This window comes from Heterocephalus glaber, unplaced genomic scaffold (assembly GCF_053883595.1).
Source record: "Heterocephalus glaber isolate CG9 unplaced genomic scaffold, H.glaber_assembly_v1.0 deba00000738, whole genome shotgun sequence".
Taxonomy (NCBI): domain Eukaryota; kingdom Metazoa; phylum Chordata; class Mammalia; order Rodentia; family Bathyergidae; genus Heterocephalus; species Heterocephalus glaber.
In genome coordinates, this window is record NW_028258161.1 from 6,535,964 (window position 1) to 6,765,438 (window position 229,475).

Genomic DNA, 229,475 nt, shown 5'->3' on the forward strand with positions numbered 1-229,475 from the left:
CTATATCAATAGAGCCAGAGACAAAAACCATATGATCATCTCAATAGATACAGAAAAAGCATTTGACAAAATCAAACACTCATTTATGATAAAAATCCTACAAAAATTGGAATAAATGGTCTCTACGTCAATCTGATAAAAGCCTTCTATGAAAAACTAACAGCCAATATCATACTAAATGGTCAAAAACTGAAATCCTTCACACTAAAATCAGGAACAGGACAAGGATGTCCACTATCACCACTCCTGTTCAATATAGTTTTGGAAACATTAGCCACAGAAATTAGACAAGAGAAAGAAATAAAAGGAATAAAGATAGGAAATGAAGAAGTCAAATTGTCATTATTTGCAGATGACATGATACTCTATATAGAAGACCCCAAGAACTCCACCAAATGTTTTCTAGACTTAACAACCAAATTCAGTAGAGTAGCTGGATACAAGGTCAGTTGTTTTTATTTGCCCATGTCCTAAGACTTTGTATTTGGCTGCATTTAAAAGTGGTGGAGGAAATTTCAAGGCAACCCAATGTTCAGACTGTGGCATAGGTACTTTTGCTTACTTTCAGCCAGACTTACATTGAAAATCAGGATCAAAAAGCAAAGCTAAAGATGTGAAAAATTTGAAACTTGGCCAGAAAGGAAGTAATGTTGGGCCCAAGGATAGTGTGATTGCTGAAAGGTGAGTGCCATTTAAAAGAACACTTTTTGGTGAAGTCTTTAGATTTTTCTAGATATAAGATTATGTAATCTGAAATCAAAGATAATTTGACTGACTCTTTTCCAATTTGGATGGCCTTCATTTCTTTCTCTTGACTAATTCTTGTGGTTAAGGCTTCTAGTACTATGTTGAATAGGCAATGATGAAAATGAACATTGTCTTCTTTTTCCAGATCTTTAGCATGATGTTGGCTATGGGTTTGATATAGACAGGTTTATTGACATACATTCCTTCTGTACCTAATTTGCTGAGTTTGTTCATGGAGTCATGTTCAATTTTACCCAGTGCTTTTTCTGCACCTATTGAGATGATCACTTGATTTTGGTCCTTCAATCTATTGATGTGCTATATTATATATATTGACTTGTGTTTCAGTTTAAAAGTAAAATGTGTTGAAACATGGGGCTTTTGGGAGGTGATTGGATCATGGGGAGGCTACACTGATTAACCTGTCATAGTTAAGTGTGCTATTAGGAGATAGAGCCTGGTTAGAGGAAGAAAGGTCATTAGGGATATGACCTGGAAGGGTGTATTCTTGTTTCTGGATCATTTCTTCTCTCTCACTGTTTTTGACTGCCACAGGTTGAGCAGCTTTACCCTGTCATACTCTTCTACCCTGCCATTTCTGCCTCAGAGGCAGCTCACCACGGACTGAAATCTTTGAAGCCACAAACCAAAATAAACTGCTTTTCCTTTAAATTGTGGATGTCAGGTGTTTTGTTCCAATGATGACAAAGTTATTAATGCAGAAAATTGGTACTGGAGTAGTAGGTTTTCTGCTGTGATTGTACTTTCCATGTGGCTCAGAAGTCTTTGGAACTGGTTTGTGGAAGGAGATGGAGATGTGGGCTAGAGAAACCTTAGAATGCTTTAAGCAGAGCTAGATAGGTGATTCTGATTGGAGCCCAGAAGACCAGAATGCTGATAGGAATGTGGCCAGTAAAGGTCAGGCTCATGAGGTTTCAGACGGGAATGAGGACTCTGTTGGGAAACTGACTAGAGGCCATGTGTGTTATATTCTTTCAGAACAGGATTGCATTGAATATATATAGCAGTTTTGGAAGTATGGCCATTTTCACTACGTTGATTCTTCCTACCCAGGAGCAAGGGATGTCTTTCCATTTTCTGATATCCTTTTCAATCTCTCTTTTCAGAGCACTATAGTTTTCAGAGAAGAGGGTTTTGATTTCTTTCGTTAAGTTGATTTCTAGGTATTTCACTTTCTTGGATGCTATTGTGAAAGAAATTGTTTGCCCTATTTCTGTCTTAGTGAGTTTTTTGTTCATGTAGAGGAAAGCTATTGATTTTTGTGTGTTGACCTTGTCTTTCAGTTTTTGACCATTTAGGATGATATTGGTTGTTGGTTTTTCATAGATGGCTTTTATCAAATTGAGGTAGAGACCATCTATTCCAATTTTTTGTAGGGTTTCTATCATAAATGCATGTTGGATTTTGTCAAATGTTTTTCTGCATCTATGGAGATGATCATATGGTTTTGTCTTTGGCTCTATTGATATAGTATATTACATTGATTGATTTGTATATGTTGAACCATCCTTGCATCCCTGGGATGAATCCCACTTGGTCAGGGTGTATGATCTTCTTGATGATCTTCTGCATTCTATTTGCCAGTATCTTATTAAGGATTTTTGCATCTATGTTCATTAGTGAGATTGGCCTAAGTTCTCCTTTTTGGTTGTGTCTTTCTCTGCTTTGTTGATCAAGGTGATGCTTGCTTCCAGGAATGAATTTGGGAGTATTGCATCCCTTTCAATTTCGTTGAAGAGTTTGAACAGTAGTGGCAGTAGTTCCTCTCTAAATGTCTTGTAGAATTCAGCGATGAAGCCATCAGGACCTGGGCTTTTCTTAGATGCTAAGTTTTTAATTATATTTTCAATTTCATTGATTGATATTGGGTTGTTTAGAATTTTTAGGTCTTCTTCATTCAACTTTGGTAATTTATGCATATCTAGGAATCTGTCCAGTTCTTATGTTTTCCATCTTATTGGTGTATAGGTTCTGGAAGTAGGTATTGATGATCCTCTGGATTTCTGCTGAGTCCATTGTAATTTCATCCTTTTCATTCCTAATTGCATGGATTTGGGTCTTCTTTTTTTCCTTTTTCTGATAAGGTTAACTAAAGGTTTGTCGATTTTGTTTGTTCTTTCAAAGAACCAACTCTTGGCTTCATTGATTTTTTTTGTATAGTTTTCTTAGTCTCCATTGAATTGATTTCTGCCCTGATCTTTATAATTTCCTCTCTTGTATGAGCTTTGGGTTTTTACTGCTGTTCTTTTTCTATAAGCTTGAGGTTCAGCATCAGGTTGTTTAATTGGGCTCACTCTGTTTTCCTAATATGTGTATTCACTGCTATGAATTTCCCTTGAAAGACTGCTTTCATTGTGTCCCACAGATTCTGATATGGTGTATTTTCATAGTCATTTAATTGTAGGATCTGTCTGATTTCTTCTTTAATTTCCTCTGTGACCTATTCAGAAGTGTGTTGTTCAACTTCCATGTGTTTATGATAGAGTCTACATTTTAATTCTTGAAGAATTCCTACACATTTTTTTTGGTAAGAGCTACATCATTGTACATTCCCATTTACATGGAAGGGTTTCCTTTTCTTATAGGCTCACCAAAACTTGTTCTCTCTCCCTATTTTGTAAATAGCCATTCTAATCAATCTGAGGTGGTCTCGCACTTTAGTTTTGATTTGCATTCCCCTGTGTTTAGTGATGCTAAGCATCTTTTTTGTATATTTGTTGGGAATTTGTATTTTTTGGAGGAAATATCTATTTAAATCCTCTGTTCACTTTTAAATTATTGGACTATAAGACTTCCTTATATAGTTTGGATATTAACTCTTCAGATAATAGGGTTTGCAAATGGATTCTACAATTCCATAAACTGTCTTTCCAACCCATTGTTTTCTTTTGCTATGGAAAAGCTTTTTAGTTTGAAGTAATTCCACTTGTTTAATGTTTCTTTCTTTTTCCTATGCTTTTGTCCTATTCATGAAATCATTGCCAAGGCAAATATCATGAGGATTTCCCTCTGTTTTCTTATAGGAATTGTATAGCTTTAGGTCTTCTCTTTAAGTACTTAATATACTATGTATTTTTTTTCATATGAGTCAAATTTCATTTTTGTGTGTATCTATACAGTTTTCCTTACACCATATTTTAAAAAACTATTCTTTTCCCATTGCGTATTCTTGGCACACTGTGAAAATTCATTTGACCTTACATCAATGAATGGATTTTAAAACAAGATCCTACCATATGCTGTACATTAGAGATTGATTTTAGGCTTAAAGAACACACATAAAAGGAATGGAAAAAATGTATCCCATATAAACTGTAACTAAAAGCAAAGAGAGATATATTTATATCACACAAAATATACTTAATGTCAATAGAAACAGTGAAAGACATTATATAGTTATAAAGTATCAGTTCACCAGGAAAATATAACAATTATAAATACATGTACCCAACATCAAAATATGTACAGGAAACACTGACAAAATTGAAGAAAGAAATAGACAGCAATATGATAATAGTAAAGACTTCAACACATCTTTCAAAACTGAATGGAACATCCATATAGCAAGTCAGTTAGGAACCAGCTGGCTTAAACAACACTATAAACTAAACAGATCTAACTGAACCTACAACATTCCATCCAGTAGCAGCAGAATATATTCTTCTGAAGTGCACTTGGAACATACTCCAGGAAAAATCACATATTAGGATAAAAAAATTTGACAAACTTAAGAAAATCAAAACTATATGATGTATCTTTTCTGAATATGATGGAATGAAAATAAAAATGAACTGAAAAAGGAAAACTGAAAAATTCATAAATATGTGGAAATTTAACAACATATTCTTGAATTATTATTGGGTCAAAGAAGAAATCAAAAGGGAAATGAGAAAGTACTCTGAGGTAAATGAGAACAAAAAATAAACATACCAAAACTTACAGATGCATCAAGCAGTTAGGGGAATGTTTATAATGATACATGCCTATAGTAAAAAGATTGCAACACCAATTATTACACTTTGAGGAAGTAGAAAAAGGATAAAATAAGCTCAAAATTAGCAGAAGGAAAGAAATAGAAATAGTAGAGCAGATAAAAGTAAAGCAAAACCATAGAAAATAATAGGAAATTAAGGGAGTTTTTGAAAAGCTAAACACAATTGACAGATCTTTATACTAAGAAGAAAGGACTCAAAATTAAATGCAGGAGGAGACAATGCAAACATTTCCACTAAAATTAAAAGGATGATGAGACTACTATGAAGAATTATATGTCAAAAAATTAAATCATCATGAAAAAATTATTAAATTCCTAGAAACATACAATTTACCAAGGTATAATCATAAAAATCTGAACAAACACAACTAGCAAGGAGACTGAATCTTAACAGAATCAAAAACTCCCAATGAAGAAAAGTCATATAGTCTCACAAGTAATTTCTACCCAACATTTTAAAAAAATAATTAAAACCAATCCTTCTCCATCTCTTCCAAAAATAAAAAGAAATGGAAGAGGAGACTTATTCAATGAGGCCAGAATTACACTGATACTAAAGCCAGCAAAGACACTATCAAAAAAGAAAATTGTAGGCTAATATTCCTTATGAACATAGTTGAAAAAGTTCTCTATAAAATACTACCAAACTTAATTCAACAGCACACTGAAGATGATACATCACATCATGACAATGTAAAATTTGATCCTGGGGATGTGGGACAGGAGGATGGTCCAACATATGAGTGAAAGACAAAAACCCATATTGATCTCAATACTAATCTCAGTAAATGCAGAAAAAGCTTTTGACAAAATAGAACAGCTTTTCATGATAAAGCCTCAACAAACTAGATATAGTGGGAAATTAATTTAACAGAGGTCATATATAAGAAGCCACTACAAACATCACACTGAGAAAACTTTTTCTCTAAGAAGAGGAACATAGAATTATATCCATCCTATCACTTCTATTTGGGTAGTGGAAGCACAGCCAGAGTAATTAGGCAAGGAAAAGACAAACTAAGCATCCAAATCAAAAATATTATCTCTACTTGTAGATGACATGATCTTATATATAGAAAAATGTAGACCAAACACACACATACACGCACACCTGTTGGGACTAATAAATTTAGTACAGTTGAGGGATACAAATGCAACACACAAAGATCAGTTACATTTCAATATAGTATCAATGAACATTTCAAAAGGAGCTTACAAAAAAGTCTCATTTTCAATAGCATCAAAAAGAATATAATATTTATGAATAAACTTAACCAAGGAGGTGAAAGATTTGTATGCTGAAAATCACAAAATGTTGATGAAAGAATATAAAGAAAACGCAAATAAATGAAAAGAGCTCCCTATTTCTTGACTTGAAAGTCTTCATATTGCCAGAATCTTCATATTATCCAAATCAACTCACAGAATCTTCCCCCCAAAATTAAAAGAATCATAGCTAAAACTTGGAAACTGCCCGAGTGCCCATCAACTGGAGACTGGATAAAGAAGATGAAGTTTTTTAATAAAATGGAGTACTACTCAGCCATAAAGAACAAGAAACTAGAGACATTTACAGCTAAAATGGATGCATATTGAGGCCATACTCTTAAGTGAAATAGATAGGACACACATGTGTAAATATGGAATAGTTTCTCTGGTGTGAGAAACTGAAAGTGTAAATAAGGATTAAAACAATTAAAATAAATAATTGATAATTTGAAATAGGAAGAAAAAGTCCAAAGGGGTAGGGGTGGTGGGAGGGGAAGGGGAAAGGAAAGAACGGAAAGGAAAATTATAAGAAAAGAAAAGAATGGAAACGAAGTCTATGTAAATAAGGAAGGGTGGAGGTGGGGTAGGGAGCACAGGGAATGAGGAAAAAATAAGAACCATGATACATCATGCACAGATACAAGAACCCAATGATGAATGTAAACGTATTGTATACCTAAAATGTACCAATAAAAAAAATTTAAGCAAAAAAAAAATCAACTCACAGATTCAATGTTATTTTTCTCAAAATCCACTGACTTTTTTTTACAAAAATATAAAACAATCTTAAAGTTCATACAGAACCACAAAGGATCCAAAATAGCCAGAACAATCTTAAGAAAGGAGAAAGATTGAAGCTATCAAGTTTCCTGATTTCAAAATATATTACAAAGCTAGGTAATTAAAACAGTATTAATACTATCATAAAAATAGACACAGCTGGGCGTGTTGGCTCACGTTTGTAATTCCGGCAATCAGGAGGCTGAGGCAGGAGGATCACTGTGAATTCAAGGCCAGCCTGGACCACGTAGCCGGACCACGTAGCCAGACCCTGTCTCAAAAACAAGACAAACGCACATACACCAGTGGAATAGAGAGCCCAGAAATAAATCCACATAGATACTCTGAATTAGAATGAAGAAGTCACTTTCTATTTTTAGTTTGCTGAATTTCTAAAATAATGAGTTCTTTCATATTTTGTCTCTATTGAGATGATTATATGGTTTTTACTTTTATGATGTTAATATGGCAAATTAAGTTAGAAGATTTTCATATGTTTAACTTTGCATTCCTGGGATGAAACCCCTCTAGCCTTGATGTATTATTCTTTTTATGTATTTCTGGTTTAACTTGCAAATATTATTTTAAAGATTTTTACATATTTGTTAAGAATATTTGTCTTACCTTTTAGTTTCTAGTATCATGGAGGGGGGGGGGGGTGGTACCAGACATTTACCCAAGGCCTTTGCACTAAGCTATGGCCCCAGCCCCTCAAACACATCTTTATTTTTGAGAGTCTCACTAAGGCACTAAGTTGCTTGGGCTCAAACTTGTAGTTTTCCTACCTCTGCTTCTCACAGTGCTAGGATTACAGGCATGTGCCACTAAGCCAAATAGTTTATTATATCTTTATGTGATTATGATGTCAGGATAATGCTGACATGTAAAAATTAACAGATATTCTTTCATTCCCTATTTTCAGAAAGAGCATTTAAGTTGACATTATTACTTCCATAGTAGAATTCTTTAGTGAAGCTATCTATGTCTGGAGTCTTAGCCTGGAGTGTTCTTCACGGGAAAGAATATAATTAAGTACTCAAATTCTGTACCAGATACAAAGTTTTAAAATGTTCTATTTCTTTGTCTCTGTTTATTAATATATATCTTTCAAGGTATTTGTTCATTGTTAGATTCATTGGTATAAAGTTGTTCCAACATCTCCTTATCATTTTTATTCCTATAGAATCTGAGCAATGCACTCCCACATTTCAAATGTCAATGATTTGCTTCTATTTCTACCTACTTGTCTATCTGTTGCTATCTCTCTACTCAGTTTGATCAGTCTGACAAAAACATAAATGATGAACAAAAAATTTGAACAGATACTTCAGCAAAAAGTGGTATACAAATTGTCATTCAACACATTAAAAATGAGCATGTAAGAACCGGGAAGGAAGCTCCCCGCCTCCATCCCAGGCTTCTAGGGAAGAGAAGCTGAGCCAGTCCCAGCACCCGGAAGGAAGCTCCCCTGCTGCCATCCCAAGCTCCTAGGGAAGAGAAGGTGAGCTGTGGGCACCAGAAGCACCCCCTCCCGTGGAAATGAGAAAACACATAAACAAGTCTCAAAAACAGACTTCTGGATCACCTACAGCAACCCCAAAGGGAAAGGAGATGGAACAATCTGATACTCAACCACCTGGACTCTCTGAACTGGCAACAAAAGAGGATCTGGGAAAAATGAAATCAGAAATAATTACTCAGATAACAGCAAAGATTGTGCTCATGGTGCAAGACATGATTAATAAATCTAGAGAGGACACAGATAAAAAATAGAGGATCTGAGGAACATGATGGAATTCCAACATAGGAAACAAATGGAATCCATAAAACAGATACAAACAGATTTCTAAGAGATTAAAAACTCCATTGAAAGTCTGCGCAGCAGAATGAACCAATGTGAGGATAGACTTTCACATATAGAAGATAAAATTGCAATTAGTGACCAGGAAAAGAAAAATTGCTTTAAAATTGTAAGGGAACATGAGAAATCAATCCAGCAGCTGCTAGACAATGCAAAGAAGAATAACATAAGACTGATTGGAGTCAATGAAGAAAGAGGAGAGAGTGCACATGACATAAAAAAAACTTTCACAGAAGTGATGGCAGAAAACTTCTCAAGCAGGGGAAAAGAACTTGACATACAGATAAGTGAGGCATAGAGGACTCCAGCTAGCCTTAATCAAAAAAAATCTACACATAGGCATATAATAGTTAGGATTCCAGAAATCCAACAAAAGAATAAAATTCTACAAGCAGTGAGAGAAAAGAAACAAATCACATACAAAGGAAAGCCCATCAGAATCACAGCAGACTTCTCAGTGCAAACCTTCAAGGCAAGAAGAGCTTGGAGTGATGTATTTCAAGCCCTAAAGGAAAACAGCCTCCAACCCAGATTGATATACCCTGCAAAATTATCTTTCAAAATTGATGGAGAAATAAGATACTTTCATGATAAAGAGCACCTCAGGAACTTCATGAATACCAAACCGGCACTCCAAAAAAATTTAGACAATACTCTAGAAAAAGACAATGAGGATCACAACCCCAGGAAACCGAGCAGATTGAATCCACTGGGCGTGACAAATTAAATGCAAAGTGGGAGAATCCAACAAAAAGAAAAAGTCATGACAAGGCTTTTAAAACTTTTAACTTCATCTCCCTAATGAGTGTATAATTCAGTCTTATTATTGTACTGATTAGTATTTTTCTGATTCTAGAGTTGCACACCATTCCTTGTGCTATACTTCTTATGTCTACATTTTAATTGGGTTGTCTATTAATGAGCTCTGAGAGTTCTTTATATATTCTGGTCATAGGTTATATGTATAGCAAATATGGTCTGTTTAAGGACTACTTTTCATTTTAATGATGTCATTTAAAGTTCTAAATTTTGATGGAACCTCATTTATCAATTTTTTTCTTTTATACATCATGTGTCTTGTATCCTAGGTAGTTCTTGCCTACCCTGAATTCACAAATATTTTCCCTTATAATTTCTTCTTACAGTTTTATGCTTTTAGGCTTTCTTATTTAGGTTCATAGATCCCTTCAAGTTATTTTCATGTATGGAGAAAAAAGGCTTGAGGTTAAATTTTTATATACGGATACCAGGTGTTCTAGTGCCATTTGCTGAAAACAGTATCTCTTCCTCGGCTCTTGAATCAAGTTTATATACTATAAAATGCTAATGTTAAATAATCTTTCAAAACTCAGTGGACCATATATGTGTGGTTCTATTTCTAGATTCTCTGTTTTATTCCAATGATCTATATGTCTTTCCTTACACCAACACTGCCTTGATTATTGTAGCTTTAGAAGAAGTCTTAAAATTAGGTACTAAGTGTCTTCCAACACTGTTTTTGTTTTTGTTCTTGTTTTTAACTTTTCTAGGTCCTTTCTAGTTCTACATAACTTTTAAATTTCAATATCCAATTCTTCATTTATACCAATTATACACAGACCTGAATTTTTATATATTCCTTGTGTTTTCTAATCCTGCTAAATTCAAATACAAGTTCTAGGGGCTCCTAGAGATTTCTTAGTATTTTTTCTGTAGTTTAATGGACAGATAAAGAGTAAGCATATCTGCCCTTGTTCCCCACCTTAAGGAGAAACCATTGTATCTTCTCCATTTTTATAAGGCATTCTCACTGGAAGTATGGAGTAGATATCTTTAATCTGTTGAGAAGTTTTGGTTCTACTTCTAGTCTCCTGATAGCTTTTACCATGAACAGCTGTGGAATTTAGTCCAATACTATTTCTCCAACTAGTGACAGGATCATACGGCTTTTTCCTTTCCTCTGTTAAAATGATGACTTTTGGGGGTGGATCTTCCCATGCTGAACCAACACTGCCATCCCTATAACAAAACCACTTTCTACATCCTGCCAGATCTGACTTCTAATAGTTTGTTTTGTTAAACAAATTTCTATCTATGTTCATATTTTTTTCTTCTATTATCTTTATCCAATTTTACGATTAGCACAATGTTGAGTTCCTAAAATGAGGGGAGAAGTGTTCCTTCTTTTTTCTGCTTTAATTGTTTGCTATAATTTATCAGTTAAAATGTTTATGAGCCTGCTGTTGTCATATAGGTAGGTTTTCAAGCTAGGAATATACTTTGTTTAATAGGTGCTATTCAAATTTTATATTTCCTCCAGAGTTAGTTTCATTAATTTGTCTTCCAGCTTACTTCTTAGAAGTTGTCAAATTTATTTCAAAACAGATTTTTGTAATATGCTTTCTATATCCTTTTAAATTCTGTAAAATCTGTGGTAATGTCTCCTAGATCTTAATATTGTAATTTTTAAAATGTATAACTGATATTGTGTAACAGGAAGAAAAGGTCTAAAAGAGCAGGGCAATTGGGAGGGGTAGGGGTAGGGAAAGAAGGGAAAGGAAAAAATATGAGAAAAGGAAAAAAATGGAAACAAGGTCTTTGCAAATAGGGAAGGGTGGAGGGGGTGAAGGGAGGGCAAGGGAAGGGGAAAAAAATAAGAACCAAGATACTCATGTAAAGGTACAAGATCCCAATGATGAACATAACTGTATTTTACACTGAAAATGTATCAATAAACTTAATGGGGAAAAAAAATGAACATGTAGAGTACCAGCGCGGGCTGAGAGGTCCCGGGCTGACTGGAGTCCCGCTCCATTCGGCTCACCACGCCCACCTGCAACCAGGAGACCTTGAGGACCCCCGGGCACACCCACTAGCCGCCAGCGTAGCTGCGGGGGCGCCTTCAACAACACACCACCCCTCCTCACCGCCCTCCCCCCACTCCCACCTCTGACCTCTTGGCTGTGCAGCTACCTGGTTCCACACTAAAGAGTCACAGGGGGACATAAAGGCCATTGCTCTGAGCTGCAGAAGTGAACAACAGAGAGAGGGCCTCTCTCAGGATCCCTGATGAAAACTGAAGCCCACTGGAAAAGTGAAGAGAATCTCTGCGATAAAGGCACACCAGACCACCGAGCTTGGTAAGTTGGAAGGATCATCACCTCCCATCGGAACCTTGACTATTTTTAGGGGAAGGGCAGCTGGGACCTGCATTAGAACCTTGCAGAGTTCAACCCTGCAGGAGGACTGGAGCTCAACTTGGGACTTGCAGCCAAAAATCTGCCTGAATCTCACTGGTCTGTGACTGGCTTGCTGAGATTCATTGACTTATATCTGTACACTGCTACCCACGTGGTCTATTGTGAGAGCAGAGACATACTCTAAAGGAGGCCCTTCATTTTTTATTTTATTTGTTATTTCCAAAATTACCTCTATTTTTTTTTTGCTCTTATTTTTTTGTATATCCTTTTATTGGTATATTTTAGGTGTACAATATAATAACATTTATCATTGCAGATATGCACCTTTACATACTCTCTTAGCGCTTATTTTTCCCCATTCCCCTGCCCTCCCTTCCACCCCTCCATCCCTCCCAATTTACAAAGACTTTGTTTCCATTTTTTCATTTTCTCATATTAATTCCATTCCCTTTTTTTCTTTCCCCTACCCGTCCCACTTCCCCCTCCCCTTAGCCCCTTTTCTTCCTATTTCACATTATCTATTATACCTTTTAGTCCTTATTTGCACCTTCAGATTCTCACACTAGAGAAAATATTTGGTATTTACACATGTGTCCTATTTATTTCACTTAAGAGTATCGCTTCAATGTGCATCCATTTAGCAATAAATGTCTCTAATTTCTCATTTTTGAGGGCTGAGGAGTACTCCATTTTATTAAAAAAATCCACCTTTTCTTGATCCAGTCTCCAGTTGATAGGCATTTAGGCTGTTTCCAAGTTTTAGCTATTACAAATTGTGCTGCTATGAACATAGGTGCACATATATCACTGTGGTATGATTCTTTTAATTCTTTGGGGAAGATACCCAGCAGGGGAATAGCTGGGTCAAATGGGACTTTCACTCCTAGTTCTTTGAGGTATCTCCATACTGATTTCCACAGTGAGTCTACACTCCCACCAGCAGTGGAGCAGGCTTCCTCTTTCCCCACAGCCCCACCAGCAATTGTAGTTGGTTGATTTCATGATAGCAGCCATTCTTTCTGGGGTGAGATGAAATCTCAGGGTTGTTTTCATTTGAATCTCTTGAATGACCAGTGATGTTGAACATTTTTTCATATGTTTATTTGCCACGTCTACTTCTTTGTGTGAGAAATGTCTGTTCATTTCAGATTTGGATTGGCTCTTTATATTTGGGAGGTCTGATTTTTTTAAGTTCTTTACAGATTTGAGATAGTAGACCTTTGTCTGAGGGACCGCTGGTGAAAATTTTTTCCCACATTGTGGGTTGTCTCTTCACCCTGGCGGTGGTTTCTCTTGCTGTGCAGAAGCTTTTTAGTAAAAAGAGATCCCACTTGTTGATTGTTTGTGCTAGTTCACGGGCAACTGAGGTTTTGTTCATAAAGTCTTTTCCTATCCCAATGTCTTCAAGAGTTTTACCTAACCTCTATTCCAACCAGTTCAGTGTTTCTGTTTTTATATTTAGATCTTTAATCCATTTCCATCTTAGTTTAGTGCATGATGAGAGATATAGGTCTAGTTTTAGTCTTTGACAAGTTGAAACTCAATTTCTCCAGCACCATTTATTAAAGAAACTATCTTTCCTCCAGTGAGGGTCTTTGGCTCCTTTGTCAAAGATGAGGTAGCTGAGTGTGTCTAGAGTTGTTTCTGCATCGCCTAATGTGTTCTACTGGTCTTTAGGTCTTTCATTGCCAGTACCATACTGTTTTTATCACAGTAGCTTTGTAGTATAGTTTCCAGTTGGGGGTTATAATGCCCCTGCCATGTCTCCATTACCTAGAATGGCTTTTGCTGTTCTGGGTCTCTTCTTTTTCCAAATGAATGTTTGGATTGTTTTCTCAAGGTCCATGAAATATGCTGCTGGGAAATCAATTGGGATTGTATTGAATCTGTCTAGCAATTTTGGAACTATAGCCATTTTCACTATGTTGATTCTTCCTACCCGGGAGCAAGGGATGTTTTCCATTTTCGAATATCCCCTTCAATAACTTTTTTCAAAGTGCTATAGTTTTCGGAGAAGAGGTTTTTGATATCTTTTGCTAGGTTGATTCCTAGGTATTTCAGTTTTTTGGATGCTATTGTGAAAGGAATTGTTTGCCCTATTTCTCTTTCAGTGAGTCTGTTGTTTGTGCAGAAGAAAGCTATTGATTTTTGTGTGTTGACCTTGTATCCTGCTACTTTACTAAATTTGGTTATGAAGTCTAGAAGACTTTTGGTGAAGTTCTTGGGGCCTTCTATATAGAGTATCATGTCATCTGCAAATAATGACAATTTGACTTCTTAATTTCCTAGCTTTATTCCTTTTATTTCTTTCTCTTGTCTATTTGCTGTGCCTAATGTTTCCAAAACTATATTGAACAGGAGTGGTGGTAGTGGACATCTTTGTCTTGTTCCTGATTTTAGTGTGAAGGATTTCAGTTTTTGGCCATTTAGGATGATATTGGCTGGTAGTTTTTCATAGATGGCTTTTATCAGATTGAGGTCGAGACCGTCTATTCCAATTTTTTTGTAGGGTTTTTATCATAAGTTCATGTTGAGTTTTGTCAAATGTTTTTTCTGCATCTATGGAGATGATCATATGGTTTTTGTCTTTGGCTCTATTGACATAGTATATTACATTGGTTGATTTGCATATGTTGAACCATCCCTACATCCCTGGGATAAATCCCACTTGGTCAGGGTGTATGATCTTCTTGATGATCTTCTGCATTCTATTTGCCAGTATCTTATTAAGGATTTTTGCATCTATGTTCATTAGTGAGATTGGCCTATAGTTCTCTTTTTCAGTTGGGTCTTTCTCTGCTTTGTTGATCAAGATGATGCTTGCTTCCAGGAATGAATTTGGGAGTACTGCTTCCCTTTCAATTTCGTTGAAGAGTTTAAACAGTAGTGGCAGTAGTTCCTCTCTAAATGTCTTGTAGAATTCAGCAGTGAAGCTATCAGGACCTGGGCTTTTCTTGATTAGTAAATTTTTAATTACATTTTCAATTTCATTGATTGATATTGGGTTATTTACAATTTTTAGGTCTTCTTCATTCAACTTTGGTAATTCATACATGTCTAGGAATCTGTCCATTTCTTCTGTGTTTTCCACCTTATTGGCATATAGGTTCTCAAAGTAGGTATTGATAATCCTGTGGTATTGTGCTGGGTCTGTTGTAATTTCACCCTTTTCATTCCTAATTGCATGGATTTGGGCCTTTTCTTTCCTTTTTCTGATAAGATTGGTTAAGGGTTTGTCAATTTTGTTTATTCTTTCAAAGAATCAACTCTTGGCTTCATTAATTTTTTCTATTGTTTTCTTATTCTCCATTGCATTGATTTCTGCCCTGATCTTTATAATTTCCTCCCTTGTATGAGCTTTGGGTTTGTCCTGCTCTTCTTTTTCTAGGAAGTTGAGGCTCAGCATCAGCTTGTTTAATTGGGCTCTCTCTGTTTTCCTAAAATGAATATTCACTGCTATGTATTTCCCTCTTAAGACTGCTTTCATTATGTTCCATATATGTCTGATATGTTGTATTGTCATTGTCGTTTATTTGAAGGAACTGTCTGATTTCTTCTTTAATTTCCTCTGTGACCCCTTGGTTATTCGGAAGTGTGTTGTTCAATTTCCATGTGTTTATGAAATTTTTTGCAGTTTCTTTTGCTATGGATCTCCAATTTCATCACACTATGGTCTGATAATATACAGGGGATAACTTCAATTCCTTTGCACTTACCTAAATATATTCTATGAGCTAGTATGTGGTCTGTTTTGGAGAATGACCCATGTGCAGCTGAGAAGAATGTCCCATGTGCAGCTGAGAAGAATGTGTATTCTGATTTTGTGAGGTGAAACACTCTATAAACACCTGTTAAGTTCATATTTCAAGAGTTTGATTAAGTTCTAGTATTTCATTGCTTGTTTTTTGTCTAGTTGATCTATCTGTTTGTAACAATGGGGTATTGATGTCCCCCATTACTATTGTATTAGTGTTTATATAGTTTTTCATGTCCATTAGTATTTGTTTTATATAGTTGCGTGCATTAGTGTTTGGTGCATAGCTATTTATGATTGTCATCTCTTCCTCTTGGATTGTTCTCTTTACAAGGATATAGTGTCCTTTGCCTCTCTTAATCAGTGTGGGTTTGAAATCCCTTGGTCTGCAAAGAAGATAGCTACCCTTGCTTTTTTTCAGGTTCCTGTCGCATGGAGTACTGTTTTCTAACCTTTAACTTTCAGTCTATGAGTATCTTTTTGAATTAAGTGTGTTTATTGTATACAGCATATTGTTGGATCTTGCATCTTAACCCATTCTGCGAGTCTATTTCTTTTGATTGGTGAGTTGAGACCATTAACATTAATGATTATAACTGATACATGTTGAGTTATCATTGTCATGACATTTTTTTTGTTGGCTTCTCCTCCTTTACTTTTAATTTCTTGTCGTGCCTGGTGCATTCATTCCGCTGGGCTTCCGGGGGTTGTGATCCCTGTTGTCTTTTCTTGGGATTTTGTCTAAATTTTTTTGGAGTGCTAATTTGGTCTTCATGAAGTTCCTAAGGTTGTCTTTGTCGTGAAAGTATCTTATTTCTCCATCAATTTTGAAAGATACTTTGGCAGGGTACATCAATCTGGGTTGGAGGCCATTTTCCTTTAGGGCTTGAAATACTTCACTCCAAACTCTTCTTGCCTTGAGTGTTTACACTGAGAAGTCTGCTGTGATTCTGATGGGCTTTCCTTTGTATGTGATTTATTTCATTTCTCTAACTGCTTGTACCATTTTGTTCTTCTGTTGAGTTTCTGGAATCTTAACAATTATATGCCTATGTGTAGATGTTTTTTATCAAGGCTAGTTGGAGTCCTGTATGCCTCACTTATCTGTATGTCAAATTCTTTTCCCCTGCTTGAGAAGTTTTCTGCCATCACTTCTGTAAACAGTTTTTTTATGTCATCTGCACTCTCCTGTTTCTTCATTGACTCCAAACAGTCTTATGTTATTTTTCTTTGCATCATCTAGCAGCTGCTGGATTGATTTCTCATGGTCCCTTACAATTTTAAAGAATTTTTTGTTTTCCTGGTCACTAATTGCAATCTTATCTTCTATATCTGAAATTCTGTCTTCACATTGGCTCATTCTGCTGCATAGACTTTCAGTTGAGTTTTTAATCTCCTGGAAATCTGTTCATATCTGTTTTATGGATTCCATTTGTTTTCTATGTTGGCATTCCATCATGTTCCTCAGCTCCTCCATTTTTTTATCTGTATCCTCTCTAGATTTATTAATCGTGCCTTGCACTATGGGCAAAATCTTTGCTGTTCTGTGAGAAATTATTTCTAATCTCATTTTTCCCAGATCCTCTTTCATTGCTAGTTCAAGGAGTCCAGGAAGTTGAGTAACAGAGTGTTCCATCTCATTTCCCTTCGGGGTTGCTGTAGGTGATCTGGAAGTCTAGTTCTGAGGCTTGTTTACCTGTCTTCTCATTTTGAAAGGGGGGTAGGTATTCATGGTGCCCAGGCGGCTCACCTCCTCTGAGCCAGGAGCCACAGCATGTGCACCCAGAAACCTCCTCTATGCTGGGAGCCATGGCATGCCTACACGGAACCCTCCTCCTGGCTGGGAGCCATGGTGCACCGACCTGGAAGTCTCCTCTGGGCTAGGAGCCATGGCACATCAACCCAGAAGTGTCCTGTGGGCTGGTAGCTGTGGCATGCTGACCCAGTGGCCTCCTCTGGGCTGGGAGCCACCTTTTTGCTCTTATTTTTAATTCTTTTCTTCTTTTTCTACTCTTTTAAAATTTTTATTTTTCTCTTTTTTCTTTCTTTCCTCTTTTCTCTCTCTCTCTCTCTCTCTCTCTCTCTCTCTCTCTCTCTCTCTCCCCCCCCCCCCACTTGGTGTTCCACATTGTTTTTCATCTCCCTTCATGTTCCTGTTCTGGCCCTAAATCACATTTCTTCTTTATTTTTCTTTTCTTCTATTTCCTTCTCTTGACTCTGTCCTGTGGCCTTGCTGCTAACCTTCTCCTATCCTTCTACCTACCTATCCTTCCCTCCCCAAATCCTTCTAACTTCCCATCCTGAAGGGTAAAGTTGCTATAATGAAGAGTTTATTCACTATAAACATATTTTGGGTTGGTCCTTGATTTTGATTTAATTCACACAGTTAAAGTTGATAGATTAATGATTACCACAGATTGTCATTTTCTAAGAGGTACTTGATGCTATGGTGTTGCTGATTGTATCACTTGGACTAAGGTGTCGTGATTGATCTAAATAGTTTTCCTTCCTGGTATAATGAAAATGAGATAGCCTCAGAGTCATTATAGACTCAAAACCTAAAGAACAGCTATATCCTTTAGACACCTCTGAGAAGCAATCATTCCATAAGGGTTCTAAATAAATCAACAAGATACTTACAATAAGCAACTTCAAGGTATCAACCTAGGAACTAAACCAAGGACAGTACCAAAAACAAAAATGAGAAGACATTTAAGCAAGACACAAACTCGGACTTCCACCCAACAAAAGGCAATTTCTGGGGGAAATGAGGTGCAAAAGTCTGATAATCAACCACCTGGACACCCGAGCTGATAGCACAGGAAGTAACTAATGAATGACAGATAACAGATGAATGAGGCTCTAGAAAAATTTGAAACAGAAATAATCTCCCAGATATCCGCAGAGATGTTGAGCAGAGTGAAAGACATGATTAAAGGATCTAGAACAGAAACAGATTAAAAAAAAATAGATGATTTCAGAAATATGCTAGAAGCCATGAATGCCCACCATAAGAAACAAATGGAAACTGTGATTGCCCAACATAAAAAAGAAATGGAATCCATGAAACAGATTCAAACAGATACTCAGGAGATCAAAAACTCCATTAAAAGTATCCACAGTAGATTAAGGGAATCTGAAGATAGAATATCAGATATAGAAGACAGGATCGCAGTTAGAGACCAGGAAAATAGAGATTTCTTAAAAATAGTAAGGGGCCATGAGAAATCAATCCAACAACTGCTAGATGATGTGAAGAAGAATAACATAAGACTGATAGAAGTCCATGAAAAAACAGGAGAAAGGACAATTGACATAAAAAAACTGTTCACAAAAGTAATAGTAGAAAACTTCCCAGACAGAGGTAGAGAATTGGACATACAGATAAGTGAGGCATATAGAACTTCAACTAGCCATGATCAAAAAAAAATCTACATCTATACATATAATAGTCAAGATCCCAGAAAACCAACAGAAAAACAAAATCCTACAAGCAGAGAAAAGAAACAAATCACCTACAAAGGAAAGCCCATCAGAATCACAGCAGATTTCTCAACACAAACCCTCAAATCAAGGAGAGCCTGGAATGAAGTATTTCAAGCCCTAAAAGAAAATAACTCCCAACCTAGACTGTTGTATCCTGCAAAATTATCTTTCAAAATCGATGGGGAAATTAGATACTTCCATGACAAAGAACACCTGAGAAATTTCATGAACACCAAACCAGCACTACAAGCAATTCTAAACAATATCCTAGAAAAAAGCAATGAAGATCACAACTCCATGAGGCCCAATGGAGGGAAGCCACCAGGCAAGGTAAGACACTAAAGGGAAACGGGAAAAAAAAAAATAAAAGAGCCAACAAAAGTAAAACATCATGACAAGGATAAATCAATATCTATCAATTATAACCATCAATGTTAATGGCCTCAATTCACCAATCAAAAGAAATAGACTGACAGAATGGATTGAAAAGGAAAATGCAACAATATGCTGCATACAAGAAACACACCTAACTCAAAAAGAAACTCATAGACTGAAAGTAAAAGGATGGAAAAAAGTTCTCCACGCCACAGAAACCCAGAAGAAAGCAGGGGTAGCAATCTTATTTGCAGACAAAGTAGATTTGAAACCAAAACTAATTAAGAGAGACAAAGATGGTCACTACATCCTTGTGACGGGAACAATCCAAGAGGAAGAGATGACAATCCTAAATATATATGCACCAAATACAAATGCCCCCAACTATACAAAACAAATATTAATGGACATGAAAAACCAAATAAGGACTAATACAATTGTAGTGAGGGACCTCAATACCCCACTATCACAAATAGACAGATCATCTAGACAAAAAGTTAATGAGGAAATTCTAGAACTGAACCAAGCTATTGAACAAATGGACTCAATAGATGTTTACAGAGTGTTCTACCCCACAAAATCAGAATACACATTCTTTTCGGCTGCACACGGGTCATTCTCCAGAATAGACCACATGCTAGCTCATAGGACATGTCTAAGTAAATGTGAAAGAATTGAAATTACCCCTGTATATTATCAGACCATAGTGCAATAAAACTGGAGATTAATAACATAAGAAACTGCAAAACTCGCAGAAACACATGGAAACTGAACGACACCCTTTTGAACAACCAATGGGTCACAGAAGAAATTAAAGAAAAAATTAAACAGTTTCTACAAGTAAATGAAAATGCCAGTACAGCATACAGGAATCTATGGGACACAACGAGAGCAGTTCTACGTGGGAAACTCATAGCACTGAATGCCCATATTAGGCAAACAGAGAAAACTCAGATAAATAACCTAATGTAGAACTTCAAGCTTCTAGAAAAAAAACAGCATAAGAAATCCAAAGCTCGTACAAGAGAAGAAATTATAAAGATCAAAGCAAAAATCAATGCAATGGAGACTAAGAGAACAATACAAAAAATTAATGAATCAGAGTTGGTTTTTTGAAAACATAAAGAAAATAAATAAACTTTTAGAAAACCTTATCAAAAAAAGGAAAGAAAAGGCACAAATGCATGCAATTAAGAATGAAAAAGGTGAAGTCACAACAGACCCAACAGAAATCCAGAGGATCATCAATACCTACTTTGAGAACCTCTACTCGAATAAAATGGAAAACACAGAAGAAATAGGCAGATTCCTAGATACATACCAATTGCCAAAGTTAAATGAAGAAGATATAGAAATTCTAAACACCCCAATTACAATGAATGTAATTGAAAATGTAATAAAAGATTTACCAACAAAGAAAAACTCAGGTCCTAATGGCTTCACTGCTGAATTCTGTAAGGCATTTAAAGAGGAACTATTGCCATTAATCTTTAAACTCATCAAGGAAATTGAAAGAGAGGCAAGGCTTCCAAATTCATTCCTGGAAGCAAGCGTTACTTTGATTCCAAAACCAGGGAAAGAAAAATTGGAATAGAAGGTCTTTATCTCAACCTGATTAAGGCTATCTATGAAAAACCAACAGCCAACATCATACTAAATGGTCAAAAACTGAAAACTTTCACACTAAAATCAGGAACAAGACAAGGATGCCCACTATCACCACTCCTGTTCAATATAGTTCTGGAAACATTAGCCACAGTGATTAGAAAAGAGAAAGAAATAAAAGGAACAAAGATAGGAAAGGAAGAAGTGAAACTGTCATTATTTGCTGATGATATGATACTTTACATAGAAGACCCAAAATACTCTGCCAAAAGACTTCTAGACTTAATTGACAGATTCAGTAGAGTAGCTGGATACAAGGTCAACACTCAAAAACCAATAGCCTTCTTATACACAAGTAGCAGAATCACTGAGAGAGAAATTAGGGAAATAATTCCTTTTATAATAGAATCCAAAAAAATGAAATATCTAGGAATCAATCTAAAAAAAGAAGCAAAAACCTCTACACTGAAAACTACAGCACTCTGAAAAAGGAGATCGAGGAAGATATAAGAAAATGGAAAGAATATCTTGTTCCTGGGTAGGAAGAACCAATATAGTGAAAATGGCCATACTTCCAAAACTAGTATATAGATTCAATGTAATGTCAATTGAAATCCCAACAATATACTTCACAGAACTAGAGAAAACAATCCAAAAATTCATTTGGAACCAGAAGAGACCTAGAATATCAAAAGCAATTCTAGGTAACAGAGACATGGCTGAGGGTATCACAATTCCCAACTTGAAACTATACTACAAAGCTACTGTATTAAAAACAGCATGGTACTGGTAAAGAAACAGGCCCAAGGATCAGTGGAATAGAGTAGAAGATGCAGAAACAATTCCAGACATACTCAGCCACCTCATCTTTGATAAAGGAACCAACCACCCTCATTGGAGGAAAGATAGTCTATTTAATAAATGGTGTTGGAAAAACTGGATTTCAACCTGCCAAAGATTAAAACTAGACCCATACCTATCACCATCCACTAAACTAAGATTGAAGTGAATTAAAAATCTAAATATTAAGACAGAAACACTAATCTTACTGGAAGATAAGTTAGGTAGAACTCTTGAAGACACTGGTATAGGAAAAGACTTTGTGAACAAAACCTCAGTAGCATGGAACTAGCACAAAGAATCAACAACTGGGATCTCATCTTTTTAAACAGCTTCTGCATTGCAAGAGAAACCAACAGAGCTAAGAGACAACAAAAAATGTGGGAAAAAAATTTAGCAGCTGTACCTTAGACAAAGGACTACTATCTAGAATATATAAAGAACTGAAAAAAATCAGATGCCCCAAATTCAAAGACCCAATTCAAAAATGGGTCTCTGAAATGAACAGACATTTCTTAGACAAAGAAGTAAAAGCAACAAATAAATATATGAAAAAATGTTCAACATCACTGGTCATTTGAGAGATGTAGATGAAGACAACACAGATTCCACCTCACCCCAGAAAGAATGGCTGCTATCAAGAAATTAACCAATAACAAATGCTGGTGGGGATGTGGGGAGAAAGGAACCCTTCTCCATTGTTGGTGGGGGTGCAGACTGGTGCAACCACTGTGGAAATCAGTATGGAGATACTTCAAAGAACTAGGACTAGAGGTCTTATTTGACCCAGCTCTTCCCCTGCTGGGCATCTTCCCAAAAGCGATATGTATATGCACCCATGTTTATAGCAACACAGTTTGTAATAGCTAGAGCTTGGAAACAGCCCAAGTGCCCATCAACTGGAAACTGGATAAAGAAGATGTATTATTTTTATATAAAATGGAGTACTACTCAGCCATAAAGAATGAGAAACTAGAGACATTTATAGCTAAATGGATGCATATTGAGGCCATATTCTTAAGTGAAATAATTAGGACACAAGTGTAAATACCAAATAGTTTCTCTATTGTGTAAAACTGAAAGTGTAAATAAGAATTAAAATGATTAAAATGAATAATTAATAATTTGAAATAGGAAGAAAAGGTCCAAAGGGATAGGGGTGGGGGTTGGGTGGGGAAGCGGGAAAGGAAAGAAGGGAAAGGAAAAATTATTAGAAAAAAAAATGGAAATGAAGTCTATGTAAATAGGGAAGGGTGGAGGGGGTGAAGGCTGTACAGGTGATGGGGAAAATATAAGAACCAAGATACATCATGTACAAGTACAAGCACCCAATGATAAATGTAAATGTATTGTATACCTAAAATATACCAATAAAAGAATTTAAGGGAAAAAAATGAACATTTACCACTAATCATCTTGGGACAACAATAAAAATCAAGTGAGATACCACTGCACATGCCTTGAAATAACTAAGTTGACAGATTTTAAAGCAATGATACCAAGCGCTGATAATGATTGAGCTGTACACACACACACACACACACACACACACACACACACACGCACGCACACACACACACGTGGTGGAAATCCAAACGGGTACAACCACTTTGTCAGTTTTGTACAGAATCATTCATATATTCACCACATACCAGCTATGCTAATCTTAGTGTATTCCAGGGCTAAAGGAAACTGGTGAACACAAAAACCTGTCTGGAAATGCTTATAGTGGTTTTATTTACAGTTGCTAAAAGCTAAAAACAACCCAAATGCCTTTCAACTGGTGAATGAGTAAACTGTGGTACATCTATGCAATGGGCATTACCAAAGATTTGAAAAGAATAAATTCCTGAAAAACAACATAGATTGCCTTTACATGCCATGTGAAATGGGAAAGAAATCAGACTCAAAAGGCAGATCAAATGTTGTTATATTTAGATGGCACTGTGGAAAAGCCAAAATTATAGGAAGAGAAAACATCTTTATTTTCCAGAGCCTGGAACTGTGGGTGTAGGAACACAAAAGAACTTTAAAGGAAGTTCCGCTCTATATTTTGATTGTTCGAGTAGTGACATGATTTATGAGTTTTCAAATGTCAAAGAACTATATGCCAAGAATAGTCATTTTATTGTAAGTAAATTATACTGAATTTTTGTAAAAAAAAAAAAGTTTGCTTTTCTCACTTAGTATAAAATTATGTGTATTTCTAGCTCATTAACTTTCTCTGCATAATATGGTATTGTGTAAGTATTTCAAATGTATTTATCCATTAACCTGTAAAAATATTTAGGAATCATTTTTTAGTTTTTCTTCTTCTACAATGCACAGTACTGCTCTGGTAATTATTGAACAAATCTCACTGTACACTCTATTAGCTACAGTTCTCCAGAGAACAGAATCCCACATGTCCATATGATATATGTGATACATACACACCATTCTGCAAGGGGATTTATGAGTCAGGCTTACAGGATCAGAGGTGGGAGGGCCCACCATGGCTATCTGTGTGCTGCAGAGCCAGGAGATCCAGCAGCTACCTAGCCTAAGGAGCTGCAAGCCCCACACCAGGAGGTGTCAAGGATGTAGCACAAGTCTGAGACTGAGGCCTGGAAGCTCCCTGGAGAGTCTTTGGTGTGAGTCCAAATTGAAAGGATGAAGGATCTGGAATCTGATGTCCACAGACAATAGCAGAAGCAAAAGACAAACCTGCCTAAGCAGAATAGAGCATTTCAAACATGAGACAGCCGTAATTGTGCATTTCCGTCAGCCCAGTGCTACAGAAGGCTGAGGCAGGATGGGTGACTTAGTGACGTGGTGAGACAATGTCTCAAAATAAAAAATAGAAGAGTGCTGGGGATGTAGCTCAGTGTGAGGGCCCTGGGTTCATTTTCCCCAGTACACAAAAACAAGCAAATAAACAAACAACATGAGCCAACTTCTTTTCACTTTTATTCCATCTAGGCTACAGGCCCACAATCGGGGTGGGTGTTCCTACTTCAGTTTGCTGGCCTGCCTGCCAGTCATCTCTGGAAACACCCCACAGACACCCCCAGATCCATGCCTTCCCAATCTACTGGGCATTTCTGAATCCAGGCCAGTTGAAAAACCATGAGTAACCATCACATGCACCTATGCAAGAGTTTTCTGAGGTGTAGAACTGTTGAGATTTAGGAGCCTGTTTAAGTTTACAAAATAATCCAAGACCTTTTACCTTTTTAGTTGTCCCAATGTACACTTCACCAGAAATGTTTATTAAATAATTTTCAAAAGTTCACATTCTCACCAGCCCCTAGTATTGTCAAACTTTTTTGTTCCCACCCTGGTTACTGCTGAAGTTAAAAATCTTTTCATATTTTGTTTTTTCTTGCTATTCCCATTTTATCTCTTTCTTTTCTGCCTTTTTACCCATTATATTTTCTTTTTCTTCTTTTTTTTGGTACCAGGGATGGAACTCAGGACCTTGTGCTTGCAAGGCAGGCGCAGCACTGCTGAGCTAAATCCCTGGCCCTTTTCTCCCCACCTCCTTTGGTGTTTTGGAGACAAGGTCTTATTATGTAGTTCAGGCTGGCCTCAAACTGACTATCCTGACTCAGTCTTCTCCCAAGAGGTGGAATTGTAGGCATTGCCACTATGCCTTGTTCAGGCATTTTCTTTTTGAATCATACAAGATCAAGATCAGAAAGTAGTGTTAATATTAACCTTTTGTAGATTTTATGTGATGAAAATAGTTTATATAATTTTGGACTCATTTTTTCACTTTTTTGTGTTTTGGTAAACAAGCTATTAATTCTAAGGTGGGGCATGTTTCCATATTTTATTTTGGATGTTTTCTGCATCTCATTTTTAGAATGAGTAACTAAAAGTCATAAAGGTAATTTTATTTGCTCGTAAGTATTGTTAAATTCTGTTTTTGCACATTTAAATGTATTTAGTATAGAATTTTCTTAGACGGCATGAAGTCTATTAAATTTACCTAATTTAATTTTTATGCATACATAATCAAATGTCCCATAAGCATTTTTGAAAATGCAATTTTAAATAATGCTCTGAAAATTCACTTTTGTCATATTTCAGGTTAGAAAATATACATGGGTCTTTTTCTCTTTTTTGTTCCATTGGTATTCTATTCCTATACCAATATCATACTTTATGATTATTATCCTGTTATGATACATATTAAGATCCAGCTGAGTATGCTTTCCATTCTTTAGGATCATCTCCTTATTTGGTACTGGATGCTAGCTCTAACAGCATGGTTAAATCCAGGTTAATTTTTGGCAAGAAGATTTCATAGGTACTATTTCTCCTATACTTCTTGCTACATATGCTATTAGAATCACTGCTAATGATCCTAAGATTGCTTGTTCATTCAAAATGCTGATAGCCAGATCTCTATACTGCAAAATAACATTTATTTCCCTTTAAAGTTATCAAGTAATCTGCAAGGTAAAACTTTGCCATATTTTAAAGTATTTTAGAATAAATCAATCAGGTTTAGTTGAGTTCATTATTTGTTGGTGTTTGCAAAGTAGTAACTATGATTTTTTTCTATTACTAGTAGGCATTTTCTGTAAAGAAGACTTTTCCCTTGGCAAAAGGAGATGAATTATAGTTTCTTTTCAAAAGGACTGAATAAAATACCCAATTCTTTCCTTTAATTGCTAATTTTCAGAGTTTCATTAGGAATTAGGAATTTGATGTACTGGTTTGCTTTCAGCGAAAGTTGTCTTTCTCACTTATTTATCTTTTGTTAAGTATTATTATGGACTCCAATTTTTAAGTAATGTGTTAAATCAAGCAAGTGATTATTCCTTTTGATACTCAAATTGTCTCAAATTGAGTAGTATCATTTTTTTACACAATCTCATTACTCTTTGAGTATTTTCTTACTTTAAGGAATAAAATGTTCTGATTTCATCTTGTACATTTCCTGTCCCAGACTAACAGTTTAGCTTCTGCAGTTCAGCTCCCTTTCAATTTAGCTGATTATTCCACTGGTGTTCTGCTCCCTCTCTCTTCCTTTCTGCCCTCTGGGCATTTCCTACAGGTTTTTGTTATTGCAGGTTTTTTTTGAAGCTTAGGTTCAAAATTTTTCAACATCAAATATTTATTCAGTGCCAATTCTGGATACAGAAACTCACGGTACTGAAACAAATTATTTCAGCTCAAGAAGGTTACACTGCAAGAATTCTTTTTACATAGCTATGCATTCTAATGTATATTTTATCTTCCAAATTTAGGTATTATGGAGGTTTTAAAGTAATTGAGTCTGTTATATTACTCTTAAAGATATCAGGAATGATAGTATATAAAATTTTGTATCAGTTTGCAGAATCAATATTTGAGAATACATGGAAAATAGGAAGTCCAGGTCGAAAATAATTCCAGAATTCCAGATATAAAGTGTTTTGAATAGCAGGCAGAAGGAGGATAGAGAAAAAATGTTGACTTGTAGGAATATCTTGAAGGAGAATAAAATTGAGTTTTGTAACAGTATAATAAGAAGGCATGATACAGAGGTCGTCAAAGTTGGCCCCAGATTTCTTCCTGGGGAGACTGAAAGAACAACTATAATATTGATAGAAATAATATAGGAAGTGTGAATGGGTGGGCACATAAAAGTGAGGTATTTTGGAGGGTATAGATTCTATCTCTATATATAATATTCTATACAGAATATTAACATGGTAAAAAGGATAATCAATAATATATCAATACATTTGAAGAAGGTGGCAGAGCACCTACATACATGTCACCATGTAACTGAAACCACAGGATTACATCACAGTAAATAAGTGACAATTTAGAGGTGAACAGAGAGGTGTTTACTTTACATCCTTGAAGTATGGTTTGGCATTTGGTACAGTGCCAGCTCAACACATTTATCCATTAAAAGGACACTGCATGAATATGATAGCTGAGTCTATCTAAATCTTACAGTTGAAGATAAGCCCATCACCTTGACATATGCTTATAATCCTGGCGCTCTTGGAGGCTGAGGCAGAAGGATACAAGATACAACACAGCCTGGGCAATTTGGTGAGACCTCATCTCAAAATAAAAAATAGAAAAAAGGCTGGGGATGTAGCTCAGTGTGAAGACCCAGGGCTCAAGCCCCAGTACCACAAAAACAAAAAACATGAGCAGGCATTCTTCCCTCTGCCCTGCATGGCCAACAATTGCCCACCTCAGAAGAAAGAATTCTAAAAGTACCTGAGTAGAGGACAGTGAAGGAATTGGAATTTCCAGAGGTGCTTTTTTGGGGGGGAAGGGATACCAGGAATGTATCTGGACCTCAAGGTATTCCTACCATCCAGCTTTTCTGCCCCATTCTGCCTTCTGCCTGCTAGTCTAATCACTTTATATCTGTAATATGGCAGTTCTTTCCGAGCTGGACTTGCTATGTTTTCTCAAATATTTATTCTGCAAACTAACACCAAACTGAACTTCTGGAAATGACAGATCCATTTTCAAAGTTGATACCATATGGATTTTACCGCAGGACCAGATTATCTCCACAAGGTAGAGCTTCCCAGCCCAATACCTTTTCCATAATGCTGCACTATAGAAACCTCACCTCACAGGTCATTAGCCCTAGGCTACACTGTTCGACTGCATTTGTTAATTAAAAATTTACTGACTCCTTTCCGTATTTTCAGCTAAGGACTTGAAATTCCAATTCTGCAGACTGTTATTGCCCTTTCTATTCCCATCCTCAAGGGGGCAGTATCCAGAGAGCCGCTCTTTGATCTGAGCACAGACTTTCAGATCAAAACCAAAACCTTCCTGCGCTTCTCCGGGGAGCGCCAGATTAGTCGCAGGCCGAAGACCTCTGACTGCGCCTGCGCATTCGGGCTCTGGGGCGCGTGCGCATGCGCCTCTGGAGGGGCTAACCGGAGCCTCTGGGGCGTTTCGTGCGGCTGTTAGGAACCGCAGCTGTGGGAGGAGCCTCTTCCTCACCGTGGAAACCACAGCGCCGCCGCTGCCCCGCCTCGCTGGCCTCGGGAGTGTGGTCGCCCTGGGTGAGGGTGCTTGACCGCCGGAAGTAGCTGCCGCCATGCAAGGGGAGGACGCCAGATACCTCAAAAGGTGACAGCCCGAGCTCTGCCCTGCCTCCCGGCCGTCCCTGGGCCCAGGTGTGCTCAGGTGGCTGCGAGACGTCACCGAGCAGCGCTAGCGTAGGGGCCTGGGAGCCGGGAGAGAAGCCGGGAGGGGCGGGAGACGGTGGGGTGCGGGGTCCTGAGCCCCTCTGCCTCGGTGGCCCGGCAGCGCTCAGACAGGCTTTGCTCCTGCATCCGCGGCAGGGCGAGGGCCCCGCGCTTTTCCCCCGTGGATAAATCCCGGAGGGTCGCGGGGCTCTCTGACCTCAGGTCGGGGTTCACAGCCGCGGGGCTCTGAAATGAGGAGAGGCGGTGGCTTTTCCTTCGCAGAAGGCTGCGTTGATTGAGGTGTTGCTGTCCAGCTGTTGCTGCTTTTTGGTCCCTTTCACCCATTTGACTGTCATTTGTAAGGTAATATTTGTAGGAGGTTCATAATTTTATCAAGGGCTTGTCATGAAACAGGCTGGCTTAAATATTTGCGGTATTAGTTACTCTTTTATTTTTGTTGGTCCGACTTTGCAGTATATGACTCAGTTCATCGTGGGGCGTAGGTGCAAGTACGGAACCCACCTCAGTTCTCTTCACCTCCCCTTCCCCGCCCCGCCCTTTATCTCTTGGTTCCCTTCCCGTCCCTGTTCCAATTTATCTTTAAATTGAAATCTACTGTCTTTAACTTCTGTCAAAGCTAAGATCATCTCGATTTAAAAAAAAAAAAAAAGATATCTGTCACCAGACCAAGTTAGCTGTGATCCACGAGAAAAAAAAAAGTCTTAATTTGGATTCTCCATTTTTAGTTAAGTTTCTTTAACTAAGTTTAGTTTAGTTAAGATATTCAATAAATATCCAGTTTATTTTTACTGAAATAAAGATGCAAAAGTCATACATATTCTTTGGGGACAATTTCTTCATCTGAAAATAGAACATACAGTATGTTCTGAAAGACAGGGCAAAATATGAAAATACAGTTTAGAGAATACAACGTGCATTTAAGAGGTGGCAGGATTTCAAGTCATAATGTATTTTTATTGAATGTATTTTTCCTGGCTTGGCAGGGTCCACATCATCTCAGAAAAATCTTCCAAGCGTTAATGGACTCAGACCATTAGGGATTCAGACTGTTGTAAAATAAATTGAACTGATTTTGAAAGACAGAGAAATATATTGCTTGCCTTTTTCATCGTCTATAAATATCTGAAACTGGCAAATAGCCAAGCTTTATCAGTAAAGATTTTAAAATAGGAATATATTATCTTGACAGATATATAGTCAGTATTTATTTTCTCACTGATCTTTAAAATGCCTCAGTTAAAATTTTTTTGACAAAAGAAAATAAATTCTCTTCCAGCTGTAAATTCAAGATTGTTTTACAGCAAAGTGCTGCTATTATTCCATTTACTGATTTTCGTGTAATACAGTTGTGTCAGAGGTAGTTTTTTCTTAGGGTTGTTTTACTAATGTGGCCCCTGAAGCATTCTGGGATTAGTAATTCTCAACTTTTGATTGCCTTTAGAGCAATCTAATATTTAGAGTGTATAGCATACAAAAAGTAAAAATGAACCTGTCATTGTAATATTTGAATTAAATAATGTCAGAATCTAGAAAGGTTAAAAAATACATTTCTTAATTTTATCCAATTTTGACAAAATATATTTGCATTACCAGCTTTCAGATCAAAAATACACACCTGGCATATAGTCATACAGGCATGAAAGAGAAGGTTTATTACATGTGGCACAGTCTTCCATTTTAATTACTGGTTCTTCAATAATGATTACATATATTTCTTTAGCAATATTTTTACTTTAATGTTTTGTTTTTAACAAGACAGTTGTATGTCAATCTAACAGAATCACTCTAGTTTTAATTAATTTCAGTGGTTTTATTGTAGCTGCTATCACTGAGTAATCTCTAGTCTGTATACATATGTAGTATTTGTCTATATTTACATGAGAAACAGATTATAGAATCAGAAATACTGAGTTTAATTTTTTTGTTATTCTGCTACTAGATGATGTTTTCATTTGGTAGCACTGAATGAAGACCAAACAGGTAGTATGTGCTGCATTGTTCTGGTCACTGGGGAAACAAACATCAGTTCAGATCTTCAGTGAGGTACACAGACAAGTAAATAGTTAGTTCTATAGAGATATAGTGATTTTTCTTCTTTCTTTCTTTTTTTTTGTTTTTTGGTTTTTGTTTTTTGCTTCTCTTAAATCCCTCTAATGGCTTCCATTCATTTGAGTTAGAGTGCCTGCCTTTTCGACTTCATCTCAGCTCCTTTCCCACCCTACTATTTTAGGCTTACAGAAGTAGCTACTACTTTTTTTTTTTTCCAGGTCTGGGGATGGAACCCAAGTCCTTCACTCTGGGCTACATCCCCAGTCCTTTCATTTTTTTTATTTTGAGACAGGGTCTTGATAAGTAAGTTGCCCAGGCTGGGCTTCAATTTGCAATCCTCCTGCCTCAGCCTCCCAGAGTCCTGGGATTATTGGAATGCTCCAACACGTCTAGCTCAAGTAACTTGTTTTGTTTTCCTGGATGTTTAATGTTTGGTTCCTATATATCCTTTCCTCTTTGTCTGAAACTTGCTCTGTTCTTCACCCAGTGTCCTAACTTTCTGTTTTAATTTAAATGTCTCTTCCCAGAAGGCCTTCCTTTCCTACCCCACAGTCTAGATAAGATAAACCTACTAGATTCTCATATTTCATACCTTGTTTTCCCCTAGTCTTAATACTTTATCATTTGTATTTCTTTCTGGTTCCTGAACTTCATAAGATTGAAGTAGTCTATGTCTTACTTTGTGTTATTCCAAGCTCTGTACCTGAAACATAAGTTATTAAATGAAGTTAAAATGAGACCCGAAAGAAATATGAGACAAACATTATAGGACGTATGAGCTGTATTGTAGAGTTGAAACTTTATTAGAAACATCTTGTGGAACTATTGAGCAATTTTAAGAGTGAATGACACTCATTCAGTAATTCAATAGTTATTTGAGATCCTGCTGTGTGTAAAAGTCACTCAGCCAAGTGATAAAAGATTATGTGTACTCCATCAAAGTATACATTTAAACACTGTATTATCAGAGGTAATATACTGATATTTATTGTGTTTATGTAAGTATTATATGGCATAAGGATGTGACTTTTGTGTCAAGCCTTTTCACATTGTATAATCATAGTCCATCTGTGTTGTTGCATTCCTTTCTATAGCTGAATAATATTTCATTGTTTAGCTGTACCACAGTGTTTTTTTTATCCATAACTCATCTGTATATAGACTTGGGGTTGTTGCCCTATGTTGGCTTTTGGGAATGTTGCTATGAACATTACAAGTTTTTGTCTGAACTTCTGGTACTTTGTTGACTAGATGTGGTAAAAGTGGATATCTTTCTCTTATTCCTGATCTTGAGAACAAGGCTTTCATTCTTTCACCATCAAGTATGATATTAGCTATAGATTTTTCATACATGCATTTTATTGCGGTGGGGAAGTTTTCTTCTATTCCTAATTTATTGAGTGCTTTTATCACGAAAGGGTGTTGGGTTTTGTCAAGTCATTTTTCTGCATCAGTTGTGACAATCATATACTGTACTTTCTTCATTCTGTAAATGTGGTGTCTTACGTTGATATGTTTCCCCTCCTTGCATTCCTTGAATAAAACCCACTAATTATGGTGTGTAGTTCTTTAATATGCTGCTGGATTCTGTTTCCATTATGTTGAGGATATTTGTATCTATATGCATTGGCCTGTTTTTTTGTTGTTGTTTTTTGTCTTTTTGGTAGTATTTTTGTGTTATGATTTGGATCTAAAATGTCCTCCCAGAGGCCATGTGCTGAAAGTCTTGGTTGTCAGTTTATGGTCTTTTGTTAATTGATTGGACCATGAGGGCTCTAACTTCATTGGTGGATTCCTCCATTGATGGAGTCATAACTTGATGGCATATTAAAAGTGATGGAAACTCAGAAGATGGGGCCTCATTGAAGGGAGTGGGTCATAGGGTGTGCCTTTGAGAGCTATAGCTTATTCCTGACCTTGTCCTCTCTCTGGCTTGCTCTCTTGCCCCCCTAACCCAAGTGCTGTGAAATGTAGCAGTTTTACTTCACTACACACTCTTCACTGTGATGCTGTGCTTCAGGCCTGGTCTACAAATGATGGAGCCAAGTAACCAAGGACTTAAACTATGAACCAAAGTGAATCTTCCTCATTTAAGTTTGTTTTCTCATGTATTTTGTCACAGTGCCAGACAGCTAACATACTTTGCCTCACTTTGGTATCAAGGTAATGGTGGCCTCATGGAATAAATTAGGAAGTGTTTTCTCTCCTATCTTTTGAAGTAATAAGAGAAAGATTGATGTTAATTCTTCTTTAAATTCCTCTGAATTCACCAAGGAAGCATTTGGTCCTAGAGTTTTCTTATTTGGAAGACTTTTGATTACTACCTCAATCTCTTTACTTATTGTAATTATTATCAGATTTTTTTTTATTTTTTAGTTAGTCTTGGTAACTTGTATGTTTCTAGGCATGTGTACCTTTTAGCTAGGTTATATAATTTGTTGGTATGAAATTGTTCATATTATCCTTTTATAGTATTTTAATTTTTATACAGCAGTCTCCTTTCACTTCTGATTCTAGTAATTGAAATCTTTTTCGTATTCATTCCAACTAAATGTTTGTCAATTATGTTAATCATTTCAAAGAATTAACTATTATTTCCTTAGTTTTCTCTCTTCTTTTTCTCTATTTTCTATCTCTATTCTTTGTTATTTTTTCTATTAGCTTGGGGTTTGTCTTAGTCACTTTTCCATCTCTGAGACAAAATATCCAACACAATTTAAAGGAGAAGTTTATTTTGGTTCATAAATTTCAGTCCATGGTCAGCTGGATTCACAGCTGGAAATAGTATGGAGGAAGAGCATGGCAGAAGATGGCAGTTCAACCTGTGGCAGCAGGAAGCAGAGAGAGAAGGAAGGAGCCAGGGATAAAAATAACCCTTCCAGGTCATACTCCCCATGACCCACCTCCTAATAGCACATTCAACTACAGAACTCGTCAATGGATGAATACACTGATGATTAGTATAGTGCTTCCATGATCCAATTACCTTCCACATACGTCCATTTTATGCAAAATCCATTTAGTCCATCTCTTAAGAATCACCCGTCTTAACAGTTCCAACATTGCTGAAAAAGTTATGTCAAAGTCTCCTGAGACTCCAGGCAAAGTCTTACCTGTGATCTCCTTTAAAAATCAAAAAGAAAGTTAAACACTTCCAACATACAATTGCATGGGGTAAATACTCCCATTCCAAAAGGGGAGATATAAGGGCATGGAAAGGAATGGGACCAACGGAAGAGTGAAACCCAGCAAAGCAAACATTAAATCCTGTAGCTCTGTGTCCTGACACAGGACAAGTTGTGGTAACATGTGAGCCAAAGAGTGTAGGTAGCCCTATCCCTGTGACATTGCCAGTTGCAGCCCTCATAGCCTCTCTCTTGAAGTGGCTCCACTGACTGCCTGGCTTTTCTCACCAGATACTCCATGTTCTTAGCATCTGCAACTTCCTGGGGTGTCTACTACACTTTCAGTTTCATTCACAGCTTCCCATATCTTAGTTGTGTATGTAATTCTATCATGAAAATATGCTACTGACATCTCCAACTGTTATTATAGAACTGCTTATTTTTCCTTTCAATTATTTTAGTTTTCACTTCATATATTTTTGGGCTATATGTTTATAATTGCTAGATCTTCTAGAGGAATTGACTCTTCTGCCAATGTATGTATATTGTTTTTGCTTCTCATATTAATTTTAAAGTATTTTGTCTGATATTTGTGTGGCTGCTCCATCTTCTTTTTGAGGGGGAACTCATTGCATCACGTACCTTTTTTCAATCTTTTTATTTTGTACCTATTTATGTCTTTGTATCTAAAGTGAGTCTCTTGTAGATAGCATCTAGTTGGGTCGTTTCCTAATTACCATTCTGCCAGTCATTGCCTTTTAATTAAGAGTTTAATTAACATATTTAAAATAACTAAGAAGTAAGGGACCATGAGAAATCAATTCAGCAGCTTCTAGATGATGCAAAGAAGAATGACATAAGACTGACAGGAATCCACAAAAAAACCAGGAGAAAGAACAATTGACATAAAAAAACTGTTCACAGAAGTAATAGTAGAAAACTTCCCAGCCAGAGGTGGAGAATTGGACATACAGATAAGTGAGGCATATAGAAAAACAATTCTAAACAGTATCCTAGAAAAAGGCAACGAAGGTCACAACTCCATGAGGCTCTACAGAGGGAAGCCACTGGCAAGGTAAGAAACTTAAGGGAAAAGGGAAAAAAGAAATAAGAGCCAACAACAGTATAACATCATGACAAGGATGAGTCAGTATCTTTCAATTATAACTATCAATGTTAATGGCCTCAATTCACCAATCAAAAGAAATAGACTGACAGAATGGATTAAGAAGCAAAATCCAGCAATATGCCGTATACAAGAAACACACCTAACTCAAAAAGAAATTCATAGACTGAAAATAAAAGGATAGAAAATGGCTCTCCATGCAACAAGAACCCAGAAAAAAACAGGGGTAGCAATCTTATTTGCAGACAAAGTAGATTTCAAACCAAAAGTATTTAGGAGAGACAAAGATGGTCACTACATCCTTGCGAAGGGAACAATCCAAGAGGAAGAGATGACAATCCTAAATATATATGCACCAAATACAAATGCCCCCAACTATACAAAACAAATATTAATGGACATGAAAAACCAAATAAGGACTAATACAATTGTAGTGGGGACCTCAATACCCCACTACCACAAATAGACAGATCATCTAGACAAAAAATTAACAATGAAATTCAAGAACTAAACCAAGCTATTGAACAAATGGACTTAATAGATATTTACAGAGTGTTCCACCCCACAAAATCAGAATACACATTCTTTTCAGCTGCACACGGGTCATTCTCCAACATAGACCACATGCTAGCTCATAAGACATGTCTAAGTCAATGTAAAAGAATTGAAATTAACCCCTGTATATTATCAGACCATAATGAAATAAAATTGGAGATCAATAACATGAGAGACTGCAAAACTCTCACAAACACCTGGAAATTGAATAACACCTTCCTGAAAAACCAGTGGGTCACAGAGGAAATTAAAGAAGAAATTAGTTTCCACAAGTAAATGATAATGCCACTACAGCATACAGGAATCTACGGGACTCAATGAAAGCAGTTCTACCTGGGAAATTCATAGCAGTGAATGCCTATATTAGGAAAACAGAGAGAACTCAGATAAATAACCTAATGCAGAACCTCTAACTCCTAGAAAAAGAAGAGAATAACAAACCCAAAGCTCGCACAAGAGAGAAAATTATAAAGATCAGAGCAGAAATCAATGCAATGGAGACTAAGAGAACGATACAAAAAATTAATGAATCAAAGAGTTGGTTTTTTGAAAGAGTGAAATCACTAAACCTTTAGCCAAACTTATCAAAAAAAGGAAAGAAAAGGCTCAAATCCATGCAATTAAGAACAAAAAAGGTGAAGTCACAAGAGACCCAGCAGAAATCCAGAGGATCATCAATACCTACTTCGAGAACCTGTACTCTAATAAAATGATAAACACAAAAGAAATGGACAGATTCCTAGATACATATGAATTGCCCAAGTTAAATGAAGAAGATATAGGAATTCTAAACACCCCAATTACAATGAGTGAAATTGAAAATGTAATAAAAGATTTACCAACAAAGAAAAGCCCAGGTCCTGATGCCTTCACGGCTGAGTTGTACAAGACATTTAAAGAAGAACTAATGCCATTACTCTTTAAACTCATCAAGGAAATTGAAAGGGAAGCAAGGATTCCAAATTCATTCCTGGAAGCAAGTGTTACTTTGATTCCAAAACCAAGGAAAGACCCAACCAAAAAATAAAACTACAGGCCAATCTCCCTAATGAACATAGATACAAAAATCCTCAACAAGATACTGGCAAACAATACAGAGGATCATCAAGAAGATTATACACCCTGACCAAGATGGATTTATCCCAGGGATGCAAGGATGGTTCAGTATTCGTAAATCAATAAATGTAACATTATATTAACAGAGTCAAGGACAAAAACCATATGATCATTTCAATACATGCAGAAAAGGCATTTGACAAAATTCAACACCCATTCATGATAAAAACGCTACAGAAAATTGGAATAGAAGGTCTTTATCTCAACTTGATTAAGACTATCTATGAAAAACCAACAACCAACATCATACTAAATAGCCACGGCAATTAGAAAAGAGAAATAAAACACAGAAGGAAGCTCCCCCACCGCCATCCGAGGCTCCTAGGGCAGTGAAGCTCAGCCAATCCCAGCACCCAGAAGGAAGCTCCCCACCTCCACCAAAGGCTCCTAGGGCAGAGAAGGTGAGCTGGTCCCAGCACCAGGAAGGAAGCTCCCCACCTCCATCCCAGGCTCCTAGGGCAGAGAAGCTAAGCCAGTCCCAGCACCCGGAAGGAAGCTCCCTGCCTCCATCCCAGGCTCCTAGGGGAGAGAAGCTTAGCTGGTCCCAGCACCCTGAAGGAAGCTCCCCCGCGGCCATCCCAAGCTCCTAGGGCAGAGAAGCTGAGCTGCATGGGTGCCAGAAGCATCCTCCCACCCTGTGGAAATGAGAAGACACATAAACAAGCCTCAAAAACAGACTTCTGGATCACCTACAGCAACTCCAAAGGGAAAGGAGATGGAACACTCTGATACTCAACCACCTGTACTCTCTGAACTGGCAACAAAAGAGGATCTGGGAAAAATGAAATCAGAAATAATTACTCAGATAACAGCAAAGGTTTTGCTCATGGTGCAAGACATGATTAATAAATCTAGAGAGAAAACAGAAAAAAAATTAAAAGACCTGAGGAATATGATGGAATCCCAATATAGAAAACAAATGGAATCCATAAAACAGATACAAACAGATTTCCAAGAGATTAAAAACTCCATCGAAAGTCTATGCAGCAGAATGAACCAATGTGAGGATAGAATTTCACGTATAGAAGATAAGATTGCAATTAATGACCAGGAAAAGAAAAATTGCTTAAAAATTGTAAGAGAACACAAGAAATCAATCCAGCAGCTGCTAGACGATGCAAAGAAGAATAACATAAGACTGATTGGAGTCAATGAAGAAAGAGGAGAGAGTGCAGATGACATGAAAAAACTGTTCACAAAATTGATGGCAGAAAACTTCCCAAGCAGGGGAAATGAACTTGACATACAGATAAGTGAGGCATATAGGACTCCAGCTAGCCTTAATCAAAAAAAATCTACACATAGGCATATAATAGTTAGGATTCCAGAAATCCAACAGAAGAATAAAATTCTACAAGCAGTGAGAGAAAAGAAACAAATCACATACAAAGGAAAGCCCATCAGAATCACAGCAGACTTCTCAGTGCAAACACTCAAGGCAAGAAGAGCTTGGAGTGATGTATTTCAAGCCCTAAAGGAAAACAGCCTCTAACCCAGATTGATGTACCCTGCAAAACTATCTTTCAAAATTGATGGAGAAATAAGATACTTTCATGATAAAGAACACCTCAGGAACTTCATGAATACCAAACCAGCACTCCAAAACATTTTAGACAATACCCTAGGAAAAGACAATGAGGATCACAACCCCAGGAAACCGAGCAGATTGAATCCATTGGGCGTGACAAACTAATGCAAAGGGGGAGAATCCAACAAAAAGAAAAGTCATGACAAGGCTTTTAAAACTTTTGACTTCATTTCCCTAATGAGTGTATAATTCAGTCTTATTATTGTACTGATTAGTATTTTTCTGATTCTAGAGTTGCACACCATTCCTTGTGCTATACTGGCTGTTTATCATCTTATGTCTACATTTTAATTGGGTTGTCTATTAATGAGCTATAAGAATTCTTTATATATTCTCCTCATAGGTTATATGCATTGTAAATATGGTCTGTTTAAGGACTACTTTTCATTTTAATGATGTCATTTAAAGTTTTAAATTTTGATGGAATCTCATTTATCAATTTTTTTCTTTTATACATCATGTGTTTTGTATCCTAGATCTTGCCTACCTTGAATTCATAAATATTTTCCCTTATAATTTCTTCTTAAAGTTTTATACTTTTAGGCTTTCTTATTTAGGTTCATAGATCCCTTCAAGTTATTTTCATGTATAGAAATAAAGGGTTGAGGTTAATTTTTTATATACAGATACCAGGTGTTGTAGTGCTGTTTGCTGAAAACACTATCTCTTCCTTGGCTCTTGAATTGAGTTTATAGTCTATAAAATGCTAATGTTAAATAATCTTTCAAACCTCAGTGGATCATATATGTGTGGTTCTATTTCTAGATTCTCTGTTTTATTCAAATGATCTATATGTCTTTCCTTACACCAACACTGTCTTGATTACTGTAGCTTTAGAAGAAGTCTTAAAATTGGGTGCTAAATGACTTCCAACACTGTTTTTGTTTTTGTTTTTGGCTTTTCTGGGTCCTTTGTACTCCTACATAATTTTTAAATTTCAATATCCAGTTCTTCACTTATAGCAAGTATACACAGACCTGAATTTTTATATATACCTTGTGTTTTCTAATCCTGCTAAATTCAAGTACAAGTTCTAGGGGCTCCTAGAGATTTCTTAGTATTTTCTCTGTAGATGATCATTTCATCTACATATAAAGATTTTGCTTCTGCCATGCCAATCCTATCCTAGTTGTGTCATTTTATTGCCAGACTATTTTGGTGGGGCCTAGGTTTCAAAGTTTAATGGACAGATAAAGAGTAAGCATATCTGCCCTTGTTCCCCACCTTAAGGAGAAACCATTGTATCTTCTCCATTCATACAAGGCATTCTCCCTGGAAGTATGGAGTACATGTCTTTAATCTGTTGAGAAGTTTCTGTTCTACTTCTAGTCTCCTGATAGCTTTTACCATGATCAGCTATAAAATTTGGTCCAATACTTTTTCTCCAACTAGTGACAGGATCATATGGCTTTTTCCTTTCCTCTGTTAAAATGATGACTTTTGGGGGTGGATCTTCCAATGCTAAACCAACACTGCCATCCCTATAACAAAACCACTTTCTACATCCTGCCAGATCTGACTTCTAACAGTTTGTTTTGTTAAACAAATTTCTATCTATGTTCATACTTTTTTCTTCTATTATCTTTATCCAATTTTAGGATTAGCACCATGTTGAGTTCCTAAAATGAGGGAAGAAGTGTTCCTTCTTTTTTCTGCTTTAATTGTTTGCTATAATTTATCAGTTAAAATGTTTATGAGCCTGCTGTTGTCATATTAGTTAGGTTTTCAAGCTAGGAATTTACTTTCTTTAATAGGTGCTATTCAAATTTTATACTTCCTCCAGAGTTAGTTTCATTAATTTGTCTTCCAAGGTACTTCTTAGAAGTTGTCAAATTTATTTCAAAAAATATTTTTGTAATAAGCTTTCTATATCCTTTTAAATTCTGTAAAATCTGTGGTAATGTCTCCTAGATCTTAATATTGTAATTTAAAAAATGTATAACTGATATTGTGCAACAAGAATAAAAGGTCTAAAAGACCAGGGTAATTGGGAGGGGTAGGGGAAGGGAAAAAAGGGAAAGGAAAAAATATGAGAAGAGGAAAAAATGGAAACAAGGTCTTTGCAAATAGGGAAGGGAGGGCTAGGGAAGGGGAAAAAAATAAGAACCAAGAGACTCATGTAATGGTACAAGATCCCAATGATGAATGTAACTGTATTGTATACCTAAAATGTACCAATAAACTTAATGGGGAAAAAAATAAAAATAAAAATAAAAAATAAAAAAATAAAAAGTGTATATGGGGCCAGGGATTTAGCTCAGTGGTTCCGCCACCTGCCTTGCAAGCGTGAAGTCCCAAGTTTGATCCCTGGTACCACGAAAAAAGTGAATATGGTACATGAATATAGAATAACTGAATTACCAAATGTTTTGAGCATTTCCAGAATTGCTTTGTAAATCAACCAAGTATCGTACAATAGTTTTGAATGTCTTGTAAAGAAATCCTGAAAATTTTATTCAACATCAGTTAGAAATAATCAATGTGTTCATCATGAAATGTGCTCGAGTGAAGTTGTAAAGGCAAAATATTCCCTTAACACCGCTATCTAATAAGCTTTAAAAGTATTGCAAAATAGTATGTGTGGTATGAATTTAGTTTATAATGTATGTATTTTATATATGTCATGGCAGTGCCAAGGAGAACTACAAGGGGAATTATCCCTCCTACAGTCTTTACCAGCTCCTTATGTTGATGTAAACAGTACTTTTATCAATTCTGTGTAAATATTCTATTTAAATATAGTTTCACTCCTACCAGGTTACACCCTTCGGGCTCTTAAATGAAATTTTGTAGTTGTCATTCTCTGCATATTACTTGGATATAAGAAGCAAAATACCTAGATGTACATGTGCTAAAATGGCAATATGTTTTTTCTTTTAAATTTTTCAGTTATTTTTTTCTCTTTGATAATTTATTTTTCCTATAGTAAACGTAAGTTGCTTTTGTGATAAATTGTAATTCACTCTAACACAATCAAAACTAAAAGGGAATGGTGAGTTTTTAAAATTACTTCATTGCTTTGGAGAAAGGCAAGGTATCAGACTCTAGAGGACAAGAATCACACCTTCTTTGCAAGATGTGATAGAAGAATCTCTTAGGCTCAACACTTATATTTTGTCCTTATGTTTCTCTTCCCTTAACCAGATGTAATTACCTCCTTCTACATAAGTTCAGTACTGGGATAACTTTCTGTACCATCAGGAAGCAAATAACTATTTTGCTTTAAAATGAAAATAGTTTGTAATCTCGCACTGTGGGAGGCTAAGGCAGGAGGATCACAAGTTACAGCCCAGTGTGGGCAATGTAGTAAGTTAGTGAAATGCTGTCGCAAATAAAAACTAAAGGAAAGGAGGGAGGGAGGGAAGGGACATGGCTCAGGAGAGTTCTCCAGTATGGCAAAAACTTAAAATTGTCTCTGTAGTGGTATTATTATTTCTATTTTTTTTAGCGCTCAATTTTTTATTATTTCTGCAGCATTTGACTGCTAATTTGAACTTTTACTCATTTCAGAATATGTACCATCCTGTTTAAAATATGTCTCTATCTGATTCCTTGAATTTTGCAAGTTTTTAACTTGTTGCATTCCTTACAGGCTTTTCCCTTCTGTATGTCTATCACTTTGGTTGCTAAATTTCCTTTTATGCTTCAGCATACAGTCATCCCTCCTTATCCATGGATTTGCTTCCTTCGGATTCATTTTCTCTTGATCACCCATGATCTAATCTGAAAACATTAAGATTCCAGAAATGAACAGTTCAGAAGTATAAAGTTAAATCCTATTCTAAAGTATAATGAAATCCTGGACATGAAACACAAGGCATCCTTTTGTCCAGCACATCCTCACTATATGCTACTTGTGTGTTAGTTGCTTGGCTTTCTAGGTTATCAGATTGACTAAGTATTACAGTGTTTATGTTTAGGTAACCTTTATTTTACTTAGTAATAGCTCAAAGTCTGAAAATAATGATGCTGGCAATTCAGGTACGCCATACAGACGCCGTAAAGGGCTTCCTATAGGTGAAAAGGTAAAAACTTCTCAACTTAATAAAGAAAGAGAAAAAATTGTACACAGAGGTTACTAAGATCTATGGTAAGAACAAATTTTCTGTCCATGAAATTGTAAAACGAAAACTGTATTAGTTTTGTTATCATACCTCAAGCTAAAGAAGTTTACTACAACATGCCAAGTACTCATTTACATGGAGAGGTATTAAATTATAAGAGGGTTTGGTACTCTGTGGTTTTCGGTATCCAGTGCAGATCTGGGAACCTGTCCCCTGCAGATAAGTAGGATTACTGTATTTAATATCCTACCCGGTCGCTATACTTGAGAGAGAGTAACTGTGTAGTTCTACTACTGACTCTAGATCCTTCCCTTTCTTTTCAAAAAGAATTCTAGTGAATGGATCATTTAAAAGCTTAACATTGGTAATATATATGCATTGTAAATCAAGTATTATTCCTAACTGAAAGAAAAGGCTCACATTTCTGATTATAATTCTTTCTGTTCTTTTTCACCAACCTAAAAGACCTCATTAGTTAGCTAACTGGCTGTGAGGAGGAGTAGAAAACTTGCTTGTTTTTATTGCTTATCCTCTTCTAGTACAACTCATTTTATCACTTTAGCCAGGTGACAAGTTATTAATTCATCATTGGTTTACTGCAATTAAGTGTTCATTTTCTGATTTTAGGGACTTGAGAAAAGAGTATATACAATCTATCTATAGAAAGTATTACTAACATAATTTGAGATGTATGAGTATAGAACATATATAACCTATAAATACTTTTTTTGCTACATAATTTGAGTGTCATTGAGGAATTATTTTATTCAGATGCTAATGCTACGTTTCACACAGTTGCATGAAAGAATACATACAGAATATATACAGTGGTACTTCTGCACTCATTAATTGGTTCTGGGAGGCACAATGAGTACCAAAATTGATGAGTACCAAACAAGTTGTTTTGTTGTTTTCTTTCTTTCTTTTGCTTAATTGCTGTGTCTAAAATATCAAGTACTACATTGAATAATAGTGGTGAAAATGGTCATTCTTGTCTCACTCCTGATTTTAGAGAAAATTGTTTTCAGTTTTGCCCCATTCAGTATGATGTTAGCTAAGTCTGTCACATATAGCCTGTATTTTGTTGTGGTTTGAGCCTTCTTTGCCTAGTTTCTTCAGGGTTTTTAGTATGAAGGATGTTGAATTTTGTCAAAGGCTTTTTCTGTATCATGTGATTTTAATCCTTGATTATAGTTACGTGGTATATTTATCAATATATCCCTAGAATTAAAGCAACTGAATTATGTTGTATTATATTTTTGGTATGTTGTTGAATTTACTTTGCAAGTGTTAGGAATTCTTGCATCTGTATTCATAAAGGATATTCATCTGTAGCCCCCTCCTTGTTGTTGTAACTTTATATGGTTTTGGTATCAGAGTGATGATACTGACCTCACAGAATGAGTTTGGAAATATTCCTTCCCTTTCTATTTCATAGAATAGTTTGAGGAGCTAATATATTTGCAATTGTTCTATCTTGCTGGTGGGTTGTTCCCTTTATCAACATGTTTCTAATTTTGACATAAAGTCAGCTTGTCAGCAACTACTTCTCCTTGATTTCAGGTTCCATGTTCATGGAATGTCATTTTCCATCATTTCATTTTCAGACTGAGTCTTTGCTGGTAACGTGTTTTCTTCCAGGCAGCAAAGAATTGGGTCTTTGTTTTTTAACCCAGTCTACCAATCTGTGTCTTCTAGTTGTATTAAGACCAGTTGTACACTCAGAGTTATTATTAAAAGATAATACTAATTTCTATAATTTTGTTGTTTATGTCATGTTTTTTTCCTAATTCCCACTTGCTTATCTGTGTGTGCGTGTGGCACTCTTAAATATTTTCTTCACTGCTGACTTAGTGGTCATGAATTCCTTTTGTTTAGATTATTTTAGATGGTTTTAATTTCTTTAATTCTGAAAAATAGCTTTGCTAGATATAGTTATCTAGGTTGGAAGTTACTTTCTTTCAGGGCTTGAAATACATCATTCCATCCCCTTTTGACCTTTAGATTTTATGCTGAGAAATCTGCAGTTGTTGAGGGATTTGCCTTTATAAATGACTTGTTGTTTCTCTCTTGCAATTTTCTATATTCTTTCCTTGTTCTATACTTTTGACATTTTAGCTATAATGTGACATAAGAAAGTTCTTTTCTGGTCTTCTCTGTTTGGGGTTCTAAATGTCTTCTGTATCTAAAGCTTTCCCAAGATCTTAGAAGTTTTCTTCTTTTATTTCACTGACTAGATTTTCTGTGCCTTTATTCTCTTTGTTGCCTTCTTCTATGCTGAAAATTCATTACTTTGATCTTTTAACCATGTTCCAAAGTTCTTGGATGTTTTGTTTGTAATTTTTTTTTTTTTTTTTGCTACCGGGGATTGAACTTGGGTCCTTGCACTTGCGCAGCAGGCAGTGAAACCACTGAGCTAAATCCCCGGCCCCATGTTTGTAACTTTTTTTAACTTTGATTACCATCTAAAAGTGATAGTTGGTCAAACCCTGAATTTCTGTCTTCTCCTTGATCTGGTCTATTCATGAGGCTTCCCACTTTTTTTTACTTACTGACATTCTCATTTCCAAGCTTTTTGTTTGATTCTTGTTCAGACTGTCTGTTGAACTGCTCTTTCATGTCCTGCATTATCTTCTTTAATTCATTTAGCTGTTTCTTTGTGTCCTTTTGGAAGTCATTGATCATTTAAAAATTTTTATCTTTTGAATTCTTTGGCATTTCATCTATTTTGATATGTTTGGAATCAGTTACTAAAGAGTTATGAACCTTTGTAGAAGTCATGTTGCCTTGCTTTTTTATGTTTCTTATGTTTCTAAGTTTAGATTTATGCATCTGTTAGAATGGATAGCTTTTTCACTTTTATGTGAGAGTCATAGTGAGGAGCCTTCTTTGGGCCTTGATCTGCAGTTCTGCTCAGAGAGGAGAAAATAATCCATAGTAGGAAAGAATAGAAAAATCAGATACTGAAATACAGTAAAAACCAACTAAAGCCAACAACTGTTCTACCAATAACAATAGAAAAGAAAGGGGAAAAATAACATAGAATAAAAGGTTAAAATTATAAATGTAAAATATAATAATAATAAAGTCATAACAAAAATGGAAGTTGTGGGGAAAGGATAAAATGGAAGAAGCAAGGTTTTTTTTTTTATAAAGAGCAGTTGAGAAACAGATTAAAGAAAACAGCCAAGCATGTGGCTCATTCCTGTAATCCTAGCACTGACTGAGGCAGCAGGAGCATCTTAAGGTCAAGTACTGTTGGGTAACTTAGTGACTTAGTGAGACCCTGATTTAAACATTTTTTAAAAAGGGCCAGGAATGTAACTCAGTGCAAAGGCCCTGGGTTCAATCCCCAGTACTGCAAACAATAATAATAATGATGATAATAATAATAATAATGATAATGATAAATTAGAGATAAAAATCTGATTAAAGAATTTTTAAAAGAAGTAAAGAAAATTAGATAAATGTAAGATGGGGAAAAAAACACCAAACAAAAAATAAAGAAAAATGAGAACAAAAAATTCCTCCATGCTATGGTGTTTGGATGGATAAAATTTCTTTCCAGGATCTGTCATATTGGAATCCACCAGAGAGAGGAGAGTTGGTGAGTCACTCCTGGACCTGTTTTAGTTCCCTCATCTACTACCTAAGGGGTTGGTGGTATATAAATACTGAGACTTGCCTCCTCTTTCTCACATCCATGGGGGTCAATGATATGATATCTGCTTCAGGGCACCGTTTACTCTAGAGGCTATTTATTGTTTGTTTCCTTCATGCACAACCAGAGCCACTGCTACCCCCAGCTAGCTTTGCAGCATGTAGGTTGATCAGGTGCCCTACCCCCTGCAGAAGCCCTCCTGTCCGGGCACCTGAAGGCATGCCAAATGTCCAAGCAGAAGTGTTTCCCAACATGGTGGAGAGTGAGAGAAGCAGATAGACCACTGAGTTCTGTTGTGGAGGGGGCATCTGTGATTACTGAGTAATTTGGGCTCAGTCTCCTCAGAAATTCACATGTGGTGGTCCCCATCACAGAGGAGGATCTCCACGCCCACCACAGCCCAAGCTCCTGCTGCTTAAACTTCTGAGAGGATCTGTGACTAAGCCTGTCCTTCTCCATGCCTTTCTTGTGGCTGTCTCCACCCAGTCAATGGGGAGGGATGTTCTTTAGGACCGTGAAGTGTGGTTTTATGCTTTCTTATCCTCCTAAATAAATCCCCTTTCAAGGTGGCTCCTGGTTATAGTTACTCTGAGACATGGTAGGCAATGCAGTGGATTTCTTCTCCAAAGCTAACCAGCCATGCTGGAGGAGACACTTTCAGACTAAATCTCCACACTGGATTTACAGCCTGTCACAACCATGGGTTTGTCCTGCAGCTAGTGCTGCTGGTCAATTTATCATTGGTCTACTGGCACTCTCCCTGGATTACCTTGCATTTGTGGACTTGGGTTCCCTGCTCCCAGGGTGCTGAATTTGGTGTTGTGTTCTACTTCATACTTTTCTCTGCATTGCTCTTCTGTTTACCTGTGCTTTTTTGCTTTCCTGTCACTTCTTTCTTGATTCTTGGAATCTCTCCAGAATATAGTTTCTCCTTTCTAGTGATTCTTACAGGGTCATGTGAAAGCTACTTCTATTCTACTATCTTCTAATTTAAAAAGAAAATACAAACTTGGGAGCAGCTACCTTTGCTGTTGATGGGCTGGCTTTTAGTTGAGGTTATTCTCTCCAAAGCCATCTTGATTGCTGTATTTCATTCATTTGCTTTCATGCATGATTGTTTGAGTTAAGATAGTGCTGTTCATGAAGGTACTTTCTTACAGGACCATGAATTATATGTGTACTGCAGAGGTGGAGAAAGTTTTTATTTCTTGTCCCAAATCCAGAATAAATCTGATTCAGAAGTATATGTTAATCCACCCCACATGATTTAGAACTAGAAGAAACTAGAATAAAACCATGGACATTTTGTAAATTTCTAATCTGGTTATCTCTTTTTTATTTTATATTTTAGGAAAGTTAAAGGAGGTAATATTGATGTACATCCATCAGAAAAAGCACTTATTGTTCAGTATGAAGTGGAAGCTACCATTCTTGGAGAAATGGGTGATCCCATGTTGGGAGAACGAAAGGAATGCCAAAAAATGTAAGGTTTTTTTTATTTGTGTACATTTTGAAACATTTTATTTGTGTACATTTTGTACATAGTGAACCTTAACATACCTTATACAAATCTGTTATTATTTTGATCTTTATGGTTGTTACAGTAATCTTCATGACATACTTCATCTAAGTGAGAGATTATATTGAATTATAACTATAGAGTATTCAGAGAAAATAAGGTTTGTAATTATTAACTTGTGAAAGCAATTATAAAAAGATGTTTATATGGGCTTTTTAGTTTAAGAAATTGAGATCTTAGGTAATCCTATGCTCTTTTTTCCCTGGAATTTCAGAAACTAGTATGACTTTCAGAAATTCCCAAGTGCGGCCCAGACCTTGAATTCATCTCTTGAAAATCTTGTCTTCTGAATGTTGTCAACCCAACAACTTAGACCCTGTCTAAACATAAAAAATACAAATATACAGTATAGTTAAAGGTGGGGGAATGTATAACTGGCTCAGTGGCTCAGTGCAAACGGGTTCTCAGCCCCAATATTGAAAAAAAAGTTTAATAAAAAATTTTAAATATACTTATAGAATTTCTATTGTGTTTCTGCTCAGATTTATTGAAAGTCAAGGTTTCCCTATTCTTTGTTGAAATGAAATATGGAGATGCCTTTTTTCAGTTTTTCTCTAAGTGAACTCTATTTCTGCCTTCTTATGTTGAGCTGAAACTATTCAACAATATAGTCAATAATTTAAAAGCCTTAAAGGGTAGAACAAAAATAACTCAAATATATTAAAGAAAAAATGATAAAGGACTGAATATTGCTAGGGCTGTTGTTGCAAACAGTAGATGCCACTCTAGCAAATTGATTCATTTGTGTTAGCATTGATTCTCAAATACAATAAGGACTAAAGGTTTTATATATTTTACATCTGAAATACTGCTTTAAAATAGGACCTCTGAATATGTTGTCCTGCCTAGAGATTCAGAAAACATTTTATGTTGGCTTTTGTCATCTTGTTTGTTCAACCTAAAGAAAAGCATTGCCTTGTGTTTTGCTACTTCTAATTATAAATAACATTTATTTTGCTAAGATTCTATGGTCAAGTGCATGTAGACTGTGTAATGTATAAATAACATTTTAAAGTAGTATCACTGAATTTATCATGTGCTTTGATATCTGAGTTGGAAATTGGATATATTGCAGTATTCGTCTGAAGGGTCTCAATGCCAACACAGATATAATTTCCCTGGCACGGAAAGTGGTTGAAGAATGTAAACTTATTCATCCCTCAAAGCTAAATGAAGTAGAGCAGCTGTTGTACTATCTGCAGAACCGCCGGGATTCATTGTCAGGAAAAGGTATTTAGAACTGCTTTTTTTTTTAAATGCAAAACCTAAATTATTGGACTGTAGTTTAGATATTTGAGTATTGAGGTGTTTTGTTTTTTTTTTTAACCAGTGTTAAGAGCAAGAAAGCAAACATACTAGTTTCCTAAATGCCAGGTTTGATGCTTCTACATAAAATGATCTGATTTTGTTTTATTGTGTATGTATGTGTGTCTGTATATGGTAAAATAAAAAATAAAAGACTTTCATATTGATTGTAAAATAATACAGAATTTAGGGCACAAAACCCACTTTCTGTGCCTTAACTACTAGACTTACATTTTCTAAATTTCTTACTGATATTTAGTTTATAATTTGAGTGAATTTTTTAAATGTGTCTGTTTTTGTAAAAATGTTCAGATCTGTATCTATCTACTTTACAGTACCTTAAAAATAGTTTTTGTGAATCTTCCTTAGGAAAATACTATTTAATTTCTCAATCTCTATTGTTGCCATTTACCTATCTTCAATTTCCTTATAAAATAACTATGCTATTTAAAGTATTAGAGCTAAGGGAATGATTATTTATAGAAGATATTTTCATATAATCAAAAAGCAAAACAAAAAAAACATTAAAATGGAAAGTATCACAAATTATTTAATTCCATTTCATAGTATTTACTATTGTTTAACACTGATAATTTCTAAAATACGGTGCTTTTTAAATAACAAATCATTGCTGAAGTTTTTTGACTAGACCAAATATAGAAAATGAATAAAATTTTTGTTTGGACTTTTTAAAAATTAGTCTTCTCTTCCAATCTACAGAAAATAAAATGATTTATACCTAATATATACTTTTGTTACACATATTATATGTTCAGTGTATATTTGTTGAATGAATTGAGTGAGTATAGATTCATTTAAAATAAAAAAGAGGCATCTGAATTTGATTGCTTCTAATCACATAGCAAACAGTATATACTGTGCTTATTAATGATTTATAAGTTCTGTCTAGATATGGAAAATATCAAGAAAAGTTTTATTAAATATCTAAGAATATTCTTGTTAAGATGTCTATAAATTATGAGATAGCATCTTCAAATAAATCTAAAGTAATAAATTTCCAAATCAGTGTTTCCCCCTCCTCCCGGGAATTAAAGGAATATGAAAATATTTTTCTACATAGTATTTGCTATTTCACAGGCAGAAACCTTGCCCTGAAAGTGATTGAAACAAACCATATTTGATTTTGATTCATTACCTTAAATGATTTTTCCTTTGCTAATTACAACCACTGTCATGATAAATTATCTGATTGAGGCAAAATTTAGCTGTTGAGATTATATGACCTCATCTGAATTGGCTGGTGTCCTCTGAAAATAGTAAAGGGTAATTCTATTATATGTATTTGCTAATTATAGAATCAAATTTTGATACTTTTCAGATTTAATGTACATACACTGCTTAGATTTTTGAGCTAGATTACTAAAATATTTATTTGCTTATTTATTTGCAATTCTAGGGATGGAAGTCAAGACTTTACATACATGCTGAGCAAGCACTCTACATCCCCAATGCATTTTACTTTATTTTGAGACAGAATGTCACTAAATTGCCTAAACTGGGCTTGAAATTCTGCCTCCTAGGTAGCTGGGATTACAGGTGTGTGCCACCAAGCTCAGCTAATTAAGCATTTTTGATAGGTTTTTGTTTTTAGGAAATGAAATTATGCTTTTAATTCAATAATATACTGTAACAAATGGCTCAAAGTTGTGTTCGATGCTTTGGATGCCTCCTACTTGGGAATTGAGGATTAAATTAATATGTATATTGAATACTTGTCTTTAAATTTATGATATTTTACCGATCAGAGCAAAACCAGTTAAACATATTTTATTTTAGCTCGTAAATACACCTATCATTTCCTTTTTTCTTGTCATATTATTCAGATTATTAAATTAATGCTTTTTCTTTGCCTTAATGACTTACCTATTCCCACCTTAAATTTGAATTAGGAAAGGAAATAAAGAATACTTAGAGTTTATTATTTTGTTTCTTATTGGTAAATCTGGTTAACCACAGAGGATGTTAAGATCACTGCCCAATATACCTTGGGAATTAATTACAGATTTTATTAGTTTATGCTCTCCAAGCCCGAGTCACTGGAATAGATGGATAGGTTATGGATGTGCTTTTCTTTTTTTTTTGGTACCAGGGATTGAACTCGGGTCCTTGCACTTGTACAGCAAGCAGCAAAACCACTGAGCTAAATTCCCAGCCCCAGAAGTGCTTTTTTTATACATTTGAAAAGGTAAATTTTATCAGCCAGTTAGTCTTAATATCTCCAACTTATCTACTCAAAGATGCTGAAAAATAAAACTTACTCCAAAACTCTAAAAACCTATTTCTCATTTTTAAAAAATATATTTTTACAGAAAAAAAAGAAAAATCAAGCAAACCTAAAGATCCACCTCCTTTTGAAGGAACAGAGGTAAGACTATATGAATTCAGATCTAATTGAGGGCTAATTTTAAGCTGTTGCCTTTTGCCATCAATAATGCATATAATCATGTTAATCAGATGTGGAATTTAAAAATGACAACTTAGATTTATCTGAAAAAGGTAGATAATCAGTATTTAATTGATAATGACAAAATTATTGCTTGTGGTTTTTGACATTTTTATTTTGTTAAAATAAGTGGTAAAATGTTTTAAAATTCTTATTGCAATGTATTTTGAAATATTGTTTAATCTATTATAGATACAAATTACTTTGTATTACATTTAAAATACTCTGTATTGATTTACAAATTTTGGAGTTTATATATATCTCCTTTTGTCATAGTGCCCAAAGACCTTAAATCTCCATCAAGAAAAAGATGGCTACTATAAGTTCTTTGGAAATTTGTTTATTGTTACAAAAGATGGGATATTGATCACAAAATATCATTCCTTTGACAGGGAATCTGTGGACTGTTATTGCTAAGTACTTCTGGCCTCTTCCTTTGTTTCAGCTTGATGAAGTTGCCAACATTAATGACATGGATGAATACCTTGAGTTATTGTATGAAGATATTCCTGACAAGGTCCGAGGTTCTGCTTTGATCCTACAGCTTGCTCGAAATCCTGATAACTTGGAAGAGCTACTATTGAATGGTGATTTATTATCTATAAGTATTAAAAATAGAAATATTATTGTAAAACTTCCCTACCCTGTGCAGTTTGGATTCATAACTTAAATATTATGGATATGCATACACACTATTTTCATGTCTTAAATATTTATATTCTGAATGCTAACCCTTTTTTATTTTGTTTCTCTCACTTTTTTATGATATATCTTTTCCCATACTTAACATTAATATAATACCCTACTTAACATTAATATAATTGCTTATAAGGTAGAATTTGTATCTAGTATTTTATACTCGTTTTTTTCTGCGGCTTTTGCATTTTTGTCCTCTGTTCCTCCATTATTGCCTTTGTTTGTGTTATTTTCTTGTTTACCATTTTAATCCCCTTATTCATACATTTTCTTGAGTTTCTGTATTTTCTTAATGACTGCCTCATAACTAACAATTTTAAAAAATCTTGCTCACATTCATACCAAATTTACTTTAATAGTACATAAAAATTTACTCCAGAATACCTGTTTCCTCATTACTCTTGTACTGCTGCAGTTACACAGATTTACTTCCTGGTACTTACACATTGTAAGCTCATCAACACAAGTATATAACTATCACCACATGTATTTTTTGTAAGTCAAATAGAGTACAATCAGAAATATGATTATGTTACCTTTTTCACTTTATCCTTATAATTGCTTTTACCAGTATTTAATATTTCTTTATGTGGATTTAAATTACTATATAGTGTCTTTGTATTACTTGATTTTTTTTTTAGTTTATATCTGCTATTGAGGCCTTTTAGTCATTTTTTCATGTCAGTTACTACATTTTTCAACCTCAAATTTTTTATTTGGCTTTTATAAATTACATGTCTTTGGTGAAGCATCATTCTCATACATTCACATACTTTCCTTTAATTCTTCAGACATGAATTATTCAGTTGTTTAAATATAATAACTGGCTTAAAATCTTTATTTCACCAGTATAAAGTCTGTGCTTTCTCATGGACAGTTTCTATTAACTCTTTTATTTTCTGAATATGGGTCATGCTGTTCTGTTTCTTTACATGCCTTGTTGAAATAGTATAATGTGGCCCCTCTGAAAATCAGATTCCCACTACCTCCAGGGATTATTGCTGATGATGTTTGTTTACTGAGTTTCATAGGTTAATTCTGTAAAGTCTATGGTCTTTGTCTTTATGGCTACTGAAATCTCTTACTCTTTGTTAGGTACTGTTCCCATAGATTCATGGATCTCTTTAGTAGTCTTTCTCTGTTCCATCGGTCTGATGACTCCCATACCAATAAAATGATCTTTATTATTTTATTTTGTATTTTGACTAGAATTGTAGAATATGTAAGAAATGCTGCAATCTATCTCCTTTTTTATTTTTTTTTTGGTACCAAGGATCGAACTTGGAACCTTGCGCTTCCGCGGCAGGCGCTGGAACCACTGAGCTACATCCCCATCCCTCTTTTGGCTATTTCTTGATAATCTTTGTGCAAGTCTTGTAGTTATATTTTTTTTTTTTTTTTTAATTTTTTTCCATTAATTTTATTGGTACATTTTCGGTATAAAATACAGTTACATTCATCATTGGGATCTTGTACCATTACATGATTACCTTGGTTCTTATTTTTTCCCCCTTCCCTTGCCCTCCCTTCCCTATTTGCAAAGACTTTGTTTCCATTTTTTGCCTTTTCTCATATTTTTTCTTTTCCCTTCTTTTCCTTTCCCCTACCCCTCCCACTTCCCCTGCTCCTTTAGACCTTTTCTTCCTATTACACAGTATCAATTATACATTTTTCAAATTACAATATCAAGATCTAGGAGACATTACCACAAATTTTACAGAATTTAAAAGGATATAGAAAGCATATTATAAAAATCTTTTTTGAAATAAACTTGACAACTTCTAAGAAGTACCTTGGAAGACAAATTAATGAAACTAACTCTGGAGGAAATACAAAATTTGAATAGCACCTATTAAAGAAAGTATATTCCTAGCTTGAAAACCTACCTAAATGACTACAGCAGGCTCATATACATTTTAACTGATAAATTATATCAAACATTTAAAGCAGAAAAAAAAAATGAACACTTCTCCCCTCATTTTAGGAAATCAACATTGTGCTAATCCTAAAACTGGATGAAGATAATAGAAGAAAAAAGTATGAACATAGATAGAAATTTGTTTAACAAAACAAACTGTTAGAAGTCAGATCTGGCAGTATATAGAAAGTGGTTTTGTTATAGGGATGGCAGTGTTGGTTCAGCATTGGAAGATCCACCCCGAAAAGTCATCATTTTAACAGAGAAAAGGAAAAAGCCATATGATCCTTTCACTAGTTGGAGAAAAAGTATTGGACTAAATTCTACAGCTGTTCATGGTAAAAGCTATCAGGAGACTAGAAGTAGAACAGAACCTTCTCAACAGATTAAAGACATGTACTCCATACTTCCAGTGAGAACGCCTTATATGAATGGAGAAGATAGAGTGCTTTCTCCTTAAAATGGGGAACAAGGGCAGAAATGCTTACTCTTTATCTGTCCATTAAACTTTGAAACCTAGGCCCAACCAAAATAGTCTGGCAATAAAATGACACAATTAGGATAGGATTGGCAAAGTAGAAGCAAAATCTTTATATGTAGATGAAAAGATCATCTACAGAGAAAATACTAAGAAATCTCTAGGAGCCCCTAGAACTTGTATTTGAATTTAGCAGGATTAGAAAACACAAAGAATATATAAAAATTCAGGTCTGTGTATAATTGGTATAAATGAAGAATTGGACATTGAAATTTAAAAGTTATGTAGGAGTACAAAGGACCTAGAAAAGTTAAAAAACAAAAACAGTGTTGGAAGTCGTTTAGCACCCAATTTTAAGACTTCTTCTAAAGCTACAGTAATCAAGGCAGTGTTGGTGTAAGGAAAGACATATAGATCATTGGAATAAAACAGAGAATCTAGAAATAGAACCACACATATATGGTCCACTGAGTTTTGAAAGATTATTTAACATTAGCATTTTATAGAATATAAACTTGATTCAAGAGCCGAGGAAGAGATATTGTTTTCAGCAAATGGCACTAGAACACCTGGTATCCATATATAAAAATTTAACCTCAAGCCTTTTTTCTCCATACATGAAAATAACTTGAAGGGATCTATGAACCTAAATAAGAAAGCCTAAAAGCATAAAACTTTAAGAAGAAATTATAAGGGAATATATTTGTGAATTCAGGGTAGGCAAGAACTACCTAGGATACAAGACACATGAGGTATAAAAGAAAAAAATTGATAAATGAGGTTCCATCAAAATTTAGAACTTTAAATGACATCATTAAAATGAAAAGTAGTCCTTAAACAGACCATATTTGCTATACATATAACCTATGACCAGAATATATAAAGAACTCTCAGAGCTCATTAATAGACAACCCAATTAAAATGTAGACATAAGATGATAGCCAGTATAGCACAAGGAATGGTGTGCAACTCTAGAATCAGAAAAATACTAATCAGTACAATAGTAAGACTGAATTATACACTCATTAGGGAGATGAAGTTAAAAGTTTTAAAAGCCTTGTCATGACTTTTTCTTTTTGTTGGATTCTCCCACTTTGCATTTAATTTGTCACGCCCAATGGATTCAATCTGCTCGGTTTCCTGGGTTTGTGATCCTCATTGTCTTTTCCTAGGGTATTGTCTAAAATTTTTTGGAGTGCCTGTTTGGTATTGATGAAGTTCCTGAGGTGTTCTTTATCATGAAAGTATCTTATTTCTCCATCAATTTTGAAAGTTTTGCAGGGTACATCAATCTGGGTTAGAGGCTGTTTTCCTTTAGGGCTTGAAATACATCACTCCAAGCTCTTCTTGCCTTGAGGGTTTGCGTTGAGAAGTCTGCTGTGATTCTGATGGGCTTTCCTTTGTATGTGATTTGTTTCTTTTCTCTCACTGCTTGTAGAATTTTATTCTTCTGTTGGATTTCTGGAATCCTAAGTATTATTTGCCTATTGTAGATTTTTTTTGATTAAGGCTAACTGGAGTCCTATATGCCTCACTTATCTGTATGTCAAGTTCTTTTCTCCTTCTTGGGAAGTTTTCTGCCATCACTTCTGTGAAGAGTTTTTTATGTCATGTGCACTCTCTCTTCTTTCTTCCTTGACTCCAGTCAGTCTTATGTTATTCTTCTTTGCGTCATCTAGCAGCTGCTGGATTGATTTCTCGTGTTCCCTTACAATTTTAAAGCAATTCTTTTTTTCCTGGTCACTAATTGCAATCTTATCTTCTATATGTGAAATTCTATCCTCACATTGGTTCATTCTGCTGCGCAGACTTTCGATGGAGTTTTTAATCTCCTGGAAATCTGTTTGCATCTGCTTTATGGATTCCATTTGTTTCCTATGTTGGGATTCCATCATGTTCCTCAGATCCTCTATTTTTTGATCTGTGTCCTCTCTAGATTTATTAATCATGTCTTGCACCATGAGCACAATCTTTGCTGTTATCTGAGTAATTATTTCTGATTTCATTTTTCCCAGATCCTCTTTTGTTGCCAGTTCAGAGAGTCCAGGTGGTTGAGTATCAGATTGTTACATCTCGTTTCCCTTTGGGGTTGCTGTAGGTGATCCGAAAGTCTGTTTTTGAGGCTTGTTTATGCGTCTTCTCATTTCCCTGGGTGGGGGGTGCTTCTGGCGCCTGCGCAGCTCAGCTTCTCTGCCGTAGGAGCTTGGGATGGCCGCGGGGGAGCTTCCTTCCGGGTGCTGGGACCGGCTCAGCTTCTCTGCCTAGGAGCATGAGTTGGTGGCAGGGGAGCTTCCTTCCGGGTGCTGGGATCAGCTCACCTTCTCTGGCCTAGGAGCATCTTGTAGCTATATTTTTATTAAGATACTTTTATAAAAGAAAATGAAATAAAATTGGTCACGAAACCTAGCCCTACATTCATGACAATATAAGAAAGTAGTATTTCTAAAATGTATTAAGAAGTATTATTTTGTCTACATTATAATGGTTAGAGGCCTTTTGGGAATTACTTGATTGAACAGTGCTAAACCAGATTCTTATTAAGTAGGACTTTATGGAGATTTTATGTGTTAACAAACATTGCCTTCTATTCAAAGTATATACTGTTCTAGGGCTCTACATTGTGAATGTGGATAATACTGTGAAATACTGTTACAGGGTGTTTTTTAGTTTGCTAAAATCTACTAAGTGTATTAATAACTAATAGTTAATTCTTGTTTAATAATCTAGCCAGAAATAAACTGAGTATTTTATAACCATAATAGGTACTAATAATACAGCTTATTAAATATAGTTGATTCTTGGTACTTAAAGACAATTGAAATAATTTCTACATTTAACATGCACATATATTATTTCAGTACTTTTAAGAATTGATAAACCATGGGACAAGTCCAATTTAAAATTAATATCATTATATTTAATGTATGACAATTTTGATTAATTTATTATTTTTACCTTCCTCTGTAGATAAATCTAACAGTGAAGCTTATTAATATGCCTGGGAGATAGTTTTTTGGAAGACCTTTTGTCTTACATCTATTGGTGTGTGTTACTGAAGTAATAGATTTATTTTTGTGTATAAGTTTTATTTGGTCAACTTATTTTAGTGGAACAGGTATAAGTCTTCTAAACAAATAAAATGAAAATTTTTTCTAGATTTATTCTATTTTTTTTCTTATACCTTAAATCAGGTGTTAAAAAAGAAAAACATCAGTACTATTGTAGTAAAATTCCAAGTAGAAATACACATCAAATGAAGAGTGGCCAGTATAAGTATTCTGTTATTTTACCTAAATTATGTTTGTTTACAGTTTAGACATGTTTTAAGCAAAAGTAATATTTTAGTTTTAAAAACAGCTTTCTGTATTGGAAAGAAGCATCCTACTTTTTTGTCCTAGTTCTATCTTAGCTTTGTTATTTATTAATAAGTAGACATTTAAAACCAGTCACCTTTTATACCAGAGTCAGAGCAAATGATCATTTCTTACGTTGGCTTTTTCTATAGAAACTGCCCTTGGTGCACTAGCAAGAGTCCTGAGAGAAGACTGGAAGCAAAGTGTTGAGTTAGCTACAAACATTATTTATATCTTTTTTTGCTTTTCCAGGTAAGTATAAAAATTATAAAATAAAAGTAGTCTGTCTGTTGCTGTCAGTTTGTAGATCATTGGTCCAGTCTTTCTTTCTTTGCTTGTGCTGTGCTTCTGAACTCTTATTTTTGTCTGATTCCCATTCTCTGTCTGCTCTCGGTGACCCCATCATTCAGTCTCCACTCACCCGTGCATATGCACGTGCACACATGCATGATGGGTTAGTGTAGTGGCTTAGCATTTTAAAATGTGGGCTGTAGAAGTAGACTGTCTTGATTTGAATCCAAGCCTTGTTGCTTATTAACTGTGTGGTCTTGGGTCACTTCTCTGTGCCTTGTTTTCTTCCTGTGTAAAATTTGGATCATAAGAGTAACACTGTCTTCAGAGTGAAAGATTGAATGCTTAGTAATTTTAGATTAAGTAATTAAGAATTAAAATACTTAGAATAAAGCCTGACCCAGAATAAAATACTAATTGTTATTGGTGTATATACACTTGTAGGTGCAAATACAAGTGTATATACATTGTACATTGTACTTATGGTTTATATGTGTTGTTTTACTTTCAGCTGTATTTTAATTTCATTTTTATTCTGTATATTTAGGGGTTATAGTGTAATAATTCCTCAATACTTGTATACAGTGTGTAATGATCAGTCATGGTAATTAACATTTCTGTTGCCTTAAACATTTATCATTTCTTTGAGTTGAGAACCTTTGAATTCCTCTCTTAGTTCTTTATAAAGTGTATTCTAAACTATAAACTGTAGCCATCCTATTGTGCTGTAGAACATTGGAAATTATTCTTCCTATGTACATGTATTTTGGTACCTGTTATTCAACCTTGTACCTTTCCCCTCAAGCCTTGCCAGCCTCTAGTGACCACTATACTAGTCTCTACTTCTATGTAATCAATTGTTTTAGCTTCTACCTATAAGCAAGGACATGTACCTGTCTTTCTATGCCTAATGTAATGTTCCACTCATGTTCCCTCAAATGATAGGATTTTATTCTTTTTGTATGGCTAAGTAATATCCTATTTATAATAACATATACTATTTTGTATAATATATATAATATCAGCTTTGACTAATATAGTTATTTTATTAAATAATAGTCTGAAAAGTCTCAGAATATTTTGAATGGTTAATATGGTTATTTATAAAATGTGTTTCATTTCCAACTTCTTAAAAATAATTATATTTAAACTGTGTAAGGTAGTCCATTCCTGTGATCCCAGCCTGTGGGAGGCTGAGGCAGGAAGAATGTGAGTTCAAAGTGAGTCTGGGCTACATAGTGAGATCCTGTCTCAAAAATATATTTAAAGTAAGAATATCATGTTAAAATCTATTTAAAGTAATGTTAAGATTTCAAATATTCTGAGTATACTGTGGATATATTCATTTATTGGAATGTATATGTCCAATTTATTTCCTATGTTGTTTGTACCAATATTTGCCAAAATCAAATTTCCTATACCAGTATTTAAATAATATTAAAATCTGTTTTTTCCAGCTTTTCTCAATTTCACGGAGTAATCACTCACTATAAAATTGGAGCTCTGTGTATGAATATCATTGATCATGAGTTAAAAAGACACGAGCTTTGGCAAGAAGAACTTTCTAAGAAGAAGAAGGCCGATATCCTTTTAGGGTGCCATCTTGACCCAGACTTTGCCTCCTACTATAAATTTTGGATAAGTTATTGGGGTTTTTTAAAATATTACTAATTTTATTACTTGAAAACCATGCAAGATTATATTGAAGGTTAAGATGACATTGAAACTGGGCCAGGGATTTAGCTCAGTGGTGCCACCGCCTACCTCACAAGTGCAAGGTCCCGATTTCGATCCCCGGTACCAAAAAAAGAAAAAAAAAAAAAAAAAAAGATGAACATTGAAAGTGTGAGAATAGAGTTTGGCATTTTAACTTTTGTTTCTCCCCAACTTTATTACTCATGAGATAGAAGGAAGAAGCCACAAATGGTGCTGGATAATGGTACAGGTGATTTTCCAACAAGCTGGCCACACCACTGTGTCCTGTAAGGTCTACTTAGTGGAAGTGTGGCTCACCGTTGTTGTTTATGCCCTTCTCTCTCAGTGATTTTGATGGGAATGGAGGTAAATTTTGTGAAGAAGCTAGTTTAAAGTTCTGTTTTTATGATTTATTTAGTTAAGTGTAAAAATACTCTTCTTGGGCTGGGGATCTAGCTCAGTGGTTCCAGCGCCTGCGTCGCCTGCACTGCAAGTGCAAGAACCTGAATTCGATCCTCAGTACCAAAACAAACAAAAACATACTCTTCTTAACAAATGCAGTGATAGCTTGGTACCAATCCTGAACTTGATTCTTTCCATGATTCTGGTCACAAACTGAGTTGGACGAAAACCAAATCAAATTCACTGGTTAAGTTCAATGTTGACCTTATGAGGAAATTTGATTTGGTTTTTATCCAGATTGGTTTACAACCAGAATTGTGGAGAGAATTGAGCTCATGAACTGAGTCACCACTGTACAATTTTGAGAGGCCTATAGAATGATGGAACCTGGGAAAGGAACCTTAGAAATAATGTTTAAACTATCTTGCAATATAAATCTTTGTATTTTCCCTGACAGAGTTACATAGTCCATTCTTTAACAGTATTACTTTCTATTGTTTTAACTCCTCCTGTTTTTGAAATTCTATTTATTATAATATTCCTTTGCTTAACCACTAACTTATATTCCTTGGTTGTAGTCGTATATACAGAAGTAATATAGAACAAAGATATTCTTTCCAACATTACAATTTTCCTAGTATTTGAAGATATCATATTGCCTATTATAATATGGTTCTTCTAGGCCAGAAGTCCTATTTTATTTGTATCTGTCCTAAGGTGATATGTTTTACAGATCAACAAGCCATGATAATTCCTTTGAACTCAGTGTTTTCTCATGTCTTTTGAAAAATGAAAACATCATTCCTGTTGGGCACAGCATTATACATTTCTTAACATTCCTTTGTAAAACAAACAAAAAAAGTAGACCTTATTCTTTGGAATATTTTTCTCTTGGTGTCTGTGATCTGAAGAGGGTGCTAAAAAGCTTTACATTTAATCTTCATCCTTTGAATATTCTGGGAATCTCTGAAGTGGAATCCAGTATTCTTAGTAATTAAATCACTCCCTATAAAGCAATACTTTTTGCATGGACCCACTTAATAATCTGTTGAAAGTTGTAGACTTGGCAATTTAAATGAAATATGTGCATGCAATTTCTTGGATTTTTTTTTTTTTTTTTTTGGCAGTACTGGAGATCAAACTCAGGACCTTGTGCTTGCCAGGCAGGCACAGTGGCACTGAGCTAAATCCCCAACCCTTAATTTCTTGGGTAGTAGGAATTCAAGTATTTGATGAAGTTCAAATATTTCCTCAGCCAAGGATTAGGAATCCAAGAAAATTTTGAACCCTTGGCTAAGATGTCCTTTTAGCACAATTACTGTTCAGAGAAGAGCATTTTATTGAACCTATTGTTAGAGAAAGTAACTAGATAAACTTGTATTTAACATTTAGTAGTGCTATTTTTCATAATATTTTCAATAGAGTTCTTTTTGGTTTCAGGAAGAATGTATGATCCTTAACTTAAGTTTTTACTTGATGAAGACCTTGAAAACCAAACCTTGAAGAAAGATTATGAAAAAACCTTTAAAAAGTACCAGGGGCTTGTGGTAAAACAAGAACAGCTATTGAGAGGTATGAATTCTTAAGCAGTGAGAAAAGCAACAAAGTATTTACTCTAAATACATTTATTTTGTTCCTTTTTTGTTGTACCAGTAAGCTAATATCAGAATAATGAAAGTTTTATAAATTTTAATATGTTGAACCCTTCTCTCCTTAATAATTTTTAAATTTCATTCTACTGTTTTTCCCCATTTAACCCTTACATATATTTTAATTTGGTTTGTGACCTTTTCAAAAAGAATCTTTATTTCTAAGACTGTTAGTGTACATATTTTATAAAGTGATTTATTTGTTTTCTGAGAAAGTGATATGAGTTTTCAAAATAATCTCTTTAATAGAAAAATTCTTTGTTCCTAAGCTTTATTGAAGAATATTAGACTTTACTAGCGTGTTTTTTGCAGTCACTGATAAGATGCAAAATTTTATGATGGCCAGAGAGAATGATGTATGTCTTTTCAGTTTTATATCATCTATTCCTGGTTTGTATTTGGATATGGATTTTTAGTTTAGCTCATTGGTCATTTGATTATTTTTGTGCATGAAAATATTTGCTAACTTTCAAAATACTTTTAGACGCTTTTTTAGCACTTTTAATTACATAGTTTTCAAAAATATTTCTTGAGTAATTAGCTCACCTATTGTTTATTTTTTATTCACATGTATTTGTGGTACATAGTGAGCACATTTATTGTGAGTAGTTGATACATGTACATGACACATACTCATTCTTTTGACTTCTCCTTTCCCTCCCCTCCAGTATCTGCTTCCCATTTCCAAAAAAATCTATCTTCTTATTTCCTGGTTTTTTAGAAATTTTGCTCTTTGACATTTTTTATATTGTTATTTAAGCTTGTGTGTCTGATTTAATTAACTTTGAGGATTTTGTGTTTTTTTTTGTACTGGGGATCGAACTTGGGGCCTTGTGCTTGCTTGCGAGGCAGGCGCCAGAACCACTGAGCTAAATCCCCGGGATAATTCACTTAGTATTGTGGTCGCAAGGTGCATCCATTTTCCTACAAATGGCTCAAATTTATCCTTTATAACACAGTAGTACTCCATTGTATATAAATACCACATTTTCTTTATCCATTTATCTGTTGATAGACATAGGCCATTTTGAAGACTTAGCCTTTATGAATTGTGCTACTGTAAGTAATCATAGGTAAGCATGTATCCCTGTAATGATGATGTCTTTAACTCTCCCAGGAGGGGGAACATAGAAGGGGAATAGCTAGGTTGAACTGAATTTCTAGTTTTAGTTTTTTCAGAAATCTCAGTGCTGATTTCTATAATGGTCTTACTAGTTTACATTCCCACCAACAATGCAGAAGGGTTTATTTTTCCCTGCAGCCCCTAGGGTTTGTCGTTGTTTGATTTCTTGATGATAGCTATTCTTTCTGGAATAGTTAGAATCTCAATGTTGTTTTGCCTTGCTTATTGCCCATTTGTACTTCTGAGAAGTGTCCAGTCATTTCACTTGTCTGTTTTTTGGCTTGGGTCTTTTATTTGGGGGGGATCTAATTTTTTTATTTCTTTATGTATTCTAGATGGTAATCCTCTATCCAATGTATAGCTCGAAAAAAAATTTTTTTCCCATCTGTAGATTGTCTTCATTCTGTTGGTTATTTCTTTGCTATGCAGAAGCTTTTTGGCTTGAGATAATCCATTTGTTGATACTCAGTTTTATTTCTTGTACAATTGGGATTCTGTTCGGAAAGTCATTGCCTACAAATGTCTTTAAGAGCTTTTACCTATTTTGTTTTCCAGCCAATTGTTTCTGTTTTAATATTTAGATCTTTGATCCATTTTACTTTTAGTTTTGTATATGGTGAGAAAGATGGGTATAAATTTAAACTTCTGCATGTAAATAACCAGTTTTCCCAGCACCGTGTATTATAGTATTTATTTAAGCAAGCTTATGGACCATGATGTGTTATATCATAGTGCTGCTAAGACAAATGCGTATGCTGTTGTAGTAGTAGAAGTATCTGTTAAGCCTATTTGTTCAAAGGTGTGTTTCAGCTCTGATAACTGTTAATTTTTTCTTTAGTTGATCTCTTTGTGAAAATGGGATGCTGAGGTCACCCACTATGATTATGTTGGTGTTCATTTGATCTTTTATGTCCAGCTGTTTATTTCATGAATTTAGGTCCCCCAGTATTTGGTGCATACATATTTACAGTTGTTATTCCTTCCTGTTGGTTTAATACTTCAACCCCCCAAGTTGTTTTAGCTATTCTCTTTTTTATTTTGATATAAGTTTTAGAATCAACTTATCAAATTCCACCAAAAATAATTTGTAAGGTTTTAAGGTTGCATGAGATCTATAGATCAGATCTATAGATCAATTTTAGAAGAATTGACATCTTAACAATATTTAGTCTTTTGACTCAAAAGTTTGAGTATACTTCTCTATTTACATAGATCTTTTAATTTCCCCTACCAATACTATGTTATCTTCAGTCTATAGTTCTCTCATATCTTTTGTCCAATTTATCTCTAAGTATTTCATATTTCCTATTGCTGTTGTAAGCACTTTTTTTAAAAAATGAACTTTTGATCGCAGTTTAGCAATCTGTACAATGCTGTTTATTCCATCCAATATAGTTTTATTGATTGATTTTGTCTACATAGATGCTTTCCTGTTTTATTGATTCTACTTTGATCTTTATTATTTTCTTTCTTTGGCTTTAATTTGTTGTTACTTTGTTGTTTTATAAGGTGGAAACTGAGGTCATTAATCCAAGACTTTTCTTCTATAATATAGATACCTAGTGCTACTGGAATAAGTTTTCCTTTAACCACTGACTTGATAGCATCCCAGAGATTTTGATATGTCATTTTTTCTTTTTCATTTAGTTGAAATAGTTCACAATTTCCCTGACCTATAAGTTACTAGAAGGAGGTTTTTTTGATTCCAAATTAATTGGAGATTTTCCAGAGATCTTTGTGTTGATATTCAATTTAATTATTATCATCAGTAAATGTGTATTAGACACTTTCTTGTTGCGGGAAGGACATGTTGGAGGAAAGCTGCACAACCCATGGCAGCCAAGAAGCAGAGAGAGAGACGGGGGTAGGGGGAGAGATGGAGAGACAGAGAGTCAGAGACAGAACAGAAACACACCCTTCCAGCTCATGCCCCACGTGACCTACCTCTTAGGCTGCACCTCCTAACAGCACATTCATCTATGAACTCGTTAATGAAGTAATCCACTCGCATGATCCAGTCACCTTCCTACAGCTTGCCTATGAATGCATGAGATTTTAGGGAAATGTTTCGGATCTAAACCAACACAAAATGCACTTCATGACTTCAGTCCTAAATTTATCGAGATCTGTTTCGTGGTTTGCAGTAACTTCTTTGTTAGTAAAGGCTGCATGTGTACTTGAATGTGCATTCTGTTAGGTGGGATCTTCCATAAAGGTCCGTGAGAAATAGTTGATGGTGATTTTCTATTGTGCTGATTTTTTTCTATTAATTATTGAGAGAATAACACCAAAATCTTTGTACTTGTGGGTTTATTGGTTTCTTCTACATTTCTATTTTTGTTCCGTGTATTTTAAAGCTGTCTTGGGAACATAATGACATAGGATTATAATATATTCTAAATTACTTTATCTTTATAAAATAATCTTCATTATGCTTGGTAATGAAATCTTTGTTCTGAAATCTTTAAGGTTTATATTTTATGTCTTTAAATGTACCTTGTCTACCCTCAAGTATACATCTTTAACTTATGTAAATTAAGTCTGCCATGAAGTGATTTTATCACATTTAACATTTGGTGTTAGACCCATTTTCCCTCCCTGCCTTTATGCTATTTATTAATATTTATTATATTTACAAACCCCAAAATGTGTTACTATTTTTATGTAAGCAGCTGGTTTTATTTTAAAGGTACTTAAATCATAAGAAAGTAATCTTTTGTATTCATGTGCATACTTACCATTTACACTGATCTTATTCCTTTGTGTTGATACATATTTCTATCTGGTATCATTTGCTTTCTTTAAAAATTTCATTTAGGATAAGTGTACTGGTGATATTATTTTGTCTTTTATACATTTAAAATAGATTTTATTCTTTTTTGAAATATTTTCGCCAGGTTTTGAATTCTAGGTTAAAAACTTCTTTCCAAGCTCTAAAGATGTTACCCTTACTATTGCCTTGCTCACATTGTTTTTGCTGAGAAGCCTTCTGTCATCTCTTTCTTTGTGTACAGTGGACCCTTGACTTACAAATTCATTTTGTTAGTGGGGGCTGGTTGTAACTCAAGTTGGTTGTAAGTCGAGACTATTTTTTCCATAAGAAATAATGGAAATTCCCACAATGTGTTCCAAACCTCCCAAAGCACCCCTTAACTAACCTTTTCATAATAAAAAAAAAGTTGTATAATGTGTGTAATTTATCAGAAGCACCAATAATTTTCCTAGTGTACTCACCAAAAAGTTATAAAATGTGCCTGGTTTACCAGAAACAACAATTCCATACTGTACTCACCATTCAAGTTGATATCTTTGGCTTGCAGGAAGGGAAGATGAAATGGAAGGTGCTTATGGTTTGGAAGGAGAGGTCCCGTCCATAAAAACATCAGGACTCTCGCTCTCTGGTGTCCTTTCTCTTCTTGGGAGAGTCTGTAGCCCACTAGGACCTGCCTCTGGCTCACTAACTCTCAACCTTTTTCAGAACTAAAAAGTGGTCTAAGGTTTTCTGCTTCTGTCTTTTCTTTACCACTGTTCTGTAGTATGACATGACCTTGTCATTAAGCAAGTGAATGCAACAATTGGCTTTTTCTCTCTCTGGGTGGGTCTTCTCTACAAATGTTTGTAGCTCTATCCATTTTTTCAGGACTTCCTTTATTTCAGAAGAAGAACTTTGCTGCACGATTGTTGATACTCCCCCTCCTCTTCAGAAAGCTCCTCATCTGCCATTTTCTGTTACTCAGCCTGAAGTTGCTGAAGTTCCTCTGTGGACAATTCCTCTGAGTGTTCCTCCAGCAGTTCCTCACCATCACCACTGTCTACCTGCAAGCCTGTGGACTTATAGTGACAGTTTTATCAACCACAAGGTCAATTGAAGGCTCAGGCTCCTCTATACAACCTTCAGTGTCTCTCTGCTGTATAATTTTAGGCCACACTTTCTTCCAGGCAGATCTCATTGTCCTTACAGAGATATTGGCCCAGGATTTCTCAATTAACCCCACACAGGGACGGGATGTTGTAATATTCCTTCCAGAACTCTTTAAGGGTTAAATCTGTATCTGAGACCATATAGAAGCACTTCAGGAACAGTTTCTTGGTGTATAGCTTCTTAAAGTTAGCTATAACCTGCTGATCCATAGGGTGCAGTAGTGGAGTCATATTAGGTGGGAGGAACTTGACTGAGAGCCATAGGGATTCTTTAGCCAGTTCTTCTTCCAAATCTTGTGGGTGAGCAGGAGCATTGTACATGATGAGAAGAGCCTTGAGTGGTCAACCTTTGTCCTCTAGATATTTCTTAACAGTAGGACAGAAAGCCTCCGTGATCCACTCAAGGAAAAATATTCTTGTTGCCCAGGCTTTTGTGTTAGATCTCCACAAGAACCCTAGCCTATTCTTCATGACTTTATGTTTTCTGAACACTAGGGGTCTCAGAGTGATAAACCAAGAGAGGCTTTATCTTGAAGTCACCACTCGCATTGACACATAGCAACAAGGTTAGCCTATCCTTTATAGCCTTGTGACCTGGCATTTTCTTCTCTTCCTGGGTATTGTATGTTCTCTTGGGCATTTTCTTCCAGAAAAGGTCAGTTTCATCACAGTTGAAAACTTGATGAGAGCAAAAGCCATTTCTCTGTGTCATTGTTTCAAAGCAGTGTATGCAATTTTCAGCAGCCCCTTTTCAGCACTGGCTGCTTCACCATGCCTAGTTATACTGTAAACCCCAGTTCTCGCTTTAAAATTGTGAAACCACCCCTTACTGGCATGAAATGTTTCACCATTATCACTCATTGATGGGTTATCCTTCACGAGATCTGCATTTATAGCCCCAGCTTTTTCACAAATTTTTCACAAATTATAGACTCAGGTTATAACCTGCCCTCTGTCTTTCATTTATCCACACTAATAATGGTCTTTCTACCTCATCTAACGCTGTTGATCATGACTTACTAATTTGAGTGACACCTTTAGCAACACTAACTTTCTTATATAATCTTTTCTTTGTAAGCTTGTTGAGATGGTGGATTTCAACATGCTGTATATATGTATTACCAAGATGGGTCACATAAATGCTACTGTCATGTTTCTCCATAATTTCCTTCTTCTTTTTTATTGTGATTGCTTTCATTATCTTCTCTTCCTTCCTTAGCTTCTTTTCTAGCTTTTTGGGGGCCATTTTGATAGTAATAATCGTAGTGATTATGTAAAGGACTGACCGAAATCACATCCACAAACATGCACATCTGGGCTCAGACTGATGTTTATGTACACTTACATATGCTTTTCTGGCATCATGAGTCTTTGTTTACAACCACACAAGCCACCGGCATTCAGGTCGTAACTCAAGACTTTGGTCATAAGTTAAAACTGAAATTCTAGTTGTAACCCAAGTTGTTCATATGTGAGGCTGGTCGTAACTCGAAGGTCCACTATATGTTTTTCTGTGGTAGCTTTTAAGATTGTCTCTCATTTGTTTTGAATAGTTCCATTATGATATCCCTTTGCATAATTTTCTTCATATTTCTCACTCTTGCAGTTCGGTGAGCCTATTAAAAATCTTGGTTTATAGTTTTCATTAAATTTGGAAATTTTTGTGTTATTTTTTCAATTAACTATAATTATACATATATATTGAGCCACTTGATGTTGTTCCACAGTTCTCTCATACCTCTTACATTTTTGTTATTATTTTTTCTCATGATTATTTTTGGATAGGTTATAATTTGGATAGGTTATGATTATTACTTCAATTTCAGAATTTTTTCTTCCATTTTTAAACTGCTAGTAGTGGCACCTGATATATTATCTCAGGCATTTTAGTTTCTGTTGTTAGGAAGTGTGAATATTTTTTGTCTCCTGTTTCTTAACCTACCTAACTTCTAGAAGCGCTGGAATAGTGATACAATCTTGAATCTTCCCATTTTATAATTCTAACCTCTCTATCTGTTCCCAGGGCAGTTTCACAGGTTGATATATTTTCCTACCTATAAGTTATATTTTCCTGCTTCTTTGTATTATTGATAATTGTCTTAGTTACTTTCTCATTGCTGGGACAAAATGTCCAACACCCACATGTTAAAGGAGGAAAGGTTTATTTTGGCTCGTAATTTGTAGAGGTTTTACTCAATAGTCAGCGGGTTCCAAGGTAGGACAGCATGACAGAAAGACACGGCAAGGGAGAAACAGCTCATTTCCTGGCCGCAGGAAATGGAGAGATCCAGGGGTGATGGAGGAAGATAACACTCTTTGAAGCCATGTCCTAGTGACCTACCTCCTCCAACCAGGCTTCTCCTCCTGAATCACATTTAGCTCTGAACCTATCAGTGGACTAATCCACTCATGAGTATCATGTCCCCATGATCCAACATGAGGCTTTAAGGGGACACTGAGATATAATCCATAACAATAATCTTTGATTGACTGTCAGAGAGCATGAAATTTACATTCTTGAGTGTTGTATATTTTTTACTCATATAAATATCCCTGAGCTTCGTTTTGGAACACAGTTGAACTGTGTAGAAAGAATTTGGTCCTTTTACATCTTCAACTAATAATTTGTTAGTCTGGACATAAGCAGAATTTAATCTAGATCTAATTTTTCTCCACTATTGCTAAAGACCTTTTGAGAACTCCACCTCATAAGTAATGAGGTTTGCAGTATGTGTGGTAGAAAGCCATAAGAGGTAAATAAGACTGTGCACCAAAGAACCTACGTAGTTCTACATAGATTAATAGAAACCTTTTTTTTTTCAAAGAAACTTTTTAATTGTAACTCTGAAGATCCCTGTCAATCAAAGGAAAAGGAAAATATTACTGCTTAATTTTAATTCTTAGAAGGAAACAATGGCAATACAGAGATTCAAAACAAACTCTATATGGTAGTAATAGACATTGACCTTTATCTAGTATAACAGTTGTCTTACTGAATTTCAAAGGGACCTTTGTTACAGTGACTTAACAAAATCAGTTTGATTATGAAAACTAGATTTTTTATTCTCAAATGTAGCTCAAGCTGTGCTGTGTATTTTGGATTGTAACTTTTAACACAGCGATCTTTAGTTGTTGAAGTTTTATGATATTTCTATATGCATAAAAGTTATTTTCCTTGCTTCTCTTATCACTTGCTGACTTAAATCTTTTAATTGCCAGTTGATTACTGTGAAGCATTAAGCTGCAAGAGTTGGAGTCATTGTCTTATTTTGGTTACTCTGTCATCATCAAAAGAATATTATTTTATATATATGTATTATATATGTTTTGTATAATATATAGTTATACGTCATTCAATGTTAATGTTTTCTCAAGAACTAATTACTAACCAATTAAGTTTCTCAAAATAATACATTATCTTTTTAGAACTACTTCAATTAACCTGATAAATGAGAAGTAATTTTTTAGATTGTTGACTCAATATGCCAGTCATTTAACTCTTATCTGTTTTACTTTTCCAGTTGCTCTTTATTTGCTTCTGAATCTAGCTGAGGATACTCGTACAGAACTGAAGATGAGGAATAAGAATATAGTTCACATGTTGGTGAAGGCTCTTGATCGGGACAATTTTGAGCTGCTTGTTCTAGTTGTAACATTCTTAAAGAAACTCAGCATTTTTATGGAGAATAAAAATGATATGGTAATTTACAAAGCTCCTTCTTGAAATAGTTCATGTTAGCCATTTTTTGACTAGCATATCTTGATTAAAAATAAACATTTTATACTACCCCTATTATAATAATTCTGAAGATTTTATAATAGCAGTTACTCACTGAAATGGCTTAATTGGGAAATACATCCCATATTAGTTAATATTCAAGATAATTGAAACTTTCTGAATGAAAATATTTTCTAACATACCATTTATAATAGATTTTGCCATTTTAAATATAGAAAGTAGTTTAATCTGAAAATTGTACTTCAGGGACATATGACTCTATTATTTTTTCCTAGTTTGCCTCCTTCATTTCTGATTTTAATGTATGAGATTAGCGTTTAGCCCAATCTTGTCACCTATCATTCCAGTTGATAGCTACAACCTTTTGATTCTGCTCCTTAAATATCTCTGGAAACTATCCCTTCTTTCCGTTCTTAGTGCCATTTCATTATTTCATCTACTTTGTATTTATATTTCATTTGTTGTTTGGATTGTTACATTGGCCTCCTATTTGCTATTATGTAGATATAATTGCCTTTGAGAAATACAAATTGGGCATACAGTGTTTCCCCTCTGTAGAATATGCATAATACACAAATATACGAAGATAGAAGGTGAGGGTTTTTACAGGAGGTGTTGTTGGTTTTGGTGGTACAGGGCAGTGAACTAATGGGGTCTCATGCATGCTGGCAAGATTTCTCCCACTGAGGTATATCCCTAGCCCTAAAGATAAAAGAAATATTCTTATCTGCTTTTTTTCCATATCATTAAAGCATCTCTGTTAGTGTAGTAGCATACTAAATAGATATATAAGTAACGACACTGTTTTCAGACATCTCAGTTTTTTATAATTTTAGCTATTATAAGCAGCACTTTAGTATACATATTTGTGCATACATTTTTGAGTATATATCTGATTATTTTCTCAGAGTAGTTCCTAGAAATGATCTATGGGCTGTAACTCCATTGAGGACTGTTTTTAAAACTATATGTATTAACTATATGTGACTGTGTATTATTAGTATAAGTGACTTCTCCTTCAGGTGGATTAATAATTAATATATAGTACTTATAGCTATTATTTTTTCTTTTAAAATCGAACTAAGAAGTAGCTTGTTATATTGAATGTCATAATATGCTTATTGAAAACCTGATAGTGATGTATCAAATTTATAAGTGCTTGAATTCTAATTCTTAAATATAGAAAATTTTATTTTACCTCTATATATTTAATATCTATCGTTTTCATCATTAGTATTTAGTTATATTCAGCCTGTCTTATATTGTTGTGAGATTGAATGTATCAAGAGAGATTAATCAGAACCATGTTTTTGTTTTCTTTGACCTTATATCTAACAAAATGATGCTGAGACTGGGATGATAGGTAGATAGATTTATAAGCAGTTAGGGTGTGGCTGAGTAATTGCTTCCCCTTGGTATAAGTTAAACTATGTCCAGGCTGGGGATTTAGCTCAGTGGTTCCAGTGCCTACCTTACAAGAGCAAGGTCCGGAGTTCGATCCCCGGTACCAAAAAAAAAAAAGAATGGGTTTTGTAATAGTACAAGATCCCAATGATGACTGTAACTGTATTTTATACCAAAAATGTACCAATAAACTTAATGGGAAAAAACCCCCAAAAAACGAAAACAGAAACCTCCATTAAACATTTGATCTGATGTGCTAATTAGTCTAACCATCTTCATAAGAGCCCCCTGATTCTACCATTTATTTTTTATGGCCAAAAATATAAATATTAATTTATTACTGCATCGACTAAAATATATGAATTATCACCTTTGTGTGAAAGGGGAGAGAAAAAGTAAAATGGGAGCAAATATTTCTCAATGCGTTAAACTATGTTCTTCTATTTATGTAATTAGATTAATTTCACTTTTAGTATTTTCTCAGAATTTAAATATATTTGCAATCAACATGTATTTACCATGTATAGATTAGTTTTGTATTTAAGTAATGCACTTATATGCTCCTTCTATCAAAAAGATCTCAAGATTATTATTAAAATGATTTTTAATGAGATCATAAGTTTGGACAATATAATCATCTTACAGAACATTTCTTATTGAGGAAAAACTGAGGTTCAGAAAGATTATTCATCCAAATTAATGACACATGTTTGATTATACAGATTTTTACCATAGATAGTATGGATTTTATTTTTATTATGGAAGAAATGCTTTTCGGGGCAGGGATTTAGCCCAGTGCCACTGTTCCTGCCCCTCAAGTGCAAGGTCCTGAGTTTGATCCCCAGCACCTAAAAAAAAAAAAAAAGAAAGAAATGCTTTTTATTTAAGGACATCTTACAGATTGTCTTTATTTTTATGTTGTTTCTTTAACACATTTTTAGCAAGATTAACAATAAATAACTTTTAAGTATTAGCTTCTACAAACAATGAACAATATAATTAAAGACTAAAACAACTTGCTGATGATCACTTTACATGAAACACTTAAAAATATTAATTAACTATAAATTCTATTTTATAGAATTGTAGAGATTATTGCATATTGAGACGATTACTAAATTCAGCCATTGATGATGAGCTTTTCTTTTTAATCAACCAAAAAGACATGACTAATGGGCTGTGTTAAATAAATACAGGTCTAGTGTTGATTGACTAATGACACATACTTCACATTCCATACTGTGCAGTAGGAATACAAATTAATAACAAACCCTCCAAGTTATTTTATTACTAAGTCTTGTTCTAACAGTGTATACATATGCTATGACTTTTTCAAAAGAAAAATATTACCTGATATAATTAGTAGCAGCTGAAGCATGTGGCTGTTTTATTTTTTTGAAAAATGTAGGGGGATGGCTGATCTATTTGTAAGTATTACTTATGAAAAGTATTCTTTTTACTCTTGATGTGTGCAAATACTGACCTTGTTTTTTAGACATATATTTAGAGTAAATGCAATTTACCTAAAAATATCTTTCAATTAGTGGCTTAAATTGAATCATATCTCATTTATATAATTATATTCACATAGTTAATCATTGAAATATAACAAAACAAGTCAAAACATTAAGAGGAACAACAGAGAGGATATGTGTTGCTTGGTTTGCTTATTTTCTTACTAAGAACTTTTAAAACTTTTTTCTATATTTTAGATACAAGCCTTTTATTAGTTATATGTTTTGCAAGTATTTTTTCCTTTTCTGAAGCTTGTCTTTTCATTCTCCTAGTCTTATAAAGAGCAAAGTTTTTAATTTTGAAGTTCAGGATATAAAAGTTTTTTAATGGACTATATTATATTTTAAAATATGGTGTCATATTTTTAAAATCTTTGCCTTAAGTTCACAACTATTTCTTCCTATGCTTTCTTCAAGAAGTTTTATAGGGGTTTTTGATGTTGTAGTCTGTGATCCATCCATTTTGAGTGAAGCTGGTGTGTGGTACAAGATATGGATCAAGATTCATGGCGTTATGTATGGATGTCTGTTTCAGTCCAGTTCTAGCACTGTTTGTTAAAAGACTTCTTTCATCATGGAATTGCCTTTGCATCTTATTGAAATTGCCTTTCTAATTTTGTTAAAAATCAGTTGGCCATATATATGTGGTTTTATTTCTAGGCTCTATCTTCTGTTAATCTATGAATTTTTCTTTCACCAGTATCCCTGGAATTGTATAGTCAGTCTTCATGTCAGCAGTATAAAGCCTCCAGTATTATTCTTTTTCAAAATTATTCTAGGTGTTTCTTTACCTCTCCATTTACATTTTAGAATCAGCTTTTAAGTTTTGTGTTTGATTTTTGGAAGTCTTTGGAGATTGCTTTGTACTCTAATGAAGAGCTCTAAGATGTGGCTACCATGTAGTTGTGAAGTGTTCATAGATGTCTGAAGGAAAAATCAGATGTTGATTTTTGTCAGTTTGGCATTTTAAAAAAACTTGTGTTCATTCGCTAGTATGCAATGAAAAGAAAAAGGAAAGCAAAGGCTTAATTGTTAATGTTACCTTTATGAGGTCAGTAAAAGGGTATACTAAGGATGTGAAGAGGACACTATGTTTTCGATCTCCAATAAAAGAAAAAATAAAGCAAGATTATTCAGAAATCTTTTGTTATGATCCAAATACTATGAACTTAGGAGGTGTGTTAAAAAGTGGTACATATTTTAATTTTTAAAACTTATTAAAGCAAAACACATTGCCATTAATCTGCTTCAAAATAGTACCCTTCGCTTTGAACACACTTAATCCCATCTGTCTTACCACTTTTTGAAGTAGTTCTGGAAGTCCTCTTTTGTGTCCTTAATGAGATAATAAGACAATATCAAAATTACAGTGAATGCTGCTGCTGAGTGCCACCAGTGGAAAAGAAGACTCATAAACACATCACAGTGTGTCCTCATCCACCTTGCTCACCATGCCTGGCCCCATAAGATTTCCGATTCTTTCTCCAAAGTCAGAATGACCATGAAAGGGAAACCTTTTGAATCAATTCAGCATGTTGAGGCAGCCCCGACATCACAACTCAAGAAAGACGCAGAAGACTTCCAGAACTTCCTGATAAAGTGGCAAGAAGGATGGGATAAGCATGTGTGAAATGAGTATTTTGAGGGGGATTAATGGCAATGTCTTTTACTGTGCAATGCATTTAAATTTGAAGATTTACCATAGTTTTATATCACACATAATATATAGAATTTCTCTCCCTTTATTTAGCACTTGTTTATAACTAAAAAACATGAGGGGATGTTCTGTTTTGTTTTGGAGGTACTGAGGCTTGAATCCCCAGGCCCTTTTAATTTTTTATTTTGAGATAACATCTTGCTAAGTTGCCCAGGGTAGGCTCAGACTTGTGATCCTCCTACCTCAGTACCCTACAGTGTTGGGATTACAGGTGTGGGTCACCACACTCAGCTACCATGAGATATTTTTATAACCATGTTTTTTCATTGCTATCTTAAAAATTTGAATGTAATGCTTCTACTACAAAATAAATAATTGGGAGTGCCTTCTGTAACTTCTGTTAATAACACGGGCCCTCTTGATGCAACTTTATATGTTCAAAAGCAGAGTGTAGAGGCCAGCAAACATTTTTCTTTAATGGCCAAATAGTACTTTAAGTTTTCCGAGTCATATGATCTCTATCACAACTACTCAGCTCTGCTGTAATAGTGTGAAAGCAGCTATAGACAGTCTATAAACTGACGGCTATGGCTCTGTTTCAATAAAACTCTGGAAAAATTTAATTTCATAGAATTTTCATGTGTCATGATAGATATATCATTCTTCCTTATTTTTTTCAACCATTTAACTATAACAGGCTAGGGGTGTAGATCAGTGGTAGTTACCTTCCAGCTTGCTTAGCTGCCATGCACAAGACCCTGGATTTCATCACCAATATTGAAAAAAAAAAGTGAAAGCCAAAAACCATTCTTAGCTCATGGGTTGTATGATCACAGATGGCAGGCCACATTAGGCCCAGTAGCCATAATCTGCTGCTCATCCCTGTTCTAAAGTGTTAGTGATTACTTGTAGCCCAGCTTCTCTCCTGAGTATTACACGATTTCCAGTTAGCCACTGAATATCATCTCACATGAAACATGACAAAAATTTAAATAATTTTTCCTTTATTGGCCTAGACTTTTTTTTTCCATTTATGAGGGTTAGTTGCACAAAAAGAAAACAAAGAGGTTTGATCCTTTCAGTCTTAACTAGGCCTTCTTAGAAGGTAGGCCCTTGGATGCTATCTAAGAACTTAGATTTCAGGAGTGTTCCATCCTTAGGAACACATCATCCTTTGGACTTAAATCATTGAGGACACTCTGCTACCTATAGGATGATATTCGACTCCTTAGCAGAGCATTAAAAACCTCTATGATCTATCTAAGGTCTACCTTTAAACTTCTTCGAATCTCCAACATGTACTTTACACTGTGATCATACCAAAGCACCTGTAATTCTCCAAACCAGGTCTTTTATCCTTAAATGCCCATCTACTACCTGCTTCTTCGAACCTGCATTGCCTCTGCCCTTCTTAACCAAAGAACAATTTCTTCTTCTCTTTGTAAGACTCTGTTCCTAATTTAAAATGGCCTTTGCTTCTAGATAGTTTAGTAGCTTCTTGCATGTTGCTTCCAGAGCACTTTGTGTATTGGATTATTATCATATTTCCATTATTTGTTCTATTTGTCCACTTCTTTTTAGACTTTGGAATCCTTGAAACCAATTTGAGATATTGTTTCATCTAGCACAGAGCCTGGTACATTGAGGGTAGTGATTAATAATGCAGTATTATCAAGGATCAAATGTAATTTGTCTTCCAGTTGATGTAATCAAATAAGAGAAAGAAGAGATGATGTAGAACTATGCACATACATTTTCTCCTCAAAAGTTTGATTGCAGGAAAGTTTATAGATTGAAATGAGATCAACTGGGAATATAAGATTGCCACACAATTATCTTTAAAATAGATATACATTAGTATAAAAACAAAAACAATTATTTCTAATCTTTTTTGGGTTATTTTGCAATAAATCCTCACTGCATTTTATTATTTCACATAGGTGGAAATGGATATTGTTGAAAAACTGGTGAAACTGATACCATGTGAGCATGAAGATTTACTGAATATCACTCTCCGGCTTTTACTAAACCTGTCCTTTGACACAGGACTGAGGAATAAGATGGTACAAGTTGGACTTCTTCCAAAACTCACTGCACTCCTAGGTATGCTTTTTAAAAGTTAATGACAGTGTTTCTTGGACTTTCCAACATCACTGGAGTGCTAAAATTAAATTGAGCACTAAGTAAAAACCTTTCCAAATGATAAATTCTGCATGTGTTCCTTGATTAGACACTGAATAAAAAGTAAGCAGAATAAATGAAAAATTACCTGTGCCAGAATTTCTGAGGTGTTATAGAATGAAATGGAACAGGACTGTTTAAACTTTTGTCCGCATTAGCCCATACTGAACCCCAGTGAAAGTACATGAGTACTCTAGGGAAGCCAAAAGAAAATATATTTTCTCTTCAGCATTTCTTGAAAAAGCAAATGTCATTAAAATTTTTATATTCTGTTATATTTTAGAAATACTGTTTACAAACACACAAATTTGTGGAAACATTTTGTCATTAAGTAAAAAGGGGCACTATATTTTTGTGTAGCGTGAGTTCAAAAATATTATATTGGAGAATTCACTCATTTTGAATATTTAAATAACTTTGTTTTGGATCTAAGAAGATATCTACAGCAAGGATGTAGTCAGGAGTTAATGCTTCTGGGCTCTCGGCTTAATAATTAGCTTTCTTAGCGGAGCATGAACCACCTCTAACTGTCTCTCCAAAATCTCTTCATTGGCTTCTGCCAGCCCCTAAAGTTATACTATGGCCATACAGAAGCACTTGGGATTCCCTGCACGAGCCCTCTTTTGCCTGAGCGCCTGGCCTCCTGCTTCACCTCTATCCACAAGGCCACTGGCCTTTTTTTAACAAGAAAGCAAATTCTTACTCATTTATTAATACTGTGTTCCTCTGTTTCAGTATTGTAGTCTCTTCTTTTTTGCAGCTTTATCCATATATTCAAATATTACACTAGAATGTTATACATTTTAGAGATAGTCTAATGAGGTGCACTTTCAAAAATTGCTTCTGGGGATTCAAGGAATACAGACATCTAGGAAAGAAAAAGGAAAACTTTAAGAGTAAAATGTCTTCCTTGAATTTAATCAGTATAACAATGTATCATAAATCTGACATAATTATGTAGCAAATATTAGATCATACTATTAGTCTATATTAATAATTAGGTTATTCCCATTGACCTGAAGCCATTGAACAAGGTTGTATTCATAAAAGAAGAAAAGATGTAGAAAATATTTCAGCTAAAGCGATTAACATTATGTAAGACATAGAGAAACCTAGGCCAGTATAACCAATAATAGATTGCCATTTCAGCCTTAGCATAGAATATGACTAAGAAAAAGTGAGAAATAGGCCTAGAAAATGGGGTTTATGCTCTTATATGGGATGAAAATTTTAAAGCTTTGTTAAATATAGCTGGAGGTGGGAATCATTGCAAGTGTTTGAGGTGGGTAGGTTATAATCAGAACTCTATAAAGAAATTAACATTATTTTGTGGGAGGTACTAAAACTAGACTCTAAAGATGAAACCAGCAGCCTGCCATCGTAGGCAAGACAAGCAAAGAAACCCTCAGTTAGGGCAGAGATACTATGGCAAGAATGAAGTAAAGGGAAAGGACAGAAAAGACCTATCACAGGAGAATGAATATGATATAGTGTTTGGATATGGGTAATGACAGAGAAAATAAGATGCCATAAAATTGCTGGATGTGATGGCACTCACCTCTAAATCCCAGCACTTTGGTAGGCTGAGACAGGAGAAGTACAAGTTCAAGCCCAGCCCATGCAACTCAGTGACTTCACAAGAACTTGCCTCTAAATAAAATATCAAAAGGGGTGAGGTGTAATTCAGTGCAAAGGCCCTGGGTTCAGTCCCCAGTACTGAAGGGAAAAAAAACGTGTGGACAGGGACCATGAAATCCATGTTTGTTGGAATCTACTGTCAGGAACAAAAAGAGAAAAATATGAAAAAGTGAAGAATTTAGCTGAGACATGTTAGAGACATCTATGGCAGAGATGTTCACTGAACAGATAGACATCTGAGTCTAAAGCTGAGGAGAGGTAAGGGTTAAAAACTTCAGAATTGTCTACTAGGTCAATAGAAGTTGAAAGACAAAAACCATAACAAGCAGGGAGTGGTGGTGGACACCTGTCCGAGCTGCTCTGGAGGCTGAGACCAGAGGATCTCCTATTCCAGGTCAGCTTTGGCAACTTAGCGAGATCCTGTCTCAAAATAAAAGTAAATAAAAATGGCTGGGAAAGTAGCTTGGGTGACGTCCCCAGTGCCAAAAAGAAAAAGCAAAGGTATAAGGGAGAAATACGCTTATCTTTAAATGGATACATAAAAGTTCAGCAAGGTTAGGCTGTTAATGAAAAGTGGCTTCTTCATGCAATGAAGAAATGAGGAAGATTTGAGTAAAGAGAGCACTGAAAAACCTTGTATTTATTTTTAATTATTCTTTGACAGTGTTGCTTCATCATTCTCTTAAATACTGTATTGTGGATTCCTAGGGCATCATTTCTTAACTACACTAGAGTTAAAAGTTAGAACTGTTGTAACCTTACATTGCATAGCTAGAGATAGCTGATCTTAAAAGTCTTCCTCTCTGTTGTTAGCTGATCTGTAAATACTGAGAGCAAAATTGTTCTTAGACTTTAATACTTAGCTCTGACTTATGAAATAAGTGGCCAAATAGCATTCCACATATAAATATCCACAAAAACTTTCTGAGAAAATACACTGGGGAAAACCACACAAGAAAGGATACTGTGAATTGAATAATGATTAAAAGCAAAGAAGAAGCTAGTTACAGTTCAGCTCTTTTGCTGAGAAAAGTTAATACATTCATGACAACTTCTGATGTATTGAGGACTAACAGGTAGTTTTGTGATCATTACTACATAGGTAAGGACTTAGGATGTCACCATGCTCTCTTTTCATCTGTTGTTGCTCACTAATCAGTGAATCTTAACTTGAGCTATGTCATTTATTTCTGCTCTGATTTTTATTATTTCTTTCCTTCTACTAATTTGGAGTTTGGGGTGTTCTTGTTTTTCTCCTTGCTTGTGAGATATTTCTGCTTTTTGGTGTAGGTGTCAGTTACAGTAAACTTCCCTCATAGTACTGCTTTGCTGTATTACATAGGTTTTGTTGTTTCCATTTTCATTTGTTTCAAGACTTTTTAAATTTTCCTCCTTAATCTGTTGGTTAATATCTGTGTACTTACATAGTTTTTTAAATTTACTTGTTACTGATTTCTAGTTTTATTACGTTGTGGTTGGAAAAGATACCAAATATACTTTCAATCTGTAAAGATTTATTTGGGGACCTACCATATAACCTATCCTGGATAATGTTTCATGTGCTATTCAGAAAAACATGTTTTCTCCAGCTGTTGGAGAGAGTGTTCTGTAGACGTCTTTTAGATCCATTTGGTCTGACATACAGGTTAACTCTGCTGATTCTGTGTGATTTTGTCTGAATGATGTGTTCATTGCTGAACATGGGGCAGTAAAGTGCTCTACTATTGTATTGGATCTCTCCCTCCCTGTAGGTCTGTTAATAGCTGCTTTATCCATTCAGATGTTTTGCTAGTGGGTGCACATTATTGACAGTTGTTATTTCCTCTTGTTCAGCTGATCCCTTTGTCATTATAGAATGTCCCCTCTGTCTCTTTTTATTTGTCTTTTAATTGGAGAATTTATTTATATTTAAGATAATTACTGAAAAATAAGATCTTAATATAGCTGTTATATGACTTGTTTTCTAGTTTGTGTTTTTTTTCCTTTGTGGTCATTTTTTTCTTTCCCCCTCTCCTATAGTCATTTTTAGAGTTTAAGTGATATTTTTCTAGCAATGTTTTGATTCCTTTATTATTTTCATTGTGTCTATTATATATTTTTGTTTTGTAGTTACCATGAGGCATTATAAAAATCTTTAGATTATAACAAGCTATTTTGAAATGCTAGCAACTTAAAATTGATCAAAGACAGGTAAAGATAGCCCAAAAAAACCCCACTAAAAATATTGTAGCCTTATACTCCATTACTCCCTACCGTTTGAATTTTTGATGTCCTATTTTAGTTTTTTATATTGCCTGTTGCTGAACATATTAACACAGTTACTGTTTTTTTACTCATCATACTAAAGATGTGAATGGTGTATTTACCATGTTCATATTAGAGTATACTGAATTTGCCTTGTTACTCTTAATTATGAATTCTGTACCTTCCTGTGTTTTCTTCTAAGTTACTACTATCTCATTCTTTCAGTTTGAAGAATTCTTTTTTATCATTTCTAATGGGATGGGACTGATGGAGATTCATTCTTATAGTTTTTGTGTACTGGAGAGTGGCTTAATGTCTCCTTATTCCTTTTGGGAGGTTAAGGGATTATGGCACTAGGCAAGCACTTTATTACTAACCTACATCCCCAGCCTCTTCTTTTGTTTCTTAAGGGCAGATTCTTTGTTGGCAGGAGTTTTTATTTTGTGTCTTTGTATTTTTGTGAGTTTTTTTTTTCTTTCCTTCAGTACTGTGAAAATCTTATGCCAATCTCTCCTGGCCTGATTCTTTTTCTTTTTGATGTATTTTTCTGTGGATGCCTTCTATCACATTTTTATCTCATTTACCATACTTTTCAACTCAAAGACTTTTGTTTGCTTTTTTATAACTTACTTCAGTTTCTCTAAATTTCTTTGTTAAAGAACTGAGTTGTTTCTCTGTATTTTTCTTAATTTCCTTGTGTTTTCCAAAACATTTTAAATTCTGCATTTGAGAATTCATATGCACTGATTGCTCGGTCTCTGGTATCTTATTTTGTCCCTTGGGGGAGTTCAAGGGTCTCTGAGAGTTGTGATGTCTGTTGGCATCCTTGACATCTGCACACTCAAGGATTAGGTATCCAGTTTGGGTAATCTGCCTTTTGGGTGTGTGTGCCTGTCATTCCAGGAAGGAATTCTAAGCAGACTGCTTTTCCCAGGGTCTGTGGTTACTGGTGCTGTTTCACCCCTAGATGGCATCCTAAGTCCAAGTTTGGCATATGTCCACTGTTGGAGTGTTGTCAGTTTCTGCTCTAGGGGAAGCCCATGCCCAAGTTTGTACCAAATCTGAAGTTAGTGTATTGTTGAGGCTGGGCTGGGGGAGTTCCTGAAAAGATTAGTTCATTCCTATAAGTCTCTGCCTATGGCTAAGGCCAGCCCAAATGCTTCATCCATGGTCACTGGCCTGTGTTCAGCTTTGCAGAATTCTGTGTGACACTTGGAATGACCAGCCCTGCCCTAAGTTCCTAAGCAACAACTTGCCTCTCCCTCTTCTTCCCCCTAGTGGACAGATTATTCTGTGTTGTGCTGCCTGAGTTTGGGGGAGAGATGAGGCGAGCAGTCTTGTGCACAAACACCACAAGGCTGGATTGCACCGAGGCCCACACAGCCTGCTGAGAGCAGTGCAGCACAGGGGCAGGATTGAGGCCATGCTGCTGTGGCCTGCCTGCTGCTCTGGTGAACTTACAGCCCGAGACCGCTGCAGACAACCGCAGTTGATGATGGCTGGAACACAGTTCTCTTCCACTGGAGCCTTGGGTCTCCACTTGGCAGCCGGGTGGGCCCAGAGGCTTTGTCCACAGGCTCTGGTCTGGAGATAGGGATCTTGTGATCCACTGGTGAATTTTGCTGGCTTAGCACTGAACTCCAAGGCAAAGTCCTGCGCTCACTTCTGTGTTCTGCTGCCTAGCAAATGGAGCCTGCTGCGCAGGCTGTGCTGCACAAGACTGGGGAAGGCATGGTAGGGAGCAGTCCCCTGGTCCCAGGCTAGCACTGTTCAGATGCTCCACCCAAGGGCACTGCCCTGGAGCCCAGGACCAGGGGGCTTTGCCCAGTACTGAGTTTCACTGTGGTCATCTTGGTACTGAGTGGCAGGTCTTAAAGATTTAATCCACTCTTTCTCCCCCAACCAGGGCAAGTGTGTCTCTAGTGCTGTGATGCTTGTAGTTGTGAGAGTTGTGATGTGGGTACCTCTTTCCTTCCTGCCTTCTTTAATGCTTCTTTTATTATTTTGCTACAACTGGGTATTGTGACCTCACCTGGGTTCCTTAGCTTTTCTGAAGGTAGTTTTATGCATGAGTAGCTGTTCAAATGGATATTTCTGGGGAGAGACTATCACTGGAGGGCCTTACTCTGTTTCCATCTTGCTTTACCTCCCCCATCTTTATAATGAAGCTAATGTTGTACACAGGACTCTGACTCCATGGTATACAGAATTCACTTCCCAAGGTAGCACTCCAAATACTATCCATTGAGCATTAGGTTTCACATCTGAAATTTGGGGAAATATAAACATTCTATAGTAGAATGTTTAAAATCAGTTGCATCTTTATTTTCTGAAATATTTTCTTGAGTTTAATCCCCTGAACATAATTTAAATTTTTTTAAGAAACAGCATAGTGTAGTGATTAAAAGAATGGAATTGGAGCCAGAGTGATTATTTGAGTGCTTTGTGTATGTAGCTGTTGTTTTTATTATCATTTATTCAAGTTTGAAGTTCTGCAGATAATTAGACAAAGCTTTAAATATTATAACTGTACCCAAGGATTTTCTCTTGCTGAAGTATCCCAGAGCACTATGTAGTTATAATTTCTATACATAATTCTTCTGTTTTTCTACCTTAGCCCCTGTCCTTGGCTGTCACTTCTCATTTCTTTTATACTAGCAGCACTGTATAACAGCAATTTTCTTCTCCTGTAATGATACATTTCTCATCTCCTGTGGTCTTAGAAACTGTCAACTGAACTTATTTGAATTGTATATATTTTTAAAAATGAATTCCAAATGAATACCCTAAGGGCTCTCTTCCTAGTAGTGTTCTTGAGCTTTCTGCATGAAACGTATAACAATTCTTTTGACTGTGAAGAAACCTATTTTGCTTGTCATTCTCTGCGGTGTTTGAACAAATTGTATCTAGTATATAATTGATTTTCCAATATTACTTTTTTTGGGGGGGGGGGACCAGGGATTGAACTCGGGACCTTGCGCTTGCGAGGCAGGCGACGGAACCACTGAGCTAAATCCCCAGCCCCCAGTATTACATTTTCAATGTACATGTTACATGCGTGGGAAATTAAATCATCAACTCTTAACACAATAAGCTAAAATTCTCAGTTGAGGTTTCAGTGATATATTTAACATGTCTAATGTTTGGTCACTATGCTTATACAAAAGAGAGGATAAAGAAGCACTAGAGAGCATATAGATTTTAAAGGTTAGGAAGTACTGAGCATGGTGCTGCATACCTTTTATCCCAGCATTCAGAAGGCTGCGGCTGAGGATTGCTGAGAGCTCAAGGCCAGCCTGAACTACATGGTGAGACCCTGTGTGAAAAAGTGAAAAGCGGTGGGGGCAGAGGTGGGAAGGGAAGGAGAGGGAAAGAGAAAGGAAGAAGAAAGAAAAGGAAAGAAAGGGCTAGGAAACTTTCATTTATAGCAATGACTTTCAAAGATTTTTGGGGGGCGGGGGATTTAGCTCAGTGGTTTCACTGCCTGCTGCGCAAGCGCAAGGACCTGAGTTCAATTCCTGGTACAAAAAAAAAAAATCAAAGTTTTTTTACCCTAATCCGTACTAAGATATATTTCACATTGCAGTCCAGCATTCGCATTCAAATGTGATATATATATGTGTGTGTGTATATCAACATATATATTATTTATAAAATATATTACATTTTTAATGTATATAAATAATTAAACAAAAAATGTTCAGGAAGCAATATTTACCTATTCTACATGCAGTGCCTACTTTGTTTTATCTCAGTCATACTAGTTATTATGTATTAGTTATTATATTCTTGGTAATTCTCATACTGGTTATTATGTACTTGGTAATTTTGTCTCCTCAGATTGAATTAATGTTCAGCTAAAAGTGTTGAACTAGAAGAAGTGAGTAGACTCCTGTTTTGTTTTGTTTTCTCCTAAATCTTTAGAAATATCACTGTTTTTGCTGGATCATTTTTAAAGCATTATTGTTAATTGATTTTTAATGAGTTGAACAGTACTTAATCTAAATTGGTTTAGGATTTGAGGGTTTGCCCATAGTGATTCCATTAAATTGACATTCCAAGAAAAATGGAAAAACACTTTGTGTAAGTCCAGTATCTAAAGAATTCTAGATCCATTTTCTTTACTGAAACTAGGGGGAAATGAATTAAGGAACATTATGTAGAACATGAGTGATCCTTTTTCCTTTCTTCTTCAGATAAATTAAATGTTTGTTATATGTTCAGTTTCATAGATGACTGAATTATTTAATTATTTCATTATTTCATTTTATATAGAGAGAGATTACTTATTTTTAAAAAAGACTCAAAAATGCCAAAGCACTTTCCTAGGCTACACTTACATATCTTTTCAGAAGTGACTTTTATGCTGTTTCCCCTAGAAATTCTGTCAGTTTTAAGTAGGTTTTCTTTATTATTACTTGGGGAACCTATAATTGCAAAAGTGTTTTTACAGTTAATAATAGATTATTTTAACTAGAGTTCAATGAATTGTGAATCTTTGGATTACAGTAAATCTATGTAATATGAATAATTAATCCCCTTTTGTGTTTCCTGAAACATATATTTAGTACATTGTGACCTCTGCCATTATGAGATGGATGTTAACTGCTGAATAACGTTTTCCAAAGTTTATTTCAAGAATAAACTGAAAAAAATATATATATACAATATTTGATAATTTAAACAATTATTAAAGACAGGGAAGCTGGGTTACAGCACAGATCTTTTGCCATGTGTGTCTCTGAGGGAACCAACAATGAATAGAGTCAAAAATTTAATATTGTTTTATCGTGTCAAGCATTTCATTTAGGAATTTTTTATTTGGCTTTTTCTTTTGATACCAGAAACATATAAATTGATAAGAAATATTAGAGATCATTAGTTAAATTTTTCTATCTTCATTCACCCTGAAAAGGGTTTATTTAAATAGTTTTGTCTTTTCCTAAGCATAACCAAAAAAAAGGGAGTGTTTCTCAAATAGTCTTAAGTATTTTAACTGGTTACATGGAAAACTTTATATCTAAATATTCTTTTATCTCTTTGACTTAAATATCATAAAATTTATTTCATTTTTTGGTGTGTTATTTTCCTGAAATTTCAGGATCCTAAGCTTATTTCTTGTTAGTTCAGTATCAGTTATAAGCCTTTCTAGTTTTATCATTTCTGTATTTTGACACAGAGTATGTATCTGTTGATTTTATGTTACTATCTGGGGAGACCTAGCAGAGCCAGTCCTTTCAGCAAACTATTACATGCAAATTGAGTTAGGCTTAGAAAGCTTGGCTTTCCGTAGCTAATTGTTAGATACAATCTATTCAAATTTCTCATGCTGTTAGCTTTTAAAGGTGTTTAAAGATTTTTTTTTGGCTCATCTAAAAAGTAAATTGTCAAAAAATTTCCCCTAGTCAAAAAAACCTCAATCCTTTTGACTTTGATGTGTCTCAAGAGCATTTCCTTATGTCAGAATATTTTAGGTTAGGAGATGGCAAGGAAATTGCTTGTCATAGTGTATTCTTCAATACCCTGGGGAATGTACTGGTCGTGTTTCAAAAATAACTCGAAACATGAAATTTTCTTAGTTTTTTTGTCTGATGCTCCAGGCAGATATTGCTTTGGCTTAGATGTTTCATGAGCTGAATTTTGATGTGCTTGAGGATGATGTTAGCACAGAAGCAAGCATAAATACCCAATTGAAGAACCTAGTTCATCAAGACATTGGTTTTTGTGTGTAGCTTAAGCCTCCTGTAATGCAGTGGCAGTGTTATAGAGTACATAATTGATTTAGAAAATTACTGACATATTTCACTGGTTTATTCTTTTGGACAATTATGAGGGATTTTTTTTTTCCTTAAATTCTTTTATTGGTACATTTTAGGTATACAATACATTTACATTTATCATTGGGTGCTTGTACCTGTAAATGATGCATCTTGGTTATTTTTTTTCCCCATTTCCTGTGCGCCCTTCACCCCCTCCAACCTTCCCTATTTACATAGACTTCATTTCCATTTCTTTTCTTCTCTCATAATTTTTCCTTTCCCTTCTTTCCTTTCCCCTTCCCCTCCCACCCCACCCCCACCCCTTTGTACCTTTTCTTCCTATTTTTCTTTTCTTGTTCTGAACGATACTGCCATACATTTTAGGTTAATGTTCAGATTTTTCACATCTACTTTTAAAATGTTAACTTGATCTTCAAAGAAAGTTTGAAACTCAAGGGAATAAATTGTATAAAATATATAAGTCCCATCCTACATATGTGAATTTTTGCATTTGTTAAACATAGAATAGGTACTGCAAACCTAGTGATTAGCTATTTGTGAATTAAAGGCAAACATTGCTTTCCACAATTTCTCTTTCCTATAAATCTTCCCTGTCCACTAGTTGATTATAAGAGTGCAGTGGTTAGAGCATCAGCTTAAAATGTTTTGGTCCCAGGATCCCTTTATACCCTCAGAAATTATTGAGGATCTTAAAGACCTTTCATTTATATAGAGTTATATTTATGATATTTAACATATTTTAAATTAAAACTGGAAATTTTTATTCAGTCATTTTCAGATAGCAAAATGAACCTGCCATATTGGCATAAATATTTTTATAAAAAATAACTTTTAAAAATAGAAGAGTTGCATTGTTTTACATTTGGCAAATCTCTATATTTAATCAAGCCTATTGGACCACATCTGGCTTTCGTATCTCTTTAATCTGTGGTGCTGTTAGATGTCATGTAGCTCTGGATAACTCAACTATATACTTACGAGAGAATGAGAATTTAAAAACAGGAAAATATTTTTAAATAAAATAAAAATAAAATATTACTTTGGTCTTGTAAAAATGCTGTGACTTTGTGGGCCTCTTCCTGGGCTCTAGCACCGCACTTGGAAAGCCAGTGCAGTAGAGCAGTCCTTTGGAGCTTTTAATTCCTAGTAAATGCAGATGCTCCTAGTGGTAACAGTGTAACAGGAGTAGCAAATCAGCACCCAAATCCACCTCGAAGACACCTTTAGTTTGGCCAGTACATACTTTTTTAATTTTGTATTTGGATAGCTAGGCAAGCTCTAACTCCCCCACCCCCCACCCCCAGGTAACTGTTTCTTAGTAAACATTTAATTGTATCACTTATTTTTCACTTTGCGCATGAGTGTTCAACCACTTTAGTGAGAATTATGATTCCCAGTTTATTTGGTGCTTTGTGAAGGAGTTGGGAGAGGTTTGGCATCCTGTGGGACATTGACAATGGAAGATCTGCATGCAGAAGGTTAGCATCACACAGTAAATTCCGGGTAATAATTTTGATGCTGCCTGATGATTATAAATTTTTTTTCTTAGTCTGATTATTGTCCTCTTCTCATAGGTGAGAATTTCATTCCTGTATTTTCTCATCAATAATCAGATACCTCTCTCTCTATTCTCATTCTTAGCTCAGAACTTTGCTTCCTGTTTTACTGAGACAGCTCGCGCAAGTTCCCGTTGCCCAATTAGCCGCCCACCTGCATCTGCGACTGCGCCTTGCCTTCTCTCCCGTTATGATGGACGAACTGGCCCCTGCTCTCACCACAGGCCAATGCTCCCTCCTGTCCATTCCCTCTCTCCTATTCCGGACGCTTGCTCAGACACTTCTCCTTGCTGTCCTGCACTAATTTTTCTCTTCAGTGGATCCTTCCATTACCACTCAAATATGCTGTGCTTTCTTCCATCTTATCAAACATTATTCTTGACTTGAATTTCTTTTACATTCCAGCTGTCATACTATGTCTTTCCTGTACATTTAAACTCTCCTCAGAAGAACTGTCTTCATTTCCTGTCACCAGTTTCTTTTCCATTTCATATACATTCATTCATTCATATACACTCAACCCTACTTCTTTCCCTCTTTTTTTTCTCACCTCTTTTTCTTTTTTCCCTTACTGTTCTACACGCTTTTAAACCTTTGCAAGTCAAGCTTTCACCTCTGTCCCAGGCCTCCCGCATAAACACCCCATCTCTTATGCTGGCCAAGTTCTAGTGACCTGCACATTGGTAAATCCAATGGTCAGTTCCCAGTACTTATATTACATAACCTTTCAGTGGCATTTGCTGCAGTTCCCTCCTTCACTGTTTTTGTTCATTTTCCAGGACGCAGAACTTTCATGGTGCTTATCCTGACTAAGCACCATTTCTCCTCAGTCTCATCTTTTGCTTCCACCTCATCTCCCTATTTGGTAAACATTTAGAATGCATCCCAGTGCATACTGCTTGGACTTTAACTCTATCTGTACTTAGTCCCTTGGTAGCTTCATCAATTCCACTTGAATACTCTGCCTATATTGATGATTCCCAAAGGATACATAATCTTAGCCTTGTCTGATTTCTTTACTCCAAATGTTAGCACTTGGGTACCTTACTAGCATCTGAGATTTAACATGTTCAAAATTAAACTCCTAATATGCACCCTACCTTCACCTAATTTTTTAGTTTGTCTTTCTCATCTCAGTAAATGGCAATTTCATCTTTCTAATTAACCAAACTAAAATTGGGGCAGTTATCCTTGACTTTGTTTTTCCCTCCTGCATTACATCATCTTTCAGGTAATCCAGTGAGCTCTCTCTTCAGAATATAACTGCTACCATTCCAATCCCAGCTACCATTATCTCTTTCCTAATTTAATGTAGTAGCATCCTATATTTTTTGTGCTTTCACTGTTACTGTATGTACATTCTCTTAACACACCACACAGAGTGGTCCTATTAAAATTGAAGTTTAATTCTCAGCTCAAAACCCTCCCGTGACTTCCCATCTCAGAGAAGGTGACAGAGTTCTTACAGTGGCCTACAAGGGTTTATATATGTTCTCCTGTGTCTCCTCCTCTCTGTAACTAATCTTCTAATCTTCTCACACTCTCTTGTTCTTTCTGCTGAGAACACATTGGCCACCTTGCTATTCCTTGACCTCAGTAGACAACTTTTGCACTTCCTGTTTCTTCTGCTTAGAATGTTCTTCCCTAAGGCTGGTTGGTTTTTTAGGTGGTGGTACTGGAAATTGAACTCAGGATCTTTAACTGACCTACATATGCAGCCCCCTTTTTTCTTTTGAGACAGGGTCTTGCTAAGTCTCTGGATTTCCCAGGTTGTCCTTGAACTTGTAATCTCCCTGCCTCAGCTTCCCATAATGCTGGGAGTAGAGGTGTGTGCCACAGTGCCCAGCTTCTTCCTTGGTTTTATGCAAGACCTATTTCCTTGCCTCTTCCAGGCTTTGATTTCTGGTTGATTACTCTGTTGAAAATTTTAAGCCATGGTCCCTGATACTCTGCCTTTTTCCTGTTTTATTGTTCTTCATAGTACTCATTTTATATAATTATCTTAAATATTATCTCTGCAACACCTACCTACCACTGCTACCACCCACCGACCTTTAACAAATTAAAAAGTTGTATCAGTTTTATTCACTTTTGGATTCCCAATACTTAGAACAAGGCCAGGCACATTGTAGATTCTTGATGCCTGGTAGGTGGTTAGATGGATGAGTGGATGAAAGGAATAAATATCAAAAGAATGAACTTGAGCCTTCTCTTCACTCTTTATTAGCTGAGTGGCATTATGCAAATCAGTAGATCTTCACTGAGTGTTTCATTTTCATTTAAAAAATAAGATTTTTTTAAATGTGCATATACCACAGGATTGTTCTGAGAGTCAGATGAGAGAACTAATATGTATTTCATAACTAGAAAGTCCCACAAATTGTTAGTCATGAAGAAAAAGACTTGAGAATAATGTTTGCTGAATGAGAGATTAGGAGCACAAAAAGCAGTTTTCATCACTTATGTACCTTCCTTTAATAAAGTGTGTAATTCAGAACACAAGTCTGCTAATACAGTGAATGATATTCAAAGGGTGGTACACAGACTACTATTTGGTGTGTTGTTGTTATTTGTAACTAGTCTAAAATGAGTAAGTCCAGAAATTGAAAGTAAGCATTTGGATATATAGAGCAGTTTCACAAAATAAGATTGTCTCCTGAATGAAATAATTTTGGACTTCTATTTTGAGCATCTTTTCTTTAATTTCATTGTTGTATACGTAACTAAAGTATTGTTCCTTAACATATTGGAAGGAAAATAAAAACCTAGCCCTCTACCACGGTAGTTTGAGAAGCACTGTTCATATAGATGAAATGAGAGTTTCAAACCTAGATAAGCAAACTATTCTTTACGCATATTCAGAAGTTCATTTAATATTGAACCACATATCACAAGTCATCTTTCCTTGGGATTCTACCTAAGGTTACTTATAAGGAGAGATACGATAAGGAACTAATGGTGTTACATGCTGATGCTTCTAAGCTTTTTTATATTTATAATATTTATAATAGCTAAAAAAACCATAATATTTTAGTGCTTTACTCTTTTTAAGCATTTTTCACATATAATTAATGAACCCATGTATAATTTTAAAATTAACTAGCTTTGACATATTTTCCTTTAATCATTAAAGCCATGCTGTTCAGTGATACAGTACTGAATACTAGTAGTATAAAGGCTTGAGCCATAATTTAAATCTTGATTCAAATTTGTTTATATACATAAACCTTGATTTTTCTAAATTAAAGGTTGTATGTAAGTATTAATTTGCATGGCTGGTTTGTGCAGAAACTAACTTTATTAGTTGTAGCAGAAAAATTGTGATTCCCAGATTTAATAGCACACATCAGGCTTATTTCAGAATTTCACATGAATCATCTCCGGTATACCAATATATAGTGGGAGTAATGTTAGACCATATTAGAGTTTCTAAGTAGTTCTAAATTGGTATAAATGTTTTTATATTTTGTGAATAGACCCTGAATTGGTTTTGAGAGTAATAGTGGCACCTGATTTATTTTTGCGTAGATTACATTTAAGTAATCTGAGTTTCAGGCCGTTTTACAGAGCTATAGAAAGATTTCATCAGCATGGAGAGTTGGTCCAGGTCAAATGTTAAGTGATAAATGTTTGGTTTTTTTCCGGTTTAAACAAGTCTGATTTCCCTTATTGTTGGAGATCACCAGAGCAGATACTATTGGACTCTTAACTTTGATCACATAGAAATTGAGGGTTATTTCCTTTGACCATTCTGTCATATGTCCTTAAATGAAAATTGACAATGTTAAGTTTTGAACACCTTTGAAATTTTCCCATCATGTTAAATTCACTTTTTTCATTATATATTAATGACTTACTATTTAACTAGTCAGCGGTCTCATAAAATGAAGAAATAAAACTTGTCTTTATTTTTTTAAAAAGCAGTTTTTGTAAGTGGCCTTTTCAGACTTGTTTACTAAAAATTGTTTGGAAGTGATCATTTTACATGTAGGAGGTGTTTTCCATTTTCTTGGGAATGAAGGTGCTGTTATCATGGTTTCTTTAGAAAATTAAGGTATATTTTTTAAAATAACTTGGTTTGGCCTGTTTACCAAACTTTAGGAATTTCACACATCTGTTTCAGAATGCAGCTCCTCATAGAGTACTGAGCTGTTTCTCAATTTTAATAGGCCTCATTTATCCTATAAATAAACCTACATTTTCTTACCTGATCAAGTGAGCAAACAATAGGGGTCAGATGTGGCAAACACTAACAGAAAGCACATGTCTCCCCGTCAGAGTAAGGTAGAGTCATATCAAGATTGCTTGAAGTTATTAATGGCAGTAAAATTTATGCTTCCTCCTGTTTTCCCAATTAAATCAAGGAGCCTTTTTCTTAAGATTCTTCTGTTGCCAGCTGGTTTCAATACTATGTGTGTGAATATTGCCTGTGGTGTCTCCATTTCTAGATGATAAAATTTGGCCAAAACATATTAAGTCGATGGTGTGGACCTATAAGGTAGAAAGCAGTTGTCATTAAGGGTTTTATTTTGTTTCTTATCATTTGTACCACAAGGCTGCATAGCTCATAGGATTTATTACCAATAAGTTGTAGTATTCTCTGGATATAATCAAAGAATTCTGTGGACAGGGTAATAAAATAATTGAAAACATGTTGAAAAATAAACAACATAGCTCAACGTGCAGTTGTACACAGAAAAAAAGAATGAAAATCTTAAAAAATGTTAGATATCAGAGTACTTATTTAGTGGCTGTTACTATAGACAGCTGGATGGCTTAGTGGTAGATTTATAATTTGTTTCTCATTGCATTAAATAATTGGACATAAAAATCATTCATCACAAAACTTTTTATTCTTGTTTTCTTACTAATCATTGCAACATAAATTCTGTCATTCTTCCCACATACCTCTTGGTTAAAAATGGTTGGCTTTTATTTTAAATCTTTTCTAAAAATCCAGTATAGTTGCAGTGTTAAAAATGGATCTGTCCAAGTCTAGTTTAAACTAAAGCTATCTAATTGAACTGAGTATGTATCTGCAGTATATGCTCTAATAAATTAAGTTCCACTATGTGAAAACCTAACAGAGATGTTCTAATATACCTTCAAAATATTTTTGTATATTTTTAAATAGATGATGTTGATGTTTAATAATTGTTGCAATTATCTTTTAAGTGATGGTTTTAGTCTGTGGCACTTTCATTATACTGTATTGATAGGGCTTTATGGGTTCTAATGTCATAATAAACTTAAAGATACATATGATTTTCAAAACATGTTGTATTCATATAGATTTTCCAGGGTAATATATCACCTTAATGCTGCATTATTCTAATACAGGTGTGTTTATATTCTCGCTTCTCTTATCTTTGCATGGAGCCTTTGTGACTTCAAAGGGACTATTATACTTCGAATGAAGACAAGGGGTAGAAGGGAATGAGAATCTGGCTAATAATGTGGCCCATAACTTATGTTCTCACTCTGTTTTCACAAAGGGTTGTTTTGTTCTGCTCCAGAAGCGGAAATCTGGCCTTGCGTTCTAGTGTACAAAACTCATATTTTTTACTTAACTGTGAATGGAAAATCCCAAGTGTCTTACAAAATTAGTAGCTGAATGGTGTTTTTACTAATCAGTTCAGAGATGAAAAAATTGAAGACATTTTAAAATTCAAAACCCATCAGCATGTGTTTTGCCCTTTAATTGGCAGAAAAATGGATCATGAGAGCAGTCCAGAGAGCTGTTTTGTTTTTTTTTTACCTTCTGCTCTTTGGGCTGAACTACAGCTGTAAATTTCTTTAAAAAGGAAAAAGAGAGGCAATGTTTCTTATAAACTATTCAATGTATTTTATAAGTGCAATAATTCCCACAAAATCAGTTACTGGAGTTAATGACCAGTTTGTTAAGGTATTAACTACCCTCAGCTGGGAGTGACCAATTTGGGGGGGAATGGCTACACAAATGCTAAGATATTCAGTAACACTTTCAAATAATGATCCAGCTAATTAACAGTGAATTCCTGTGGAAATCCTATGGAACTACTTATAACCTGTGCATTTAATGGCCAGTGAGTTCATCATGATTCATGTTTATTACCATAAATACCAAAGGAATCATAATGACTAGGCCATTTTTCCTATCCTGCCCTTATTACTTGAACTTATTTGACTAACCCACCCCCAGTCATTAAGAACCTAGTTCTCAAAATATCCAGTCTTTTCATTGTTCTGTTCAAAATTCACAGAGCCTTTGGTGCCATGCCAGCATACCAATTGTTGGCAGCCTGTTTTTACTTGGGATGCCATTAGGGAATAATTAATGTCTATAAGTCTTAAAGGAGACCTTTTGAAATGCCTGCCAGTTTTAGGATATGGAGGAATCATAGCTGGTTAGCTATAGTTTATGGCTTCTAGTCATGAATTCTTACGAGAAAATCATACCCTCCAACCCTGTTTCTTGTAGGAATTCATGTAGGGTATGTAATTTTTTCTTGGGGTCTATTCTTTTTAAGGACTCAGATATCCTTCTAGTGAATGAAGAAGACTACTTATTAGCTTATAGTAAAGGATAATCTCTTAATTTTACTTGGACCATTCAGTCTCTCTAATGGCTGTTTATTGTTATATGATCTGTAGATCAACCTTTAAGTAATAATAATAAATGTTAGCTGCCAACCAGATTTTATTTTCTGTGCTTAGCTGGGTTTGAATAGATGAAATCAAGTTGTATTTCTAGACATCTTCCCACTCCACATACTCACTATGGTCTCAAAATCCTTTGTCATGTTGTTGTCACTGTCAGCTATCTACTAGATGCCATGAAGTTATAGGCCACATTTTTATTAAGAAATTAATCATTTATATAATCATTTATGATACAGTGAATAAGACACCTGTGATTTATGTACTATAATCTTCATTCATATATTGTACTTTCTTAGAGGTGAAAGGAAATAGTGTGATTTGTAACAGCAAGATAAAAATTAGAATCAGGAAGGTAACATCTGGGCAACAAGGGCATTTATAAAATATTACATTTTTTGGAATGAAAGGGCTAGTTTGAATGAACACTAGTTTGTACTTTTTTCATTCCCTAAGTAAATAATAAATGAGGAAATTAATTGTGCAGGTATCTGTAAATCAATTGTTTGAATTCTAAGAGAACATTTACCCAGACAGAATCCAGAAGACATCAGCAACTTGGCTTAGATAAATCTCTGAATATAATATTATGGTCCCTTAGATCTGTCATCACCTCTTTTCACACACTTTCCTCAAGGGAAAAAAATATGTCTGGTGCAGCTCTGGTTATATTCCTATTTCTTTGGTCCAGCTGTGTGTAGACTGAACACGAAGGGATACCTCTGCTGGTGGAAGCAGTGCAGCTAATTAGGAGTTTGGTCTTTAGTGTTCTCAGACTTCTCAGTCCTTTCATCACTTGGTAGCCCATCACCACCATGACCACTGCCCACTCTAAAAGTGAACACAAGTTCCATTCCAGATAGGAAAGCATGAAACCAGAAAGAGAAATTTATAATGTGTGTGTGGAAGCTGGTGGGGGAGGGAGGAGCTCATTTTTTTTCTCAGTTTTTAATAAAGAATTTATGAGAATGAGAGAATGATGAAGGATTCTTATTTAGATAAGGGTCACTTGAGCGGAGCATCTGATGTAAGATGACTTTCTAAGCCCATACTTTTGGGACAGCAAAGCTTTATAAGAAACTAACTAGATAGAAAAGTGGTCAAGTGTCTAGCTGATCTCAGGGAAATCTTGGCTGCTTCTCAAACCTACTTGACTTCTAACCGTAGTTTGAGGATAGAAGAATACATCACAGCATATATATTAGGAACTTATGGTAATACCATTCTATTGGTAAAACAAAATATTATTTGTGACCTCCTAATAACAATAAACTTACTGAATTGATTTAGTATTGTCAGACTGTGAGAGGTGCTTTACCAGGATTCTGTCACCTAATCCTTACATAACAACTTTTTGAGAGAAATAAAGTCATTATCTCATTTTTATAGAAAAAGAAACTGAAGTACAGAATCTGAAGGCCAGATAGCTAATGAGTGGCAGAACCACAAATTTAACCCAAGCCGGCTGCCCCTAAGGCAGTTTGCCCCTGCCAAGAACATCAGTCATCATTGGAACCTACTGTACCTAGACACAGATTCTCTGATTTCATGTCTCCATTTCATGTCCTTGGTTCTCCAATCTTCGCACTTTCTTTCCCAAAAGCCCCAGATCCTACAGACAGCATCTCTTCTAGGAGCATCTCCCTCCTGTACTGTACCCTAAGGAGTAATGATGCTAAGATATTTATCTGACTTTAGTTTGTTTTTTGCTGTTGTTTTATTTTTTGCAGTCATAGGGTGGAACTCTAGGGCCTCGTGCATGCTAAACAAGCACTCTGCCACTGAGCTATATCCCTACCTACCTGACATTATTGATTTCACTCTTTCTGCAGTCTCCTGGAAGGCTCATAGAAAGTATGTGCATGGGCTGTATAGTCAGTACGAGGCATGAATCCCAGATTCACAGTTGTGTTTCATTTTGAAAGAGTTAGAACCCTAGCCAGTGTCATTGCGTAATCTTGAAGTCAGAATACTCTCTACCTCTTCAGTTGTTGTCAAGGCTAAATTTAGAAAATGAATGCTGAACGTGGAATAGGAATAAAGTCATTGTTTAGCCCTTCCTCTCTCCCCTCCTCTCAAAGAACTTTGGTTAGAAAGTTTGGTTGTCTTATAACCTGATGTCCTTAAGAGTTTCTGCTTCTTTTCGTCCTTTGGTTTTCAGCAAATTTCTGGCTAAGCTGATCATTGTAGGAAAAGAGGACAAGAAATTTGGGGCATGTTGAGAGGGTTTTTGTTTTTTGTTTTTAAATCTATGTTTTTAATAGAGGATCACAGGTATAGGGAAAAATTGCAAGGAGCTTTTACCTTTGGCCATGAGGATGAAGAGAAAAAAGGAAGAAAGAGCATACAAGCAAGTGCAGAATTAGGGCTGGCTGCATAGGAATCACCACATTTTTTGCAAGTAGATACTTAGTTTTGCTACATATGAGAACTTTTTTACCCATTATTCACCAATTTATTATAATTTAGGAGTCTTTTATGCATTCTATCCTGGTTTGATACATATATGTATATATGTGTGTGTATTTATATATATATGCACACACTGTATAGCTTATCTTTTGCTATAAGCTAATAAATAGAGGGGGGAGAGACTGAGAAAACTGGTCTTCTTATCTTTAAAGGGAGCACATACCTCTTAATGGCAAACCTTTATTTCCTCTCACTTTATATGTGGGATGCACCACCTAAGGACATTGGTTTTTAAAATCTTTTTATTGACACCAGCAACAGACAGACTGTCCTAGAGCACAGATTTAAAAACTTCTTCCTATTCTATTTCATTCTTAGTTCCACATTGGATTTTAATGTTTGATGATTTACTTTGATAGTGAAGAATATTTTATATTGGTTATTGATTTTTCTTTGTTCCTTTTACTGTCAAGTAAATTGCATGGTTTCAAATCCTACTTTTCAGTAAATTTCATTATATAGAGAAAATATTTTCAGATAATATTTTGTGAAAATTAAGTAGCACTAGAGCTTACCCATTGATGAACAACAACAACAACAAAAAACTAGAAGAGCAGGAAGAAACTGGTATTCAGAATGTAAGAGTTTGCTTTAGTATCATATTTGAAAAGATTATATAATTGCTCAATTCCTGAGGAGAAAAAAAGAATACAATACTATGAAGTACGGTTTGACCAAAACCTAAGGTACTTGCCTCCTTGGGGAGTAAAGTTGGATTGTTTTCATTTTTCACCTTCACATCTTGGAAACCTGTGTAAATATATTTCCCTATGACAAGCGTACTTTGAGGTTTTAAAATAAGTATAAATAAATGCCTTCAACAGTGTAAATGTGATTTTTGAAAATCTAACATTGATATCTGTAAATCTTACAATTTAATTGCTTCGATCTCAACAAAAAAAATGTTGGGGGTAAAAATTACCTAGTTTGTCTCTAATGTTATTTGAGGAATTTCACAATTTTTGCATTACTTCTCTCTCTAAAATTCTCAACCTCAAATAATTAGTATAAATATTATATCTTCTATAGCCCTTGACTTATTAATATTCATCTTTAAGATTTTAAGTATGACTTTTTCTCATATATCCCAGCTTTATATCTAGGCAAACACTCTACCACTGAGCTACATCCCTAGCTCAGAACAATCCAACCTCAGAAATGCTGAGATATTCCTCAGCTTGTGCTTAGTGTAGCATTTTATAGTCATATATATTTTTGTGTTATAAATAGTTTCTACTTTCATCTTTTGAATATTTCCAGTTTTTGATTCATAGAAATCAGATGTACTTTTTGTTGACTATTTCGTATATATTCTCATTGTCAAGAGATTGTTTTAAAGAAGGATGAGGAGGTCAATGATGCACCCTGTTTTATATTGGGCTGCTGAAAATGGTACAATTTTAGGGTTGTGGGTATTTTTTCTCCACATGTATCCCAGCAAACATTAGTGTGCTCCAAGCTTTGGATTTGAACTGAGGAGCTCTGAATATTTTCCACCTTAAGGTATAAGGATTTTACTCAATAGTTTAATTGATTTGATTATGTATAGAGTGTTGTGTGTGTGTACTTCACTATATTCATTATATTATTTTATTCATAGGCAATGAAAACTACAAACAAATAGCAATTTGTGTGCTTTACCACATAAGCATGGATGATCGCTTTAAATCAATGTTTGCATACACTGACTGTATACCACAGGTAAGTGTTTTGACACTTAAAATATGTATTTTGTTTTGCTCTCTTCTCCTGATTTGTAAGATCTAATTTTCCTTTAAAATGTTATTATCAAAAATATTCATTTGTTGTAGAAAATTTAGAAAGTACAGAACTGAGGCTACATCCGCAGCTCAGTGGTAGAGCACTTGCCTGTCATGCGCAAGTTTCTGGGTTCAGTCCTCAGCACTTCATTAAAATAAAGTACAAGATTGTGTGAAAATGAGAATAACTTTCTGTTATCCCAAACCTAGAGATTATTATTTAAGATTTTGGTACACTTTCTTCTCTAGACTTAAAAAATAATAATATATTGGTATTATATGGCATATATAATTTTCATGTATTGTTTTATTAATAGATCAGGAGTATAGTTTCATTCAGTACTTTTCAAACATTATTTCTAATATGTATATGTATTCTGTTTCATGACCATTATTTAAATATTGTGAAATTATGTTTAGATCTTTTTCCAGTTTATTACATAAAAATACAAGCCAAAGCTTATGGACATCTATAAATTTTCTTTAAGAATACTTGTGCCTTTGATACATTTTGACCACATTATGTTCTAAGAAGTAGTAAGTTTATATATCCAAGTAGCATTTCACGTTTAACAATAGTGGTTATTGTTGTTTCTCTGACAATGTGGTATTTTTGTTTTATATTCCCATGAATATTGGTGACAAATATTTCCTAGCTGTCACTCACCTTTTAATTTTGTTTGTAGCTGATAGTTTTAAGTGCTTTGCATTTTGTTTTAATACCTTGGTTTTCAAGAATGATTTCTTTCTCCCCTTCCTCTCTCCCTCTCCCTTCTTCTTTTATCTCCTCCTCCTCTTTTTTTTTTTTTTCCTGTACTAGGGTTTGAACCCAGGGCCTCACACCTACTAGGCAAGTGCTCTACCACTGAGCTACATCCCCAGCCATATTTTTTTTTTGGTACTGGGGACTGAACTCAGGACCTTGCACTTGTGAGGCAGGCATGATGCCACTGAGCTAAATCCCCAGCCCCCATCCATATTATTTGAAACAGCATCTTAACAAGTTTCCTAGGCAGGCCTTAAACTTGTAGTCCTCCTGCTTCAGCCTCCTGAGTAACTGACATTGTAGACATGTGCCACCATTTTGTCTCTTGCTTGATATATTTCACATGTTAGGTCTATTTGTTTTGAAGAAGCCTACTAACTTTTTTTTAATATAGGGTCTGTTTTAAGGTTAGAGATTCCATATGTATGCGATTGTACCCTTAGGAATATTTACATTTATGGAATTATTGTTGTGCCATTAGTCATTAGTAAACCATACTCCACTAATAGGAATATCTGATGATTGGAACACTGATTATTCTGCTTTTTAACATTATATTTTTTTTTATAATTTTCTAAAAGAGAAAAAACAAAATTGCAAAATATATACGATACAAAAAAGCAACACACTTTTAAAAAATACTTCAAAGGATATGACCAAGTCATACGTCCTAAAATAATTCCTCTTAGTATTCCTACTGGACAATTTCCTACAATCCTAATATGAAGAATATTAAATGTATGATAAAGTAATTGATCTATCTAATAATTTCTCTACATTAATTCAGATTGACACCCTGTATTCCAAATTAGTAGGACAGTATTAAAATTAAATTTCCTATTCCAGCATTTTAACACTTCACTTACATCGGGTTAAAAAACTGATGAACTCTCTTGGATAATTTCTTAGCCTCTCATATCAAGAGACAAATTAATTATGATTGTTTATAGGAAGTAGACATCCTTCAAAGAATATACAGCACACCTTATCCAACAAGGCAGGGCTTACACAGATAGCAAGTTTTGTACTATCGCCAATGCAAAGTGTAATCAAACTTTTTGTCAAACAAGTTTTCAATAAAAGAGTAGCCATGTCAAGAGGAGATTACAGGTGATTTACTCTAGTCTCACTCCATCTGTTCTAAAGGTTTCTGCCTTGCAGTTTCAAAGGGTGTTCCTTTTTCAATCTCATTTAGTGTCAAAACTTCATTGACTACAGGATATGAATTGGAAAGCAGCCAAAAAGGAAAAAAATTCTTGGACAGATTCACTGTTCTATCATATTTAGATTTTTTTAAAGAACAGTATTAAATAAAAGAGAAAAAATGCAAACCAAAAGGGGCAGAAAACTTTCTACATTGAGTTTTGAGTTTGTAGTACTCTTTTAGAATGTATAATGTCAAATATAAATTATAAAGCTTTATCATTAATGAATGAATAAAATAAGCCTGTTAGGCTACTTTTTAGACATTATTCTTATTGCCATTTAAAAGTTTGTGTGTACAGAATTTCCCCATACATTTTCAATAACAGTATTCCTCCATGTTTTCTTGCCAGCCCATTTTCAAACATCAGACATGTCAGCAGTGGGAGTTTTCAGAACATTTATGATCTGTGTTTCATGAACAAAATTTTCCAAAACTCATTCAGGCCTCAAGGTTTTTTTCTTTTATTTTTAACTTCAGCTCTTACTGGAATACAAAGTTATGTACCAAATTATATTGTAAATATCAGAAAGCTGTTTAGTATGAGGGAGTATTCTGGAAGAAAAAAGAATAATCTAGAATGTTTATACCTAAAGTTCCACCTAACCTATAACTTGTACTTCATAGTGTCCAGTTTTGACGTAATATTTAGGAAGATGTTGGCATGACTTTATTGCTACCTAGTGCCAGATTCATTGCAAAATAAGAGTGATGGAAAGTAAAACAGAAATTAGGTGAAATTTATTTTCCTTTCAGAGATGTTAGTAATTGCTAATGAGGCTTCACGCTTACTTGTAACAGCATCTGATTAACCTGCTTATTAAAGAAAGCCATATGGGTTGTTTGAGAGGTAATGTAATATTCTGTTCTCCTTGAATTAGATATATTAATAGTTGTTTAAGGGCCGGGGATTTAGCTCCATGGTGCTGCACCTACCTCGCAAGTGCAAGGTCCTGAGTTCAATCCCCAGTACCAGATAGATAGATAGATAGGTAGATAGATAGATAGATAGATAGATAGATAGATAGATAGACAGATAAAATACATACATTTTAAAAAATAGTTGTTTAGTAAAGATCTTCATTTATTGCACATAAATATTTCAAAGAGAAGTCTAAAATAACTTTGAAGGTAGGAAAGTAATGGCTCACTTGTAATGCATGTTCATTTAAATGATCAAAAAGAATGGAATATAGTTATTCTTTAATTACATCAGATAGTGTATGTGGGCTTTATAAACTAAATCACTATTCAAAATTAAGATATTCTTAGTAAAATGTCTTTCTTATCATTTTTAATCTATTCAAAGTCTAAATACTGTCTTTCTTATACAGAAGTAAGTTTTAAAAAAACATTTAACATCAAGAATAGGTGACAATACATGAAACAGATCTTGCAATATTTCCCTAAATTATACTGCTTTGCTTTCTTTGTACTTTATTGTCTCTAATTATCCAGTGTACTCTAATTTTCTTCTCCCATTTGTCACTATCCTGCAAAATTTGGGGGCCATGTCAAGTCTTGCTTTATACATGGTCTTAATGGTCTCAGTGGGTAGATTGGTTCAGGTAGTCATACTTGGGATAACCAGGAGTTAATGGTTGTATTCTAATAATAGTTAAAAGTACACATTAACAGTTCATTGTTATTTAGACCTCTGTATGTTTTGTTTAAATAGGTGCGAATGCCATCCAGATGCTTATAAAAGTATTTATTGGTAATAGAACGGCCAATCAAAGTACATGGTTAGGTAGTGATGTCATGGTGTTATTTAATATTTTACCGTAGAACACTGTGCAAGAGTCTTCATAGTGATCCACATGCTTTCCACCACAGTCGTCCTATTTGGGCCCTCTTTGATCTATATCTTTTTTTTTTCATTTTTTTTTTTTTTTTGCTGAATGCTGGTAAACGTCCTTTCTGACAGCCCCCTTTGCTCTTGCCTGCCATTATCTGCTGAAGTTCAGAAACCAGAGCATCACTTCAAACAAGAGAGTTAGGGAGTAGGCAGTTAGAAGAGATTCCGGAGGCATGCGAAGTTCTGGCATAATCATTCAAAGATGTTGGGCCAGTGCAGTGGGGGAGGAGGAGGTGTGCGTGAATGCAGAGAGCTGTAGGGGTTGGCCTCTGGTCACTGGTAAATAAGTGAAGGCAGGTGCCAGAGAGTCTAGACACAGTGATTTCAGTCCTGGGTCATTGGTATCTGATACCCAATATGGGACTTGGCTGATTGAACACTATTGCATCTTCATTGCCCAGGCTGAGGCCCTTTAAGTGTTTTCCTGTGAAATTAGTAAAAGATGACAACGGACGTAGTTAAAACAGAGCAAATCCAGTTTTAATATTTCCTAGTTGTCAGCAATTTCACTTACTTTTGAAGTACCATGGGTAGTAACCAAAAGCAATGTTTCACTGTTGCACTTGGAGTTTTTACAAACTTGTTTTTGAATTTGAATTCTTTAATTAAAATTGAAGTGTGTTTCTTTCTATGAAAAGCTAATTCCATATTATGATACATTCCATTCATATTTAGTCCTCACTTCTCAGAGTTTTGAAGATGAAGTTTGGGTAGGTTTTCAAACTGTGTAATAATATTTTAAAAAGTAGTTCCTGATTATTTCTACATGAGATTTAACATGGACAGTTTTTTTAAAAAATCAATTTTCAGGGTCAGTTGTCATGCTACAAAGGCTAACTTGATAAAATAATTTATGCTATCAATAAATATTTTGCCTTGTTAAACAATTGCTTTAATGTAACAGATTTTCATTATAAGGTTTTTCAGCATTAGTAAAAGTTCAGAAGAAATCTTTAATAGGTTTTGAATTATAGTATGCTTTTCTACTAATTACAGTAGAGGATTGTCATCTACATTTTTTTCTAATTTGTAACTCAGTTTTTATTGACAATTTGTTATTAGCTGATAAGTAAAATAAGATTTTCAAGATCTGTTAAATACATACAGTAAATTAGGGTTGTTTTATTTTTTCCATTCAATCTTTTACAGCATTATGAAGTATTAATATTTCTCTATCAAGAGATTCCTCACTGGCAACATTTGTGATTAAAGAATTGCCCTCTAGGAGAGGGCATGACTCATACCAAGCATTCAGCTGCTGCAGTATTTTATAATTTCCAGCATATATTTTATTACATTTTATTAGACTTACACTTAACAATTGTAATGATATTTATTTAATTTTGGTTTCCTGTTGTTCATTGCTATCACATAGACAGTGTGGTTGATTTTGTGTGTTGACCTTATATCTTTTTTCAAACTAAGTTATTTAGAGCTAGCATAGAAAGCAATCCAAACAAGACTTAAGAGAATAGGATCTAAAATAATATTTATTATTCACTTCATGTATGTAAGGCAATATGCCTGATTCATGAAGTCCTGTTGTTCTATAACGGTATTGCTCTGAGATAAAACATGGAAATTTTGAGGTTGTAAACCTTAGAAATAACTTCCATATGTTAGCAATTTGGATTTAGAGAAAAATATATTTACATACTATCTTTACATAATACGTACTCTGTTAATTTGTTGATTTTCCAATAATAGAAGACTGGCTTCTCTAAATTATTGCACTAAAACTGTTCATTTCTCTTTTATTATAGCAGTAGTCTTATCGTGATAAATCTAGATTAATGCTACCTGGCATAGGTTGCCTACCTTTTCCTTCTTAGCTTTTTGTCTGCTGTGCCTCAGACCCTCCTTTCCTTTCCTTTATCATTAGAGTTCTTTTTCATTTTATACCCATGCCCAGCTTACTGGTTACACCTACAGCTTCAGTTAACAATCAGATATGATAATTCCTAACATAGCTCCAGTCCAGGCATCTCTTCTAAACTCAGGCCTCCATTTATAACTTCCAACTGAGCATTCTCCATAGGCAACTTAAACTCAATGTACCTGAAACTAAAAGCACCATCTTCCTTTTAAGGCTTTGTCTTAATTTTTTATAGGGAGCAGTACTAGGAATTGAATCCAGGGTCTTGCCTTAGCACTGAGCTGCACCCCAGCCTTCTGCTACTTCAATTTCCCTTTCTTATGTGATAGTTTCACCATCCATATCAAAGGCCAGTGCAAGATCCTTGGCATCTTAAGTTTTCCTCTTCCTTATCCCCAACATCTAGTCAGTTATTAAATCCCAGTTAGATTCTATCTCCTAAACATATCTCTGATCAGTCCCTTTATGTCAATTGTCATTGCCCTACCTAGTATAGGCATCATTTCACCTGGACTTTTCCTGTAGCCTGCTAGATAGTTTCCCACATGTAATGGCTATGATTCAGTCTGGTTTTTACACTGGCCAAATCTTTTTGGGACAAAAATCTTACCCTAACACTTTCCTACTTAGAAGTATTAATAATTTCCAATTATCCTTAGGATGAAGCACCAAATCCTTAACATGTAGTATTTCAAGACCCTGTATTACCTGGCCTTCACCTTCTTATTTCTCAGCCGTTTCTCATTCTCTATCCATGCTCTTTTGGTTCTTCGGAACAGTTGTGTGTTTTCTGTACTGTGACCTTTGCATAAGCTGCTTTCCTTACTTGGAGTCCTTGGCTTGCAAGTAATTCCTTAGGTGCAGAGATATTATCTAATATTTTTCCTGTATTCTCCACTCTACTTGAAAGTTTATATTTAATGTAGAACATCTAGTAGTTCATTACCTACGCATTGAACAGCTTTTCACTTTTGTGTTGAAATAGAGATTACATTATTTTCAATATTCAATATAAGATAAAACATTTTGTGGTATATTTTTTCAGTAATATTTGTCCTGTGCTTTTTGCTAGCTAATGAAGATGCTCTTTGAATGTTCAGATGAACGAATTGACTTGGAACTCATTTCTCTCTGCATTAATCTTGCTGCTAACAAGAGGAATGTACAGCTGATCTGTGAAGGTTGGTACCTGTGAGCTTCCTAGGTAACCTCGTTAGGATATGGTAATTAGAATTTGATGGAAAATAGATAAGGAAGTCAGAATTATAGTAGATAACTAAATTCTATTTACCTAGGAATGATAAGTGAATATCTAAATCACTATAGTTATAAGTGGATATCTAAATCTCTATAGTTATAATTCTTTTGTTTTGTTTTGTTTTGTTTGGTACCAGGGATCAACTCAGGTCCTTGCACTTGCAAGGCAAGCGGCTGAACCACTGAGCTAAATCCCTGGCCCTATAGTTATAATTCTTATGTCATAAGTGGAGACACCCTTCAGTAACATTTTATAAACCAAAGTTATCATTGATTACATTTTGATTTTTAGAACAATTTCTAGATAAAATGAAGCTTTTATTTGTGAAGCAGCTACAAGGAAAAGTAATAAAATACAAGTGTAATAAGTTACTGTTTCTCTATCTTGGTAAAATGTAATACACATTATGATGTTTTAGAGAACATTCAATTGTTTTTTTTTAAAGTAGTAAGTGTTCATTTAAAAAAATTGCAAATGAGCAAATAAGAAAATACTAAATCTTTTAATCATCCGGAAATAAATGTCAAATTTTGGTGTAATGCTTCTGTATGTTTTTAATGAAATGTGATTTTTCTCTATACATATTATAAAAATCTTCTTTTAAAATTAATATCCGGAAGTGTTTCATCCAACAACAGAATGCACATTTTACTGAGCAGCACACAGAACTTTTTCCAAAATAGACCATATCTTAGGCCATAAAATGTGCTTAAATAAATGCAAAGGAACTGAAATAATCCCTGCATTCTATCAGATCTAGTGAAGGAAACTGCAAATTAGCAGCAAAAGAAACCACAAAAATTATGCAAGTAATGAAGATTAAATTATACATTATTGAATAATTAGTGGATCACAGTAGAAATCAAGGAAGAAAATAAAAAGTTCATAGAATCAAAAGGCAGTGGAAATACGTATAGCATACCACAACCTGTGGGACACGATGCTGACAGTTTCAAGAGGGAAGTTTATAACTCTGTGAATGCATATATTAAAAGAATAGAGATGTCCCAAATAAATAATCTCTGGATTTATCTCAAGTTCTTTGAAAAACAAGAATAATTTAAATCCAAAAGTAATAAAAGGAAAAAAATTACAAAGATTAGAATGGAAATTAATGAAACTGAGACTAAAAAACAATACAAAGGATCAATAAATCAGAGTTGGTTCTTTGAAAGGATAAACAAGATTGATAAATTCCTAGCAAAATGAAAAAGGCAGAATAACATCAGAGATTGCTGAAATCCAGGCAGCAGCTTATAAGAAACTACCAAAACATATTCCAGGTATAGAAGGACCTTTCCTCAAACTGATAAAAGCTGTTTGTGACAGATTCACTGCCATCATCTTACTAAATGGGGAAAACCTGAAAGGATTTCCTCTAAAATCAGGAACAAGACAAGCATGTCCACCATCACCACTCCCATTCAGTATAGTACCTAAAACTTTAACCAGAGCAGTCAGGCAGGAGAAAGAAAATGATTTGAGTAGGAAAGGAAGAACTCAAACTGTCCTTATTTGCAGATGACATGGTCCTTTACATACAAGACTCAAAAACCTCCATCAGAAGACTCTTAGAACTAAAGAATAAATGCAGCAAGGTATGAGGATTACAAAATCAATACATAAAAATCAGAAGTATTCCTGTACACCAACAATGAATCTACCAAGAAAGATATCCAGAAAATAATCCTATTAATGGTAACTTCAAAAAAAAAACCTAAGAAATAACCTGACCAAGAAAATGAAAGACCTCTATAATGAAAATTATTGTACTCTTTAAAAAGAAACTGAAGAGGACATTATGAAATGGAAAGACATCTGCTGTTCCTGGATAGGCAGAACCAGTAAACATCAAAATGACTGTATTTCCAAAAATGTATAGATTTATATGGAACCAGAAGAGACCCAAAATAGCAAAAGCAATATAAATAGACCCAAAATAGCAAAAGCGATCCTGAGCAACAAAAGCAAAGTAGGAAGTGTCACAATGCCAGATTTCAAGTTATCTTACAATTATCTTATCATGGTATTGGCACAAAAACAGACATGAAGAGTAATGGAACAGATTAGAGGATATAGAAATAACCCTAGACACATTCAACAATCTCTTCTTTGACAAAGGGACCAAAAACATTCATTAAAGAAAAGATAGTCTTTTTTTTTTTTTCATACCAACAAATGGTTCTAGGAAAGCTGGTCATCCACATGGAGAGGATGAATCTTTTTTTTTCATTTGTCAAATTCTTTTATTGGTACATTTTAGTTATACATCACAATTACATTTCTCATTGGGAATTGTACCTTTACATAATGCATCTTGGTTCTTATTTTTTCCCCATTCCTAGCCCTTCACCCCCTCCACCCTTCCCTATTTACACAAAGACTTTATTTCCATTTTTTCCATTTCTCAGCATTTTTCCTTTCCCTTCTTTCCTTTCCCCTGCCCTTCCCACTATCCCTACCCCTTTGGACCTTTTCTTCCTATTTTGCATTATCAGTTATTCATTCTAATCATTGGTACATTTTAGGTATACAATATAATGACATTCATCATTGGAAATTTGCACCTTTACATAATCTCTATTGGTTCTTATTTTTCACCCTTGCCCAGCCCTCCTTTCAAGCCCTCCAGTCCTCCCTATTTACAAAGATTTTGTTCCTATTTTTCCATTTTCTCATATTAATCCCATTCCCTTCTATCTTTTCCCCTATCCCTCCCACTTCCTTCCCCTTTGTCCCTTTTCTTCCGATTTCACATTACCTATTATACATTTTAGTCCTTATTTACACTTTCAGTTTCTCACACCAGAGAAACTATTTGGTATTTATACATGTGTGTCCTATTTATTTCACTTAAGAGTATCACCTCAATGTGCATCCGCTTAGCTATAAATGTCTCTAATTTCTCATTTATGGCTGAGTAGTACTCCATTTTATTAAAAAACCACATTTTCTTTATCCAGTCTCCAGTTGATGGGCATTTGGGCTGTTTCCAAGTTTTAGCTATCACAAACTGTGGTGCTATGAACATGGGCACACATATATCACTGTGATATGATTCTTTTAATTCTTTGGGGAAGATCCCCAGCAGTGGAATAGCAGGGTCAAATGGGACTTCCAGTCCAAGTTCTTTGAGGTATCTCCATACTGATTTCCACAGTGCTTGCACCAGTCTACACTCCCACCAGCAGTGGAACAGGATTCCTCTTTCCCCACAGCCCTGTCAGCATTTGTTATTGGTTGATTTCATGATAGCAGCCATTCTTTCTGGAGTGAAGTGGAATCTCAGCGTTGTTTTCATTTGCATCTCTCGAATGACTAGTGATGTTGAACATTTTTTCATGTATTTATTTGCTATTTCTACTTCTTTGTGTGAGAAATGTCTGTTCATTTCAGATGCCCATTTTTGGATTGGGTCTTTAAGTTTGGGAGGTCTGATCTTTTTAAGTTCTTTATAGATTCGAGATAGTAGACCTTTGTCTGAGGAAGAGCAGGTGAAGATTTTTTTCCCACATTGTGGGATGTCTCTTCACACTGCTGGTGGTTTCTCTTGCTGTGCAGAAGCCTTTTAATAAGAAGAGATCCCACTTGTTTATTATTTGTGCTAGTTCATGGCCAACTGAGGTTTTGTTCATAAAATCTTTTCCTACACCGATGTCTTCAAGGGTTCTACCTAACCTCTGTTCCAACTGGTTCAGAGTTTCTATTTCAATATTTAGATCTTTAATCCATTTTGATTTTAGTTTAGTGCATGGTGAGAGATATAGGTCTAGCTTTAATCTTTGGCAAGTTGAAACCCAATTTTTCCAGCACCATTTATTAAAGAGGCTATCTTTCCTCCAGTGAGGGTGTTTGGCTCTTTTATCGAAGATGAGATGGCTGAGTGTGTCTGGCGTTGTTTCTGCATGTTCTAATCTGTTCCACTGGTGGTCTGTTTCTTTGCCAGTACCATGCTGTTTTTATCACAGTAGCTTTGTAGTATAGTTGCAGGTTGGGGATTGCAATACCCCCTGCCATGTATCTGTTACCTAGAATTGCTTTTGCTATTCTGGGTCTCTTCTTGTTCCAAATGAATTTTTGGATTGTTTTCTCAAGGTCCATGGAGTATGCTGCTGGGATCTCAATTGGAATTGCATTAAATCTATATAGCAGTTTTGGAAGTATGGCCATTTTCACAATATTAATCCTTCCTACCCAGGAGCAGAGGATGTCTGTCCATTTTCTAATATCATCTTCAATCTCTCTTTGCAGAGTGCCATAGTTTTCAGAGAAGAGGTCTTTAATTTCTTTTGTTAGGTTGATTCCTAGGTATTTCAGTTTTTTGGATGCTATTGTGAAAGGAATTATTTGCCCTATTTCTCTCTCAGTGAGTCTGTCATTGGTGTAGAGGAAAGCTATTGATTTTTGTGTGTTGACCTTGTAACCAGCTACTTGACTGAATTTGGTTATTAAGTCTAGAAGACTTTTGGTGGAGTTCTTGGGGTCTTCTATATAGAGTATCATATCATCTGCAAATAATGACAATTTGACTTCTTCATTTCCTATCTTTATTCCTTTTATTTCTTTCTTTTGTCTAATTGCCGTGGCTAAAGTTTCCAGAACTATATTGAACAAGAGTGGTGATAGTGGACATCCTTGTCTTGTTCCTGATTTTAGTGTGAAGGATTTCAGTTTTTGACCATTTAGTATGATATTGGCTGTTGGTTTTTCATAGATGGCTTCTATCAGTTTGAGGTAGAGACCATCTATTCCAATTTTCTGTAGGATTTTTATCATAAATGCATGTTGGATTTTGTCAAATGCTTTTTCTGCATCTATGGAGATAATCATATGGTTTTTGTCCTTGGCTCTATTGATATAGTGTATTACACTGAGTGATTTGCGTATGTTGAACCATCTCTGCATCCCTGGGATGAATCCCACTTGATCTGGATGTATGATCTTCTTGATGATCTTCTGCATTCTATTTGCCAGTATCTTATTAAGGATTTTTGCATCTATGTTCATTAGTGAGATTGACCTATAGTTCTCCTTTTCATTTGGGTCTTTCTCTGCTTTGGGGATCAAGGTGATGCTTGCTTCCAGGAATGAATTTGGGAGTATTGCTTCCCTTTCAATTTCATTGAAGAGTTTAAACAGTAGTGGCAGCAGTTCTTCTGTAAATGTCTTGTAGAATTCAGCAGTGAAGCCATCAGGGCCTGGGCTTTTCTTAGTTGATAAATTTTTAATTACATTTTCAATTTCATTGGTTGATATTGGGTTGTTCAGAATGTTTAGGTCTTCTTTGTTCAACTTTGGTAATTCGTATGTATCTAGGAATCTGTCCATTTCTTCTGTGTTGTCCATCTTATTGGCGTATAGGTTCTGGAAGTAGATGTTGATGATCCTCTGGATTTCTGCTGGGTCTGTTGTAATTTCACCCTTTTCATTCCTAATTGCATGGATTTGGGCCTTTTCTTTCCTTTTTCTGACAAGGTTGGCTAAGGGTTTGTCAATTTTGTTGATTCTTTGGAAGAACCAACTCTTGGCTTCATTGATTTTTTGTATCATTCTCTTAGTCTACATTGCATTGATTTCTCCTCTGATCTTTATAATTTCCTCCCTTGTATGAGCTCTGGGGTTGTCCTGCTCTTCTTTTTCTAGAAGCTTGAGGTTCAGCATCAGGTTGTTTAATTGGGCTCATTCTGTTTTCCTAATATGCGTATTCACTGCTATGAATTTCCCTCATAAGACTGCTTTCATTGTGTATCATAGATTCCGATATGTTGTATTGTCATTGTCATTTAATTGAAGGAACTGTCTGATTTCTTTAATTTCCTCTGTGACCCATTGGTTATTCAGAAGTGTGTTGTTCAATTTCCACGTGTTTATGAAATTTTTTGAGTTTCTTTTGCTATGGATCTCCAATTTCATCGCATTATGGTCTGATAATATACAGGGGATAACTTCAGTTCCTTTGCACTTAGTTAAACATGTTCTGTGTGTGAGTATGTGGTCCATTTTTGAGAATGACCCATGTGCAGCTGAGAAGAATGTGTATTCTAATTTTGTGGGGTGGAAGACTCTGTAAACATCTGTTAAGTTCATTTGTTCAAGAGTTCGATTGAGTTCTAGTATTTCGTTACTTATTTTTTTGTCTAGTTGATCCATCTATTTGTGACAGTGGAGTGTTGAGGTCCCCCACTACAATTGTATTAGTGCATATATGACTTTTCATGTCCATTAGTATTTGTTTTATATAGTTGAGCACACTAGTGTTTGGTGCATAGATATTTATGATTGTCATCTCTTCCTCTTGGATATTCCCTTTACAAGGATGTAGTGTCCTTCTTCATCTCTCTTAATCAGTGTTGGTTTGAAATCTACTTGATCTGCAAAGAGGATAGCTACTCCTGCTTTTTTCGGATTCTCATTGCATGCAGTATTGTTTTCCGCCCTTTAACTTTCAGTCTATGAGTTTCCTTTTGAATTAAGTGTGTTTCTTGTATGCCACATATTGCTGGATTTTGCTTCTTGACCCATTCTGCCAGTCTATTTCTTTTGATTGATGAATTGAGATCATTAACGTTGATGGTTATAACTGAAACGTATTGACTTGTCATTGCCATGACTTTTTCTTTTTGTTGGGTTCTCCCCCTTTACATTTAATTTCTTGTCATGCCAGATGGGTTCATTCTGCTTTGCTTCCTGGGGTTGAGATCCTCAGTGTCTGTTCCTAGGATATTGTGTAAAGTTCTTTGGAGTGCTGGTTTGGTATTCACGGAGTTCCTAAGGTGCTCTTTGTCATGAAAGTATCTTATTTCTCCATCAATTTTGAAACACAGTTTTGCAGGGTACATCAGTCTGGGTTGTAGGAAGTTTTCCTTGAGGGCTTGAACTACATCACTCCAAGCTCTTCTTGCCTTGATGGTTTATGTTGAGAAGTCTGCTGTGATTCTGATGGGCTTTCCTTTGTATGTGATTTGTTTCTTTTCTGTAACTGCTTGTAGAACTTTGTTCTTCTGTTGAGTTTCTGGAATCTTAACAATTATATGCCTATGTGTAGATTTTTTTTTTATCAAGGCTCTTTGGAGTCCTATATGCCTCACTTATCTGTATGTCAAGTTCTTTTCCCCTGCTTGGGAAGTTTTCTGCCATTCCTTCTATGAAGAGATTTTTTTATGTCATGTGCACTCTCTCCTCTTTCTTCATTGACTCCAGTCAGTCTTATGTTATTCTTCTTTGCATCGTCTAGCAGCTGCTGGATTGATTTCTCATGTTCCCTTATAATTTTGAAGCAATTTTTCTTTTCCTGGTCACTAATTGCAATCTTATCTTCTGTATCTGAAATTCTGTCCTCACATTGGCTCATTCTGCTGTGTAGACTTTCAATGGAGGTTTTCATCTCCTGGCAATCTGTTTGCATCTGTTTTATGGATTCCATTTGTTTCCTGTGTTGGGATTCCATCATGTTTCTGAGCTCCTCTCTAGATTTATTAATCATGTCTTGCACTAGGGGCACAATTTCTCCTGTTATCTGAGAAATTATTTCTGATTTCATTTTTTCCAGATCCCTTTTTGTTGCCAGTTCAGTGGCTCCAGGTGGTTGAATATCAGAGTGTTCCATGTCATTTCCCTTTGGGGTTGCTGTAGGTGATCTGGAAGTCTGGTTTTGAGACTTATTTAAGTGTTTTCTCATTTCGACTGGGGGTCGGGGGGTTGCTGTTGGCGCCCATGAGGATCACCTCCTCTGAGCTGGGAAAGGTGGGACAGGGGCCAGGAGCGGCGGTAGGGATAGTGGCCCGGAAGCCCCTTCCTCTGGGCTGGGAGCGGCGGGACAGAAGGTGGCCCAAAAGCCCTTTCCTCTGGGCTGGGGGCAGCAGGAGGGATGGTGGCCAGGAAGCCCCTTCCTCTGGACCAGGAGCAGTAGGACGGCAGCTCAGAAGCCCCTACCTCTGGGCCAGGAGCGGCGGGAGGGATGGTGGCCCGGAAGCCCCTTCCAGAGGATGAATCTTGACCCGTATCACTTACCCTGTACTAAAATCAAATCAAAATGGATCAGTGACCTAGATATGAAAACAGAAGCACTGAATCTACTAGCTCATAAAATAGGTAAAACTCTTAAAGACAAGGGTGCGAGCAAGGATTTTCTGAACAGAACCCTAGTTGCACAAAAAATAACTGACAATCAACAAATGATATTATATCAAATGAAAAAGCTCTACACAGCAAAGGAAACAAATAACAGAGTGAAGAATAGGTGAAAAAAATCCCAGCTGCTCCTTGGACAAAGGACTGATATCTGCATTATATGAAGAACTCAAAAACTGAGATCCCCAAAATAAAAGAACAGTGAAATATGGGCAGTTAAAACAAACAGACGCTTCTCAAAAGCAGCAGCAAAAATGATCAATAAGCATATGAGAAAAAGTTCAGCATCTTTGGCGTTAGAGAAATGCAAGTCAGAGCAACACTGAGATTCTATCTTCCATAAAGAATGGCTATCATCAGTAACTCAAAAACCAGTAAATACTGGTGAAGCTGTAGGGGAAAAGGAACCCTTCTGCAGTGCTGGTGGGAATGGAAACTAGTACAGCCACTATAGCAATCAGTATGGAGATTCCTCAAAAAGCTAAGAATAGAAATTCCATTTGACCCAGCTATACCTCTTCTGGTATCTTCCTGAAAGAGTTAAAGTCATAATTACTATACACCTTGAGACTATAATGCTAATAAATAAATCAGACACAGAAAGTTAAATATCACATGACTTCTCTTATATGAGAAATCCAAAAGATAAATAAAGAGCAAAATAAAAATTAGATGATAGGAAACAGACGTAGACCTTTTGCAGATGGAAACGAGATCTAGGAAGAAGAGAGGAGGAGGAGAAGAGAATAGTAAAAAGTAGTAAAGATGTGGTATGTACATGTACCAACTTCCTAAGATGAATTTATTCATTATATATGGGAAACATGTACCAATAAAAACTTAAAAATAAATACCTAAAAAAGACATATTATAGGAACTATTACAGTAATGTTTATAGCATACTCATGTTTATAGCAGCACAACTCATACTAGCAAAATCTTGGAAGCAAAATACATGCCTAACAGAAGAATGAGTAAAGAAAATGTCATACACACATGCTGGAATACCACTCAGCCATAAAGAAGGATAAATTTGAGTTATTTGTAGAAAAATGCATGTACCATGAGACCATAATACTAAGTAAAATAAAATCACACAGGTTAGTTTGCCATTTCTTTGTTACAGTGTTGCACTAATTATTCCTTCGCTGCATCTTTAAGCATTTCCAGTTATATATTTCTAGAAGTCCAGTTTTTCAGAGTTAAAAGTATTTTTAAAAAATTTGTGGTGCATAATGTAGACACATCAAAGCACATAGTGTTTGAGTCTATTAATATGAAGCTCTAGATCACACAGAACTGACCTGTATTTGAAGAGAGGAAACAGTAGGAGAACAAGAAGAAGAAGAAAAAAAAATGATTGTGTCTGAGAAGTAGGATTGACTGGGGGCACTTTCTATAGTGAATGTAGATATTCTACATGTTGATATGTGCAGATATAGGCATCAAGTTAATCGAATTGTACACTTAAGGCTGTGCATTTTACTGGACATGAATGTTTTATAATGACTCATAAAACCATGAAACTTGAAGTAACCTTAGTTTTATTGGAGAAATTTTCCTTTTCTCTTCTAGGAAATGGGCTAAAGATGCTCATGAAACGAGCTCTGAAGTTCAAGGATCCATTACTAATGAAAATGATTAGAAACATTTCCCAGCATGATGGACCAACTAAAAATCTGTTTATTGTAAGCTTGTTTTTTGGCTATTAAAATGTACTATGAATTAGTGTTATAACTGGGTATATAACTCTTACCAAACTCTCATCAAATATTTATTCATGACCCAAATTGGCTCCCTGTTAGAAATTTCTATGTAAAGTTAGCTCTTAGAAATCTCAGTCTACCTTTTGATACTGTTTTTATTTTGTGATCTCTGTCCCTAACCCTCCATATCCACTGTGGTCTTCTTGCCTTAAACTAGCTTACCATAGGCTCCCTAAGCAACTTAGTGCAAGATTAATAAAACAAGAAAATCATCCTTGATATTTATTTTTCTTCGTATCACTCACATTATTAGGTTAGTTCGTCTCTTAATATTTTAACTTTGTACTAAAATTGTGTTTTATCAGGATTATGTTGGGGATCTTGCAGCCCAGATCTCTAATGATGAAGAGGAAGAGTTTGTGATCGAGTGTTTGGGAACTCTGGCAAATTTGACCATTCCAGACTTGGACTGGGAACTGGTTCTTAAAGAGTACAAGATGGTTCCATACCTCAAGGATAAACTGAAACCAGGTCCGTGCTAAGCACCTTACTTCTGCATAATCACTGCATTATTCCTTTCTCTTGTAGGTAAGGCTACTATAGCAGTTTTGTGACTACTGTTAAACCAGGCAAAGCAAATTCTTCCCGCAGCTCTCCTCTCCCAAAATGGTAGTCACTAGGTGCATTCTTAGATGTATGTTCTCTTTTTACTACTAATACCTTTCCTGATGTTTTAGTCTTTTTAACCCTGTTTTTTACAAATTACCAAAATACCCCCCTCCACCATATATATTCACACACACAAAGCTTTTAAATAAGTCTTTTATTTTCTGTCTACATTATCATTCAGTTGTTTTTTTTTTTTTTTTTGGTATCGGGGATCGAACTCAGGACCTTGCGCTTGCAAGGCAGGTGGCGGAACCACTGAACTAAATCCCCCGCCCTCAGTTGTATTTTCAAAGATGTGTTTCCACCTTTCTACTGCCACAACTGTCATCTGCAAATAATGGAAAATTTCAGAAAAGGACAAATTTACAAGCATGTCAAAGATTCATTGGAACTGATGTAATAGCTTTCAATATCTTTGCTGTGTATTGGAGTTTTGATAATATAAATGGATTTGGGTCAGAACATTTCAATGAAATTTTTCTGATTTCACTTTTCTAGGTGCTGCTGAAGATGACCTTGTTTTAGAAGTGGTTATAATGATTGGAACTGTATCTATGGATGACTCTTGTGCAGCATTGTTAGCTAAATCTGGAATAATCCCTGCCCTTATTGAATTGCTAAACGGTAATGATCGTAATTTTTTTTCATGTTAATGTCTAAATACATTATTAGTTAAAATTTTTAAGTATAAAAGAGTTTGCAGCATGAAATAGTATTTAACTGTTAAATTAATCACAGCAATTTAAATTATGCAGTTAAGAAAAATGAATTAAATATACTGCTAGCTAGGATTAGATGGAGTGATATCAAAGAGCTTTAGGTTGCATAGTTAAGAATGTTGCTTTAAAGCAAATTGGCACCAGTTTACAGATACTACTCTCATCTTGCCAGCCTTAAATGATATTCTATCATTTCTTCTTTCTGTCGGCTTAAGTTGGATTTCTTCTCTTGCACAACCCTTACTTTTTATACTTTGAATCTAATAGGAAAGTTCATTTGGAAGCTGATTCCACTGGACTTCCTGCAATGATCAAAATGTTCTGTATTTGTGCTGACCAACACATGTAATTTCTGAACACTTGAAATGTGACTGTCAGACTGAAAACCTGAGTTTTTAATTTAACTTAAATTAGCTGCAGTGGCTTATGGCTACAGTATTGGACAGTGCAGGCCTAGCATCTGCCCAATACATTTGTATCACACTTAGGGGCCAGGGCTCACCGTACTCCATACTGCATACAAAATTTATCAGAAGCAAATATTTTATGAGGGCCAAATTCCCTAGCATCTTACACATTAAAAGTATTTAACAATATAAAAATTTAAATGCTAATGATATACCTAAAGAATACACACAGTTCTTCCTAAGTCTCAGTCTTTCCTATAAAAGGCATAATATATATTTATTTTATATAATTTTAATAGACATTTTTAAGTATAACATATATAAAGAAAATTACAAAATGTATAAAGACTTCAATGAATTTTCAAAGTGAGCGCACCCATGTTACATTAGATACATAGGGAAATAAAATGTTAACAGTACCCTAGAAGTACATCTTCCCTCCTCCCAGTCATTACTATCTCCTCCAAAGTGGTTTCTCTCTTTTTATTACTGATATATTAGTTTTGCTTGGGTTTGAACTTTATGCAAGTAGAATAGAATCTAGACAAATAGAATTTGTCCCACATTATATTTATGAAATCCATCTACAGTATATTGTATATAGAAGTGTCTTCATTTTCATTGCTGTTTATAGTATAGTATTAGAAATAAAAGAGACAGTAGCTAGTTGAATAAAATGTTGACAGAAGAATGAAGATTTCATGGACAGTTGGAGAAAGTTGAAGCAAAATAACATGAATCTCAGAATTGCTGGCCCACCGTGATTTAATTGAGAGAGCTATGTGTAAAATGAACTAACAGCCAGAATATTTTACTATGTTTTGATGTTCTCTGATGTGAGATGACCACATACAGAGGCTATATAATACTGCTTTCTAGAAATACATGATTTTTAATACTGAAAAATAATTAGAATTACATGAGTGAGAGAGTATTGAATATAAGAGAGTAATAGTAAGATTTTTAGCCCAACTGGTTGTCAGAAGTTACTAGGAGAGATCATTTGGGACAGATTGACCTTTAAGGGGCCCAGGATCTATTCCACACAGCTATTTATATCTTAACATGTCATCAAACTTTTGCCTAGAATTTGCAGGCAAACTACAATATAGTAAATCAAATTTCAGGGCCAGGGATTTGGCTCAGTGGCACCGCGCCTGCCTCACAAGTGCAAAGTCTTGAGTTCAATCCCAGTACTGAAAAACAAAAAATTTCATAACGCAGACCTAAAATTAAATTTCTGTAGTTATGTTCAACCCTTACATGTTAGTAGATATCAGCTGTTCTGCTAAATTATTCTTTGTATATTAAGCATTTACTAATTAGTTTTTATAATTATATTGCACTTCTTTTTACATTATAGAGTGAAACTACTTATTTCATGACAATATGTAAAGTTTAATTTTGTGAACATTATTCAACAAAAGGAAATGCCTTTTTATAATAGTTAATTTCTATCAAAATCTTAGAAGATGTGAGCTTTTTTTAATAGCAAAGTTTTATTAAAGGTAGGAAAAGAAACAGACTCTGCAGTGCAAGTTTGGACCAAGCAAAAGTAGGAAAAGGAGCACACCCTACAGCATGAGGGTGGGCCACCATGCAGGAGAACAGAGTGGCTTTTTAACACGTGCTAGTAAGTGTTGCCATTCATTTCACAATAGGAGCATAGAATTTCATTCGGTCAGTTTTCACATGTATTGATTGACAAAAGATAGTGAAGGTCACAGTCTTAGGACTCACAGATCTCTTAAACTTCTCATCCTTCATTTCTTCTAGGTATTACCTGATCTTTTGAGATGGACTATCTCAAGTAGCCTGGTATAATCTCAGAGATGATTTAATTTCTCTTTTTCAAAATCTACATTTTTTTTGTTTTTCAAAGTAATTTAACTCAAGTCCAGTCAAATTTTCTGAAAATATATTATTATGAAATTTCCTCATGGGTCATTGCCATGTAATTTAGAAGAAACAGCTAGGCATAAATGATGTGTCACTCATGTATTATAATTTAAAATAGTTATCCTGTCTCCTTGTTACTTTTAGTGTTTTTTATTCTCTGTGTTTTTTGATGGGTATATACATATAGCATTCTTTCATGTAAAGTTTTTGTTTTCTTTCAGCTCAACAAGAAGATGATGAATTTGTGTGTCAGATAATTTATGTCTTCTACCAGATGGTTTTCCACCAAGCCACGAGAGATGTCATAATCAAGGAAACACGTATCCTTTCACTGTTTACAATAGATAATGACATTTCACATATTCAGAAGATAGGCATCTTTGGTGGTTTTTCTTAGAAATGTTCAAATCTATAGAAAACACTACACTTTGAAATAAATTTACAAGAGTACCTCTTTTCCAAAGAAGATATTTACCCTAAATTAGTACAGATTGAGCCTCCCTAACCCAAAAATCTGAAATCGAAAATTCTCCAAAAGCTAAAACATTTTAGATGCCAACATGATGCCACAAGTGGAGAATACCACCTCATCTAACAGGTCACAGTGAAAACAGAGGTGCACTAAAAATACTGTATAAAATTATCACTATATACATCAAGCATATATTACATATAAGCGAATTTAACTTGTCAGATTTTAAGTTCTAAGAAACTTAAACGTATCAAAATTTCCATCTCTGTTAACATAACTTAAATGTCAGAGATTTTGAGGGCTGTCTTTGATCCTCTTCTAATCTTACTGATTCTACATTGGAAAGCATTTCTGTTCATGACTTCGGCTATGAACTGTATTTAATATCCGCAAAATTTCTTGAGCCTCAGACATTTGTTGCTAACTGCTCCCTAGATGCCTTCCACATCAAGAGGTGTAGCATAATGTACAATAAGTGCATTATAATTAAACACTCCTAATTTTTTTGTTTTGGGGGTGTTGCATGTTAGGCAAGTAATCTACCACTGAGCTGTATCCTCAAACTCTAACGACTAATATTCTTTTTTTTTTTTTTGTACCAGGGATCAAACTTAGGACCTTGCACTTGCAAGGCAGGTACAGCGCCACTGAGCTAAATCCCTGGCCCCAAAATGACTCTAATTTTAAGTTACCTTTTGCCACTTACCTGCAAGGACCTCAAATAAGCTGCATAACCACCTGTATACCATTCTTAAATCTATAAAATGACTATAATACTAAATAAGACCTTCTACTTTGTAGGTTTATTAAAATACTAGTGGGTTTAAAGTGCTACAGTTCTAAACACCCAGAAAGACTCAGTAAGTGGTAGTTTATCATTACTACATGCAAAGGGCACTGTAGTCAGTATCATCCTCTAAAAAACAGAACAGTTCTGTCTTCTATATTCATTGTGAATAATAACAGTATCATGCACAGATTCCCTTAAGCTGAGATTTTAGTGTCTGCTATCTCTATATGTAAGTAATCATTCTGTCCGCATTTATGAGGTTTTGACCATTTAATGAACAGGTACTGATGTATATAATAGTCAAGTCTTTCTCCTCAGAACTCTGAAATCTAGTTGAAGAGATAGGCAAGTAAATAGGAAATGTAAGACTATAATCCAGTGTGATCAGTGTCATAAAGACATGGGTACATAGCAGTAGAAGTGGTGTTTGGTTTGATATTTCTTTTTAGTTGTGGTGGTTTATGGTATATATTTTTAAAAATCTACTTTGAACTCCATTGCATAAAATCCTTCATTACCCATATGAATAGTCTAAATTATTTTGCTTAATCTACATTGTTCTGAATAACTGACCTTAAGCTATTTTTCTGGAGTGATATATTCCGCCTTTAACATCTGCAATGTTTTTTGTCCTTTCCTGAATTATTTTATATCTGAGTTTCCTGATGTATGTTATTCATTCATATATATTCTATGACAGTGGTGGCAAACTTATGGCACACACGCTGCAGCAGGCTATTTGTTATCATTGAAAGCTCTACAGGTTTGCCATCACTGCTTTATGACTTTCTTCATTTCTTTTCTCTTTTAAAATGCTGTTTCATCTTACGTAAAAATGTATTATAGGGCTTTTTGTTTTGTTTTTCCTTATGCTAAACATGGGATTTTGACTGCTATTCTTTTCTATTGTTCTTTTTTGTGTGAAAGAAGCTTCCTTGGACTTTAGGAAGGCAGGATAGAACAAGTGTTTAAATATACAGTTCTAGAGCTCCCTCTTCAGTTTTCTTCAGCTATGTCTTTATACTACTTTGAGATTTGATGGCTTTGTTTTCTTTACCCATTTCCAATGTTTATCTAGACTTTTCTCTTATGTCCCCACTATCCTTATTTTAATAAATCAAACACTAAATTTCTCTGCTCAGCTTGTACTAATGATTTTATTTTAAATTTCCATTTAGCATTTTTAAAAATGTGGGATTTTCTAATATGATTGAAGAGTTACAATCTCAAATGCAGTTTGTATCTTTAACTATTTGTTTTCAGAAGCTCCAGCATATCTCATAGATCTGATGCATGATAAAAATAATGAAATCCGAAAGGTCTGTGATAATACACTGGATATTATTGCTGTAAGTAATTATTCTTTCTACACTTTCTGTTCTTTTGGGGTGGAAAAGACACTGAAAACCTAACTTGAACTCTGTATTCAGTGATAACAAAACTTTGCAACTTGATAAGGTTTAGACATTGCTATGACACTAAATTTCCTTTAAAACATTGTCTTTTGGCTTTCAACTATTAATATTAGGCTTCCTTAAAGAAGTTCTTTACATACCCAGTTTAAGTCTGATACACATGTCGTCCTGGAAATACTTCTTTTTGAGAAAAATTATTATATCAGAGCAGGATGTTTGATGGTAATTTCCATCAAAACTCATACAATCAGCTTTGCAGCTTGACCATTAAGTGTGTGTGTGTGTGCGTGCACTCATGTGTCTTTTGAGGCAGGGTTTCGCTATGTGTGCAGGCTGGCTCAAACTTGTCCTCCTGCCTCAGCTTCCTGGTGTTAGGATTATAATATAGGTGTGCACCATCACATTCAGCTAAATTTTTTAATCACATTTTACCAACTACCTTTTCAGTTATTTGATAATTTTTGTTACACACATAGACTTGTTTCTTTGGAATGATGGAAAATACAAAAATTACTTATTCATGACCTAGAGGTTTTTAAAGTACCCATAATTAGAGGGATATGACCAGAGAGTGGATCTAAGTCTTGGGCTAGGAACTTGCTGACCCTACAGACTTTTCTGTGCTGCCCCATCATCTCCTTCCGGGACTTGGGTCTTATACCAGGAATGTGCCAGATTCTGAATTATTTTGAGGATTATTTTTACCTATGGCATATACAACTTGCCTGCTACCTTCTTTGAACTGGATTTTGTCTTACCGTTTAGAAAGTTTCTTGATTAAAGCCTACTCAGAACTTAAATTTTTAACTTGAGCTTTTTGCACAAATCAGAATGACGTTTTTAAAAATCAGTTAACTTTACTGGAAATACACTAAGTTGGTCTTCTGCTAGTGATTTCATTATGAAACTGAATCATCACTATCAGACCCTTTCTTTTCAATTTCCCACATTTTACTTTTGCCTTTTTGATTTTACTACCTCATTCCTAGTTTATAAGTAAATGAGTACTTGATATTAACTTTGATCTCTAAGTCAAAGAAATTATATATTATTTGTTCTACCAAGATATTTTATGCTTGTAGGCCTCAGGTCACAGTGTTTATGAATATAGAACATTTAATACTCCTATTGAACAGTTTCATGGTTCATATACTGTTTTCTAATAGATCACTATGTCATTGTATATAAAGTATTTTTGATAAGAGACAAAGTTGCACATATGTGTTTTTCTTACTTTAAACATTGAGGGAAGAGAGTTGTCATTTTGTTATGCATTTCCTTTAGCATGCTGTTCATTCACCTCCTATTTAGAAACATGGATAGAAGATAATGTGTTTAGTTTTATGTAAGATAATGGTAGTTCCAGTTCAACCTTAATATTTAAAAATTAGTATAAAATATGAATATTATAGAATAAAAATATACTTATTCTAGAGACTTCTAAACTGTGGGCTTAAGTCTTATCTTAACTTGGAGTCGTTCCTATCCTGTGTCTCCTTTCTCTTCTGACTACTGTCTTCGCTCTCCTCTCTAGAACCAAAGTTTTTAAAAACTAATCTATTTTATTTCATTTCCCCACTTGCCCTGTCAGACTTTCAACCTATGCTAATTCTGCCTTCTGCTTCCACTGCTGCATTAAAGTGGTGCTTACTAAATTAACTTTGACTTTTATTTTCCTAAATCCAGTGAGTATTTTCAGGTTTTTCCTACTTTGTTATCCTACTCTCCTTGATGAAAATTATAAATCCTAGCCAGCATTAACATAAAATCACAAAATTACATGGGTTGATTAAAATATAATTAATATGTAAATTTTTAAAATTTTATGACAGCAAAAGACACGTTTCCGTTAATCCCCCTCAGAATTCCTTTTTGCTTCAAACACACTTATCCCATCATTCTTGCCACTTTCTGAAGCAGTTCTGGAAGTCCTCTTAAGTCTTTACAAGGAATGTTAAAAAATATATCGAATGTTCCTCCTGAGTGCCATTCTATAGAAAGGCAGGCTTGTGAAAACATTACTGTGTGTCCTCATTCACCTTATTCACCAGATCTGGCATGTTGCAACTTCTGACTCTTCCCCAAAATCAAAGTGACTGTGGAAAGTAAATGTCTGGAATCCATTCAGGACATTGAGGCAGCCAGGACAGTGCAACTAAAGACACTCACAGAACAGAACTTTCAGAATGGCTTCAAAAAGTGGCAAGAACAATGGGATAAGTTTTCAAAGCAAGGCTATTTCAAGGGCAATGTGTGTTTTACTGTAATAATTTTTTTCATCTAAGTATTCACTGTATTTTACCATCATACTGCATATGTTACATTATTTTCATAAAAAGCCTTGGTAATACAAGGACTTGAAAAGAATAAGCAAAATGAAATTGGTGATATAAATGAAGTAGTAACTTGTTTTAATAGAGTATTACATCTAAATACAACTAATTCTGATTCTCTTACCACATTAATAATCTCAGCTAGGTCATTTAACTTTGTGAAGGGACAGTTTATGAGACTAGAGACTTGGGCTGAGGATTTAGTTCAGTGGCGCTGCGCCTGCTTCTCAAGTGCAATGTCCTAAGATCCTTCGATCCCCAGTAGTGCAATAAATAAATAAATAAATAAATAAATAAATAAATAAGACTAGAGACTTAATGTAAAGATTAGAAAAAGTTTATTTGATCCATCTACCATGGACATAATGATAGCTCAGTTGTTTTTAAGTTAAATCAAAACTCAGACTCTAAACTGAGGACTTACATGTAGATTAAATATCTGGACCAAGGTTTCCCTCCCTTCAGACACTTAAACATGTATATGATTTTCTTTTCATTTTCATATTTAAGTGGCATGGGAAGATAATCGGTTCACTGTTTGGAATTCAACTGTGAGAAGTTTTTTGGAGTATGTATTTTGGCCAGATATATTACTATTTATAGTTCATTTTTGAAGTTTTCTTACAAAATGGCTGAATTTGGCATTTGTAAACTTCATGTCAGAGCAGTTAACTGAATGGGACAATTAACTAAAAGACCCTGATCAGAACCTTTAAATAGTAAATATTCTACTATGGAATTATCTTATTTGTTAAATGATCCATGTTTTGAATCTGTGTGACTTACTTGGATTTGGACTCAATTTGTAAATTAATCTCATACCAAAGCTACACTCTTAGCTTGCTGAGCATCCTTATTTGGGAAAATTTTAGCAATAAGCTATTTTGATGCATCCTACACAGACAGCTCTCAGCTACACTTGGGAATTAGCTGCCAGTATTTTATTCTTTGCATCCAGGCTGTATTACTGATCACAAATGAGGATCCTCGGCTTGCTCCAGGTCTTTTTCCCAGAATAAAATGATAAAATTTATGTATTTTGAAGCAAGAAAAAAATTGATTAGACACAGCAAAGATGGTGAAACGCTAGAAAAGTACTATCAAGGGAGGATGCAAAATCTCTATCTAGGTAGCACTTAGTAATGGCTAAGTAACAAACTTTGAAAATAGTTTTAGAAACTTGCCTAGAGATTGGGAGTACAGTTTAGTGGGAGGGTATTGGTAGCATATATGACAGCGCCACAAAAAAGAAACTTTCCTAGGATAGGAGTTAATGGTAGATGATCTCTTAAGACACTGCTAGGTCTATTTTCTGGTGTTCTCAGCATATCTATGTTGTATTAAAAATCCAAAATCTGTAGTAAGAATGGGAATGTTTGTGGCTCAAAGCCATTTATCTTTAAGGAAACAAATTTCTTTGGCACTCAAGACAGTGTGGAATAAAGCTTAGAAAAATTAGATGCCTGTAAACCTTAGGGAAATATGCCTCCTTCAGTAGAGGACTTGTCCTCAAAATTATGTAAATATTGCAGTAGTGATGATTTGTTTAATGTAGTTGTGCCCAAGCCCTGAACTGATGAATTGAAACAGATGTGTGATGGTAGTGTTCTGTGTACCAGGGAGAATTATATTACTTGTACTACATGCTGCAGTCTCTTGCCTCATCAATGAGTCATTGCCTCTGTGACTAGGTTTCTTAAAGCTTGGGGATGCAGAGCTGTGAGTATAGAGAGGAACGGAGAACCAAGGGAGAGAGAAAGAAACCTTAGTTCTTGGTCTTCTGAGAGCCTGCAAGGCAATCAACCATTGCATTTTCTCTTGAGCCTTGAGAATCATGAAAGGAAGGGTAGAATAATCTAAACATGTGATCTAGAGAGCTTCTAGTAACACAGTTCAACTTTGATTCTACTATATTTCCTCAGCTTTGGTTAAGTATTTGAAAACCTCAAAGTTCCTCCCAAAGTGACAAGAAAAAAAATCCCTCCTCTGACATTTCTGGGTTGTCAAGAATTGAAGACATGTTTATTAAGCACATACTATATGACAAAACAAGGATAGACACTAGGAATACAAAATTCAACAACACAAAACCTCTTGAATAGGAAAGATTCACTCTTGACTAGAAAATACCAGGACTCTCTAAGATACCATATGTGAACTTGTCTTCCACAAATAGTGCTAGTGACTATCAACCAATGGCCCATGCTGATGACATACTGTATAGAGTGTTCATAGAGGGATACACCTGCTTTCTCTGGTAACAGACAGATGTCTCTTTCTGGCCAGCACAGGCCAGTGTGCCATTTGGTACTAACACAGGTTTGTATTACTGAGATTTTGAATGGTAGCTCTTCCTCTTAACTCTTAATTATGATCATGGGCAGACTATTATAGCCTTAAATTAAAATCTCACTCTTTTAAACTTGGAAAAATAAGGTGGTATCATTTAAGAACAGAAAAAAATTACATTTAAATAAGGCTGATTAAAATGAAATAAAACAAGATGTTTAAATTTAGCTTCCACTTCAGTAATTGTTAAGAGTTGCCACAAGGATTTCCAGGAAAACTTGTGTGAGGCAGAAAAACTGGCTTTATTACTAATCTTGCCAACAGGGGAGGGCACTTTAAAAAACATCTCACAGCTGGGTGTGGTGGTACACGCCTGTGATCCCAGCACGCGGGAGGCTAAGACAAGAGGATTACCTCAAATTGGAGGTCAGCCTGTTCTACATTGTTGAGACCCTGTCTCAAAAAAACAAAACAAACAAAAAAACTCATACACCTGACAAGAAGTTGCAGAGATTTTATAGGATTAATATCAGGATTAGAACTCAGGCCTTCAAAAGTTAGGGAATGAGTAGGAATTGAGCCAAATTGGGTAAATGGCCATCACTTTAATAGTTGTGCAGGTGGGACGTGGACACAGAGCAGGAATTTTCAAATGAGTTGACAGAAATATCTCACATCTTCTTTCAAGAGCAGGTAGAACTGATTCTTGCCTGTTTTGTAGGGTTGGTAAATTTTAATTTCTCGGTGTACATTTAATTTTTAATTTTTCTTAATTTCATAGAATCAGATTGGATTAATGAGATTTGTTTTTTGGTTAGCCATATATTGTAGTTCAAAAAAGGCAGAATTCAGAATTTTTTAGCTTGTTAGAATTTACACAAAAATATGTATAGTACACAAATGGATACGTATATTTTTTGCCTGTTTCTTATCCATGTTACTTTTTTTATTGACAACACTTGGACTTAACCCAAGTATAGTAAGAAAATTTTTTTACTTAAATAAATTTTATTTAGTTCTCTCTTTACTTTGGGAACCGCTTTGGCATGTTTGAAATGATACTGCACAGGTTGGCTTCCTGGGTGCTTTAAGCAGAGATTGCCAAGGAGGAAAGTGCACTAGAGGTCTGGTTAGAATACGCCATGGTCAAGACTAATGGTCAGCACTTGGGACTGCTCTGTTGAGAAACATAGTATGTGCATAAAAACCAACAACATTATTATGTGTGTGCGATGATGTACATATCACTGGAAGAAATATTTTCCAAGTTATAAAACGCTTTTTTTAGCAGCTATCGCCTTAATCATAATGAGCAGCTGAATTATTCTAGACCTACTTTAATTTAGCATGAAAAATTATATTAAATAAACCATGTTACAGTCTCAATTAGGTGTCTGCCACATTAAAGAAGAAAGGAAAATCTGTTTTCCATCAGTGATGTTAGAACACAAAGCAGATCTACGTAGTTCTCTGTTACCCTATGGTGCATTAATCAGATACAAGGTGTGACGGAAGCCAGTGACAGAGTTTTCCTGATAGTGAACAGACTGATAATAGGCTGGTTAAGACTTCATAATGTCTCAGTGGTTAAGTAGTAAGCAAAATGATGTAGGACTTCAAAAAAGATGACATATCTCCATGTAAAATCAAACCAGAAGTCTTTCATGACACCTTAGAATTTATGGAAATTGAGTGCCCTTAGATCATAATGTCAGAGCTGAGAAGAGAAGAAAATAGACAAAAGTGTTTTTCTTCAAATACCAGGATAAATTCAAGAATCAAAGCCAGGACAAAGGTACAATCCTTGTGAAAAGTGTTTCAAATGTGAAGGAAAAAACAGCCCTATCCCAAGAATATTTCCACAAAGGTTTTGATGACATATCTTACCAGTGATTGAACTGTGATGTGCCTTAATTGTCACATCTATTTCCTGATATAAGGCAGAAGATGGGGGTTGTTCGAGAAGTAGAGATTGGGGGAGGGGTGTTAGCAGAAATTAATTTTAATTCAGGTATGTTGAATTTTTAAAGTTTTTGACACTGAATATTAATTTTGAGTTGCTATTTAACTTTTTTAAAGTACCTCTCATACTGCCAGTATTTTTCAGCTTGGAGAGTTATTTCAACAGCTTTATTAAGAAATAACTTTTTACTTATAGAATAACATGTTATACTAATTATATGTTTTTACTCACAGAGATTTTTCATAGGAGTCTGGAGTCAAAGAGATTAAAATACCTTTATAAAGTTGCTTACTTCACTTAGTAGCAGAGCTAGAACAGGAAACCAGATCTCCTAACTCCTAATTCAGTGTACTTTGTACTATCCATTCCATAATATTAATATATGTAAATTCAGATTCTGCAATACAAAGAAACTATGATCTTGCCATGGCTGTTAAACTGTATTCTTAGAGATTCCCAAAGTATATATGGAAGTTAGCCTAAGAATTCCATAATGGTTGAAATATGGTAATACTTTTTTATTTGGTTTTCCTGGAAAGAGAAAAAGTTATGGGAGATGGAGTATAAAATTGCCATGTTTATCTTAGGAAAGTGTATTTTTAAGATTCTCACATTTTTAGTCTTAATAATTTTTCTTTTATAAAACAGTAAGAGTGGGTATCAAGTGACTTAATATCTGTCCCTAAAATATACTTCTGAACTTTTTCTAAAGTTTAAAACTCTTACGTCCACTGGCTTAGCCTATTGTGTATGGCACTTGCTAAATAGAATCTCAGCAGCTATAAGCTAAAATTTTTATTTTCAATAAAGATTATAAACTTTTTCAGAAATAAAATCAGTGGTCAGCATCATAAAGCAAACATTGATACCTAATTTGATTCTAATATTACCAAGGAGTAAAACAAAAATATTTAAATGAATATTGTGTTAATGTGTTTTTCATTCTAATTGTTTTATATGGTGAACATGTGAAACTCTCAGGCTATATTCCACAAACTAGAACAAACTCTTATGGCACCAGTATGGTATCTTAATAATGTTTATTTTTAAGCCTCTAAATTATTGTGTGTATGTGTGTGTGCATGCACATGGGTGTGTGCCTATGTCTTATTAAATATTGTTCAGGCTGGGCGTCGTGGCTCACACCTGTAACCTCACACTTGGGAGGCTGATGCAGAAGGATCACTGTACATTCGAGGCCAGCCTGAATTACATAGACCTGTGTCAAAATAAAAAAGCAAAAAGTGTATGTGTGTTTTTTCTAAGCTAGCAATTAATATTAGAATTTAAAAGATCATTTAAAAACTGCAGGAATATATGGTGACTTGACCAGGTAAAGATATTATAAATATTTTCTATAATTTTCACATTTCAACAATAAAAATATAAATTTATAATTATAAAAATCCAAACAGTATTTTTGAAATGTCATGTTATAATTTTTTAAGATTTTTTTTAACTTTTTAAGATTTTTAAAAGAAGAACTTTTAAAGTCTTGATGCTATTCAATAAAAGTTTTTGCCATTTTAATCTGTGATCCATAACAAAGAACCATACATACCTATTAAAACCGCAGGGCCACCTCTTAGGAAAACCCTATTTGTTATTCATCGCAATGTATTCATTACAGTAGGGTTCTGTGAATATCGTTGGATCTTCTGCAAGACACAATTGTATACTAAGTGATGACTCAGTCTGGTATAGAACAACATTTTGTCTTATATTTCCTGAGGAAAAATCTTTTGCTTTTTCATTCAAAAAGTTGAGATAACAGCTAGTGTTTTCATTGTAATCCTGTAAACAATGCTTGGTAATCATTATGTCAGGCACAGAAATTAAATCTTTTGTTTTATACTGCACAATTACTTTAAATAATCATTAAAATTGTTTTTAAAGGACAAATGATAGTGCAATCTGTATCATTGCTACTATACTTTTAGGCCTTATAATGTCTTATACTCTGAGTAACTACTTTGAAGATGCTGACACACGGTATAATAACTATTGTTATTCTCTTATTACTTGATTATGAAATTTGGGGGGGTTCTTAAAAAAATAAATACACTGATTCTACACAATAATTCCATCATAATCTGATAAAATAAAGGGAACCTTTTAAAGGAATGCTTAAGGGCAGTCTTGTTACATATGGTGCTAGGTTCTGTGCCAACTCTCAGTGTCTTAGAAAAACCAGTTTTACCAAGGGCATGTCAACAGTTAGCTGTGGCTCCTCAGGGTTATATTTGCTTTGTGTGCTTGGACTTTTGTCAAATAGGCTGTCCTGAAAAAAAAAATCTTTGTATGTGTAAGTATAATAACTCATTATAACTTTGTATGTGTAAGTATAATAATATTATTGTGAGCTTCTAGGGTAATAGGAAGGCTGAAATAGGGCCGGCGATTTAGCTCAGTGGTTCTGCTGCCTGCCTTGCAAACGCAAGGTCCTGAGTTCGATCCCTGGTACCAAAAAAAAAGAAGGCAGCTGAAGTTACTAAACAAGCTATTTGTAAAATAAAAAAAAATCTTTATTACGCATTTCCACATTATATGTGTTTTGTTTTGATGAGTTATTAAATATGAACCTATTAAAAGATGGTATAAGATCGTAACTCAGCCAAATGTGGTGGCACACACCTGTAATCCTAGCATTCGGGAGGCTGAGGCAGGAGGATCCCTGCAAGCTACCTAGTGAGTTCAAGGCCATCCTGGACTTCATAGTTGAGACCCTGTCTCAAAAAAGAAAAAAAAAATGGTAGCTCAACAGAATTTTTTTCCTTTGTACAGAGCATTACTTACTAGGCTAAATACATGTTATACATATGTATTCTAAGAATTTATGTTTTACCTACCTCTGTAGCATTTCACAGGCATTACTAAGAGGCAAGTTTTAATTTTTTTTTTTAATGGTACTAAGGATTGAACTTGGGGCCTTTGCACTGCAAGGTCTTGCTGAGTTGCCCAGGCTGGGCTTGAACTTGCCATCCTCCTGCTTCAACCTCTTAGGAGCTGGAATTGCAGGTGTGTGCAATCATACCTGGCTACAAATTTTACTCATTGGAAGAATACACCTCATGTTTTATATGCTTTAGACATTTGGCTCCTGTTTTTATACTAGGAAATCATATGCTTAGAACTTAATTTATAATAGCTATTTGATCATACACTTTTCTGTCATTTTCCCTGAGTATCTTTTTATTCAGATAATTCAGATTTTTAATTTTTGTGCCAAGATGAAAAGTTAGTTATATGCCTCCCTCTTGCCAAATGAAACAAGCTACTATTCTTAAAACAAGAGAAACACAGTCAAATCATTACCAGTCATAGGATTTCTGACATTTTAAGACACATTCTTGGAGTTTGGGTAACCTGTGACTAACTCGTCATTTAAGTAAAAGGTAAGTGTTTTCAGTTTCTTCCTCAAAAATACCATTTTGCTTTTTGTTTGTGCATTAAATGTTTTACCTTAATGGTTATAATTTAAAAGTTCATCCTTTCTATTGTGAGGAGAAGTGATCACTCTTTTGTGAATTATCTGGCAAAAGCCAGGCACAGACGACTGCTGCGTAACCTCACTCATGTGTGGGATACAAAAATTATATCATAGAAATTCGAGTGGATGGTGATTATGGGGGTGAACTGTAGGAAAAGTTGTGTTCAGTGGGTGCTAAGTTAGAGGTAGGGGTAAATTCTGGTGTGCTGATCCACAATAAGTATTACAGAGAACAGTAAGATATGGAATATTTCAGAAAGCTAGGAGAAAGGAGTTTCACCATAAAGAAATGGTGTTGGAGGAGGTATGTGTAACTTTAAGATTTATACAATACATACGCATATCAAAATATCACATAATACCTCACAAATGGGCACAATTTAATGTTTCTGTCAATATAAAAGTTTTAAAAACTAAAAAAAGTTCCTATAATCCATGGGACAAGAGATAAAGAGCTGCTATAGTTTATAATAATTGGCCCATTTGTCCTTCAGAAAATTCACCAAGAACTTTCTCTCTGTGACGAGTGTTACAGACACACTTGTTGGTGAATAATCCACAGTTGCTTCTCAGGAGTTCATGGTCAAAACAAGGATAGACACTTAAAGAAATAGATTTATAACTCAGATACAATTTTGTGGTTGAAACAAAATCAGATTGTTTTCTGTAGTAAACCAGTTCAGTAGTTAAAGTAGTGCCTTACTAATGCTTCCCATCCCTCACATTATCTAAACTAAAGAATCTATCAAGAGGTCATGTTAACCACCTGTCATTAGTGCCACAAATAGTTATAACCACAAGAACTCACCGGAAGCTCAAATCTGATCATTTACCTAAATTGTGACAGTGTTTAGATAATATTTCAGTAAGAATTTGAAAAATTTAGCTTCTTCCATCATTTGTCATTGCCATTAATGATTGATAATCTAGAGACTGACTTAATATATATTTAATTCCTTTAATTGGCTATTGTATAATTTTAAACAGGTATTTTTAATATTCCTTCTGAACCAAATAAAGGCTATCAAAATTCTCTCCTCATGAAACTGTTGCTACCTAAGTCACAGGAAGTAAACTTATTCTGTATACTAACAGTTGGCTGTTTTCAATAGGAATATGATGATGAATGGGCAAAGAAAATTCAGAGGGAAAAATTTTGCTGGCATAACTCTCAGTGGCTGGAGATGGTAGAGAGTCGTCAAATGGATGAGAGTGAGCAGTACTTGTATGGTGATGATCGAATTGAGCCATATATCCATGAAGGAGATATTCTAGAAAGACCTGACCTTTTCTACAGCCCAGGTAAGGTAATAACCAAGGAAAAATTTGCCTTTGTGCTTAATAGGGATTTTGACCTGCCAACCTTGCACATTCTCAAACTTTCCAAGCACTTCTTTTAATGTATAAATAGGCTTCTGCTAGTAATTTCAAATGTAATATCTGTACACACTAAAAACATGTGTTAATTCACCAGGATTTTTTCCAAGTTAGTCTTTAATGTGATCTCCATTAAAAAGTATATAGCTAGCAAAATGAATTGCTCTTAGTTTATTACTTCCTGGAATGTATCATTTCAGTCGATATCGTCAAGATTTATAGTTTGTTTTTCTGTGTATTTAATCTTAACAGTTTAATTTTGCTATAGTTTTGCTTTAGTTTCAAACTACCAAACTACTTGGTGATTGTTGGGAAGATTTAGATACTTGACAGCAATAGTTTTTTCCTTCTAAACTCTCCAGATGTTTTCAAGGTAAAATTTAGTGTATACATATGTTATGCCTGTATTATGCCATACATCCATTTTTAAAGAATTAATTTTGCATATTCTGGCCTTTCATGTTTTGTTCTATTGCCTGTATTAATTATCAATTGAAGTCTCTTGGTTGAGAAGAAAAAGAAAGGGATTGCTAATGAAAATCTGTGGAAGGTTGGAAATAAAGGGCATTAAGGCTGGGAATATAGCTCAGTAGTAGAGTATTTACATAGCACATGTGAAGCCCTGAGTTCGATCCCCAGTACCACAAAAAAAGAGAAAGCATTAAATTTCATCTGAAATGGCTCAGCATTTTTTTCCTACCATGTATTTGTTAGATACTCTTAGTATGTTTTCTAAGTGTTTTCATGTATTATATCTCATTTTGTCAGAAAAATTTGTCTGATCAGTGGTTGATTATATAAATTATCATTACATCAAATCACTAATAATTATCCCATCTGATCAACAAAGCTATTTATGTTTTCTCATAATTCTTAACTGTATGAAAAGTATAGATACTACACTTTAATATTTGATATAGGTACTTGAATCCTGAAAGTTCATGCTTTACTTTGAAAATTGAATACATTTCTTCCTAACTGAAGTTTACAGTAGTTATGAAATTCTGATTTGTGTTTCAAAACAGCTGGGATAAATCATTAATTTCAGCCAACCAGAATTTCTTAGTTCAGTAATGGCAAGCAGCTGTTCTTCCACATTTAGTATTCATGAAGTAAAATATATGATATGGATTTTTTGTTTATAAGAATCAGAATACTCCTAGAATCAAGTTTCTTACTTTGAAGATTGATAGCTACCTGTCAGCGTGAATCAATAACCAGTTTCCAAAACTGAGTAAAACTATTAACCATATCAGTATTCAACTTTGTTCTTTGATACAATTAAAATTTCAAAGATTTGTAAAGTTATTAGCACACTTCTAAGTTAATTTAAAGCTCCTAAATGAAAATTATATTTTTCTGTGAGTTACTTTTAAATGTGTTGTTATACTTCTTGTGAGAAAACTGAATTGTGTATTTTTATATACCCAAATTTAGAAAATAGCACTGATAGAAAAATAAAATTAAGTATTTGAGTGGTGAAATATTAGATATTCTTGCATTTTCTAAAAAATATCTGTAGCCTGATGATATACATATCTGACAGTAGAAATTTCATCCTATAGAGTTCAGATTGTTTTCTCATAGCAGCTGGGGTTTTTTTTAGTTTATGTATTATTTTACATTGTCATTTTCTGTGAAATCCATGGAATAAATGAATTTGTGTCATAATGTGTCTCATGGAGATCTAAATAATATGATCCCTTTTTCTTTTATTGTGTGCCACTGTAGCCTAGAATCATAAGATAAATTTGTAATTAGTGCATATTAGTTTGAATGCTTGAGCCATTTCTTTAAGCTTTGGGGGTTCTTTGAAACTTCAGGCTACTTCCAATAAAAAGGGCCTGAGTCACTTGTCAGCCGCAGAGGTTAAACTAAATGACCTATGATTCTCTGGGTCTTATCATTTATTTTAAAATAAAATGGCATTTCCTACCTTCCTAGTCATTAGAATTACCCTCTGATGCTTCAAACAATTAAATATTAATTCAGAATATATGCATTTCTCCTTTGCTATTTTATTTTTTAAGAAGAATGTTCATGTTATGGAACTAGCACTTCCTTCATGGTACTATTTTCTTAAGAGTCTGAAAGCATTATGATTGTAGTCATTGATTAATTTCCTTTGTTAACATGAAAATAAAGCTATTTACTTTGGTACTTCTTATCCATATAGAAGTATAATTTATAAAGCTGTGTTGCTGCTACACATTTCTAAGTGACTTTTTTATTGTTCATCATCAATTATGAGGAATCCTATTCTTAATATGTGAAAATATTCCTAGAATATGAAGCTTAAAATGGTTTCTTTCTGCCTCAAGATCACTTAAAAACCATAGTTTATGAAAGTTTATTTCAGTAACAGTATATAACAGTAATAATATATAAGAGGAAACTGTTTCCTCATATATAACAACTGTTATTGTTTTACAATGTTTATAAATAGATGTTTTTACTGGCTTTCAGAATTCTGAAGGTTGATAGATTTGCTTTGATATCATCACTTCTAATATATGCTCCATTTGTTTATAACTATATCAGTTGGAGCCTTGCAGAAAGGTTTGTTACATAACCATTGTGTATATAGTATTATATAACTAAACAATTCTGTATAATTTAATAACCTAAATGTGTGTGAAACTGTACAGCTTAAGAGAGCTCTGTTATTTTTTATCTCTGTTTTCTGTTTGCTCTCTGGCCATTTAAATGTTTCATGAAATTCTTGGGTTCCTCATGGCTCTCTTTGAAACAGCAAGGAGCTTAAGAAGGACACTCCTAGCTTGATCTGGGGTTTATAATCAAGAAAATAGGATCTGTTTAGTACTTCCCTAAAATAAATAGTATTGGTTGTACAGTGCAGAGAATCAGATATTCCCAGAAAAATTGAGATGAGACTTTCATGGAATTTTTATACTTCATTCTAGTGAAGACATATTTCTCAATATGTCAGTGCTGCCCTTTGTCAAGCAGTAAAGGGCATTATGGAAGCTACAGTTTATTTAAAATCAGCTGCAGTGCCCTATGATTACTACAGATGAACTTCAGAAGTATAAATTTACTCTTTCTTATTTACCTAATATTTAAATTATTCTTATTTTACTATTAAATTAGTTCTGTCTCGTGTTTATAAAATTTCTGGCTGAATTTTTCAATTCAAGAATTTTTAATTTGAATGCAATTTGTAATCCTGTTCTCTGCTTATTATTTTGCTACTCATTGTTCCCTTTGAAAACAATAGGAGCTTTGAATCAAAAATCAAATTTTGATAATTTGATCAGTTTTTAATAAAATTTCTAATGTGCCTCACTTTACTAGATCATTTTTTGTAAATACAAACTCATATAAGTATCTGTTCATTTGGTTGTAATTAGTATATCTGAAACATCATATTCCTGAGTGCTCAGATGTTTTATTTCCTGGCATAATGAACATCTTTGCATTCATTTTCAAAGTGTGGCATACATTTTATTTTAGTGTTTTACTTAGCTTTTTTCCTTCAAAATGGGGGTGGGTTTCTTAAACCCTGATCTTCAGTTATTTCATTCTAGTTTAAACAGAGTAAATTGTTGATAGTTTTAAAGCTTAGCCATATTGATTTTGGCCACCCTTTCACATAATTTTTTATGCATATAGAATTGATTTAGAGAAATTTTTTAGCTTCTTTATGCTCAGTCTGCTATGATTTCTCTTTTTTTTTTGTAGCTTTTCTTTAGCTGGTCTTTTGATTTACAGAATCTTCAGTGGACATTAAAACAACTAAATATCACTGACATTTTTAGTGCAAACTCAAGTATTTTTTTCTTGGTACCAGGGATCGAACTTGCGTCCTTGTGCTTGCGCAGCAGACAGCAAAACCACTGAGCTAAATCCCCAGCCCCAAACTCAAGTATTTTAAATTTAATAAGCCAGTAAGACAAATATCAAAGGAATCCATTAACAGTACAAAAGCAGTAACCCAAGTAACTAATAAACAGTGTCACAAATGGATATGTGTACCAAATAAGGTGTATAGGATCTTATGGAAATACAAATGACCTCACTGAATTCCTTTGCCCACTCTATTACTTAGTTTTACCATTCACTGCATTTTACCATTCACAGATTTTGTCGTTTGAATTCTACCAGTCTTTCAGGACCCAAATCAATTACAGCTCTGTCTCTTTTTCCCAAATAGGCTTTTCTAATCCCTATTGAATACAATAATCTCTCCACAACTTTTATTGCCTTCACCACTCATTTAGTACATATATCCACTCTTGGTGTAAATAATTTTATTCTTAAGAAACAGAGATCATGTATTATAATAAGTCAGTCCCCAAAGCCATCCAAATAGTTATGATAAAAGCCATATACTAAAGTATTTGCTCCATACATGGGACCTCTCTTAGATCATCACATAGATCTTTTTTCCTCAGATCCTTTCTATTTTTAATTTATTCATAACTCTACTAAAAATAGGTTATCTAGCTTCTAATATTAGTTTGTGTGTACGTTAACATTTAGGACTTAATTTGTTAAGCACTGCTTATTTAGAAATTCATTTATTTGATATATCCAATTCCCTAATCATGATAAACGAATGAAGCTCCCTGGGAATAAAATGAGGAATATACTCTAAAACAGCAATAGTAATCCTTTTAGAGCTTTCAGGGCTGCAAATAGCCTGCACACATGCCTAAGGTTCACCACCACTGCCCTAAAGTATTGCTCTTTATCTACACCATGCTATTCATGTTTTTTTAACTTTTATTCATGCTGTTTTTCACCCCACCTCGACTCATCTCCTTACCTTTCTCTTTCTTCACAATACTGTAAGCTTTTCAAAGAGACTGTCTTTGCCATCTCTGTTGTGGTATTATCTGGCATATAGTATATGCTTAATAAATGTTGAATTATTGTGCAGAATTGTTGCGAACAAAACTAGTCCATATGATCTTCTAAGAATACTTCCATAGAAAACACCATGTCATGCCACCATTTTTCTTTCCAGATAAATTTATAGACTATTTTCTTACTGTTGAGATTTTTCTTATTTATACAAGAATTACTTCTGTATTTGCTTGATAAGGTAGTTTCCTTTTCTCTACAAAAACATTTAACTAGTTACCATTTTCCTTCTTTCTAGATGGATTAATTGCCACTGAAGGAGCCATGAGTCCAGATTTCTTCAATGACTATCACCTTCAGAACGGAGATGTAGTTGGACAGCATTCATTTCCTGGCAGGTAAACAGTCTTCCAAAAACTATGTATGATGCTTCATTTTTGAAAAGCTAGAATTTTCTTCACTCCTCATTTCTCTGTCTTTTTCATTAAAGGAAAAAGCTCAAGTCTTTTCAACATGCATATTTTTAAATTAATTTGTGAAGTCACATTTTTATATCTAAAAAATGGAGATCACAGATCTTAAAAAATCTTTATCACTTTGGAAAATATCAACTGTCATTGCTTCTTGGCCTTTTGGCTAAGATCAAGTGTAGAAAATATGATCTGTCCATTGAAAAAGACAATGCTTTTGCCAAGTTAGTGAATATAGGTTGTTTTCTGAGTACTTTCCAAAGCCAATACAATATGAGAATACAAGACACATATTTTACAACTATTTAAATACCACTATTTTACAAAGTTGATACTTTGATTTACTTGAATATTTTTGTATCATAAATGGCATTCAAATAAAATATTTAAGGAAAAAAAATATGACAGGCTGGGATTGTCCTGCAATTATCATAAAGTTCCCCACAGCGGATATACAACTTGATTACTAATGATGTTATATAAATTTTTTTTAATCTTGCCAAAAGTCATAAACAATATTTTCCTCTTTATTCCATTCACAGACATATAATATTTTTAATTTAGGCTATTAAAATTTTTAAATTTCACATTAAGCTAGTACTCTGAATAGGAATAATCTTATTTCCTCTTAAGCCTATTTAAATTATTGTTGTATTTCTGCTTCTAAAATTATATTTTTCATTATAATCTGTTTTCTATTTGAGAGATTCATTCATATATTTTTAAATGAATACGGTTGCAGTCAACATGTTACAACTTTTATCCCTTAAAATAAGCATTTTAATCCAATCTTAATTATAATTGCTATAATGATTATTAATTATATTATAGTCAGTTTTACAAATATATTTCTTTTCATTTAACCTGCACTGTTATAGACACTCAAGCCACAAAATATTTAAGTAACCAACTCATAAGAGTGAAAATTTGAATTCAGGTATATATCACCAAAACCTGTGTTCTTTCCAGTATAACGTGCTCCTAATTTGGAGGAAACAGAAACGTTCAATAGTGACCTTTAAGCATTTATGACCACAATTCATATTAAAAGAAATACCTTTCAAGGCTGAAGATGTAGCTTAGTACTAGAGCATTTGCTTAGCATACACAAGCCCCTGGGATTGATCCTCAGCACTAAAAAAAAAAAAAAAAAAAAAAAAACTTTCATATTGCAACCTAGTATACACACACATTTTTAGTCACATATATGTATCCACCTATATATGTAAAACAAAATATCTTAAAATGATAATTCTTACTACCTATAAGGCACAGTGATATTTTCTTTTGGTCTATTTCATTTGTTAGATACAGATCCAGCCCACTTAGTTTTGACAATCATGATTCAAAAGCTTAAAAATGTAGTGGAAAAACATAGGAGCATTATATGAAATGCATAGTTCAGTGTTCTGTAGTGAACTTTAAATAGTTAGAAATTGTTTTCTAGTTACTAGATTATCATAGTAAGTAATTCCTTGCCTCAAGAATAAAAGCTAGCCATGCTAGAGAGCATATGGCTTTTGATTACTTTTGATTCTTCTGGCTATATTAGGTATAATTATTTAAATAGAGGCTCTGTTTAATCATTACAACTACTATATCACGTGGCAGTTCCACTGTACAAATGTTTTCAGAAACATAATTGAAAAAGGAAGAAATGATTTGGAAATAGGATCCTAATATATCAAAGAATTTTGCTTCATTATTCTTTCAATTAATTATTCTTTCATTTTGTTTCACTATGAATGAAGCATTTTTTTATTTATTGCAGATATTGCCAATCTAAAGAAAGTAGACTGCTACTAATTTAATGCATTACTTATGTGAAGACTTGCTTTTACTTTTTATATAATTATGTGACTTTAAAGAAACTAAACATTTTCACTAAAATTGAATATACAAAATAATCTTACAAGCCCAATGCAGGAAAATCTTTCACTTGGGGCTTTTGAAAATGGTCATTTTATAAAACAATCAAAATGTTTTTAGGAGTACATTTAGTGACTAATTGTGACTAAGTAAAATATTAGGTCCAAAAACGTCAGGATTTTCTCAGTTCTGTTAATAATTATTTAAATTACTTTAAGAAAATCTTTTTGGAACCTTCAGTTCCTTTTCAAGGGTAAAAATATTTAAATAGCTTCTTTACTTCATAAAAGACACATCATGGTAATATTGTCTTAAATGATTAGTTAATAAAACAGTAGATTATTTTTCCAATCTAAAGCATAATATACTTAGTATAATCATTTTGTTTTGAAAATTATCCTTTAAAAAGTTGTTCCTCTGACAAAGTTAAGTCTTTCATCTCTTTTATAATTCTTGGGGATTTAACTCATGTAACTGTTACTTTTTTATTTCTAGGATAATTTACAATCAATTTATTCCAGTTTTTGTAGCTAAAAGATCAAACTAATAGGGGCTCTCAATTGTATTAGCAGAGATATGGAGAATATAATATAGCCAAGGATACATACTCTTTCTAGATTTTGTTTTATTGATCTACACTGGAATTAATTACTTTTTTTCATTTATTCAGTCATTTTTGGCTAGTTAGGACTCCCTTGATACTAAAAAACCATGAAGCTGGCATATTTTTTAATTCTGCAAAGACAAATATTTTGAATTGCTTCATAATTATTCACATATTTTGTACATATGTGATATTTTGTATATCTGTGATAATTTTACTCTCTAATGTCCCATATATAAAATTTTAAACTAGCAGTTACCTTTCAGCTTCTGATATCTAATAGGTAAATTTAAAATGAGTTAATAACATTGACTCAAATCACTGTTAAGATTTTTCATTTTAACAGATTTTAAATTACTCAGATATTTTAATATTTAATTTTTTCAAGAAATATTAAACAAGTTATTGGATTCCTGTTCATCTCCACTAAGAATATAATATTTTATGGACACCATAAAGAATTTAGGATAACTTAAAAAATAATGTCTTAATTGAATTTAAAATACTGAAAAAACTGATTCTCTAAATACCTTTAAAAAGAAAAAGTATTAATATATTGAGAGGGTTTTTTCCTTTGGGGTTTTGTTTTTTTCCTCCTTAAATCTGAGAAGAGGTCCAGATGACTTACAGATTCTTTCCTTGCTTCTTTATCATATGTCTTTGATAAATGAGCATGGCTAAGTTATCTAGGGAAAGAATATAAATGGTTAATGTATAAAAGGTGATTTCTGTCATTACCATTGTTGTAATGATTTGACTGACAGTGGTATGTGGGATGAAATATGGAGCAGGTTTTGACAGGGCCAAGTGGCGTGCTCTTCAGCTAGCTCTCACAGCTTTTTGGACTTCGCTGTTTTTTGAACATTTCAGTGTGAGTGGATTGATATAAAATAGGTAATCCCAAGTTCCTGCAAGGTAAAGAATAAATTGCTGATTTGAACGACAATGAACTTTATTTTTTTAATTGTTCAGAAAAAATTTTTCCTAAAATGACAAATGCATTCAAACCTGAGAAACTAAGCCAGATTAAGAGAAGTGTTTAAACAATTCAAATTGGTGTTTTTCATAAAATCCAAGCCAAAGGCCCTTCTCAATCTGAATGCCTGCATTTTTGTAATATAGCAAGGCAGTTTAATTGGAAACAGTGAAAACTGCTAAACTCATCAATCTCATTTTACAAGAGAGACTGAATGTTTGATAAAATAGATACTGGCAGTTGGACAGCGAATCCTGGGTCTTAGACATGCATCACTATTGGTTTGAACCCCTTGGCGCCAGGATTTCCCGACATTTAGAGCTAATGCAAAATGCATTTAGGGCTCCAAGGCATTAGCTATGGAGTTGCCAATCCCAGAGAGGCAAATGTAAATCTTCCCCTCCCCAAATCTGAACTGGTGTTAGAAAGTAAAATGGAACTTGCTATTGAAGCTAATTAAAAATAATAGGTGCAAGAGTAGCTTTTTTTCCTGTTATATACCATGAATCTGTACCATATTTTTGGACCATTTTTTTATTATAACTCTTACTTTTCAAGACTAACAAGAACCTCATGTTGAGTATTTTTAAACTGCTTCCAGCTTTTACAAATCAGTTTTTGTTGCAGTAAAAATGGTCCATTTTCCTTTTATAGGAATCCAATTTTCATAAACTGGAAAAAATTGCAGAGACTGCTTAGGTTTCCTTGGGTCTTTGAAAAATATTTTTTAGAGAACCTACATTCTTGGTGGTTGGCAGAGTGATGTCATTTACTGACCATTTCACTAAGGTCAAAGATGAGCTGGATGTGTCACTATCTGAAGCATCTGATTCTAACACTTTCATTTTTGCGTATGCTATAGCCTGGGTTTTTTTCCTTTCTTAACCTACTTCAGTATTAACTTTTTGTGAATTAAAGTTACCAAATATTATATATAATATGCTTTTCATTCTCATTTTTTCAAACATTGAGTTTCTTATGCTTTGAAATATCATACTGAATGGAACTAATAAATTATTTATTATAAAAATAATCTTTTGTTGGTGATAGTGTTGAATGCCTGTAATCTCAGCTACTCTGCAGTCTGAGGGAAGAGAATCACCAGCTTGGTAATGTAGTGAAACCTTGTCTCAGCAAAAAAAGTCTTTTACCAATTTTTAATTGATAACCCAAACTCTCAGTTTTTTCCAACCCATGGTGGTTAAGTGATAGTGACCTTTATTATTGTAACAGCAATGCAGAAATTACTTGCAAAGTTCTAAGAAAAGTTAAAAGAACCTCTCCAAAACATTTCCTTTGATATACATTGAGACTGTTTGGCATTATGAGAACTAAATTGGTAAATACTTATAAACTGTTGTAAAGATAATCACTATAACATTGCTTTAGTGTTATTAAATTTCTATCGGATGATCATAGCTTTTTGAATGTCTCTTTTATTTTTTTCTCAGTGGAGAATATTCAGTATGAAGGTTTTCTTTGTTTTGTTTTTGCAATATTGGGGATACTGGGCCTTATCATTGAGGTACATCCCCAGCCCTTTTTATTTTTGAAACAGGCTCTCAGTAAATTGCACAGGCTCATCTTAAACTTGGGATCCCCTCCCACAGCTTCCCAGGGTGCTAGCTAGGATTATGTGATATACCACTGTACCCAGCTACAGGAAGGCTTTAAAAAAAAACAAAAAACCTGACTTCAGTAATTTTTCCAGACATAGTAGTTACAAAGTAAAATAGCCAGGTACCCTCTTCACCAACTAAAGATTTTTTAATGCTAATACACATTATAAGCAAAGAGGTACTCATACAGCTGTTATGGAAATTTAAGTTGGTAAATCCTTTGTGGAAGGCATTTGATAATGTAGAATAAGTGCCTTAAACTGTCGATTTTTACTCAGTGACTTCATTTATAATATTTCATCCTTATGAATTACAAATAAAAATAAAGACTGAATAAATAAGTTGTTATCAAGAAGTCAGGTTGGGCCAGAGATTTAGCTCAGTAGTGCTGTGCTTGCCTTGCAAGCAGAAGGTCCTGAGTTCAATCCCTGGCACTGCAAAAAAAGAAGTTAGGTAACTTAGTTGTAATGGGGTATATGTATCTGTAGAATAATTTTTTCAACACTTGCTATTATATCACAAGATTATACCCACAGATTGTATTACACTGCTCAAGTAAATGCTATACATGAAGATCAAAATAGATACATTTAATAGTAAGATGTTCACTTTACACAACATTCTTCACTTTAAAGGTTGACCAAAGAGATCTTTTAATTCATTTCCTCCATATTAAAATTTCCCTTTTATGATAGTTTCATTCACATCTAATAAAGTTAGATATATACCACTGCCACATCTGTAATTCTGATAATTCAAAAGCATGGTTGAGTATTTGACGTTCCATTTATTTTCATTTGCATGTGTTAACACATTATGGTACCAGATTTGTTGACTTATTAGTATGCAAACATTTTTACTTTAAAACAAGCCCATTATTAAACAGTGGAAATTTAAAAACATTTAAGTGCCTTGTCTATTCAAGGCACCTTTATACATCCACTTTTTATCCTTGTCCTTGGTGTGCACATTTGCTTAAGTTCCCAGTACTTGTTCTTAACTGGATCTAGGTTGGGATATTTGCATGAGCTCTCCATTTAACTGAAATTTTGTTAAACTGATTAAAATACAGTAGAACCTCTTTATAACAGCAGGGTTTGGTAACGAGACAATATCATGTTTACTTTTAAAAATTGCTCCATGTTAGGCAGGGTATATGATTCAGTCTAAAAATATTCAGATCGGTGCACCTTTTTATTTTAAAATTACAAAACATTCATTTATGCAAATGACATTTTATTTTGTACAAATATCCTTTTTAAGCCTTGTAATGAGGGCTATCTATACCTAGTTTTAACCAGTAGAAATAATTTTAAGTTCTTTTTATCCTCATCAATACTAATGAAATAGACTTTTAAATTTGAGGGATGGTAAAAATAGAACACAAATGGCAATGCCTATGTAACAAAATAGTTGTGATGAGAAAATCAAATGAGTCCAAATAGAAGCATGAAGCTCTTGCTCTTATATAATCTTAACATGAAGTCTGTTTTTCTTTCCAAATACTCCCATTACAGTTTTTGTCTTTGTTTTTTCTGGTTCTGGGGATCGAACTCAGGACTCTGTGCTTGCGAGGTAGGCGTGGTACCGCTGAGCTAAATCCCCAGCCCTCTCCCATTGTAGTTTTGCCAGTTATTTTTTAAGAAGATGGACTATCTCAGTAGCCATCTAAAAATATCCAAGAATAAAATGTTTAATGGTTTTAAAAAGTCCAAATCTAAATATACAGAGACTAATAACTTGCATTTACCTAACCCTTATACCTTCATATATTGCATTCAATCATTAACATGTGTGTGTGGTAGTGGTGGAAAGGGAACCACTGTCTCTATATTAACAATGTGGAAATTTTTAAAGGACTAATGTAAAACCAGGTAGCTAATTAAAAAGTGAAGCCTTTAAGCTTAGTTTTACCAGCTCCAGATGACAAGCAGGTATGTTTCTCTATCAGTGTATTATGGTTTAGAAAGTTTGGATTAAATGTTATTAAAATGCAGAGTAAGATAAGTACCTTAAATAGCATACCAATTTTATGTAAATACATTTGACATAGTTTACTGCACATTGTTACTTTAGAGTTGCTTGGAGGCACACTGCTGTTTATTAACACATAAGTAATTTTAATTACTTCACTACCTTTAAGTTCTCTTAAGTAGTTAGTCCACTAAATTTTCTGTAGATTAAATCCAGTTGTATAAAAAATGAGAATGAAATGAGGATTATCTCAGTCTAAAAGGGTAAATACCTCATGCAAATCATTTATTCAGCTCATTAACCAATGTAAATATTTGCCTGCACGATCCCATTGTTTTATGCCTATGAATTAATCCATGGCTGACTATATGTCAGTCTTATTTGTCTTATTCTTTTAGACTTTTTATAGACAACGTTTTTCTGGAATTGAAAAGGCAAGGAAATTCAGTTGCACTGCTTGTACAGTAATAATTTGCATTTCCCAAGGAGAATTGAATTAGGTTTTATTAGTGAATTGGGTCTATAACCTTTAAGGCCAGATTTTATTAGATTATCACACATCAACATTTGAAAACTGTAAACTTTACTGAAATTCAGAAATATGAGCCAAAAGTGAAGGCTGAGCATTCTAGAAACTTGGGAAGATGTTTTATCCTAAAGAAGTTCTAGTCCTGTCTTGGAAAAATATTTTTCAGTTACTTACTTGCATTTAGAAATTTAGAAGCAAGAGAAGTTGATGACAGAACTGCCTTCATCAATTTAGTATTAAGTTTCTATCTGTTAATCTGAGCAATTTTTAGAGGTGTGTACATTATTAGCTGTCTATAATATCCAAAGATACTCCCAAAGAAAACCAAATTTATTGTTACTTTATTAGAACTTCCCTTTAGGGGAAGAAATTCAGGCAAAACTGGGCCTATAAATAAGGCAATCTGAATATGACTGGATCCTATAAAGATGTTGACACATTGATTATGGTGTAGCTTTGTGCTAGAAGAAATGACATGGGAGCTAACCCAATCATGAGTACAAATTATATCCTACCAGTAAAGAGTGATTATCTAAATTCATGTATTTTTAAAATATATTAATTCTATTTTTATTGACTATATGGATATTAAAAATTAGTTAATTTAAATGGAGAGAAAATCAAAAGTTTTTAGGCAAAGATGATTGCTCATATATTTTGCCTAGGAAATGCAAAAGAAAATCTAAAAAGATTCTTTAAGAGAAAAGAACACAAATTGTCATTCTCGTGGCTTATTCATATTCTAATAAAAATAACAAAAGTATGCTCATCAAATAGTTGATAAGCACTGTCATGCCTCCAAAAAATTAAAAATTAGAGGTCATTTTAACCTAGCGATATCTCCTAATTTTCTAGCCCATCGGTGTTTTGATATGATTTATGTATTTATGAACAATTGTTACATTTTTATTATTAAAATATTAAGCTAGTTTTTCTTAAATATGTTCTTAAAAAACAGCTAGAACTTAGAGCCCATGCGTTAACTGTAGTATTAATTCCCATTTTCTCCATATTGCCTTTAGTCATTCCAGATGTGTGATTACAAATAGCTCATTCCTCAGATATAAGCCATATGGGTTGTGTAAACTGATTTGCACTTATTTTGAATAGAAATCGTACAGATTGTAGATGAATTATTAAATTTATATTGTCAAATAAATCTACGAGTAAAATATTATGTTATGGTAAATGAGAAAGGAATGCGCAAATGAAGACCTACCTGCTTTAATAAGTTTAGTGGTTACCTTCTCAGTTTCAACTAAAAGAAAAGATTTTTGTTGTTGTGTTTTTAAAGGGGAGGAGGACACTATAAAACTTCCTACAGAAGTATCTAAGACAAAAACAAGGAAATATAATGTTCTAAACTCAGCTGGTCCAAACCACTTGAGCTGCTATGACAGCTCATAAAACTAAGAGTAGTTTTTAACTGAGCTCTGTTTTACATTGCCAAAGTGAATTTTCCTTGCAGGAAGTAGCCAGAGGGTTTATTTAGTTTCCAGTCCTCGGCTTTGATCTTTCTGTACTGTCACATCTCGGGTTACATAGCCCTTTTTCACTGCAGTAAATCTGCAACAGTTAATGAGAATAAAATTTCCTCCTCCTTACTGATTGCAGGCTGTTAAATGCCAAACCACAGCCAACTGCATATTTGCAGAATTTCAGCTAGATGTATGAAAACAGTGCAATCAGTTTAATCTTGTTGTCTTTGTAATTCGTTTTATTGGGCTTTCTTCCTTTTCAAGTGACCTACTTGATCAAGTCAAATGGTTGCAAGGCCAAGCTTGAAGGAAAGATTTAGACCGTGCTGGGAGGAGTAGGTGTTCAAGGGGAGGGGCCTGGATGGGGGTGGACTTAATGCATTCAACCATTAAGATTCAAATTAGTTCTACTTTAAGGCTTTTAAAAGACCAAGCCTTTCTCAAATAGTTTATGTCTTTGGCTATGTTCTATGTTTAATTTCAACATAAATTTGTACTTACAGAGTTTAATGAGACAGAACATTATTTCTCACATTTGGTTATTGAGAAAATACTAGAGTATTAAAGGGAATTTCAACAATTTCCCAAAACCTAGACTGGAGATGGGAGCTTGATCGGTAGAGCACTTGTTTAGCATGCACTAAGCCCAGGTTCTGCCTTGGGCTGGGGATGTAGCTCCATGGTAGTCTTTCCAAGCATTCACAAGGCCCTGGGCGTGATCCTCAATACTAAAAATGTGATATCCACATTATAATGGTACGTGTACAGTACCAGTGACATTATTAAACATCCACTGCACCATTTTATCAGTGGATCCCTACACAAATGTTTTCAGTATCAAATAGAATTTCAGAATCATTTTAGACTTTAACATATGCATCTTTATAGTGAAGGTACAAAAAATTCCATTTCACTCTTTGTTATAATGAAACCTCAAGTATTATTTGATTCAATGAATATATATAACTTTTATTTTTCTCTTTGCCCTTTTGTCTTTTCTTTTCTCTTGCCTTATTTTGTGGTTGACAATTGGAATTTAGGAACTTTTTATTTCTGTCAAGAAATTTACCCTCAGAAGGTCCTTTTGGGTGACAGCCAAGATAAATATTTTATTGTATGCTTTTATGGATCAAATTTACCTATACAAGTATGAATTAATAAGATATATAAAAAAATCAGTTTCTAGTTTCTCACTGTGAAACTCACAGTTACTGTTACAGCCATCTGATTTCACAGAATAAAGCATTTTCTTATAAAAATCAAAATGTTGAAATAAATCAACACAGTGTAATAGCCATTCACTGATTTAGATAACTGTCATAAAAGCAATAACAACGCATACTATGAATTTAGAATATTTATAAATTGAGGAACAGTAAAATCAAATTTTCTTATAAAACAGGGATTTGGGGAAAATGGTAACTATTGGTTACCCCAATAAGAAAGATGGGTAAGAAAAAGAAGTGGTTTGAAATTTTAAGGTATAGCACCCACAACTCCAAACCTTTTTAGAATATACTAGTTATAACGTAGAAATTTTGAACTTTAAAATTGTAGTTTGTACTCCTAGAATTATTGTTTTCAAATAAGCCTGTGTCTGCTTAAACATGTAACATGTTTTCACACATGAAAAGAAGACGAAGGTTAAAACAGAATTTTAGACTGCCTGGCAGGCTGTATTGTAGCTTTTTTTCCTCTTCAACTCATCCAAATTCTGAACTTCAAAGTGCACAGAAAATTTCTGTACCAAGTAAACAATTTTTTTGTTTTTGTGGTCCTTTAAAAAGAACATAAATTTTAAATAAGTGAAAGTGTTGAAGAGTTTATACTTTTGGGACATGAACAGTCCAGTAGAGTTTTAAATGAAATTACTCAAAAAGAGTCGAAGCAATGCAAATGTCAATGTCAAACAGACTTAATCTTTATTTAAATAGTATTATTTGAAATGTTATTCCCTAGATGGTTTCAAATCTGTCTATAATCTGAGATATGCATGTTCATGAATAATAGAATTTATTAGAATATATTTAGTGAGTGCCAGGCAGTATGCTAATTGCTGTTTGTTCTATACTCAATTTAATCTTTACAACAGCTGGGGAGAAACACTGTTAAGAAAACAGAAACTTTGAGAATCAGTCTCCCCAAGAGTACCTTCTGATCACCCAATCCATAAACTCATTTTTACCCACCTTTCTTTCTTCCCTTCTATTTCAAAGAAGCATCTTTTTCAAACTCTAATCAGGAAAACATTTTTATTCTGGACCCCATCCCTGTTGCCTGAGTTCTTAAGGAGCTCTCTCATGTCATCATTCTACTCTACTCGACTGCATCTTTCCTGTCAGCATATAAACACAATTTGGAATTTCTAAAGTTAAACTCTCTTTGGATCCACATCATATTCAAACAGCTGCCCATTTCCTACTTCCTCATTTGCAAAACTTCTCAAAAGACTTCCATTCATTCTTCAACAGCACCAGTCTTGTCAGAATCACCAGTGGCCTCTATATGGCCAAATCCAGTGGCCCAGTCTTTTCTTTAACGCTCAGTTGTGTTTGACACTGTTGTCAAAGCTCTGCTTTTTGAAACTCCCTTCTTTTGGCTCTCAAAGCAGTTTTCCTGACTTTTCTCCTAAGACCTTTTTCATTCCTTACTAATATTCTATGCTGGCTATTCCTTCTCTTCCCATCTTTAAATACTGGTTGCTTCAAGGCTTCGTCTCTGCTAGCCATACCTATTTGGGCAGCCTCAGCCTCCTGTTTCCTAACTACACCTCCTATAGAATTAATGTAGGACCCATGTCCTTAAATACTGCCTGTAAATTTATACTTTTTAGCTTTTTTGGTTGGCATTTTTCACTGTAGCATTGTGATCTCCACCACCCCTGCCCCAAGTACTGGGTCCAGTACTGAACTGTAGAGATAGATAGATACATACATACATACATACATACATACATAGACAGATGATAGATACTTTATTCTGGGACAGGACCTCTCTAAGTCAATAGGTTGCCTATGCCGGGCTCGAACTTGCAATCTTCCTGCCTCAGCCTCCCAGAACACTGGGATTACAGGAGTGTGCCATGCACTTAGCTGTTCTGTGCATGATGTTTTGATGTGTAAGTTAAGTCATGTCTCCCACTTGCCTTCAGTGGCTTCCCATGCTCCTGTAATAAAATGCTAATTTCTTACCATGTTCTACATAGCCCTGCATTATTTGATACCCCTCTACTTCTCCAGCCTTACCTACTACAAATGTCCCATTTGCCTACAAGAATATCCATTCTGGGCCTCTCGTGCTCGCCAAATCTTTCTCATTTCATTACCTTTGTACTTAGCTTGAACAGTCTTCAAACTTTTTTAAGTAAATGGCAGCTAAAATATTTCCTCAAGAGTTTTTTCCTCACAAAATTATGAAAGGCTTCTTTTCCTCCATCTACCCTGGTCCTTTATTGTTTGGTTCACTTGTTCTCTTTCCTTTATAGAATGTACTTTTGTAGAAGTTCAAGAACTTTGACTATTTTAGTTATATTCAGTGTTGTATGCACAGTACCTGACACACGTGACTCTTAATGTTTCTTTGACAAATGAGTTATACAAGTCAAAGCCAGTATTCAAACACAAATATGTGTTGCTCCATTTTCCATATTTTTTATTTTTGGTGTGAACTATTTTTAAGTGATTTCTTTTTTTTTTTTTTTTTTTGGTACCAGAGATCGAACTTGGGTCCTTGTGCTTGCGAGGCAGGCGCCAGAACCACTGAGCTAAATCCCTGGCAGTGATTTCTTGAATTTATATTTAATCTACTATTTTAGTATCCAATACAAAGCATTTGTTAAATGCATAGCCAAGATATATGTGTATTATGCATTCTGTATATTATATGCTTGAATATTTAAATTGTTAGTAGGAACCTGTTGTGCTATATAGGAAAATATTTAATTTAGATGGGTAAAAAAATCTGTTTGAATTGTTATATTTCAGGTAGATGAAGATACTAACCTTCATAATTAAGACCCATTTAAAAGAACTTAGTGTACTTGTACTACTAAATATCTAATTAAATATAGTGAGTACTCATCTATATGAATGTAAGCATAATCTATCATAGAAACTATTCTGTTTCCAAAAGAAATTCCTTCTAATGTCCCAATATTACAAGTTACAAGTATATACAGTCACATTAATAGTCCATCCAATTTCATTGACCCTAAATACTTAATCTCATTGCTGCTTTACTATAAATTTTTTTCAGTTTTGCTATATCTGAAGGATTGATGCCTCCATACCTAAATAATAGCATTCATTCTGTGAAGAACTTTTAAAGTCATATCTCTATAGAAATTCTAGAGAATGGTACTATAATCCAAATAATATAAAAACATATTAGTTTTCACTGTCAAGTAATGTAAGTTCTATAGCAATAAATTCTGCCTCACACTTAAAATGAAGTTTCCCTGATCTTGTTTCTTTCCTGTTACCAAGTCATAGATGGCAATAAATAAATCAGAAGTATAGTATATATGCCGATAATCTTATTATTGCTGTTACTATCTATGATTTCCAAAAGATTCTTTTAACTTTTAAAGTTTATGTAATAATGATGGAAATTAACTTTACCATGAGTATATATTTTATGTTCTATAAAGTTATGTATTTTGTATTTGCTTTTAATACTTCAATTTTTTGTCATTTGAGACTTTTTTAATTGATAAGAACCTGGATGGGATTTGGGAATACAGACATTAGTAAGAATTCTCCTTTGGAAAAGCTTATCATCAGGGTTAAAAAATAATTTTTGAGAAGCATTCAAACAGCCTATTTGTTATTCCTCAACTTTTTAAAAAACACATATTTATGGATATTGTCAGGCTTAGGAAAGGAATTAATACAAAATACAGTGGCAGTATTTGGACATCAATGGTCTTTTATCTGTTCCTGCTCATACTTTGAATTCCCACACTTTGAATTTAAAAAAAAATATGTGCATATGTGCCTGTGTGTTTATATCCAGAGTAAACATCTTAAACATTTTTTAATTTTAATTTTTAAAGGAAACAGTCATCTTTAGAAAAGAATGCTATGTTATCTTAAATAATGAACCCCCACTCTTTTTTGAAGATTAAGTTACTTAGAGTGTTGTCATTCATTAACTTCTGTTACAGAAACAGATCACTAGTATTTTCTTACAAAAAAACCCCTAGCAATCTAAGTAGATAACGTGGTGAATTTTCTCAAAAAGTAGATTCAGATTTTATGACATTTCAAACTGAACAGTATAATATTTGGCAAAGGATTACATTATTTTTTAAATACAACTTCCTAAATTATATAGGCTATGTAATGAAATGTTGTACCCAAACATACTGATAATTCACTATAGTTTAGTTGCCACTTATTACAATGAATTGTCTGGAAGGATTAATCCAGACAGCATCTTGTTGCCATTGTTACCGAAATATTGCCATTCAAAACGTATCAATAGGTAGAAGGAGCATGAATTCAAGCCCAGCCTGGGGTCCATAGCAAGCTCAATCTCATCGTGAGCTACATAGCAGAGCAAGACCCAGTCTTTAAAAAAAAAAAATCTCCTGCAAAATCTAATTTGGATAATTGTGAGACCTGGGAGAGCCATTATATCAAGGAGTACCCATTTGATGTACACATTGATTTCTGTGCCTCCCATCTCATAAGCAAATGTTTACTGAGTAAAAACTTTTTAATTTTAGAAAGATAATAGGTATAGAACAAGTAATGAAACATTGAGGACTTTGAACTTCTCTTTTATCACTGACATTATAGTCACTGAATAATTTTTTTAAGTTTTCATTTGAAAGAGTTTCAGATTGCAAAGGATTTGTTAAAATGAATTAGGTTTTCTTATTTTTCTTTAAAAAAGGTAATAAACCCACTAGTGGTTACTTCAAAATGGAGGAGAAGCCTAGAGTTAAAAGGATTAATTGCAGGCTATAATCTTAGAGAATTCACCTGCAGGAATTCTAGGCAGTGTACAGTCTTTTCAGTAGTAGCTCAGATCATTAAGTCTCACAACTCTCAAAGCTCAGACTACTACAGAGACAGTGTGGTACTGTGACAGATTGACTTTGTATTTGAGAAGAAAATGTAGTAATTTAAAAGTTTAATAATTTCCTAAACTTCATAGGTATATATGTAAAATCTCTTTATGTCTCTTGTTTTTTTTAGTGAAAGCTACATATTTCTGTGGCCTCAGTTCAGATTACAGAAGTACAGTCAGCAAATGCTTTTTATGCTCTTTAAAGATCTTAAATAATTAGTCTTGAATATACCTAAAGAGGAACGTAATCAGTGATTTCCTGTATATCTTCTCTTTTGTCCACATAAGTCAGCATTCTATCTCAAATTATGTAAAATATATGCATGTATATACACATTTACTTAAACCTATTTTCTTTAGCTTTAGAAGAGATTGTCTCTAGAATGTTGATACATTCCACTTTTTCAGAAATTATTTCCTTTCCAGGTTTTTTCTGCCAAAAACAAAGCACTTTCGTACTAGCCTATCAGAAGTTAAAAGACAAAGCAACCTTAAAAAGGAATACAGATTTGTGTGAACAGAACCAAATGCCTAATTTACAGCCCCTCTAATGTAAAAGGATGGAAGAAGTATTCTAGGAAGTGGGCAAATAAAGTTTTAAATTGCAACTGTAACTTAAACTGTACATCTTTTCAAGGCCTGGAGGATATAGTTAAGTGGCAGAACACATCCTTAGCACATGCAGGGCCCTAGAATCAATCCCTACCACCAAAGAGAAAAAATTTACGTCTTTCAAAATTTATATTCACATACATGTTCACATTTCATCCTGATATTTAAGGTGATAAATACGTGCATTCATACAAAGCTCAAAAAGTTTTCTTTTTAAATCTCGGTTTCAAGGTCTTTACAAATATTACAACATTGTAATTCACCTCATTCTCTATATGTTGTAGGGAGAAAAGATACTATTAGAATTCCTTACTGTTGCATCTTGCCTTTTTTTCCACCAAATTCTGGGGAATAGGGGTCCTGTCTGTCATAGGCAGGTAGGCATTAGAGTTATTTTAAATGGAATCGTTTTTCCTTGCCCTGCACACTTGAAACAACTAATATAGGTATATTTGTATGCTGTTTTATAATATGTACTGCCTAAAATTCAGATAATCTCAAAAATGGGTGGTGCATTCCCATCACCCTGAAAAATTTTCAGCATTGCCCATCTTGCTTATATAAGTCCCAGATTGTCAGACAGGCACAACCTGAAAGACAAAGAACATCACAGAATGAATATACTCCACTACAAATGTTTTCACTTTTCTAAGAGAAACAAACAGTAGCAGTATACCTGAGTACAGGAATGTGTGCAAAGTGGGAAGTGATGATTTGCATGAGATAACTAAAAACATTACCCTTGATTTATTATTTTTTAAAAACTCACTGAATAATATAAAATATGGTGAAAAGCCAAGGAGAAGCTCCCAGTTTTATCTCTAAAAGTATTGTATCATTTGCATTATTCATGGCATAGAATCTGAAGGTATTGACCGAATAACCTTATTTATATAAGCAGTCCAGTCTTGCTACAGTAGAAGAAAGATATGATTGGGCATGACATTATTTTACTGCAACAATAATTAGTATGCCTATATGAGGTCATAAATCTCTATGGCTTATGTAAAAGCCCTGGGAAAGCAAACAGAAAGCACGTGTGAAAAGCATGCCAAGTATGATATCTTGTAACTATGTAGCTTGTATGGCAGGAGCCAGAATTGCCTAAGCATTTTGAGTAAGGCTCCATTATTTTCATGTCATAATAATAGAAAAACCAAATACATACTGTAAGATTGTACTAATCTTGGAAGAGACTTGGAAATAAAATCTCAAGGCATAGAAATGTTAAAAGTCATAACCATTATTTTACAAATAAGGAAATCATGAAAGAGAAAGTTACAGATATAAACTGAAGCAGGTTTTATCCATAGAGATAGAAATTTCATTCAGACATGCTAAGTTTGAGGTCCTGCACTAACTTTAAGAAAATTCAGAGGTTACTAATAAATGCCTTCTTAAAAATCTATTTTTGCTGAATTTAATAAACTTAATTCCTGGTCCTTAAGGGAGAATACCCATGTACATCAGTAATTAAAAAAAAAAAAAAAACAGAGCCAAGCATGGTGATACACACCTGTAATCTCAGCAACTGGGAAGCTGAAGCAGGAGGATCATGAGCTCGAAGCCAGCCTGGACTACATAATTCAAGGCAGAAAAACAAAAAAAAGACAAAATAGTATGATGTATCCTTGTGCTCTTTGAAAATAATTTTAAGATATAGTGATAAAGTCTAAATCATAAAAAGAGTTGCTAGAATTATGTACTTCCATATTGTAATCCACACAGAATTTTCTTGATATCAACACAGTATATCCCCAAAGGATGCTAGTCCTATTCTTTGAAGAAGATATAGCGACATCTTAATTCATCATTAAACCTGTGATTGAACAATGAAATACCTATAATTAGCCTTAGATTTAAACAGAAAATGGATTCTCTTTGGGGTTTTTTTCTAACACATCCATAATGTAACAGTTAAATATATTAAACACAAAGAAAGTTTGTGAAATAAAGTAGTAAATTACTTCAGCACCTGTTTTTCCAGGGCTAAATGTGACACTGATATATTATTCTGAGATCCTAAATGTTCTGGAGGACAGTAACTGAAACATTTATCTATCCTGTGTTTATTAGTGGAATCACTGAATTAGTGACTGAAAGGTAATTAAATACCTCCCACCATTAATCTTAATCTTCATTTTATACCTAATTCAAGAAAGTGCTTTTTTATATATACTTGTGATTATAAATTTATTTAGAATCAAATTTTCAAGCTCTCATACTTAGCAATTTAAAATATGCATTTCAGTGTATTTAAATGTAGTTTCTGTTATTTCTGTTTTTGTTCTTAACTTTGGAAATGTATTACTTAGGTTGATTTAGCTGCCAGAGTCATTGCCTATCATGACTGCTTGGTTTTTCTGTTATATAACCAAGAAAGGTAACAAATGAATAGATTGTGAAATAAATTGGAAACTTTATATTAAACATCTTACATTTGATAAGGCTTTTGAGATTTTTTTTAAGACAAACAGTTGTCTGCCTCTTAAGTAGTAAAACTGAAAAGTTTCAAAACTGCACTAAAAATATTCCCAAACTACATTATTTAAGGACTTTGGAGGCATGAGTTTTAACAGAAACTTAACATTAATCTTCCATTTAAGAGAGACCAGTTAGTATTATGTCAGTAGGGACAGCATGCATGTTAGATGGCTATATTACCTCTTTGATTGTGTCCATGTCAGATTTCTGTCTATAGAGAAAGATGGGAAATTGATAGCCCATTTTATAAAAATTTTCTATAATTTTAAGTTTCATTCAATTTCTTGAACTTGTTCATTTCAGTAGTACATTATGGCTAAGATTCTGGTTGGTGCTTTAATTATAGGAACTAAGGCATTATTCATATTTTAACCAGTTAGTCCAGCTAAAGAGTTTTTAGTAATTGCATTAACTTTAGAATTATGTTTGAGGTTTTCAGCTTTGCAGCATGTTTAGTTTCTTTTCATTTCTTATTAGTATTTTTCAGTACTTAATAGTCTGCTGCCCCCACCCACAAGAAGCACTCTCCTCCCTGTTCAACATCAGAAACATTTTCCTTTTTGGCATGTGCTTTCTGGTTCCCCAAGCAGTATAAGCAAATTGGAGAGTTCAGCTGTCATTCTTGGAAGGTCATAGATCACACTAGCAGCCCAAGTAATCCAAGAGGTTTTAAGTATCATAGCATTTAGTTTAAAGTGAAATTTGGTCTGACAGGGCTGGCAGACCAATAGGAAAAAGAAATATTTGTGCTTGGAAAAGCGCATATGTAGAGACCAAGAGTATAACTGATGGCTGGAAGTGATTTCAGTCTAAAAAAACAAATCATTAAGAGAGTGCGTAGGGGTAAAATACACAGTTCATATTTTAAAGAGTCTCAAAATGAACCAGCAACTAAGGTTAGCGTTACATAGTAATTAGTTGTGGTGTTCAGGATTTAACTCACTCAGTACCAGACAGTATGATTAAACTATCACTGAAAAAACATTGCTACTTACAGATATTCTCTGCTGTAAACCTCCAGCAGTAATTTCTGTCCTTAAAAATCCAAGGTATTATGACAAAGATTATATAAATGTTGAACCAGTACCAGACAATCATGTAAAAGAGGTGCTAATGACTCAGTTCATTGACCTAGAGGTTATTTAAGCCACTTAGCAAATTGGTTTAACATTTGGCTGGGTGAAATGAGGAATTGCTTTATATTATAGAACTGCCAGTTTTCAGTGTCTCTACTTAATTGAAGAAATGTAAGTTAAAGGTGGCTAGATGATATACCTTCATTAAAAGACTGCTATAGAAAGCCTGAGACCATATAGGCTTAAGTAAATACTCACTTCAGCTTGATAACATGTTGGACAACTTCCATTAGATGCCCATTAAAGTGGTTTTTCTTCTCTTTAATAGATATAAATAAGAAAAAATAAAATACACTTTCATAACTCCAGGGTTTTTTGGTTGTTTGGGATTGTACCCAGGGCTTTCACACTGATCTACATCCCCAGCCCTTTTTATTTTGAGCCAGAGTCTCACTGGTCCCCAAGTTGCCCAGGCTAGGCTTGATATTCTCCTGCCTCAGCCTCCCAGAGTGCTGAGATTACAGGCCTGTACCACCACACTCAGTTTCCAGTTTTGTTTAGTTTTTTAAGTCATTGTTCTTTTCAAGAAAACCAATTTTGAGTCACAAGAATACAAGGTTTATAATTTTTTAATGTGAAAAGCAGATAAATAATAAAATGGGAGGAAATTAGGACTTTCCAGCAAGACAGTAGACAGTTAACTTGGAAGGGCCCATTCCTCCATGGATACATAGAAATGCTGGACAAAATGTAACAAGCACTTATAATGCATCACCAACTTTACGGGAAATATATAGAATACCCCAAGGGCCAGAAAATAAAACGCCCACCCACAGGGGTATTGAAGTAGGAACAGTTCTATGGTACTGGAAGATGGAACTGAGCCCCCTGTATATAGACTGGAACTTCAAAGAGCTGCCTTTGTCTCATCAGAGGAAAAGAGAACAAGATGATTTTAATTCACCAGCCCAGAGAAGTAGCCAAAATTGTCTTATGCCCCAAGGCCCTAGGTAGAGGATAGTTGCCCATGAGAAAGAAAAACCACAAGCTTGTTCCGTACTGGTTGGCTGGATTGTGAATTTATATTGTGCATCTACCTCAGGATGCCCCAAGTCAACAAATTACTAATCAGATTGTGTCAGGACAGTGAAACCCCAGGCCCCTGATACATTATAAACAAATACTGTCATCTCTGTAGAAATATGCACAGCTCCAGGGAGAAACACCCTGGAGCTGGACAAAAACTAAAACATTACATAGCACACAAAGGACTGTCATGGAGAATCATCAGATACAGCATCCAGTACTACATCAGATGCATTAGGACACCCAGGTGCTGGAGTTACTAGAAGAATCTCAATAGGACTGTAAAGTGTAATAAATGAAATAAACTATACTAAAGTCTAAGCATACCAGCTGTAGCATCACCACATAAAAATACAATCACTAAAGTAGTCTTGAGTTAAACAACAGATTAAGATGTATAAGAAGTATAAATTGAGATTAGAACAGAGTCTGTGAAATGGAATTTCTTTACCATTTGGAATAAATCAGTGACTGTTTTACACACGGTCCTTCCTTCATTAGTACAAATTAGTTTTTATCTGAAGTATCTCAGCATAGTAACTAAATTGAAAGCTGTCCCCAAGGTAGGGGTTTTTCCCTTAGAACTGACAGATGTCTCTTAAATTTTTTTAGAATAAACTCCAGATGAACACTTTAAATACAACCTCCTACTACTCACATAATTTGCTCTTGATTTTTGGAAAAAATATTACTTGGTATGATTTCACTAAAAATACAATTCTTTAAAATGCTTTAGACATTTACTTCTATCATAATGAAAGAAAAACAATATGCACATAAAAACGTCAGAATAAAAAACTAAATGGAAAACGACAGCTAGTTTTGATATATGTGAAACTCATTTTAAAAACTGCTTAACTATACTCTTGGATTTCACTTTCTCAGTAAAACAATGGTTCAGGTCCAAAGCAATAACTTCGAGCAACCCTATCTATACTGTATATTTGTTACAATTAAATTTATAGAAACAAGATGTCTTTGATTATAAGTTCAGTGAAAATTTGAGAAGCTGTGCTATAATAATTATCCTTCATTGTGCATGTACAGTATACTTTTCAATATCCAAGAAAATTAGCATCTTCCATTAGGTCCCCATATTCACAAATTTTTTGTATATGACTAATAGGTATTCCTATTTAGCTCTAATTAAATTATTTCACGTTTATAAAATGAAGACATGGATTATCTGAGAAAGCAACGGAAATCACATTCTATCACTGTTAAATATGCAGAGTTTTCGATAAACCTTGCTTTAAAACTGTAGTACGTGGCAGGTACTCAGTGGAAAGACAAGCTCTCCATCTAGTGGTCAGTCTGTAATTTACAAACATTTAAACCTCAGTTTAATACTTCACTTCACAAATGGTAAGTGGTGTTTTAAATATATTTTAAATTATGTTTATTTCAGCCAGTGCCCCTCTCATCACTTTACATTTAGACTTCAATAATAGTCACTTAAATTTTCTCCATGCTTTTGCCGCCCAACCCCCTTTTCTACCACAGATAACTTTTTTTTAGTACAGGTTTGCAATTCATGCACTTTACAGTCATTTAGAGGAGTGGTTACATGTACATAACACAGCTTATTTCTTTTTTTAATCCCCTTCCCTCTCATTCCCTTCTTCCAATTCCCATCCCATTTATCATTCATGTTGCTATTTACCTTAGCTCATTTTATGGCATATAATGTTTACATTTACTGAGGTCACAGATAACTTTCTAAAACACAGAAGTTGTTGTCCTTTCTTAAACCCCATTGGCAACTTGCAAAAGCATACAGTTCCTTAGCATGGTGTACAAAGAGTTCATTAGCTAGTTCTAACCTCCTGTTCGAGACTTAACTCCTGCCTCTTGCATATGTTCTAGACATGACTTTAACCATGATGTGCTACATATTTGCTGTTCTTTAGCCCTTCTCTCTTGCTCAGCGTTTCTGTACTTTCAGGAATTCTCTCTCTGCCTGTGAAATCCTACATGTCCTTTAAGTCTGATCCACTCATGTATCCAGATACTTCTTGAACATCCACTCCATGTCAGATCTTTTTTTAAGATGTTTAAAGAAGCTTTTTATTAAGCACAATCAAGTTTTAATACATTATCAATACAAATAGGAAAATGTCTTTTAATGAATGTAATATATCAAAGATTTGAAGGATTTTCTCCATATTGACACAATAAAAATAATCAATTCTGAAGAATTACAAATTAACATTTTGAGAACGCCACTGTCTACTAATAACAGCTAAGGATATATCTGTGTGTAAGACAGTCTTTGCCCTTCAGGGGCTTACATTCCGATAGAAGAGAAAGACAGTAAAATGTAAAGCCAGGAAATGAATGATGACATATATTAAAATTGAACAACTTTATATGAAACCTTTCTAACCTCCAAGATTTTGCTGTAGCAATCTGTATATATTTCTAATATACTCACAGTGATTATGTGGTCTTCATTCTGTGTATACATAGACTAGGGCAGCATGACATCCGCTGCTTGTCAGAGTATTTGTGTTTGGAGCTGCCTCCACAGGTCCTCATGTCACAGGGAGGGCTGTCTTCTTAACTGCCTTACCAGTCCCGTGACAAATTACATTGAAGCTAAAATTACTCTGGTAGTCACTTTATACTCTACTAAGAATAAAAACATACTGGTTTTGATTCTATGGTCAATATATTAATTGATAAGAATGAAATGTTCCAGCTTGTTAACAGATCATTTCATACTATTCTATAAAGTCCTCCAGCAGTCTCACCCATGATAACTAGCTAGCTCATGTTGTTTTTTCACTTAATATCTATAAACAGTCCCAGCCTTCAATATTACCTTATGATTCAAAGGACTAGATAATTATTAACTATTATTTCCTATTCATAAATATTTTGTCATAAAGGATTTTATCTCAGGAAATGGAATCCCTAAACAGAGACCCAAATCAAAAAGATGAAATTCAACACAGTGATTATAAGTGAAATTTCAGCAAGTTCTTTGTGTGTCTATGCATACCCAGTTGAACACATAGATATTCAGTCTTAGCCAACTTTATGACTCCTGGTAATTTTTAAGATCAGTACAGGTTAGCCTACATTAATAGAAGGTCAGAGAGAAGATCTCAGTAGTCCCTACTGGTTTCAGAACATCATAAGTATCATGTTAATTTCAGCTTTCCTTTAAGGTAAACACTTGCAGATCAAAGTGATTTTAGAGGGCAAATGCCATAATAAAAATCTGAAGCCATCTCCTAAGGATTAAGTAAATGAGGGCTGTGAAGCAGTCAGTTAAAGAATTAGTTGGTTCCAGCGTGTAATTCTAAGACTAATTGAACAGGATTTCTGATTAAGAACTCTCCTAACAATTTGACCTACCTATTAATGAAATGAACTGCCTCACAAAGAAGTGAGCACTGCATTCTGGAGATGTAAAGATAAGAGTTGGATGGACTCAAAATGGAAGTTAGACGAGATTATTTCTAAAAATGTTTTCAGAAGTCCTGCAAGTCTATGAAGAATGTGACTTGTATTTATTTTTGTAGCACACACCAATACATTTATTACCTGCTCTATTCATACTGCTCATTTAGGAATTTAAAAGAATAAAAAGACTTGTTGCTGTTATCTAATTTTAATAAAGTAATGATACTTTTCACTTGTGCAGCACTTTTCATCCAAGGATTTCAAAGTGCTTTACAAATATGCACTAATTAAGCCTCACAAACAGCCAGAGGTAGGTAAGTTTCTTCCCTCACTCCAGGAATGTCAACTCTGGCAAAGAAATGTAATGAGTGTCTGGGATGCCGTGCTGGCTGCCGTTTACCTGTGATGCGCTGCATGTGAAGTGTCACTTGTCATCACCACATTTCTTTTGCCCCTCTGAATCATCTCATGAACACTGTTAAGAATGTGGTTAAAGTCTTAGAAAAAAATTTTCATTGGAGAAAATTCAGTGTTCTGCTTCCTGTGTGTCAGTTTCATTTGTAGATTTGTAAAATTTAAAAATTAGTGTGGTTTTATATTGTTGGATTTTTAAAATAATTTTTCACTTTAGCTAATTTTCATTTTCCTTTCTAGGTCTAGAAAATCATTGTTCTTGGGACATAAAATTTAATAATAGATTGATTTCTTGGCCTAACTATTTCTAGTTATCTTGTCACAATATTTTCTTTGGACTAAAAAAAGTACTAAATCTGGGTAATTCAAAAATCTAAAATATGTTCACTGACCTTTAATAATAAAAGTACTGGGCCAGGGATTTAGCTCAGTGGTTTCACCACCTGCTGCATAAGCACAAGGACCCAAGTTTAATCCCCAGTACCAAAAACCAAAACAAAACGAATAAAAATACTAACGAGTCCTTTAAAAACAAAAAAGCAGCAGCTTATGCAACTTTTTATGTGGGGTAGGAATGGCAGTAAGAAAATTTGTACAAATAGCAATGCCTGTAATGCAGAAAGGAGTTAAATCCCAATATACATACCCAAATACACAAACTTATGAAGCAAAATGGTCACACAGGGCAAAGCCATGTCACAGATTTAATTCCCTTGGTTCTTAGTGTCCCTTAATCCAAATCAAGTCTTTTTAGATTAGGAAAGCACAATTTTTCCTATGGCACTGTCTTCTTGTTTTTTTCCCAGTACTAGGGATTGAACCCAGGGCCTTCATACTTCCTAATCCATTTTTTAAATTTTACATATATGTAAGTATATATATACATATACATAATCATGTATACATATTCTTGCTAAGTTGCTCAGGCTGGGCTCAAACTTGCAATTCTACTGTTTCAAGCTCCCACAGTGCTGGTATTATAGATGTACACCACCATGCCCAGCTGACTCTGTTCATGGTTTCTGTTCTTTCCAGAAGAATTTACATAAAGAACCTGTCTCCTATTTAAAGAAAAACTTGCTATTAGACTCTTGGTTTTGAACCAGATTCTATATTAACAAGGCTGCATCCTTATCCCAAGGGAGGAGGTAGGATACATGTCCACATGTTCCAAAAGAGCAGCTGTCTTCTTGTTTAAGCATCCTGGAAAGCCCAACTCCCCCATTGTATTAAAAAGACCCAAATAAGATTAAAGAAGAGAACGATTGTTTCAGAGTGGATTTAATAAGCTGTTAATTTACAGATACGATTGATCTTTCATAATACAAAAGGACCTAATATCTGTCCATTTACCATCCAAACTAGACATCATGTCTTAAGTATTCTTCACATAGCAAATTTGTCAGTGATTCATGATGGATAATTCCCCAGAAAAGCTTATTTTAAGTCAGTTTCAAATATTCTCCCTTGAAAAATTTCCCCAACTTCAAAAAGTGATAATCCTATTAACTGTAATCTGGGTGATGTGTTAACTATATAAATGGAACTTCACCACAGCAGCCTGAAATTATCATGTTCAAGACCTGAGACTTGCAGGTTCAGATACTCAAAAACTCATTAGTGCTCAAGGTTTGATTTTTACATTCATTGACTTGGAGCTTTAGATTTTTGTCAACAACGTGACTGACGTTTAAAAACAAAATTAACCATTTGTCAACTTCTACTGAAAAGTATAGCCATCTGATAGATCAGGTAATAAGTATTATTTACTCCATTGGCAAATAGTAAAACATAAAAAGAAGTTTGCTAGTTAGGTGTGGTGGCACCTGCTTGTAATCCCAGCATTCTGGGAGGCTAGGGCAAGAGGACTGCAAGTTTAAGCCCAGCCTGGGTAATTTAGCAACTTGGTGAGACCCTGTCTCAACATTAAAAATTTTAAAAAGGGATGGGGTTATAGCTCAGTGTGAAGCCCCTGGGTTCAGTCCCCAGTATCGAGGGGAGGATTTGCCTTTTAGTCATAGAAATAAAAAAAAAGAAAAATTGTACAATTTCAATGTAGAATGGCCTCAATCTCTGAGAATCTGTTGAATACTCTTCCTCACTGAGAATAAGCCTGACAGAAAAGTCAGGGTATGGGTCACCATGTCCCGAGGAACTGCTTAGTTTGTTACCACCAGCCCTGTAGCTGAGAAGCTCCTTGGTCAGTGCCCACATGGCCGGCTCACTCTCTTCTGAGAATCATCTTTAAGTCTAATACAGTGGGATTGCTAAAAATACATTCTGCTTTGAAGGTGCCTTTACATATTCCTTCACTGATCTGCTATGTGCCTCTTATTTCCAAATTCTTAAAAGAGGTCCCACCACAGCCTCTAGATTGAGAACATGTGAATTTCATCTAAGACTTCTGCTTGCAACCTCAGAGGAGGTGCAAAAGGCAGGTGTAATAAGTAGATGAATAAGGAATGGGTTGAAATCCACAAGCTATACAATCAACCCTTATATACTCGAGTTGTTTAGATACATGAATACTTTGTTAGCCTTAGTGCTAAAAGTTTTCTGCAGCCAACTTTTCATCTAATTTTAAACTGATGCCATTGTATCTTATCAGTGAACAACAGTTCACTGCTCTATTACTTTCAGAAACATTTTTAAGCTACCTCTAGAATATTAGCATTTCAAAATTTATTGTCTTCCCATGATATCAAAGTAGGAAAGAGTGCTTATATTTTACAATTTTAAAATAAAATACAGAATATAAATATTTCAACTTTAAGAGAAACTATGGATATGTGTATATATAAATATACACACACACATATATATACACATATATACATATATATATGTACATATATATACACACACACACACACACACACACACACACATATATATGCCCTAAAAGCTTGATTTTCCCCCCTAGGTTCACTCAGTACAAATAACCTGACACTTATAGTTCAGAAATTCTGTTCCCCTGAGAAGCTGATTCACAGGACCAGTACATCTTATATTATTCCTTAGCTCCATCCTAATAAACATGCACATGCACACATTATTTTAAAAGTTAAATTTTAATACTCTAAATTCTTTCAACTTAATCTCACTTTGAGTGTGAGGGGAAATTAGTGCCAATGTGAATATATATTTTAAACATACTGAGAATTTTTTTTTCTAGTGAAAAATCTCCATCTAGTACCCTTTCAAATCTTAAATCACTTAAATATATTTATTTTGTTCACAGCTTATATTTCTACATTATGGATGGCTTCTCAGTTGAAAATCAAGCTCAGTAGCATTCACTGCATGAGCTATGCATGAGCATGTTATTGCTGTCATAATTGCCTAGAAAAATAAATATTTTGTCATTTTTCTAAGTGCGATAATTCCTTGTTTTTTGAAAAGTGCTTTGCAAAACATTTCTTCTAAATAATCAATTTTTAAAGAAATAAAGTATACCAATGCTTCAATTATCTTTACAACTCTGAAGGTTATTTTTGTGTTTCCATTATTTCCACAGAATAAGCTGAACTAGAATTTATATATAGCAATGTTTTGCACAGAAGGATCTGGAGATCAAACCTAGCTGTCAAATTTATCATTCCCTAGCAGTGTATTATTGATAATTGCTTTGATACAAAATCTTTTCATATTCTGTCATTAGAGCATTAAATGAAACTTTTTTGACCTGATTCTTTGTTTTGAATAGTAAACTGATAACCAATTTCTGACATTTTTAACATACATCTTGCGAGAAGTAAATATTTTATATACATTTTAATGACTTCATTAATTTAGGGAAGAAAAAAGGCTGATATTCCTATAAATCACTATCAGTGCCAGAAAGAGAATCTTGGAGGTGTAAAATTCTGAGCCTCTTATTTGACCTACATTATAGATTTGTGATTAAAAACACAGCATATTGCTTTTTTCTCTTTCAGCCTTGGGATAGATGGCTTTGCCCAACCAGTTGGTATTCTTGGACGCCCTGCCACAGCTTATGGATTCCGCCCTGATGAACCTTACTACTATGGTTATGGGTCTCAGTAAAATCATCCCTTCCTCTGTTTACTCTCAGAAGAAACCTTCGTGGATTGGATTAACTTTGACCTTGACCTAATTATGCATGTTTATCCTATTATGCTCTGTATTTCTTATTTTTCCCTGTTGTTTCCAGAGATTAACTCCAGCCTCTTTTGTCTTGAGTACAGTTGATGCTAACACTGTTCATTCTCGAACTACATCTTAAGCCTGAATAAAATTTCCCATGAGACTCAAAAGTGAATGTTGAAAAGCTATTAGACTGGAAAACCAACACTGTACAGCAAGTAGAAGTTCTGACCTTGGGAAGTAAGGCACTTGCATTTGGGAAATCTAACCCTGGGATTCTGTCTTTTGTTGTTGTTGTTGTTGTTGTTGTTGATGATGATGATGATGTTTTGTTTTTGTTTCCTCTCTGTATTTCTTTTCAAAAGTACACAAAGAAGATGTTAAAGGCATGTAGTACATCTTAAATGATTATGGGTAACTATCTGTCTAGAAAAAACTTCCCCTTTAGTTTACATTTTATGAGCTTGGGACCAACTTAAGGTGGAAAATTATAAAAGGATGATTTTTTCCTGTGTTCCTCTAAATGTAAGTTGAAGAGTAAAGAGACTTCAAACTTGGTTTTATAATGATGGAGATGAACAGATTCCATCTAGCAATCTATAGCCCTTCTCTCTTTCCCCCTCTATTATTATTTTTAAGTCTATAGTGTTGACTAACAAGAAAAACATAATCAGAGTAGCTTAAAGTATTAAAAAGAAAAACAGTGGTACCTCAGTTCACAGACACAGAAGTGTTTGACAAGATTTTGCTTCCATTTGCAAACTCCACATCCCATGACAGATGACTGTGGCCATCTCCCCCAGAATAGTAGAACAAATTAAGTTCATGAACCAAGGTACCACAGTACTCTTATGACTTACATAAGAAAAACAGAATGCTGATATCCCCTAGGGAAAATTCTGACTGTGATTATAAACCTACAATCAAGAAAATGATTATTATAATTCAGCATGGTAAGGTAGCTTAAGAGTGAAATGTGATTTAATGTAATTATATTATATATAATGTATGTTTTCCTGTTTGTCCCTCTGCCTGTTAATCTGTTTTTAATAACTAGTTGACGTACTTGCAGCTGCTTCAATAAAAATAAAGTTCATATCAATGTATTTATTTGTGTATTTACCCTTAAAGACTTCTGGCTCTTTTAGGGCTTTTCATAAAAAATGGGTTATTGAACCACCCAGAAAAGAGCTAAACAGGTGCACAAGCTTCAGCCAGAGGCCCACCATTCCATCCATAAGAGCGCACAGATCCTGGGGAGCAGCTGTGTGGACCAGAGTGGCACACTGTAGGTGGATTCCCCCCCAGCCAGGGCTCCGCCCTGACTCTAGAGGCTTGGGCACACCCACCCAAGCCCAAGGCCCACCTAGAGAAAAACTGCACAGGCGGCACAAGCTTCAGCCAGAGGCCCACCATACCATCAGCCATGGCCAAGAGCCTGCCTGAAAAAGAGCTACACAGGCACACAAGCAACAATCAGAGGCTCACCCCCATACCATTAATAAGTGTGGGGAGACCCTAGCTAGAAGCCTGCATAGACAACAGGAACTGGATTCCACAGCCCCCAGCCAAAGGCCCTTCCAGACAACACCTACATAGGGGCCCCAATAAGAGCCATGCCCAGATACCATCCCAAGTGTGCACAGGCCCCAGGCAGAAGTCCACCCACATAACAGGTAAGCTCAGGGATCCAGAAAGTCACTGCTCTGAACCCAGGAATTGGTATACTTGGGAACAGCAGACTAGAGGCTGCTCCATGCCTTATTGAGAATTGAAGACCACTGAGTGAGCAAAAACTCAACACAAGCACAGCAGGCTGCATCTGTTGAAATGAGAAGACAAGTCTCAAAACCGGACTTCTAGGTCATCTAAGGCAAGCCCAAAGGGAAACGAGATGGAACAACATGATACTCAACCACCTGGACTCCTTGAACTGGCAGTGAAAGAGGACCAGGAAAAAATGAAATCAGAAATAATTTCTCAGATAACAGCAGAGATTGTGCTTATAGTACAAAACATGATTAATAAATCTAGACAGGACAAATAATAAAAAAAAGAGCTGAGGAACACGATGGAATCCTAACAGAGGAAACATGGACTACATAAAATAGATGTAAGCAGATTTCCAGGATATAAACTCCACTGAAAGCTTATGCAGCAGAATGAGCCAATGCAAGGATAGAATTTCAGATATAGAAGATAAGATGGCAATTAGTGATCAGGAAAAGAAAAATTGCTTTAAAATTGTAAGGGACCACAAGAAATCAATCTAGCAGATGCTCAAAGATGCAAAGAAGAATAACATAAGACTGATAGGAGTCAATGAAGAAACAGGAGAGAGTGCAGATGAAATAAAAAAAACTGATCACAGAAGTGATGGCAGAAAACTTCCCAAGGAAGGGAAAAGAACTTGATATACAGATAAGCAGGGCATATAAGACTCAAACTAGCCTTAATTAAAAAAAATTACATATAGGCATATAATAGTTAAGATTCCAGAAACCAAACATAAGAGCAAAATACTATAAGCAGTTAGAGAAAAGAAACCAATCACATACAAAGGAAAGCCCATCAGAATCATAGACTTCTCAATGCAAACCCTCAAGGCAAGAAGAGATTGGAGTTATGTATTCTAAGCCCTAAAGGAAAACAGCCTCCAACTGTAGTTTTGATGTACCCTGCAAAACTATCTTTCAAAATTGATGGGGAAATGAGACACTTTCGTGACAAAGAGCACCTTAGGAACTTCATGAATACCAAACTAGCACTCCAAAAAATTTTAAACAGTATCCTAGGAAAAAACAGATCACAGCCCCAGGAAGCCCAGCAGAATGAATCCATCAGGGACAACAAGAAATTAAATGCAAAGGGGGAGAACCCAACAAAAAGTCATGACAATGAGAAGTCAATACGTATCAGTTAATAATCATCAATGTTAATGGTCTCAATTCACAATCAAAAGAAATAGACTGACAGAATGGGTCAAGAAGCAAGATCCAACAATATGCTGCATACAAGAAACACTTTATTCAAAAAGAAACTCATAGACTGAAAGTTAAAAGGTGGAAAATAATACTCCATACAATGGGAACCCGAAAAAAAAGCAGGAATTGCTATCCTCTTTACACATCAAGTGGATTTCAAACCAACACTGATTAAGAGAGACAAAGAAGGACACTACATCCTTGTAAAGGGAAGAATCCAAGAGGAAGAGATGACAATCATAAACACATGTGCACCAAACACTAGTGCACCCAACTATATAAAACAACAGACGTGAAAAGTCATATATGTACTAATACAATAGTAGTGGGGGACCTCAATACCCCACTGTCCCAAATAGATCAACTACACAAAAAATAAGCAATGAAGTACTGGAACTCACACTCGAACAAATGAGCTTAACAGATGTTTACAGAGTGTTCCAACTCACAAAATCAGAATAAACATTCTTTTCAGGTGCACACAGGTAGTTCTCCAAAATAGACCACATACTCATTCATAGAACATGTTTAAGTGCAAAAGAATTGAAGTCATCCCCTGTATATTATCAGACCATAGTGTGATAAAATTGGAGATCAATAGCAAAAGAAACCACAAAAACTTCATAAACACGTGGAAATTGAACAACACACTTCTGAATAATCAATGGGTCACAGAGGAAATGAAGAAATCAGACAGTTCCTTCAATTAAATGACAATGACAATACAACATCGGACTCTATGGGATGCAATGAAAGCAGACTTATGAGGGAAATTCATAGCAGTGAATACGCATATTAGGAAAACAGAGCAAGTCCAATTAAACAACCTGATGCTGAACCTCAAGCTTCTAGAAAAAGAGCAGGACAAACCGAGAGCTCATACAAGGGAGGAAATTATAAAGATCCGAGTAGATATTAATTCAATGCAGACTAAGAGAATGATACAAACAATGAAGCCAAGAGTTGGTTCATCGAAAGAATCAACAAAATTGACAAACTCTCAGCCAACCTTACCAGAAAAAGGAAAGAAAAGGTCCAAATCCAAGCCATTAGGAATGAAAACGATGAAATTACAACAGACCCAGCAGAAATCCAGAGGACCATCAATACCTACTTCGATAACATATACACCAATAAGATGGAAAACACAGAAAAATGGACAGATTCCATGACACCTATGAATTACCAAAGTTGAACGAAGACTTAAAAATTCTAAACATTGCAATATTAATCAATGAAATTGAAAACATAATTAAAAACTTACCAACTAAGAAAAGCCCAGGCCCTGATGGCTTCACTGCTGAATTCTACAACACATTTAGAGAGGAACTACTGCCACTACTGTTTAAGCTCTTCAGTGAAATTGAAAGGGAAGCAATATTCCTGAAATCATTCCTGGAAGCAAGCATCACCTTGATCCCCAAAGCAGAGGAACACCCAACCAAAAAAGAGAACTGTAGGCCAATCTCACTAACGAACATAGATGCAAAAGTCCTTAACAAGACACGGGCAAATAGAATGCAGAAGATCCTCAGGTAGATCATACACCCTGACCAAGTTCAACATATGCAAATCAATCAATGTAATACGCTATATCAATAGAGCCAAGGACAAAAACCATATGATTATCTCCATAGACACAGAAAAAGCAATTGACAAAATCCAACATGCATTTATGATAACCCTACAAAAAATTGGAATAGACAGTCTCTACCTCAATCTCATAAAACTCATCTATGAAAAACCAGCCAATATCATACTAAATGGTCAAAAACAAATCCTTCACATTGAAATCAGGAACAAGACAAGCATGTCCACTATCACCACTCCTGTTCAATATAGTTTTGGAAACATTAGACATTAGAGAAACATTAGAGAAAGAAAAGGAACAAAGATAGGAAATGAAGAAGTCAAATTGTCATTATTTGCAGATGACATGATACTCTATATAGAAGACTCCAAGAACTCCACCAAAAGTCTTCTAGACTTCATAAGCAAATTCAGTAAAGTAGCTGGATACAAGGTCAACACACAAAAATCAATAGCTTTCCTCTACATGAACAAAAGACTCACTGAGGGAGAAATAGGGCAATCAATTCCTTTCACAATAACATCCAAAAAACTAAAATACCTAGGAATCAGCCTAACAAAAGAAATCAAAAACCTCTACTCTGAAAACTATAGCACTTGAAAAAAAGAGATTGAAGAGGATATGAGAAAATGGAAAGACATCCCTTGCTCCTGGGTAGGAAATCAACATAGTGAAAATGAACATATTTCCAAAACTGCTATATAGATTCAATGCAATCCCAATTGAAATCCCAGCAGCATGCTTCACAGACCTGGAGAAAACAATCCAAAAGTACATTTGGAACCACAAGAGACCTAGATAACCAAAAGCAATTCTAGGCAACAAAGACAAGGTAGGGGATATCACAATCCCCTACTTAAAACTATACTACAAAGATACTGTGATAAAAACAGCATGATACTTTCAAAGAAACAAACCTGAGGACCAGTGGAACAGATTAGAAGATCCAGAAACAACTCCAGATACACTCAGCCACCTCATTTGCTGCAAAGGAGCCAAAAACCCTCACTGGAGAAAAGATAGCCTCTTTAAGAAATGTTCCTGGAAAAATTGGGTTTCAACTTGCCAGAGATTAAAACTAGAATTATACCACTCACCATACACTAAATTAAAATCAAAAGGGAATAAAGATCTAAATACTAAAACAAACACTAAACTGGCAACATTGGTGAGGAAAAGATTTTATGAACAAAACCTCAGTTCTCCATGAACTAGCACAAAGAACAAGTGGGGTCTCTTCTTACTAAAAAGCTTCTGCACAGCAAGGAAACCACCAGCAGTGTGAAGAGACAACCCACAATGTGGGAAAATATTTTCACCAGCTATCCCTCAGACAAAGGTCTACTATCTAGAATCTGTAAAGAACAAAAAAATCAGACCTCCCAAATTTAAAGACCCATCCAAAAATGGGCATCTGAAATGAACAGACATTTCTCAGACAAAAAAGTAGAAATAGCAAATAAATACATGAAAAAATGTTCAACATCACGGGCCATTCAAGGGATGCAAATGAAAACACTGAGATTCCACCTCACCCAGAAAGAATGGCTGCTATGAAGAAATCAACCAATAACAAATGCTGGCATGGCTGTGGGGAAAGAGGAACCCTGCTCCACTGCTGGTGGAGTGTAGACTGGTACAGCCACTGTGGAAATCAGTATGGAGATACCTCAAAGAACTAGGACTGGAAGTCCCATTTGACCCAGCTATTCCACTGCTGGGTATCTTCCCCAAAGAATTAAAAGAATCAAACCACAGTGATATATGTGCACCCATGTTCACAGCAGCACAGTTCATGATAGCTAAAACTTGAAAGCAACCCAGTTGCCCATCAACTGGAGACTGGATAAAGAAAATGTATGTTTTTTATAAAATGGAGTACTACTCAGCCATAAAGAATGAGAAACTAGAGACATTTATAGCTAAGTGGATGCACATTGAGGCAATACTCTTAAGTGAAATAAATAGGACACACATGTATAAATACCGAATAGTGTCTCTGGTGTGAGAAACTGAAAGTGTAAATAAGGACTAAATGTATAATAGGTAATGTGAAATAGGAAGAAAAGGGACAAAGGGGAAGGAAGTGGGAGGGATAAGGGAAAGGATACAAGGGAATGAGATTAATATGAGAAAATGGAAAAATAGGAACAAAATCTTTGTAAGTAGGGAGGAATGGAGGGGTTGAAGGGAGGGCTGGGCAAGGGTGAAAAATTAGAACCAAGAGAGACTCCGTAAAGGTGCAAATTTCCAATGATGAATGTCATTATATTGTATACCTAAAATGTACCAATGATTAGAATGAATAATCAATAATGTAAAATAGGAAGAAAAGGTCCAAAGGGGTAGGGGTAGTGGGAGGGGCAAGGGAAAAGAAAGAAGGGAAAGGAAAAATGCTGAGAAATGGAAAAATTGGAAATAAAGTCTTTGTAAATAGGGAAGGATGGAGGGAGTTAAGGGAGGGCTAGGAAAGGGGAAAAAATAAGAACCAAGATGCATTATGTAAAGGTACAATTCCCAATGAGAAATGTAATTCTGTTGTATACCTACAATATACCAATAAAAGTATTTAATAAAAAAAAAGAAGCAAAACCCAGCAATATGCTATATACAAGAAGCACACCTAACTCAAAAGGAAATTCATAGACTGAAAGTAAAAGGATGGAAAACAGTTCTCCACGTGACAGGATCCCAGAAAAAACAGGGGTAGCAATCTTATTTGCAGACAAAGTAGATTTCAAATTGAAACTAATTAAGAGAGACAAAGATGATCACTACATCCTTGTGAAGGGAACAATCCAAGAGGAAGAGATGACAATCATAAATATTTATGCACCAAATATAAATGCCCCCAACTATACAAAACAAATATTAATGGACATGACAAACCAAATAAGTACTAACACAATTGTAGTGGGGGACCTCAACACCCCTCTATCACAAATAGACAGATCATCTAGGAAAAAAATTAACAATGAAATTCTAGAACTAAACCAAGCTATTGAACAAATGGACTTAAGAGATTTTTATAGTGTTCCACCCCACAAAATCAGAATACACATTCTTTTCAGCTGCATGTTTTGATCATTCTCCAAAATAGATCACATGCTAGCTCATAGGGCAAATCTAAGTAAATGTAAAAGAACTGAAATTATCCCCTGTATATTATCAGACCATAGTGCAATAAAATTGGAAATCAATAACATAGAAACTGCAGAACACCCACAAACACATGGAAATTGAATAACACTCTCCTGGACAACCAATGGGTCACAGAGGAAATTAAAGAAGAAATTAGACAGTTTATACAAGTAAATGATAATGCCAGTACAACATACAGGAATCTGTGGGACACATGAAAGCAGTTCTATATGGGAAATTCATAGCAGTGAATGCCCATATTAGGACAACAGAGAGAACTCAGTTAAATAACCTAATGCAGAAACTCAAGCTCCTAGAAAAAGAAGAGCATAACAAACCCAAAGCTCATACAAGAAAGGAAATTATAATCTGAGCAGAAATCAATGCAATGGAGACTAAGAGAATGATACAAAAAATCAATGAATTGAAGAGCTGGTTTTTTGAAAGAATAAGTAAAATTGATATACCGTTAGCCAATCTTATCCAAAAAAGGAAAGAAAAGGCTCAAATACATGCAATTAAGAATGAAAAAGGTGAAGCCACAATAGATCCAGGAGAAATTCAGAGGATCATCAGTACCTACTTTGAGAACCTGTACTCTAATAAAATGGAAAACACAGAAGAAATGGACAGATTCCTAGATACATACAAATTACCAAAGGTAAATGAAAAAAATATAGAAATTCTAAACACCCTAATTACAATGAATGAAATTGAAAATGTAATAAAAAATTTACCAACAAAGAAAAGCCCAGGTCCTGATGGCTTCACTGCTGAATTCTACAAGGCGTTTAAAGAAGAACTATGGCCATTACTCTTTAAACTCATCAAGGAAATTGAAAGGGAAGCAAGGCTTCCAAATTCTTTCCTGGAAGCAAGTGTTACTTTGATTCCAAAACCAGGGAAAGACCCAAGGCAAAAAGAGAACTACAGACCAATCTCCCTAATGAACATAGATGCAAAATTCCTCAACAAGATACTGGCAAACAGAATACAGAGTGTCATCAAGAATATCATACACCCTGACCAAGTTGGATTTATCCCAGGGATGCAAGGATGGTTCAACATCTGTAAATCAATAAATGTATTACACTGTATTAACAGAGTCAAGGACAAAAACCACATGATCATCTAAATAGATGCAGAAAAAGCATTTGACAAAATTCAACACCCATTCATGATAAAAATGTTACAGAAAATTGGAATAGGAGGTCTTTATCTCAACCTGATTAAGGCTATCTATGAAAAACCAATAGCCAACATCATACTAAATGGTCAAAAACTGAAAACTTTCACACTAAAATCAGGAACAAGACAAGGATGCCCACTATCACCACTCCTGTTCAATATTGTTCTGGAAACATTAGCCATAGCAATTAGACAAGAGAAAGAAATAAAAGGAATAAAGATAGGAAAGGAAGAAGTGAAACTGTCATTATTTGCTGATGATATGATACTTTACATAGAAGACCCGAAAAACTCAGTCAAAAGTCTTCTGGACCTAATTGACAGATTCAGTAGAGTAGCTGGATACAAGGCTAACACTCAAGAAACAATAGCCTTTTTATATGCAAATAGCTGACTCATTGAGAGAGAAATTCAGGAAATAATTCCTTTTACAGTAGCATCTAAAAAAATGAAATATCTAGGCATCAACCTAACAAAGAAAGCAAAAGACCTCTACACTGAAAACTACAATACTCTGAAGAAGGAGATTGAAGAGGATATAAGAAGATGGAAAGATATCCCTTGTTTCTGGGTAGGAAGAACCAATATAGTGAAAATGGCCATACTTCCAAAACTACTATATAGATTCAATGCAATCCTGATTGAAATTCCAACAATATACTTCATAGAACTAGAGAAAACAATCCAAAAATTCATCTGGAAACAGAAGAAACCTAGAATAACAAAAGCAATTCTAGGCAACAGAGATATGGCTGGGGGCATCACAATCCCCATCTTGAAACTATACTACAAAGCTACTGTGATAAAAACAGCATGGTAGTGGCAAAGAAACAGACCCAAAGATCAGTGGAATAGATTAGAAGATGAAGAAACAACTCCAGAATACTCAATCACCTCATCTTTGACAAAGGAGCCAACCACCCTCATTGGAGGAAAGATAGCCTATTTAATAAATGGTGTTGGAAAAACTGGATTTCAACCTGTCAGAAATTAAAACTAGACCCATACCTATCACCACACAGTAAGCTAAGATCGAAGTGGATTAAAGATCTAAATATTAAGTCAGAAACACTAAACTTGCTGGAAGATAAGTTAGGTAGAACTCTTGATGACATTGGCATAGGAAAAGACTTTATGAACAAATCTTCAGTAGCACGGGAACTAGCACAAAGAATCAACAACTGGGACTTCATCATATTAAAGAGCTTCTGCACTGCAAGAGAAACTACCAACAGAGCTAAGAGACAACCTACAATGTGGGAAGAAATATTTAGCAGCTGTAGCTCAGACAAAGGTCTACTATCAAGAATATATAAAGAACTGAAAAAAAATCAGACCTCCCAAATTCAAAGACCTGATTCAAAAATGGGCATCTGAAATGAACAGACATTTCTCAGACAAAGAAGTAAAAACAGCAAGTAAATATATGAAAAAATGTTCAACATCACTGGTCATTTGAGAGATGAAGATGAAAACAACACTGAGATTCCACCTCACCCCACAAAGAATGGCTGCTATCAAGAAATCAACCAATAACAAATGTTGGCAGGGGTATGGAGAGAAAGGAACCCTTCTCCATTGTTGGTGGGAATGTAGATTGGTGCAACCACTGTAGAAATCAGTATGCAAAGAACTAGGACTACAGGTCCCATTTGACCAGCTATTCCCCTACTGGGAATCTTCCCCAAAGAATTAAAAGAATCATACCACAGCAATATATGTGCACCTATGTTTATAGCAGCACAATTTGTAATAGCTAAAGCTTGGAAACAGCCCAAGTGCCCATCAACTGGAAACTGGATAAAGAAGATGTGGATTTTTTTATAAAATGGAGTACTACTCAACCATAAAGAATGAGAAACTAGAGACATTTATAGCTAAATGGATGCATATTGAGGCCATACTCTTAAGTTAAATAAATAGGACACACATGTTTAAATACTGAATAGTTTCTCTAGTGTGAGAAATTGAAAGTGTAAATAAGGATGAAAATGATTAAAATCAATAATTAATAATTTGAAATAAGAAAAGGTCCAAGGGTTTGGGGATGGTGGAAAGGAAAGGGGAAAGGGAAGAAGGGAAAGAAAAAAATTAGGAGAAAAAAAAATGGAATCAAACTCTGTGTAGATAGGGAAGGGTGGAGGGGGTGAAGGGTGCACAGGTAATGGGAGAAAAAATAAAAACTAAGATGCATCATGTTCTGGTGCAAACGCCCAATGATAAATGTAAATGTATTTTATACCTAAAATGTACCAAAAAAATATATATTTTTTTTAAATGCTAATGGGGCTGGGCATTTAGCTCAGTGGTTTCACCACCTGCTATGCAAGCACAATGACCTGAGTTCAATCCCAGGTACAAAAAAAAAGATTAAAATGCTATTGATTAAACTTTAAAAAACTACCATAAGAAAAAATATGTATCGTATCAAAACAATTTTTTCTGTTTTCTGCTATTAAGCTTTTTGTTACTTAAGAAACTGAGTTTTAATACTTAAAAATTATTTAAATTCTGGCTTGTTATAAAGTGTTTTCAATATTCAATTTATAATTGGTTAAATAAACAGCTATTAAGTTATAACACATACTACATATGTATTTCTGTTATATATATATATATATAACATATATATATATGACAAAACATACCATAACTTTAAGCTTTAATGTGGAGTTTATAAAGTTCAGATTGCATAAGTGTAATACATATAAACTAAGAAATAAGTGCTTTCTAAAACCCTCACAAAAGAAATCAAAAGTTAAAGTAAATTGGTTAAAGTCTGCAATGAAGCATTCTTTCTAAATACTGAAAACTGGGAAAAATAACAATAAATCAAGGATCCAAAGGACAGTCTAAAGAAAATTACTGTGATCTTGAAAAGGACTTTGGGAAGTACAAAAACTATTATAGAAATAATGATTGTGGACTTTAATTCCAGAAAGTATTAAACCTATAGATGTCGATGACGTTAAGCCCATAAAAACAGTGCACTGTAAATTGTTTTGTGAGACCAAAGCGACTCCATTTTGCTAAAATCCACCATTCCCCTAGCCTCTCAAATTAATGGTTAAAATGTGTTTGCTCTGGGACAGAAGATACAATCTGTAACAAACCAAAGTTCCTAAGTTAATTACTCAGCCATCTGTTTGCCCAGGAAATAAACATTCCGGGCCCCCTATCCATAGAACAATCTGTAGATGTGCTGTCAGTACGTAACGGTCGTGACTAATAGTCAGTGTGTCTGCTGACCATCAGTACGTGACAGTCGACCACCAACCTTTGCCCCTCATTTCCCTCGTAAAACCTACATGTAACTGCCCCTCAACCCCCCTGATGCACCTGGCCAATCAAAAATGTACACTTCATGCTTGCTAATTGTCAACCAATCATGTAACTGCTAAATGGAAAATCTCCAAACCTTGCTATAACCTCTATAAAAACCCCGCTAATTTGAAATTCCGGGCTCTCGATCTTGATCCGCTGCGTCGGTGACAATTGAGAGTCCCTGCTCGAGCTTGAATAAACGACCCTCGTGCATTTGCATCGGAATCAGCTCCTTGGTGGTCTTTGGGGACTTCGCGATCTGGGCACAACAGCTTTTGAGCTAGTGTAAAAATTATTTTGAGGTCAGCTAATATTAAGGACTCATTGCCTGGAATGTGAAAGTTTAACAGAAAGAAGAGAAGATTTTCAAGACATCATTGTCTCAGTACAAGATGAGCTTTCCAAAGTAGAAGAGAGTTCTAAAATTTCTCCAGAGCCAAAAACAGAAATGAAGACCTTGAGATGGAAAATTTCATAATTAGCTTCAGCCAAGAAGATTGTAAGAGAAGAAAAATATTTTTTTAAGAGTAGGAAAAATTTATTGGGAGAAAGAAAGCTTCTAGGAGAGACAGAAGGGGGGCCAGAAAGTGTGTTGCCCACCCACCCCACTTTTCAAAGATATTTTATACAGCAAAGCCAGGTGGTGAGGCGGGTACAAAGTGGGACAAAACTATAAGACCCAATGGAAACTTACAAGGTGGGCATAAGGTGGGACAAAACCATGACCAACCAATAAGATTACAAGTACAGTCACCCAGGTAATATTGATTAAATGGGTATCAAATGGGAAGACAAATCACACACAAGGAATTTCCCATTTAGAATATCAATCACTGCTATCTATCTGTAGGGGAAGTAGTACTTCTTTTCCTTTTTATAATGCTAACCAGTGAATGTGCCTCAATTGTTCTCCATGTTGGCTCCTTGCTGTTGTGGCTCCTGGAGGGCTGGTGCCTTAAGGGAGGCCCTGTCTAACTGCCTACAAGATATCTAACTAACTTACCTATCTGCAATATTCCCCCCTCTGAAGAAGTACCCCTAACTGCTATGAGGGGGCAAAGGATGAAGACCAGTCTGGCTACTTCTGGCTGAAGAGGATCGTAGTTGTGATCAACAGTCAGAGTTACTACAGAGACTATCTAAAGGCCCTCAGTAGGCATGAGGCATTATCATCTTGGGTAAGCTTATAGGTTTAAGACTGGAGGAGAAAAAAGCCAAAGAAACAGATAATACATGGGCTAAATAATGTCAGCAGGACTGCTATGAATATAACCCACAAAGTTTTCCACTGGGAGGAACTAGTAATAGCTTCCCACAAAAAGGATAAGGAGAAGGTCCAGGGGACTTCAGAATCCAACACAGAAGTCGAATTGTATAGTTTAGCAGTTATGACCTGTTTACAAGATTGATCTGGTGAATCCCAGTAAAAGAAGTCTTGCACATTTGTCATTGGTTCCATTTGTATGACTGCTTGGAGTTTGGCAGCCTCTAGACAAGAATAAGCAAAACTTTTAAGAAATTAGAGCATGAAAAATCTAAGCCTGAGCACACTGGAATGGAAGGGCAGGTTGGGGTGAAAGTCATACTTAGAAATTGAAATAGTGATTGTAACCTGCTGGCTCTTAGATTTTTTCATTGATAAAAGCTATATATAAGTCTGATACTTTGTCTTAAATCTCTCTAGTTTTAGCTGTAAGATGATAAAGAGACAATTTGAGGAACAAATCCCACTTAAGAAATTTAAAACTCTAGCTGAGCTCTTAAGAGATTTTACCATAATTTTTTCCTAATGATCCATAACTGTGGTCAGATACTAGTGTAGCTAGAAACTGCCAGAAGGAGTCAGGAATTGGAGCCCCTTTTTACATCTAGCTTATTACTATGGCATTAGTTTATACCGCTTTTGTTTTTTTTTTTTTCTTTTCTGCTGGGTATTTAAGACCAAGTTAAAGTGAGACCTGTGTCAATCAGTATGAACCTCTTACTATGTATCAAGGTCAGTTAAGTCTCCTCAGGCATTATTTTGGAACAATGCATATAGAGCCTCTCAGCTCCGTCAGTGTCAGCTGTCAGAATAGGTCACAGCCTTACTTGACCATGTCACTTTTAGTGAAAGCATGGGAGACTTTTCCCTCTTGGTGACCCTCCTTTGGCACACAGTACATTTGTCCTCTGGTGCCCAGCAATCTCCTTGCTCAGGAGGTTGGGTGACTTACCAAAGATGTAGGATCCTGTAGGAAGGGTTCCCTCATGTCCTGGATTCTTTGTTGACATTGAGGGACCAGGACCAAAATATTGGCAGTCCTCTTGTTGTGCCCAGATCACGAAGTCCCCAAAGACCACCAAGGAGCCGATTCCGATGCAAACACACGAGGGTCGTTTATTCAAGCTCAAGCAGGGACTCTCAACCATCGCCGCCGATGCAGCGGGTCAGGATTGAGAGCCCCGAATTTCAAATTAGCGGGGTTTTTATTGTGGTTACAGCAAGGTTTGGAGATTTTTCACTTAGCAGTTACATGATTGGTTGGCATTTTGCAAGCATGAAGTGTATATTTCTGATTGGCTAGGCCCATTGGGGGTTTGAGGGGCGGTTACATGTAGGTTTTACAGGGGAAAAGAGGGACAAAGGTTAGTGGTCGACTGTCACGTACTGATGGTCAGCACATTGACAGATTGTTCTATAGATAGTGGACCCAGAACGTTTATTTCCTGGGCAAACAGATGGTTGAGTAATTAATTTAGGAACTTTGCTTCGTTACAGATTGTGTCTTTTGTCCCAGAGCAAGCACATTTTAACCATTAATTTGTGAGGACAATAGAGACTAGGGGAATAGTGAATTTTAGCAAAATGGAGTCGCTTTGGTCTCACACTCTTAACCCAGTTACCTTTCTAGTTTTGGTCTCCAAACTTTAGTAGTTGAACACCCAGAAGAGAAGTTCAGTGACATTAGTAGTGCAGTAGGAGCAGTGAGCTTAACTTATAATTTTGTCTGGACATTAAGCACTTTTGAAGTATAAAGCACAGTTAGAGGGCTGTTATTTTACCAGTCATGGTTGTTTAGTTGAATCCCTGCAGAATGTTAACAGACAACAGTTACATATTATAGAGAAACTTAAGATCAAGAGCTACACACAGTATTTTAGCATGACAATCATGATGACATTTTCTTTATAGCTCTTACATGTCCATCTTAGTATGAAATAGTCTTTCAGTCAGACACTTCATCTGATCACAAGACATTAAGTGACATAAAGAAAACATATTTAATTCTTGTTATTGTTTAGTAGGATGCCATCTAAAGAGAACATACATATTGACCTATAAGTATTCCTTAGAAGTTTATAATGTGTAGCCCTTAATTTTTAGTATGTGACATTGTTTGGATTGTTTGGCCTCTGAGTATCCCTAAGTGTGGTGACACATATACATCACATAAGTTTTTAAGAAAATTATTATTTGATTGGTTATCTCATGTTGGCTTGATATATACCTCTTATCACAAGTACTGGAGTGCAAGAGAAAGGCAGTTACCTGAGTCAAAAAAGATCATTACCATAAACAATATTCTAGAAGACTTGTACACCCGGAAGCCATGGATGTATATGCCATGAAAACAATGAGCATCAGTTACATGAAACCCTTTGTCACTTAATTTTCTTTTGTACCAAGAACATTTAAATAAAACCTTATTGTTTTCCCGCAGAAAACTTAGCTGTTTGACCAATGTATACATTTTACAATGATATGTTTAGTGATGTATTTCCCACAAGGCTATGGAAATTATTGGGGCCCCCTTTGTGAACAAAGGCTGGAATAAATTTTTTCCAGGCAGCCACTCCTTTATTTACCAAGGAGAGTCCTGTCCAGTAGTTTTCCTAAGCCCGAGTCTTTATTCAATTATCTTAACAAATATTTAGATGACCTATGAGAGCCAAATCATAACAATTAACACATTATTTTTGACAAATGAAAGATTCCTGAGTTATTATACATAGACAACAATATGTACTGTATTTGTAAAATCTGTTGACATTATTTGGATAATCTGGCAAACTGGGGGAAGCATGTCCTTTATCTATAACCCAACTGGAGTTACAGGAAAACATCTTTAAAAATCCAAAATGCCAAAAGAAAAAAGTTCAAACAAAACAGCTGTACAGGTTGTAATGAATTGAACAGACAGACACGCACATAAGACAACTTGTTTATAAGCCAGAGTGACTCAGATGTATTTGGTCAAGTTGAATTATAATTTTTAGGTTTATAACTATAAAAAAGACTAGTCAGAACTTTGTAGATAAATTAACAGAGATCTATTTTAATAAGAATCAAAAGGAATAAAAATCTTCTACACCTGTGAAAGCAAAGACCATTTTAAGATGGGCCCTAAGCTGATGGTTTATCTGACTATAATACCCAGATATATAGGATTCTCATTGTTACTTTGATAATCATAGTTGTTTGGTAGCCACATGTAATTGTTTCCTCTAAAGGGACAAACTATTAAAGGTAATTTTAAATATATATGGGGGTCACACAATCTCATTATATCCTGCTATCTAAAGGTGACAAAAGCCTGTGATTTTTTAGGAATCTTCTTAGCTGTTTTAGAGTCTTGGGATGTAGAAAGGAAAGAATTGGTTTAATTCTTTCTTCCCCCAGTCTTTCAGTTCCCTTAAATATAGTAAGGCCTAAGTATTTTACCTCAAGTTTGCAAAGTTGTGCCTTAGGTCTAGAAACATTATAACCCCTGTCTGTTAGAAAATTCAGCAGAGCAGATGTCTTGGCTAGAAAGCTCTTCTGAGGGGGCACATAACAGCATACCATCTACATACTGAATGACTGACTTCGAAAAAACTATAGTATTTTCTTCTATCAAATCAGGATCCAGGGATGTTCTCAGCTTTTTCCTGGTAAAATAGTTGACAATTTAAAATAACTGAAAGGCTTTGTTCTCATGTTTCTTAGATCTTCAAGAGTACATGCCTGAAAATGTCTCTTATTTTAATCTCCTACCTGATTGACAGACCAGTAGGGGTCTTGTACAGGAACTGCTTGTATTCCAGTAGGAACCAGTTGTTCCCCTGGCTGCCTGTCTTTTGAGCTTCTAAAATTAAGATAATATTTGTCTCTATATGTAGTAGCAGCTTGTAACATTACTTGTCTCTCATTGGAAATCAATGTTTGATTTAAGAGCAACATTATATCTTTCTAATCTAGTCCATAGGTCTGAGTAAGTTCTCCAAAGACCTCAATGTACATATCAGGATCATCTGAAAACTTTTTTAACACTCACTTGATCTGTATTAGATCAATGAGAGAAAAAGACACATGAACACAGGTAGACTCATGTTTGCCATTTACTTCCTGAAAGGGATATTGTCTTTGAGGGACCTAAATAAGTTAGCTTAGGATGGGTATAGTATCATAGAGATTAATTATGGCTGGCCTAGATATTCCACCCTCAGCACTTGGTGGTTAGGGCAAGGAGTAGCCTCAGCCTTAGAGGTACTGAATGCCTTAAGGGTGAGGTGTCTCATTTTTCTATGGCCCACATTTACATTTGAACACAAGCAAGAATTATTTCTTAATGTAAAGAAAATCTCAATGTAAGATGACTTTGACCATTTTCTCTTTTACATTATAATTCCAATGGTGAGATAGGATCATAGTACTTTCCTCTGTGTACTTGGCTTTAGGAGGTAGGCACACCACGTGTGGTTGTAGAAAAATAAGAGTCTCAGATATGGAGTCCCAGTCTGAAACAAGAAAAACAAATATGGTGTCCTGGTGTTCCATAAGTCTCTCCTTGATTCCTGTGCCCCCTATGGCATCCCCAGGGTGTCTCCCAAGGTTTATTCCACTCCAGGGCAGGTAGCTACCATCTGGAGAGAGACTCAGAAAATAAAACTGGACTGGACTATCTACCCTTTACCAGCACGCGATCTTATCTTCCTCAGGTAATTCATATCCTTACTCCAGTAGGTACTCTTAAAGCGCAAGTTATAATTGACTTCAGCCATAACAATCATGCTTAAAGAAGGAAGTGTTGCTAGCAAACCAAGAGATTTAAACCACTGCTTTTTAGTTCTTTGAAAGAAAGAGAGGACAATAAGTCAACAGTCAAATTAGGGCACTTTTCCTGCAAAAGAGATCACCTCCAGAGATGGTAAATCAGAGATTCTGCCCTGGCCCCTTGGTCAGAGAAATCTCCGAGACATTTCTGTTGCCTATCCAGTCATTTAGGCAACTTTTATTAGCAGCAATACAAGGCTACTCTTTAAGGTCCATTTTAAATTTACTAAGTATTTGAAACACATAGGTCCTCCTAGTGCCCACAATCTACATAGTAAAGGCACTCTTATCAACTTCGTATGCACTCAAGAATGAATAGAAAGGCTGACCAAAATACTCCCATATTCTAGTTGGCATGTAAAAACACAAATGCAAGTTACTGATTATTTTCCCTAGTGTAAGACAAAACAGTTGCTGCACGTTGTCTTAGTCTGACCTCCTGGAAGGAGGAGTGGTCTGACTACAAAAGATTCTCAAATGAATTCCCAACAAGTTGGAGAAAAGTTTAAGGGGAGGGGTTTTTTTTGGGGGGGGGTACCAGGAATTGAACTCGGGACCTTGTGCTTACAAGACAGGTGCTGAAACCACTGAGCTAAATGGCCAACTCTAAGGGGAGTTTTTAACTCACTAGCAGAGAGAAAAAGCCCAAATAAAGCTAAAACTGGTTAAACATCCAAAAAATCACAATACAGCACTCTATAAATCCACAGTCAATGTTCCAAAGTCCATAACCTATTGGAAAAGGCATTTTTCCCATACACACATGATGAAGACCATGCTTGGGTGGGGAGAAAAGGTTCAAGTAGCTTTTAATCTATCAAAGATTCATCTTCTACATTTGACTAGACGTCTTAGTAGTAGTAGAGAAAGCAGTCCAAACCTGTAGCTCAACTCTTAACAGAGGCTTAAGAAAGGGCTCTGATGGCATTATTTCAGATCACTCTGAGACAGAGGATATCTGATAATCACTGACGGAGTTCCCCTTTCACCTCGCTGAGGAGTCCAGATAAGGACAAGATGTGGAGATTTTCTTCTGATTACCCAGATGGGCTGTAAGGAACTAGTTTCTTCTGAGGGACCTTTGGATATCCGCCAGAGAGTAGCCCTGGCCATGACCCCTCAGTTGTCACCTCAGTTTCCGACAGTTCCACACAATCAGAGATCTGTCTCCAAAAGGAACTATTGCCTACGTGGTCAATGTTCCACCCACCATTGGCATCGATGGGAGTGGGGATTCACCAGAGGGCAACTGGAGAAACTTGTCCTCTGCTCTGAGAGTTGCAGCTGCCCTAAAGGCATTACTAGCTGGCAGAGTAACCACCATTTGACCTTCTAGAAAGGACAGATAAAAGCCTGAACTGTCTTTATCTGATACGATTTCATGAGACCCATTTAACATTTTTAAGCAAGTCCAAATGCAACACATACAAAACAATAAAATGTAATTTTAACAAAAGACAATGCATAAGAAAAATAAGAAATTTGCAAACATTTAAAACACATGACTTAGGGGCCGGGGATTTAGCTCAGTGGTTTCACTGCCTGCTTCGCAAGCGCAAGGACCCGAGTTCGATCACCGGTACCAAAAAAAAAAAAAAAAGGAAAAATAACCACACACACAACTTAAAATTAAGACACTTTTAAAACGAAAGCTGAAACAAAGGCCAGAATTTATATAAAACAAAACCCAGAATCTATGAAACAAATAGCCAGAGCCTATGAAATGAAAAGTAACAATCTATGAAGCAAAAAGACCAAAGTTAGAACCTATGAAAGAAAACTCTTACCTCTGACCAGGAATCTTGGTGGAAGACCTCCAAAATGATACAGGGAGAAGAGCTGTAACTCCCAAACCTACTAGATACCTGAAACACGAGTTCATGTTCTCTAAAATCAAAGAATGAATTCTAGGAACAATGGAGTTTAACAGTAGCAAAAATTTATTGAAAGAAAGCAAGCTTCTGTCTAAGAGAGACAGAAGGGGAACCGGAAAGTGGGTTGCCCTGAAGAAAAATATTTCTGTGAAAATTGCCTTCATTACATTGAAGCCCAATGAAGTTTTCTGTTTGACAAAGTACCCAAAGTTATAACTGTTCATTTGAAGTGCTTTGTTGATAGTGGTTTGGAGTATGATTGTTATGGTGGTAGACTTTCCAAGATCAACACTTCTTTATTGACATCCCTTAAGTTGTCACTAGAAAAATGGAGCACAAGGCAAACTAATGACAGCTATGGATTATTTGCAGATGCAATGCATAGCTGCATTACAACTAGCAGTGGGCATTCCACTGCTTCTGTGAAAGTCACCAGCCTCAGCAGCTTAGAACTAGATCAGGAGAATTTTGTGGTTGGCAGATGGGAAGTAGGTAAGCCAGAGGTACTGAATGAGGAGGGAGCAATGGATGCAACTCAAAATTATGATGAAGTGCCAATGACAGTTGGCGGAAAGACATACCCAAGTAATATTTTGAACAAAAAAAACAAAGTATAGAAACTATTGGACTTTTTGGAAGACAAAAGAGCAAAACAGATTAGAAGCTCTACAACCAAGCATCTAATCCTGAGAAGGATGCTGGTACAGAATTTGCTGAAAGTAGAAGTTCTGAAACTAACAATACTAATAGGACCCACGAAGTCACTAAGAACAAGGAATCTAGAGATCAAACAGACATTTACATGAGTGAATTTGAAAACAAAATTTCCTATGAGTGCAAAGCTTGAAAAATATGATGGGACATGCTTGCTTTTTGATGATTTTGAAGTAAAAGTTGCCAAAGAGGAGGACGTTTTGAATTCCCTTTTCCCCTTCTGCATCTTTTATATCTACTTATTTTATTTTATAAGAATTTATAGAGTGGGTGTATATTCCTTGTGTGTATATCAGTGATGGCAAACCTTTAGAGCTTTCAATAATACAACCAGCCCTCTACAGTACCCATGGCCATTGTATATATTGGTATATATTGGTATATATTGGTATATATTAAACAGATCTGGACAACATTGGTAAAGTTGATTACAGCAAAAAGCCTTTTGGCTTATCTTCTAAAGCTCCTGGACACTATTGGTCTCTCTAGGTTTTTATAGAATAGTGAGATTTGAAATACTAAAAGCCAATCTAATGTTTCGAATTCATTTTCCTTCATAGAGACAAGTGATGTGTTAGCTCCTGGGAACAAACTTCAGGGTTATCATAAAGGGATGTAGGATTTTTGTCAAAGGCTTTTTCTGTATCTATTGAGGTGATCGTATGATATTTTATCCTCACTTCTCTTTAGGCAATGCATTACATTTATTGATTTGTGTATTGGTCTGTCCCTGCATCCCTGGAATGAATTCTGCTTTGTCATGATATATGACCTTTTGGATGATTTGCTGCATTCTGTTTGCCTGTATCTTAAGTGAGGATTTTTGCATCTATGTTCATTAAAGAGAATGGCCTGTGTGTTTTTTTGGTTTTTTGGTTGGGTCTCTTTCTGATTTTGGAACAGTGTAATTCTTGCTTTCAGGAATAACTTTGGTAGTACTGCTTCCCTTTTGATTTTATTAAAGAATTTGAGGAATATTGACATTTGACCTTCTCAAAGTTATTGTAAAATTCAGTATAAGTGTGTTCAAAGTAAGGAGGAATATTTTCAGGGAAGTAAATTGTAATGTATCTTTTACTGTAGTAAATTTTTTAATGTAAATATCCACCATATTTTCCAATCACACCTCATGTAAGTAACTTACTTCAGATAAGATGAGAGCCTGGTTTGGCAGAGCAGGGCCCTGGTTGAGCAGAGTTGGCACAAAAGCAGCATGTGTTTGGAAGAACCCAGGAGCTGCAGGAACCTAAGGGTGCATCCAACTCATGGTTCCCTATATATTTCAGGATTGAAACTTCACCACATGCACCTACCCAGCTGAAAAAGGAATTACCTTGCCAGGGAAAGGGGAAAAAGGAAAAGGCCCAGAAATTAGTGGGAAATAAGTTCCCACAATAGACATTCTCAGACCAGCTGTGATGATGAACAGAGCACTGTTCCATCACATGTTGCTAGCTGCCTGTACCCAGCAGGTTTCTTCTGGCAAGATTCTTCCAAGGCAAAGAAGGAAAAAAGGACAATATATCCCTTTTACAGAGGATAGAAGTCAGGAAAGAAATCATCATAATACAACTATTGCAAGCAAAATAAAATGTGCCCAAGGCAGCAAGGTATGAGCATCTCTGTGGTACTTGATGAAAAAGAAATCCACTTTACTTCCTCAACCAAGTGCAGCTCTTACCTCAGCTATTATCCACTTTGGTTTTCCAGTGTTAAATCTGTGGGGCAAACTGAATAATTCTCACACCATCTGGTGGAATTGATAGTACTCTTAAGAGTTAGTAAGGATTAAAAAGTTGGTCAGAATTAAACTTGCTTCTCAAAAGGGAAAAAGAGAAAGATCAAATATAGTATGGAGGGTCCAGAAGACAAGAGAATGAGGCAATACTTGAATTTTAAAAATTTTTAGTTAACAAAAAGATACATAGATATCTTCATGTGTTTTCTCATCCTTTTCCCTTTGCATATCAATATCTATGTCTAAATTTCTGCTCTTATAAAGACACCAGTCATTTCCCTAGTATCATTAGCCCTATCCTAATATCATTTTAAACTTGATTACCTCTGTAAAGCCCCGTTTCCAAATAAGGTTACATTTGGAGATACTCAAGATTAACACATGCTGAAAGGGCAGAGGTCAACCTATAACAATACACATTTGGTTTTTAAAAATTTATTAGTACATATTTGTGATAAATAATGATTATATCCGTCATGGTACATATACATACCACATTTTAATCCTTTTTCTTTCCCTTTCCCTTCTCCTTCCCTCCCTCTCCTTCAATCCCTAGATCCCTTTCTATCTGCATAAGGTCTTCCCTGTTTATCTTATTTTGCTCTTTATTTATATTTTTAGTTTCTCACCTAAGATAATCTGCATTTACTTCATGTAAAATCATGGTCTCAAGGTGCATCTATTTTCCTTCAAATGACTCGAATTCATCCTCATTTACGACTGTGTATATTGTGTGTATGTGCCACACTTTACCTTTTCTTCTGTTAATAGACATATAGGCCATTTCTAAGATTTACTGTTATGAATTGTGCTGCTATAAACATGGGTATACATCTATCGCTGTAATATGATGTCTAACTTTTTCAGGAAGATACCCAGAAAGGGTATATCTGGGCCAAATTGTATTCTTAGTTTTTTTGATGAATCTCTATACTTATTTCCATCAGCAACGTAGAACTGTTCCTTTTCCCCACAGCCTCACCAGTACTTGTTTTTGAGCTTTTCATGATAACCATTCTTTCTGCACTAAGATGTAGTCTGTGTTCTTCTGATTTGCATTTCTCTAATGGCCGAAGATGCTGAGCATTTTTTCATATACCTATTGGCCATTTGTACTTCTGAGAAGTGTCTATTCATTTGAGTTGCTCATTTTTTGATTGGGTCTTTTATTTGGGGGGGCGGTCTCGACTGTTTTAGTTCTTTATATATTCTAAATATTAGGAATTTGTCATGGTTGAATAAAGGAGTCACATTGGAAATACTCAGAAAAATCAACCAAGAAAAAGGTACTTGGAAGAAGAGGGACATATATGCCGATGCCAAAAAAATCAATCTGAAGAGACCTGTGGGTTAGACAAGACAGACATAGGAGTCAAAGCAGTCCCACAGGCTGCTGATGGGACACCTGCCTGTGCACAGCAGAGAAATGCCACTCCAGGAAGTTCCCAAATGGCTCACAGCACTCTAATAGCATGGCAGAGTCAAGCCACACAGGATAGACTGGGGGTGTACAGCACCATCCTCCAAACAGAGGACATTGCAGCCTGGCAGCATATTTCACTGGCACACACCACAGGTGAGTGAACAGGAAGCTGCTCCCTCCCTGATGCTTCACCAGTTTGTTCTCATACTACAGGGAGATAGTAAACAACCTCTGAGTTGGGAATCATCACTATTGGATTCCCATACCCAGCTCACTGCATGACAGAGGAGTTTCAAAGCTGCAGGGACATATTGAGAGTGACCAAGCCCAAAGTCCTCCAGGGAGAAACATGCCAGTGGAGCAGACTGGTCAGTGCTGTGTGCCATATGGAACCTACAGAGTCCGCAAGGAGAGAGACTACGGCAAACTGCAATGCAGAGAGAAGCAGCATTCCCCACCCCTACTCCCAGCAGCATGAGAGAGACATACCAGTGGAGTGGGAAAGAGGAGGCCGTGCAGGGGCTAGGAGGAGCCAACTGAACATGGTTCTCAGAGCAGCCATGGGCTGTCTTTGTCTCAGGGTTCCCAGAGTTGAAGGCCCACAGCAACTGCATGAGCAATTACTCCAAAGACATACACAGTAAGAAGACATGGGTGGGTTGTGGAGGGATGTCTAGAGTGCTGCTGGCTGAAGACTTGGGCCCCTAGCCCTCACCACCAGAGGCCAAGATCAGCCTACGAGACTGCTGAGCTGAAAGAACAGAGGTGTTGCCCAGCCCTGACCCTGCTGCAGGCTCAATGTGATTGCCCCACACCCAGCACTAATCCTACTGCAGACTGGTTGGTGTCACCCAGCACAGAAGTGGGCTCTGACTTAAACACTACCACAGGACTGTGAACACCAGAGGATAGCCACAGGCTTGTGGTCACAGAAATTTCATGGTTTTTTTCCCTTTTTGGTTATTTAGTTTTTTTATCTTTGTGGTTTTGTTTTGTTTTCTTTTTTTTTTTTTTTTTTTTTGGTACCAGGGATCAAACTCGGGACCTTACACTTGCAAGGCAGGTGGTGAAACCACTGGGCTAAATCCCCGGCCCTCTTCATCATTTTTTTTTCCCAACTGTCTTCTTTGATTTTTTTTCATGTGAGTGAACACTGTCGTTAGTTTTTCTGGTTTGCTTTGATTTTCATTGTTTTCTCCTTCATTCTTTGTCCTTCTCCACTTTCCCAAAGCTTGTGTGATATTTCTTTGTCTTTCACCCTTGCTTCCAACATCTTTGTCTTCATTTATCTCTATTTTTCCCCTCACCCCTTTTAACTCCCCCCCCCCCTCCGCCAAAGGTAAAAATCACTCTGCTAAGGGGAAATTCCCTGCATACAAGTTCTGGATTTGCAGTGGATTTTGTTATATAACTGTGGATCTTGTCTCTATAGTTAATGGTACTAAATTAATAGTTACCAAATTTGTCAGTTTCTAGGCTATGCTTGATGCTATTGTTACTGCTAATTGTACTACTATAGCCAGGATGTCATACCTGTGTGATCAGTTCTTCTTCCTTGCATGACAACACTGTGATTGTCTAGGGGCATAATTGTTACCATAGTCCAGTACCAAAGGACTGGATGCTGGACCAAATAGAGAGCAACTTCTCATCCTAATAAGTTGAGAAGGTAAGATCTTGGAACAGACTCAAAGGCCAAGAGCCAGATACACCTAGAAGACATCTCTGAAGAAAAGTCATTTCCTAGGGAGCCCTTGATACTAATGGTAAAACTACCTACCATACACAATTTACAAGTATCAACCCAGAAAACTTTTTTTAAAAAAATAGAAAATGACAAGACACAGAAGCAAGATGCAACCCCACACCTCCAGCCCACTCAGGACAAGTTCAGGGGATAGTGAGGTAGATGAAATCAGAAGCCACCCACCTAAATTTTCTGAAATGGTAGCAGCAGAAGTAATAAAACAGATGAATGAGGCTATGGAAAAAAATCATTTCTAAGGTTAAAAAAAAGATGACAATCATAATGAAGGACTTGGTTAGTAAATCTAGAGCAGATACAGATAAAAAAAATAGAGAAGCTTAGGAAAATGATGGAAACTATGAATGCCCAACATAGGAAAGAAATGGAATCCATGAAACATTCAAGCAGATATCCAGGCAATTAAAAGTTCTGTTGAAAGTATACACAGCAGACTGTAAGGACAGAATATCAGACATGATTGTGGTTAGCAATCACAAAAGGAAAGATTTCTTAAAAATAGTATGGGACCACAAAAAAAAAATCCAACAGCAGCAAGATTATGCAAAGAACATAATATTGATCAGAGTCAGTGAAAAAGCAGGACATAGCACAAATGACAAAAAACCAAAAACTGTTCACAGAAGTAATAGCAGAAAACTTCCCAAGATGAAAAAAATTTTGACACACAGATAAGTGAAGCATATAGAATTCCAATTAGCCATGACCAAAATAATCTACACCAAGCCATATAATCATCAAGATTCCAGAAATTCAGCACAAGAACAGAATATTAAAAGCTGTTAGAGGGTCAGGGATTTAGCTCAGTGGCACTGTGCCTGCCTTGCAAGTGCAAGGTCCTGAGTTCAATCCCCAGCACCAAAAAAAAAAAAAAAAAAAAAAAAAAAGCTGTTAGAGAAAAGAAATCATCTATAAAGCCCATCATAATCACAGCAGACTTCTTAACACAACCCATTAAGTCAAGGAGATCTTGGAGTAAAGTGTTTCAAGTTCTAAAAGAAAACCTGAAACCTAGACTGATGTACCTCACAGAACTCTCTTTCAAAATTGATGGAGAAATAAGACAGTTCCATGACAAAGAGCACTTAAATTCATGACAACCAAACCAGCACTCAAATGTTCAGAAGGATATTCTAGAAAGAGATAAGGAAGACTACAATTCCATGAACACCAGGAGAAAGAATCCACTATGAAAGGCAAGGCATGCAATTAAACAGAGGAGAAAGAAAGGGAACCAACAACAGAAAAATAATATGACAAGGATAAGTCAATATAATAACTTATAACCATCAATCTAAATGGTCTCAATTCATCAATCAAAAGAAACAGACTGGCAGAATGGATGAAGAAGATCCCCCCTGCCCAAAAAAAGAGAAAGAAACAAGATCCAACAATATGCTGCATACAAAAAGCACATTTGACTCACAAAGAAATTCACAGACTGAAAGTCAAAGGATTGAAAACAATACTCCATGCCACAAAAACTCAGAAAAAACCTGGGGTAGCTATTCTATTTGCAGAAAAAGTGGATTTCAGACCAAGACTGATTAAGTGAGACGAAGGTCACTACATACTTGTTAAGAGAACAATCCAAGAGATATTATAAATATATATATATGCACTAAATACCAGCACATACAACTATATAAAATAAATATTAATGGACATGAAAAATCAAATGAGCATTAATATTTTGAGGGACCTCAATACCCCACTGTCATAAATAGATCAACTAGACAAAAAAAATCAAAGAAATATCAGAACTGAACCAAACTTTTGAACAAATGGACTTAATAGATGTCTACAGAATATTCCACCCCCTAATAGAACACACATTCTTCTCAGCTGCACATGGGACATTCTCCAAAATAGACTACATATTGCCTTATAGAACATGCTTAAGTAAATGCAAAGAAATTGAAATTAACCCATGTATATTATCAGACAATAGTACAATGGTATTGGAAATCAATGGCAAAGAAAACCACAAAAACTACATAAACACATGGAAAGTAAATAACAACCTCCTGAATGACCAATGGGTCACAGATGAAATTAAAGAAGAAACTAGATGGTTTCTACAATTAAACTATAATGCCAACACAACATATCAGAACTTATGGAACATAATGAAAGCAGTTCTATGAGGAAAATTTATAATGGTAAATTCCCACCTCAGAAAAATAGACCAAGCTCAAATAAACAACCTAATGTTGAATGTCAAGCTTCTAGAAAAAGAACAAGTCAAACCCAAGGTTCATACAAGGAAGGAAATTATAAAGATCAGAGCAGAGATTAATGCAATTGAGACTAAAAACAATACAAAAAATGGATTAATCAAATAGTTGGTTCTTTAAAACATTAAATAAATTTGCCAAACTTATCAAAAAAGGAAAGACTCAAATCCATGCAATTAAGAATGAAAAGAGTAAAATCACAACAGATCCTGGAAAAATACATTTGATCATCAATACCTACTTGAGGACCTATATTCTAATAAGATGGGAGACACAGAAGAAATGGACAGATTCCTAGATACATATGAATTGCCAAAGATGAATCAATGAAATTGATTCATCCTGAATGATTTCATGAAATTGATTTCATCCTCAATTGAGGATGTAATTAAAAACCTACCAACAAAGAAAAGCTCAGGTCCTGAAGGATTCACCGCTGAACTCTACAAGAAATTTAGAGACAATCTAATGCCACTGCTCCAAACTCTTTAATGAAATTGAAAAGGAAGCAATACTTCCAAACTGATTCCTAGAAGTAAGCATTATCCTGATACCAAAACCAGAGAAGGATCCAACTGAAAAAAAGAACTAGAGGCCAATCTCCCTAGTGAACATAGATGCAAAAATCCTCAATAAAAAACTGGCAAACAGAATGCAAGGAATCATCAATGAGATTATACACCATGACCAAGTAGGATTCATCCCAGAAATGTAGGGATGGTTCAACATAAGCAAATCAATAAATGTAATAAACCATATCAACAAAATCAAGGACAAAAACTACATGATCAGCTCAATAGGCACAGAAAAAACATTTGACAAAGTCCAACACCCAATCCAACACCCAAAAACTCTACAGAAAATTGGTAGATGATCTTTTTTTAAATCTGATAAAACCCATCAATGACAAACCAACAGTCAACATGGTCAAAAACTGAAAGCTTTCACACTAAAATCAGGAATAAGACAACAATGTCCACTATCACCACTATTATCCAATATATTTCTGGAAACATTAGCCATAGCAATTAGAAAAAGAAAAGAAATAAAAGGAATAAGGATAGGAAAAGAAGTTAAATTATCATTATTTGCAGATGACATGATACTTTACATGGAAGACCCCAAAAACTCCACCAGAAGACTTCTAGATTTAATAACTAAATTCAGTAGTGTAGCTGGATACAAAACCAACACTCAAAAATCAATAATATTCCTGTACACAAACTCGCTGAGAGAGAAATTAGGAAAACCACACCTTTCACAAGAGCATTTTTTAAAATGACATACTTAGGAATCAATCTAATGAAGGAAGTAAAAGACCTTTACATTGAAAACTACAGTACTCTGAAAAAAGGAGATCAAAGAGGATATCAGAAAATGGAAAGATATCCCTTGTTCTTTTGTGGGAAGAATAAATATAGTGAAAATGGCCATACTTCCAAAATTGCTATACAGATTTAATGCCAATCAAAATCCCAATAGCATACCTCACAGAATTAGAGAAGACAATCCTAGAGACCTAGAATATCAAAAGCAATTCTGGGCAACAAAGGCAAGGCAGGGGGCATCACAATCCCTGACTTGAAATTATACTACAAAGCTACCATGTAACTGGAAAAAAAAAAAGACTGGAGGATCAATGGAACAGATTAGAAGATGTAGAAATAACTCCAGACACACTCAGCCACCTTATCTTTGACAAAGGGGCCAGATACCTTCACTGAAAGATAGCCTTTTTAATAAATGGTGCTGGAAAAACTGGCTTTCCATGTGCCAAAGATTAAAACTAGAACCATATCTTTCACTATAACTAAACTAAATATCAAAATGGATCAAAGATGTAAATATTAAAATAGAAACACTAAATCTTCCAGAAGATAGAATGGGTAGAACTCTTTAAGACATAGATGTAGGCAAAGACTTTAAGAACAAAATCCTAATCACACAGGAAATATTAAAAATAATCAACAACTAGGATCTCATCTTATTAAAAGACTTTTGCACAGCAAAATAAACCAGAGTGAAGAGATAACCCAGAGTGTGGAAAAAGTTTTGTCAGCTATTCCTAAAGTCTAATATCTAGAATATATAAAGAATTCAAAAATTCAGACCCCCCCCAAATTTAAAAACCCAATCCAAAAATGGCCATCTGAAATGAATAATACACTTCTCAGATGAAGTAGAAACAGCAAATAAATATATGAAAAAATGCTCAGTGGTCATTTGAGAGATGCAGATTAAAATAACACCAAGATTCCATCTCATCCCAGAAAGAATTGCAGTTATCAAGAAATCAACCAATAACAAATACTGGCAGGGCTTTGGGGAGAAAGGAACCCTTCCCCACTGTTGGTGGGAGTGTAGACTGGTGTAACCATTGTGGAAATCAGTGTGGAGATTCCTGAAAAACTAAAACTAGAAGTTTCATTTGACCCAGCTATTCTCCTTCTTGGTACCTATCCAAGAGAATTAAAAGTATCATACCACAGCAATATACGCACATCCATGTTTATAGAAGCACAGTTTGTAAGAGCTATCTCTTGGAAACAGCCCAAATGTGCATCAACAAATAAATGGATAAAGAAAATGTAGTTTTGTTTGTAGTACAATGGAGTACTAATCTGCCATAAAGATAAACTTGAGAAATTTCTAGGTAAATGAATGTACCTTGAGACCATATTCTTAAGTGAAATAAATCAGACACACATGTTTAAATGTCACATTGTTTCTCTAGTGTGAGAAATTGAAAGGGTAAATAACCAAAATGTATAACAGATATTATGAAATAGGAAGAAAATATTCAAATGGGAAAGGGTAACAAGGGAGAAAGAAAGGGGAAAGGAAGAAAAGGAAAAGAAAAAAAAAGAAAAGTTTTGATAAATAAGTAGGGGAAGAGAGGTTGAAGTGAGGGGAGGGAAATGGGGAAAAAAAGAAAATGAAGATATATCATGTACAGATACAAGTTTCCTATGGTGAATGTTATTATATTTTAAATGTACCAATAAAATTAATTTTTTGAAGCCCCATAAGCATAAGAAATAGTACCAAGAATCAACAAATGAAACTATATCAAATTTAAAACTTCTGGACAGGAAAAAGAAAAAACCAAGAGTGAAAAAAAACCCTATAAAATGGGAAAATAATTTGCCAGCTAGTCCTCAGAGGACTAATATCTAGAATAAAGAACTCAAAAAATTAATTCCCAAAATAAAAGACCCAATCAAAAATGATCAACTGAAATGAAAAGTTACTTCATAGAAGAACAAATGGACATTAAAGACATGAAGAAATGCTCAACACCACTGGCCATTAGAAAAATCCAAATTAAAACAACTTGGAGATCCCATATTACCCCTGAAAGAATGGCCATCAATAAATGAAATAATATCAAATGCTGGTGAGACTGCAAGAAAAAACAAAGGACTCTATCATTTTTGGGAGCAATGTAAACAAGTACAACCTCTATGAAAATCAGTATGGAGGTTTCTCAAAAAACTAAAACTAGCAATTCCATTTGACAGTTATTCCCCTACTAGGTATTTTTCCTGAAAGAGTTAAGGACATCATATTATAGTGATACATGCATACCCATGTTTATAAAAGCACAATTTATAATAAAAAAAATCTTGAAAGCAATCTGTCTACCAATGGGTGAATGAAGAAAATGTGTTTTTTATACACCATGGAGTTCCACTCTGCCATAAAGAAAGATAAACTTGGTTCTTGATACCATAATGGAGTGTGTTACCTTTCCAACTCTCCCCTGACTCTTTGCTTCCTGTGTGCCATGAGGCAAGCAGCTTTCCTGTGCCAGTCCCTCCCACCATGCTGCCTCTGCATAGAGCCAGCCAACCATGCAAGCACTGAGACTACCCAAAGTGGAGCCAAAACAAACCTCTCCTCCTTTAAATTGTGAGTTCCAGGTATCATGTCTCGGTGATGAAAAGGTGACTATGACACTGATGTTGAAATGTAGTAGTGTATATCATTTGAGCACCAGGACACAGAGGTTCTCCTTCCACATAACATTTATTAGTTGACCTAAGTGTAGGCAAAGCAAAAGGTATTAGTCGACATTCCTACAAGCACAAAGTATATAGTATGCACAAAATCAACTGTCCTAGGGTAGTAACAAATGGTTGAGTTGTACACCTGGTCATAAATACTGTCATCATCCAAGTACAGTCAATAGTGCAGTATCACACTGTAGCCAAGATTTTATAAAAGAGCAAATGTAACTTTTGTTGATTACATCTTAGTGTCCTTTTTTTCTTAATTTGTTCTTCACTTGACAAGAGTCATCTAGTTCCTCAATTACTATTTCTCTTCTGCCTTCATCCTATTTCTTCTCCCCAGGACTGGTGAGTGACTCAGGACCTCTGCACTGAGCTACATTTCCTGGTCTTTTTGGGGACAAGGTCTTGCTAAGTTGCGCAGCCTGGGCTTGAATTTACAGTCCTCCTGCCTCAACTCCTATCCCTATAAAATTAAATTGAAAATTTAAAAAGTTGGCCATTCCACCACTCACAGGGCAGAGGAGGTGAGCCAATCCCAGTGCCCAGGAGGGGGCTCCCTAGCTGCCATTCCACCACTCCCAGGGCAGAGGAGGTGAACCAATCCCAGCACCCAGGAAGAGGCTCCCTGGCTGCCATTCCACCGCTCACAGCCCAGAGTTAGGGGCTTCCAGGCTGCCATTCTACCACTCACAGCCCATAGGAAAGGGCTTCCAGGCAGCCATTCCACCACTCCCAGCACAGAGGAGGTAAGCTGTGAGGGTGCCAGCAGCATCCACCCCCCCACCCCCTGTGGAAATGAGAAGACACATAAACAAGCCTCAAAAACAGACATCCCAATCACCTACAGCAACCCCAAAGGGAAACAAGATGGAACAATATGATACTCAATCACCTGGACTCCCTGAACTGGCAACAAAAGACAATCTGGAAAAAATGAAATCAGAAATAATCTCTCAGATAACAGCAGACATTGTGCCCATAGTGCAAGACATGATGCAATAAATCTAGAGGACACAGATAAAAAAATAGAGGAGCTGGGGAACATGATGGAACCCCAACATAGGAAACAAATGGAATCTATAAAAGAGATACAAACAGATTTCCAGGAGATTAAAAACTCCATTGAAAATCTACACAGCAGAATGAGCCAATGTGAGGACAGAATTTCACATATGGAAGATAAGACTGCAATTAGTGACCAGGAAAAGAAAAATTGCTTTAAAATTGTAAGGGAACACGAGAAATCAATCCAGCAGCTGCTAGACGATGCAAAGAAGAATAACATAAGACTGATTGGAGTCAAAGAAGAAACAGAAGAGAGTGCAGACGACATAAAAAAAAAAGTGTTCACAGAAGTGATGGCAGAAAGCTTCCCAAGCAGCAGAAAAGAACTTGATATACAGATAAGTGAGGCATATAAGACTCCAAGTAGCCTTGATCAAAAAAAAAATCTACATATAGGCATATAATAGTTAGGATCCCAGAAACACAACAGAAGAACAAAATTCTACAAGCAGTGAGAGAAAAGAAACAAATCACATACAAAAGAAAGCCCATCAGAATCACAGCAGACTTCTCAACACAAACCATCAAGGCAAGAAGAGCTTGGAGTGACATATTTCAAGCCCTAAAGGAAAACAGCCTCCAACCCAGATTGAAGTACCCTGCAAAACTATCTTTCAAAATTGATGGAGAAATAAGATACTTTCATGTTAAAGAGCACCTTAGGAACTTCATGTATACCAAACCAGCACTCCAAAAAATGTTAGACAATATCCTAGGAAAAGACAGTGAGGATCTCAACCCCAGGAAGCCCAGCAGAATGAATACATTGGTTGTGACAAATTAAAAGCAAAGGAGGAGAATCCAACAAAAAGAAAGTCATGGCATGGCTTTTAAAACTTTTAACTTCATCTCCTTAATGAGTGTATAATTCAGTCTTGTTATTGTACTGATTAGTATTTTTCTGATTCTAGTGTTGCACACCTTTTCTTGTGTTATACTGGCTATTTATCATCTTGTGTCTACTTTTTAATTGGGTTGTCTATTAATGAGCTGTAGGAGTTCTTTATATATTCTGGTCATAGGTTATATGCATTGTAAATATGGTCTGTTTAAGGACTACTTTTCATTTTAACGATGTCATTTAAAGTTCTAAATTTTGATGGAATCTCATTTGTCAATTTTTTTCTTTTATACATCATGTTTTTTTGTATCCTAGGTAGTTCTTGCCTACCCTAAATTCATAAACATTTTTCCTTATAATTTCTTAAAGTTTTATACTTTTAGGCTTTCATATTTAGGTTCATAGACCCCTTCAAGTTATTTTTATGTATGGAAATAAAGGGTTGAGGTTAATTTTTTATATACAGATACCAGGTGTTCTAGTGCTGTTTGCTAAAAACACTGTTTTTTCCTCGGCTCTTGAATTGAGTTTATATCCTATAAAATGTTAATGTTAAATAATAATCTTTCAAAACTCGGTGGACCATATATGTGTGGTCCTATTTCTAGATTCTCTGTTTTATTCTAATGATCTATATGTCTTTCCCTACACCAACACTGCCTTGATTACTGTAGCTTTAGAGCAAGTCTTAAAATTAGGTACTAAATGTCTTCCAACACTGTTTCTTCTTTTTACTTTTCTAGGTCCTTCATACTCCTACATAACTTTTAAATTTCAATATCCAATTCTTCATTTATAGCAAGTACACATAGACCTGAATTTTTATATACACCTTGTGTTTTCTAATCCTGCTAAATTCAAATACAAGTTCTAGGGGCTCTTAGAGATTTCCTACTATTTTCTCTGTAGATGATCATTTCATCTACATATAAAGATTTTGCTTCTACCTTGCCAATCCTATCCTAATTGTTTCATTTTATTGCCAGACTATTTTGGTTTGGGCCTATGTTTCAAAGTTTAATGGACAGATGAAGAGTAGGCATAGCTGCCCTTGTTCCCCACCTTAAGGAGAAAGCATTGTATCTTCTCCATTCATAGAAGGCATTTTTGCTGGAAGTATGGAGTACATGTCTTTAATCTGTTGAGAAGGTTCTGTTCTACTTCCAGTCTCCTGATAGATTTTACCATGAACAGCTGTGGAATTTAATCCAATACTTTTTCTCCAACTAGTGACAGGATCATATGGCTTTTTCCTTTCCTCTGTTAAAATGATGACTTTTTGGGGTGGATCTTCCAATGCTGAACCAACACTACCATCCCTATAATAAAACCACTTTCTACATACTGCCAGATCTGTCTTCTAATAGTTTTTTTTTTGTTAAACAAAATTTCTATGTATGTTCATACTTTTTTCTTCTATTATCTTTATCCAGTTTTAGGATTAGCACAATGTTGAGTTCCTAAAATGAGGGGAGAAGAGTTCCTTCTTTTTTCTGCTTTAAATGTTTGATGTAATTTATCAGTTAAAATGTATATGAGCCTGTTGTTGTCATATAGGTAGGTTTTCATGCTAGGAATATACTTTCTTTAATAGGTGCTATTCAAATTTTATATTTCCTCCAGTTAGTTTCATTAATTTGTCTTCCAAGTACAACTTCTTAGAAGTTGTCAAACTTATTTCAAAAAAGATTTTTGTAATATGCTTTCTATATCCTTTTAAATTCTGTAAAATCTGTGGTAATGTCTCCTAGATCTTGATATTGTAATTTTAAAAACATATAATTGATATTGTGTAATAGGAAGAAAGGCTCTAAAGGAGCAGGGGAAGTGGAATGGGTAGGGGAAAACAAAGAAGGGAAAAGAAAAAATACGAGAAAAGGAAAAAAATGGAAACAAAGTCTTTGCAAATAGGGAAGGGTGGAAGGGGCGAAGGGAGGGCAGGGGAAGGGGGAAAAAAATAAGAACCAAGATGCTCATGTAATGGTACAAGTTCCCAATGATGACTGTAACTGTATTTTATATCTAAAATGTACCAATAAACTTAACCGGGAAAAAAAATTTTTAAAGGTGAGAGGCTTCCTGATTAAGATGAATAGTGTCAGGGGTTGCACATCTTCCACAAAGCCCTTCCCACATTTTGGTCCTGAACACAATCACAGGGGAGGAACCTGTTTGTTTGTTACTTTGCATCAGAAGTTCTGTGTAACCTTGTTACCTCAGAAACAGTCCCTGGGAAAACAGCTACAGGATCTCCTTATAATGCCTGACAGGCTCTAACCCTAAACTAAAATACATCTGATTTGGCTTTCACTAACTTAGATCCCACTTTCCACCCTCCAGGCCACATACACAGGGATGCTCAACACCCAAAATCTCCCACAAACCCATCTCCGTAACACTTCCATGAAGTAGCTCAGGGATGGAAATTACTCCTCTTGCCCCAGTTGTCCTTCCTATATAGGCTTTCAGTTCAAAGAAGAGCGTCTATTTTATTATTATATTTATAAACTTCTCCTTCATCAATTTGTTATCTACATACGTGGTGGCCAGTGCTTTACATAGTTCTTTTCCCAGACTGGCTTTACATTAATTACCTAGCCATTTTGTTTCCATCTGCTTGATCACAGAGTCAGTCACTTAGCTAAGCCTCAATCACTTGGCCTCTAGTACTGTCCTCATCAAAACTACCTGGAGCTGAGCCTAGTATGCCAGTTAGCTTGATCCTTCAATGAGAAAATGCTGGACAGAGCCTAACATTTAAGCCAATTCCAGGTTACAGTGGCATTGCTACCCTTGATCCACCAATAGTCTGGGTTTCCACTGTAAATCCTACCAGCCTTGCTTCATTTTAGCAGAGGCTTCCCTTTGATCTCACGGACACAGCCATCCCTTGAAACAGAGGACAACCAGGATTTGCTTTGCCATATCCTTCAGAGCATAATAATTTAGCCTCTTCCTTCAAGCAGCACAGTTATTTTAATTGAGTCACTATTCAGGCCATCAGTCTGGACTGTTCAAAGATTTATCTGATCCACAGTACACTACAAGCTATGTCACTATGGCTGTGGGCACCAGACCCATGAGACATTCTACCTGAGAGAAGTCTAACTAAATTAAAAAAAAAAAAAAAAAAAGAAGCTGTATTTCCAAGGATATAGATTTGTCTGCATCCTCTGGAATTCTTTACATCAAAATCCCACAACTGGACACTGCATCTTTCCTGACCCTATAGGGGCCAACCACAATTGTAAGATCCAAATCCACAATAAGTAGCTCTGGGAATGATGGGGTCAGCTATTTTTAAGTGGTCTTGTATCAGTCAGAATTTGATCTGAAAAACAGAACCACTATGACTGATGCAGCTCATGGAACTGAATAAAGGATTAGCTCTGATGCAGTTGTGGAACCAGGTGAGGTCTCTAAAAAGGGATTTTCACCTCTCCTGAAGAGCAGGAGGAGTTCCTTTAAGTTGACCTAGAGCAGCTGGGCGAGCAGCTGGGGATAGAATAGGGAACCATTCCAAGGACGCAGAATGGGCTCTAATTAAAGATCATTCTCTGGCCTTAGAGCAAAGAGCTGGCAAATGTACCAGCACCAATGCAGATTTCCTAGAAACCAGAAGCTGCCAACTGTATTTCACAGCTCCCCTTTTGAACAGGAGAGCTTTCTGAAGTTATCCTGCACCTAGCCCACCGCTGGATGCTGGGTAGGGGTGGAGGGTGAGGTGTTGGATAACTTCTTTTGGCCTCCTGGTTTCTGAAGCAGGAGGATCCATATGAGAAGACCTGAAGAGCTGGTCCCAGGACCCTCATCCACTCTTGGCCGTGGTTTAATGAGCTTCACCTGAACTTCAAGCCACCGTCTAATGTCACCCTGGCACGAGGCTTTTGGCAGAGTGGGTGAGCACATACTACCTGTGGACAGAATGAAACAACTGTGGCAGAGGCAATACGTAACTGAGAAACAAAGATGAATGTTCTGTCCTTCAGAACCTGTCATCTTTCTGCAGTTGAGCTCCTATCTGGCTTCCACCAGTACAGACAGACGATGTGTGCATGGTGGGTCCTGTATCTCAATGAGCCATGTGGCTTGTGCCTTTGTCCTGGATGTGCCCCATGAGACTGCTATGCCGAAAAGCATGTGGCAAGAGAGGCCTGGCCTCATGCTGCTGTGACCAGGATGCAGGACCCAAAGGACCACTGAGTAGACCCCGAAAATTATAAACAGGGGTAAATTGCTGTTGTTTGAAGCCTCTGAATCTTGGCACCACGAGGTGCAGATTGTATTTTCAAGAGATGGCCCCAGTCTGTCCCACCTCACAAGGTCCTCCTCCAAGGCAGCACTGATACTCTTGGAATGCAGGGGTGGAGTCTGCCACCCCTCCCCTTGAGCCTGAGTCCACTTTTAGACTGTCTGCACCAGTAGAGTTCGGCAGAGGGGTGCTACATGACTTCCTGGGCTAAGTCATAAAAAACACTCTCACTTCTGCCTTGCCTCTGGGGATTTTTACTCCTGGAACAAGGCACCATGCTCTGAGGAAAGCAAGCACGTGCACAGGTAGGTGAGATGCCATCCACAGCCCCTGCTGAGGTCCTAGCAGACAGCCAGCAGCAACTGCTTGAGGTAAAGCAGCCTTCAGACACTGCAGCCCTCAGCTCAAGCCACCCACTCAATGCCACATGAGCCACAATACATCACCCTCGAGCCCTGCCCAGACTGTGGCCCTGGGAGCAAAAGACTAACTGGTGTGGTAGCGATTCAAGTCCATGATGGTTTCTTCTGCACCAATAGATGATGGTTAGAAGTGTCGGACAGGGATAGATCCAAAGACCTACTGAATCCCCACACATCGCAAATACTAAGACTTCCTCAAACCTCTGCGCTTTCTCTTCACATCTGTCCCCTCCCACGAGCATTTCCCAAAGACATGAGGGTTACGAGTTGATACACTTCAATGAAAACCAATAGACAACAGCACACCACCATCCTGTAGCAGAGGTAATTTAAATTCATTTCGCAACAAAATTATCAATTATTACAAATCATGACCTCTCAAGGCCACATAGAAATATTTTTATTACCAGAGGTATAGAGGGCTTTGCAGTGTAAGAAAAATTACTTTTACTTGATCTGAGTGACAGCTCAATGTAAAGACATAGAATTATAGTTACTTAACTTGTGAAAAAAATGTTTAGCAGGCACCTTAACCCATTCCATTTTTCTCAACCCAACCCTGACTTTTTTTCCAGTCCTGGGACTTAAACACAGGGCCTTTGCCCTGAACTGTATTCCCAGTCCTTTGTTTCTTGGGTTTTGTTTTGTTTTGTTTTTTTGAGACAAGGTCTCATTAAATTGCCAAGTTGCCCAGGCTGGGCTCAAACTTGTGTTCCTCCTGCCTCAGCCTCCCAGCGTGCTGCGATTACAGATGTGCACCACCACGCCCGATTCAAACCCGACTAAATAAAAGAGAATATGATATACACCACTGCGGTTGACAGAGTGCCTTTTTGTTAGCGGCTGTTGCGCAGTAGCTTTATGACTACGTTTATCCCCATTCGCATGAGGCTGCGCATGCTCCTAGGCACACCGTGGCACTTGCTTATTGAGAGACAATTCACGCTGTGGTTCAGAGCGACACTGTCCCCCGGAGGCATCATGTGCTCACAGCCAGAGCTTTTAGAAGGTGACTGAATTACAGGGGCAAAATAGCCCACTTGCCGTTCGGAGGAGGGGTCTGGAAGGAAGAGGCAGGCTACTGCGGGTGTGACCTGGAAGGGTCCATCTCTTCCTTGGCTCCTCCCTTCTCTCACTGTCTCTGGCTGCCGTGGCAGGAGCAGCTTTCCTCCAGGCCCCTCCGCCATGCTGTTTTCTGCTTTGGAGGCAGCCAATTAAGCCAAAATAAATCTCCCTCCTTGGAGTTGCTGGTGTTGGGTACTGTGTCTCAGCAACGAGGAAATGACTAAGATAATTCACATACCATAAAAACCACCATTTGAAAACCTGCAATTGATGTTTAGAACAAAGTGTGATCAAAATATATCTTGAATGTTTAAATTTTAAAAATTTATTACAGTAAGTGCCGGGGGAATTAGCTCAGTGGTTCCGCTGCCTGCCTTGCAAGCTTAAGGACCCGAGTTCCATCCCCAGTACCAAAAACAAAAAACCCAAGAATTACAGTAAAAGACACATTACTATTAACCCCCTCAAAATACTCTGCCTTGCTTTGAACACACTTATCCCATCTTTCTTGCCACTCTCGGAAGCCATTCTGGAGTCCTTTCATGAGTGTTTTTTTACGAGGTGTAATCCAAACCGTGGTGAATGCCGCTAGCACGTGCCATCTAACAGCAGCCTCACCAAGGCTTTACAGTGCGTCCTCATCCACCCTATTCACCGGTTTGGGCACAGTACAGCTTCTAGCTCTTCCCCCAAATCAAAATGCCCATGAAAGATAAGTGCTTTTGCAGCTACCACAGTGCAACTGAAGACATTCAGGAAGAAGGCTTCCAGAACAGCTTCATGAGTGAGGAGGAGGATGGGAAACTGTGTTCGAAGTGAGGGAGATGGGGGGATGAGTGGCAATGGATCTTTTATTGTAATAATTTTAAATGTAACCATTCACATTTCAATCACATCTCATACAATCATGAGGTTGTCCTGTCATCGCCACTGCTAATTCCGGAATACTTTCATTGCTCCAAGAGAAACTCCTCCCTCCTCAGCCAGCCCCCCCCCCCCCCCGCGGGCCCTGGCAACCACTAATCTACTTTCTGTCTCTGTGGATTTACCTATCCTGGACATTTCACGTAGACAAAAATCATACATACAATGTGTGGACTTTTTTTAATTTAGCAAAAATTTTTTCATTTAGTGTAATGTGCTCATATTTCCTCTTGTAGCATGTATGAAAACCTCCTTCCTTTCCATAGCTGAATACTACCGTAGGGATATAAACACGCCTAGTTCCTCGGCTCTCCTCTAACAATAAAAGTACTCAAACCAAAGCCAGAGCAAAGTTCCACCCAAGCCAACAAGGAGGCGACATGCGTCTTCTCCACCAGGGGGAGCCAAAGAGCTCCCGTGAATCCAGCTAACTTTTTGGCTTCTTTGGTTTTAGTTGTTCTCTCTTAAAAAAAAAAAAAAAAAAAAAAAAAAAACCTCTGATAGTGTAATCGCATTTCCCTGTGACTTCTAACTACTGGCATCCTCAATTTTAAAATAGAGAAGTTTTTCCAAAGAGTGCAGCTGTTTAACTCGCGGGCGATCAGGTACCAGGAAGTTCGTAAGGACTGAAGGGTTGGGAGCCAGGTCCCTGGCTTGGTGACGAGTTCCAGGGCTGCGACCCGGGTGGGACTTGGGCTGAGCTCGCGGCACCTCCCCTGACCCCCGAGCTCCGACCGCTCTGGGGTGGGCTAGGGGTTGCCACAGCTCTGGCATTTGGATTTCAATGACTGTCACGTCCCTTTCCGGCGACCCTTCTCCGCCTGGTCTCTTGTTAGTAAAACACCCTCTCATTCGTTCTGAGACAGTTATCTGAGTCTCTGAAGCAGGCAAAAGATCACCGTCGCGCTGCTCTGGTTTGAGCACATTCCCACCGGAGCCTTTGCCTGCCTCTTGCTTTCCTGTGTCTTGGAAAAGCTAAGAAAGGCAAATAGACCCTTCCTCTCTCACACGCAAGCCCAAGCCGAAGTGGCGCCTCTGCCTTAACCACCGCGGCCTTCACGGTGACACAGCCAGGACCGAAGGATTCGTGTCTAAAGGACTCATCTACTTCACACAGTGGAGACAAAGCTGGAAAACGTAGATGAAGGGGTTGGAAAGCACAGTGAGGAGAACAGTGGCTGTTAAGAAAGAAGCGAAAGAATTCAAAGAAATTTCGTGACAAAATCTAAGAGGAGGCCAGGGGTTTAGCTCAATGGTTCCGCCGCCTACTGCACAAGCACAAGGACCTGAGTTGGATCCCCGGTACCAAAACAAAAAACAAAAAAAAAACCGAAGAGGACCTCTAAAGTCTTTGGGATTTGTTACTTGTTTTACAGGTTTGCTGACCATCACTAGGTTAATAACCTCCAGGGCAACAGACCGGTAACCATTACGGTTATTTATTGTGCCACACACTTATTTGCATCTTTAGTGAATAAAAATTCAAAAGTTGGGCCGGGGATTTAGCTCAGTGGCACCGTGCCTGCCTTGCAATCTCAAGGTCCGGAGTTCGGTACCAAAAAAAAGAAAATTTCAAAACTTAAGCTCTGCCCCTATAGTTCATAAGGAGCAAAAGTTGTAGGAGAGCCCAGTCCACAGAAGTGTGACCTAGAGGCTGGGGACGTGGCTCAGTGTGGAGCATCCACCTCGCAAGAGGGAGACCTGGGTCCGATCCAAGTAACACCCACACATACAGTTTAATCCAGAACTGCGGGGGCAGAAAGTTACAATAATACAATAATCACTTTTGCCTATTTCAAAGTCTCAGATAACTTTGGTCTCAAAACAAATAACATAATAGATAAGCAAATTTCTATGTTTTTATTAATCTATGATGCTATAATATTTAAGGAACATCAATACATTTGATACCACTAAGAAAAAAAATCACTGAACTGGGTGTGTGGGCACTTTGAAAGCCAAGGCAGGAGGACTGAGTGTTTAAGACCAGCCTAGGGAATTTAGCAATTTAGCAGGATCTTGTCTCAAAATAAAAAATAAAAAAGGCCGGGTTTAAAGTTCAATTAAAAGCCCTGAGCTCAACCCTCTCTACCAGAAGAACAAAAAGCCATTGATAATTAAATTATGATATGCCATTTATGGTAAAATGTATTCTGACTTCTAGGAATGTTGAAAACCTATAGGTTTTGTAACCAATAAAATATAATATATGGCTGTTAGAAGGTGGCGAGTACTATGAAAGAATATAAAAGTAAACAAGAGTAAGAGGCCTCATGCAGAGTAAGAGCTACACACAGGATACAATGGCTCCTGGGTCAGGCTGTCAAGCCCACCGCAGTAGTCCCTCAGCTAAAGGACCCTAATCTATGTCCTCATAGAAAATGATTTCCTTAACAAAGAAGCTAGACTGGGTTAAAGCCCATTATCGATAAACTTCTTGCTACAAGATTACTGGTCCCATGCCAGTCCCCATGCAATATGCCCATTTTACCAATAGTCAAGCCATCAGGAAAATGTTACCTAATACAGGACCTCACACCTGTTAACCATTTGTTTTGCCATTAAGATATAGGAAATAGCTAGTTACTCATCTCTCTAGAGTAAAACTCAAACAACTTGAGAGACTAGAAGATAAAGGACTGCAAACTTCACATACCTGTGAACCAGCAGATGGCCTCAAGTTTCTTTTCAGAAAACACCAACCACTTGGGTGAACCAAAGTAGTACAACAGTCTGCTCCCTCTGAGCAAACTGTGTGAATGTACTCGCTACTGTCTTGTTCACTGCACTTGAGGTTCCTGTTCCAAGTTGTAACATGACATCTTTTGGGTCTTTTTGATTTCTTTTGGTACCATCCTAGGTTATTCAAAAACTGCCTCTAATAGAGATAACAAACAGTGACTACAAACGTGAGACCTTAAAACTAATCACATATTTCTCCTGTCATAAACAGCCAGAAATGGATGGTCCAGACAAACTTGCTCAGAGTATGGCCTTCCTTTAGGCCCAGACAGACTTGCTAGCAGCAGTGGCCCCTTCACACACTGAAGGGGACTAGATCTCCTAACAGCTGAAACAAAGGGGCTATGTCTGCCCCTAAAAGAAGAATGTGTTTCCTTTGACAATAGCTCTAAAATAGTAAGACACACAGCACAAAAACTGGCTGGCCATGCTTCCAAGATCCATGAAAAACCATCTGAGTTAGGAGAAACAGAAAAGGAGAAGGATAACTATTAAAACCTGTGGAAGAGGAAGCCCTCCATGTGAGTACGTGACCCATGGGGAAGCATAAAGACCCTTGGTCCTAAACAAAGAGCTGCCCAACTTCAGGACAAATTACCAAGTACTGCACTGGGAAAAGCAACAGTCCAGGCAGGGCCAGGTCAATATCTCCTGGTGCTCCGCTGTTGGCAACTTCCCCAAAGCATTTGCAACTTCCCCAAAGCATTTGTCTATCAACGGCCTTCTCCCTAGCTCCCGTGGCCTCTTCACCTGCTCCACTCAGCTTACGCCCATCCCCGCTGAGGTGTAGCCCACGGTTCCCAAGATGGGCTTTCCCCACTGTGTGGATCAACCACAGAATATAAACCCAACTGATGGGCAGGGCGCCTCCTCTCCCGCATAGGGACAGAGCCTTTTGTCCCACAATCTCGTCTTTTCCACATGGCTGTTTGTCCGCCTTTCCTCCCAGGGATCCTTTTGTCACCCAGAAAAGAGAAGTGAGAGGGTCACCAGATGCAGCGGGGCCTCACCTGCCTTGCCAGCTAGGGTGTCTGGTTGCCCACTCCTGCTGAGGCTGCTGGTGACACCTCCAACGCTTGAAGAGCTCTCTCAAGTTTAGTAATGTCCTCCTGGCTCCGTTCATCAGATTTACAGTTGAATTCGCCAAAAGTACCACTCCAGGTCCTTGGACACGTGAAGGAAAGAATTGGCAAGCACACACCTCACAGCAAATAGTAAGTTGCTACATTAATTCAAGATCGCAGGACAAAAGAAAAAGGAAGAGGAGCAAGAGCAACCTCTGATGACCCCTAACACAGCGCAGGCTTCCAGTATTTAAAGGTTTAGCCCCCTCTAGCCCAGGTGTCTCCCACTGTGGTCTGACACCCCTGACTCCAGGTGCCTCACTGGTTTCCAAACTAATGATGCTATGGGAGTCCTGACCTCCTGAACTTAAACACGGATAATCACCAGGTGGGGCTGGCCCTCAGCCCAGCTGAGTGAGGGGAAGGGACCAGCTCACTCAGCTCCTCCATTTCTTTTCTTTTCTTTTTTTGGTGGTGGTACCGGGGATCAAACTCAGGACCTTGTGCTTTCGAGGCAGGCGTGGTGCCACTGAGCTAAATTCCCGGCAAGCTCCTCTGTTTTTAACTATGTAGTGGACTGAGGTGAGTGAGGTGGGAGAATACAAGGAGATGAAGTTGGAGGAGAGAGGCGCTGGGCGCACGGGGCAGTGCTTCCCCAACCAGACAGCCAGTGTGAGAACCAGAGAGTAAGTGATGGCACCGGGGCCTGTGAGGCCCTAACACGGGCATATTCCCCTCACCTTAGAAGAGCTTCCGGTGACTCTAGAAGTAGCAGGGAAACAAATTTTACTGTATTTCTCTGTGACACAGGGGCAACTTATTAAATTCTAGTTTCTAATTGGAGTAAGCTTTCACCTTGTCCTAAAGTTGTGGCGGGCCTTGAAGCAATTAATCTGACAGCTTTCTGTACCCTTTGCCTTTTGGAAGCTTTCCTTTGCCAATCAGCCTTTATGGTGATACGGAGTGCCTCATACCAGTAGTTGGAAGAGATATTCTTCCTACTCGGGGACACTCTGACCTTCAAAACTCTCGTGACCTGTGTCCTAGTTGCTAGGGACTCGGGCAGACTGAGCTTATGGGGCCTCATATCTCTGCCAGGGGTTAATCCCCAAGCATGGTGTGATGGCATCCGGGGGGGGGGGGGCTGCTCCAGTGGTCATCAGTTAAAGGACCCTAATCTGTATCCTCACTGGAGAAGCTAGACAAGGGCTAGCGCCCATTATTGGTAAGTTTTTGGCCATAGGGTTGCTGGTGCCATGCCAGTCCGAATGTGATGCATCCATTTTACCAACAGTGAAGCCATTGGGAGAATATCACCTAGGACAAGATCTCAGAGCCATTAATGAAGCAATGGTGCCCATTCACCATTAATAACAGATCCATACAGCCTTTTAGCACAGATCCCAGGAGACACTAATTGTTTCTTCAGCCTTGATCTCAAAAGATGCCTTCTTTTCTATTGCTGTGAATCCTAGCTCCCAGTACTTGTTTGTCTCTGAATGGGAAGATCCCCAAACAGGACTTCTGTCAACAGTATACTTGAACTCTCTCACCTTGGAGTCTTAGAGATGGGCCCCTCTTGTTTGCAAAGGGCTTAGCTCAAGGCCTGAGAGACTCAAAGTTCAAAAAGGGAGGCCTGTCAGTACGTAGATGACCTCCTCATTTGTAGTCCCACCAAGGAGTTATCTTCAGTAACATGAGGAAAAACTAGGGTAGATTCTCTGAGGATCCTGAGAAGTTTGCTAATCAAAAGACACTAGAGTATGGAAACCATCAGCAAACTTCTCAGGACCCTCAGAGACTCTACCCAGTTTTTTCTTGCATTGCTGAGTATCCATAACTGAAAAGGGACTTGCTGAAAGGCGTTTAAACAGGGAATCGGTGGGTTGGATAAGCAGACTCCCAAATGGGTCCTGTGGACAGATGTGGGAGCCTACCAGACCTATCCCCAATCAGCCCCTGACCCATTAGTGGGGATCTGATGTGGGGACTTGATATAGCTAAAGTCCTTGGGGTGAGTCGAAGAAGCCTTACGGAGCCTTTCCCTGAGTCAGTTCCCACATAGGAACCTGACAGGGCAGCCTCTGGGTTATATAAACCCAATTTCAGCTTTTATCAAAGTGTCCTCTGCTAAAGCTGAACTCCTGGGGAGGGAGCAGGAGGCTGGACATCTCCAGCCCTGAATGAGCACTGGTGCCATTTCCTGTTTGAACCTTAGAATCTCCCACGTGACCACAACTCATCCTCCAAACAGAGTCCAGAACTGGGATGTCTTACTGGCTGGATGCGTCTTAGCCAATTCAAAAACCACCTGTTATCCTGTCGAGGGTGGGTAGCGAGTGCCCTATTCAACAGAACCCCCCAAGCCTTGACAATTTCCCTGCAGATGTGGCTCTCAGAGCTTTTGACAGAAATGGGAGCTTCAGCGGAGGATATCCCACTATCTGCCAGAAGGTGGCAGTCTAAGAAAAGGGAATAAGACATTTCCTTAGGCAAAAATTCATCTCATTAGCTCAAGCCACAAAATCTGCACCTGGTGATAAAAACCTCAAAATAAAAAGTCAAGGGCCATGTAAATTCAGTCAACAAACACAGGTTACTCCCCTCTTATGTAAGGGCACAAACCTGAGGCCACAGTTAGCACAACAGAAGCAAAAACAAGTAGAACGGAGAGGTAGAACTAGCAATGTAGAAGTGACCTCAGGATGGGACCTGCTGAGGACCTGCTCATGGCTCCTAAGATGGGAAAGAACCTGTTCCTGCAAGCACACAGGCTGCCTCTCACAGCAACAGCCACCACTGCCACTGCTTTTGTCATCTCTGCCAGCGAAACTTTTAAACTGCACAAAATTTTCTTTTTACCACGTGAGGAAGCACTGTACTTTTCAACTCTTGTCTTCCTGAGTTGCTCAGCACCAAAAAGCCAAAGAATTTGCATCCTTTAATAGATGAAAGCCTGAGAAGGGGGAGCACAGGGAACAAAAGTAAACCCTAAGGGGCACTCAGTGTGAGGTCATGGCTCATGCCCCCAAACAGCCTTAGTGTTCAGCAAGTGCCCACTACAGTCTACATGGTCCGGGGCAGCTGCCAACTGTACCCCACACAGAGAAGCAGTAACGTTAGGGTGACAGGGCCCATGTTCCCTGGTCCTTTGAGAAACTTCAAGAAACTACCCGGAAGACTCTGACCCCAGTTCCCTGGTGCCCGTGGGAGCCATAAACCTTGCCAGCTCCTCATGGCATGGAAACTGTGGCTACAGGAGAGGACTCTTCATGCTTCAAGGACCAACATAAAAGTATAGACCCAACAGATCTGCAGGGGCTTTCCTGCCCACAACCCAAAGGAGGAAGCCTTTTATTCCACAGTCTGATCATCTCCAATCAGTAATCAGATAAGCTGCTTATCCTGGGACTCTGACCTGGGCCCCCAACAAGTGCCCTTGGTCACATGCAAAAAGAAAGAGAAAAAGAAGTTTTTCCAAAAAGGGATTCACCTTCTTTCCTGGTTGGGCTATGTCTTAGTTTTCTCATTGCTGAGACAAAACACCTGACACCCAAAGTTAGAGGAAGAAAGGTTTATTTAGCTCACAGTTTGTAGAAGTTTCAGTCCATAATCTGCTGGCTCCAAGGCAGGGTTGCATGGCAGAGGGGCATCACAGAGGAGAAACAGTTCATGGTGGGCAGAAGGTGGCAAAGAAAGCAAGAGACAAGATAAGCTTCTTTCTATCCCTTATATTGTATCCAGGACACTGGGATTAGGGCCAACCAATCAGTGGACTGATTTAGTAATCACCCACCTTTAATCCTAACACCCTTAATCCTAGCATCACACACTCTAGATCCAGCCACCTCTGAAAAAGCCCCATCTATGACTGCATGAGGATTTGGGAGCACATCTAGACACAAACTATACAGGTTGCTTGGCTGCTGATGTTTGGTGAAGTCTTCTGAGGTCTGCCAATGTCTCCCTGTCTGTTGTCTCCTTGCTGGCTTGCCAAATGTTATTGCAGAATGGATCCAGCAGATAACTTCCAGGCTCTTGTGTACAACAATCAAAGAACTGCAAATGCATAGTCAAGTGTCAAGTGGAAACCTGCTACATTTACTGAATATCACAGGATGGTGTGCTTAGCACACATCTGTGCAAACAAAAAATATGGCACAAACAGAAAATTGGCACCAGAATGGCAGGAAAGTAAAAAGCACTGCACTTCACAGAGATAAATCAGGCTCTTTGGAATTTAAAGGATCTGCACCCCAGCTAGAGTGCCCTTCCAGTCTCTGGGTGAGATTGACAGGAATGATTGACAGGGTGCTGAGTCATCTCAGGGGCTTTCAATGCACACACTCATCCCAGCATTCACTCTGATCTTGATTACATGTATGACATTCAGTCCATATTTATGGGCCTTAATAAGGTTTGAGCTGGGTAAAGGTGACTGAAGGTCCACCCAGGAGACTGAACACACATGTGCTCTCACCTAGAGCTTCAAAGATTTCCTGGGCTTTTGTTATGCTATTTTCTACCTCTCTTAGGACAATGGAAGAAGGATTGCCCACAGGATGCTGTCCAAACTCAAATGGGTGGAGAGGAGTGATTTTCTCAGCCTCTTTGTTCTAACTTCATTTCTTCCACATCAGGCTCTTTCTTTTCCTTTTATTATTTTTTCTACTACTGGAGTTGGACCCAAGGGCCTCATGCATGCTAAGCAAGTGCCTTACCACTGAGCCCCATTTTAAATTTTGGAGAGAAATTTGAAGTCACTAAGGCTGGCCTCAAACTTACTGTTATCCTGCCTCTGCCTCCAAGTAGCTGGGATTACAGCTGTGCTTCACTATGCCTGGATAGTTTTAAGCATCACTTCTCCTAACAGCTGATAAAGTTGACACCATTGCTATTAGTAGTCAGTGTTCATATTCCCAGTTTCATTCTTTGTTGAACTCTAACTTAAGCCTTTCCTCAGAAGGGCCCCATTCTGAATCATCAAGGTCTCTGACAGCTGTGGCATAACATACCCTATAAAGTGGGGCTGGAGATGCTAACCTGCCCTGCTAGTACAGGTAGCACAGTGGTGGTGGAGAGACCATCCCCTCCACCCACTTGAGTTTGGGCAACATCACATGGTCAGTCCTCCTTCCGTGTCCCATGTAATTTAATCTGCATGAGCTCTGGAACACACATGCTTGTTGAAAGCCCCTGACTCAGGATGACTCAGCACTCTGATAATCATTCCTGTCAATCTCACCTAGAGACCCAGTGGGAGGTGCCCAGGCTGGGGGCTCACCCTGAAAAGCATTCTGAAAGCTTGATTTATCTGTCTGTGTGTGCTTTTAACTTTCCTGTCATCCCAGCACCATTTTTCTATTTGTGCCACTTTTTTTTTGATCGCTTTGGGCACTATTTCCCACAGTCTTCAATAAGTGTAGCTGCTTTTCTTTCACCACTGGATGTGTGCTTCCAGTTCTTTGCTGGCCATAACAAGAGCCCAGAGTCTCTCTGTTGGGCCCAACCCAAGATATCATCTGGTGGGCACAGCCAGAAGGCACCAGGAAGGAAGCCAAATCCCTTTTGGGGAACACTTTGTTCTCTCTTCTCCCTTTTACAAATGACTAGGGGTGCTTGTTGGGTGCACAGGGATGACTCCCAGGCTGTGGAGTGAAGGGCTTCAACCTTTGTGAGGGGGAGGAGGCTCCTGTCAATCTTTCAGGGATGTGTTTTGCTGTTGGTCCTTGCAGCAGGGGAGTCCCATCAAGTAACCATGGTTTCCCATGCTTGGGGGTGCAGGAAGGACCTGGACCAAGCTGAAGTGAGGCTTTATTCCATGTTTCATCCCACAAATACTATTAGTGTGGGACTTCCTTGAGCCAGTCAGCTGAGGTGACACAGGGCCAAACATGGCTCATTCCTCAGCTTGTTCACACATATGGCTGAGTACAGAGAAAAGTCACATTTATGGCGAGTCTTGATTATCTTTCTGAGTAAGACACTCTCTCTTAAAAGATACATTTTTAGCCTTCATTGAAAGCTTTGCTGATTGTATTAAAATCACTTGGTCACTAACTGTCATTCATTCAACGAGTATTCTGTGAAAGCCCATGTGCGGGGCACGTTCTGAACTGAGAAATATACAAAAATCCCACACTCGCGGAACTTACAATCTAGTGCAAGCTTCAGACAATAAGCAAAGAACCAGACACATGCTGGGTCAGGAGGCCACAGAAGAGAGGACACAGGAAGGAAGGGGCCAGAGAGGGTCACTGGGGACCCAGTGTGGTTTGTGGCATTGCCATTTTTATCAAAAAAAAAAAAAAAAAAAAGCTTGCATTTCCAAAGTGTTTAAAATATAAGTATCATAGTTTTTTAGAGATCTGAGCCTAGACTTGTTTCTGTAGAAAAATTTCTGAAATCACCAACCAAGATCTATGTATGTGCAAATTATTTATTCACATATCATTTACTAACACATGAAGGTTACATATTCTAATTACAGATCTAATTACAGTTACATGTTCTAATTACAGTTCTAATTAAAAGAATACATTTCAACAGACATTCAAGAATATATTTTTTCCTGGGTCTAATTTTTCAGGATCCCAGAACCATCATGGCCCTTCCCTTGAAAAAACGACCAGTGGTACAAGTTACCAGGGACATTGCTGCAGCAAGCACACACCAGTGTGACCCCAGGGGTTGGATACTCTGAAGAGCAGTCCACACTCCAAAGCCATGACTCTGTGGAACCGGTATGGGGGAGCTGTTAAAGGGATGCAGCACTCCCTTGGTACATTCTGGCAAAATCCACATAAGGCATAAGTCACCCAAAACAGAGACTATCCCAGCTACATGATAAATGCCCCCAGAGGGTGACAGAGAGAAGCAGTGATTCCTACACCAAAGGGCCTTCTCCACATAACCTTCCGACAGGACAAAAGTGTCTTCAGTCCTTCTTATACTTGTGTAATCTCACCCTCACAGGGTCTTAGTTTAGCAGGAAAATGAAATGACATTTTACCTCAATTATCAACTACAATACATTTAAATATCTTACAAAATAAATTTTGGACAAACCGAGAATAACAATATTTAGTGAGTCAAGAATGAGTGATTTTTTTAAAACTTGATATTGTTTTCCACTTTAGAGATCCTAATAGGACACTCAATTGTTTTAAACAAAGTAAGCTTTGCCTATTCTTTCACTTAATGCATTTTGTAACATAAATGTATTTACACATTTATCCCTTGTGAAAAGTGGCAGGTAACACCAAGTTCCTCCCCAGGACCAGCTACCCATGTGATGGGGTTCACTGCAAGGTGAACATGCAAACTCATCTTCAGAAATCACTGAGACACTCAAGATGGTGACAGCCGAGCATTCTCCTGCGCCCAGTGAGGCTGGCCATGTTCCTCTCCATCTTCAAGGAATAAGCTTCTTATCTATCCCACAATGCTCCCTGACAGGTGATCCAGGATGAAATAAGGCTGACTAGCTCAATACACCTTTGTTTATATGTTGACTGAGGACTATGAAATATTACACCAAAATCTTCCAATCCACAGAAAACTAAAATAATGAATGGCATTTTTTTCTCTGCTGCAAAATACTTTATGACCCAAATGCTTTTACAGCTTTATAAGAAGTTGTGAAAATTTAGTACATGTGAACCATATCGACACATTAACTATTTTACCTTCCTCATGGCCAAGATGCTTATTTTTGACTCTTTTCCTGGCCTTGATTTTATCAGTGTTTGCATTCACTGCTTCACACACCGTCTCCATCGCTTCCTGCTGCCAGTGCTCAGAGATGAACAAAGGAAGGGCTTGTAGGGTTCTGGGTCACAATCAAACAGTTTATTAAGAAATCAGAATATTGGTGATTTTGCCCATTTTCCAAGGCAACCAGTCAACAGCACCACACCCACGGTGATGCCATTACAGCTCCACACAGGAAGGCAGTTCGGAGACAGCGCGTAATCCGAGAGCTTTTGAGAGTTATGACAGATCTCTGCTGGTAACTCAAGCCACTGGGACTGATGGTTACAGTTACAGCTGACCAGCACATGGCTCTAGCTGGATCAGGAGGGCCGGGGCTCATCTTCTGTACGATCTTCATGGCATTTTTGTCCACAAAAATTAATGTATACTAAAACATTCTGATGACTGAGTAAAATTTTAATTATGAAGACATATTTTAAATGTAGGAAAAATAGATCTGTACAGTTTTAGAAATAATTATAAGGAAGAAGCTTATGATTATGCTTATAACTATGAGGGCTTTTCAACCTACCCTGTCTCAAAAAATGAAAAGTGGATTCTTTTTTAATTCATAGAGTTGCACAATCAATAGAACCACAAAGAAAAACAAGTGTTATTCACAATTTACCACTCAGTGTTACTACTCTTAAAACTTTAATATTTGTATTTCCAGGTTTTATTATTTTGGGTTTTGTGGTTTTTTTGGTGTTGGAGACTGAACTCAGGGCCTCATGCATTGCTAAACCCATGCTGTACTACTGAGCTGCACCTCTAGTCTTGGGCTCCTAGGACTATTTATGTATTTTTTTCACCATGTAAAAAAAATGCATTTACTTTTCCTTTCTTGGTTCTGCTTCTTTTGTTTCTGAGATATATCTTGAACTAATTTTCAATCACCTATAAAGCCCAGGTGTTATTTTCTAAGACTACTAGTTTCTATAACAATTTTCTTACCTTTTACCATAGTATTTTATGTTTTATAGTTTCTAAGTGTACATTCTTGTATTCTTTGTCTTTCAGATCCAGGTGAACTTGAGGGAACCAGAGGCAGCTGCCTGGTTTAGTTATGATGAGGTGCCCACAGCACTGAGGAGAAAGGGCCCCTATATTCAGCAACGGAATGAGACTTTTCCATTCTCAGTGACACCCAAGTTAGCCATTGCCCACCAACTGATTAAGGAGTGGGTAGAAAAACAGACATGTTCTTCCCCTCCTGCTTAGCTCAAGCCATCAAGATCGCTCCTGGATATTGCTGAAGGAAGTACTGGAGACCACCTGTAAAGGGGAGGTGGCCAAAGGACCAGCTCCAAGCCAGACAGGATGGTACATGCCTGTAATCTCAACACTGTGGGAGGCTAAGGCAGGAATGATTGCAAGTGTGAACCCAGCCTGGGGAGAGTCTTTCTCACATGAAAATGTTAGGTGAGATCTTACCTAAAAGCCATTTTATTTTCAGTTATCTTTTGGTAGGTAGCAGCGCTTCTGTGACAGCGGCAGTTCCTTTAAACAGCTCTGGTCAGTGCCTTGCTCTCCACAGTCCTCTGTGCAGCAGGCCTTACACACCGGGCAGTACTGACCATTGAGGCTGCAGATGATGCCTAGCGGTGTCCCCAGGACAGCCACTGCTTCAGGCCACAGCCGGGTCTCTGAGCTCCTCAGCAGCCCTGCCACCCCGCACCACAGCCCTATTTTCCTTGTACCCAGGCTGCACCTCCGGCAAGCTGCCCATGAGAAACCCCTGATGGTCTTCCCAGTTCTGCCTTCCTCTCCTGATGCCACCATCAGCCCTGCCCAGGAGCCACTACCTCTCCCAGCCAACCATGCACTTTCCTGGACTCTGTGTGTCTCTCTCCTCCCCTCTTCTCATGGTCCTTCAGCCCCCGACTCACCACTTCTGTCCCCTCCTCTGTATGGTTCTGGATGTTTCTAGGGATTCGTTCTCTGAGTGTCACAGCCTTCTTAGAGAAGAGGTACTGGTGGGACATGCTGGGGCCTGCAGGAGAAGAGGATAACAGCTGAGAAGATGGGGCTCAGGGTAGTGGGGACACCAGGGAGACGCTGTGAGAGTGGGCACAGGAGACAGTGAGACATGCAGTGATACAGTTTGACTTAGCATTTTGAAGATGGTGATTTTCTCCCATGACTCATCTGTAATTACATTTTGTTTCTATGTGGAGAAGTAATGATATGAGCAAAAGCTTGAAAACTGTAGAAAATGATATCAAAAATAGTGATTACTTCACCTTTGATTGACAAATCCAAAATGATTCATGTCGACTGCACCAGGGAGATCCACATACTTAGAAGAATTCAAACAACTGGCTCTCTTGAACTAGGTGAAATGCGTGTGCTATCAGAGTTGTTTTTTCCTGCTTTATATATATTCCAGTTTGATTTCAATCACAAATATTCAAGTCAGTAAAGATTTGACCATTTTGCACTTCATCAAAAATAAAATTATTAATATGATGAAAACTTTCATGGTTTCTAACTAATTTAGATATTTTTTTCCCCAGTACGAGGAATTTACCCCAGGGCCTTCATTCTGCACCGCATCCTAGACATTTTTGTTTTTCATTTTGAAGTAGGACTTCACTAATTAGGAGCCACTCTAATTTAGCTCCTTGGCTGACACATTTTCAAAGTTGTAGCTTTGCTCGTTTGTAAGTTATATTCCAGAAAGAGCCCAATACTAAGACAATCGCTAGGTTTGATTCCCAACAGAAACTTCCCCAGGGAATTAAAAAAAAAGGGAAAAAGAAACAGTCACATGTGTATCTTAATGACTTTTGTATCCTCTTCATCCAATGGGCCAATACCAAAGGTGTCCGAGCACTGACGTCTCCCTGGGGAGGAACTGGGGTGAGGGTATGCTGGACGATCGAAAGAGGCAGGACACAGTTAGGAGGTGACCTTTGCAGCCCCGTACTCCCTTTATACCCTGACACCAGTCACCATGCAGCGCCCACTCATGCTCCTCCTGCCACACTGACCGGTCACACACAGCCCTGGGCAATGAAGAGTCCCAGGGGAAGACCCTGGGTTCAGGCAAATTAAGGAAATGCAACTCATATCCAAAAGTCTTGTGTGATTACCAAATACAGTGAAGTCTTCAGACTTCAGGTCACCAGAAGAGCTTTAAAGAAGCACCAAGCTCCTGGCCCCAGACAGTGGTCCTGACAGCTCTGGACCCGTGGGGCTGCAGTGGACTCCACCCGACAGTCCCTGGGCAGCTTTCCTGGACCTGCAGTCCCACTCCAGGTCTCCTTCAGCAGGATCAAGATCTCACTCCCTCCTTGCTACAGAAAGTCCCCCCTCCTCCGAAGGTCAAGTTCATGTAGAAATGAGTCCAGGCCGGTGACCAACATGTTTTAAACATTTCATTAGAGATGTTTCCTGTATCAGTGAAAATATAATAAAGCTTCAAGTAAGGAAAGAGGCTGGGGTGCAGCTTGGTGGAAGAGCACATGCTTAGTTAGCAGGCACATAGCCCTGGGTTCCAGTCTCAGCACCAGAAAAAAGCCTTAAAGTAAGGAAACTGAGCTATGCTATATAAAATCATGCTAATTCCTGAATTAATGTAGCACTTGTTGAGAAATAAATAAATACACATATATATGTCTATGTCATAAGCTTCTGGTTTATTTTTACATAGATCTTTATAAAAATAAGGTCCCACACATGTGTAAATGCCGAATAGTTTCTCTGGTGTGAGAAACTAAAAGTGTAAATGAGGATCAAAATGTATAATAGATAATGTGAAATAGGAAGAAAAGGTCCGAAGGGGAAGGGGGAGGGGGAGGGGGAGGGGAAAGGAAAATATATGAGAAAAGGAAAACAGTCTTTGTAAATTGGTAGGGGTGGAGGGGTTGAAGGGAGGGCAGGGGAATGGGGAAAATATAAGAACCAAGATATATCATGTAAAGGTACAAATTCCCAATGATGAATGTCATCATATTGTATACCTAAAATGTACCAATAAACTTAATGAATAAAAAAGAATGTAAAAAAAATAAGGTCACATATTGAAATAAGAGTTCAAGAAGATGAGCAAAATCTAAAGAATTTTCAGGCTGGGGATTTAGCTCAGTGGTTCTGCTACCTGCCTCACAAGCACAAGTTCAATCCCAGTACCAAAAACAAAAAAGTCTCAATTATATAAATATTTGATTCATTTATAAAGAAGATATTTTCAGAATTTTTCTAGTTTTCCCTCAGCACCTGCAGGGGACGGGCTCCAGGACCTCCTTTCAGACAACAAGATCCACAGATGCTCAAGTCTCTCATCTGTAGTGGCACAGAATTTGTGTATCACCTATGTGATCCTCCCATGTACTTTAAATCATTTCTCCATTAATCGTAATACCCAATACACTGCAAGCGCTGTGCCTGCAGTTATTACAACATATTCTTTAGGGAGTAACAAGAAGAAAGTCTGAACATGTTGGATACAGACACAGTTTTTCTTCCTGAGTATTTTCCATCCACGGTTGGGTGAATCTGCAGATACAGAACCCATGGACGCCTGGGGGCTGACTATGCAAGGAGGTGGAGAGGAGAGATGCCCCTGGGAGTTGACCAGCCACAGCTCTGGGGTGACAGAACTCTGTGCACACAGGAAGCTGAGATGGGGATGCTGGGTACAGAAGCAGGAAGCCAGAGGCAGGAAGAAAGTGACAGGGAGGAGAGAGGGTACAGAGGTGGTGGTCCCCAGAGTGGGCCTGAGGGAGCTCCTTGTGCAGGTGGAGGCGCTGCCAGCGGATGCCACTGATGAAGCTGTGTTCTTTCACTTCCTGTGCACCAGGGAAAAAAGAGTCTTCACTGTGGTGAGTATGCAACTGGAAATACAACAGAGACTCACAAAAAGGGTCTCCTGTTAAGAACACATAGAAATGATCTCCAGATCTTTCAGGAAGCAAGTAAAGGAAGCTTTTTTCCAAGCAGGACAGGAAGTGCTGTGATGTTTAGAAACACTGCAGGCTGAACCTGGGACTACTGTCCCATACGATCATTGATGTGGGATGCTTCTTCCAGTTTAAGATAACCTAGGAGTTTTCCCAGGTATGTATGTCTCTCTCACACATCACACAGATACATATGTAAAATCTTAAAAGTGGGCAGTAGTGCACATACATGATAATTACATACAATGCATATGCATGATGATTCTGTATTCATGAGAACATAGTTTAAGAACTAAACTGAAAATCCACACATTAAAAAAATCTGTGGCAAATGTTTACAAGTCACAATGGATAAAATCACAGAAAAATGATAGGAATATGAAGCATCAAATATTTACTTAAATGCAAATTAGAAATCTCATAATACAGTGCATGTCAGATTCCTTTAGAAGCTGAAAAAAAAATTTCTTAGAAGTCGTAATTAAGACTCAGTGCCCACAGGACAGAGGCTGACCACTGAGGCAAAGCCACCTCCCCCGGCTCCCATCAGAGTCCTCTCAGGCCAGTCTGGTCACACAGGTCGGCACTGGTCCTCAGCTGCATCCTCCACAGGCTCCTGGGCATCTGACAGGCCGAGGCCCTTCTGAGCCTTTATTGCCTTTGTATGACTCTGTTCCTCCCCAAGCCCTTCAGCTCCAGAAGGCCCATCTAACCCATGCCTACTCACCATCCCACACAACACACTGGTCTAAAGCGGCACCTTCCGTGTCCTCTCAGGTAAGCCTCACACTGTGCTGTGGCTCAGGTGGACAGTGGGCAGGACTGAGGGCAGAGTGGCAGAGCTTCTGTCCTGCAAATGACCTCCTAGATGTCACAGTGCATGGGTGTGATGCGGGAATGGAACTATGCACATGGAAACTATTACCTGGATGCACACATGCACGCATGTGCAAGCACAATCACACATGGACACACACACATGCACCCGTCCACACCAAAACCTCCTTCCCCATGTCCAGTGCTCAAACTCAGGCAGCTAGGTATTTAACAGGAGGAGGGAAATCTAAAAGTTTCTCTGCTTTAAAGATTAAACCTGCTAAAGTTTTTTTAAAGAAATCAATTAAGGATTGAACACTTAAATAACCAGAAAGTAAAACAAAAAATCAAACGAAGACATAACAGGAGTTCTAAGTGGAACAGAAGAGGGGAAATGTCAAATTAGTAAGACAGTATTCCCCACACTGAAGGTCAAGCATCTTGGAGTGGAAGTGCCTGTTATCACGGGATGTGGTAATTTAGCTCCATGACCAGCACCCAACACTGACTGTTTGCTTGTGAGCAATAAAGCAGCAGGTCCAAAATTGTGGGGTAAAGTATTCCTTATCTCAACTCCTCTAGGAAGACTAGCGAGCGGTCACATTTGAGGACAGCAGGAAGACATTTTCGATAACTAAGATTGAGGAGCAATGCCTCTTTCACATCTCTCTAAACAGTGACATTCCTTACATGAAGGACCTCTGGCCAAAAGCGAGGGAACCCAGGAAAGCAGAAGGTGTGGTGTCAAGTAACTGACAGACTCAAACCAGGACTGGAAAAATGGAAGGGGTGAGGCTGAGAGACTGGGAGTGAAGGGAGACAGGCTCCATTCTCCATTCTCCATACAGAACATGTGCTGAAGAATAAAACGAAGCAAACTATTAATGGAATGCAGTAGTTGAGTCGTGAATGTGTCATGAATTAAAACCTAGAATGTTGAGGTGGCCAAACTATTTAATGCTGTTATAAAGTTAGCATCACATGGGATGACTTGAAATCCTGAAACTTTCAAATATGACTTTGTCAGAAAGTCATTTGCTCTCTCCCAATACAATTGAACCTAATGAGAATAAGTATTCAGAAAGCAGCTTAATGAGGACTTTAAAACATTAAAACAAAAAAGCAGTAAGAAAAAGAAGTACTTAAACCATTAAACTTTTAAAATTCTAATTCTTAACAGAAAGGCACTTTAAAAAATTAAGTGAATTATTCTTAGGTTTTAAAGACCATGTATTAGGCCTTTAAGATTATATATTGGGTTGTTTGCTAAATTAATTAATTTATGTTTCATTCCTTGGTCTTTAAAACACTACCTTCCTACTTTTAATCTCTATATAATTCAAAATATTTTAACACACTACTTTTTGTACTGGAAAACAATAATTAAGGTTTTAGAACCCAGGTAGGTTCAGAGCCAGTGTTTTCTTCCAAATATGTTGCTGTATTATAGTTGCACCAAGGACAATTTACTGACGTCTCTAAGGACAACCATTCTTCCACAAATAGTTCCCTAATGGGTCATTAAACACTTTCTAAGCTCATATTTGCTTTGTGTTACAAGTTGATTTAATCTACAGTTAAAAGATCTTACACAAAAGAAAAAGCCATTTTAATTTCCATGGCCCATAGGTAATTTATTTGGCTTTTTTTTTCCTTTTTGTAGCAGCTACACAGTATTTACAAACTCTTCTTATCAGAGCTACTTATTGTCCCTTTAGTATCCATGGTGAGTTATATTTTAATAGAAGCTATAAAATGTCATCTGAATTCCTTCCATGGAAGAGTTTAAATAATATTTTAAAACTTGTGTAAGATTCCAAATTTTTTATAGAGCTAGCAATGTTTATCACCTGGTTGAATTTGAAACCTTTTTTCTTTTAAAATTGTAGCTAACTTTTATTAGGATTCTCTTTGAAAACTGACTCTACTCAAGTTCCAAGTTCTAATTCATGTAAATTTGGCTAAGTCTATAAGTAAATTCCATTTTCTTAGACCACAATAATTTGGCCTGGAAATATAACATTAGCCAGTTCAGTTAGGATTCTCTATGAGCCATCCATTGCCTGGAAGTAAAAGCATGTGAAATAATTCAAAGTTTTGTACAAATAAATGAGTATTGACTTTAACAAATCTTAAACTTGTGTTCGCTAAGGAGATTGGACAGTAAGTGTAAAGATTCTTCCATGTTTCTCAACCTCCAACACCCATAGGGTCCCCACAAATGGAAACTGAGAATCATAGTAAATGGAAGTGAAATAACTATAACTCTATGATCAGGTTATATACTGGGACTTAGATCTTCTACATACATAAACTGCAAAAGTAAGGTTGAGGCAGAAAAATGTTATAATGTCTAAGTTGGATAATTCTGCAGCCTTTAAGAAAATCGTAAAGCTATCAAATTTCCTGAACAGCCCATCTGAAACCATGGGGTAAAAATATAAATCTTTGCCAAAAGAAATTTCTTTTGCTTGTGGGCTGCAAAAAGAATGTGCAAACTTCTAAATGAGTATAGACTCCTTGCCTTGGATAAGGCAAATTCTACATGTCTTAGGGAAAAGGTCACTTTAGATAGTTGTTAGTATACAGAAGGTTTAGCAGGCAACAAGATTAGAGACTAAAGGAAATATAACACTACTTTCCACCTACAGACCCACAACCCTATTTGTGTGTTTTGACCTAGTTACAAAAGGAGAATGAGAACAGTAAAAAAACATTATTTCTAGAATACAAACTGCTGGCAAGGAGTACTTTAGCAATGGGTTGAATCAAGAGAAATTCTTTTTTATATACATTGGTATATGTTTGCAGTACCTAGTGATTACATTTACATTAGGGGGTTGGCACATGTACATAACACATCTTAATTTTTTTCATCCCTTGCCCTTCCTAGTCCTCCCTGCTCCTTCTGTCTCTTGGTCTCATTTGCAAAAGCTGTATTTCCATATTTTTTTCTTCTCAGGTTTGGGCAAGGCTGTGAGGCCCAGGTAGCTTATTCAGCTTACCAAACTTCACAACCCTGAATCCAGATTCCCACAATAGTAATTAGATGACATCTTGCTAGCTTTTATTCCTAACAAACATAAAGGTCTCTAAACAAATAGACGTGAAAACTGCTAAAAGTTTTTATTTTGAAAAAGAGACCACAAATCTGACAAATAAATGCTGGTGATTATTCAGCTACCAAAGCAATCTTCACAGTCGAAATTTGCATGGAGAGAGAGTGGTTTAAGATAACATAGTCCTAAGAGTCGCGGTCACCAGTGTACCTCCTAGATACCATCATTAAGGATAATGTGTAAGTGGGAATTTCTAGAATAAAACAAATTCTAGCAGCTAAGAAATTCTCTCTATAGCAGATATTAAAGATCCTATTACTCCTACCAAAGAATACGTTATAAGGTCCATGATTGAAACCCCTGAGGGTGCTGTTTCCATTCTCTCTGTTTTTAAGTAGAAGTTTTCATTTTAGTTACCAGGTTACTGTCACTGACAACCAA

The 229,475-nt window shown here is 36.0% G+C and overlaps 1 protein-coding gene, 1 long non-coding RNA gene and 1 pseudogene across 5 annotated transcripts; 2 read left to right on the plus strand and 1 right to left on the minus strand.

Moving 5' to 3' along the window:
• Positions 1–28,719: 28,719 nt before the first annotated feature.
• On the plus strand, positions 28,720–169,160 carry Kifap3 (kinesin associated protein 3). 4 transcript variants are annotated; one of them, XM_087206935.1, is made up of 21 exons: positions 28,720–29,000; positions 47,716–47,847; positions 49,019–49,173; positions 51,579–51,634; positions 52,158–52,299; positions 58,310–58,409; positions 59,906–60,030; positions 62,019–62,117; positions 70,760–70,938; positions 77,493–77,655; positions 99,663–99,763; positions 106,599–106,707; positions 116,490–116,602; positions 116,986–117,151; positions 117,788–117,913; positions 120,536–120,634; positions 122,840–122,925; positions 134,179–134,368; positions 139,569–139,668; positions 163,775–163,847; positions 167,886–169,160. In XM_087206935.1, the coding sequence occupies exons 1-20, from the start codon at positions 28,969–28,971 to the stop codon at positions 163,818–163,820; spliced, it is 2,319 nt and encodes a 772-aa protein (XP_087063061.1). In that variant the 5' UTR covers positions 28,720–28,968; the 3' UTR covers positions 163,821–163,847; positions 167,886–169,160. The 4 variants fall into 4 exon arrangements, with proteins under 4 accessions (XP_087063061.1, XP_087063060.1, XP_087063059.1 ...); XM_087206934.1 differs by having other exon boundaries at positions 163,775–163,843; XM_087206933.1 differs by lacking the exon at positions 163,775–163,847.
• Positions 130,633–140,876, minus strand: LOC147829133 (uncharacterized). Its single transcript, XR_015449540.1, has 3 exons — positions 140,798–140,876; positions 131,138–131,234; positions 130,633–130,795 (listed from the first exon to the last, which is right to left on the minus strand). It is a non-coding gene; the product is annotated as an uncharacterized LOC147829133 (long non-coding RNA).
• A 320-nt stretch (positions 169,161–169,480) lies between the features above and the next one.
• LOC101721319 (ubiquitin carboxyl-terminal hydrolase 1 pseudogene) lies at positions 169,481–189,245 on the plus strand (annotated as a pseudogene).
• Positions 189,246–229,475: the final 40,230 nt, after the last annotated feature.

What these genes read in the sequence shown, in the direction of transcription:
- Kifap3 (XM_087206933.1), top strand. Translation starts at nt 28,969, where the DNA reads ATGCAAGGGGAGGACGCCAGATACCTCAAAAG. An exon ending in TGGAGAATAAAAATGATATG is followed by an intron (nt 70,939 to 77,492) that starts GTAATTTACAAA and finishes TATTTCACATAG; the next exon opens with GTGGAAATGGATATTGTTGA. An exon ending in AAAACTCACTGCACTCCTAG is followed by an intron (nt 77,656 to 99,662) that starts GTATGCTTTTTA and finishes TTTTATTCATAG; the next exon opens with GCAATGAAAACTACAAACAA.